Raw genomic sequence first — 288,358 nt, 5'->3', positions numbered from 1 at the left:
TCATATTCTCAGTTTAACTGAGATAGATATGTGACCATAAAGGTACAAAGACTGGTGCTCCAGTAATGTGCAGGGCATTTCTGCTGGGAAGAGATGGGGTCTACCTGACCAAAAAGGGGAGGGGGATCTTTGTGCACCGACTCACCACTAATGCATGGAGGTTTGTCACGAACTCTCTTGAGCTGCCCTGTGCTTTTGTCAGTTCCCACTTAATTAAGATCAGATACTTAGGGCCAAATTCCCTGCTGCCTGATCTCCAGCTAAATCAATGAAGTCCCATCAACTAACAGTTTGCCTTAGAATAAACCAAGACAAGGAATTCTGCTTCAGTATAGAGAAGATGACACAGTAATAACAGGAGACTATGCTTCTATTGCCCTTTTCCTTTAGTCCTAGCACTATCTGTCTTACTCTTCCCAAGTTCCAAATAGTTATTAGAGCATTCTAGTCCCACATTATAAGACTGCCAGGCACATAAATGCCTTGATTTACTCACTAAGTGCTTATCTGATTATCTTTGGATGTGCCCATGTTTTACATTTGTTCCAAGATTCCCAGAATAAGGCTGATTCATTCACACTTTCCCCAGCTTTCCCCAGCTTTTTACAACAGACATATCCAGTTATCTGCATGTATCCTACCACTGAGCTGAGCCCTGGAAAGGAACCACTTTGGGCCTATTAATACCATTTATGTCAGCACACCTATGTGAACAAACCATCAATTGCCAATACAGGCAAACAAGAGAAGTTCCTAAGCCATGAAATCCAGATCTGGACCTTGAATAACCCAAAATTTGAGTGTGTTTGGATTTAGAATGTTAGTTCAACCCATAATGACAACTGGACCATTTGTGAAATGTGGATCTGGAACAAGGTTCAGAGTTTGAACTTTTCCCAAAGTTTGGGGGACAGGGTAAGTGTCAGTGAGAAGTGGTGGATCATCTTTAGAGAAAACCTGTGTTCTTTTGAGCAACATCAAAGCCCCTTTCACCTTTTCCCTTTACTCTTCTTCATCCACTGAGTGCATGTTTAAAAAAACATGGCAAAGACCTGTCCTAGAGTGAACAAGAACAAAGGTGCACTTAAAATTCCAATGCAAACAACCTGTCACTGGTTTGCAGAAAAAACTGGAGGAGCTAAGAAATAGCTAAGAGTTATGAGGAAAGAATGAGGGGCTCTGACTCCAACACCAAGCCTGTTGTGGAGGCGTATTGTTATTTTAGTGCTAATCGACCCTTCCCTGCACTTGCCACAGCAGCCCCAGCATTTTTCAAGTTTGTGTCAGTTGGCCTCTCTGCCAGACAACAAAAGAACTTTGCTGGCAGTTGTCACTGCTTCCTCTTTGCTGAGAAGCAGCTCTTTCCCCTGTCTGATACATCTAGGGTTTATAAAGGGCATTTTCTCTTTTCAGTGAATGTGTTTCTACAAGTGATTAACTGCTGCAGTTTTGTTCAAGGCATTCCAGGTGAGCTCACCAACATGTGGCAGAGGACTTACTGGGTTGGCAGCTGTATTTGGTATTTGATGAGCTTCAGGAGCTTCACTGCTAGTGCTAGATACATACAGTAGGTTGATGGGGTAGTGTGCTGGTCCCATTCGCATGGGGGTGACACAGGACACAAGTTGTTGTGTCTGGTTGCCTTAGAGTTTGCCACTTCAGTGAACCTTTTTATATGCCTTTGTTAAGGGTGAGATTCACTGACTTCTTAAAACAAAGCTAGGTGTGGTAACATCTTGTCGCGTACGTGGGATCAATGGATATCACACTCATTTCATGAAAAACCTGAGATCTTATGTACACACAAAAGGTGTACCACTTATTTCTGCACAGAAATGGGAATACTGTACCTATATAAATCATTTGTATTCTAGTATACTTGCGTCCACACTAGGACTTTTAACAGTATAACAATGTCTGGGGAAAAAAAAAAGAAAAAAAGGAAAGTCACACCCAACCAACATAGTTATCACAATAAAACTTTTAAGTGGAGACTAGGGCTTAAGTAGTTTTCCCACCATCACCCTAATAGTGTTACCTTTGTGCTTCTTTATAAAGAGAAAATCAACTCTCTTCTTTCAAAGCATATAAGAAAAATTAACAAGTGCCAACATATCACTACTGATTGGATTTTGTAATAATATTTATTATTTAATTCACTTCCTTTACTGAAATGTTCAGTATTGTTTTGCCTGCTTTAAATTGGAAAAAGGACAGTGTGAAAATGTTCCACTCTTGGAAAAAAATGATTTATTTTATTTATTATTTTTGTTTTGTTTATTACCATTTCTGCTTGGGAATGATTTTATATCACAGCAGTGAAAAGCTTCTGGGGGTAGCAATAAATGAGAAATTAGCTTGCACTGTATTGGACAATAAATAAATAAATATTTTTCCAAGATTCACCTCCCACTATTTAGATACATTGTACAAACTCTTTCAAAACTGTATTGAAAAACAATCCTTGTATTTTCAACACTGTAGCTTCTTTAAACTCCTGGGTTCTCTGCTGCAATGTTATTTAGTAAGATTTTTAGAAGTTCTCGTCCACGAATTACCACAGAGTGATCCCTGTGTCAGTAAATTTCCTATAGCAACAGTACTATATGGGGATATAATTTTTTTCTTTCCCCCAAGGTGGGAAAATGCACTGCAGGCTATGCAAAATCAGGGTACTATTCCTTCAGACCAATAAGCACTGCACATTTGGTGCAGTCCTGGAACAGAAAGAAAGCACTCTAGAAAACAAATGTTATTTTAAGGTTCTAACAGAAACTCAGAAAATTCTCAATGTAGGTAGCAACTTGATTGTGCTGAGATATAGTAGGGGGCCTTCCCAAGGGTGTGTACAATGTTATGAAAGCAGTATGTGTAGGACACTTTTATGTACAATTGTGCTGATCACACTGCACTTTCAGTTTTAAATCCAGAGCATCCGTGTGTCCTTGCTTTTGGGGGTTTAAGTGGGCCCTTTAACATTGTTTCTGTACTATGTGTGATGGCAGAGAGGTGTACTGTGTATTTAGATTCCTCACCTGATTCAGTCTGTTCCTCCTGACCAGGAATTTAAAAAAAAGCAACCCAGGAAGGCCATCATTATTTCATTGTTCTTTCAAGCTTGTCTTGAGCATGTCACCTTTTTTTAAAACCAGCTCTAATATCTCTTCCTTTTCAGACCCAGTCCTCCCTCCCTTGTGTAATTCTTAGTCAAGCATAACGTGGCCAGCTGGTTACAGCCTTGCAGCGAACAATGGTACCAGACTCTGCTTAATGATATTCTGCTAGTGCCAACCATGGTTCCTTGTATTGGCTTAGTTGGTTTCAAGTTGCGGCCTTTCCTCCTACCCATATTTAAATGTTGTGTTTAGTGAGGATTAAAATCTGTGAATTGGTGTAAAAAAAAAGGGGTGGGAGGGGTCATTGTGTGTCTGAAAGGAATCAACATTGTCTCTTTGAAAAAGTCTGTGTCTGCTTCCTAGACTGACCATCTGGGACACTGTATGGCACTAAATCAACCACAAAGGCAAAAAGGGAAAATGAGGAAATAATTAAATTAGAAGAGAGAGAACTTTTGTAGTAGCTGCTTTTTCTGAACATTGAAGGTCTCTGGAAAAGTGGTGTGTGTCTGGGTGGTGGGGTGTGGAAAAAGGAGCTATATAACTCCTAAATGTGAATTAATATCACTTTGCTGCTGCATATAGCACTCTCTTTCTATTTCTTACTCTTTCCAAAATCAACCCAATGACCATAATATCAAGAAGAAAAATATAATTATAAAAATTATTGGAAATCCAATGAGCTCAATAGCGCTATTCCTCATCTCTTGGTATATTTGGAGCACTAGTCAATTGTAATTTAAGTGGAACAACAGCATTCCCTTGGATTTCAAGTCTAGCATATGGCATAGGTGCGAGCTCCATGGCAAGACCAAAGGTTTGGTTGAGTGGGACACTGAGACTTCAGTATGTGTGTGAAATTCTGTGTTCTGCAAAAGACGCTTGGTGATGTAGTCACATCTTATAGTGATAATGAAATACTTCCTATTCCTACAGTAGCTTGCGAAGATGTTAAACAGGGAACACTAAAATTAAAGTTTTTTGTATCTGGAGGACAGGGGTAGTTTGCACCCATTAGTTTTAAAGGATTTAACGGAAGAGCTCATTGAGCCATTGGCGTGTTTAACAAATCTTGGAACATTAGGGAAGATTCAGAGGACTGGGAAAAAGCTGATGTTGCACCAATATTTAAAAGAGTAAATGGGATGCACTGTGGTAATGACAGGCCAGTTAGCTTGAGACTGATCTTGGGCAAAATCATGGAAATAGTGACACTGGATGCAATCAGTAAAGAATTAAAGGATAATAGCTGAATTAATGCCAGTGAACACAGCCTTATGGAAAACAGGTCTTGTCCAAGAAACTCAGTATCAAGTTTTGATGAGATTATGCTTGGTTGACAAAGGTTGACATAGTATATTTAGACTTCTGTAAGGCATTGACTTAGTATCACACAACATTTCAAAATCAATGCAGCACATTAAATAAATTAAAAAGTGGTAGATCACAAAAACTACAAAAACTAATTGTAAATGGCAAAACATCATCCAGAGGACAAGTTTCTAGTGGGGACCCACAGGAATCTGTTCTTGGCCTAATGTTGTTCAATATCTTTCTAAATGACATGGAAGAAAATACAACCGCAATAATGGTAAAGTTTGCAGATGACACCACAATTGGTGGAGTGGTAAATAATGGCAGATCAGTTCTCTAGAACAGCGTTTCCCAATCTTGGGACACCACTTGTGTAGGGAAAGCCCCTGGCGGGCCGGGCCAGTGTGTGTACCTGCCGTGTCCGCAGGTCTGGCCAGTTGTAGCTCCCACTGGCTGCGGTTCGCTGATCCAGGCCAATGGGAGCTGCTGGAAGCAGCAGCCAGTACGTCTCTTGGCCCACGCCACTTCCAGCAGCTCCCATTTGGAAAAGGATTTTGAAAGGGATTTAGGTGTCATGGCAGGTAACTGAATGAGGATGAACTTCCAGTGCAATGTGGTGGCTAAGAGGACAAACGGAGTTGTTGGATGTATAAGCAGGGTACTATCAAGCAAAAGTAAGGAGGTGGCCAGCAGCTGGTGTAGCTGCACTGGTTTGAATCTCAAATGTAGAATATTATGATGCTTGAAACTGGAGTAAGTTCACTAGTTGCAAATCACAGCTATCTTTGCCTATATTTGGGGTTTGCTCAGATTTCGTTGCACTGATTGCCAGACACTAATGACTAAATAGGGGGCTAATCCTAAATATAAATAACAGCTTAGTTTGAGATTGTGAAACACTAATACAAACCCACGGATTTCTTCCTACAAGGTGATTCAATTCAAAAAGAAAAAATAAATGTTCTCCTAGTTACAAAGTCCCTTGTTAGACATACTCTCAGTAGTGCATACCCTGCATATGATGCATGTATATATGACTGCAACCACAGTCATATGACACTCAGCTTGGTTAGATCATGGGAGTTGTAGTAAAATCTGGCAATGAATCCAGACCCTAGAATGGGGATTATAAGGGACCTGAACTACAACTCCCTTGAGGCACCACGGCAACATAGGCAAATAGAGTTTAAAGTTGAACTGTCTCAAAACAAAATGGTTTGGTTTAGTTCAACAAACGTAAACGTTTTGATTTGGGTCAAACCAACCTGAAACAAAATATTTTGCTTAGCTTTTCCTGACAGAAAAATTCAGCAAAAACAAAATTTTCCCAGGGAAAATTTCCATTTTGTGGAAATAGCATTTTCTTTCACAAAATCACTGTGAAAATTCATGACCAGGTCTACAGTACTATATATGTTCACATTACAATCTGACCCTATTCTTCTCTGTTCCATTATTCTCATTGTTCCTTTGTATTTGTTTTTCACTCTGTCTCCTCCCTGCTCTGTTTCACCCTAGTTTTTCATTGGACTTTTTATTCTCTGTATCCCTCTCCCGCCCGTGATCTATCCTAAGCGGTGCATGAACTCAATAACATTCAAATCTGAGTAAATCTTTCAATTCATGATGTGCAAAAGACATTCAAAATTAGACAAAACAAACTCATCCATCCTGAAGTATAATTAACAGCCAGAAAAGTCAGACCAACTTTAATACAGTGTTGGCATCAGCAATATGCCTGCAGGGGTTGAAACAGAAACACTCTCCATTTAATATAAATAATTATATTAATGATGCAGAGGAACCTGTCAGCCTTGTATTTCTGTTTGGGAGAGTATAGTGATGTTGCATAGAGTTGGCTAGAGAGTATAAAAGTGGCCTCAAGGAAGGAGGGGAGGGCATCTTTAAACAGAGGAACTGATCTGTTTCCAAAGTTCAGTCAGAGAAGAGACAGCTCTTTTCCTCTGCGTGTTTATATGTGTAACCCACAAGAACTCCCCCAGGGGCAGAGGGGCCAGTGAAATCATGTTAAGTAGGCGCATCTGCTGGAAGGCTGTTATGTAGAAAAATATTTCACTTCTACACCTGAATCATTCTGTTAAATCAGTGGTCTTCACACCTGTATGGAAAAAAAATAAATCGTTTACCACTTTGCCAGGTGTGGGGAAAGAGTAGGTCAAATCCTGAGATCTTTTCACCATTCTTATTCAATTCCTACTCAGGCAAACAGCCACTGAAGTCAATTTGACTAGTTCTCTTCAGTGGGAGTTTGCCGGAAGCAAGAGCTTAATAAACACCAAGTAAAAACCTCAGGATCTGGCCCACTACATTTAACGTTTCACTGTCACTTCTAATCTCTGATTATATGGAAAATTCCAAGGGGGCTTGAATCTCTCATCGGGTGAGTGAATGAACCACCTTGCAATCACCTATTGTAATTATCTGTCTCCAACGCTCAAGAACAAGACTATTTTGTTTCAACTTTTGTTAGCTTAGGAGTCTCTAGTGAATTTCATTTCATTTCAGCACATTGTCCACACCCCACTTCAATCTGAGAGCAGAGGAACTTCAGTGCCATATGGATGGAACAAAAGCCAAATTATTCTATCTGTTTGCAGAATCAGTTAATCTTCCATTCCTTGAAAAATCCTGAAAATGATCATTTTACCAACAGTTTGGTTCATTTTTTACCTAAGCTGCTGCTGTTTGTTGACAGCTATTTGATTTCTGTAGTTTCATGTTAAATAAGATGTCATTGGCCAAACAGAAGAAGGCTGGCTTGAAGACACTTCAAAAAACAAACAAACATTTGAATACTGATTGTTTTGGGGGTGTTTTTGGCATGTCACCATTCAGGAAGCAGCATTAAATAGTACTTAGACCATAGGATTGGGAGCCCAAAGACCTTTGTTCTATTCCTGAGAGTGCAACTCGTTTGTTAGGTAGCCTTGGGCAGGCTGTGTAACTTTGCTGTGCTGCAGTTTACACATCTCTAAAATAATAATAGTAATGCTTGCCTGACAGTGTAAAGTGCTTTGAGATCCTCAGATGAAAAGTGCTATGTAACTGCATTATTATTATTATTATTATTTTATTAATTGTTTTGCACCAACACTCAACTAGTTTTTTTCTGCAAATCATTCTGCTGACTAGGTTGAATGCAGTGTATTGATAATTTCTTATATACTTAATAGTATACCTTTAAAGGTTTGGCTGTTTACTTCCATCCAGATGAGTACACCAAAGTTTAGATGCTTCTTTGAATCTTATCCCAAGCCTCATAAATGCAAAGCAGGCCTGAATATCTCAGGTGGACATTTTTAGGAGGTTTGGTTGAAGATTTGGCTAGAAGTTCAGGGCTGTTCTTATTTGATCTGAATCGTCTGACCCACTTCTAGAATTAATTCTGTTTAATTTATTAATTAATGTTGATTTATTAAAAATTACTTAGACTATTAATATAATGCATTCATATTGGACCAATGTCCAAAACCTGAAGATTCTCCAACTAGCTGCATATCTCCATAACCTCACACAATGACAGCTAGCTTAAATTCAAGCAGGGAAAACTTGGTATATATTCCCTTTAGACACAGCTTGGCTACCACAGAGACAAACAGCTCAGTCTGGATTGGACTTATTTTTATCAGCAAAATAATTTGAAAATTCCTCACAGTGAGAAATATTGAACTCCATCACTGATGCAAACAATGGCAATTAGCCAGTTAGTATGCAATCCACCACAGCAGCACTGATTGCAACTTTGCAAATGCTATGGTGAAGGCAAAGAAGTGTCTACAGTCACAGTGTGCAATTCAAACACTCCATACACTGTGATTGGTCAGACAGAGATAGATGTCTATCTGTGGTGCATAAGCCATCTTCCATCCTATTTCTACTGCCGTAGCTCATCTGAACACAAAGGTAGCCCTTTCACTATTTTAAGTATATGCAGTGTGACAATCCTATCAGCAGTTCTTGATTGGCTGGAATTAAAAGGGCGAGTGAGAAAGAAATATTGATTACATCTAAGGGGGGGTCACTGCAGTAGGTCATATTATTGGCCAACATTTTACTAAGCAGTGGATATACACATAGATGCAGTATATGGTGAAGAGGAGGGAACTGTTTTAATGTTGCTGTGAGGTTCTTTGAGTGGGATACAGGGTGTTAGCGTTCATGGCCTGGTATACAATTTCCATACCCAGATGTGGTCGTTGGGCCAAAAAGTTTGCCTGCCCCTGATCTAGACCATCCCTGACAGGTGTTTGTCTAACCTGCTCTTAAAAATCTCCAATAATGGAGATTGCACAACCTCCCTAGGCAATTTATTCCAGTGCTTAACCACTCTGACAGTTAGGAAGTTTTTCCTGATGTCCAACCTAAACCTCCCTTGCTGCAATTTAAGCCAATTGCTTCTTGTCCTATCCTCATTGGTTAAGAGGAACAATTTTTCTCCCTCCTCCTTGTAACAACCTTTTACATACTTGAAAACTGTTATCATGTCCCCTCTCAGTCTTCTCTTCTCCAGACTAAACAAACCCATTTTTTTCAATCTTCCCTCATAGGTCATGTTTTTTAGACCTTTAATCACTTTTGTTGCTCTTCTCTGGACTTTCTCCAATTTCTTCACATTTTTCCTGAAATGTGGCACCCAGAAATGGACACAATACTCCAGTTGAGGCCTAACCAGCAGCAAATAGAGAGGAAGAATTACTTCTCGTGTCCTGCTTACAACACTCCTGCTAATACAACCCTGTCTCCTTAAGATTGTTCATTAGATACTTTCAATGATGCATTTCCAGTTATTTTTAATGCAATTGTTTGTAAAATCTCCGCCCACACACATTTTACAATTCTATTTACAAAAATTAAAAAATAAGTTCCCCTAGCCTTTTTTAATGAAACTTTTTTTTTTAAGACTTAGACTGCATAGCTAAGGAGACCGGCAATAGGACAGAGAGCCTTTAATTTCTAGATTGCTGGTCTGAATCCAGCACAGCAAGGTTGTTGCCATTTGATGCCTATAGAATTATCTATGTGAATGGAGTTTGGTCTGAGTCCACTTCCTAGTGGATGAGTATCTTAATCACAGAAAACCCATTGCCACCATTGTAACTAATTGGCACCTCTGCTGGCAGTCTCAGCAGAGTGAATAGATTGAATGAGCCTGATGAACTCTCCACATCAGGGTTGAGGTACATTAAAAGTTGTGGAAAGACTGGTATTAATCTGTTTGTACCTGTTCTATGGCTAAAGAGAAAAATGTCAGTCTCCGGAGATGTAAATTCAACATAGTTCACAAGGACAAAGTTTGTCTAAAATACTATATATTCAGATGGGAGGTGAGGGAAAGTAATTCCACTTTCTTGTCTGATTTCCATTATAGAGCCCTGTTCTGAACTCTTTATTCATACAAAACTCGTAATGAAGTCTGAGAGTTTAATTTGAGTAATGAGTGGACAATCTCAGAATAGTTGTTAGATTGATCAGGGAATTATTTTTAATCAATTTTCCAGGAATTTTCATTGTGCATTGTTTGTATGTGAAGTGTTTTCCCATTATGCAATTCTATTTGCAAAAATAGAAACTATGTCATTCTAGTTATTTTGAAGGACACTAGCCCATGAAAGCTTATGCTCAAATAAATGTGTTAATCTCTAAGGTTTCACAAGTACTGCTGTTCATTTTCTTAACAATTATCTTTCTAGAGATGGCAAACATTGGCAAATATTAAAGAGAGGGGATAGTTGATTTAATGGTCAGGTGCTAGCCTGGAACTTGAGAGAGCTGGGTTCAATTTCCTGTTCTGCCACAGACTTCCTGTCTGATTTTGGACAAGTCACTTAGTCTCTCTGGCTTCAGTTGCTCATCTGAAAAATGGGATAATGGTACGGCCCTACCGCAGAAGGGGGAATTATAAGGAAAAATACATTAAAGATTGTGAGGTCCTCTGATGCTATGGTGATGGGAGTCATAGAAATATCTAAGACAGATTGGATAAAGTTCATTATCACACATCATTAAATGCAAATTTCAAGTACAAAAAATGAAGAATTAAAATGTTTCTATAACTATACATATACGTTTGGACTCTGTAATTTGCTTAACATGCTCATCTCCCCCACTGAGATCAGTGAGAGTTCAAGAATTCAGTACTTCACAGCAGTGCCGAACACTATACAGAATCAGACCCATAGATAAAAACAACAGTGATAACAATCAGTGTTCTCAAAAGTGGTCAAATCATAGACACTGTGGCCCATGCTGCATCTGCTCTAGAATAAAGAGATCGGACCCAAGGGTGATCTGTTCAGCACCTTTCAAAGCACTAAATTCAGACAGGAAAATATATATATATGTGTGTGTGGGAACTGGGAACCTGTTCTTATAATGTTAATGGGTCAAAATAATCCCTGGTATAACTCTAATAGAATTACAGTAAGGATGTTTCTTGTTTTCCTCTCATTAATTGAAAAGCAGACAGTTGTCTAATATTCACATTGCTTGTATCAAAAAGAAATAGCTAAGAGTGGAGTGTGTAGAAAGAGATCATCCCACTGAATTCCTTTATTTTAAATTCTCTGGAAATTAGAGAAGGTGTTACTGATGCAGAATGGAAACCCTAGTATTTGCCATGGCAGCTGTTCCTATTTAAGATGACAAAGTGATGCCATCTGCTGGTAAAACAAGGGAGTGTTTTCTTGGGCTTTTTACTGTAAGTCAACTGTCCAGAAACAAGAATCCAAGGCCACTTTGACTGCTGGTTCCCACACCAAGGTCTCTGAAATGGGCATGGGGATTTGGGGAAGGGTGTCTTGGCTTTATTAATTATTTATTAAACTGTTATCAATCGAGTGGAACAAAAAGCATCTTCAGTAAAAGAGGTACATGTCCTAATGTAAAGAGAATAGCGATGTATATAATCATATATATGTAGGAAGTGAAGTTATTGCCAATTGTTTGTTTGTTTTTTGTTAGCTCTTTTGCTTGTATTGTTTAAGATCAATACCATTTACCAGTTTGCAACATTCCTAATATCTAAGGCCCCAAATCCAGAAAATCCCTTATCCACATGCTTAACTTCAAACACTTGAGTTAGCCCCTTGATTTCAACAATATTATACAAATAACATCTATTCAATGACTTTCTTTCACCATCAAATAGTTCATTCACAAATATGTTTAGCCACTGTTCACCCACTTCTGCTACTAGGTTTTGCTTGGTTTTCACTCCATGCCATGTGGAACCAGTGAAAGGTTTGACCTGAAAAATTTGGAGCTGAATTTCAACCTGTTTCAAAATACAAATGTGTTCAGATCCAATGTTTGAGTTCAGGTCAGTGTTTGTGTGGGACATTGAGTTCTGCACGTTTTCAGTCTGAAATTATGAATTGGCCTAGCTTGGTTCCTTACTATGTTAACATTTTCTGTATGGTTCATAAACCTAGGCCAACCTGTCAAGAGTTGTTACAAACTCCAGAATCAGGCAAGTTTATCCTTGTTTTGTGCTTTTTTTTCGGTGGGGGGGGGAGAAGGTTTCTCAATCTATTAATTTATCTTAAAAATAGCTGTCATGTAATTATCCACTGTAATTGTATGGTTTTCTGGAAAGCAGATATCAAAATCATTTTTTTAAAGTATAGCCCTAGGCGATCTGTGTTGATTTATATAAGAGAAAATGCATACAACTTATTAAAAATATAAAGCTATGGTGTTGCTTAATGCCATTTCTGATAACACCCTTCACAAAATTCATAGGTAATACCACTTAATGAAAACAAATTAGTTCCTCTCTTCCCTATGACTTGTGAGCCTAATCACAAGGCAAAAGATGGAGCAAGAGATACTCTAACCACCATTCTGTCCATCAGTCCTTGAATATCTTGGGCTGTGTAGCCTTTGAATTGTGGCTATTTGTAATATTTGCACTAAAGAAATGATGGTGCTGCTGCTGCTCATGCTGAATCATTACGGTGACCCCAAAACACACAAGACTTTCATCAGATTTTTATTACCAAAAAATGTCCAATCCCTTATGGAGACCTTGTGCCAAAATCAAAGGTAGGTCTAAATGTATCTCAGAGAGTTTGAGCTGGTGTAGCTTACTTGTTCAGTCCCTATTCAGACTCCCTCAAAAGTCTTCACTTGCAAGCTTGGAACTTGAACGCCTTTACACATTGTGTCTGAATTTGGGCCCAGAAATCTAGGAGAGTCAAAATAGAGGAGGTATGGGAAGAGAGAGAGATGCAAAAAGGAAAAAAAATGAACAGAATGTTTTAATTACATGTATGTTAAAGTAACTCGCCAAATTAGACTCAGTCTGATTGCTCAGATTGTCTTCTACTGGAACCCCATGTTTAGATTCCAAAGGATGGGTTGTTAGTATGCTATCAGAGATTTGTTCAGTGGCTATAGTTTACAATGCTGAAAGGACTCCTCTAACACTAAGCCTCGAGGCCAGCCTTTAATGGCATGGTGTTTTAGAAAAACATCAATTGCCTGCATTTTCAGGTTTTTCATGTGACATAGGAATATGTCATTAAGTGAAAAGCCATGGATCTTTTAGATGGATAAATTTAACATGGCAGGAGCAAGCAATGAAAAGTTAAAGTAATCTTTCCTTTCGGAATTTCTTAACACTCTTAACTTGGCCATCCTGTATATCCTGTGTATTTTACGGTACACATTATTGAAATGTATAAGATTTACAGCATAAGAAAATGAGGATGGAAAATATTACAAGCGTAAAACATGGCCAGATTAATTAACACTATATTCAGATATTTTTCTAACAAATAATCAATTGCATGGTTTCCATTATAGCAGAATCAACTTAGCATCGCTGTAAGATTGCTCTTGAAATTATTTTCATTGAACATTTGCAGCTATTTTTAACACAAAGACTCAGTATGCAATATTCAGAGGGGATGAGAAAGGGAGTGAGAGACAGTGTAAGTCTGACATTGGTAAATGGGTGTGAGCACAAGAGAGAATGAGTTGGCGTAATTTACTGGCTGAAGGGAGTGGAAGAAAAGTGTAAATTAAATTGGTTAGACTCCTAAGAATCACCTCTGAATATGGTCCCTGTGTTTAAAATGTAGATAGTTTAGCACCTGGAATAGCCACAGGAACTGGGTAATTGTTCTTATTTGTGGAGTTTATTTTCATAGAGGGGATAGTGTTGTCTGAAGCTCTTTCTACTATTATTCTAGAGGAGGAAGGGTCCTTTCATCTTTCCTTTTATAAAGCAAAGATATTTTGTCACCTATTCAGTGAAATTTCAAGCAGAATTGTTCTACCCTGGCACTGCAATTTACTGTCCTTTTTGCTTGTTTTTGACAACTATTTGCTCTGTTGAACATAGTGTACTTCTGGTGGTGATCTGATTCTTTGAGTCAAAGAAAAGCAGCTGGGCTATACCACATAATTTTTCTTATCAAAATATTTCACATTTATAAAACCATTAGAAAGAAAACACATTCAGCAAAGTTTGGACCCTTGTAACTCCTACAAAATTGACGTGAACATAGGTCCTGAATTTACACATGTAAATGTGTACTTGCAACCTTTCATTGAAAATTAGACTTAACTAACCTAACTTTGTCATTTTTAATTAGAAAAAAGTGAAGAATTTTCCTATATTTTTACTAACTGTATATTTGTTCCTAATTAGGGCATTTATCATACTGAACTGATTTATTTATATGTAGTTACAAATGAAAAGTTCTATTTTTATTGTCTCTAATACTGGTTCAGTACATGCAGGTTTTCTATAAATATAGAAATTTTGGGTCATATTCAAAGCCAGTCTCAAAATGTGTATGCAAATAGAGAATGGAAGTTGAATCCTCTCCAAAATTGCGCTCCTTAGTAATTTTCAGTAACACTATTCATGATTAAGCAATTTTCAAATTCCAGTGAATAGGAATGCCAGTTATTCAGTAACATTTGGAAAATTAAAGCCTCCCACTCCTTATCCCATCAGTGGACTAGGTCCTGGGGTCTGTCCACTCTGTGCAGCTGTGATAGCTGTTATCCTGGCCAATACACCACGCCAAGAGCTCCAGATCTAAAAGCATGAGTTTCTACAGCTTGAGCTAAAGCTCTCTCATGGGAGGAAAGGGATAAAACAGACTCAACATATTCTGTGGATTGCCACAGAGAGGGGTTCTGTAACATATATTCTCTAGTGAGTTACATAGGGCCTGGTAGAGAGGGATAAGTGTTCCACTTTACGTGTCCTCTTTCCTGGGGGTAGTCAGGCTCAGGTTCAACCCTGGGTACAAGTTAGAGCAGCCTAGCTACCATGTTCTGTTCTGGCTGCTGCAGATCACTGGACATATCTCTGTGCTGGAGTTGGGCTGAGCTGGTGTTGCAGAACTGGCATAACCATCTCTAGCCCACCTCCAGATTCTCTTATAGCAGAAGAATCACCAATATTTTAAGCCACTTTTGTGCTGCTGAAGAAAAACAGTGCAGGGACCATGAGCTGGCCCAGTGTATCTAGATTATTATTGAAAAAGCTGGTATGTTGTTGTTATGTATTTGGTAAATACAGTATAACAGTGGATAGGATATTCATTTAGAAGAACATGCCTCTGCTCTCACTAAAGACAGTATGCATTTTGTACACAAATGTTTCACACAAAAGGCACAGAATACAGACCAACACAGTGTATTTCAGTATCACATATGGGCTGCATCCTAAATACTCCTGGGCATCTCATGAGATGTGTCACTCCATCAGCTCTCACTGATTATAACAAGGCTGTTCATGTGAGTAAAGATTACAGGGTTGCTTGCAAAGCTAGTTTAGGATATTGCATTTAATACAGAGCTCATGAACATAACTTGGATTCAGCAGCAGAGAATAGATCTGAACATTAGCAAAAAATCTTTACTGAAAAAAGAAGGTAAAGAAAATAGTTTCTCTTCCCCTAGTCCACACACTGCATCAAAAGCAGCAAGAACAGTAGTCTGGTGGTAAGGAATTCCTTCAGGGTGGAAAGTAGAGATGAAAAAACTCTTAAAAAGCACTGTGTATTTGTTCCTGCTGATATAATAAGAGATGTTGTCTGAATACTACTTGAGCAATAATATGCCTGCTGTTTTCTGCTTATTTCCTCCACTACCTCGGGGCATAGGAGAATCGGACACTACTTAGTTTGTGAGCTGTGCTAAAATCCTGTGCATATCCCACAAATGTGGTCCACAGAGATGCATGTAAACCACAGACCTGGTCCTCACCTGGTGCAAATCGGCACTAGTTCTCTCTTGCTCTTTTAAAATAGGATTCTAATGGCTAGCTTTAGACAGATTGCCCTGATGGGCAAAATCAGAAATATTGAACATAATTTTGAATTAGCAAAAGATATGGAGATTGACAAATCTCATATTGTTTTCCATTTCTTATATGAATAGCATTTGTTCATACAAATAACAGGATATTGCAAGGGGAGTCCATGAGGATGAAATCTTGACAAAAGTCCCTTTGAGAAGGTCTGCCCCCTCAGTAGCAGGATTTATCCTCCACAGAAAAAGCTATGGGCCCTGACCCCTAAACCTGATCCCCAATTCTGATACCCAGCTCCCCCCCCTTTTAATCTCTCACTTCTCTGTCATCAAAGCACCAATCCAGGATCTTTTTTGTCTAAATTACGCTACCCCCTTCCTCAATACAAACTCAGAGTGCACCCTCTCCTCACCTGAAGGATGATATCCATGTATGGGCCTCAGGAGGACAAGTATAAGGCTCTGACCAGTGTTAGTGCAATTGATTGGGATTCTGAAGATCTAGGTTTTTTTCCCTACTCTGCCACTGATTCACTGTGTAATTTTCAGCAATTCTCTTAAACTCTCTGTTGCCCAGTTTCACATCTGAAAAATGAAAATATCCACCTTCATAAAGTGTTGTGTCTTTGGATGAAAGATGGCATGGGTCTGAACCAAAGCCCACCGAAGTCAGTGGCAGGCTTTCCATCTGTAGAGGAGCAAAGTATTCCTGTTTTATTGTGTTATAGCAATGATAAATTAGGCAGTGTTTTATTACTATTAACTATTAAAGGAAGCACTTGATTTTACTCTTCGACAGTCTGTCCTTTTACTTAACCAACATAAAACAAATATGTATAGAAATTAAGTTTATGATGTTTCTATAGACAGAGAACACAAGAAGAAGGTTCCAAAGAGTTTTCTGATTGGAATGATTTTCACAAAGTGCACTGAAAAACTTGAATTGATTCCAGAGCTTGTAGAGTTATGCACTTATTCTCAAGCAGTCTGAATATGTTTCCTTGGCCTCGTGCTCAATTTTGACCTTGAAAAAGACAGTTGGAAATGTTTGGACAGCAGGGAGAATAGAGGTTTTGCATCACTGTGTCAATGACAAACTGACTGTTCTGAAGGTGCTGAATCAAACCAGGTGATGACAAAAAACAATACGGTTGGAGAAGAAGAAAGAGGATATGAAGCTTCACTTTTTGATTCTCAGAATAGGTTGACCTCACTGCTTTCATTTCAGACCTTCTTTTATTTGTCTCTGCTGTACAATAAAGCTTGGGTGGGCAAAATTCTTCCCAGGCTGAGGAGACCGTAAAGTCTGTTGTAGATTTTTATGAGACTTAATATGCTGTTCTCCTTTACAGAGTAGCATTTTATGTCAACTATCTCTCCTTCTGCTCAGACAGTGCACATCAGTATCTAAATTTTCCTCCCCCACCTTTGAACATTTATAGGGGCTTTCAGACAGGCTTGGCTTAAAGCTGTTGACCTCTGTGGCCTGTGTTATTGACCAGAACACAGCATCTTCTGCCCACATAATATATGCTCTTTATCTCCCTGAAAGAAAAGGAAATAGCTCTCAGAATGACCAGGAACACAATAAAAACTGAAGCTACCGTCCCATTTTCCCTTGCAACACTGAGCTTCACAAGAGGATAACATGTGGGATCAACATGCTCATTAGGCAACAATGTGAACTGTGCATTGCTTCACAACACATTTGGGAATGAATAGACAATAGTTTTACTGAAGTTCTGCCAGAATAAAATTGCCATTTGCAGAATATATAACTTGAACATTACTGTAGTGAATGGTACTCATTTGTGAGTAAGCAATGACATACCACAGGTTTCACAGATCAGCCAGTAATGTCATGCAGAAGGCCTAAAGCGACATCACTCTGTAAGTTAACATTCACTGCGAGATGGCTACTAAAATGCATTTGCAAATACAAACACTGCTACAATTTCAACAATTTAAACACTACACCAGCTACAAAGTTGAAACTAGCCTCTTTTTTCCTCCTCCCTTCTCCTTCCCAGAATCCCAGAGATTCATTGGCACCTTCTAATCAGGCAGTATATCCATCCTGCTTTCTATATGTAGGAGCTGTTCTCAGTAAAATTAAACCTGGTCATCCCATTAGTACAGTACAGAGAAACAAGACATTGGTGGTGGCCAGTGGAATACATATTGAATTAAATTGTTGTAGACTTAAGGATTGATCATGGAATACTTGAGAGGCTGGGCTGAAGGAAGTCATGTGTAGGTCATTAATGGTTAGACTGTCAGCTCTTTGGAATATGGGTCTCTGTTAATGTGCTTATACAGTACATGCTGCAGTGGGGACCTAATTTGATCAGGGACCTCTTGACACTGCTGCAATAAAAATAGATAATAGAGTCTGATTCCTAAAAATTAAAGAGCCATATAATGTTATTGCCATAACATATGGCATGTACCATCCCAGCAAAATATTGCTTTTGTAGAAGATAAACAAGAGGACAGTCTGCAGTGGAATTATTCTATCACCATTATCACAACAGTGTAGTTTACAAAATGAAAAACTTGATTAAATGAAAGCAAAATGAAAAAGATGCTTTTTAATTCTCACATATATATGCACCTGATTTTGCTCTCATTTATACAAGCATAAATCAGGAGCAACTCCACTGGAGTTACACCAATTTAAAACTGGCGGAATAGAGAGCAGAACCAGTTACTATCTATCTGTCTGAATATCTCCATATCTATATGTAGATAAAGACCTAAATCAGTATTATACATATATAGATAAATTATAATAGAAATAATCAAAAATGGGGGGATTTACAATTTTTTGTGTTTATTTTCATTATAAAATTTGAAATTTTGAAATTCAAAACATTTCAACCAGCTCTAAAGTTTGCAGAAAAACAGGAGAAATTTTGCAAAATTTGTAATTTCTTCCCATTTTTTAATTTAAATGTGGAATTTACAGCATTTTGAACAGCTCTAATACATAAAGAAAATGAAAATCTAATTTGCTGTACCCTATTCTACATACTAGTACATATGCAGGAACTAAGACTAGTATATTAGATTTTCATTTTCTTTCTATATTAGAGTTGCTCAAACGGTTTCAAATTCAGGAATGTCGCTGTGATTCCAGGGATTCTAGTAGTGTCTGTAAAGAATGAAATTTAATTAGTTTGTCCCTATTGCACTGCCCTAAATGGAATGCCTCCTCTCCTGTAGCAGCTGCTTCTCTTCAGCGTTTCCTCCTTAGATGCCTGAGCACCTTCTCTACTTGGATCACAAGAGCAGGGACCTGATGGTATGAAAGCTATTATGCATATTTGTATGTTAGCCTTCACACCTCTACTACAAGCCTCAAAAGTCAGGCATTTGTAGGTGCTCCAACAGAAAATGCAAGGTGGCCTTCTAATACGTGGATAGTCCACAAAGGGAAGACACACACAAGGTAACAGGAACCTTTTACTCTTTCTCTGGCGGAGAGAAGATAAAAGCCACACAATATGATGCAATTCAAGCATGGCTTTAAGTGAACAGTAAACCTTGTACTTAACACAATTACAACAGTTCTAATCAGCAAAACCATTAACCTCTGCACATTTAGCCTAGACTGGTCTGCAGCATACTCAGGAGCAAAACACAGAGATGGTAATGAGTCTTTCCCAAACACACATTCTGTAATTGGTGTCCTTAGTTCTGAAAGTTGTGTGTGAGGAGATAGCATACTGTGTTAACGGGGCTTTTGTTCTCAGCACCCAGTTATTTCAGTGATGGACACTATTGATGTGTATTAAATAGACAACTCCATCATTCAATTCTTCCTGAGCAATGGAATTCTTGATCTCAATACATAAATCCATAAATGGTCCAGTAACCTTCAGTAGCACTGAAAGTGGCTTTTCTTCTCAACCATGATTTTCCATTCACCGAGAGCTTAACTGCTTTTGCTCTTTTATTCTCCTGTGGAACAATTTATAAAAATCAGAGATCCACCACAAGGTTCTGAACTTCCCCATTGATCAAAGATAACCAGATCAGAGGTTTTGATTTGGTCAATTTTAGAGCTAGGAGCAAGCTGCAAAATTCAATCAGAATTCATAGTTGGATCTGAACTTCCTTGATGTGCAGATTCTTCAGATTCTGGCCCAGCTAATAAGACTGATTTGTTTGGGGGGCTCTGGTAGCACTATCTCATCATTAGTTTGTGAACAATCCGCAGGATGCTGTGTAGAACTATTGTATTCTGATGTTTGAAAGGACACATCCTTTTGAAGAGTCTCCAGGAATTCCAGTGTAACAATATGCTAAAGTATTGACTAAAATCTCCAAGGGAAATTACCCTCTTAAAATAGTTGGGATATGCAATTTTCTTGCCTTGGACTTAGCATTCATTGCATCCTCATAACCATTACAGCGAGAGTTAGTCAGATCTGCTGTCGTCATATTGATTGGTGGCTCATACTTGTGATGAACCATGTGTGACGGAATATTATTATGATTGAGTATTTAGTTTGCAAAATCCCCAAATTGTGCTAGGTGCTTTCCATTCACAGAGAGAGACACTGAAAGAAGCCAAGTACTAATTCTGTACTGATACCTGTGCTAGCTTGAAATTCCCATTATATGGAGGTCAAGGAATAACTAATTCTAGGTGCCACCCATTGTGATCCGAGAAATAGCCCTAGATTCCAGTCTCTAGTTCATCTATATAATTTATTATTATTTGCTTGTTTCCAGTAGTGTCCTCAGTGTGCTAGGCACTCTATAAACACAAAAGAAAGCACAGTCCCTGTTCCAAGGAGCTTAAAACCTTCTACTTCCCCTCATTTTAAACCATATGCAACCCCACTGACTTCATTTGGGTTCTCTGGGACAAAATATAGGGCAGAATTTTCTGCTAGAACTTCTATCATAACTCAGGGAACCAAACTCCAAAACTACTGGTCACAGTGAGGACAGTATTTCAAGCATAGCCGCTGGGTGTATAGTCAAGGCCTCTGAATGGGAGCCAGCATATGCTCACCATCCCAAGCCATGGGCCTGCCACAAACACTGCTAACAATGGGTGGAGATGCTACACTTTCAGAATCCTTGTACTGGCTGTGCCTGACCCTTCGCAGGGATGCACCGCAGGGCCATCCCTCTCCCCGACTGTGTTCTCCTGTAGGGGTGAGAACAATCTGTCTCACAGTAGTTTAACATAGTCTTAAAATAATCTTGCTTTGTTTTTAGAGAAGAAAATGAAAGGGCCATTTTATGGAGACCTGTAGAAAAAGAGTCAGTGTTTCCACACAGTCTCAGATCCTTTTGAAACCTTATTCATTGGGCACAGACATTTTTAAAAAATTACATTAACTCTGTTGCGAGACAAGAGCTCTGATAATATATTGCCCTCATCTTGAAAATCCTGCCAGTTGAAATTACAGCTGTGTATTAGACCTCAGTCCTGACCTTGCATGTGACATTAAGGCCATTTTATTGTCTAACTCGCTATCAGATCCCAATCTATTTTCCTGAAATAGCTTTTTGTGGTGGGTCCCATGCTGCTGCTTTGTTGCAATGTTTTGATTTCAACATAGCTAATGTCAAGGAAAAAAGCAGATATAGAACTATCTGTTTCTTTTAACACCACTTAGAATTCTGCCAATCCCAATGCATCAGGCCTTTGCTGGTTTATTTGAACAGTGTCCAAAATGAGGGAGATAACATTAACTTTTTGAGCTCTAATTTATTCTGGTTTTATACTTATGTACAGGGTGGGCTGCTTCACACAAGGATATCACTTGGAACAGCTTGATCTAGTGTTCCTAGGCTTAAGAGAAGAAAATAATGATGTTCTCCAGTACCAAACATTTCTCAGTGGAAAAATTATTGTTGATTGGATGCTGTAACAGCCTTCCATAAAGCACTGGCTTTGTGTGTAAGAGTGAGTAAATGGTGTTTCCCTCTTGTGGCTGGCCAACAGAGAGGATAGAGAGCATGCTATTGCTACTAGTTAATGCCCTGATTCTGGAAAGCATTGCTATTTAGGACAGCACCTAAGCTCCTGCTTAATGTTAAGCAAGTTTGTAAAGCCCAAGTTAAGATGCTTAACATTTTTTCTAAAGCAGGGCCCCAAAGATCATTCTGTTAGCTCACGTGGCAGAGGCCTGTTTGTTAGGAACAGAGAACCATAGTTCTAGCCTCTGCTATCTGTAAATATTTGATGTATAAAAAGTGTCCTGTGTACAACACACTTTTTTTCAATATCCCAGAAGAGCCACTTTCTACAGATGGTATCATCACATATCATGACACACATATTACAGATACAAGTCAGAGGGCCACCTGTAGGATGCTATCCATATTTACCCTGAAGAAATTTTTATCTACATATAAAACAACCCATGTCAGCAAGTCAACCAGAAACTAATATTGCTCTGTACTATCTAGAAAGATGTATTTCATTCATATTTGATAACAAATACAGTAGAACCTCAGTTACAAACACCACGGTTATCAACTGACCAGTCAACCACACATCTCAGTTGGAACCGGATGTACACAATCAGGCAGTAGCAGAGACCAAAAAAAAAAAAGTACTGTGTTAAACGTAAACTACTAAAAGAAAAGAAAAGAAAAGGGAAAGCAGCATTTTTGTTCTGCATAGTAAAGTTTCAAATCTGTATTAAGTCAATGTGCACTTGTAACTTTTGAAAGAACAACCATAGTGTTTTGTTCAGGGTTATGAACATTTTAAAGTTACAAACAACCTCCATTCCCAAGGTGTTCATAACTCTGAGGTTCTATTGTAATTAACTCTTACATGCTTATCTGAGAATGACAGTTCTGTGTCAAATACTGTGTTCTGCCTGTATAAAATCACTCCACCAGCTTCTGTGGACCTGTCTGTATCTAATCCCTTTGTGGAACAATGCTATATCCCACACTTGTGACTCATATCCTGACCTCTATATAAAAATATCACCCCCTAAACATTGCCTTTCCTCTGTATTTTACCTGCACATTTACCTGTAAAATCCCTATGAAACATAAATAAATAGCTTTAAAAAGTCCTAAAGATGCCATGTTTTAACTAAGGGCCAGATTCTATGTTTCTCGCCTCCCATATTGTAAATCCCACAGGGATCCTGGCACTCAGAATAAGTTAAAGCATCCCCAGTTAAAGCAGCCCCAGAGTTGTTCTAACTTACACTGGGCTGCATATAATACACCTAAAGGGGAGAATAAATCCCTAAAACTAGCTGAAAGTGAGTCCCCATTTCTACCCACTGGGTGGTGGCAAAGAGCTACATATACCAGCTGCTGCACTGTATCTCTGAGCTACAGCTCATAAAAAAAGAGAACAGGATTCCATTGGTGTAGTACATTTTCCCAGTGAAGTAGCCTCTTTCAGCTGACTAGTTCCCTGATGATAGGCCCTGTCTGTTTCATGTACAATAGAGACATGGCCACTCTTGGTGGATTTAGGCCATTTTTCTCAGGAGCAAACCTTCCCCCCACATACACATTGTAAATTTTTGTAGCCTATTTAAAAAAAAAGTGCAATAAATATAAATGGTTTTCAAGATTGCCTCTGCTTTGTGCCTTAGATTCCAAGCCAAAACAGCCAAGTGGCAACTATGTCTGCTGCTTGTGCAATGAAGAATTTGCTCACTGACTGTGCCATAGTGCATTTACACTGCCATCTTGCATCCAAAGGAGAGCTGGCTTCCTACTGTACAATCTTAGTAAAGATGGGAATGGTGCAATGGCTGACATACTGTCCAGTATATTAGCAGCCCCCCAGCCTTACTTCCAAAGAAAGGCTTTTAAAATGTGAGAGGTGATCCTGAGCAAGAATAATTTTTTTTTGGGGGGGGGGGGAGTTAAACTGAGGTGATTTGTGCTGCTCTTTATAGAATGGAGCCAAGATAGACATATATATCAGACCTGTATCTGAGCTTCCCCAAGGTCTAGAGGTGTTTGGATGTAGAGTTTTAGTTCAGACGCATTTCTTTTTAAGAATGTTTGCCCGATTCAGCATATGGTGAGTAGATACAATGAGAAGTACTATGAAGCTTTGACCAAAATCTTAACCCTTTAAGATGAAAAGAAAACATTTTTCTGTTCCCCTCTGAACCGCAAGTGACAAAATACCACATTTCTGGAGTATTTTTAGTATGAGTTGAAATGGGAATTAGTAGTAGGGCTACACTTACAAACTTTTAATGGAGAATCTGCCCTATGTGATATGAGTAACGGGGGGAGGGGACATTCATATCCCTCCCCCAAACCCCACTTCCAGTCATTTATAATGTCCTTTCCCCCAGTTCTAGCACATAAGGTTTCTCTGAATAAAACAAACTGAAAAAAGAAAGGTCCTCTCCCCTCTTTCCCTTATGACAGAGGGAACTCTATATGAAAACAAAGAAAGGCAAAGGTGGCCTGGCTATCAGGCAGTCTTCCTGGATTCAGCCTTCTGGGCTTAGTCTATCAGCGAGTTTATTGTCTCTTAATGGGATCCTGTTGAGGCATACTGCAGTGAAGCTAGGCCATGCAGCTTCAGGAGTGGTGAAGCCTGCTGTTGTCTCGTTCTCTGCGGGCCTGTCTCTTCTGTCAGCTGTCTCTGAGATTGAGCAGCCCTCCTCCTGTTCACTGCTCCTTTTTATGGCAGGTTTTCCCTTTAAGCTCCCCCTTCTTCCAGGCAGAACAAGCCTTGCAGGTGGGCCTTGTTAGAAATGAACAGGCCTAGAGGAGTTAATTAGTCTCCTCTCCACCAGAGTGAGGGTGTGTCACTTCACAGTAAGTAAGGGTAAGATTATGTCACAGAAGTCATGGATTCCATGACTTTCAGAGACCTCTGTGACATTTTTTGCTTCAATTCCTGGGCAGCATGGCCTAAGCTGTCAGTGAGTGGGGACACCCAGAGCTCCCAGCTGCTGCAGGAGGGGGCATCTGGAGCTATGGCAGGTATTGGGCTAAGGTTCTCAGTCCTCTTTGGGTCGCAGGCTTCAGTCATCCCCTTCTCTCCTCATTATTTTTAGTAAAAGTCAGACAGGTCATGGGCTTCGGTGAATTTTTGTTTATTGCCAGAGACCTGCCTGTGACTTTTTACTAAAAGTAACCTTGATAAAATCTTAACCTTAACAGTGAGCTAACGGAAGAAAGTTACATTGCCAGTAACATTGGATGTAGCTGCTCCTTCGAGCCCACTCTGCGCCCAAAGAATTCTAAGGTTCTAAGGATTATAAATCAACAGTGGATATATCTAAGGCTATATATCCAGTGAAAAAAACAGGAATTAAAATGTGAATTCAGTGCAAATATGAAAGTTATCTTTTGTTATGAGAAATTTTCATTTTTAAAGTGTTTTTCACTTGAGATCAGGTAATTATTAAATTCACTTTTTGTCTGAAGCATTACATTCTTTAACATTTACATTGTCACAAATTCCTAATTTGTACTTCTCAATGAACATGGAACCCGACTCATCCTGCTGAGGGAATGTAGATAGGTTCTGTCCTGGGTTCATTTATATGTGATGAAGACACTACCTCCTCCCCCCAAATCCATGGTTTTATAAATTGTTGATTTACAAGAATCATTACTACTTGAAATACATAACTGAGGAACAAATAAATGATTACTAATTAGGAACCTATCCTACACCCATTGAAGTTAATGCAAGATCTGCCACTGACTTCAGTGGACTCAGGACCACACCTTGCTGGGATTAGATGGTTCAGGGACCCGAAGAAGCACAGAAAAGGGGGAAATGTGTACCTGATCTGATGAGTTGGCACTGTGCTGGAATTCCCTGGGAGTTAGTCCAGTTGTTAAAAATAAAATAAGACAATTAGTTACATTAGTATTCCGTATAGTAGAACTGGATTTTCCTGACTTGGTAACAGGCTAGAAGTCTTTCATCTCCATCGGATAGCTTTTTGATGGCCTGTATGGAACAAATGAGTGATCACAAACCAGTTCCTAGTTAGTTTTATGGTTCAATGTGTCTAGGTTTTCTGCCACATAAGATCTCACTCTGACACAGGATCAGTTAACAAAGTTGAGTTTTACTGTGGCTGCTTACACTATGGCTTCTTCAGCCTCACGGTTTCTCAGACAAGTCCTCAGGAGGTGCTGCTTCTAAACAGTTCCCCCCAGGAAATAGTATGCTGCCACCTGCATTCTCCACCAAAAATGTTATACTTATAAGAAGCACATGAGATTTTTATAGGGAAGAAGGCAGCATGCCGCATTTATTGAGAATACAATAGTTAGCATATGTTTTTAATGACACACACAGTCCCACCAGTTGATGTTTATAGTTACCAGTACAGAATCTAATCTAGTAGCCATCCAGATTGGTCACAGAGGGGAGCAGGGCTTTGTCAGTTGCGACTTGATGCTTTTGGTGTGTGGCAAGATGAACCCAAAGTCCCATGGCAAAGCACCCTGTTTTTATAATCTTTTTTGTTGTTGAAGTTTATGGATTTTGCTTTGTTAGTTTATGACTGGTCTTTCTGGTTTACTTTAAGCAACCTTCAATTCCCAGATGAGACAAATGAAATTTGTGCATAATCTCATTTCTAAGAGCTGCAGGAAATACTGCGCTTTATCCCCAAAATATAATGCCATTCTGTTCACATAACTTGTCTCTTATCTGAGAGAATGGTGTTCTCTTTAGGTAATTGGTCTTCTGTAGCTGGTCATCCTTGTAGCATCATGAGTTTCAGTGTCTGCAGCATTCTGTTTTGCTCTATACCTCTGTATCTTTCTCAGCCTTTCTTCTGAGATAGGTAAGTACTGTACCATATTTACTGTCTTCACCTTTGCCTCTGCAGATAAATACCTCATGACTGGGTCCTGGTGGGTACACATGGCTCAAGGTGTCTGCCAACATCAAGTCCTTGCCTGGGCAGTACTCGATCTGTATGTCATACCTGTGTAGTTCCATCATCATCCATTGTAAGTATTTTGATGCACTGAAAAATAGCTTTCTCCAGCTGCTTTTGAGAGGATTGTGATCAGACTTTATGTCCGTGGTGCGACTGTAAGTGTATTGTTGAAATTTTTCTATTCCAAAGAGTATTGCTAACAACTCTTTTTTGGTTTGAGCATAGCCCTTTTCTGTCACTGACAATGACAGGTTGTCCCAATTGCAGCATGGTAGTCCCTACACCTGACTCAGATTCATCATGTTGAAGTATCAGGGGTTCCTCTGCATTGTTATATTTCAAAATGGAAGCCTTCCCAATCATCTTTTACTTTCTGGAATGCTTGCTTGTGTTGATCCATTCATTCCCATAAGGTGTTCTGATGTATCAGCTGCCTCAGGATCTTCCACCTTTCAAACAGATTGTTGCAAATAATTGACCATTCCCAGGAATCTCTGGACTCCTTTAACATTGCTGGGTCTTGGCATTTCTCTAGTTGCCCTCACTTTCTTTGGGGTTATTTTCAGTGCTTGGGAATTCAAAACAAGTGCAAACTATGGTACGTCAGTTACTTTCAACTTGAGCTTGTTTAAGTTCAATTTAATATTCTTTTCTCTGCATCTCTGTAAAAACTGTAGCAATTTGTAGTCATGATCGTATTGTGCTTGTTCTGGATCGTCACTCTCTCCCACTATCAGCACTTTGTCTAATATTGTCCAGATTCCCATCAGGCCCTCCAATGTTTGGATCAATCTGTTCTGGAGTACCTCTGGTTCCAGACTGATTCACATTGGCATCCTTAACCATCAGTATCTCCTAAATGGGGTTGTGAAAGTTGTCAAGTAGCAGTATTCTTCATCCAGGTCAGTGTGCCAGAATCCATATTTTATACTGCATGCTGTAAAAAGTCTCACTTTAGACATCTCTGATAATATGTCCTCAGTTGTAGGCAGAGGCAAATTGTTCTATTTCAAAATTTAACTGTTTTGGGTCTATGCGTATTCTCAGTTTTCTGGGTGGCTTTCTTACCATCACAAGGCAGATTATCTAGTCTGTGCTCTTCTCTACAGGGGTATAATTTCACAATTCTGTAGGCTCTGCAGTTGGTGTTTCAGGGGCTGTAGTAATGCAACAGGTACTTTTTTCATTTTGACAATTAACTGGTTTTAACCTGTGTCACTCTCTATTTTCTAAACACCATCTAGCTAGCTATCTTCCTGAAACATACCTCTGTGCTCCCTCTGTGTCATCTCCTGATTCCAGGTGATATCACCCCACTGTCCATTTTCATAATTGTACTCTTATCAGGTTCATGGCTTGGGCCACCTTCTTGCCCAGAAGTGGTACTGCTGTCTCATCATCTATGACCACAAAGTCTCGTCTGTATTGCTTTTTGTTCTTTGGATTTCTTAATTTAATTTTACATTTCCCAAAGGGCTTTAAAGAGGTGGTGCGGTGAATTGTTAACAGCTGAGTAATCTCTTCTAACTGTATGTCTGGGTTCACCAAAATGACTGGGATAATGTTACAATCTGTGCCACAATGTAATTGAAATCAAATACCTTTCTTCCCAAATAACATGGCTGCATACAACTGTTTCTGCTTCATACTAGGATCTTCTTGCACTGTGTTTACCATCTGTTTGGTCACCCACATAGTGTCCTCATACTCACTGTTGTTCTCTTTGGTTACTGTCTGTACCTTGGATTCATTTTTCATCTCTCTGGACAAACACTTGGCTGCAAAATGATTAAATTTGTCACAGATGTGGCATTTTTCTCACATCATGTCCCTGGAGGCTTCAGCCCCTCCATTTTCTGTTGCCAGCCTTGTATTGCAAAACAAATTGTGTACTCACAAAAGTATTCTGCTCTCTCTAGTGCAGCTCTGAATGGTCTCTCCAGCTGTCCAAGACTCTATGATCATTGCTACCATGTTTTATGCTTTGTTGTGTCTGGATATCTTCTGCCATATAAGATCTCACTAGTAGTTAACAGACTCCAGCTTTATAAGCAGAGGGGTAGCCGTGTTAGTCTGGATCTGTAAAAGCAGCAAAGAGTCCTGTGGCACCTTATAGACTAACAGATGTATTGAAGCATGAGCATGAGCTTTCATGGGTGAATACCCACTTCATCGGATACAACATGGCTACTTCATCCTACTGGCTTCTCAGATAGGTCCCCAGGAGGTGTCACTTCCAAACAGCTCTCCCAGAAAACAGTATGCTGCCTAAAAGTGTCTGCTTGCACTTATTGTTACAGCTGAGAGAGGCCCACAGCACAAGAAAGAAATTCCTATGTGGCACTATTTTAGCCAAAGACTTCTCATTGATGAGAAATAAGCTACCTTCTCCCCCCTAGAGTTGGTCTTCTCAGAGGAGTATTGCTCCAGTATTCTCTATTTTGCGCCCGCTTGATGAACAAAGAAAATATTTCTGTCTCCTGGGCTGTTGACTGGTTACCTTTAACTAAAACCAAATTAACTTAGGGCCATTCTGTACCAGCAATTTTAAAATAGAATTCTCCATCGACTTAAAAATCAATGGTATGATATAGCTCTTAATTTATATTTTTTAAACAAACAACATTCCTTATAAATATTGCAGATAGAGAGAGGCAAAGAAACAGTAAACACACATGGTATGTATGACAGGGTGGATGGCCCCAGTAAATGAAGTAGGTTCAGCACCCCTGTGCCAGAACAGGTGCACCCACTTTGTTAATTAAGAGGGTGGGGCAGCACCTGGGGTCTTTAAAGGACCAGGGAGAGGGGAGAGACCTAGTGAGAGAGAGACCTGGTAAACTAGAGCTACCTGAGTCGGAGTCAGGATCAGGTAAGAGCTGCCAGAGACCTGGAGACTGGAGGAGGCCTTGGGTGGAAGCAGGAAGTGTTTCAAGGGGGAGGCTGAAGGCAGGGAGGCCAGGAAGAGGGGTTTGCTGGCTGACTTCCCAGAGCTAGAGTGCTGAAGACAGGTGGAGCAGGAACAGAGTGAGGTGCCTGCTGGCTCTAAGCTGGAGAGCTGCAGCCAAGAGCCAGAGGGAGCTGAAGGCAGGGGAGCAGCAGAAGGGCTTGTCTGCTGACATGCAAGCTGGGCCCAGGGGAACAGTAGAAGGGCCCAGAGGTGTGAGGGATGCTCCTCCAGAAGAGAGGCTGTGTGGATTCCTGTTGGGAAGAACAGGGTTGCACTCCAGCTGGTAGGACTGTCCTGTCAGAGGGACAGAAGAGGACTGATGAGGAGCCTAGGTGCAGGGAAGACACCAGAGTGTGGTATGGAAGGACTCCTAGCAGAGCGGGTGTGAGAACTGGATTATGTTGAGGTTGGTTTTTAGGAATTCAATGAACACTGCTTTGAGAATAAACTTGCCTCTTATTTAAGTAAGAGAGCCTGAAGTGGATTTCCTGGGGACACTGAAAAGGGAAATTGAAGCAGGCATGCTGGTTGCATCATGGTACTGGCGGGAGGGTGGAGAGTGCCCGACAGGGTTGCTCTATAACAGTATGTTTCAGGGGTTTAAAATAGTGTGACAGGAATGACATAAAAATGATCGATGCTTTATCAGATAAAGCTGAGACACTGAATTAGAAATAAGAGCTGGAGGATCTCTACCTTTTGTAATAGTTTAAAAGCTTGGGATACAGAGAGCATCTCCTACAATCATTATTTTATTATATTACTTATTAGTAATGTTCATAAAAATATAATTACAAATCTATGCAGTAAAATCTAAAATCATCACTCTACCTCCTGGTGAAAAGGGAGCAGGGATTTTGAATTCAGAAACCTCATCCTACATACCATTGTCCCCTTAATACCAGCCCTCCAGAAAGGCATAGAGCTAGATCTTGAAGAGATACAGTCAACTAAACATCCAATTTCTAGCTGATATTTTATCCACTTGTATTCTTACAACTAACAGCTGAGATCACAATAATCAAAGGAGATAGCTGGGGTGTGGGGAAAGGAGAGAGAATATTTTTGTCTTAATTTTCTCAGTTTTACTGTGTTGATTTTACAGCACTTAGGGATATCACAGAGATAATGCACATGGAACTTCATGGAAACAGTGGAAATAGAATCAGATCGGGTCCTTTTGCTCTAAAAGCACTGAGGTCCTGACCATTCGAGCAGTTCTGATTTTATCCAGCAGAGGAGAGACACACACGGGTACACTCTGTTGTGTATAAAATACAGTCAAACCCTTTATACATTAAGGGGCAGATGCTCAGCTGGTGTAAATTGTAACAGCACCATTGAAAACAATGCTTTCAATTATGCTTGTTGGCCTCAATGGAGTGATGACAGTTTACACCAGCTGTTCCATTATCTTTCTTGAATACACTGATTCTTTTAGCCATGAAATGTTTCTCTGTGGCACTGTCTAGGTGTGCAATGGAGCAATTGATGATCAGGGCACAGGCTGCTGAAGGGACAGAAGAATGCCTGTGAGAAGAAAGGGCTCCATATGGATGCGATGAGCACTGGGTGCACCCCGTTAGATGAATCTATTTGACATGTATGTCTTGCTTATTGGATTTTGTTTGATTTATGCTGCTATAGATTTGATGATGATGATTACTGCTATTTTATTTCTGATGAGTCAACCACTAGCTCATAGTAAGGCAGGGAAGGTAAGGAGGCAAACAATACAACTTGTGATTTATTTGCAAATTTCCCAGATGAAAATGTTGACTGAGTGGAGGCAGTTTTATACCAGCTGGAGAATGCAACATTTCACAGCAGACTTTGATCATATTGACTGGGTTGTAGTCTTGACTTAGCAATTGGTGTGCTGCATGATTTTGAGCAAATCACTTAACTTCTCTGTGCCTCAACTAACTCATATTTAAAATGGGTACTTCACAGATTTGTTTCTAATTTTAATGTTTGTAAAGCACTTTACAATCTCAAAGGTAAAAGATGCAGAATGGAAAGCATTATTAGCTAATGAATCCAAGAAAACTATAAGATGGAGCTTGTGGACTATCTGTTCAGAAAAAACATTGCCATCCTATAATCCAAGAACTTTCATGTGAAATATCCATAGTAATAAATCCTAGGATGGAGTTTTACAGTATGTCATGAACATGGAGCTAAGTGGGTATGCCGATACCATGGTAACGGGATCCCAGTGTTCAATGATGCCCTAAAATACTTCAATTACCTTGGCTGGTAGATGGGATTTTTGTGAAAAAGAAAACATTTAAATGTACAGCTGGAGCATGGAATTGTTGTTCCTGACATTCTCCTAGATTCAGTCCCAGAGGATATTTGAGGAAAGTAGATTAAAAGCCATTTTTAGCTCAGTCTTGAATTATTGAACATTTTGTATCAGGCCTTTAACAAGCAGCAAAAACAACTCCGAAAATGTTTATAAATGAAAAGATCAAATTTCAGTGGAGAGAAGGAAGAAAGGAACAGGTACTTTTTTGCTGTTGTTGTTTTTAAGGGCAGACACAGCCTTAAATCTAAATAAAAGGCTGTCTTGTCTTGTGATAATCTGTTTCAGGATGGTGGGGGAAATGATAGTCTGAATCACATATGCCAAGAGAATAAGTTTCCATTTTAACTGCTTGCTCTCTAAAATGTAAGATGTAGTGTAATTGTAGCTGTGTCAATCCCAGGATATTAGCAAGGCAAGGTGGGTGAGCTAATATCTTTTATTGGATCAACTTCCGTCAACTTTGCATTGAAAATTTGTCTCTCTCACCAACAGAAGTTGATCCAATATAAGATATTACTCACTCACATTCTTCCTAAATTATAAGAGACTCATCTAAAATGTAAAGTTCATTCATCTTTAACTCTCATCCAGGGCATGGAAGAGATAATGGGCCTGATTCTTCTGTCACTTAAACTTGTGACCCTGTTGATGACCACAGAAGAGTTATTCCAGATTTCCCCTTGTGTAAGAGGGAGAAGGCTTGAACCCAATGCCTTAAAGAGTGGTCATTTCAGTAAACAGGTTTTAGGCTTGTTACTGGTGAAAAGTTGGGAAGTTTTAAAAAAAACCAACAGCCTTTAGAAAAATCATATTTCTTAGTGTGGCCAGCTAGTGAGAGAACTAAGCAGGCAAAGCAAAAAGCTCCATGTTTGTCTCTCCTCTCCTCTCTCCCCACCCCCCTGCTTTTGGGGACCTTAGCATCCTACACTGCCTTTGAAAATTGTAAGATGGCCCTTTCCTTATCTACTCCCTCATTACTGGTGTGGTGATAGGAACAACTTGCCCTACTTCCTGATTTCCCATTCAGCATATAGGGAAGTGATTCATGACCATCCTCTCCTGCCCTTTCCTACAGTTTGTGGGGATATACAAGTATCAGGTGAGCCCTGTTTTCACTCATGGAGTTAGAACAAACCTAATCCCAACTGGAGTCTCATAGCAACTCATTAAATTTCTGTCCCCAGCCCTCCTGATGCACCCTGAAAAATTTTACATTTTGTGTTTTGAATGTCTACAGAGAACTTTCACAATTCAGTTAAATGTATTTAAAATTGATGTATCAGACATGTTTAATGTCTCTTTGTTCCAACAAGAGTGATAAACTGAGGGAAGAGGGAGGGGTCCCAACCTATATAATTTGGGGGCAGATTCTGCCCTCTTTAGAAAATCTTCATTGACTTCAAATGGCTTTCACTTTGCAGATCCCACAGGTGCCATAATTTGAGAACTATGGACAGGGACCATTTTTAGGAGGAAAATCAAGACCACACAGAGGGTTTTTGAGAGGGACAAAGTGGGGGGTGAGGGAAGTAAATTATTTGATAAAAATGTGTTGACATCCAACTGAGCTGGTTCAAGAATGGCATGAAGCAAAACCAGAGGCTCAATGAGATTGTTTTTTCAGGGCTCAGATCCCCAAACCAAACAAGATCCTAGGAGCCCTCAATTTCTTTTCCATTCCCCAGCAATCGTCCTGTCCCCTTAGTGTGTAGTGAAGCATCCTTCGTAAGGATAAGGCCTGGTAGCATTGAGGTATGATGAGCAGCACCATCCAATAATAGGTAGGATCAGGGAGCAAAGCAGATGGAATGAGGTGTGAAGCACATAGCGAAGATCTGCACAAATAAATGATTCAAATATTTACATGGTCAAATTTCAAAGCAATGGGTGTTCAGCCTTGATGGTGGTTCTGTTCAAATAGTGGAAAATTGTTTTAGTAGATTTTGATGACTCATGGAAACCTCCCATGCAATATAATAGCTAATCAACATTTATAATGTGATCCGAAATCATTTGAAGGTTGCTGGCATTTCAAAAAACAGTTCTGACTGCCAAGCTCATATTTAATTAACCTACAGTAACTTATGTAACTTTTTTAGAACTGCTGTATCACGTCAATGTTGAACTTATGCACGTGAGAGAGTCCATGAATTATACAAAGGCTTTGTGAATCCGGCTGTACAACAAGAGGAACAATTACATAAGCTCTCTTTTCCTGACATGGCGCAAATTGCTCTCTCTGTCTTTTTTTTAATACAGTTAACATGGGGCAGTTTCCCAACTGGTGTAAAATGTCATAGCCCCATTGTAGATATAGTTTGTGCCAGCTGAGGATTTGCTTCATGATTCTTTACATTTCCACAAAGGCCAAATCATATTTCCTGTGGCAAGCCTAAGCAAATACGCTTCAGGCAAAGGTTCCCTGCAGAGGAAGGAAATCCTTCAGGGCTTTGGAGTACCTGTGAAGCCACACTCTGGCAGCAGCTGCAGGGCTACACTAGCCTTTGCAGCCACAGCTCACTTATGCAGAGCAGAGAGATTGATAGGTAGATATGTATGGTTGCTGATCCAGCATTCACATTTGGATCCCGCCCAAGAACACCCTCTGCACTGCGGCAGAGGGAGTCCTGTAGAGTAAATCTCTATGGTATGCAAGGCATGTAAACCATTGTATGGAGTACCCCCTTCCTCTATTTCAAACATCTATTTGAGTGAGCCATTCTGGTTCTGCTGCCTGTCAAGCCTTCCGCATTCACAGAAGGGTCAGGATTTGCCCCATGATGATTAAACCCTAAGATGTGGAGAGCTCAAAAACAAATAAAATACTTTTTAATGGCTAGGAATAAAGCAGTACTTCCCAGTTTGCAATTCAGAGCACCGACTGAGCGGCGCTTACCTCAGATGGCTCCTGGAAGTGGCTGGTATGTCCCTGCAGCCTCTAGGCACAGTCGCAGCCAGGGGGCTCCATGCACTGCCTTTAGCCCACAGGTGCCGTCCCTGCAGCTCCCATTGGCCAAAGCCAATGGGAGCTGCAGAGCCAGTACTCAGGGCGGGGGCAGTGCACAGCAGCAATGCTGACTGGAACCGCTAGGATCCTTTTCAACCAGGTGTTGTGGTCGAAAACTGGACGCTGGGCAACCCTACATCTAGCCCAATGGGGCCCTGATCCTGATTGAGGCCAAATACATTGCTACTGCAATGTCAATGAGTAATAATTAATAAGTGATAGAGAGCCAGAATTCAGAAGTAACTACATACACAGGGAACCCAACCACTAATAAACAAACTAGTAATTTATTATTCACTTACTTAAAAAAAATGATAGGAGGCAGAGGCAGGTTAAGATGTATTGGGGGCACTGGGCACAAAGAACATTTGGGCTCCCCACACCCTGAGAGTCTAGCGGCACCAGAACTGGGAGGGCAGGTGGGCCATGCTCGCCCACTTTTTAACATGGGCATAGTAGCCTCAGTCAGGCGTGGAGCAAAGGCAGCAACAGGGTCTGCGCTTCACGGTGAGGGAGCTGATAAGTCTCCCCCACCGCGAAGCGCAGCCCCTGCTAGTGGTGCCACCAGCCTCTTCTTGGTGGGGGGCTTAGGTGGGCTATAGCTCTCACTCACCATAGGGACCTGCCCCCTGCTTCTCTTCTGAGCACCAGAAGCCGGGCCATGGAAAGAGCTGCCCAGGTAGCCTGGGCCGCTGTGGGGAGCCCAGGACCTTCTACCTGCCCTGGGCAGCGCACCCCAAGGGGTGGGAACACAGGCTAGGGGCTGCTCTCTGGTACCCCGGCTCCCACCCAGGGAAGGTGGAAGGTTTGGAGCTCCCCACGGCAACCCAGGCTCCCTGGATGGCTCTTACCCCAGCTCAGCCAGTGGGCTGGGACCGCACGGGGAAGAGGAGGATCAGGAGGCAGGGCCACAGTTCCATCACCAGTGGCACCTCACTTCTACCTCTGTTCCGTTGCTCCCGTGGGGGACCCCAAAATGGCTGGGGCCCCTGGGCACAGGCCCCATCAGCCTATGCGTTAATCCACTACTGATGGGAGGAAAAGCTGTAGCTCTGTGTGATGATCCATTTGCTACTCATCTGGTCCTGTTGTATTCATCTCTTAGAGCCCAAACCTACAACTACTTGCCACTGAGTATAGTACTTACAGCTGTGAACAGTCTAAGGTGGATACAAATTGATGATTTTTTTAAAATCAGATTTTTGTATGTAAATTGGATATTTTTATTTTGTTTAAATTTATAATGTTTTTCTTTTTAAAAGTAAATCTATTTTAAATTGAAATCTGAATATTATACAAAATATGTTAAGGCCTAAATTTATTATAATCTCTTAAACATTTAAATAAAAAATAAATATGAGTCCATGAGCCTCTATACAAATTTTGAGTTAAAGGCTGCTCGTCTATATAAAGAATGAATCAGGGGGAAAACATCTAACTTTTGAGGTCAATCTTTATAAATAGGGCACAATAGGTCATGTACTGTATTAAGGGCTTGTTTTATTTAATAAAATTTAATTCTATATGCTGTTTTGTGTGTTTATTTAAATTCCAGTACCAGCTTGACACAAATGAGCAAATATTTAATTATCTAGCAAATAAGCAATATAGCATTTACCATTTTTCTAACATGCAAAAAATGTGCAAGAAATTAATAAGAAGCTAAAAATATTAATCTATATAATTGCTTAAATAAATGTATATCGTTATAGTGTAGCCATCTAGGAAGCAAAAAGTTGTACTAAATCTAGTGTAAAAGCTCTATTTAGTTGTAAATCAACATGTTTTAATGGTTATATCAACCAATGTGAATACACCTTTCTTTTGAAAATAACAAGTACAAACAGAAAAGTTGATTAAAGTTTATTATTTAAATCGAAGCTTTCCACTTGGTGATTTAAATCAAGGTTTAACTCCATCGACCCTGGAACAGTCTCACTGAGGTCCATAATCCTATTGAAGTCCATGGGACTACTCACAGTAATAAGCACTCTGCCTGGTAGCAAGTGTTACAGAAGAAGGGGCCTTTAGACATTGAAGTAGGTACTATGCTAACTGGGGTCAGGAAGGAATTTGCCCACAGGCCAGATTGGCAGAAACCCTGGGGGAGTTTCGACTTCTTTTGCAGCAAGGGGCATGGGTCACCTGCGGGTTAAAATGAATGTAAATGGTGGATTCTCTGTAACTTAATGTCACTACCTCATGATTTGAGGACTTCAGTAACTCAACCACAGGTTATGGGATCCGTTACAGAAGTGGGTGGATGAGGTTCGGTGGAATGTGCAGGAGTTCAGACTAGATGAACATGGTGTCCCCCTCTGACCTTAAAATCTATGAGTCTAGGTCTTGCTCCATACTCTGTGTAAGGCTGAGTCAGAGTTCAACAAATATTAACTAACAATATTCAACCAAAAGATCATTTTAAATAAAACATCTGTAATGATGAGGAAACTGTAATGTGCTTTGGTGTTCTTAAAGTCTTGGAGAAAACCCAAAAGGCTGGATTCTAATTGTAAACTACTGCTTACATCCTGCATTTCCAAAGCAGAGGCACCACGCTTGGCACAGTTGTTACCAGTTGACAAGACAGTGACATAGGTCTGGAAGGCAGTGTGATTGGAGGGAATGGAAAGGAAGCAAGTTGGAAGCAGTGCCTTGGAAAGAGAGGATTAATGGCCACATATGTGGAAGCAGCTAGGTTAGTGAAAGGAATGGAATCAGTTGGGATGAATCCCTTCAAAAAGGGAGGGCTTTTTGAGAAAAGGAGGAGTTTGAGTTCTGTTCTACAGTCATGAATGTTTCATAGAATATCAGGGTTGGAAGGGACCTCAGGAGGTCATCTAGTCCAACCCCCTGCTCAAAACTGGACCAATCCCCAGACAGATTTTTACCCCACTTCCCTAAATGGCCCCCTCAAGGATTGAACTCAGAACCCTGGGTTTAGCAGGTCAATGCTCAAGCCACTGAGATATCCCTCCCCTCCTGTTGGTTTAATCATATCTAACTATCTATGTAGATGGATAGATTTTTAGGTGGCTCCCAACACCTTAGCATAATCACTGGTCTAGACATTTCCATGTTAGGTGTCTGACGTCACCCAGGCTTTAGCTTGCTACCTTACAACACACCCAAATGTTGCAGCAATAGAGAAGTAATGCAAACATACGTTTGTTTGTTTTTAACTTGAAAGTCATTGTCAACTCTTCTAGGTTAAAAAATGCATTTTAAATCTTATGCAGCATTCTGGGAGCTTATATATTATAATAGAGTTATTTTAAAGACTTGTATAAATTTTTAAAACTGCGTGACCTTGGCAACCCAAACTTAAGAGTACTTGTATATCATCTTTCACCAATGCTGCCTGAGAGTTACTTTCCTTAAGAAGGTACAATTAATATTTGAGGATAGGCTGACAGTATCCCCTTCATGCTAAATTTAAAATACATGAACTGCAACCCAATATAATAAATAAAAATGATTTTTATAGTTTTGTATATATTTATTTTACTCCATAAAATCAGTGAATATTTTTGTCTTCTGATGCTACTGGTTAGAAACACTGCTCAACAGCAATTTAAGTACACCTGATTACTTAGTCAATCTGATCTCTGTGAGGTCAAGGCTAATCTATTTCAAAATCCAACCTTCTGCTTTTGTTTAATATAGCCCACTAAGATTAAAATGAGATTAGAGCTCATCTGACAGTAAAAAAAAACCTCTGTATATGAAATCTTTCACTGTTCTTTACAAACGCTACTAACTGAAATAGTGCCCTGCATTTGGATAGGTTCGTGAGCCATTAATCATATTCCCTTATACACACAAGATTTTTATTTTCTTGGGTCATAGTGGTTCTTTTTCAGGTGTGGCCTTGAACATAAATTATGCTAAATCTGATCCTAAATAGCACCATCAATATGAATACCAGAATGTTTTTCCCCAGCATCTTTATGTTTTTGAACATCTATATATTGATAAAGCTAAGCTACAAAGTAAAGGTATATCAGTGGAGATTGTGCAACTGTAAGTTTACTCAACTCTAAAAATTTACCCCATCGGCAGAGAGCAGACATTTATTTTTCTAAAAATACTATATCTTCTTTAAAGTGAACATTAGTACTTGTGGATGGTGCTGGACTTAAAGCTCATGACTGAAAACTACCATTTCCCCACACACTCCTGCCCCGTCATCCCAACAACAGCTACAGAGTAGACACCAGGAATACAAATGTCTCAACACGATCCTGTCCGTATGCCTCAGCCCAGACCTATGATAATCTAAAGCCAAACAATTGTTTAAATTGTGCAAAACCAAGCTTTTACAAAATCTAAAACCAGTAGCAATGTTTTGATGGGTTTTATTTCCTTATAATTTTAGTAGGAATAGTGGTTTGAATCCAAACTTTGTAACTTTGTGCCAGTCTAAGAGAGAGAACCTGAAGGTGAAAGGGACCAGAAACAAAATAGAAAGGAGTTGAAAGTGATTAATGTGTTTTTATTGTTCAAAATGCACGTAATGCAAAAATGTAAAACATAATAATCAGTGTTAAAGTATAATGCAAAGTGTAATTGATAATGTAAAGTAGGTAAAGAAATTATATATATTCATGAATCTGAATCTCTCCCACACCTCCAGATGTAGCTTAAGGCACAATCAAGGCTCTGCCATGCCTGGGTCTCACACTGTTTGCTGGAATGGCTATCTTGTTGTGTTTCTATAACTTAAGTTTTGTTTTGTTTTTTAAACCATCTGGTCCCCACCCTTTGGTTTGTCTAGCTAGTGGCCCTACCAAGAGTTAAAATTCCCACCCTGTGTAGCCATCCCATTGTATCAAGCTGCACTCCCCAGGGAATGCTGTTATGTATATGACTCCTGTGCACGTGCTGTTGGTGTACAGATGACCACTCACCTATTCCCCTGGATCCCTGCCTGAGCTGAGTTCATGCTTCACCTGATACTGGAGTTATGATCTCAGTGGAGTGGGCATACATCAGGAGTGAAAAACTGATGTTCCTGAGAAGAGAATCAGGGCTTTTATCCTTGATAACTGCACTATCCTCCCCTCTGGAAGAGTCTGATCTTTCTCACTGTGAAGAATATCCATCTACCTTATTATCTGGAACTGTCAAGCATATCTGAACTTGCCTGCTGATCCCCCTGGAGGCAGCACCTGAATGAGAAGTGGCAAATGCTCTTAATTTGTTTTGGTGTCATATTATTCAGTGTTGCTCAGTGTGATAACTACATTTTAATCATCAGTGAGTTGGAGCCGTGTCCCAGAAGGGTGGACTGAGAAGAAACAGGAATTGCAGAAGGGGAGGAGTTGCTGAGGAATAGCACCAAAATTCTATTTGTGCTGCTTGCTTTCTCTGTCTGCCAGTCCAGAAGGAAACAAGAACACTCATCAATTGTGCAGTGCTGTTTTATAATATAGACAACAAGTAGAGAAGAAAGAATGTCTCTACCTTTACCTACCTCACATAGGTGTCATGAGGATGCATTTGTTAACTACTGGACAGAGATTAGAACAGTGGTTCTCAAACTGCCGCTTGTGTAGGGAAAGTCCCTGGCAGGCCGGGCAGGTTTGTTTACCTGCCAGGTCTGCAGTTTGGCCGATCACAGCTCCCACTGGCCACGGTTCACTGCTCCAGGCCAATGGGGGCTGCGGGAAGCAGTGGCCAGCAAATCCCATGTCCCGCACTGCTTCCCGTAACCTCCATTGGCCTGGAGCAGTGAACCACGGTCAGTGGGAGCCGCGTTCGTCCAAACCTGCAGACCCGCAGGTAAACAAACCAGTCCGGCCCACCAGGGGCTTTCCCTACTCAAGCGGGGCCCCAATTTGAGAACCACTGGATTAGAAGATGTAAAGTGCTATATAGGAGCCAAGTACTATTAAGAAACAAAAGTCAAACTGACCCATTTGCTTCACTTTCTAAGTTTAATGAAATCCAAAAATAAATCTGTGGATGCTGGGGGGGATATTGGATTTTTCTCAGTCTTAGTAAACTAATGTGCTTTTAGTAGCCTGGTTAATTACATTTTCCTAAATACATGGGGCCAAATCCTGAAATCCTTACTCAGTCCTTGCACAGGCAAAACTCTCATTGAAGGAAATGGATGTTTTGACCAAGTATGAATGAACAATGATGTCATGATCTTGTCCACAAGTTTTATATTGACAAGATAATTCTTTAAAAATTGAAACAGAAATGATTAATTTTGCTGTTACATAATTCTGAAGCAATAGTGACACTCAAGTTACCAATACACTGCAATAACCTCTCCTGGACCCCCAGAAAGGTATATAAGTTTCCCCCATCAGATAAAAGCACAATAAAACAAATTCTATTTTAATGGCTATATTGTGTGTAGAGTTTTTTTTCTAGAGAACTTCAATGTTTTATATTACCTCTTCAGGTCTACACTAGCATTTCAGCATGTTAATGAATGCAGATATACATTTTCACTCTGGTTGAAATAAGAACCGGTTAGGTCACTCTATTTTCCATTTCATTACAGAAAAATTCTCATCCTACACTGAAATCTTCACCCACTCCATCAGATTGGAATCATGGTTTGTTTGATAATCATAAATACTGCTACTGAATAGCAAACAGCAATTTAATGCCATGGTGCTCAACTGTACTTATCTCGTAATGAACAATTTACAGGCTGTATAGATAATATATTCCAATTTTTTTCTGACAGTATTTTAATGTAATACTACATTATTTTGGGTCCTAAATTGCTCAGCAAAATGAGCATTGATTAGTTCTTGATCTAAATTTAATGGCTGAAAATGGAACTGCAACTTGATAAGGTAAGTCTGTTGCTAAATTTTCATATTATCCAAGCCATGCCAAGAGTTCTCAGTAGAATTTTTCACAAATATTGTGATTTCTAATTTACTTTTTAGCTTCAAATACATATGACTGTAGCTCTACTAGGAAAAAAACTCAGAATGATTTCATTTTGTCTGTCTCTGCTTATGATCTAAACCAGTGGGGGCTGCAGGAAGCAGCACAGGACAAGGGATTTGCTGGCCTCTGCTTCCCGCAGCCCCCATTGGCCTGGAGCGGCAAACTGCAGCCAGTGGGAGCTGCGATCGACCGAACCTGCAGATTTGGCAGGTAAACAAACCGGCCCAGCCCGCCAAGAGCTTTCCCTACACAAGCGACGGCCCCAGTTTGAGAACCACTGGTCAAACTGATGGACTATGCGAGAGAGTAGATTACTACTTCAATTTCAGGGAAGTGGATTATGTAGAGACCCGAGGAAGAGCTCTGTGTAGTTCAAAAGCTTGTCTCTCTCACCAACAGAAGTTGGTCTAATTAAAAGATATTACCTCACCCACCTTCTCTATCTAGAATACACTCAGACTAGAACTATGATCTGTAAACTGAAGGTGCATTTCATAAGGTATGTCATACCTTATACACTATGCTGAAACAATGGGCCCCAGTACACTATAGCAGAATTCAAACTGTTCAGCGCCAGATGGGAATTTTTGCCACAAGATGTTTTCGTCTGGGTAGCCACAATATAATAGGAAGGCAGAGAGGCTTCACCCCAGACTGCATTTAGTCAAGAAGGCATAATAGATTGGGTAATCCAGATGAGAGACAGTGTAGTTTTCTCAATTCTGAGCATCACTTCAGTAAATCTTTAGGAAGGATTGGAATGAAATTATATTTATTATTAATAGTAAAAACTGATATTATTTTCTATGAATAGATAAGGACCTGACTCCCCAGGAGAAGCTCTGGCAGTGGCAGAAGCAGAAGTAGGGGAAGGCTGAACTACACCCATTCATCATCTATGCCCTGACAACAGTAATTCAGTGTTCTGGAAAATAAACCGTATCATTCCTCTCCCTCATAAAAAAAACATAAGGAGGGGAGAGAGCTACATTTCTGCCGCATGTCTCCTTTTATGGTGGCAAGGCTAGAGAATAGGCAGGTGTCATAGCATAGCCTGTGGAATGTATGAAAGTTAACAATCAGCAGTATAATATCCGCAGTTGCCATGTTCCTTTTGGCTGCCACGTGGACCCCTGTGATCTCTCTGAACAGGTTTGCATGATGTACACTGTCCTGTACAAGAAAACATATGTAACTTTGACTATTATATGCACTGGTTTCCAAGGGAAACCTGGCATGTAGACCAGTATGTTTCCCATATTCCTCCTCCAGTCCAGCTGGACCTGCTTCCTTTCCCCATGTACATGAACATGTGGTATGGCTGTGAAGAGGGAAAGATTCCCTCTACTCACTTTTCCCCTCCTTGCAGACCTGCTAACCCATTTGCTGCAGATTTTTGCTCACCTCTTTGCCACGCAGCATACGGACCTATATAATTTACTAAGATTTGTTGCAGAGCAGAGAGAAATAGTGGAGTTGAGCTTTAAACTGTGTTGATTTAATAAAAGACAACGTTGAATCCTGTTTGTAACAAAGGCTGGAAATAAATAATAAAGGTGAATGTATTAATCAGCAGTTTAATAGAATTACTGTATTTGTTAAAAATGTCAATTGTATAGAAACAAATCAAATTACTAATTAGTGTTTGCATTAAGAAAACACTTTCAGTTTCCATTGCCAGATGAGGCCTTCTATTTCAAAAGCAGCACCCCAGCCAACAAAATCCCTGAAACAATAAAACACAAAGCTAGGATAAAGCTACTAGTTCTAATTAGGCTGCCAGTACGTCAAACACACACAAAAAACAGGCAACTCGTGCAAATCTCATGATTGTTTCATCCATTAGATCTCCTGGACCAGTGGTTCTCAAACTGGGGCCTCCGCTTGTGTAGGGAGAGCCCCTGGCGGGCCGTGGTGGTTTGTTTACCTGCCGGGTCCGCAGGTCTGGCCGATTGCAGCTCCCACTGGCTGCAGTTCACCGCTCCAGGCCAATGGTGGCTGCGGGAAGCAGCGGCCAGCAAATCCCTTGTCCCCGCGCTACTTCCCACAGCCCCCATTGGCTTGGAACAGCGAACCGTGGCCAGTGGGGGTTGCGGTCAGCCGAACCTGCAGACCCGGCAGGTAAACAAACAGTCCCGGCCTGCCAGGGGCTTTCCCTACACAAGCGGCCCCAGTTTGAAAACCACTGTCCTGGACTAACTAGGCCACAGATTGAATAACACAGTCAGTGAAGACTCAGTAGACATCCAGTGTTTGCAATGAAGTTTTTAGCACACTATAATTGTTAATCCACTGCCATTATCTTTTCAGATTCCTGCAGGGCTTCCATCTATTCTGGTGTCCATCCACTGTTCTACCAAGAATATCTGCTAATACAACAACTGACTGCTGGCAAAAATCGTATATTTACATGAGTAGAAGTTATGCAATAAGGCTGCAATTTAGTCACAGAAGTCGCGGAAGTCATGGAATCCGTGACTTCCAGGGGGCTCCGTGACTTCAGTCTGTGGAGGTCGGGAGCTGCAAGGTCCTCCATCGCCCACTGGGACAAGAAGATGTGGGGTATTCCTGCCACCTCTGGTGGTCCCTGCAGCTCCCTGCTGCTTGCAGCAGCGAGGGAGCCCCCAGCTCCCTGCTGCTGGGGTGGTAGGGAACCCCTGAGCTCCCAGCCGCTGCAGGCCTCTGGGGGTGTCGGGCAGCTGCTGCAGAGAATCTCAAGCTGCTGGTCCCCACAGGTGATGGGAAACCCCCTGGGCTTCCAGCCCCCCACGGGCAGCGGAGGACACATGGGAGCTGCAGGCGGCAGGGGTACCCTGCAGCCCCTAGCTGCTGCAGGCAGCTCTTAGTCCCTGCAGCTGCCCCACTTGAAGTAGTGTGGGAATCCGCGGTTCCCTATTTTGTCAGGGATACTTTTAGTAAAAGTTAGGAACAGGTCACGGCTTCTGTGATTTTTTTTCAGTTTTGCCCATGACCTGTTCGTGACTTTTACTAAAAATATTCAAGACAAAATCTTAGCCTTAGTTATGCATAATTCTGCCCTGCAGACAGCTTCATAATCATCATCATGAAGCAATAATGCTTTATTAAAAAGGATATGTACCATATTATACATTTTATACGTCCACTTTTCCTGAATAAGGGACAAAAATCTCCCTTTTGGGGGTTATTGCTAGGGCCCTACCAAATTCAAAGCTGTGAAAGACACGTCACAGACCATGAAATCTGTATAGTACAGGCTAAAAGTAGACAAAAGACCAGATTTCATGGGGGAGACCAGTGTTTCTCAAACTGGGGTCCCACCCCAAAAGAGATTTATGGGGGGATGTCAAGGTTCCTTCCCCACTCTGAACTTTAGGGTACAGATGTGGGGACCTACATGGACACTTCTAAGCTTAATTACTAGCTTAGATCTGGTATCACTGCCACCATCCAGAATTTTCAGTGTCTGATTCACTCCTTGTCCCTTCAAAACCTTCCCCTCCTTGGGTAGACTTGAAGGACTTACCAATTCCCTGGTGAACACAGATCCAAACCCCTTGGATCTAAAAACAAGGAAAAATCAATCAAGTATTAAGAAAAAAAAGCTTTTAATTAAAGAAAAGAAAGGTAAAAGAAAACCCTCTGGAAGAGATTAGCATACCAGCTACTCTCACAGACAACAGATTTCAAACATAGAGGATGTTCCCTTGGGCACAAATTTAGTTACACACAAAAAAAATAATACCCAAATACCCAATTTGATTTTACCTCTAATTGCATAAGACAGGTTACAAAGAAATAAACATAAACCTATTTATTCCTTTCTAAAACTTACTACTCTGATAAGAGGCTGGTTCCTTGATCTTTTTCACTCCGGCTGAAACTGAAAACTCTAAACAAAGGAAAAACTTCCTTGCTTCCTTTGAAACATCTTGTTCCCCCATTGGTCCCTCTGGTCAGGTGTTAGCTAGGCTAGGTGAACTTTTTAACCCTTTACAGGTAAAAGAGGCATTAACCCTTAACCATCTGTTTATGATGGGGGGGATTGCAAGGTTATTGTAGGAGGCTTGCAGTATTGCCACTCTTATTTCTGCGCTGCCTTCAGAGCTGGGTGGCCGGAGAGTGGCAGCTGCTGGCCAGGCACCCAGCTCTGCAGGCAGCGCCCTGCCAGCAGCAATGCAGAAGTAAGGGTGGCAATGCCACACCATGCCACTCTTACATCTGCTGACTTCACAGTTAGGTCAGGACCCCTACAGTTACGACACCATGACATTTCAGATTTAAATATCTGTAAAAATTGTAAATTTTATTATTTAAATCCTTTGACTGTGAAATTGACTGAAATGGAGCGTGAATTTGGTAGGGCCTTAGTTATTGCTGTGTAGGGGTGAGGGAACACCAGCTTTCCTTTTAATTCTTCCTTTAGCAGGAAGCTGGGGCTTCCATCTCCTAAATGCACCCTTCTCCCAAGATCGTCTGGGGATCTTAATAGGTTGTTGCAGACTTTGGACTATATTTTCTGCTGCTATAACTCCAGTGAAGTCATTACAGCTACATCAGCCCAGGCAGAGATTTTTGCCACACATCTGTAACTTAATTGCAGGTTTGGAGGTGAAGGGAGAGACTTGGAGAAGCCGGACTAATCATCTTTTCTTGATCTACCCTTCTGTGCCCATAGAGCTTGAAGCTCACAGTGCTCCGGCCAAGGGAATGTGAGGGGGCTGGATGGAAAGAAAGAATGCACCTTGGAGGCTGCACTCCCTTTTTCATGTTGCCCTCATGCCTGAGACAGGATCTAGGGTACAGGTTCTTCTCTGTTTGCAGAAGCAGGGGGGAGCATTTGACCCTAGTCCTACAATATTTTATACAGGAGTGGCTCCAGGCACTAGCGCACCAAGCACGAGCCTGGGGCGGCAAGCTACGAGGGGCGATCTGTCAGACACCATGAGAGCGGCAGTCAGGCTGCCTTCGGCGGCGGCATTTCTGTGAGTACTCCGAAGGCGGGGGACCGTCAGACGTCCTGCAGGCATGCCGCCAAAAGCTGCCTCACTGCAGTGTTTATATTGTTGTTTATTATTTTCATAGTGCCCAAAAGTGTGAAAGTCTAAAAAGACACAGTCCCTTCCCCAAAGAGCTATAGCTGTGGCCTGATAAGTAAGGGTGACAAACAGTGGGGCTAGAGCCAAATCATTTTAACCATATAATTGAAAAACTCACACTTTCATCAGTCCAGACTATTGGAACTTAGATGTGCAGAACGCATTAAAAAAATCTGCTTAAAATTATTGTACTCCTATATTAAGCATAAATTCTGTGCCAAACTCATCTGAAAATGTAACCAATAGTAGATACTGCAGACTATATTTCTTACAAAAGTTTTTTCACATTTTGAAATTATTGATTTACTTTTATAGCTAAATTAGCTTTTTGTGTATGCCTGTGATAAAGATTTCACAAACCTCCAGAAAGATCCTTTATCTCTTTCTCTAGAGCTGTTTGCAATTTAAGATTTTATATTATTGCATCATTCCTAACTGGAAATCACTTTGACCCACTGCTGCTTTCAGAAATACAAGCCTTGTGTATCAATGTAACTGAGAACTTAGCAATATTTTATATCATAATTATGCTACTTTGTTACTTTAAGTTTTGTGTGTGTCTGGTGAATAATAATGTTCTTATTTAGTAGTGAGTTGGCACATGGCATTACCAGTTCAGTACACAAAAGGGGAACCCAAATCAAAGGAATAAATAATTCTTAAAAGCAATGAAATTGCAGAGGAACCCCAATGATATATTTCACTAGTTTTTGGCATTAAGATAAGCTACCCTCAATGTAACTTTTTAGCTTTTCTGTATTTTTTGTAAAAATTCTTTGAATTACAATTTTGAATGTGTCCTGCACATTCTTTTGAGATAAAGAAAAATATTTTCAAATTCACATTCAAGAGTATTCATTTATCCCATGCAATGGCATCAATCCAGCTGCAACTGAAGTCAAAGGAAAATCTAACGTGCTTTAATGGAGTAAGATCAGCCTCAATTGAATTGCAAGGAGTTCAAGTAAAAGGCTGTAAAGCTTCTTAATCCACGTGTATTCAGTTATCCTTTAAGGACCTTAAGAGTCTTCTGGGTATGGCTACATTTGGAATTTCAAAGCGCTGCCCCGGCAAAGCTTTGAAGTGTGAGTGTAGTTGGAGCGGCAGCGCTGGGAGAGAACTCTCCCAGCGCTGCATGTAAACCACATCCCTTACGGTTGTAGCGTGCAGCGCTGGGAGCTGTGCTCCCAGTGCTGCTGCCCTGATTACACTGACGCTTTACAGCGCTGTATCTTGCAGCGCTCAGGGGGGTGTTTTTTCACACCCCAGTTGCAGCGCTGTAAAGTGTGAGTGTAGCAAAGTGAGCGTTGTTCTCTATGGGCTTGTCTACACTTACAGTTTTGCAGTGCTGGTAGTTATATCTGTGTTTGTACAGATCTGTAGGGCCAGCGCTGCAGTGTGGCCATACTGACAGCTACCAGCGCTGCAGTGTGGCCACATTTACAGCACTTGCAGCACTATTGGGAGTGGTGCATTGTGGGCAGCTATCCCACAGAGCACTTCGTCCCATTTTGATGCTATGGCTTGTGGGAAGGGGAAGGAAGTGTGCGGGTCTTTCCGCTTCCTGTTCCAACGCCCCGTGGTGCTTTGCTACACATTCCGAGCAGTTTGGCGGCATTGTGAGTCTGCAGCGCGATTTCTGAGATTTCTGTTACAAATGGAGCCTGAGCTGCTGAGGACCTTGCTGATGAATGTTGCCAGCACATCACGAATGGCAGTGGAGCTATTCCTTCAGCTGCAAAGTGACAGTGAGGAGTCAGATGATGATATTGAAACGCCTGACGCTCAAGACACTCAATTGCTTGTGGCAGTAACAGACGTGCTCAGCACCATGGAATGGCGCCTTTGGGCTCGGGAAACCAGCACTGAGTGGTGGGATCACATCATCCTGCAAGCCTGGGATGATGAGCAGTGGCTGCAGAACTTTCGGATGAGAAAAGCCACTTTCATGGCACTGTGTGCTGAGCTCACCCCTACCCTGCGGCGCAGGGACACGAGATTGAGAGCTGCCCTGCCAGTGGAGAAGTGGGTGGCTATTGCAATCTGGAAGATGGCAACTCCAGATAGCTACCGATCGGTGGTGAACCAGTTTGGAGTGGGAAAGTCCACTGTTGGAATGGTGCTGATGCAAGTTTGCACAGCCATTAATCGCACCCTGCTAAGAAGAACTGTGACTCTGGGGAGCGTGCAGGACATTGTGGATGGCTTTGCAGAAATGGGTTTCCCTAACTGTGGAGGGGCAATAGATGGGACGCATATTCCTATTCTGTCACCACCCCACCTGGCATCAGAGTATGTTAATCGCAAGGGGTGTTTCTCTGTGGTTCTGCAAGCGCTTGTGGATCACCGTGGGCGTTTCACTGACATTTACTCAGGATGGCCTGGAAAGGTGCATGATGCACGCATCTTTTGGAACAGTTCCCTGTTCAGGAGGCTGAGGGCCGGGACTTTTTTCCCAGATCGCAAGATCACAGTAGGTGATGTCAAAATGCCCACTGTGATCCTTGGAGACCCCGCTTACCCCTTAATGCCCTGGCTCATGAAACCGTATACAGGGAAGCTTGACAGAAGCAAGGAACAGTTCAACTACAGGCTGAGCCGGTGCAGAATGACTGTGGAGTGTGCGTTTGGCCGTTTGAAAGCCCGCTGGAGGTGTCTTTATGGGAAGCTAGATTTGGGGGAAAGCAGCATCTCCGCTGTTATATCCACGTGCTGTACCCTCCATAATATTTGTGAAGGGAAGGGTGAAAGATTCAGTGAGGAATGGACCTCCGAGGTTCGACGCCTAGAATTTGCACAGCCAGAGAGCAGGGCTACTAGGGAGGCCCAGGAAAGGGCTTCAAGGATTAGGGATGCTTTAAGGGAGCAATTTGATGCTGAGAGCCAACAGCAATGTTTGGTGCCATTGCTGTGCTATGTTCTACCTTGGGGTACAATATTTACCACTTCCTGCAATAATAAACGTATTGTAAAAGCCATAAAATCCTTTATTCAAAGTACAGTACATAAAAGGCAAGGGGGGTTAGGGTGGTGGACTGTACATTCAGAGGTTTGAATATGTCCTTTTTTGATTACTGTTCAATGTCTGCTGCACTTCAGGATTACTATGCTGCAAGGTAATGGTGGTGGTGTGCACAGGTAAGAATTATAGTTTTCAGGGCCGGTAGGTGATCGTACAGGTGTTGGGGGCAGCTGGGGGTAATAAGGAACTGGCTGCTGGAGAAAGGTGTTTTGTGCAAATACTGGGGAACAAGAAAGAGAGCTTTGGGAGGGTTGTGGGTTACCACGGTACAGATCTGCCTGCATGGCTACGAGAGACTCGAAAGACTCAGTTTGGCGAGCCAGGAGGCTTATCATCTGCTTTGTGTTTTTTTGATAGTCAATTCCTTTCTCCTGCTTTCTGTTTGCCTCCACTCATTCATTTTCTCTCTCGATTCATACATTTTCTCTCTCCATTCCTGCGTCTTCCTACTTTCTCTGTTGTAGTGATTCATAACTGATTTGATCAATTCTTCTTTTGATTTTTGGGTTTTTTTCTCAAGTTCTGCAAACGACGTGAGACCGGTGATCCGGCTGCATTAGTCAAGGTCACTGAAAAAAACATAGATAGAAACAAGTAATACACAGAGGCTACATTGTTTATTATCACACAGTGAAGGAGTTTTTAGACTTTTTGTAGCATCCTTCCCACATACCTCACATAACACAGAGAGGCCAGGGAAGCGAAGGCATGGTGAGCAGTGGGGTGAGTGTTTCTGCCCCGACTGCACCTGGGAGGGGGAATTGATCGATGGGTCACTGGGGTTTATCAGCACTGGGTACAGGAGGTAGCTGGTGTCCTGCACAGGGGACAGTAGTAAACAGGAAGGTGGCGAGCTGCTGGCGGGGGAGGTGGTCCACGTAACTGCCAGCCTGCTGGGGGGGGGGGGAAACGCACAGCTGTGCTGGCTGCCTGCTGGGAAGGGTGGGGAAAAACCGGAGGGCTCCGCGGGGCTGGCTGCCTGCTGGGAAGGGGTTGGGGAGACCGGAGGGCTCCGCGTAACTGCCGGCCTGCTGGTGAGGGGGGGGAAACGCACAGCTGTGCTGGCTGCCTGCTAGGAAGGGTGGGGAAAAAACGGAAGGCTCCAAGGGGCTGGCTGCCTGCTGGAAGGGGGAGGGGAAGACCGGAGTGCACCGCGGGGCTGGGGGGGGAACGCGAACCTGGCGCCCTGCACTCAAGTATCCCTAAATTCTCAACAGGGTTTCCTACTGCCAGATATATCACTGCTGCGTGTTACCTGGGAAGAGAGGGAGGGTCTTCTACAGCAATGTGGATTCCACCCTGGCCCCTATGCAGCTTGCCTCTGTGCAGCCATGGTCCCCCCACCCCTCGCTGCACAGTGGATCAGACGAGTTAGCCTGACCGGGACAAGGACCACGGTGGCTCTCCCGATAAACTTGAGAAAGCACATTGCGCATGATCTGGCTACAACTTTTCAAGAGATTACCGAGGCAGATTACAGAGACGTGATAGAGCAAATCAATGGGCTATTCCATGTTTAGGCATGCATGCAGGCAGCCATAACCCAAACCCTCCTCTCCCAAAACATAAAAATCTGCTTACCCCGAGCACGCTCCTCAGTTTCTTCCTCAGCAACTTCCAGCTGCTGCGACTGGCTAGCCTCCTCCTGGCTTGAGAAGAGCTCCTGGCTGCATGCCTCCTGGGACTCCGGGGTGTCTCCCTCCACCACAGTAGCCTCACTGTCGGCTTCCTCTACATCCTCCTCCACTTCTCCCTGCTCTGAACTCTCCATCGTGGTCCTCGGATTGGCAGTGCGGTCACACCCAAGTATGGCATCCAGCTCCTTGTAAAAACGGCAGGTTGTGGGGGCAGCTCCTGAGTGGTGATTTCCCTCATGGGCTTTGCAGTAAGCACTCCTCAGCTCTTTTATTTTGACCCTGCACTGCAACGCGTCCCGTTCATGGCCCCTTCTCAGCAAGGACTGAGATATCTGCCCATAGGTATCATAATTTCTCCTTCTGGAGCGCAGCTGTGCTTGTACAGTTTCCTCACCCCAAACACTGATGAGGTCCTGCAGCTCGGAATTGTTCCATGCTGGGGCTCGTTTGGAGCGTGGAGGCATGGTCGCTGATTGATTGAATGATTGATTGCACTCCACACCTGGCTGAGCAAACAGGAAGGGGATTTTTAAAATTCCCAGGGCATTTAAAGGAGGGGTCAGCTGAGCCCAGGGCAGTGGAGTGTGCATGATTACCAGAGAGGCTTCTAAGGTATGCTGGGATACCTCCTTATACCCCGGAGGTCAATAAAAGCACTGGTGGGCGTCCACACTTGCTGACCAGCGCTGGATGACCAGCGCTGCAATCGCTAAACCCGAGGCTCGACAGGGTGTACAGCCAACGCTGCAACCAGGGAGTTGCAGCGCTGGTCGTGCTTTGCAAGTGTGGCCACATCCTAAGTTGTAGCACTGTAACCCCCTCACCAGCGCTGCAACTCTCTAGTGTAGCCAAGCCCTATGTCAAGACATACTTGAAACATACATATAATACATTTTCAAATACTGAAATTGCCTTGGGTTCTGTATATTTTTCCCCATACAGATACATCTGCCATTTCTTTTCCTCCATTGTGTTACTGACAATCTTTAGACTGATCTCCTCCACTAGTACTACATCAAGCTGCAATGACATCAGATCTCAAGCAAAACAGTCCTGGGCAAGGTCAGTGCCTAAAAGGGAGATTTTTGAGGGCAGAAAGTGATGGTGGTGATTCAGTAGGTGGTGATTGTTCCTCTGAGTCAGTACCAAGCAAACATTCAAACCTGGTGTTATAGGAACTGGGCTGCTGCAATTGACATTTTTAAGATATGACACAAAACAGAGGTCCTGATTATTAAAGATTGCATGATTAATTTTCATCTCTGGCCAAATTCCAACGTAGGTAATTACATTCTGCATTCATAAATTGCCCCTAATATAATGAACTTGTTGTAGTGACCTTTAGAGTATCAAATGGGCATCTGAGCTTTTGGACAAGTTGGACCCACCTTCCAAAAGATTTCTCACTTGTTTGTTCATTCATTCCTGCCTGAGCAAAAACACTGAATTACAGTGTAATAAAGTTGGAATTGATTAAAGTATGCATGGATTTCGTTATTGTATTTCCCCTGTAATTTCAATTGGAGAAGTTATTTTTCACATTTTGTCTTGAATCTTGTGTAGTGTTGTTTTGTTTTGTTAAAACAATTACTGAAATTTACCCCAGGGACAGAGTATGTCAGTGGTGGGCAAAAAATTCTCTATGTAGAATTTGGAAGTTAGTAAAATTTTGAAGGGCATTGGTTTATATTTGGATAAAGGCACTGCATAAATACAAGATAATTCAATGCACTGCTATACATCTAACTATTGAAAGCCTCCTAACAATTTGGTTTGTCATCTATAGAGAACCTGGATACATGACAGCTTGTCATTTGAATATATCTTGTAAAAATCATTTTATTTGCACCCAAAATCTCTCTTGATATTCTGTTTGTGTGTAGCATAAATTTCCTGGTTCTATTTTGCATTTGTTAGTTTTTGTGGTCCTTAGGATTAATTGCATTTGTCACACATGCTGTATGTACAACATTAAAAAATACCATTTTTTACCACTGATCAATATTATCTTAGGGTCTGGCCCTGCAAACACTTATTACTAGGCATAGTATTTAAGAATGTTAATAGTTCACAGTAGCAAGCATTATGCCTGATAATTTTTTGTAAGGGTGAGGGCCAAAGGAACCATTATTACAAGAAGTCATAACATCTCCATCATGAACATCATTAAGTTTATAGCAGGGTCTTTAATTTTTCTTCTTTGATATTTCCTGGTTTCTCCCATTTATTTAGTAAATTTTTGCAAATTCTGCTGAGAACCAGAGATTCTTGTTCAGGTTGAACAGCTTGCATATTTCCATTTGTGGTCCACAGGGCACAAGCTCAGAATCTTGTACTCATCAGTGCCATTAGGGTTGCTTACCCCGGCGCCCCCCATCATACAGGGTTATACAAATCTAAAAGGGGAGTGATGCCAATCATCTCTCAGTTCCTTCTGACTGCTAGAGATTCAGTCAGCTTGGCATTCACTCAGTGTCCATAATGCTTCGCTCACTAGTTTTTCTTAACTTCTGTCCCTTTGAGGGCTATTTTTGTTTAAAATTAATAAGCTAAGCAGGATGATCATTAATCTTGAGTTATACTATTACAGGGCTGTTTTGTTTCAGAGGAAACTGAAAGATGATATGAAGAACAGATCACCAGACAGATCAAAGTAAATAGTTCAAAATACATTAAATAGAAGGTATGCAAGAAGTCTGCACATCTGAATGTAGTTATTGCAGATCAACAAAGAAAAAGAGGGCGAGTAATGTATAATGGAACATCAGTGAAGGTAAATAAGTTTGTTGAGGGGGTGGGGGTTTGATCCAGCTTTGCTCTGCAGACTGACAAGGAAATGCCTCTTTCAGTCCAAAAGTGATTTTTATGAGAAATCCCCATGTGGGTATAACTAAGATTGCAGCCTACAATGAGGAACTGGCGTTGTGAACACCAGAAACAGAGGGGTTCCAACCAAGACTTCTGAATGAAATAAAATGTAAAGTGACCAAGCTACTGATAAGAGTATTGCAGTTTATCCATTAAAACAGCAACTGCTCCTGAAGACAGTTAACAAGTTTGCTAAATGCTCACTGAAATCAAACACAAAAAGGGCTCAAACACAGTTAAATCAAATTAACTTATAAATGTGAATTAATATTTATAAAGCATTTTGGAGGTATTTGCTCAGTTTTAGTGATTTAAGTGTACTTAAAATGTAAGTGCATATGAACAAGAAAAATATAATCACATTTCCACTGATATAACCACAACGGCATCATTTTCAGAAGATCCTGGTTTTGACTATGGAAAATTACTTTAAATCTGTCTCACTTAAAGTAAGCACTTTAATCGTTATCAATGACCTACCATGCTTGAAAATCTAGCTGGAGCAATAATCAAGAATTTTATTTATGTATTTTACAAGAATGTAAACTTGGTCAAAGTATCATTCAGATAAATGTAGTAAATTTCAGGGAGCATTCTGATTGCAAGAGCAAGAAATAAATAATGGTGCTGAATTACTAAATCAGTAAAAAACTATAAGGCACTAGTAATTGCATAATCCCTTCAACTGAATATAAACTCTAATGGTACCAATGTACTCTTCCTTCAGCTGGAAAGACAGACTTTTGTATCTGGTACAGTTAATTAACCATTATATCTTTTAAGGCAGTGATCCAAATTTAGATTAGGGGTTAGCAGGTATAACTCAGCTTAGTTTGATCCTGTGATATTAGGACTCCATGTAACCTACATAATGGACTTATGCCAGTTTCACACTGGTATAAAGGAGAACATACATGGCCTTTTGTGCCTTAAACTCAAAGGCAATAATGTGTCTGTTACTGCTTGCTCACCCTGTACAAAAAGGAGGAGGACAGACTCTTAGGCCTGAACTCTGTGTCCTCTGAGAATTCAATAAATAAATGTTAAGATGCTTGTTTCTGGTCTGTGTGTGCCCAACACAGCTCATTATGTGGCTTTAAAAGGGTGTGAAGACTCAGGGTATTGCTGAACATCTCACTATTCCTGAACACAAAGATCCAGTTCCTTAGCTTGTGTAAAGTGACATAGTTGTATGGAGCTATGCTGCTTTGCACCAGCTGTGGATCAGGCCAACAGAATGACACTGACAAGATCCCTCATTAGCAATGAAGGCCATTGTGAACACATCTTATCAGTGGTTTGCAAACTCTATTGGCACCCCATTCTCTTCACAGCAGAGTTCAAAGTACTGGTCTTGATCTGCAAACCATTTAGAGTATATCTACACTACAACTAGATGCTCATGGCTGGCCTGTGCCAGCTGACTCGGGCCTGGGCTAAGGAGCTGTTTAATTACAGTGTAGACCAGTGGTTCTCAAACTGGGGCTCCCGCTTGTGTAGGGAAAGCCCCTGGTGGGGCAGCTGGTTTGTTTACCTGCCAGGTCCACAGGTTTGGCCGATCGCGGCTCCCACTGGCCGCAGTTTGCTGCTCCAGGCCAATGGGGGCTGCAGGAAGCGGCTGCCAGCAAATCCCTTGTCCCATGCCACTGGTGTAGACATTTGGGCTCAGGTAGGAGCTCCTCTCTCAGACCTTCCCCATCTTAGCCCAAGTCAGCTGGCGCAGGCCAGCCATGGGTTTTTAATTACAGTGTAGAGATACTCTTAATGGCCTTTGGTTAGAAAATTGAGAGTGAATTAAAACAGCCTAGCTTGAAAGCATTGATAACATGGATCGCAGTTGCTAGGTCCTCATTAGAGAGGAATATTTGAAGCCTACAAGGCAAAGATGGTAGGAGTTTTTCACCACTTGCAATGTTTGTTCAGAACACTGAGATGTATAAGAGTACCCCCAAATCATCACACCACCTTGATGATCTGTAGTCTGAAGGTCTCTCTCTCAGGGGCAAAGGTAGTATATTGATAAGTTCCTTAAGGTGTTTACTCCTTCCTATCTATATCAGTTCTAGCTTTTCTGAGCTGAGGTCAGAGTCATCTTCATTTTTCTGCTGATTTCTTATAGGCATTGAGACATCTTAGTGATGATGGAGGCTACATCAGTGGAGAAGGCAATATAAAATTGTGTTGAGTTTCATCTGCATATTGTCAGCATCTGAGTCTGTAGCCATGTCTGTCTCTCTGAATAATGACAGGTTTCAGAGTAGCAGCCGTGTTAGTCTGTATCCACAAAAAGAACAGGAGTCCTTGTGGCACCTTAGAGAATAAAACATTTAGTCTCTAAGGTGCCACAAGTACTCCTGTTCTTTTTGTGTCTCTGAAAAGTCTCATGTAGATGTCAAAAAGGAGAGGAGAGAGTATTCAGCCCCTCTTATTCTCTGGGTTCTATCTGAATGGAAAGAGTGAATCCAACATAGTACTATCTATTCAAACAAGATTCCATGTGTGTACCATCAGCACTATATGATCTCAATTCCCTTGGACAATGACTTACTCCTAATTCCCAGTTAGTTCCCTTCACAAAACCAGATTGTTCTGACATTGTGCAGAAAAGGGCTCAATATAACCCACAGTGAATAACAACAGGGACAGAAATGTTAATACTAAATCACTACTGATCCTTATATAAGGATCCCCTCTTGGTGTGTTTAGTTTGACACACTGCTAACCTATACCAACATTACTGCTAGCATTACACCCGGTAGTAAATTATTATAACATTAACGTCAGTTGAGGGTGCATGGAGAGTATAATTGTAAGTAGAAATTAGCTCGTTATAGTTTAAGCCTAAAATGTTAATATGAGAATAGTGTGTAATGCTAAAAACAATATCTTTTCCTAGTGCTTAGAACCCACAGTGGAATACAACTTGTAGATAAATACTTTTTGGTTTGATCCTGTGGCTGCTGCCATGAAGGCAAAGTTGTGTAGTGGTTAGAGCACAGAACTGTCTGTAGGGATACTTGGATTCTAATCTTGATACTGACAGTGACTCTGTCTCACTTCATATCTTTTCATCTTGGTTTCCCCACCTACAAAATAGAAATAATATCTACCCTCCTAATCTGGAGTCGGTGATGAGGTTTACTCAGTGTTTGTGAAACATCATGGGATCTCTGGATGGAAGAGTTTCATTCCATTGCTAGAAGTTTAAAATTCAAATTTTAACAGTCTCTGCCATGTAGTCTATTGAAAACTGCTGTAAAATAGCAATAATTTTAGATTATAAAAGCTTTTTAAATTTTTCTTTGCATACCATCCTAGAATATAATTACCAATTAATATATATTGCCTTTGTGTTTCATATGCTTTTTGGCTTACATTTTGCAGATACCTATCCAATTTATTATTTTGAACAAGTAAAGAATACAATATACTTTCAAGATGTAAACTATGTCATTCTTTCTGTTTAACTTCATAGTGTTTACATTTGTCATTCTTTTTCAGTCCTCTCCTTACACTAATCGTAAGTTGTAAAGTATTGAAAAAGTGTTTGCAATTTTAGATGTCACCCATTCCCCAGTTACAATTAGCATTTAAAACACTTAACATACATTTTTATTCAAATATGCCGCCTTTGGTAGTCATGATAACCTCCCTCATCAGTATCTTCCAGCTTCAGAATGTACTGCCACAATACTTCTAGATGCTGCCATTCAGGTTTTTTCACTTGGTTCCCTCCTCCCTTCTCCTCATGCACAAAAGACATACACCTGCCCTTGCAAAGTCTAAGCTGTGTAACAACAAGAAAGGAGGCAAAACAAAAATGTAAAAAAAGAATACTAATAAGCACCACTGCATAAATCTTTCTGAAGATAGAAACCGATGAAGAAGGATGATTTATCTCTTGGATGACTTCAGCTAGTGTCTACATGTGGTACAGTAAATTAAATATAGCAAATTCTTTCTCTTTTTATCTATATTACACATACCAATGGGGTAGATATGTGATAATCTTTATTGTCACAATTTAGCAGGTCGATGGTCAGACTACTTGTTAGTTATTTCTTGTCTTCTCACTTAAGAACAAAAATGTTCTATTAGACTCAAACCAGAGTGTGTTTTATTTGCTGAATCTGTTTTTTATATTTTCCAAATCTGTACTCTGGCATTTTATATTGGGACTAGAAAAATATAGAATTTATTTTTATGATATTTTTCTTGAGGATATTATTCTAATTATGTTACCTAATTATGTTCCTATCATTACTACTATGTTGTAGTTGTGTCAGAACATGATTACTTGATTCAGTGTATTCAGGCTGTTAGCTGAGAGATTTTTCTTATGAGTCAAATAGTTTCTAGGTTAGCTTTTCATTTTATTCTGGCCTGTAATTTGTGGGGTTAGTGGGAAGCAGAATTTCTACAAATCTAGAAATATAGTTAATGGCTACCATGCAAGTGTGTACTTTTGTTCACACAGGACTAGGGCTTTTATTTCCATAGCCTATTGGATAATGTTGTGGGTATGAGAGATTTTTTGGTGTGTCTTTCTGGTCAGTGTGCAAGACTTCCATGGTCCTTGTGTTTCAGGATCTACCTATGTTGGGTCACTACATGAGCATTCAGGCTTGTTTCCAGTAGTTTTTGAAGTCCTAGTGTTCATCATGCCTCCTTTTCCCTATGTCAGCTTATACAAACCATGGGCCTACCGTACGATTGCCATAGGTACTCACATATCAGCTTCAGAGAATCCCCCATTCACTGGAGACAAGTAACAGTTAGGATGTAAGACCCCCAATAATATCTGATCCACCAATGTCTTACACAATTGGATGTGGTTTGTAACTGCATATCTGGATTGGTTTCTATTTTAATTACTTTTTATTCCTGAGGTGATTCTGGACAGCCAGTCAGAATGGTACACACGTGCCTTTGTATCATCCTGAGCTTCTGAAGAATTTGGGTGATCAGCAGGGATTTTCAGTAATAGGTCTGCTGCTACTGGGGATGTCCCTGGAGTATAGTCTGCAATAGATTTAAATATCAATACATGAGCAAACTCTAGTATCTAAGGGTCATCTTCCCTATGTGTGTATTGTTTATTAATAGTATGAGCAGTTCAAGCCCTAACCCTAACTTGAAATTATGAAGAAGCTGTAAGTATATTATGAACCTCTTCCATGCTCATATGCTCCTCAAACATTCTTACCCTGGTTGGTGTACCTAGTCTTGGCCTCTGATATCCACCTAGAAAAATATTCTGTGGTCTTCTAGACATTTCCATAGCATCCCACTAAGACCATAGCTTCTGTCATCTGCTGAAATGGCAGTAGATTTAGAAATATTGCAAATGCTCGTACTGGGTATGTAAAGTGATGTTATGTCCCAGTTCTACTGAGACAGTCCTATTTTTATTTTGATGTCCCAGTGTCCCAGTAACTACTTTTAGAATGCTCGAAATGTCCTGGTTTTTCATTAAATCAATCAATACGTTTGTATTTTAATGTTTGTTCAAGATGTATGGCTATACTGAGTAGAATTTGTTCTCTGTTTGCCAGGAACTAACAGTCCAATGGAATGAATATTCAGTGTGATGGACAGCAGAATGAAAGGAAAGCAGAACAAGCGGACATACTTACAGAGCTGTTCTTTAGCTCTAAGTGAACACTAACAATATTTGTTAACTTGAGTTTCATTGTAAACTTATTCAGAATATGAATGGCCAGATCATTCCAAATAGAGTTATGTTAGTGAGCTATTGAAAGCTGAAGTCATATCCAAATAGTTCTCAGGGCTTGTCTACAAGAACAATTAGTTCATGGCAAGCTGGGGTATGAATCTACCCTGCACTAGCCTGCTGCAGACTAACTGTCCATGTGAATGCTGCTGACACACATTACCAGTTTGTTACTTTGCTTTGATCTAGTTCTCTTTGAAATGGGACTGGATCAAAGCAAGCTAACAAACTATTAATGTCTGGCAGTGGGGTCTACATGGACAATTAGTCTGCTGCAGACTAGTGCACGATAGATTTACACCCCAGCTTACTGTGAACTAAATATTCATGTCAACAAGCCCTCAGATTCACACAGTATAGGTCTTAAATCTATTATGTTGCTCCCCCAATGTTGATCTCATCACTAATATTCTGCAGTCTCTGCTATACAAGGACCTAATCCAGCTCTACTTAAGTCAATGGAGGTCTTTCCATTGATTTTAGTGGGTATTGGAAAAGATCCCAAATGAAGAAGTTAGAGGATCTCTGTTCTGCTCCCCTTTCATTATTCAGTTCCAGACTCCCCACCATGAAAATACATACCTGTTAATGCTATCTCTTTGGAATGCTGGAGATGTCATGCATGTAATGCCCTGATATATATGTGGAAGAATATGCATTACTTCATTTGCATAATTCTCTTCTTCCATCAAATATCTCAATTCCTTGCTCCTCCTCGTCAAATCAATAAATTCTCTCTGTCAAACCCATAATTTCCTCATTCGAGTTGCTCCTCCATCCCTGATATGTTTTGTGTATCCCCCACATTCCTCCCTTCAAATTTCCCGCCCTGTCTCAACTCCCTCCCCCTTCGTCCAACTGTCCCACCGTATCCCTCTACCTCTGACTCTCCACATCTGCCCTTTGAGTTTCTCCCCTCTGTCTGGCTGTGTAGTGTTTCCATTCAGGAAAATTAAGCTACTGCTCAAGAAATCCAGGAGTCTCACACACTGGAAGATTTAACAGATCAGAAAATATGAGTAGATGGAGTCTTGGCATTTCCAAATGACCCTTCCATCCCGACTCCCCCACACTCACTCCACAATAATATGAGTGGTCTAGGGGGTGGAGGGTCTTGAAGTAACTAGGTCAGGTGTTTTTTTTAAGGTTTTTCTCGGTCCAGGTGACATTTAGCCTTTACCATTCCCTGCATAGAGTAGCAGTACAAGACCAATCTAGGAAGAGATTGTATTTGTTCAGATGACTGTCAGTATTTATTATTACTTTAATTTGTAATAGGAACTATTTATAACATAGAATTAAAGTGCTGTTAAGGTTTCATTTAGAAGTAATTTATATTTTTATTTTGAAAACACACAGCAGTTACCTAATATTGCATAATAAGGCATTACAATGTCTTGGGAAAATATATATGTGAAAGACAGAGTTTCAAACTGTAAAGTTTGCATCTGGATCTGAACTTGCCCTATTTTTGAGGGAGCTGGGATTTTGGTTTACACATCTCTAATAAGTGTCTGGGCAAATTTTGAAAATGTGTATTAGAGCCATTTCTATTCTTACATAAATGGTTACCATTTGATAACTTTTCACAACTGCTTTTTTTGTTCTGACACTCAACCCCAAACTTTCCCATCAAGAAAATAAATGGAATAAAATATGTTTAAATTACCTTCCCAATGTGGCAAAAAATTAAAAGAATTGGGAAATACAAAATCATGAGCATTACTTTGTCCTTCCTTCTTGATAGTATGTTCACTCTCACTGGAATGAGTTGGTCTGCTCTCAATCTTAAGGAGACATTGCCATGCTTTAGCAAACTTTTAAAAAATGTTATTTAAAACTCATTTTACTAACAAAGTACTTCCTAAATTTTCTGAAGACAAGGATCAATTTTTTGACTTTTTAAAAAAGTTGCTGATTTCATGTCAAATGCAGGAGTTCTCTAGCTTTGTCAGACTGTAGACTTGTTCTTGTTCGCATGAAAAAAGTTGTTATTAAGGAGATAAGACTGCCAAGATTTTCAAAAAATGGTTGCCTGAAGTTAGGTCTCTAAGCCCTCATTTAATCACATAAATAAGTGGTCCAATTTTCAGAAGTGCTGAGCCATCTAGCAGCTCCCACTGGCTTTGATAGAAGTTGTTGGTTGCTCAGCACATCAGGTGCCTAAAATATGTATTTAAACACTTGGCTGAAGAAAATAAAAGACATTTTTTATTGCAATGGGTATAGCTGCTTGGTTGTTGTCTTCCCACCTCTCTGTGCACTTTCCATTTTGCACCTATGCTGTTTGTTTTCTCTTCCTGACTATTATTATTGTTATTTATTTATATAGTGCACAAAATATGGTAGGAACTTTGAAAAGGTCCTCCCCAAAGAGTTTATAAACAAAGGAGTGATTTTAAACTTGAATCAGACCATCACATGTAACTAATCACAATTTTATCTAAATATTCAAATATTACAGGGGAAGTCAAGCCACTTCACAAAGCTTCAAAAAAAGTTTTAATTGAGCTCAATTTGATAATCCTATAATATATTTTTTATTTTTCATCTTAGCATGGATAATTGCCAGATATTGGTGTCTAATGAAGTCTCCCTTGTGATTAGGCTTCCCCGTTTCATCTGACTCATTTAGTAACCCCACACAATTCCATGCCTATGAACCTCTGTGAACAGAATGGCTTCCATGGGACTGAAATGTGATAGCACAGACTATTGGACTGTGGCATCAGTGAATGAAACAGAAAGAGAAGACAGCTAAGTACAATTATGTGAGAATTCCTATTTCTAAAAAAATAATAATTGATCTTAGGGCCAGATCTTTAAAGGTATGTCGGTGCCTCGCTCCCATTAAAATACCCTTTAAAAATCTGCCTCTTAATCACATTGGCATGTCAAATTCAGCCTATTTTAGTAGCAAACAAAACAAGTTACCAGTAGCTATCTAGTGGCCTATATGAAATAAGGAAATGTCATAGTCTTGATCCAGCATCCACAACTCCAAATCACCCTTGCAATTGACATTGAGCAGGCAGTCTCAACAGAGAAGCCAAGGACTAATGGGCTGCAGAGAGCTTTCCTGCTGAGGCATGCTGATGGGATGGGATGGCTCATGTTGCTACTATTTGTGCTGGACCTGTTCTGTGGATGGAGATCTTCAGTCAAGCTGACTGGAAATTTTTTGACAGGCTGTCCCTCCTCCCCCTAAAAAAGCCAATTTGTCAAAGTGGAAACTATTGCAAAACAGTGGGTTTCAGAAATCTCCAGACCACCACCCCCACTGGATATTTGTTAATTGTTAAAATGTCCTATTTTGACATTTTCAGACTGAAAAGTTACAGTTTTTTCAGTCAAAATGACACTTTATTTTAAAATTTTAGTAAATATAGACTAAAAAATGGTGGGTGTGAATTTGATTTGTTTGATTTTTGTGTTGAAAGGGGTTAAAGGTCAAAACAAATGAAAGATTTCAAAAATTATTAAAATTAAATCTTTTGACTGACCCAAACAGAAATGTTCTCCATATTTTGGGTCATGAAAAATTTTATGATTCTCACTTTTTCTCCCACTTCAGGCTGGGAAGGGAAAATGTTTGCAGGTTGGGGAAACACATCAGTCTCTGTGGCCATATGCAGAGTAGTTTTAGCCCTGTTGATCCCAGGATATTAGAGAGAGAAGGTAGGTGGGGTGATTTATTGGATCAACTTCTCCTGGTGAGAGGGACAAGCTTTCAAACCACACAGAGCTCTTCTTCATATCTGGGAAAGTCTCGGTGGCCCTGTCTTTCACCATCCCTAACTTCATTGTATGAAGGAGGAGGCAGGAGAGGGAAAGAAAATAGGACAGGCTGATAGGCAGGAAAATTTCATTCCATGCTGCAGCGATGCATCTCACACACTGAGCTGCTAGGCTTCGGTGGGTCCCTGTGACTTTGTGTCATAACCTTCAGCTGGCACATCCGGCGAGGCACATGTGCACCTGCTTGCAGCCACAGACTGATGTGGGAGGGGAGCCTCCCGCTCCCTGACTTACTGTGTCCTCTGTGCCGGAGCGAGGGAGGCAGAGCGGAGAGGCAGAGAGCGGAGCCGGGTGGAGAAAGGGCCGGCGGTGGATGCTGGGCAGCTGGCACAGGTCAGTCTCACCGGGTGAGAGGCGGCGGCCGGCTGACGGCAGCACCCAGCCCAACTACCCTGTTTGCCCATCACTTCCAGGAGCGGAGGGGACCGGTCGGTCCCGGCTTGTAACCCCGGCGGCGCCGTGCGGGCTTCACTCATGCAAACCCCCTTCTGCCCCAGCCCGGCGGGGAGAGCGCCGCGCCCCGGTAAGTGGGGCCCCGCGCTGGGGCTGTGGCGGCGGCAGTTGGGGGGAGAGGGGAGGGTTCCGGGAATCCCCTCACCTTCCCGTTGGCCCTTGGGCAGAGGTAGGGAAGGGGGGGCGAAAGGGGGTAGAACTGCCCCCCACACTGATCGTTTGGTATCTAATCCCCCCCCCATTCCTTTAAATGGTTTCTTGTGAGGCCTCACTCTCTATCCCCCCCAAATTTGGTTACCCTTCTAAATGAAGCAAACCCACCCAAATGGAGGGAGCAGCTCCTCCTCGGAGCAGGCAAACCCATCCCAAACGTTTTTCCTGCTCTAAGAGGGGCTGCCCCCCCATGGGGCAAGATATTTCCCACCACACAGCCCCATCATGGGGTGCTCTGTGATGTCACATGAGATGTAAGGAGATGGTGCAGGTGCACAGCAGTGAAGCTGAGAGGTGGGGGAGAAATCAGGAAATCGTTCCCCCTCCCCAAGTACCTCGCCCTTTATATGAAGTGTTGTTCTGAGATTGGGTGTTGCGGGGAGGACAGGGTTGGAGAAAGGAAAAGTTTTGCAAAGTGGAACTGAGTTAGTGGTACCTATTGTGTGTCTGAGACATCTTGGCAATGACCCAGAGGAAGGGTATGTATTAAAAAGAAATTCAGTGCAAAGGGGTTTACCCTCTGTATTCCTAGGTATGTGTTATGTGCAGATATGTGTAATCCTATGGGCTCAAATCTCAAGTGTGTGTCTGTCCATCTATCTAATCAGTATTTTGTAGAATTATCGAAACTGGGGAAGGTACTGGGGAGGTCACTCAGTTCACACATCTAGAATTATATTTCTGATTTCCCTTTATAAATATCTCAAGAGACAGCTATTTGATCATTGGTTGTGTAAATTGCAAGCACAGCCACTAACAATATGTCTCTTTATCTTGACTGTTTATATTTGTGGCAGACTGGTGGGAGATTCAATCTAAAATGGAAAATAAAATATCTCCCCTATCGGCTGTAGACAAAATTTATATCCCTGGCATCATCTGGAAATGGGAACAATTTTTTAATAAATCAAGAAAAATAGATCTGCCTGTGCAGCTGCTGCATGCACAATATGGATAATATTGACATTCTATATTTAACAAGACAGTAATTACTGGTTTTAAAAATTATTTTTAAATTTATTTTTAACATTTCATATAATCTGTAATAATCAGCATGTTATACCTTAATATCCTGAATAAGTGGTGTGTTATAAAGTCTTTCTATGTGCATATTCAGTATACAGTTGTAATAGTAATTATTTTTATTGCTTACAGCATAAATATCTAATGATTAAATACATCATTTTCCGTATTAAAATATACCTTTGAAAAAAGTTTAAATTCATTAATTTAAACAGTCATTATTCACAGTAGTTGTTCTGTGTTAAAGCACACTAATGGCCCAATAGTCCAAACTCTTTCTTATGTTCTTACTTGCACACATTGTCCCATACACTTCAATAGCAATATTTGTGTTAGTCAAGACTATTTGCTTAAGGGTTTGCAGGATTGGACACTTAAGTTTTTAGAAGATATATGTCATGTGTGCTTTTACTTTTCAAAAAACAGAAAAATATTGTTACATGATATTTTGTCTTCAGTAGTCCAAACACTTTATGGTGTTTTAGGGCCTGATCCAAAGCAGGCTGAAGTCACCGGAAGCCTTTGTCTTGAATTCAGGGGACTTTAAGTCCATGTCTTAATGGGACATAAAGAAGACATAGATGTATTTGATCTTTATTTCAATCCTATTGTCACCAGAGTTATTCCTACCTAAAATTAAATGACTGTTGCAGGATTGTTTAATTTAAATTTAACATTTAAATTAAAACGGCTTGAGCTGCAAATAGGTCTGAATAGGACCATATTTGTCCCTGGGTTAGTATTTATATAATATATAATATACTCAACATTTGGGAATTAGGCATTGTGTAATCAGAGTGACAAATAGTGAAGAAAAGGAATACTTTTAGTAGCATCCACTAACACAATAGTTTATTCATTTTTACATATACTTTGGGGACAGCTCCTAGTCTCTGCTGGAATTATTTGTCATCTGCTATGAGTGACTTAGTTCTGAATGGCCTGAAATGATCTGATTACTGATTGGATTTGTATCCACGGGATTTTCCTCCTGTGCAGAATTATTTTTTTATTAAAACAAACATTTTGTTGCTGTATCTGCTGGAAAGCTTAGTTTTGATTGGATGTAATGTGACACTACATTACAATTTTTGTTTGCAGTGTTGTAGCCATGTTGGTCCCAGCCTATAAGAGAGACAAAGTGAGTGAGATAATATCTTATATTGGACCAACTTCTGTTGATGGAAGAAACAAGCTTTCGAGCTTCACACAACTTTTTTTCAGTTCTGGAAAAGGTAACCAGAATGTCACAGCTAAATATGTGGGATAGACTGATAAGTTTAAAGTGTTAACACATGTTGCAGGAGACTACTTAAAAGGAAGTGGGCAATTAAAACCTCTACAGTCACAGGAAAAATGTTTCATATTTTGTATTAAACTCTTTGTTTAATCATGGACAGTAAAACATCTTTTAAAAAGTCAGGTTTCTAATCACATTATAATATTAATAAAAGTTGTTTTTCCTTTAAGCATGAATGACGAATCTCCATCTGAAGCATAAAAGTACTTGATTCTGGAAAAGTACGTGAAAGCACCTTTAGCGTTAAAATCAGGAAGAAGTATGAAAGAACAGTCTGTCTGATACTGAATTTCTGGGCCACAACATCTTGCAGAGAACAAAAAATGGCTCTCTCTAAAAACATTGCTGCAAGTATCCTTGAAGAATGGTGTTTGGAGGAACCACTGTTTAGGTGTAGGAGACATCAGAATGTCAGGAAAAAACTGAGACTGATACGAATAATAGGTCTTTTCATGAGTATAATGGCCATTAGCACTTTCTCTCTTTCAATTAGTGCCTTTTTCAAGATGGAGCCACATAGCACAGAGATGACCAGTAATCTAGGTAGCCAAAAGTCAATGCATGGGCATCAAAGAACTCTGTTGGATGTCAAGGAACAGAATCAAAATGGCACTCCAGATTCACCTATTTCTATGAAATATGAAACGGAACACGATAATGCAACAGAAGAACACTCCAAGGGAGAGTACCCAAAAGACCTTTTTTCTCTTGCAGAAAGAAGAAGGGGGGCAGTAATCCTCCATATCATGGGAATGATTTACATGTTCATAGCCTTAGCCATAGTCTGTGATGAATTCTTTGTTCCTTCATTGACTGTCATCACTGAGAAGCTAGCCATATCTGATGACGTGGCTGGGGCAACATTCATGGCTGCTGGTGGTTCAGCTCCAGAACTCTTCACATCTTTGATGGAGTCTTTATATCTCACAGTAATGTTGGCATTGGAACAATAGTAGGATCTGCAGTATTCAATATCCTGTTTGTTATTGGAATGTGTGCTTTATTTTCTAGAGAGATCTTGAATCTTACCTGGTGGCCGCTCTTTAGGGATGTGTCTTTTTATATCATGGACTTGATCTTGCTAATAATCTTTTTTTTGGATAATTTAATCATGTGGTGGGAGAGCTTAACACTACTGATAGCTTATTTTTGTTATGTGACTTTCATGAAATTCAACGTTCAAGTAGAAGAATGTGTGAAAAAAATTTTAAACAGGAACAAAGTTGAGAAGGTAACAACGGCAGATTCTGAACAAAAGGTTGGTTATTTTTTAATATGTATATAAATCTGAAATGCTTCTCTCTTATCGACCCTTGATGTGGTAAATATATGTGACATGGAGGTTTCTAGGTTTTACCAAATATTTCTGTGATTTCCATTATAGTCCACTATATCAATCAACTGGCAAATAAGGCATGCAATAGCTTTTTGAAGCTTATGTACTCCCAATAGCTTTTTACTCCATAATAGTCCAAGCCACATGGGTAACCATTCAAAAGTCAACATTTAACATATCATGGTGTTTGAGATACTACAGCTACCCCTCCCCCATACTCTTAAATTAGACAGTAGCTTTAGTATCTCTTGGCAAATGCTGCCTTTTTTATGACTACCACAGCACTTTCTTCACCAGGAACCAGGAAACAAATTTGGAACAATATACAAAGTACATCTTTTGTAAAATTATCTGTAGAACAGAGAGGATCCCGTTATTTTTCCAGTTATTTGGATTTACATGATTTCATCACTTTTTAATAATTTTATATTAATTAACTTTTATTTTTCTTTGCAACATCTCAATGATTACAATGGTATAGGACTGGGCCTTTAATTTAAACAAATTCTTTATTGCATTTATCTGTCAGCTGAACATACAACAGTTATAAGCCTCATATTTGGGCCTTGTGATGAAAGCTGGAGATATTTGCAATGGTATTCAATGGATCAGGTTACAATCAACTTGGTGAAGAACTATAAAGAGAGTCTTTAAAAAGGAGGTATTTAAGCTAATTAGAAAGCTGACTTCATAAATACTGCATGTAGGCAGTGTGGAATTTTGTCTCAGGGCTTTAGAATACTTGTGCAAACTCTGCATGTTGTCATCTGTGTTCGGTTTAGTTGAGAGCCTAGTTGTATATGAACATGAGATGTTGGCATGGGGGGATTATTTACACATAGATGATACGGTCAATTTTTTCATTAGTTAAAATTATATAGTTCAGTAAAGTATGATAGAATTAGCCACCATTTTAATGTGTGTTTCTGCAGCAGCCACAAAATGGTGGAACAGAATAAAAATTGATCTTGATCTCTCCATGTCTCTGTATACGTGTGTGTGTGGTGTGGTGTGTGGGTGTGTGTGTGTGTGTGTGTGTGTGTATTGTATACACACAGATAGATATACGTATGGGCTCCAATCCTGCTGCTAACAGCATACAGTCAGACTGGTGCACCTGAGCAGAATGCCAATTAAGTTCATGGGGCTTCACATGGTACTGCAGTCCACCTAGGTGCTATTAGTTGCGGGACTGAAGACGTAGAAAATGATCAGAAAAATTTCCATCAAAATAACATTCAATGATAATGGGGGGGGGGAAGTGAAATGTTTTTCATTTTCTGACCAGATGTGGAAAAGCATATATATAAATGTTTATATAAAGAGACTCCTTTTGGCCTTGGTATTCTATCCATTTTCCCCAACCAGAGCTGTCAACTTTCTCTACATCTCTGTTTGAAAGTTAAAAATGGAAGGAAAATAGCAAACAGCTATTTGCCTTAAATAATAAAGGGTTTTTCGAAAGTTGTATAAATATGTCTGCTTCTTAAGAATGAATTATCTGGTTAGAAACTGTAAAGACAATCATATTTATACTAAACGTGTTTTTGTAGGAAGCAGCTGCAGTATATAGACTACTCATAATTAATCAGTCCATGATGATTAATAGATAAGATATTCTTATACAAAACATATGATGTTATAACCTGTCATACAACATGGTTATACTATTTGAAGTTTTTCTCTCATCCAAATAAAAATGGAATCTGTCAATTTATTTGGATTATCCAGGTTGGTCTGTTTCAGTCTATAAAGTATAGTGTATTGTACATACATCATAAGGATTTATTTGTTCTTTACTGAACAGAAGAATAAAATGTTTGGAAGCCAAATGAAGTGTTCTGAATGCACACTAAAGTACTCTTGATAGACTTGACTAATTAGACAAAAGCCATTTTGCAAAGTTCACTCATTTACTATATTTGAATAATTAATTCAATTTCTTAAAGCTGACTCCATACCCATTTCAGCCTGTGCATTCCATCAGTGGTTCACTCGTGTGTGCATAGCTAAAGTAAAATGGGTGTTAAAGAATCATAAAATTGTCACCTTTTTCTAGAGAAGTTAGCTTTACACCATTTTTGTGAAAAGACTGGTAAACTGGACCCTGAGAGAATGGATACATATTTGTATGAGTCAGATTGTAAAAGACTTTGGAAATTTCTATTAAAACTTTGAAATAATAATCTATTCATTATCAATATGAAAAGAATTATCAGAATTAACTCATTTGATAATAACAGGGCGGTCATACAGTAAGTGCTTCAATAAGAATCCTGTTGTAATTCTGCATTCATTTATTTACCATTAATCTAAAGTGTTGGATAATTGCTTTGCATTGCTTTTTAAATGGGCAGGGGGGAGGAAAATGCAGCAGCCTGTCCTATAGAAATGTTAAAGGGTTCACTTTGTCCAATCTTCCTAAAGGAGAGAATAAAAATACTTATTGAGTGGTTAATCTCAGTGGCACATGGATGCTTACTCCTCAACCAGTGGAGATTAGAAAAGCTGCAGAGGTGGTATTCTTGATCTTTGAAGGCAGGATGCCTTACTTCCATACTATCCCCTCCTCCATAGGAAAAGTGCTATGGTAAAAAATTATAAAGTTAGCATACTTATATTCAAAAGCAACAAATGTAATTGTCCCTAATGCACAATTGGCTTTTGTTTGATGTTTTTTCTGTGGGGCATGGAATAGTGAGACAGCTTTTTGCAATCACTAGATAGTATTAAGGGTGTTTTCAGGGACTCTTACTGCAAAGGCTGTTTCGTGCTTTTGGTTTTTTGCAAGACTCACTAGATAATTTTCTATTCCTTTTTGTTGTCTAAATGTGCAGTACCAGCTCTACCACGGGTAAACTGGAAAGTGGTCAGCCAATAAAACTGTTGTCTATGGTATTTATCTTTAAGACTTTATTGTAATCTGACAGCAGGTCAACAGAGTTCTGAGAGGTCTAAAAAGAATCATAAAGCTGGATAGCTGAAGGGTTAAGTGGCTTAGCAACAAATCTCAACCTCAAAGAGTGAAAAATCTAGATGATCATGATAGATGAAAAATATTTGAAAAGCTTAAAAATCTTGTTGAAGTAGATGGCAATACTTTGATTATTAGTCCCTTTCAGTAAAAATCTGCAAGAAACTTGCTATGCTCTAAGAGGGAAATTCACCCATTGCGGGAGCCCTCATAGTTAAGGCTAAAGCAGGGCGTAAGTAGTATATCAGCACAGGGTGAATTTCATCCTATAAAGAACAATCTTCTGAGTCTTCTGGTGTATTTTCAGTCTTAAATCATTTTGTTTGTCTGTCTAGGTACTTGCATAGAGATGGTGTAGATCAGCCTGCCAGTGTTTAAATAAAAATCAATATTAATATCTCCTATCAAATTAAAAATAGGTCTCAATTACATATGAAATCGTCTGTCTGTCTGTTAGTCTTACTCAAGGATATTTCTAATGCTTGTGTCACCATATTGTTTAGGTGCCTCTTGAGTTTCACATAGATTTGAGAAATATGGTTGGCATCAGTAGATTGTGAGCACTTGAAGCGCAAACAGAAAGTCTTCTCTTGTTGTATGAATTATCTGTGTAAATGCCTGTGCATCTAGTCAGGAATATCTGCATGCTGAGGGGTTTAAATTTAATGTGAGTTCACTTTAATCCCATGTTTTCCAGCTGTTGTTCTTTGAATTTAAATATCCCTGCCCCCTTTTAAAAAAAAAGTACAGGTTAAGAAAATTTGGCAGAAGTTGATGTGGGCAAAGGCATGCTAACAGTTTAGTAAAATGGATGAGATGGTACAGATTGCAAGCTCCATGGGGGTGGAGCCTATATGGTCCTTAGTATTTTCTACAGCACCAAACATACCAATAGTGCTCAGTGAAAAATTGTGATAATCCTCCTCCTCAATTCCATTCTGCCTTTGGGGAAGCACAACCAGCTGAGCAGCATGGTGAGCTCTGTAGGGGTATACAAACAGGAGGAGAAGGAAGGAGGACAGATAAAAGGGGGAAGAGATCAGAGAAGAGGGACAGAACAAAAGTGGACAGTCAATGGGGAGGTGCAGGGGGATAATTAAAATATGAACATAAGGGCAAACCTAGTAGTGTAGTAGCAGCACATCACAATTCAGAACCAACCTTGGTCTTTGATTTCCAGGCCAGCAATGGGCTGGAAGTGCTTTGAATGGATGATACACAGCCTGGCATGGAAGCCTTAAGTTTCTGACTAGTGACCCTATACAGGAGTAGCATGGAAGAACTTTTAGAAAGAACCACGTTTATTAACCCCTGCCCTTGCTAGTTGGATGGAGGGGATAAAAGGAAAGCTGTAAGGATTGAAATAAAGGATGGGAAGAGTAAAACAAAAACCAGCATGGGGGTAAAAGCGGAGAGGTACAGAGAAACATACAACTGTACAAAATCTAAGGAGCCTGTTCTTCTCTAAGCTTCACATTCACTGTCACTTCATCCTGTGTAACAGCACACTGTATAAAGCTTTCTCCCTATAACAGACAGTAGTGTAACTTGTCTCCAGTTGTTTCAGTCAGTACAATCACATTTTTTGTGGTATTCTGGCAATGATTCAGAGTTTCCACTGATCTGGAGGGGTCTCTTTTTCCCCAAACTTAATTGAACAGTGGTGTCCGGTTCAGTAGGGTGATGGTAACAGGTGCTTTTAGCATTTTTGCTGTGATTTGGTCATCTCCTGCTGCTTTGTTATTTGTCAGCTTCTTGACTGCAGCCCATTTGTGACATCTATATTGGACCATTGTTAATGTCAAGTTGATCAGATTCAGATGTTTCGAAATCCGGTACTGGAGTGGAGCTGCATCTGTTGAGGACTTCTTTGAAATGCTCTGCCATCCGTTTCACCTCAGCTGCAAGCATTTTTCCATCTTTGCTTTTTATTGGTCCATTTCCTGTGTTGAAATTTCCACACAGCGTTAAGCCACTCAGTAAACATTCCTATGGTTTCCTATCCTTTGCTTTTTTCAGTATTTCATTGGTCTTAGAATTTGGGAGTTTTTCTTTCAGTTATGTTCTTTGCTTGATGAGACACTAGGTCTCTTGGCTTATTCAATTCTTTGTCTGTCTGTTTTGTATCCAAGCTGCAGCTTGAATCACACTGTCCCTGAGCAGTGCCCATTTTTCTATGGGTTCAGTCTGTGTCTCGCCATCTTCTGCCTCTGGCAGTGCCTCAATCAGTTCCTTAGTCTAACTGGAATTTCTCACAGTACTCTTTGGTTTCAGTTTTAAGTCCAGTTAAAACAGCATAAGTAAAGCACATCATTTTAGGTGATGGACCATTTTGAGGAAGGCTATGTTTCAGGTTTTTGTACAAGATTTTATGACAAGGATACTCTTTGCTGAAAGACTCAAATCTCATCACCTGGTAAATATCCAAAACCAGCTCTGTTTGGCAACTAAAAATAGTATGTGGGTGGCACTGAAATGTTGTGAAATGACATCTGTTTCAGAGAGAATAACAGTCTTGAAAAATAGGCTTAAAGTTATGTGCTAGCCAGTTTTAAATAAGCATCTGCATATTAAGAGAAATTATCTTTAAAATATAAATTATTTTTACCACTGAGACATGGTTTGAAGTGATCTTATTGCTGACTTTCTTGTTTTGAAAAGTCTTAATAGGTTACATTCAGTGTCACATATGCTGCTTTAAGAGGCGCAGTACTCTATACAGATTTAAAAGACTTGGCACATTACAGTAAATTGCACTAATTGCACCATAAATGACATGCAATTAACAAGTGAAATTTTCAGATATCTTTAGGCAATGCCCTACTTTCAGATAATTATAATAGAAAAAAATCACCCTATTCAATATTACCAGGTTGGATCCAATATATAATTGCTTACGGTAAAATCTGAGTCACCATGCACAACCAGAGTAAATGTGGCACCTATTAAAGCCTTGCATTTAAGTAACTGTTGTGGGCTCTGAGCTTACTTTACTCAGCACTTTTTTCACCAGTGAATCCACATAGTTTGCAGACCTTCTAGCCATTAACCTACTCTATCCCAGCTTGCTCCCTTCCCTCTAGTGCGACAATGGAGAGAGAGTTTCTGAAGCACTTTTGTGGTTCATAAGGAGTTCGGAATCTCCCTCCCTCAGCCTTTCCACAGCTGGCCAGTCTGCCTCTTTCCCCTTCCACTCACACCAGTCCCGCTGCCTTTGGGATCCTGCATGCCTACACAATGAGGAGACTGGATTTTCCTCACCTTTGAAAATATTGCATCATTAAAATTAGTAGGCCAAATTCTGGCCTGATCAAGACTTAAAGGTGTAAACACAATGACTATCTGCTTGTATTTGTCTTAAAAAGAATTGGGGAAACTGCTATGTAAATCACTGCGATAGCTCAGAGAGCAATATATGGTGCTTCTCAAGTTACACTAAAGACTTTGTAGTGGTGCTAAACCTTAGGATTTCTCACTGATGCACATGATTCTTACTAGCTGTTTCTAGGCAGCAGTTGGAACCATTAAATAGATATTATTCTAAGTTTTTCCTAGCATCTACCATTAATTGATCCTCAGAGGAGCAATGATTATAGTGATTTTCACCTTCAGATTATCTTGTTTTTGTATGTATTCCCCTGGGTTAGCAGGCTAAACGTGGCAGCATAAAAATGTGAGACAAATAAATGCTCTTACATCATGGCCACCCACAAAGTTTTTGATCATATAACCAGTGTTAATTACAAAGGGGAAAGGAAGACTGAAGATTTAACACCTTTGGTCAGAACAGATCCATCATCTTATTAAAAGAACCATTAATTAAAAACAAGTCAGATAATATTTCTTAAAGCCATAGTAATGGCATTGTAACTTAAAGTGTACGTGTGTTGTTAAGCGTTTGATAATTTGAGCCATTGAAAACAGCACACATTCCTCTATGACTCCATATTACAAAATGTTTTTCCCCATATTGTATCATCTTTGCACATTCCCAAATATCTTTTTATATTTAATGTCAGTTTTGTTATTGTAGCATCCAGAAGCCCAGTCTGAATCAAGACCCCATTATGCTAGGTTCTGTATAAGGTGGGTGAGGTAATATCTTTTATTGGCCCATCTTCTGTTGGTAAGAGAGAAGCTTTTGAGCTTACAAAGAGCTTTTTCAGGTTCTGGACAAACACATGTAAAATCACAGTCCCTGTCTTAAGGAGCTCACAACAGAAGAAGACAAATGGCATATGACAGGTTTGGAGAAGGAGATGTGGTCCAATGTATACAATTTTCATATAATTCTATACATTTATGTAGTCACAATCAGACTGAAATACCCTTAATTACATCAGCGCTAATTGGGGCTGCTAGAAAAGTAGCTCCATTTGATAGGAAAATATTGTATGACACTATGAATGAATTTTACATGCACCTGCTGTAGAACCAAACACAATCAACTAATAACTCTTCATTAACCTCTGAAGACATAGGACCTGATGGGACACTAGACAGGGAGGGCTCTGAGTTACTACAGAGAATTCCTTCCCAGGTGTCTGGCTGGTGGGTCTCACTCACATGTTCATGGTCTAACTGATTGCCATATTTAAGATCAGGAAGGAATTTTTCCCTGCATCAGATTGGAAAAATCCCTGGGGGCAATTTCAGAGTTGCTTTCCTCTGCAGCATGGGCATGTGTCACTTGCAAGTTTAAACAAGAATAAATGGTGGATTCTCTGTAACTTGAAATCTTTAAATCATGGTTTGAGACTTCAGTAACTCAGCCAGAATTTAGACTCTATTACAGGAGTGAGTGATGAGGTTCTGCGGCCTACAGTGTGCAGGAGGTCCAACTAGATGATCAGGATAGTCCCTTCTGACATATCTATTACTATGGGGGAAATGACCAGTTATTTTGCTGCCAATTAGAGCTGGGAAGAGAAAGGTAATTCTGTTGTGTGGATGGATTTTGATATTTCAGAATTTAGTTTTGTTTCAGTTAGGAATAAAAACAAAAACTTTCAAAATTCTCTACAAAAGGGAATGATCCCCATCCCCAGGCAGTCTATATGGCAGGGCTGTCCTGGAACTGTGGGGTCCTGGAAGGCCTGGTTTTCCTGGCCCCAAGGCAGTTCACATGTCTGGCTGTCCCAGAGCCACAGACCCTGGAAACCTGGATTCATCAACAGCACACCAGGTGGGTTGTTGAAGAGCCAGGCAGGAAAGTGGCCAGATTTCTGCTGGAACCCAGGCAAGATTCCATCAGAACTTAATCAGATTGTGAAATATTTTGATTTTCCAAATCATCAAATTCTAATGAAGCATTGTTTTGTCTAAATGTTTCCAGCCAGTTCTACCGCCAATGTAAAATGGTCCCTGTTTGACTCCATTGAAGTCATTGGCAAAACACCTATTGATTTAAACTGGAGCAGGAACAGGTCCTATGTCTTCAGAGGTCAATGAGGAGTTATTTTTTTTTGTGTTTGGTACAACAGCAGGTGCAAGGTTCAGAGCTCACATTGCTTCCAAATCAGCTTAGAAAAAATCCACTACTGTTCTGGAATCAGCTGTAACTAAAAGTTCATTTTGGCAATTTTTACAGCCCCACTGTATGCACAAAGAGAACCAATTTTATCAATAAAATTCAGAGAAGAATTATTTCTTCAGTTAAGATATTATGCATTGATCTATTACCAATCTACTTCTTCACCCAGTTACAAATATATTAATTTAAGTGGATAGCCATAAATATCTATGACCTTGACTGGCTTTTTTACAGTGAGGTCAGGAACAGGCTTAAAAGACATATGCTCGATGGTATTAACAGCTCTTAAAAGCACTAACACTTAAAGAAAAAAATAGAACAGTGTAGAATTGTTTTATGTTGCAGGAGAAATAAACGCATCAGGAAATATTACTGCAAGCTTCACTGGCAATTTAATCATAAATTATGCTCAGGAATTAATCCTGCTTTATCACCTCTTAACTGCTTACTGCTGTAAGACTAGCCTAAAGTAAATGGTATTACAGTGACTTTTATTGCATAACCACCTAGTTGTCAACACTTCACCCTTTCACACTGCTGTAGAACAGCTCTAGCTAATGTAGAACACCTTTAAGGAAGCGGAGGGTTTGCTGACAGACCCAGTATTTAGGCTTCAAGGCCTATCTGCTTACACAGGCTTTTGCTTGAAGAACTTTGTGGGAGGAATCTGAGATTCTCTGTGTTGGCAGGGATTGGGGGTGTGAGTCTGAACTTTCTTTGGTGTTGATATTTAATATTGTGCTAATTTTGTTGTTCAATCAATCTACTGTCTAGGTGCTTATAGATCAAATAAATCAAAATCCTTTTGATTTCCTATTATATTCAGTTGTGTCACAGTGATTAGTTAGTTAACATATGACAGATTTACATTTATAATGAAAAACAACTTTTTTTTAATGTACCTTGGAATTCTGGAATTGCAATAATACTGCAAAATTTGGGTGTGGAGTAGTTGGAAATAATTAATATTATCCAGGTATCCATTACAAGATAAACCTCTCACATAATTTGAAAACATCATGTTGTGCAATAGCTGATATATCTGTGTGATGTTATTAATATTACCCTAGTCCTTCCATCCCCCTTAACGTTTATAGTACCCACTTGTAGTGTCTTGTTTCAATTTATCATGTGTACACTTTGAGGTAAGGGGACCTGTTCATATATGTTTGTACAGTGCCTGCAAATAGAGACCTTGATCTTGGGTGCGATAGAATACAAATAGTAATTAATTATGAAAAAAATAACCTGAAAAGCGTGGATTATTAAACCGAATGATTCTCTTCCCTATATGTTGGATGCCAGAAAAAATGGTCTCTGTGGGAGTTAAATCCACCAACTCAAGATGCAAATCCAAAGCAAGTTGTTTTGGGAATGAGGAATATGAAGCCATCCTGGCTGGAATTTATAGATACACTGCCTGTAACTACTCCATTAAGGTCAATGGCAAAATTCCTATGGAAAATAATAGGAGAATGATCAAGACCTAGGGCTGCCAGCAGTGGTGGATTAGAGCTAGTGGGGCCCTGGGCACAGCTTCAGTTTTTGGGGTCCCCCCTTAGGACCCAGCCAAGAAAAAGAACATTCTCCTCTTATCCCCATTCCATTTTTTTCATTTTTTTTCCCTTCCTCCTCCTCCTCCTGTATTATAAGTAATGGGAAGTAAATGAAAAAAAATGAGGTACCTTGATTGGGGAAGGGGATTGGGGTGCAGGAGGAGGGCAGGAGGGTGATACTTGGGCTGGCATGGCTCCCAAAGCGAATGGCCACACGCCCTCCAGCAACGGCTCCTAGGTGGGTGGGGGGCAGCCAGAGGGTCTTCGCAGCCACTGCCCACAGATGCCGCCCCTGCAGCTCCACTTGGCTGCAGTTCCTGGCCAATGAGAAGTCAGTACTTGGGGCAGGGGCCAGGTACACCCCAGGGCCTCAGGGACATGCTGGCCACTTCCGGGAGTGAAGCGGTGTGAAGGTAGGGAGGCAGAGCAGGCAGGGAGGCCACCTTAGCCCTGCTCCACTGCTGCTGGCAAGTCTCTGCGCACTCCTTGTGGGGAGGGGGACAGCGGGTCTCCATATGCTGCCCGGCATGGGGGTAGTGCATGAGCCTGCCCTCCCCTCACACACACACACACCAAGGGCATGCAGAGACATACCAGCAGCCAGCCGCTTCTGGGAGTGGTGTGGAGCCACCAACCATGGCATGCAGGCAGCCTGCCTGAGCGCTGCTGCGCCACTGGCTGGGACCTCAGGGGCAGTCTGTCAGATATTTATCCTGCATTTTGGGGGGCCCCTGCTGTTGGGGGCCCTGTTCCACTACACGGATTGTTTCATGGTAATCCACTCCTGGTTGGCAGGCAAGGGGAGCACCCATGCACCTAGGGGCCGCCGGGACCTGGCAGCCTGTTCCTGGGAGCACACGGTAAGCGCTGCCGGTACCCCGCATCCCCTTCTGCACCCCAACCCCCTGTCCCAGCCCAGAGACCCCTCCTGTACCCCAACGCCCTCATTTCCAGCCCCACCCCAGAGCGCTCACGCCCTTCTGCACCCCAGCCCCCTGCCTCAGCCCAGTGAAAGTGAATGAGGGTGGGGGAGAGTAGGCGGACAAAGGGAGGGGCTTGGCTCCTCCACAGCTCCTCTTCCTCCTCCTTGGCTGGTGCAGAGAGTGCTCCCACTTTCTGCTTGTGCTTAAGGAGAATTCTGAGAGCAGTTATCGGGTCTTTGCAGGGGCACAACCAGAATTTTTCTAAAGAGGACCAGAGCTCTCCCTCCTCTGCCCTTCCTCCAGCTGCAAGCTCTCTCTCTCTCTCCTTGCTCTCCCCTGAACACAACCCCATGCACTCTGTCCTTGCACACTCACCCCACTGCCTCTGCACCCAGCCCCTTGCTCTCTCATATTGCCCTGCACTTAGTGCTCAGCTCTCCTGCACCAGCCCTGCAGTCTGCCTGCCCCATCCCCATCCCTAAGCTCTTACCCAGAGGGGTGGTCATGCTGAAGAGCACCATCCTCATCAAGGGCCAGGTAGTTCTGGGAGCCTCAATCCCATTCTCCTCCTGCATCTCTGTTTTCCCCTAAGAAGCACCAAAAGACTGGATCTAATCCTGCCAGGCACTGGGGGTTCCCAGTGCCCCCTTTTCCACTTCTCTCCATGGGTGAGGGAAAGACAGCAAGTTTGAAGGGTAAGCAGGTGCATGGGTCTACAACACCACTCAAATTTGGCCTGGTTGCCCTTCTGTCCTGATGAGAGATCAGCTGAGCCAAAGTTTCAGTTCCGGTCAAGGGCTGGGGTAGGGGTGCTGGACCCCCCTGCCCACTCCACCCCTCTTAAGGGGCTCTTGGGTCTGTGATGCATGGCTGCATGTTCTGATTACATCCAGTAGTATGAAGCGGTATATACATACACCAGGCAGTTACATGAACTTCCTTAATTATAACACTGCTTGAATGTTTCACAGGAGTTGAAATCCCTTTGCTAAAACCAGTGCAGTTAATCAGTGACCATTTAGAACTCTGATTATTACTACACTGCACATTTTGGCTGCCCAGAACTTCATAGTGGAGATAGAACTCAGATCATCCAGCTCCAAAAGCACAAGTCACTACCGTTTGAGGAAAAGATAAATCTGCTATGGCTGTTGACTGTATCTGTTTATTGTCATTATATACATTTTAGTGCTGATCAGAATTTTTCCAAACAAAAAAAAGGGGAGGGAGTTGGTGCAAATCCTTTTTTTCTAAAATGAAAATTTGAATGCAAAATTGACTTTTTTTAAAATGGTGGGATGCAATTTTTTTTTCATTCTTGAATTTCACCTTTTTCTGTTCCAGAAATATAACAATGTAATCTGGATTGTTTCCATTATTTGAAATAATTAGTGAGTATTTTGTGTGACAAATTCGTTGCCTGTAGTTTGTTCGCAAGTGGTTAATTGAGAATATTCAGTAAGTTAAATATTAATTTTGAGCAGTTTTGATTGGACACATCTGTCACAAAATACATTTATTTCTAATCATTGTTTGGAGAGCATAACTCTTAGAATCAGGTGCTCACAAATACAATTACTAATTCAAAATTCATTTTCTGCAATTACTCTCCAAAAATTGTGTAAAATTTGCTGATTTGGCATATACTTTTCTGCCAGAAAATTCATGGACAGTAAACAAAAAAGGGTGAAAACACAACTAAAATTAATTCAGTAAATATGTGGAACATAGATATTTGAAACATTTTTTTGCAGTATTTGCCCAGGTTTGCTTATTAACCACCAGAATGCAACTCCTGCAACCTTGCAATTGTGGGCAGGAAAAAAGAGTAGTGGTTCCATTAAGAGTTCCAGAGAGTGGCTGGCAGGGGAGGCATCACCTGGGCTGGTTGGTATGATGGTGGGATTTAGGCAAACCAATGACCCCTGTACATCTGCCCCCTGTACATATAAACCTTGTTCTCCCTACCCTTCCCCTACCCCCCTTTCTGGGGACAGGGAAAACATTTTCCCCTCAGTACCATATTGGCATGTGTGGGGAGGGTTTCACCTTCTCCCCAGCAGCTCAGAGATCCAGTGGGATAAAAGAGCAGGTACAGTTCAAGTTGTAATTTAGCAGATGGCATGTGTCCAGTGCAGGAACTTGTTCCATAAAGGGTCCAGTTCCCTGACAAACCCCAATGGACCTGGGTTTTGGGAAAGCCATCCCCTGAAGAAGCTTGGGAAGCTAGATTAGGGCTCCCATTGCACAGTAAGCCCCAGATAGATTACTCCAGACAGAAAAAATTAATTTTGTTTAATTAAATCTTATGTTATGCTAGTCTGCAGTTGCACATTTATGAGGGGTGGCTTTTGTTTGGCAAAAGCCATGCAACCTTTTCTGCTACATTGAAGACCATGGTGAAAAAATTTGATGCATAAATACAAAAGCAAGGTAGAGCTTTAGTCTTAAAATAGCATATGACAGCAGTTAGACATGTATATACAGTAAGAAGAAAGAACCAAACTGCAAACTCATGCTTTAGTTTAGGATTTAAGAGTCTAGATGTGTTTATCTCTTTCATTTAATCTTCTTATAAACCAGTGGCTTTCAAGCCTGGTAGAACATTTTACAATGAGCTGTAGGAAGCTTTATTTCTGCTTGCCTGATTGGATTAATGTCTGAAAGTAAATCAATGGCCAGCATCTTGACTGCAAACTAATCTTGACACAAGGTAGCAGCCATGGCATTTCGAAGAAGGTGGGATACCTGGTAATTGTGCAGCATAGTGGGGACTAGGGTGACCAGATGTCCCAATTTGGGTTTTTTTTTCCTTATATAGACTCCTGTTACCCCACACCACCCTGCCCCTAGTGAGGACTAGCAAAGAAATGCTTACAAGAACAGGAGATGCTCATTTGAGTGAGAGACTGTTTTTCAAATAGACAAAATGAGTGAGGTAATATCATTTATTGGACCAATTTCTGTTGGTCTGAGACAAGTTTTCTGAACTTGCACAGAGTAATCAGTTATTGCCAAAGATGCCAGTATATAGGGAAGGACAGGAAAACATTTCTTAATTCTCAATAGTTTTCCTGTGCAAGAATATTATTTGTGATTAACAGCATTTTTTTCCACAAAAATGTCTTTCAGAGTAATGCATGATATTCAAACAAAACCAGGACCACAATTCTTTTCTGCTGAAGAAAATGTTTAAATTACTATTATGTCTTAACTGCAAAAAAGGCTTGATCCTGCACTTGTTGAAGCAAGTCAGAATTTTTTCATTGACTTCAGTGGAAGCGGAATTGGGACCAAAAGTCAGGACATTCAGAGTTATGATTCTGTGTTCCCTCCCTCCACCCGCAGTTTTCCGATAATTGCCAAGTGGCTGGACTAATTTTCTTCAGACCTTCACAAACAAAACCGCACGTGCACCAAGACACCACTTCTGGGCTGAGAACAGGCACAAAGGACTTCATTCTGAAGTACTGAGGGCTTTCTGCTCCCACTGATGTAAGTTGGAGAGAAGGGTCCTCAGCACCCACAGGATAAGGTTCAATCATTTCCATCCAAAAATGTAGTTTTTGGGGAAAAGTTATGAATCTCAAACCAAAATGACTACTGTATTGCTGGTGGGATACTCTAGTAATCTAGCAAAGAGTCCTGTGGCACCTTATAGACTAACAGACAAGTCTGTAAGGTGCCACAGGACTCTTTGCTGCTTTTACAGATCCAGACTAACACGGCTACCCTTCTGATTCTAGTAATCTAGTCTGCAAGTGATAGAATATCAAGACATAAAACTGTTAGCTTTATTCTACTTTCCTGTGCCTGTTTTGGACAGAATGGATGGTATTATTTGAAAACATTGAATTGGAACAGACCAGTTAATGGTATTTTGTTGGAGGAAATGTTTTCAGAAATAAAGTATTACTAAGGGGACAGAATAGGACATTAATGTTACAGTAACATACATTCTTATTTTGCCTTTTAAAATGACTACTCCTTGGCAAAGTGAAGGGAAATCTTTTTTGTCAAATTAGATACCAGATACTCAAAATAATTTTCAGTGTTTCCTACTGTTGTAAAAGGTGCAGTTAAATTGTTTATTAAAGTAATAGCAAGGAAAATGACATTATATAATAGGCATCAATTGAAGAAAAATCATTTCTAAATATTGCTATCAAATATGCTCAGGATTCATTGTAGACAAAATCTTTTAGAATGATAAAATATAATTATATGACCATTAAAATGTTTCTGGTAACATCATTTGTACATCTGTATCCATAATAATGTGGCTCAAAAGATCAACTTATTAAATGAAATTGATATATAGTCTTACAAATATATAGTGGACACCGATAATTTAGGGTTTTTTTTAAATAAAAATCAGCCTTTATATGCAGAAAAGGGAGAGAGCTGATTAATTTTCTCTTTACATTAATAATTTGACAGATAATAATTAGGCATCTCTTAGTACCTATTAGAACAAGGAAAACATACCAAATACCGCTGTGCTGATACTGCCACAGCTGTAATTGGTGAATTCACTTTAACCTGGAGCCCTCTTGGTATAAGAGGGAGGGACTTTACTGGCATATGTTCTCCACTGGGGACCCTCAACTTTGGAAACTACCTCCCTCAGTCTGGAATTGTGCTTGTCTGTCAAGCTTTAGGCCATCTGCAAGGCCCATCTCTCTACCAAGAGGAAGTATTTGTGTTAAAGTAGGTACTGGTTATGTTAAAGTAGGTACTGGTTAAATTAATCTAATGTTTTGCTAACTATTTTTTGGTTTGGGATTGAGAGTTGCTACTAGCTCATTCTTTTATTTTATTTTTTTGTGTGATTCACCCAGGAATCACGCCAGTGCCATCTATGTGCAAACACTCCTTTTATCAGTAACAGTCACCTTGATTAGTCCAAATCCAAACTGAACCAGCTTGAGTCTCTGTACAGTGCCAGTGCTAAGTGTGGGTCTCTGCATTTAGTATCTGCTGCTAAGGTCTTAGTATTGGCCCAGATTTCTCTGCTGAGTCTTGGCTGCCCCCTGTGTCTGGTCCCTGCGTCAGCCCCTCACCTGTGGGTTCTATCATTCTTCTTCGAGTGCTTGCTCATATCCATTCCAATTAGTTCCAATTAGGTGTGCACGCGCCACATGCACGTTCGTCAGAGACTTTTTACCCTAGCAACACTCGGTGGGCCAGCAGGTCGCCCCTGGAGTGGCGCCGGTATGGTGCCTGATATATACCCTGCTGGCCCACCCGCTCCTCAGTTTCTTCTTACCGCCTGTGTCGGTCGTTGGAACTGTGGAGCACGGCTAGCCGTTCTCCACCTCCCTAGCGTTTCACTCTTCTGCAGTTTAGTGTATATAGTTCTGTTATTATAGTAATAGTTGTAGTTATAAAGTTAGTTAAGTGTAGTTGTAAATAGTTATACAGAGGATCAGGGGTTCGCCCCTTTTCCTCCCCGTGGTGCCAGGGCCCATGCCCAGTTCACCTGGCTTTAAGCCTTGTGCGGCCTGTCATCGGCCGATGCCCACAGGAGATCCGCACGACTCCTGCCTGAGGTGCCTAGGCGAGTCCCACCTTGTGGACAAGTGCCGGATCTGCAAGGCGTTCAAGCCTCGAACGAAGAAGGAGCGGGACAGTCACCTGAAGCAGATCCTGATGGAGGCAGCGCTGACTCCCCCCACCATCGGCACCGACTCCGGCACCGGGGCCAGGTGTCGCCTCTGCTCCGGACCGCCCGGCGCCGGCAAAGGCTTCAACTTCCCGCCGGCACCAGCCCAGCACCCTAGCCGGCACCGCTCCCTCTCCCCGAGGAGCAAGAAGCACAGGGCTCCTGCAGTGCCTACAACTGCACCGCAGTCTGAGCGTGCCTCCAAACCTCACCGCCCGGCACCGTCATCCGCCGCGGCACCGAGCGTCGTCGCACCGTCGACTCCGGCTCCTCAGGGGCCGTTGAGTCCGGTGCATCTCAGCTCCCCAATGAGAACAGCGGTTGAGCTTGTCGCGCCCTCCACGCCAGAGACCTTCTCTGTTGCACGCGACCTCATCGCCATGACAGAGCCCGAGCTGCCCCAACCCCCGGCACCGCCGGTGCGGGTTCTCCAATCGGTGGGCAAGCCCGCCATGGTGCGGCCGCATTCGCCGGGCACTACTGGGCATCGGTCCCGTTCCAGATCGAGGGACCACTCTCAGCGTCGCCGCTCGAGATTCAGACGCCGCTCGCAGTCCCGAGACCGCTACCTGCGACACCGGTCGTACTCGCGGCACCATTCAAGATCCCGGTCACCGTCGTACTACTCTCAGCACCAGTCTAGATCGCGGCACCGACGTTCCTACCGCAGCCGATCCCGGCACGGCAGCGTACGGCACCGGTCGACCTCCCGGCACCGAGCTGGTAGCAGGTCCCACTCCAGATCGAGGTACCACCATGACTCCTGGTACCGCTCGCCGGCACTGCGCAGCGACGTGGGGGTGCACAGAGGCCTGACGCAGTCATCGACGGCTCCTCCATGGCCTTCAAGGCACTCGTCCGCTTCTTCCCGGATGGACAGCGCCTCTTATGGGAGTTTGGATGTGCAGGCCCACCCGGACCAGGGACCACCACAACGGTCCTTTTGGATGCCCTGGGCATACCACCAAGCCCAGGGCGAACCTTCGGGCCCCGCTCGCTCAGGCCAATCGGAGCATTGTGCACCGGAGGCCACGGTCAGCCGCCCCCCCCCTCAGGTATGGAGGAAGTCCCTATGGATCCCCTGGCGCAGCAGGATGCTCGGGAAGTGGAGGTCCCTCTGGACGAGGCTTCAGTTCAGGAAACACTCCTCCCTGGGGTGTCTTCTTCCTCGTCCCCAGATGAGGCAGTAGCGGGCACATCTTCATCAGGGCCCCCGCCGATTGATCTCCAGGCACACCAGGACCTTCTGAGGCGAGTTGCCCAGAACATAAACCTTCCTGTCGAGGAAGTCCCGGAAGTGGAGGACCCGGTGGTAAGCATCCTTTCTGCGGACGCACCGACCAGGGTAGCCCTCCCCTTCATCAAGTCGATCCAGGCGAAGGCGGACACCATCTGGCAGTCTCCGGCCTCCATTCCACCCACTGCCCGCGGAGTGGAAAGGAAATATATGGTACCATCTAAGGGGTATGAGTACCTCTATGTACACCCCGCTCCCTGCTCCTTGGTGGTACAGTCAGTCAATGAGCGGGAACGCCACAGCCAACAAGCTCCTGTGCCAAAATCCAGGGAAGCCAGGCGTATGGACTTGCTGGGCCGCAAGGTTTACTCCGCGGGAGGCCTTCAGCTCCGCGTGGCAAACCAGCAAGCCCTCCTGAGCCGTTACAGCCACAACACCTGGGAGGCTGTCGGCAAATTTACGGAGCTGCTTCCCCAGGACTCACGCCAGGAATTTTCATCTCTCCTGGAAGAGGGCAGGAGGGTCGCCAGGACCTCCCTACAAGCATCCTTAGATGCCGCAGATTCAGCAGCAAGAACACTGGCATCGGGCGTAGCCATGCGCCGTATATCGTGGCTGCAGTCTTCCGGACTACCGCTGGAGCTACAGTACACGATTCAGGACCTGCCATTCGATGGGCAGGGCCTTTTCTCTGAGAAGACAGATGGCTACAGAGCCTGAAGGATAACCGAGTCCTCATGCGGTCACTGGGAATGCACACGCCCCAGACTCAGAGAAGGCCATTCCGCCCCTACCATCAGCGCACTTACCCCCCGCCTCGCCCCAGACAAGATTTCAACCGGAGGCGAGGTCGGCCAAACCGTAGACGTCAAGCAGATCCTCAAAGGGGTAATACTTCCGGGTCTGACAAGCCACCGCAGGGACCCAAGGTGAACTTTTGAAGGTGCGCTTGAGAGCAGCTTACCAATCCCTTTCCCGGATCCACTTCATTTCCTCAACCGCCTCCGCCCCTTCCTGCCGTCATGGTCCCAGCTAACCTCGGATCGTTGGGTCCTGCGCACGGTGCAGTTTGGTTACCATCTTCAGTTTGTTTCTCCACCCCCCTCCCATCCTCCCTCCTCATCCCTCTTCAGGGACCCCTCTCACGAGCAACTTATTGTCCAGGAGGTTCGCAAGCTCCTGCTCATTGGAGCTATAGAGGAGGTGCCAAGGGAGCTAAGGGGCAAGGGGTTTTATTCCCGGTACTTCTTAATCCCCAAGTCAAAAGGGGGCCTTCGACCAATCCTGGACCTGCGAGGCCTGAACAAATTCATCAAAAAGTTCAAGTTCCGCATGGTATCCTTAGGAACCATCATTCCCTCCCTGGATCCCGGAGATTGGTACGCCACTCTCGACATGAAGAATGCATACTTCCACATTGCGATCTTTCCCCCGCACAGGCGGTATCTTCGCTTTGTGGTAAATCAGGACCACTACCAGTTCACGGTCCTCCCCTTTGGGCTCTCCTCAGCCCCCCGGGTGTTCACCAAGTGTATGGCGGTCGTCGCCGATGCCCTGCGCCGTCGTCGTATCCATGTCTTCCCTTACCTCGACGACTGGCTCATTCGAGGCACGTCAGAGGTGCAGGTGACGGGGCATATCACCATCATCATGGAGCTGTTTGCGAGTCTAGGCTTGACCATCAACCCGGACAAGTCCACTCTGGTGCCTACGCAGAGCATACAGTTCATCGGGGCAGTGCTGGACTCCAACCTCGCGACGGCCAGCCTCCCTCAGCACTGATTCCAAGCCATAGTGTCCATGGTCACAAGCCTACAGGCCTTCCCGACCATGTCTGCTCGAACATGCCTCGCTCTCCTGGGACACATGGCCGCATGCACCTTCGTCACCAAGCCTGCAAGACTCCGCATGCGCCCGCTGCAGACCTGGCTCGCGTCGGTCTATCGACCGGGCAGGGACTCCATAGACACAATCATAACGATTCCACCGAATGTTCTTGGTTCCCTAGGCTGGTGGACAATGCCCTCCCAAGTGTGTGCGGGCCTGCCGTTTCATGCCCCTCAGCCCTCAGTGTCACTGACGACGGACGCGTCATCGCTGGGCTGGGGTGCTCACCTGGGGACCCTGCGTACACAGGGTCTATGGTCACAGAGAGAGTTGACTCTTCGCATCAATGTGCGGGAGCTGCGGGCAGTTCGCCTAGCATGCCAGACATTCCAACGCCATTTGCACGGCCGTTGTGTTGCGGTATTCACGGACAACACAACGGCCATGTATTACATCAACAAGCAGGGCGGGACCCGGTCCTCCCCGCTGTGTCAGGAAGCAATACGTCTGTGGGACTTTTGCATAGCCCACTCCATTCATCTAGTGGCCTCCTTTCTCCCGGGAGTGCAGAACACACTTGCGGATCACCTGAGCAGATCCTTTCTGTCCCACGAATGGTCCGTCCGGACGTCCTCTATGTCATTTTCCGGAGGTGGGGGTTTCCCCAGATAGATCTGTTCACCTCCAGATCGAACAGGAAATGCCAGGTGTTCTGCTCTCTACAGGGTCGCTCCCCGGGCTCCCTGTCGGACGCGTTCCTCATTCCATGGACGGGACGTCTTTGCTACGCCTTTTCACCCTTCCCTCTCGTCCACCGAGTCCTGATCAAGGTCCAGAGAGACAAGGCCCGCCTCATCCTGATCGCTCCGGCTTGGCCGCGGCAGCCTTGGTACATCATGCTGCTCGATCTGTCCCTGGCGAATCCAGTTGCCCTATCTCTTTGGCCAGATCTGGTCACACAGGACTTCAGCAGGATGCGCCATCCAGATCTACAGTCCCTCCATCTGTCTGCATGGCTCCTGGCTGGTTAAGCCAGTCCGAGTTGCGCTGTTCTGATGCAGTACAACAAGTGTTGTTGGGCAGCAGGAAGCCTTCCACGCGTTCAACCTACCTAGCGAAATGGAAACGCTTCTGCTGCTGGTGCAACCAGCACAGCCACGACCCACTCTCCGTGCTAGTCCCCACCATTTTGGCCTACGTGTGGTCTCTCAAGCAGCAGAGCTTGGCGATCTCCTCTCTGTGCATCCATCTCGCGGCTATATCCACCTTCCATCCAGGCGAGGCTGGCAAGTCCATGTTTTCCCACCCTATGGTGTCAAGATTCATCAAGGGCCTGGAGCGACTATACCCTCAGGTCAAACGGCCTACCCCTACTTGGGACCTGAACCTTGTCTTGACTAGGCTCATGGCACCCCCCTTCGAACCCTTAGCCACATGCTCGCTGCTGTACCTGTCCTGGAAAGTGGCCTTCCTAGTCGCTATCACGTCAGCTCAGCAAGTCTCGGAGCTTCAGGCTCTAACCGTGGACCCTCCGTATACGGTGTTCCATAAGGACAAGGTACAGCTGCGATTGCACCCGGCATTCCTCCCTAAGGTCGTCTCCGCCTTCCATATTAACGAAGATGTCTTCCTGCCAGTCTTTTACCCAAAGCCGCATTCATCCCGAAGAGAGCAACAGCTCCATTCCTTGGATGTCTGAAGGGCTCTCGCGTTCTATATTGAGAGAAATAAACCCTTCCGACACGCACCACAATTGTTTGTGGCAGTAGCGGAACGCATGAGAGGCATGGCAATCTCCTCCCAGCGTATCGCATCCTGGGTCACGTCCTGCATCAGGACATGTTATGACTTGGCCCGTGTGCCAATGGGGGCCCTTACCGCCCATTCTACCAGGGCTCAGGCTTCGTCGGCCGTGTTTTTGGCTCATGTCCCCATACACGAAATCTGCCGTGTGGCCACCTGGTCTTCTGTGCACACCTTTGCATCACACTATGCACTGGTCCAGCAAGCTAGAGATGATGCCGCTTTCGGCGCAGCGGTTTTACAGTCTGCAACGTCTCACTCCGACCCCACCGCCTAGATAAGGCTTGGGAATCACCTAATTGGAATGGATATGAGCAAGCACTCGAAGAAGAAAAGACGGTTACTCACCTTTGTAACTGTTGTTTTTCGAGATGTGTTGCTCATATTCATTCCACACCCACCCTCCTTCCCCTCTGTCGGAGTAGCCGGCAAGAAGGAACTGAGGAGCGGGCGGGCCAGCAGGGGTATATATCAGGTGCCATACCAGCGCCACTCCAGGGGGCGACCTGCTGGCCCACCGAGTGTTTCTAGGGTAAAAAGTCTCCGACGAACATGCACGCGGCGCGCGCACACCTAATTGGAACTAATTGGAATGGATATGAGCAACACATCTCGAAGAACAACAGTTACAAAGGTGAGTAACCGTCTTTTCTGCTCTCTGCTATCTCCCTAGTAGCTGCAGCAAGGTACACTCCCAAGGACACAACATGTATTGCACAGCCACACTGCACCACCCTGCTCAGTCACTAATTCAGGATCTCCTTCCATTTGGGTCTCTGCCTCCAGCTGATTCTCAAATGCAGTGCAGTGCAGACTAACTGGGGCCATGTGGTTATGCTGCTCTCTGGACTTGTTCCCCAGTCCAGAGCTGTGGTCTTGCAGCAACAGTAGGCACAGCTACCCACTGCTCATGCTGCCATGTCCTCCTTCTTCCGCTTTCAAGGTGACTTTACCACAGAAAATTGAGGTGGAATTTCCTTCCATCTCACTGTCCCATTTCTGTTTGTTTGTCCCCCTGCCAATCAGGGCTTCAGAGGCACAGCCAGTTTTGATGAAGTGGGAATTCACACCTCCAGATACTTCCTCTCTTGAACATACCTATCCCCAAGTATATAATTCCAAAGAGTTCATCAATTCTTTATATTAGCTATATGGTCGTATTGATGTCACAAGACAGGATGATGCAAACTCATTGCATCGTGCTGCCACTAAGTAAATTAAAATACATTTTTATATGCAAGTCAAGCCTATGGAAAGACTGCTTCACAAATATTCTGACTGGTCACGAGTGCTGCAGCTCCACAAAGAGTTTCATATGACTAATAAACTACTGGTGGAGTACCATTAGTATATATAAAAGTTAAGTTCAGTGCGTACATGGAGATTACTCATTGTAAAAACACATTAGACAAATTCAATAAGAATTCATGTCTGCTAAATTTAGATAATCATTTCTCTATTATTTTCAGAGAATTACGTTATTGACTGGCTCCTCTGTTCGTTGCTTTGATTAGCTTTTAATGCAAAAGACTGAGAATTTATAATGGCTGTTAGTTTGTATAGAGCTCCTAAAATAACAATGGAAAGTACTTATTAGTAGTATTCCGCAATTCTAAACCCAAAGGAAAAAACTAGCATACAGTTATGCAGACTCAGTGGCATTGGCAAGTCTGGTGCTCCACAACTAACAAACATTGTGGTTTTCAAATAACTTGTGGTATATAGAGGGAAGCATGGTCTGCATTGAGGAAGTGTGTGTGGTACTTAAATCCCAAGACTGGGAAATAAGAGAATCATCAGAGTTCTACTCAGGGCTCATTCAGATTGGCTGTGTGAACCCGGGTGAATCATTTCACTTCCAGGTGCCTCAGTTTCTTCATCTGTGAAATGGAAATAATGCCTACCTCAATTACGTTCATAAAACACTTTGACAGCCTTAGATAGATGGCTCAATGAAAGTGCAAAATAATAATTATTGCTATCTATACAATACAGGAATGTCACTCTCTTAAACTGAAAATATCTGTTGAGTCAGTGTGAAGTGACAGAAACAGCAACAAGCATGGATGAGAGCTCTATTTGTTCAGAATATCACCAGGCTGAATCATCACTGAGATTCACAGTCTGTTACCAAACTATTTTTAAGTTCTCTGCCATTTTGATGTTATGAATTACGCTTGTGCAGTGTACAGCTACAATAAGGCATGTATCTATACCATTCCAAGAGTCCTAAACCATTGAGATATCTGGGGCAATTCAACCAATCGCTACCCTTACTCCACAGCTAATTTACATGCAACAGTGTAACTGGTTGCATGAGGGGGACTGCACAGATAGTGGATTACTTGGCCCAACTGCGAGCCACACAAATCAACATAAATCTCCCAGCACATCATTCCAGACACAAATCAGCACAACCACTCCCACAACCATGCAAGTAGTAAACCCAAACACGTATAGCCCCTCATTGCAGCACATATCCCTCATATACCAGCTGTACAAATCAACACAAATCTTCCAACACAACACTACCCCCCCCCACAAATCAACACAACTGGCATACGCAATAACCCCAAATAGACCTTCACAACAACTCATACCCCTCATTTGCCACGTGCACAAATCAACACAAATCTCCCAACACAACCACTCATACAACACAACCAGCATACACCCCAAACATCTCTCTGAAGCCTAAAATGGGGATTCAGTATGAAGCAATGGAAACAGCTACAAATAAGCTTGAGAGCTCTTTTTTATGAGAATATTGCCATTTGTTACTATCTACTTTTTAAGGTCTGAGCCACTTTTGGCTTTTTTTACACTCATGACTTTGTGAATTACACCAGTGGTTCTCGGCCAGGAATACATGTATCTCTGGGGCTATCCAGAGGTCTTCCAGGGGGTACATCAACTGATCTAGGTATTTGCCTAGTTTTACAACAGGCTACGTAAGAGCACTACTGAAGCCAATACAAACTGAAGTTTCATACAATGACTTGTTTATACTGCTCTATATATTATACACTGAAATGTAAGTACAATATTTATATTGCAATCAGTTTTTTATTATATGGTTAAAAAAGAACGCAATTTTTCAGTAACAATGTGCTGTGACATTTTTGTATTTTTATATTTCATTTTGAAAGCCAGTAGTTTAAGTGTGGTGAAACTTGGGGTATGCAAGACAAATCAGACTCCTGGCAGGATACAGTAGTCTGGAATAGTTGAGAACCACTGAATTACACCCACGCAATAGTACAGGCTTTAAGCTACTAGTTTTATTAAAAAGCCTTTGGAAATAGGGGAAGGGTATCAAAGAAAGAACTCCATTTGCCTGTACCAGGACTGATTTTGATCTCATACCTCATTCTTAATCATATGTTATTTCATGGCCATCATGGATTTTGTAGAATATGTGAAGTTGACCCAAAACCCTGACATTCAAACATTGCTAATTTTTCAGTTGCCAGACCTGAGAGAGATGGGTGTGAGCAACGAAACTTTTTCATTGAAGTAAGGGTGAAAGTGCCTGGGGGAGATGGAAGTTAAGACTTGGCTGGAGCCAGATGTCCTGTTCCTGGGCTTTCTTAGATTTTAGTTTGTATACCACTTCACTGAAAGCAGTGGGAGAGAAGAGAAAAGAAAACAGATGATCCTCTGAACAAGGAGGACTAACTTTCCCTATTTTCCTAAGCTCTTGTGTTTTTGTTTTCTCTTTTCCTCTGCTGCTGCTGTCAGTGGATCTATTTCACTGGTTTCTCAAACTGTAGACCATGAAACACTTCCTGGCAATCTGCAGAGGACAGTATATTAAATGTATTTTTGGAACAGAGAGAAGGGCTAGGAGCACTCCACCCATTCCACATATAAGCGGGGGATTGCACTGCAATGAACTGACTGGTGTCATGGTGCTGGCTCTCCCTGTTTCTAGCTGCTCCATGGTGGTAAGGAAAGCTAAAACAGAAACATTTTTCTAATATTACTTGCTCATTTAGGCAATTGCTATAGTTGCCACAGATGTTATAGGATTGTGAATGGGAGGGAAGGTGAAGCATGAGAGAGTTTTCTATTAAAGTGAAATCCATGCTAATAAAATATTTGTCGAAATTGTTTCTTCAGGTATGTACGGAAATATTTCTAGCACTTTATAAGCATTGTTTAATTGCAACTGGCTGTTATATATGTTTGTGTTTGTATATCGCCCTGTGAAATTTGCTTCATAAAATATGGCACTGTGCTTCCCAAATATTTTGTTATTGTGGGCAAAGTTGCATATCTAACATGTAAATTAACATCCTGAAAATACACAGGCTACATCAGAGAACTAAATATTTGAGAAAATATATGTTAGGAGTCTGTGTGGTGGTAATAGGCATCATTAAAGCTAATGGAAATATGCTTCCCTTGATCTGTAACAGAGTTCCTGTTGGCATTGGTGGCAGTTATGTACGTAGACCAAGGGCACTATGTGCCCTGAGTATATAATTTAGGAGAAATAAGATAAATTGATGGGCTCAAGAAATAAGATTAGATGTACAACTGAAACAGTGAAGATGTTTCTAGATGTCCTTTCCAATCAGTTTCACTAATAAGATTTGCTATATGTCAGAAGTAGCATATGCAGATGATATGCTTGTCATCATAAGTGAACTTCTTATTGAATGCTATTGTTACGTAAATCACAGCCCAGATATCAGTGGTTCAAATCAGAATCACCGTATACAGTTCTAGCTTCGTGTATGTGCTGACTGGTAAGTCCATTGAAGTTGCATCAGTATAAAATGTGTGGAAGATGGTAGGGAATTGTATACTATAGTACTGATACCAGAGGATACTATATTTTCTCAGTTGTCTCCTGCTCTTTTTTTTTGTGGACTCATTTTCTGCATGCTGAATACCACTTTTTGCAAATACAGTCTCAGAAAAAGTCACGTGAAAGGAGTACATGGAATTCAAAAGAATAATTCACTGAGTCTACTTCCACATACTTTAAAACACAAAAAAACAGTTTAATGTATACAAGGTTTTAGTAACACACTCTTCAATTAAAAATAAAGAATACACAACCCAATACTATTAGCAAGTCTATGTTATTGTTCTACTTTAAGTCTGCGGTAGTTGTAATATGGAAGGAATTATAAATTAGTGGATCTGATGTTATCAGTGGCAGAAGTGAGAAACTCACTGACACTATAAACTAGACACATCAGCAATTATCCAGCTCACTGGTAGCTGTTGCATTAAAAAGATGACTTGTGCTGATGTTGAGATTGGAACAAATTTTGGTTTTTGTCTCTTCAATATCAGCAAGAGAGTTGAGGTTTATGTTGTTTTGTCAAGAGAACTGTAGAGAGTGATCAAGAGAAAAGACCAGAGAAAATGTTTTCCATGTTAACTATCAGATTAATTCACATTAATATGCAATGATTTGCTGATCAATATTCAGATGCTTTTTAAACTCTTGTTAAAGTTTCAACTCAGGTATTCAGTATGTACAACAGAAAAATTGAGGAAAGTGTCTAGGAAACTGCATATCTGCAGCATTTGTGGAGTGATGCCCCTCTGTTGAGTGGGAGGAGATGGGACCTTGCAGGTCTGCTTCCCATTGGAAAAGAAATCAGTGTTGGGAATCTGGTTATATTCTTAGTGTGACTTATTTTAATTACAGATATACACCAGTCCTTGAACAGAGGTGGCCACAAACAGCACACAAGTGGTCCCCTTTTTCAAGGATCTCGGCCCAAAGACCAGAGGCCAGTTCCTAGGGAAAAACTCTGCCTCAAGAATATACTCTAGTTAGAAATGTTAAAGCAGAAACAAATTCCCTTGAGGCCTGCCTCAGTTCCCACTAAAACTATCACAAAACCGACAAACACCACCAGGACTAAAACTATGCCTGAACTATAAGAAAAAGAACTAAAGACTACATGTAACGGTGCCATCTGGCAACCCCAGCCATAACATACATTATATATGTAAATTATTTACCACATACATTGCATGATGATTTAAAAAAAAATTAAAAGCTTTAATGCAGCATTAGCCTTACCTCTGAGTTCTTGGGTCCCACCTTCCCCCAAGATTTAGGGATATTTGTATCATGATAGCTTTCATTGAGCTAGTGTGCTAAAAATAGTAGTGCCTGGTCAGTGGCAAGCAGCATCATAGGCTAGCTGCCCTGAGTACAAACCCACCTGGATCTCATGGAGTACATATTTGTACTTGTATCTAGGGTTTTGGTTTGATTTGTAATAATTGAGGGGCAGTTGCAAAATTCTGATCCAGATCTGAATTTCCCCAAATGTTGAGGATGTTTAGATCTCTGGTGGTTTTGACTTTGGCCCAACTCTGTTTTAATGTGTGTGTTGCATATACTGATAGAATCATAAGATCTCTTGAAAAAGTGAAAACTTCGGTGAATTATTTCATTTGTGTTGGATTTCACTTATGTATCAGAACACTTTTCATGTGGCATAAGGGATAGTGTCTCCAGTGACCTACAGACCCCATTTTCATTATTCACAGATGTTTGGTTTGTTATACAGTATGCCACTTGTTCAAAGGACTTGAGATGTTGCAGCTATTCAGCATCACTGAATATCAGACCATATTAAGGCCTTGATTCATGATAGCATTCAAGCACATGCTTGACTCTCAGGCTCCATCTATACTTGGAGCTAGGAGTGAGACTCTCAGCTTACATACACATACTTATGATAGCTTTCATTGAGCTAGTGTGCTAAAAATAGTAGTGCCTGGTCAGTGGCAAGCAGCATCATAGGCTAGCTGCCCTGAGTACAAACCCACCTGGATCTCATGGAGTACATATTTGGGGTGGCTGGTCCATGTTGCCGCTCACCACTATCAGGCTACCACAGCTACACTACAATTTTTATCATGCTAGCTTGATGAGAGCTAGCTTGAGTATATCTGCTCTAGCTGGGAATCATACCTTCATTTCCAAGTGTAGACAGCCTCTAAGCCAATGGGATTTAAGTATATGAGTAAGTGTTCTCCTGATTAGGTATAGGTGTCTAAATATGGTTGTAGGTGCCTAACTTTAGGTAGCTGAGTGTGAAAAGTTTGGTTTTATGGCCATTCGTGATCCCATTTAAGTAAATGGCAAAACTCCCACCATTTTATCCATCTTGCCTTGAGACTTTTTTGGAGGGTATTGGAAGCATTCATTTGTGCAAGGTGGGATCCAGTTTAGTTGTCTACTTTTGACCTTTTCAGACTTCTGACATCAAAACTGCCTTTATAGATTCCAGAATCAAATGTAGCTTATACCATTTCATTTTGGCTTGCAGCAGCTGTTTCACTTGAAGTAGGTAGTTAAATTGTACTTTGCCATACATAAAAAATACCTCTGAACACTGACAGGTTCTGTACTGCCAGTTACTAACCATGCATAGTTACAAGGAACATTGTAATATACAGTACAGATTAAAGAATATTAAAACAAGGTTTGGGTTGGACGAGGTGGTGTAGCAGTGCACTCACTGCCATGGCACCTCCTGCTGGTCATCCTGGGAATTAGCTCATGTCCAGCTCCGGAGTGCCTCCTTCTGGTCAGTGTCTCACCTGCCTTAGGTCCTGTGTCCCTCCCAGATCCCAGTGCCCCTTTCCTCAGGGTTCTGCCCCCAGCAGTACCCCCTTACTCTGGGTCTCCCCTCCCAGGGGAACCCCCAACCCTCTAAACCCACCTTGCATCAGTGGCTACTGTCAGTCACCATCTACCCTCTATTCACTGAGGCAGACTGCAGTCCATAATGGCCATGGGATTAGGACCAGCTGCCTCATTACAGGTGGCTATACCAGAAGTTGAACCATTTCAGATTTTACGAGTAGTTGGATTAAAAATAAAGTGTATAAAATAAACTGCTAAATAATAATTGCTGAGTGGGTAGAGAAAAAAATTAGTTCTCCATAGGGTGAGTCTGAGACAGCTTCACACTTTATCATGCTGAGATTTAAGATTTAGCTTAAGTTTTATATTGTCTTACCTCACATGCACCCCATTGGAATACATTGGAATACAATGAGTAAAATATTTGACAGAGAAAGGAAATACAATGTCCAAGCATACAAAGCTTTATTGGTTTTATATGTATGGTGAGAAAAAATGACTCGGGCAATGTTTATATTCTCCAAGTATATATATATATATAGTGTTACTCAGCATGCTCATGCTTTTTGCTATTTCCACACATAAGTGTGTTGTTACCTAGATAACATCAATTTGCAAATAACTATTTGATAAGTTGGTCTCTATTGTAATATATTTCATGCATTATAATTTTCCATACCTAATGGGTAACATTTTTTAAAGTGTCCAAGTGTCCTTGGAGCCTAAGTTTCATTGAAAATCAATGGGACTTAAGTTCCTAAATGCCTAAGGGTATATCTACACTGCAATGAAACAGCTGCAGCTGGCCCATATATGCTGACTAGGACTTGCGGAGCTATAAAATTGCAGTGTAGTGGGGTCCCAGAGCCTGGAATCCAATACAAGCCAGAATGTCTACACTGCAATTTTATAGCCCCACATCCTGAGCCCTGTGAGCCCAAGTCAGCTGACAAAGGCCAGCCACCGGTGTTTTATTGCAGTGTAGACATACCCAAAGTCACTTTTGAAAATGAGACTTATGCTTCTAAGTAATTTAGGCATTGCAGTGCTGAGTAGAGCAATGCCTAAATATCTTTTAAAATCTGGGTCTTGGGCACTCTTGGAAATTTTATCCACCATCTAAAGCAGTTTGAGACCTGAATGACAGAGAACTAAAATATATACATTGCACATATCCTAAAACATTATATGTTATTTCCTATATGACATTTATTTTCACTTGTAAGGAGAAGAGATAACATTTTCCTGACTGTGTAGCTAATTAGTTATCCATCCTTTTTTTCATTTCTGAAGATAAATGTCAGGACAGAGATCAGTCATCATGTGCACTCCAGTTGAGTTTATTCAAATATATATGTCCCAGTTTTCAATAAGTTATACAAGCTGGTTATACAAATATGAGTGTGTAATTCAATAACTAATTTGAACACACAGGTTATTATGAGTGTGGATACATATTGGATTACATTCACAAATTCAATTATTTCCATGTACAGGTAGAGTAATTGTGTGTATAAAGAGACATAAAATTGCATGAATATTTTGCACATGCTGTTCCATACTGAACATTTTGAAACTCAGGCTCATTAAGTATATTTAGACATTTTGAAAGACAAGACTTTTAACTTTATTTTTCAGCTTTTTTTTTATTGAAGGAACTTGATGGTAGACATAGACTCCATCTGTACATAGAAGGCAAAAGAGAGACGCACAGGAGAGCTTATTCATAGGAATTCAAATAGTTTTAATAAATATATTTTAACAGAGTTCTACTCTTTGATACATATAGTTTATGCTCCCAGATGGGAACATGGCTTACTCTGAAACCAGAAGTTGCTGATGACTTCCAAAGGAGCTACCATGTAGCATTGTAAAAAAAATTAATTTTTTTAATGAATTTTACAGTGTGGGATAGGTTTTGAGTTGTGAGCCTTGAGGTTATCTATTGATACACAGAACAGCATAGCCAGTGTAGCAGCAGTGCAAGCTGCTTAACCCAGGGCTGCCCAGAAGGGGGCCAAGTGGGGCAATTTGCCCTGGGCCCTGCAGGGGCCCCCACAAGAGTTTTTCAGGGCCCTGGAGCAGGGTCCTTCACTTGCTCCAGGGGCCCCAGAAAACTCTCCTGGGGCCTGGGCCCCGGAGCTTCTTCCGCTCCGGGTCTTAGGTGGCAATTTCGCAGCAGGGGGTCCTTCCGCTCCGGGACCCGCTGCCAAAGTGCCGGGTCTTTGGCGGAAATTCAGCAGTGGGGACCCCCCGCCGTCGAAGACCCCAGGCCCCCTGAATCCTCTGGGTGGCCCTGGCTTAACCCTCTAAGGTTAAAAGGGTAGTTTTGACCACATGCTTATTCAATATTTTAATCTCTCTTTGGACAGTACCAACAAAGTTGACAGTTGTGAAGGGTTTTTTCTGAGCTGGTTACTCATCTGCTGGGTCCTGGTCTAAACTCACCAAGCTCATTTCACATTGAACATCAGATGGGAATTACATTTCAGATGCTTCCAACTTAGGCTGCATTTGAACCAGTGACTCAGGGCTGAAACATGTTGTACCCCATCACTAATCCTGCAAAACCCACAGTGCTGCTGAATTGGAGTGGAAAGGGAAGAAAGCTGTACCAGTCCAGGAGATGGCACGGTTTTCTTCACCCATTGAGCACAAGGGAGAATCAGGTACTGAATTATGACTGAGTCACAATTCAGCCTCTGGTCTGCTTCTGGGGCATTGTATGTGCATCCCCTTCCTCAGGGTGAATAGATAGCAAAGTGTCAATCCAGTCCCATATGGATTCAAATGCAAAATTCTATTTTTCACTGCCTTTTCATTTAAGCTTGTTTGAAAAGTTGCCCAAAAAAAGAGAGAGAATAATTCAAAACATACTCGTTCGCAGTTGATCACACATTATTGTGTATTTTAAATTACATGCCTCTCAATTAATATTTTAGATACTGCAGATGAAATTGTCTCATGTGTATTATAACCTTAAGTAACTGCTCCAAAATGCTCAATGTAACATTACTAAATCAAGCCTCTGATGTGAATGTGTGAGGTAATTAAATGTGAAGTTACTTTAGTGTGTCTGCAATCATTTGTCTGCCTGGACTCTAAGCCTCCTATGTAAGAAATTCCAGTGAAGGGGCAAAAAATCAAAAAGAAAATTTTAAGCTGCATTGGGGGAAAACCTTTAAATTATTTCTGTTATTGGTGCAAAATGTGAGGTATTTGTTGAAAATGCTTGAGATATTTGTCACTTTTTTCATACCTCACACCAGATCCTTGGTCCTGCTCTGGGTGCTTTGCACAGAGCAACACTACAATCAAATCAATGGCCATTTGATGATTCCACTTGCATTGGCAGCTCTTCAGGAGGTGTAGACAGGCCATAGTGGCTTATAGGCTGGATATCTGAGAGAAAGGAATGAAGAGTCCTGTGGCACTTTATAGACTAACAGATGTATTGGAGCATAAACTTAGGCATAAGCATAAGCTCCAATACATCTGTTAGTCTATAAGGTGCCACAGGACTCTTTGTTGCTTTTTACAGATCCAGACTAACACAGCTACCCCTCTGATACTTGAGAGAAAAGAGGCATGGCCAGTGTCCCTGTGTCCCAGCAATTCCAAGCTGTTGGAATGGTCCTTCAGGCTGCTAGGATAAGTTAAAGAAGTTCTCACATCATTCTAATTTGTGCTGGGGCATAAGGCTGGTATCAGGATCAGAAGGCTACAAAGGAAATAGAAAAAGATTTTATATTCTATTATATTTTTAAGAACTTGTACATTATTATATAATCAAAACTTTTGCATAATGCATATATATGTATATATGCAAGGAGGCAGACTTAAGTTTATGCTGGCAGCATTAACTGTGGTGTTTCCTAACTTTTTACTTCTTGATAATAAGCCTCGCATTCGGTTAAGAAAATTTAAAAAATATATTGTTGGTGTATATCAGAAGTTATTTTTGATAGGGGTGCGTATCTAGTAGCCTGTGAAACCATCACCCAAAACAATCACATCTTCCACTATGGTTAGAGCTTTGTAATTAACTAGCAGAAACATTGCTTAAAGTGGGCTAAGTTAATCAGCTCCCTGGTCTCCAATGGAAATCTCTTTTTATAGTAGCAACATGTGTATCTGACATACTGCATTTTGTTGTTGCTTGACCTGTTAACCTCTTGGGTGGGAGATAGGAATAAAGCAATGATGATATTTCACAGGATTTTCTCATACAAGCATAACGTTTTAAACTGATTAAATATAGTAGATTCTAACAAAATAGAATAAAATGGCTTTCTAACGATAATAAATACCTTCTGGAAAAGGTTTTATACCCAAGTGCAAATGATATAGGCAGGATCTGACAAATGACACTTTGCTTGTGGACTCACACCTTAGTACACAGAACAACTAGACAAGAGAAGGAAGGGATGAAACAAATATTTGATTACGGTATTATTTGTATGTCATGGTTTATTTTTAGTTACCTTGTTTCTGAAAACATGCGGAGTGGCAAATTAATATCTGCTAGATTTTTGAACATATGCAATATAAAGCAAACTGAAATAGTCTGACTATTTTAAATAACAATAATTAGCGGGCAACATTCACTTTTAACAATGGAAACCCCCTCCCCAAAAAAAAACACTCCATGAGCAATCTTTCTTCAACAAATATCAGCTTAAGATATCTGAATTAATATTTTCCCATAGGAATGACATTACATTGAGACTCAAGACTTCCAAGCTAATTATAATAATTGCTGTTCCTGACCTGATCCCTTTGTTTTCCTGAGTCTCATTTTTCTACAGCCTAATCATTATAAGTTTTATGTAGTGCTAGATAACTTCTAATTAATTTCTAGGCCTCTTAAATTTTCATTATGCTGGGTAAACTCAGAGTTAACTTTCATTCACGTATGCTAAAATTCACAGTCACTTCACTGTGCTGCCTCAATGAATAATGATACATAACACTCTTTAGTCATCAGTTTGTTTCTTTTGCTTATAAGATGGAAAGTTAGCTTGAATTATCATTCTTATTTAATGAGTTATTCATGTCTCCAACCCACCTCTCCCCTCTATCCCATATACACACTGAAACTCAAGTTTTTCTTCAACCTGTAGTAATATTTTTAATTGCATGGGACATTGAAGAGTATCTTAAATGTCATGTCTGCCAATGTTCATTTAGAATGAAGGCTTGTCTACATGGCAAAGCTAGTGTGAAATAAGCGAGGATGTGAATTTAAAGAGCAATAGCAATTCACCACTAGTTGCCTATGCAAACACTCTTATTCTGCTCTGTAAGAGTGAACTAAGTTGAACCACACAAAGGCAATTTTAGTGTGCAATAAGAATGTCCACATGGGGGCGCTAGTGCAGAATAGCATTTCTGCAATACCTATTCCAGTCTATTTCCCCCTGTAGACAAGCCCTTATTTAGTAATTGCCAAACCTGTTGAATTAATCTGGGGTCTTCCTTCAGGCAACTGCTGTTGTTCTATCTATATTCCAATAATGTGTAACTAATCAAATGTTCTTTCAATATTGCAGAGAAGTCTGCAGACTAGTGAATGTGTGCATCAGACTATCATACCATACCAGTCATGTTACTCGTCTTGTTTCAGGAAGAAATGTACCCTTACTCGCCAGTCTACTGTAATCTAGAATTCTTGAAATAAAATAAGAGAGCATTATTTTAAGGCTATATAAAAATGAGTTTACTGTTTTAACCAATTGTGGAAAATCAATTTACATAAGCAGGTATCCTTTGAAGATATAATTGTTTAGAAACTCAGGTAAGCTTAAGCACAGAATTTTTCACTGAGCATTTTCAGGCTGCTAAAAAAATCCTGAAGAATATACTAACAATTTCTCCACTGAAAATGTTTCTTTGATGCAAGTACTGTATAGTATAAGTAGGTTCTATTTCTAATCTGCTCTAAACATAGCATCCATATCTATGATTCTTTCCTGGGCTTTGTCTTTATTAATTTTTATTTAAAAAAAAACTAAGCAAATTTCAACTTAAGCTTTCTCTTAAGCCTGACTATTTCTAGGATTTTTCCTTGCCCTTAGCTCCCTTTGCCCCAGGGAGAGGTTCCAACCCTTATTATATTCTATTTGTAATTAACATGACCCACTGGCAGCCGAAATAATTCCTCATATTTATGTAGGTTTCTATCACCTGGCATTAAGATGACTTAGCCAACGAGCCCTAGAACCTGCCATCCTGTAACTTGTAGTATCAATTATTTTTATTTTGGTTACTGAGTCCACTTCTGAAGTCCTTAATCAGTCACTAATCAACCAAAGCTCTTAATGGGAAACAAATATTTAGAGCAGCTAGTGGGGATAGGCATAATGTAAGTTGTCTTTTTACAACCTCTCTTCTTTTTGTTCCTCTCCATGCAGTGACACTATCATAATTCTTTACATGTGGCATCACAAATGGTTCTCATGGAAATGACTAATGTTACTGATACAGGATTGACCTCACTGACTTGGAGCCTTAAATCCTGCTATAGCTAGCAACAGTGTCTAGGTAGGACAAGCTTTTCTCCTTAATGCATTGCAGGTATTAAAAGAGCAAAGCTATGCAGCCTCACAGCAAATTTTGTTGTGGTTATTTAAAGAAGCCACTGCTTTCCTCTGCAATCCAGCCTACAGAGCCAAAAGCATTTTAATGAAGTGTTTTTTCTGACCCCTACATCAGCTGTAAACACATCACTAGCATAGCAGCAGCAACAGAAAATCATAAAACCAAACTGTGGAAAAGTGACTGCCAAATGCATTGTAAATTGTAAAGAAAAAATCAACTGGGAGACAGCATAGCAATGCACTTTTAATGCGAGCCATGTATTAATGATAAAAGCATGTCTTCCCTAATAAAACTTGCTAGAAAAGGTGCAGCTTCCTGAAGAGCTCAACTGGATGATCAAGATGGACTAATCATTGGTGTAATGCATTCAAAAGGAAGAAACAGAAACAGACAATTGCTCGTAAGAGCTTTATTGAAATATACTCTTTGTGTACATGTACAAATCACAAATGCAAAGGTCCATATAATAAATCCTCTTACTACCATGTATCCACACCAACTTCTTCAATCTGGGACTCGCCTTGGAGACATGTTTCACTCAGTGCAGCTATATTGCTGTTATATTTGGCAAGTTCTCTTCTGCTGAGTGCTGTGCACCTTTCCAGCTCACCAGAATCATCAGAAACAGTGTGGACATTCCAGGATGCAAAGTTCATTGTTCTTTGTGTGTCATGTTGCTTTTTACTGCAAGTTGGATGACCAGCTGGTCACAGCATACTAGCAAGTCAATAATGGAGTGAGCAATGTTTAGGAATCCTTTTCTCCCTCTTCCCCAGATTGGGGAGAGCAGCGCTATCCCTAAAGAGGTTGCTCTGATGCATGAGAAGGATATAGATGCCAATGTTACTCCAAGTCAACAACGGAAGACCATCATTCTCGCACCACCTGAATGCAGGTTTGTGACTAGGGACACCTGGCAGCATCCTCTGCCTGTCCCTGTCACCATCTGCCCACCGCCACACAGCTTTTGTTGCAGATTTCAGTTACCAATCCGCCTGAGGCATCAGGTGATCAGGCTGAGGCCACGGGATCGTTTGGGGAGGAGATGACAAAACACACCAAGGGTTTAAATTATAAAGCTTTATTAATACAATAATAAAATAACAGCGGAGAGTGATGGGTGCTCCCCTCCATCACTCAGAGGAAGGAAGAAAGCGTTAGTGCCCCAAGCCCTAACCTGCTTTCATACTCACACACGCTCTACCCACAGCCTGGGTGTAATGTAAGAAGAAGAGGGGGCAGGGTGGACGGGAGTTCTGTCCAGGGCCCAGGCCATCCAAGTTCCACGGTTGATCCCCGAATTGCTCCAGCTCTCAGGAGGGTTTTTAAGTCCAGGGTGCCTTTGGCAGTGTTTCATTCCGCGACCTCTATTCCTGGCATTCTTTGTACCAGTCCAAACTGGCTCTCTGTGGTCTCCTCAACCTTCCCAAAACACACCGGCTAGACTGTGTTTTCCTCCATGCTGGCCTTCACTTGTCTCACTCGTTATAGGCTTCCTCTGCAGGTCTGCTCAGCTGCATCTTCCTTTCTCACAGCTGATCGGTAAATTCCGGGCCCCCCTCTTTCTTGGCAGGCAGCCAAGAGTTAGATGTGTGTTGTGGCCTTGAGCAGGCTGGAGTCAGGGTCTTATCTTTGGGCCTAGCAGAAGCACAGAGTTAACCTGTTCTTTGCTCTCTTCCTTCTTCCCCCTCTGGCCTCATGTGACCTACAAAGGAATCTTCCATTCCACACTCACACCTTTGACCCTTCCCAAAATGCCCTGCAATGCTTGCAATAGTGTTAGCAATATACAATGCTGCTCGTCCTTCCACAGGGGACCCCTTGGGCCATTGGGGTGTGACACTTTCAAAGAACAGAACTAGTGAAGAGACAGCAAGGAATAAAGACTAGACCTGCACAAAGATTTGTTTAAAGGGGTACTAGGTTGTGCATGACTAGTCACACTCCCTTGGCTTGCCATTTTGTCCACTGATGGAGAAGGCTGCGATGAGCTGGCTGACAAACAAAGGTGCAGCACTTTACAAGGTGCAGGCAAAATAATTGAGAAAATTGCATGCATAACCCTTTGAAGGCCCAAGTGATCAAGTAAAGCATTGCCAAAGCTTGTAGACTGAAGCAGAAAGAGCTTCTCCACAAAACGACATGGGTCATGACTGACTAGCAGGCCAGACACCCCTGTTTGGCCTTCTCTTAGAGCACCTGTCTAGGGGGGGCTCTGGAGTCTGGTCTACCCCAGCAATGGGCTACTTTTTATCTGTCCCCTATTCTGTAATGACAGCTGAAATGCATCTGTTCATGTATGGCAATGTATGCACTGACTGATATTCAGTGGTGTTTTGCCAGATCTCTGCATCTGGGTAGTATCAAGTATTTTGCTCCCACATTGCTGGGGATGTACAGGAGCAACAAGCAAATGGCAGTCCTGAAAGTGGGAGATGGAGACCAAACACAGCTTTCATAGGCTGGGTACCACTCTGGTATAATTGCCTTTCTGATGTTTATTCTGGTGGGAAGTGTTCTGCATCCATCTATCAAATAGGATTGTTGGATTTTCCTCTGAAGTGGGCCTCAAACCCTAATAGGAGATGATGAATGCACAACAGTCTCTAGCGTATTTCCTTTGACACTAAGTCAATGCCTGGAGTATATTTTCTGCCAGTGGGAGTAGTATTATCATCATATAGAATGCGGAGTACCTACATACCTGCACTCAGACCAAGACCAGCTCTATTTTTTCTAGCTCATGCAGCCAAGAGCAATTTCCTCAGAAAAAGAGATGCAGAGGTGCTTCTCCACCCTTCTGGTGAATGTGAAGTTTCACAGTGGAATTCCCTTTGGGGAAACCTACCCAGAAGCAGTATGTTTTCAGATCGCTTCTGGTACTCTGTATGTTTGTCTCACTAAGCCCAACACAAAGGAAGATGAAGATTTGTGACCAAGTAGTACATGATTGAAAACATTTGAGTAAAATGATTAGCAATCTTGAACAAGGCCTAAATTTTGCTGGGAGTTTTTCTTTTTCTTATCTTTCTTTCTGTGGAAACTTTTCAAAATATCTTTGAAGGAGGTTTTGTAAGATCGACTGAATATTTGATAGTCTTATAGAGAAGTCATAATTCTTTTCCTCCACAAATGCAGTGCACTATCATTTTCGGTACTGTATGATAATGAAGATGATAATAAAACGTGGAAATTCAAAGCAAGAACATACTGTAATAGCATGTATCAGTAGATCTATCAGTCCCTTCCAGACTTTAATCTTCCTAGGTTCCTGTAGAAAGTTATTAAGAACTGTGTGCAGATAGCTCATGCACTGCAAGAAGAGAAATATAACAGCCATCTAACTTCAGTTGCAAAGACTAAAGTCACAATCTAGCCCCAAATGATTTTACCAATTCAAGAATAACCATCTCAGTGGATCTATGCAAAGATGTTCAGTAAAACAATGAATAAAGATTTTTAAGTAAGCTAGGCACCTGTGATAATGCTTCCTGTGTTCTGTTTAAAGCTTAGAAATCAGTAATTACCTTAAGTGAGTAATCAGCATGAGAACTAGAGAATATGTAGAGCCAAACTGTTTTATTAGCCAGCAGGTACTCAATTATCAATGTGAAGGGAGAGAAATCACTTTTCACATTATTTTGAATTCTGAAAAGGTCAGTAAGGTCCTGCTGATTCAAATCAAAACCTTCTCTTAACTGACATGCCCATGTTTTTCAATAAAAGTACCATTTCTTTTTATTACAGTAGAAAGGCAATGAAGACAAGGATTGCAGAAATACCTGATTTAGTGGCAATTCATGATATTCAAAGAAGGAATATCATCTTCAGGCAATGGGCTGAGCTTGCATGCCCTCTGTATACAACGCTCGCATGTCAACAGTGTTAGCAGTTATGATGTTTAATTTGTAAATCTTATGTTACAGAATTAATACCCTATGAATGAGGACAGATTACAAAATTTTCAGGTACAGTTTCAGGTTGTTGGCAGACTCAGAGACAATGTTGCAGCAGTTTATGTTTGGAATGTTATACTCACAACTCTAAGGGCTGGATTGCTTTTATTTATTTATTTATTTAATTTGTTTGTTTGGGTAAATGAATACCTAGATTCTGGAGAACAGTTTTCTGGCAAGGTGATTGCTTTGTAAATTGCCCAGCTGCTGAAATATGGAACACACAGGTTCCTCAATACAACAAATCAAAGAGATTACAGATCAAATTTTCCTCTCATTAACGTGGATACAATACCAATGTCTTCAGTGGGGTTGCAATAATGTAATTAAGAGGAAGATTTGGCCCTACTTATTCAACATATGTACCATTTAATCATAGAATCACAGAAATGTAGGGCTGGATGGGACCCTGACAAGTCATCAAATCCAGCCTCTTGTGCTGAGACAAGACCAAAGAAACTTAGACCATCCCTGACAAATGTTTGTCCAACCTGTTCTTAAAAAACTGATTTTAATGAAATGAGTCAATTGCCTACATTAAGTGGACTGTATAATTTTTGAAGCCAGCTATACATTTTTTTAATTAAATATCCCTTGAGTGTTATTTGCCATGATTATCTTGGAGAGAATTAAAAAATTATAATCTGATTTAAAGTGAGAATACGTTAGAACCTCACTGGACCATATATCACTAATCCAAAAATTGGCAGTGTCTCCACACTTCTCAGCAAAGATTTAACAGCAGATTGCTATAGTCAAGACTATAGTCAGTATTTTTACTATATCTGTTGTAGCGTAGTTAGTGCATTCTGAAATATTATCATAAATAATTAGTGTTAAACTACAGTTGTTAAATCAGTAAAGTACATTTTAAATGTTTTATTCTTCTCATTGCATTCTTTTAACTTGAATAGATGCAACTCCTACACTTCCTCCATGGCTGATCACGTTCCCCTGGCAAAGGAACTGGTGCCATATCTGTGGGCCGCGGACATATACTCACTGCACAGAATGGAGTCCCATTGCATGGGGGCTGTCACAACCTGCCTAGAACTTAGAGGGAGGATCACAGGTGGCCTGAGGGAAGAGTTTGGAGGAGGCACCAGGAAGTCATTCTGAGTGCACAGAGCTAGAATGCTAGCTGCAGTTGCAGCACCTATGTAAATAGTTATAAGAACATAAGAGCTACCACAGTGGGTCAGACCGTGGTCCCTCTTGCCCAGTATCCTGTCTCTGACAGTGGCCCATATCAGAGCTTCAGCAGGAGTGTACAGAACAGGACAATTATGGAGTGATTCACCTCTATCTTCAACTCCTGGCTTCTGGTCATCAAAGGAGTTAGGGTTGCCCCATGCATGGGGCTGCATCCCTGACCTTCTTAATTAATAGCCATTGATGGGCCTATCTTTCATGAACATAACCAATTCTTTTTTGAAACAAGTTATACTTTTGGCTGTCATGACATCTCGTGGCAATGTGTTCCACAGGTAAGTTGTGTGTTGTGGAAAACCATACTGTCTCTTGTTTGTATTAAAGCTGCTGCCATGTTGACTCTTTCCCAACAAATCATGTTTATCTGTATGTCTGATCATTCTGTTCTTTACTATAGTTTCCACCAGTTTGCCTACTACTGAAATTAGGTTCACCAGTCTGTAATTGCCAGGATCTTTTTAAAAATTGGCGTTACAGTAGCTACTTTTCAGGCATCTGATACAGAGGCTGATTTCAGGGATAGGTTACATACCATAGTTAATAGTTCTGCAATTTCCTTCAGTACTCTTGGGTGAATTTCATCTGGTCCTGGTGACATATTACTGTTTAGTTTACCAGTTTGTTCTAAAATACATCAGTTTAGGACTTCAAATTTAGCTGCCAAAAAGAGTAGCTCTGTTGTGGATCTCTCCCCCACATTCTCTGCAGTGAAGACTGATGTAAATAATTCATTTACTTTCTTTGCAATGGCGTTTTTTTCCTTGAGTGCTCCTTTAACACCTTTTGTCATTAAGTGGCCCCACTGCCTGTTTGGCAGGCTTCCTGCTTCTGATGTACTTAAAAAAAATCATTAGTTTTTGCTTCTTTAGCAAATTATTTCTCAAATTCTTTCTTAACCTGCCTTATTATACTTTGACTTGCTAGAGTTTGTGCTCCTTTCTATTTTCCTCATTCGGATTTGACTTCCAGATTTTCAAAGATGCCTTTTTGCCTCTAGTGGCCTCCATTACTTGGTGCTAAGCCATGGTGTCATTATTTTGGTTTTCTTATTTTTTTGATTTGGGTATACATTTAGACAGATCCTCTATTATGATGTTTTTAAGTAGTCTCCATGCTGCTTGCAGGCATTATACTCTTGAGACTGCCCTTTTTAATTTCTAACTAGTATCCTCATTCTTGTGTAGTTCTCCCTTTTAAAGTAAAAATTTATTATGCTGGGTTTATGTTTTTTAGGGTTTTTTTTTGTATTTTCTCCCCTGCAAGGATGCTAAATTTAATTACATTGTGGTCATTACCAAATGGTTCAGCTATAGTTGAGGCTCAGCGTTTGTCACGGAGTTCATGGAAGTCATGGATTCTGTGACTTTCCATGACCTCCATGACTTCTGCAGCAGCCTGTGCAGCTGGTCTGGGAACTGCCCCTAGGCCAGTCGCATCAGCTGCTGCTGGGACAGTTTCAGCCTCCCAACCCCCAGCAGCAGAAGTTTGGGCAGGGAGCTCAGGGTTGAGGATTGCAGTGCGGGGTGGTGCTTACTTGGGGTGGTGGCTTCATGGAAGGGTGCTGCCTCTGCCCGCAGGCACTGCCCCTGCATCTCCATTTGCCATGGTTCCCAGCCAATGGGAACAGCAAAACTGGGGCTTGGGGTGGAGTGGAGGCAGCACATGGAGCTAGGAGCTGGAGGCTGCTGCTTCCCAGGAGCCAGGTAGGGAACCTGCCTCAGCCCCGTTAACTCCCCACCAGTATCTGCGGCACCCCCCAGGCCTGCCCGTACCTTCAGCACACCCCCAGGCCACCCCTCCCAAGCACCTGCAGGACACCTCGGGCCGTGTCCCCCCCCACACCCACAGTGCCCCCCTGGTCCATGCCCCCCCCAGCACCCATGGAACCATGTGGGATGGCCCTCCCAGCACCTGAGGTGCCCCCAAGGCCACCCCCCCCCCCAAGCTGTTCTCCCCCCCCAAGTTTTAGTCAGGGATATATAGTAAAAGTCACGAGCCATGAATTTTTGTTTACTGCCGGTGACCTCTCCATGACTTTTACTAAAAATATCCATGACTAAAACGTAGCCTTAGCTATAGAATCATAGAAGATTAGGGTTGGAAGAGACCTCAGGAGGTCATCTAATCCAATCCCCTGCTCAAACCAGGATCAACCCCAACTAAACCATATAGTTACCTCTTGAACCAGAACCTCTCTGTGGTCACTTTGATGTAGAGTTGGTGTATTGGAAGGCAGGAAGGGTGGCAGACAAGGCCATCATTCTGTTATCATTCATGTTGCTGACTGATTGAAAGAGTGGACTCCAACCTCGGATAGCTTTTGTTGAATAATGTGAGAGTCAGCATGAAATTAAGCCTTTAAGGGTAAAGCAAACTAACAAAGAAATAATAGGAAGAATGTTGGAGCTTCCTTCCCAAGAATATAAATTGTAAAAGTAGTTATTATATATATACTTTAACTAGTTTGAATCTAAATATTTCACACAAATAATTGTGGGGTAAAGTTTCTGCAGTGGAGTGGCCCTTCAGATCATAGGCTTCCTGTGTACATATGACGGATTCAGTAAGCAAAGGAGCTATTGTGTTAATGATTGGCAGATTTAGGACCTCCTTCCATGCAAAAAGGAACATTGGAAGAGAGATGGGAATATGTGCAGCTAGAGAATGAAGCTTTGGATCAATATTTTCACTGCAAAGTGAGGATTGGGTTTGCTCCTGAAATTAATGTTTTTTTAAAGAGAATTTATGCTTAGTTAAGGTTCTTTCTGGTAAAACTTAACACCTAGTGATTTGTCTGCTGGATAGATCTTAATAAAACTTGCTGTCCACTTCAGAAAAAGACAAGAGCAAACGAAACTGAAAACAAACAGCACTGACTCCGTAAGTGAGTTAGATGTTTACTTTCTCTTGTAAATTTGATATTTTTTTTACCTCTTGTCAAAGCCACACCAAACTACCTGAACTTGCATAGATGGTATCTTCTGTAAAAGTAGAATATTTCTGATATGTTTGAGGGAAATTGAACAAGGTGATTGACAGATGGAAAGATTCAGAAAGTTAGATGATTTCACCTTGTGAACAGTAGTGAAACTCCTTGGCATGCAAACATCTTAAACGTTAAGTATCAGAGGGGTAGCCGTGTTAGTCTGGGTCTGTAAAAGCAGCAAAGAATCCTTTGGCACCTTCTAGACTAACAGACGTTTTGGAGTATGAGCTTTCGTGGGTGAATACCCACTTCCTCAGATGCATGTAGTGGAAATTTCCAGGGGCAGGTATGTATATGCTAGCAAGCAAGCTAGAGATAATGAGGTCAGTTCAATCAGGGAGGATGAGGCCCTGTTCTAGCAGTTGAGGTGTGAAAACCAAGAGAGGAGAAACTGGTTCTGTAGCTGGCAAGCCATTCACAGTCTTTGTTCAATCCTGAGCTGATGGTGTCAAATTTGCAGATGAACTGAAGCTCAGCAGTTTCTCTTTGAAGTCTGGTCCTGAAGTTTTTTTGCTGCAGGATGGCCACCTTAAGGTCTGCTATAGTGTGGCCAGGGAGGTTGAAGTGCTCTCCTACAGGTTTTTGTATATTGCCATTCCTAATGTCTGATTTGTGTCCATTTATCCTTTTCCGTAGAGATTGTCCAGTTTGGCCAATGTACATAGCAGAGGGGCATTGCTGGCATATGATGGCGTATATTACATTGGTGGATGTGCAGGTGAATGAACCAGTGATGGTGTGGCTGATCTGGTTAGGTCCCGTGATGGTGTTGCTGGTGTAGATATGTGGGCAGAGTTGGCATCGAGGTTTGTTGCATGGATTGGTTCCTGAGCTAGAGTTATTATGGTGCGGTATGCAGTTACTGGTGAGAATATGTTTCAGGTTGGCAGGTAGTCTGTGGGCAAGGACTGGCCTGCCACCCAAGGCCTGTGAAAGTGTGGGATCATTGTCCAGGATGGGTTGTAGATCCTTGATGATGTGTTGGAGGGGTTTTAGCTGGGGGCTGTATGTGATGGCCAGTGGAGTCCTGTTGGTTTCTTTCTTGGGTTTGTCTTGCAGTAGGAGGCTTCTGGGTACACGTCTGGCTCTGTTGATCTGTTAAACATTGTAATCTTAAATGTTGTAATCAGGCTATATAAACTGCTATGGAAATAGTTTAAAATGGCTTTAGGTGCTAAAGTATTTGAGGTTTAAGGTGTCCTCAGCCACCCAGATGCTGAACTAGCATGATATACGATGTTTAACATGTCAATTGGCTTCAATGGCACAATAAATTTGAGGAGGCATGTAACTGAATGCTATATTTCAATACTTTTCAGTGTTTGGGAAGTTTTGTGGGGCGGAGGGGTCAAAATAGGGGGAAGTGGAAGATTTAAGACAATTGTATTTTTGTATCTTTTTACAGGATTTCTGTGCCCATTATTGAAGTATCTGAACACTTCCCGTTTAATTAGATTGTCTTAGCAAGACCCTAGCAGACTTTAAAATTGCCATGTTCTAAGGATTTTGCCCATAAATTATTGATACATACTTACAACCTGAACTCCATTTGAACTAAGAGTTTCTTTTCTGGGAATAATGCTTTTAGCTCTGTTGATAAAAGCTCCTTTCAATACCATGGACAGCAGTGTGCTCCTGTATGACACACTTTACCAGCCCTACGAAAGATTACTTGAATTCTCTCATGTGCATGATACAGATATTCAAGGTAGAATTTCTCCTCTGTGGTTTTACTTAATGCAGATTTGAAGACTATTATTTCAGGTCAGTCTTTGAAGTGTCCAATTGTATGAAATTGAATACTTGTACGCTATCATAAAATATTATGAGAATTACATGCTTTTGTTTAATCCAGATCAGATATTCTGTTTTTAATTAGTTTGATTTACATTCTATGCATTTGTAATTGACATGTGGTTTAAAGGAAGAAAACAAATGACACATGATAATTAAACATAGGGTGAGATCCTCACCTCAGCTCCAGCCCCAGTACACCAAATACAAGGGTCAAAGCGGCATAAAGGAGCCCTAAAAGTCCCATATCAGTCAGGGAAGATTCCACTGCTCCAAGAACTATGAAAGTCAGTCATTAGTCCTCTCCTTGAACTGCAAGTTCTGTGCCTCATCTCTAAGCCCTGGTCTACACTACGACTTTAGGCTGAATTTAGCATTGTTAGATCGATTTAACCCTGCACCTGTCCATATGACGAAGCCATTTTTATCGACTTAAAGGGCTCTTAAAATCAGTTTATGTACTCCTCCCCGATGATGGGATTAGCACTGAAATCAACTCTGCTGGGTCGAATTTGGGGTAGTGTGGATGCAATTCAATGGTTTTGGCCTCCGGGAGCTATCCCAGCGTGCTCCATTGTGACCGCTCTGCACATCACTCTCAACTCAGATGCACTGGCCAGGTAGACAGGAAAAGCCCTGCGAAATTTTGAATTTCATTGCCTGTTTGGACAGCGTAGCGAGCTGATCAGCACAGGTGACCATGGAGTCCCAGAATCGCAAAAAATCTCCAGCATGGACCGAACAGGAGGTACTGCATCTGATCGCTGTATGGGGAGACAAATCCATGCTATCCGAACTCTGTTCCAAAAGACGAAATGCTGGAATATTTGAAAAAATCTCCAAGGCATGAAGGACAGAGGTTATAACAGGGACCCGCAGCAGTGCCACATGAACCAGAGAGGCAAACGGCCTCTCTGGGTCAGAGTCCCAGACATGCTGCTTCTATGATGAGCTGTATGCCATTCTAGGGGGTGCCTCTACAACTACCCCACCCCTGTGCTTCCTTCTTCCCCTACCAGGCTACCTTGGCAGTTATCCCTCCATTTGTGTGATGAATTAATAAAGAACGCATGAATTTGAAACAACAATGACTTTATTGCCACTGCAAGTGGAGATCAAAGGGGGGAGGGGAGGGTGATTGGCTTACAGGGAAGTAGAGTGAACCAAGGGGGCAGGTTTTCATCAAGGAGAAACAAATAGAACTTTCACATTGTAGCCTGGCCAGTCATGAAACTGGTTTTCAAAGCTTCTCTGATGCACAGCACACCCTGCTGCACTCTTCTAAGCGCCCTGGTTTCTGGCTGCACATAATCAGTGGCCAGGCGATTTGCCTCAACCTCCCACCCCACCATAAACGTCTCCCCCTTACTCTCACAGATATTGTGGAGCACACAGCAAGCAGTAATAACAATGGGAATATTGGTTTCGCTGAGGTCTAACTGAGTCAGTAAACTGCGCCAGTGAGCTTTTAAACATCCAAAAGCACATTCTACCACTGTTATGCACTTGCTTAGCCTATAGTTCAACTGCTCCTTACTACTGTCCAGGCTTCATGAGCCATAGAAGCAAGGGGTAGACTGGGGTAGGTGCGACCACTCAGTGCTGCTGAGTGGGAGGGCAGCCTGAGGCAGAAGCCTTCAGCTGGCATGATATTCCAGGCAGGGCTGAATCTCCAGTAGATGAAACTTAAAGAAAAGAATGACCTCCAGTCATTCTCATTTTTGTCCAGGCGCCCCCAACCGACCTCACCAAGGCCATCCAGGAGCACCCATGTCTGCCCAGGTGCCCCCGACCAACCTAACTGAGGTCAGCCAGGAGCACCCATGGAACGACGACTATGGCTAGCAGTCACATTGTACCGTCTGCCATCAGCAAGGCAAGGCTAGGCAAGGGGATGCTGCTGTGTAGCACTGCAGTACTGTATCTGCCAGCAGCAACCAGGAGACATACGGTGACAGTGAGCTGAGGGGTCCCCATGCTTGCTGTGGTATGTCATCTGCATGGGTAACCCAGGAAAAAAGGCAAGAAATGATTTTTTGCCATTGCTTTCACAGAGGGAGGAAGGGGGGCCTGACGACATGTACCCACAACCACCCGCGACAATGTTTTTGCCCCATCAGGCCTTGGGAACTCAACCCAGAATTCCAGTGGGCAGCGAAGACTGCGGGAACTGTGGGATAACCACCACAGTGCAACGCTCTGAAAGTCAACGCTAGTCTCGATACTGTGGATGGACACCACCAACTTAATGCGCTTAGTGGGGACACACACAATCGACTGTATCAAATCGATTTCTAAAATATCGACTTCTATTAAATCAACCTAATTTCATAGTGTAGATATACCCTAAGAGGCAAATCACAGAATCTCACCCATACTGAATAGGGTCCATTCTTTTTAAGCAATGTAAATTTCCATTGGCGTGCCATTTTCAATTGCAATTACTGAGCTTGCATGCACAAATCAGGTACTTGTGCTCACACGTTACCATAATTTCCCATTTGCATACATCATCATCTGGTTTGCACAAAGAGATGCTGTAATTGCATATGCAACTTTCTTGCAAGAATCAGAGAAATTTACCTGTGTTAAAATGAAAGCCATATTTATATATTTCTGTAAAATTCAGTTATATGACAAAATCATAGAATCAGGGTTGGAAGGGACCTCAGGAGGCCATGCTCTAACAAATATTTAAACTTTCTGTGCATCCTATCTCACATCATTACAACTTTTAGTTCAGATGTGTGGAATCTGTTCACAAAGCACATGAAATGGATTTTACTGTGCCAACAATGAAAAATTTCATAGTAAATTTTGAATCTACTATTTATTTAAGTCAGTAGAATTATCTTGTACTTTTCCCTGTGATTTTTTTAAAGATAGTGATAGATATTTAATTCACTTAGAGATATTAGGGGGTATGGGTTCTGATAAATTAAAATATATTTACTTATAATAAATTGATGCTATGATTTTCAAGGGAGCGAATGCTATTAACTGTGGAACTTGGAATTGTATTTGACTTAATTTTGATTAAAAAGTTTGCATGATGTAGCATGGATGAGCCTCTGGACTTGTTAGGATAGGAGAGTTCAGAGGGCTGTGGTTTAAAAACAGTCCCTGCTGACTCTTTCTTGATGGTGTTTGCTAGCCCCCATGGCTTAAGATCTAGATATAGGATTCTAGAAATTTGTAAGAAGAAATAACAAGTATTTTAAAAAACTGATTGAGGAAGAAATAAACCTTGGTTTATCTGGTGTTGGTCACTTTGGAAACAGCCCTAATTAATTTTAAATAATTTTTAATATATCCAAAACCAGCTATAGCTCGTGTTACCTCAAAGCTGCAGGTTTGCTTTGGGATTCTAAGTCAATGCATGTACAGCAACCAATAACATGAAACTTGTTGTGGTGCCTACATCAGAACAGGTAGCTGTCCTCCCCCACCACTCTCCAAAGCAGTCCGTGCATATCGTAGAGGGACAAAATTCACTCCCTTCTTCAGGTCATTTACAAAGAAATTAATTACGGTGTAAAACTCCAAACCTTGTCTTCTCCCCAGGCATGGTTGCTCCTTGTTTCCTCTCTAGAAACAGTTCAGATAGTAAAATCATCTTTGTGCTAAGAGCATAGGTGCCAATTTTCTGATTTCCCCGGGGATGCTCGACCATTGCTCTCCCAAGCCCCAACCCCACGCTACCTGGGCCTCCAGAAGTGATTTAAAGGGCCCGTGGCTCCAGCCCTTTTGCCACCTCCCTCCCTGATCAGTGGCCCTGCCAGTATGGTCAGCTGTGTACTGGCAGCCACTTTCTTACTGATACGCTGGACCGGACCGGCTTACTTTCACCTCTGTCCCAGGCTCATTTTTTGAAGGTGTCGTGCAGGTTTCCTTTGAGGATGAGGACTGACAGGTCTGATATGGAGTGATCACTCTGTGAAAAGTGTTCACCCACAGGTCAGAGAATGTTTTTGGCTTTTATAATTTTTCTGTGGAGTTCCTTTGACAGTGTAGCAAATGTCTGGTTTTGCCCACAGAGTTGTTATTGGAGATTTCATGCACTGGATGAGGTACACCACATTTTGTGATAGGTGTATGTAGGACCAATGGATCTTGAAAGGTGTGTTGTGAAGGGTGTTGATCATTGTAGCAGTGGAGATACATCTGCAGGTTTTGCATCTGTTGTTCTGGCAGAGTTCTGTTCTGGTGCTGCTTTGAGTCGGTGTGTCCCGGTCTGTGGGATACTTCCTTTGGATGATGATCTTGGCAAGGCTGGAGCATTGTTTGAAGGCCAGAATAGGAGGCTCAGGAAAGATTTCTTTCAGGCTGTGGTCCCCTCATATATGGGTTGTAATTGTTTCATGATACCTTTATGGGTTCCAGTGTGGGGTGGTACATGACAACTAGTAGTGTGCAGTTGGTGTTTTTTTCCTGTATTCAGGTAGGTTCTCTTGAGGTATTTGGGTGGGACATTCCATGATGAGATGTACTTCTCTGGTGGAGCATCCTTGTTTGGTCAAGCACGTTTTAAATGTGTTAATCTCAGACTTTTTCCTTTGGAGCATATTTTGTCTGGCTGTCTATTCGGTCTGGCTGTAGATAAAAGATTTTTTGGTGTGTCTGGGATGATTACTGGATCCGTGAAGGCAAGTGTGGTGATAAAGGGGTTCCTTGTATGTAGTTGTCCATTGGTTTCCATTGTTGAAGCTGATCAGGAGGTTGATGCTGGTGTGGGAGTGTTCTAGAGAGTTTGATGAACAGGTGGCAGTTGTTGAGGTTGTGGTGTAAGCCGATGAAGGAGTTTAGGTCATTTGTCCAAAGGATGAAAATATTATTGATATATTTCAAGGTTTATCATTGGTTTTGTGGTGCATTTTTCCAGAAATTCTTCCCCAAAGTGACCCATGAACAGCCATGGTTGTTCTCATGATTTGGACAAAGTGTTTGTTGTTGAGTGGGTGGTGTCAGGAAATTGTTGCTTGACCTCATTGACATAGTCATTATGGTTGAGGCCTATAGTGGTGCCCCCTTTGTCTGCTGGTTTGCTCACTCTCTGGTGATTGGAATTCAGGAACTGCATGGCTGTCATCTTGGCAGTGGAGAGATTTTGGTGGAACAGTCAGTAGGGTATAACAGACTGCAACAAATGTCAGACTGGCTGCCTTATCCCACACTGTCAGAGCCATGCTATGTCTCATGCATGTCTCATGTATTCAGATTGATTTCCAATGCGATGTTAATATACAGAGATTCTCAGACAATCAATGCACCAATATTATCATCTGCAGAATTTAACCTTCAATTTTCCTTATTAAGCCCAGTTAAGCATATAAAGTACAGGGAGAAGAGTGAGAAACTTGCAAAGCAGCCTGCCCTATGCTATTTAAATAAACAGAGTGCAGGATGTGTGAACTTCAGAAAAATCTCATTAATCTCACATTTAAATAAGTGTGCTACTGAGTCATCCAAAATCACAGTGAGAAGGGCTGGAGTCAGCGGGGAACACTGAACAGGCAGGCCTTATAACAATATCAAGAAAATGACTCTTCTGAGCAAGTTTTCAATTTGTGGATTTGATAAGAATAAGGCAATTTAGTCAGCCACTAATGAGTATCAGAAAGTGTTTTATTCTATCATATGCAGTTGTGAATATCAATGATTGATGATAGTTAAAGAATTTCAGAATGTTTAGAACAATCAAAATTCTGTAGCATGCACATTACCCAGAGATAGATATTAACTAAGAAATGTAGAAGAATAAATTCCTTCATCATATATTTAATATTATTGCAGTAAGGCTAGCATAGCCATGTCTCAATGACCTTTAACACAAGGAAACAGAGAAGACTGGTGATACTAATTACTGCTCTGTAATACAAAGTCCACACCAATCTTGCCCTCCACCTACAGAGTGGAATACACTACACTGAGTGAGTAAATATAATTGTAGCCTTTGTCTGTGGGACAGAGAAACAACTATAACAATGGATGTGATTTGACCTATATAAGTGTTACAGCCAAGGCTGGCACTGAAAAATGGACTGACTTACTTCACTTAGAGTCTTTTAAGATACAAAATGTATAGGGTCCATAACAGGGAAAGGAGGATTGGATTCCTACAAATATGCTGATCTGACAAATGACTTAATGCTATTCTGGCCTTATTTTGTATAGCGTGCAATTTGCTGCACCAGCCTATGCACCACCTGAAGCTATAGGTTAAGAGTTTGAGTGAGCCCTGTGTGCTAGGCTAAATTTCACCTTGGAGAGAGGATAGCTCTTTGTCCAAATAAAAAGCAAACAAAATTCTGGTGGAGTAAAATCAAATTTAGGTATAAGGCTTAACTGAAGCAGAAGATTTATTGAGATTTACCAAATGTGCTGATTAAACAATCTCGCCATCTATTTACGAAAACTAAGAATAATTAAATAATCCATTTCCAATTAGCACAATACCAACATAAGTCTATCCCAAATCTGACTAAATGTCCCCTGCCACTGTGAAAAACAGACAGGCCTGTGTAAGGATTGAAGCTTACATGTGTATTTTGCTATTTGGTTTTAATCACCAAGGGAGAGGCCTACAATAATGCATCCCAAGGTATTGAAGCACTTTTTAGAATTCATAAGACGCTAAGTTTCCATGATCACCACAATTTCTAGACCTATTGTAGGAGAAATTGAGTGCAGAGTAAGGTAGCTCAGATGTATTTACTGTGAATACATTTCACTAAGTAGCATTAGCTGCATATAAAAAGTAAGAACAAAGCCCTGATTTCACAGCTACATGGGTTGTACTATATCTCATATTTGCAAAGCTTTGAGAACTCTGCTTTTAGCCTGTTGAATTTCAGAATCTTTCATCCCAGATTGTTATCTTTTTAAAGGGGTAACAGTTACATGGAATTTATTTTCTTGATTTGGTTCTATTACTTGGAAGACCATCCCAATCAACAGCAAGTTGTATAGACATTTCTGTAACGTGCACACTGAATTCTAGGATTGAGACCCTCTTGAAATCAAGGGAAGTTTTACCATTGACTAATCGACAGCAGGATCACAGCTTCATTTGGCAGGGTGGGGTGGCTAATTCCTTCCCAGATAGTCTCATTATATAATTAATACAATTTCAACTGCAGTTGAAGAGCAGGAGAAAAACCAGAAGATCTGAGATCATACATTTCAGACACAGCAAAGTAACTGATCTGCCTGATCAACAGTCTTGCTGAAATATCAGTCCCTCTAAATTGGTGGAACCAAGTATATAGAAAACAATTTCCAGGTGAAACTGATACAGTTAATTAGATAAAATACTTTTCCAATATGCTTTGTTCAGAAAACTCCAGCTTGCTAGGCCATTAAATGGAAAGTTTATCTAATATAGCAGTAGAACTCTAGAGACTATAAATGGAAGGTTTTACACATTTATTACACACTAATGGAAAATCCTCATGCTATAAATTTTACTCTGACAGTTCTAGTTACACTGATTATGTCCCTATAGATAGTGTCCTCACAGCTCAACCTGTTTGTTCAGTTAGTTTATTCCAGAAGACATTAAAGTATTGAAAAAGGAAGAGTTTAATTTTGTGAAGATAATAGAATCAACAGAAAATAATTTCAGCATATCAATTCTATGCCACAGTTCTTTGGCATTGGATGTATTTTTGAATTTCAGTAACAAACAGTAGCCTTGAGCATGTGTAATAGCAGGTACTAAAAAGGGTGGATCTTGAAATATGCATGTCTGCCACATCGAAAAGAAGAGTCCCCAAAATGGATGTGCTACCACTAAAAGTGGATGGAAATAGAAACAAAACACATATTGACAAGAGTGTAATGAAGGCACTGAGTGATTGAGCTAAATAATATTTAGAACCTTTATTATACTTTTCATCTGTAAATCTGAAACCATTTTACAAAGAAGGATAAGTAGTATCATTGTTCTCATTTTATAGATGGAGAAACAGAGACAGAGAGAGTTAAAGTCTTTTGCTCCTGTAGGTTAGTGATAGAGCCAGGAATACATCTGAGTCCTCCTGGTTTTCAGTCCAGAGCTCTTTCTGCTACATGGCACTGCCTCCCAAAATGTTTGGCTGAAGTAATTAATTTATTTTAATATTTATGGGCTTTGTTCATTTTGGCTTCAGGAAGCATCTGAGTAAAGGCCTTGCAAACCATGAATCACCTCAAAACTTTTATTTTATACCTAAAGATTCCACTGAATGTCCAGTTTTTGGTCACTTATGCTATACGTTTGCAGCGAAAACACTGCCTGTGGATGGGGAAAGTTTTCCTGAATAGGTACTATATTTTGCAATACTTCAAAAAACAAAAATTGTAAGTTGTCATCCTATTTTTCAATCCTTCATACTTTTCTGCGAGAGCATTTGAAATTACTATATAGCCAGCCCTCGTAAGGGCTGCATCTTTCCTGCATAACTTTGAACATTATGCTTCCATGTGGTAAGCATGACAGAATTGTTGTTTAAATCTCAATTTTTTAAACTTGTAACCTCATAAAAGAGCTTCAAGCAGTTAAGTCTGAGGCTCCAAACAGGCCTAATAATTACTGCCCAAAAGTCCAAAAATTGCAGTGAATGTACAGCTGTATTGCAGCCTTCTGTGGAAGGAAAAAAGAGCAAGGGAAGGGTAAGTAACTTAGTCTCGGGGCCTACTAACTTCAGCTGGAGTTGTGGGTGTCTAAAGTTAGGCCATAGTGTCTAAAGTTGAGCCTTCTAAAAATGAGGCCAAAATGTCACTTTTGAAAATTTGGTCCCAGGAATTGCAAACTGGTCACCAAGACTGTGGTACCACACTTAGTGGATACATTTGAAAGCCTCAGCCTGCTCCCTTTATATGTGAAGGCCCTATTCAGGAAAGCATCCCTATTCAGGAAAGCAGTCAAGCACATACTTATGTACCAGTGAAGACAATAGGACTTCAGCACATTCTTCAGGTTTAGCACATTCTTATTACTGAATCCAGGGCTAAGGGCCAAATTCTACCCTTGGATACCCACACAACAACTCCCATTGACGTGCAGAGAACTTGCAGAGACAGAATTTAGCCCTAAAGGAATATTCATGGCACAGAAATATGTTTTCTCTTCATCTAAACTTTCAAGTTTTCTATATTTCTTCAGACCTCATATAATACAGACATTGGTATGATATATCAAAAGTACTTGTAAGCTTCTTGAGATACCTCCTCCCTCACCTCTACTAGAACTGCTAATGTGATCAGAGTCTTATCTGACTTAATGAAACTAAACCTTCAATGAAACTAAGATCCTGATAGTTTAGGACACCATTATCCCTGCAAAGGCTGGACTAAGCAGCTTGAAAAAGTTGATAAACATGCAATTTAGTGGCTTGTTGCAAATAGGCAAAGTGTTGATCCCCCACTGTGTCTTTCTAGATGTTTAATGATAGTATTAATAATAGCATTCATCATAATGATAACGTGTCCCACCTCTTCTTGTAAAGAACATTACTAACTTAACAAATTCATGTACAAATTATACCTACGTGCCAGTTCAGCCATCACTGAGAAGCTGACACTTCTGGACTGAGCCCAGGGAGCTGTTCAACAGCACATAGCAACATTGTCCATTCTGAGTGTATACAGATTCTGAATTGCTGAAATTCACTTCAATTCTGTGTAAATTTCAGCCTAAATTTCATCCCTCCCTAGCTCGGTTGTTCCTGCAGTTTCCCCAGAAAAGCTCCTCTGTCCTAATCACCTGTGGCTCAAAATGTTACCCCTGCCATCCACTTCATGGCCTTGTTGAAGCCAATTAGACCCCACCTGCTGGTATGACTCAGCAGTGTTACTCAGAATCTCAGTGTAGTGTTTGAGTGCTGGGTCTGTGATGACTCAGCAAGAAAGCTCTGCATTTTTCTGTACAAGGTGTTAGCATTTGACACCTATTACATTCCAAGAGTCGAATATTTCAATTTTAGTACATCAGATGTGACTCTCCTGAGGGTAGGTACCCAAGATATATCAGGGGATACATGAACAGACTTTCCTAATTTTTTTTTTTTTTAGGATTTTTTTTCTTAAATAGTAATAGGGGTGGTGGTGAAGTTTTTGTGTGTGTGGTGTTTTTTTGTTAATCAAAGGGAAAGAACACATGACTACAGGGCAGTAGAGGGCTGTCTCTCCACATTATCACTCTGAATACCTTGATTAACTGGAGAAGCAGCACCTGACTCAAAATGCTTTCTCCAACTGGTAGGTGGATTGAATTTCACATCCAGAATCTTCCTAAATGCACTACGATACTGTTAACTGGGATACTAGCCTTTGTTCAACTTTCCTTGGTAGCTCCAGGCTAGATTGTCCTCTGCTATGCACTACTCTGCACTGAGAGTAGAATGAAGCTTCAGTGCCAAATGGGGAGCTCTGGAAGGCATTGTGCTTCATGAGGCACTATACTTCCTGGAACTCCTTTACTTATGGGGGTAGTGGGCTAACTGCAGTTCCCTTTAAAAGGGTGCAATATGTATTCCTCTTTGGTTTGGGATACTCAATGCCACTTGGGGAGGTAGCAGCAAGCAGTCCTTGTGCTCAAAAATCATAAAAACTGTAAATATCTATCTCTTTTGCAGGGGGTCATTTCTCATGCCCTCCCCACAGCTGGCCCTACATATCCTCTTTAATGAAATTTCCTGAAACTACATGTCCTCTTTAACGAAATTTCCTGAAACTGCATTAAGACTGCTTGTCCTTGTTCGGATTATTAATTGGTCTTTATTAACAGTTTATAGCTTGTTTTAAAAAAGTTACATTCACACCTTATTTGGTGCCAAGGAAATTTTCATTACTTCAGGCTCCAAAAATAAATTATGAGAATGTCTCTGGTGAGATCTCTGCAAATTCACCAGCTTCCTCAATAGACTCCCTTACTGAGCTTAACCAGCATGCGGAGGAAAGGACAAATAGCAGCGAGATACCTGATTGGTATTATCTCTTACCTCATCCTGGTCAGTTTCGACTTTGTGTACCAGTCATGAGGTTTCTGCCAGTAGAGCTTCTCAGGAGTCCTTATCTTCTTAGATGGCATTATTACCAACAACCAAATAAAGGAGTTCCCTATAGAGGAAATCAGTGTTGGGAGGCTACTGTTCCTTTCCACAACATCTCTCAGCACTAGAGCAAACTCTCAGCAGATTCCTTCCACAAATTCAATCCAGAATTTTTAGTTGCAGTTTATGCCTTTAAACAGGAAAGCAGGCCTCAATCTGACTGAAAATTTAGGCATCAGTCCTATAAACCCTTAAATGTATGCATAACTCACATGTGCCTGGTTGGGACTACTCATATGTCAAATGAAACAGATGCTTAAGAGTTTGAAGGATTGAGTCCTACCCTAGAGTTATTTCTATCCTAGTCTGTATGTGCCCATAGCACCACTACTCTTCCTTATGATTTGTTAGGCCCAAGCCTGCAACTCTTGCCATTATGAATAATCCTTAGTACCACAAATCACCCTATTGTTGAGATTACATGTGAGAAGGATTACTCATGACATAAGGGTGACAGGACTGAGTCCTTAGTTGTTTTGTACTTATTTTATTTGGGTGCAATATGTGAGTCAAATCTGGAAATCTTTAATCAGTCTTTATTCAGGGAACATTCTCACTGAAGTAAATAGAGTTCAACTGCAGATGAGCAGACTCCGAATTTTCTTTATAATAACCTAATAAGGTCTGATATCATGGATCAAATTCTGTTCTTGGTTATCACAGCGGAGTAGCTTTGTTGTTGTTAATGGAGTTACTCTGAATGTTCACATAGGACTAGGAGGCCTGAATATGGCTCTGTAAAATGGTGGCTTGCTTGCTCCTTAAGGACTGGAAGACTGGAGCTAGCTAGCTGACCCTGATTACAGAATGAGCCATACCTGGGAGACATCAAACTGATTTCCCTATAAAGAGCAGCAGCAGGGTGCAGTGAAGGAGTGGAAGTTCAGGGAGCTACGGTAGAGAGCTCTCTAGGTAGGCAGGGAAGTCTGAGAGAGACCTGTCCAAGCAAGGGAGGAACTGTAGAGTTCTGAAGGTAGGGAGCCTGGGAAAAGGAAGAGAAAATTTGGGTGTAGAGTTATGAATGGACTTTGTTTTGGGGGGTTGAGTTTTATTTACAGTTTATTTTGTATTAGTAAACCCAATCCCTGTGCAGAGGTATTTTGTCACCAAGAGAAAGCCTGAAGTAAAGTTTATTTGAACAGTCTAAGAAGGGGAAGCTAAGACAGGCTGCCTGCAGTGTGATCCAAGGCCAATAGTGGTTGCATGGGAGGCAACTGGCACAGTTACAGGTCCATATACTTCGTCTGAGAATGAATATAGTTTAAACAAAATTGTGTGTGTTGAGGGGAAGGGAATTCCCTTACTGCATTGCTGCCATTAGGCTCCCATGTACAATAGGATTCTACGGTAAGTGCGATATCACAACTAATGATATCACCTATGGCTTCACATAGCTGTCGTAAGACTGGACATGAAGGGACCTTCTCTAAGATGTGCTAAATACCCCTCTGACCTTGGTTATTTGTGCCATTCCACATCCATTTCTTAAACTACAATTAAAAAGAACCCCAATGTCTTACTGTGAAAGTCACCTTTTAATAAATTGGCTTAGATATTAAGTTACCTCCCATTGTATTGCAAGCTGTAAAGTATTTAGTAATACACAAAGCTGTAGTTTAAGATGAAAACAAAATGTTTTCCCTTGAGTTATATAAGAAGGCATTTTATTAATAAACATAACAAAGCTCTAAATCAGCAAAACTTTATGGACAGATATTCCCATGCTATCGGTAATCTCTATTCCACAGGAAAAATGGTCTGAGCTACTTCTGAAGCTACATAGGAAATAATGAGGAGCTCAGTAAGGTACTGCTTTGTGAGTAGGGGGTGTTCAGTCAGAAGCAATGACCAGTAAAAGAAAGCTGGCAAGGAGCACTGTCTGATCTCACTGTGTTGCACTGTCAGGGCCATTTGTGTCCCAGCTGTGCAGCAGATCAGGAGGAAGATGGAGATGTGAGATTAGTCTGATTGCATGCCAGATCCTGCTTATCTTTTTCATTTGCATAGGGACAACACAGTTGATTTAAGCTGACTATAAAGCATCTTTGGCAGGAGTGATTTGGACAGTTTAATGATCTTATATTTAAATGCGATTTACATCTGGTTCTAATTTTATTCCTTTTTAAAGCAAACAAATTTATGCAAAATAACTTAGAGGAAAGTATTTTTGTGAATATACTTATGTGCAATAGGTACATATTTAGCTTTTATCTTCTTGAATGCTCCCCTGGATACGGATATTTTGAGATCTTTAGAAAGAACACATGGAAACAACAAAACAAACTCAAAAATACTAGTGGAAGTTAACTTTGATCACTGTTGCTACTAATACTTTTAAAGTTGGATTGGCACTTTGCAATCTGCCCAAATAATACAGATAGAAAAGATAACAACCATACAATGGTACTATAACAAACGTGTTAACAATATATTGGTAAAGGACCAATTTTGCAATCTTGCTCATATTTAGTAATGCTTACTCTTGCAAGTAACTGAGTGGTACTAATGGAGTTACCCACATAAGTAAACCCTACTCAGTGATGTGACTAAGGATTAAACAATCAGGTCCAAATAAAGTATTTTTAAGCACCCACAGTAAACTGAATATTTGTAGGTCCTCAATATTTGCTATCTCGGCTTTAGATTTAATTATCTAATTCTTATTTACAAATGTCTGCATCTGATGTGGTTTATGGTAAATGAACATTACCCAACATGAAAGCTGAAGTCAAAGAATGAGGAACAGAAAAATAAATAAATCAGCCATATAGCATATTTAAAAACAAATTCTGCTCTGATATTGATCTCTAAAGAAAGGTGCTTTCTTCCCAGTTTCTCTATATTCCTTCAGAATTTATTGTCCTGCAGTTATATTTTGCCATGGAAACAGACCCTTCCTTTCTGCTCCTTATTGGAGCCAATGTTGTTTGGTTGATTCAGTTGCAATTCATTTCCAGTCTTTACCTGTGGATTATAATTAGAAGTATGTTGCTGGGATTGGAAAGAAGGCTAAAACTGAAGAACATTTGACGCAATAATTGACAAAAATGGAGATTGCACATTCAAGGAGAGATAGCAAATTAGGTTATGATTACATATTTACCAGATAGACATAGTGCCTTTTAAATGAGATTTTCTTGCAATCAGATACCACAAAAATTATAAAATAATTTTCAGAGTATAATCATGGTAGCATAGTATACATTGCTGCCTCATGTGGTAAATCCACTACTGCTTTTGCTCACTGTAAACGAGTGGGTGCCAGCGTTTGACCCTTTCCAGGGAGGAGGGGAGCCACGCCGGCCCACTCTGCTCTGGTTGGCCCGGGAAGTTAGCCCAGCAGTCCTTGCGGTACTTGTCCGCCCGACAGGCGAGGGGCTCAGGCCCTCCGGTAGGGCTGAGCCGTAACAACTGCGAGGCGCCGGTTCCTATGTCAGGGCGGATAGCAACACAGAATCAGTAGGCTCAGGCCTGGGTCAGGGCTGAGCAACAGTAGCAGTTTTAAGGCCCAGTCCTAGGTCCGGGGGGCAGCAAATGCTGAGTCAGTAAGCTCGGGCCTTGGGCCAGGACCAAGCAGCCGTAACAGTTATCGACCTCCTCAGGCCAGGAAGATGGGAGAGTCTGCCACCCTGGAGTGGGGTGGCAGGGGGGACGCAGGCCCTCCCACTCCACTGCATCCCAGCCCGGGGCCCTAACTGTGGCTGTCACTCTGCTGGTCAGTCAATGGGGTTCCTGGCCGCAACACACTGACATAGGCTCCGGCAATTCCTCAGCCTGACTGGGGTTGGCTGCCCCCGGGCTGCTTCCATACTCCTCCTCAGGACCTACCTGGGTCCTAACATCGGCCTCAGCGGGGTCCAGGAGCATGGGCTCATCATGACCGGGGCTGGGTGATAGGTCCGGGAGTTCCTCGGGATACTCAGGCCATGGTAGCGCCGGCAGCTCCTCTGGGTAGCAGCAGGTGCGGGGAAACTCCGGCGGCTCCTCTGGGTAGTAGGCGCAAGGAAGCTCCGGCGGCTCCTCTGGGTAGTAGGTGCGGGGAAGCTCCGGCAGCTCCTCCTGGTAGCGAGCGCGGGGAAGCTCAGGCGGCTCCTTCTGGTAGCGAGCGCGGGGAAGCTCAGGCGGCTCCTTCTGGTAGCGAGCGCGGGGAAGCTCAGGCGGCTCCTCCTGGTAGTGAGTGCGGGGAAGTTCAGGCGGCTCCTCCTGGTAGCAAGCGCGGGGAAGCTCCGAGCAGTCTGGGCAGCTCCCCTGGGTCGCCAGAGTCTCCCGGTTTCGAGCTCCCGGAGGGATGTCTGTTCTCTCTGGCCGCTGGAGCCTGACTGAGCTCTGAGGGCCGGCTTTTATAGTTCCAGGTCACCGCCTGACCCTTTGAGGGACGGGCTCAGAGCTCCATAGCTCCACCTACTCTGGCCTCTACTGGGGCTCGACCCTCTCCGGGGAGGAGGGGAGTCATGCTGGCCCACTACACTCACACGTATATAGTAATGGATTTTTCAAAATACGTTTGTGAGTTGTCACATCTAAGATTATAGTACGGCCCCTAATGAATATTATTGTAAAGCATTTCCATGTTGCAGCATGAGGGCTGGTTCTACCACATAAGCTGAAGAGGTGGCTACAAAGGTAGCAAATGTGTCAGTGCTTAGAGGCTATCAGATATGGACATTCACTGTTTTGCATAGGGCAACAGAACCCCGAGAGCCAATCTTTGTGTTATAATGTAATCAAATGAGTTCCATCAAAGTCTTGATACACCTATTATTGGTTAGCACCAACAATGTGCTTGATACTGTTCAAGACATAAAACACAGATAACCCCTGCTTTGAAGCATATACAATCCAATCAAGATAGAGTAGACAGGAAGCAAATCGAAGCCTATAGGGAATACCAAAACAGGTTTTATTATTAGTTGATTGTCAAATTATCGACTTACCTCTTGTGGGCAAAGCAGAAGTTAGTCTTTAAACTGATCTTGAATTTAAGGGAGGGTCATGGCTTGATGGACAAGAAGTGGGAAGACATTCCATACTTAGCAGGAAGCATGGAAAAAGACACAGATATGCTTGTAGAAGAAATAGATGAACGGAACTTCAAAGCTGCTACCATTGGTGGAGGTGGAGCATATGTGGTGGTGCTGTAACGTTCTGAGAAATGAGCTCTGAAGTATAGGCTGTGGACGCAGTTCAACTACTTTGTGACAGTGCAAATGGTATGTAGATAAAAGAAACCAATGAATTTAGACCAGATACAATAATCCCTTGAAGGGATGAGGAATTGGTTTGACAGGATATGCATTCATTTCTTGACAAATTAAAAGGAATTCAACTCAAAGAACAACTACAAAAATGAGCTGCAGTAATTAAGTTACGATGGAAGACTTCAATACGAAAATATATGTATGTCTCAGCTAAGTGATGACTAAAAGTTGTAAAGGTCTGATCACAGTCTACTAATGTTTAACAGGCATAAACTCCCAAATGCAAAAGTAATTATTTAGTATGATAAATAGACTGATAATGAGGGGTAGTGGGATGAAATTAAGAAAGGGAAAATTTAATCAGAGTATTAGAAGAAACTTCCTGACAGTAAAATCCATTAGCCTGTGGAATTGCCCAAGGGAAATGGTGGAAATGCATTGCTTGGGGACTTTTAAAATATTCTAGAGAAAACAATAGATAATATACTGAAGGGAACAATCTTTCATTGACAAAGCGATGGACTGGATGATATGATAGGTCTCTTTCATCTCTTGTTTGATTAATTACATTATTCAGTTATTGTTTTGGAAAACCATTGTCTCTTATTTATATACAGGCTAATTCAACTCTCATTAAATCAATGGCAGGCTTTCCATTGACCTTAATGGGAGTTGGATTGGATTCAGGATGTAACAGAAAAATTAATTTGTTTACATAAAGGGGGGGGTGAGTGTAAAGGAGTCTAGAGCAAGTCTTAAATTTGGTGTAAAATACATCTTCACCTTCCCACCACACTTAAATTACTTCTCAGCTTGCTGAAAGTATATCCACTTACTACTATGTCACTGTATATGTCATCCCTACATTTGGCCTGCAAAGTCTACCTGAGCATAAGAAAGTCTAAAGGAAAGTAAGTTTGTGTAATTTACAGCATAGTAAGAAAATGTAGCTTTCTAAGCTCATCTTCCAACTCCTCATTATGTAAATAATGCCAATTACACCACTGGCAAATGGGTGTAAGTAGGGTTGAATTTAAAGGAGACAATGTGTAGGAGTCTTAAACGTTACCTTAATTTGACTTGGGATATATCAAACATGAATGAAGATACTTCTGCACTTTTTCTTTGCTGATCAATAACATTGCTTATTGGTTACATAATCCAAAAGAGCCACAGCATGTATAACAATATTTGAAATTGTAAATGCCATAGTTTTTGTTAGCCCAATTTAATAATAACATAATGGCCCTCTTCACATGACTTGGAATTTGCATGGTCAGTTCCTAGGTCTAGCAAATTTAAAACTCTGATATGTATACAGTTAGAAAGTGGGCACAAACAGCTGTGGTAATTGTCCTTCAAAAGTACACTTTTGGGAGCCTGTTGTTTGTCTATGGACTTCAGGCCTCTAGTTTTGGAAATTTGACCCTGAGTTAAATTTTAGTTGAAAGTCCACTAAAGAAATAGAGCCATCTAAGTAGTTAATTGTTGTATTTTATTCATAACTGTCTGAGGAAAAACTCACGTGGGACTGAAATTTTCCATTCATTCTCAGCCCAAAGAAGTTTGAAAAGTTTCCCCCAAATCCCATCACTTCACTTGATCTTGTTCTTCCTTGTTTTATTTTCTCCCTTGAAAATAAGTTATTCAGACTGAAAGTATATGGTTAATCTTTGTGTATGGAAAGCATGACACCCCCATAAAGCAAACGTTGTAAAAGGTTTTGTGATGTGTCCTCTTATAAAAGAAGCTGAAATAAAAAGTGATATCCTTCAGAGAAGAGAGCTCTATTTCTCCAGTCTTCTTTACATCTGTAAGAAAGTGTTGTGCTGTAAAGTTAGATTGGAGTCGGACCAAAATGCAGATGCTTTATTTGGTTACCTTAATAGCTTAATAGGTTTTAGGGATTGTTACTCTCACAAGCCCTTTTGAGCTTATAAAGTCCTAATGTATTTGCTCAGAGAAACTACAGTCCCAATCCCAGAAATTCTTACTCATCTGAGTAATCTTTAAACACGAAATCCCAGTGTAACTTTAAGGCTCGTAGGATTGCATTCTACATTTACAAACATGTTGCAGAGAAACTTAAAGGTCAGGAAACCCTAATTTTTAGTCTTTAGAATTGAACTGAGAAACTACCATTTTCAATTTCTCTTAGCACATATCCAAAAATATTTAAAGGTCTTTTTCACATTAAAATTGCAGTTGAACAAAGATCAAATAGGTTGTATCTGTTTGCTATTATATTGTTTTTTTTATTTCTTTAAACATGTTTATTGCAAACCAATGACATGAGGGGAGAGGGAAGAAGTTTCTTATCCTACAACATTATGATGTTATTAGTCTCATTTTTGCCCATCATTAAGAACCTTTATTTATTTTTAGGCTCGTGGGTCTGCCTTTATACCCTGCTGATCCAAGTTGTATGGGCCCCTTAGGGGTAGATAAGTAGACAGAAACGGCTGAAACATAAGGTCTTATGGCCATGCCCCCTCCAACCCTCGTTGGGATAGCTGGGAAGAATTGATGTAAATCTAGTTATGTCAGATCTACAACACCTTTGGAACTGAACTTTTTGCTCCCTTTGTGTGCTAGAGAGACAAAAAGGCCAGAGAGGGGGCCAGTTCTTTGTGTAGTTTTGCTGAAGTATGAGAACAGTATGTTTGCTGTATGAAAGCAAAGGGGATTTGCCATTTTCATACTCTCAGACTATTTGACTCTAGAATAGCCTTTTTTCCTTAAAATTTCCCATCAACAGTGATGTTGACCATGGGGAGGATAAAGGGGCTTGCTGTGGCTATCTGTTTATATGGGTTCTCCTTTACCTTAAGTGCTCAAAGCTTAAGGAGCTAAGGAGACCAGGGATCTAGTTATATCTCCTTGTATGTATATATGTTTTAGCCATAACTGAATCTGTTTGCTGCAGATGTTCCTATCAAAGTTGCTATTTTAAGGAAGTGAAGTTTACTAAGGTAAGTACTTCATATTTGTATAATACGGGGGCTGTACCCTGTAAAATCTTTAGAACCATAGCAAAGGTCATTTATGACTTCTAATCATTGACAGAGCTTGATCCTTGTTGGGAAACAAGGAGGTCTAAAGAAAGTTCAAATTGAAAGCATGCTCCAAGAAAGGACAGCTCATCTTCTGGTTCTCCAGAGCCTAATAAAAATAGAAAGTCTAATTCAAAAAGTATTTAAAAAAGAAAAAAAACCTGAACAAACCAAAAAACAAACAAACCACCAAACAGTCCTCTTCCTGAGGACTCTTTACCTGAGGATGGCAATCTGAAAATCAGGCACTTGGGAATCTGACCCCAAAACCTGAATCATGCTTTTCCATAGACAGGCTGTTCATCCAGTTTTAAACTGGCCAGTCCTGGTTTTATATGGCTTGTCCTCTGTCCAGTACTGTTATAAAACTGGACATGGTTTTGACTGGTACCGTGCATAGAAAATTCCATTTTGAAGAGCACACTACTCCTTCCTCACAGCAGTGACATGTGTACAAGGTCATACTGGTGGGTCAGTAAGCAGGGATCAGCAACCTTTCAGAAGTGGTGTGCCAAGTCTTCATTTATTCACTCTCATTTAAGGTTTCGCATGCCAGTAATATATTTTAACATTTTTAGAAGGTCTCTTTCTATAAGTCTATAATATATAGCCAAACTATTGTTGTATGTAAAGTAAATAAGGTTTTTAAAGTGTTTAAGAAGCTTCATTTAAAATTAAATTAAAATGCAGAGCCCCCCGGACCAGTGGCCAGGACCTGGGCAGTGTGAGTGTCACTGAAAATCAGCTTGCGTGCCACCTTCGGCACACGTGCCATAGGTTGCCTACTGCTGGTATAGAGTGTTCTTTAAAATTGTATCCTCTGTGCTGCATTACCTCACATGAACTGTAGGGGTGGGATGATGCAGTGGGGCTGGGATCTCAAAGATGGGAAGTACTCGAATGTCCGGTATTCTGGGGATGTGTCAGTGGCCATTCTACTTTTCTGGCCAGGATATTTTGAAACAACAATCATCGAATGAATGATTAAGACACTGGAATTACAAACAGTTTAGGAAGAGTTTAAAAAGCCACAGGGAAAGTTTTTCTCTCAGAACCTACATGCAAGAATGAGTCACCTACAACTAAAAATAGAGGTATCATTAAGAAGGAATTATGAAGCAGCAGCTGTGCAGACAACAGTGTTCTTCACCTGTTTTTTCAGGAGCATTTGAACTTGATGCAGTGACTGCTGAAAAGTCATGATGACATCCAGGGAAAGAGAAATTTATTGAAGAGTGACTTCCTTCCTGGAGAAAACTATTAAATAAATCAGACACAAATATAAAATGGTGTACTCCCCTCACCCTCTTCTTACAGCAGTGTTTAACTTAAGGCCCTTGCACTAAATTGTGGCTCTTGAAGGTGACTCTTAAGAAGAAATGTGTTTAATTATGAACTGAAAACATGCTCCCTGTGCCACATTTGCCGTTTTTAAACTGATGTCTTTTGAATCATCACAATCTCTACAAATAAGGATGTAGGTGGTGTTGCCTCTACATCTGTCTACTTGCAGCCACTTGAGCAGCTATGACATGTACTGGGAGCACTATCAGCAGCTGCTGTCCCTCCCTTGCCACAGCTTCTTTGCTAGCTGGCTGTTTCATGGCAGGGGAGGGAATATTGCATATCTCTAGCTGCTCCATTGTTTCTTTCCCTGTTGGGCTGTAGGAGCCCCAGGGAAAAACAGGATAGGAGCTTGTCTAGCTCTTCTGGCTTAGGGAAACACCTTTCAAAGAATTGTTACTCTCTGTAACTTAGCAGCCCAAAAGGGAGTGGGATGAGAAGGTGAGAATGGCCAACCACTTACAGCTCCCTGATTCTCCCTGGTGCCACTAGAGCAGCATGGGAACTGCTCTAATTTGCACCAACTGGCTATGGTTCCCAAAGGTCCGCATATTAGCTCAAGATAGCCAGAACATAGTTCACTTCAGCTACTGTCCACTGTGCTCACTACATGATCCCAACACCAAAGGCTTCAGGAAAGGAAGACACACAAACCAATTTATGACAGCTCTATGCTTTCTGAGGACCATCCCCATTTCAAGATAATCCTTGAAATAGGAATTGTGGGCAGCATCAGCACAGAAAATCTGCACCAAAGAATTGATTGTGACCAGTTAACTTTTTTGAACTAATGTATCTGGCCCTAAGGTTGGGAAGATTGGACACTATTGGTCTGCAATCATTCCTTATTGATCCTGTAATGAAGCCATAATGCAGAATTTATAATGTGATAGGCACTTCTATGACAACAGATTGTGATGTCACACATATGGTATTATGACTTTTCTGCATGATCAAGCAAAATCAATAATTAATAAATGACTGAAAATTATAGCCACTAAACTTAACAAACCAAAGTAAAAAAATAAAATATGACTCTAACACTTGCTTAATTTCAGCATTGCTTCACATTACTTCAGTTGCCTGCTAATCCTCCTTCCTTTCTTTTTACATCTATTTAAATTGTAAACTTTTCCAGGCAGGAAGCTTGCCTTTTTACCTGTTTTCAAAGCAACAAACATATTTGTTGTTAGTGTTACTAAGTGGTGCTGGTGCTGCAGTGTTGTTAATGCTGCTAGTGCTCCTGTTCTTGGAGCTCCAGTGTTATCTCCACTAGCAGAGTGCAGCTTGCTGATTCAGCAGACCTTTGTTACTCATAAAGAAAGACCACACACTCAGATTGGTGGTGAAGGCACTCGGCCAGGTTTATTGTCAGCAAAGCACAGTATTAGCACCCCATCCAATGGGTCACAGGGACATTAACACATGTCTACCGTGACAAAGTAAAGGCTCAATCAGCAAAACAGGATGCTGTCCCCTAGGCTGATATGAAGTTGCCTCTCCTAAGGCTTCACCATTTATACTTTGATAAAAAAAAGTTAGCATTACATTCCAGATGTTGTTAGTTACCACCACTTACCTTGCACCTGCAAGTGCGAAGAAAACATCCTCATCCTGTCATTCCATTCTTATCTTATGAGAAGTCTGTCCTTGTGCCCTCTTTTAGGAATTTGTTTACACAGTTACTTAAGAATGCTGCGTGTACCTATACCATCCTCTTAGGTCATGAATGTGTTTATTTGATTAGCTAATACCTAGTGCTATTGTTCTAAAAAGGCCGAGTTTGGTTCACTTTTAGCCATGCATACATCTCCAGCAAGACCTACAATATTATTGGTGCTATAACATTCATAATAGTAATGAGAATTTGTACTGCATGGGAGTATTTGTTCTTACCAATATATGTGAAATAATGGTAAAGGAATGACAGAAAATTGCTGATTAAAAATTATTTTCATATTGGAGTTCTCAATTTTCATGTTTGCTCCAGTGGAAAGTACTCCTGTAAGTCAACACTGATAAGTCTATAGGCAGACACAATTTGTGAGAAAGAAAGAGTTTTTGTATTTCTGGCAATCAGGAGAGACTAGCCCCATATAAATCAAGCTATGCTCAATTTAAAACAATTCTAAATAAAGATGTGAATCCAGACTAGAAGCGGTAAAATCTTGGAAGTTCTGAAATTCCTACAAGCATGTTTTTTGTTAGACCCTCAAGAGGTGGTGGCAGTTGAGTGTGATATAACTTTAAAAATCTGAATGTATGTCATCTTTCATGCTCCGTGATTTTTTTAAAAAAAGCAATAAAACTGATGAAGTGTCCATCTGATTATCTAATCTGGAACCTAAATCTGATATCAAGGGCCACATTTCAAGAGAAGTAGACAGAATTATATCTGAAAGTTTTGCATGTGCATTAATTATGTGAATATCACAACTGCACTTGAACGTGATTTTTTTTTGCCATTCTCCCACACATATACATATACTCCATATCATAACCAATTACTTACCATCATGGTCATACCCATAGGCTGGGGCTTGTATTCTCTTTTTGGTCTGTGTTTGTACAGTACCTAGCACAATATAGTTATGATCCATGTCTAGGGCTCCTAGGTACTACCACAATACAAATAATAATATGCCCAAGGATTTTTGGACAAAGGACAGTAGGATGATTCTTTGGGATATACCCTCAACTCAACCAACTCGTTTTACATAAGTGTGATTGCAGGGTGGGAGAAGATCTTTGGGTGTTCTATTCTGCTCTCAGAGTTCTGGAACAGAAGTGAAGTCCAGCTGCTTGTTCTTTCTAACCCTAGTGACTGGCTTACATCAATTTATGTAAACTTGTGTTTTCAAGCAAGGCTGTCTTCACAAGGAAACCGATTCAAAACTATAAATAAATGAAAGCTGGGACACACCTTTATATTTCTAGTTTCCCCCAAAATCAAAACATCCTATAGCTACAGCATGATAACGTCAAGACACAAGCTCTTGGTCACATTAATTTACAAGTGCTGAATTGGCCTGTGTTTCAGAGAAAAGAGATGATTAGGTAAGTAAAATGATCCTTCGTCAGATCAGCAGTGAGGCACTAGTAGACTTTAAATCATAGAGAGAATAGATTTGTTTTGCTAATGAAAAAGAAAAATGACTTAAGAGGATAAGAATATAAATATTCTCATCAAGAAGCCAGCCAACACAAATGTCAAAATAAATTCTGAGGTCCTTGATGAAAAAGAACAAAGTAGCGATAACATTAATTCTCTGTTCTGTTCAGAAGCTCACAGTTTGATAGATAAAATGCCAGAAATAATTAAATGAAGTAGTACTGTAGTCCCCACTAGAAGCAATACACTTTATAATGAAGAATTTCCTGTAAAGACTTTGAATTCTTTCATTTCAATTTAATAGTAAACATGCTATCATTGCAGGAAATCCCCTGGCAGCGATAATGCCAGAGAAGTTTGTTTTCTCTACATAAAGGTTACGTAAGCAGAATCTGAAGTATTACTACAGTACAGACCCATTTACACATGGATGTCAGGAGTCAAGCCGTCACGACCGCGTGTTAATGGACTGTGGGTTAAGATGGCCATGCTGAAATATCTTAAGATATCTATATATACATGTATAATTATCTAGGATTACATACGTATTCAAAGCGTCCCAAATACTGCAAGCCTATCTGTCGAGGTTTTTTCCCCACTTTGAACTTTAGCGTCCAAAAAGTGGGGATCTGCATGATCACTTTTAAGCTTAATTACTAGCTTAAATGTGGTACGCTGCCACCAGCCAAAAATATAGTGTTTGGCACACTTCTGTTCCCCCAAAACCTTCCCTGGGGAACCCAAGACCCAAACCCCTTGGGTCTTAAAACAAGGAGAAATAGACCATCCCCCCTCTTTCCCCCCCCAGACTTTCCCCTCCCTGGGTTGCCTTGGGAAGCTACACCGATCCAAACTCCTTGGATCTTAAAACAAAGAGGAATTAACCATTCCCTTCCTTTTCCCCCCACCAATCCCTGGTGAGTTTAGACTCAATCTCTTGGATTCCAAAACAAGGAAAAATCAATCAGGTTCTTAAAAAGAAAGCTTTTAATTAAAGAAAGAAAAAAGTAAAAATTATCTTTGTAAAATCAGGATGGAAAATGCTTACAGGGTACTCAGATTCATATAGACTAGAGGGACTTCCCTCCCCTAGCCTGAGATTCAAAGTTACAGCAAACAGAGGTAAAAATCCTTCCAGCAAAAGACACATTTACAAGTTAAGAAAACAAACATAAGACTAATCCGCCTTGCCTGGCTATACTTACAATTTTGAAACATGAAAGACTGATTCAGAAAGATTGGGAAAGTCTGGGTATACGTCTGGTCCCTCTTAGCCCCAAGAGCGAACAACAAAGAAAACAAACAGCACAAACAAAGACTTCCCTCCACCAAGATTTGAAAGTATCTTGTCCCCCTCGTTGGTCCTCTGGTCAAGTGTCAGCCAGGTTCACTGAGCTGCTTAACCCTTTACAGGTAAAAGAGACATTAACCCTTAACCGTCTGTTTATGACACTATCTGTTAACAGCGCTTTGCAAGAATATAAATTCAAATGTGTAATCTAATAAAAACATTATTACTACTACACAGGGGTGAAAGTAACTCAGGACACTTACTGGTACGGGGCTGGGGCAGCTCTGGCCCCCAGAAGAGGTGGGGCCTCACGTGGAAGGGCAGGGCTAGGAGTCAGAATCCCCTAGCCAGCCCTTCCAGGCTGCCTGGTCTTCACAGCCTAGGGTTCCCATGGTGATTTAAAGGGCCCAGGGTTCCGGATGCCGCTGCTGCGGTAGCAATGTCTGGATCCCCAGGCCCTTTTAAATCACCGGACCTGAGGCAGCTGCTCCCTTTGCCCCCCTGCCCGTCGGTGGTCAAAGTGGGGCAAAAGGGGAAGGGACCTTAAGGCGCTGCAGGGTCCTTTGCCACAGCAGCGCTTTAATGTTGCGCCCCCCTCCACTGTCGGTAGCCCAGCTCTGCCGCAGCAAAGGACTGTCCTTAAAGTGCAGCAGCTTTAACTTTGCTGCCCCTTCCCCCCCCCCCATCAGTGGTAAAGACATACAACACATTTCCGCTCTGCACTTTCTGTCGATTTCTGTGTCAGTGAGTTAGTGAGCAAATCTGTAGTGCTACTTAGCAAGTTCCTGTACCGTGTGTTAACGAGTCTTGCATGTTAAATAGGTAGCACTGGGAGGCATGGCACTACTGTGCGTTAAGCAGATTAGTGCGTAAATGGATCTGTACTGTATATCTGACTGTTGCTAAATTATGTTCAACAAGTTTGTGTATAACTAGGATTTGTTCAGCAGAATCCCTTTCTCTTTGTTTTCATGAGTATGTGTAGTATATATAAATTTTTGTTTTTCCATCAATATTGAGTATTTTTTGTTTCTTTTGGATACGTCATCTTTGTCTTTTGTTCAGCAGGTTTTCTGTATTTTCAATTTGCTTATCAGATGTAAGGATTCCATTTATTGACTCTTCCACTGTTTTCATTCCGTATGACCCTGTTTCTGTGGGTTCCTTTCATGGTCCACAATGGCATGGCTGAGTGACTCTATTAATGTTTCATGTTTCGAAGATTTACCCAATACTCATAATTATCTCTCTGCGTGAAGTAACTGTTGCAAGATGTTAGCTAAGGCTTCCAAGTCTACCTTTGATGACAGAATTCAACCCCCTGTTTCTGAACTCTATTTGGGGTAAGTTAACATGCATTCCACAAATTCTAACCACTGAAGCTTAGAATTCTGTCCACAACTATGGCATTTTCTTGGACAGAAAGGAGAAGCTCTGACAAATTAAATTTCCAATCTCTCAGTGTCTGCCCTTATTTGATAAAAGGATGTATTCGAGGATAGCTTTTGCTTCTGTGGATACAATGTTCAGTTGCTCCATGGTTAGAGAGATTGGTGTGTTGGTGTTTTGCTTTCTTACTGCTCGCTACTTTTTTTTTAAAGAAAATTCTAGTCATATCCCCTCAGAACATAATAATGACTCTGAGAGTGAAGAAAATAATTTTTACTTTTAAATGTTTGCAATATTGCACACTAATTGGTTTTATTCTGAAAGCAAATGTTTTGTAGTAATGACTTCCTGCCATAGGAGCCTCTCTGCTGTTTGTGTCTTTGTTATTTTAAAATATTTGTGTATAGATGAATTGCTGATGAAACTGATGGCCCTGGAGACTGAAATCGATTCTTCCAAAAAAAAAAAAAAAAAGGTACAGCATGGTCAGCAACTTCCACAGAATCCTGTTAGACAATATATCTCTGCCTTATTGGTGAGAGACCCACTCAGTCTCCAGACCCACTCAGTCTTGTACCTTTTTGCTTCTATGCCAAAAAGGATCCCAAATAGTGCCAGTTGGTGTGTCCTTTGTTTTGAGGAAATATTTCCACTAGGCACTAGACAGAAATCAGAAAGGAAATGAGAGATGAAAGGCTTTGTCTATTATTAATTCTGTTTTGTCCTCTTTTTCAAGGGGCCAGTTAGTAGTTTTAGTTGAAAGTTTTGAATTTTTGTACTTTTTTTATTAACTTCTTTTCTGTGACTCTGAATGCTGTGGAAGCCAATGGGGGAAAAGGTACTAAGGGCTAATCTACGGTTGTTTCCCTCAGTGTAAGGAAACCGTCTTAAGCGTGTTTTGTTTTTAAACGGCTACTGATAATGCAGTTGGCTGGTATGGATGGGACATAACGTTAACTGTTTTTTCTAAAAAGCGACAAAGGGTCCTCTGGCACCTTATAGACTAACAGACGTATTGGAGCATGAGCTTTCATGAGTGAACCCACGAAAGCTTATGCTCCAATACGTCTGTTAGTCTATAAGGTGCCACAGGACTCTTTGTTGCTTTTTATAGATCCAGACTAACACGACTACCCCTCTGATACTTGTTTTTTCTAAAAATGTTCTAGAGTTTAATGCTGTTAGAGCAACTGACCTATTCTAATACTGAGCCTAGTTGGATTGTTTTAAAGAAAGTGACTTGGGCCTAGATCCTCTAGCCCAGCAGAGCTGTATTTGGTACAAGACCCTTAGGGGTGGGGCCACTGTTTTTTTAAGACACTTTAAGATCTCTGGGTCCTGCGGCTGCCAAGGGACAGCGATAACCCTGAGGCTTTCCAGATCATTGGCATACCCTAACCATATCCTCTTTCTTCTTAGAATAGCCTCTGTGCCAAGAGATAGAAGAGGGGTGACTTTGGAGATGCTATGGCAGTTCTACTCCACTTGAGGGTGCCTCTGGGCATTTCCTCTAGGAAACCTGTAGTGTAGCAAGGGGCCAATAACATCCGGAGAAAGTTTGAGACCTATGAATTGCCAACATGTTAGCTGCTGTTTCAGTGGTGTCTGACCCATTAGCTTGTAGCACACTGAAGATGTAAAAATAACATTTGTAGGAAAACACATATTTCAAAATAAAAATTATCTTTGATGTAATTGTATTTCATATTGTTTAAGTGCCAAGTTCTAATGGCACTAAACATTCTGGGTCTGATTCTGATCTCATACTAGTTTAGCACCAGTGTAGCCCTTGGACTTCAATTGGGCTACACGGTGTGAGGGTCAGAATCAGAGCTAAACTTTGTCTTTACCAAAACAAGAATCAGTTCTTTATTAATTTCTTCATTCCTATTCAGATCCAGATTTTACCTGACCTCTGTAACCTTTGACATGTAATTGCTAAGCCTCTGTGATCTAGAAAGAGTAGCTTTTGATAAATACTTCCCCTTAACCAGAATTCTGAAAAATAATTGAAATCCTGAAAGTGTGTGATATGATGAGATTTCCATGACTAGGTATAAAAGAGTTCAAATATGCGAAGGGGACACAATGAACACAAATTAGTCACCAGTAGCCATGGTGATTCTTTCCCATTTAATAAGCTCAGACTCTGATTAAAAGAAAAATAATAACCACAATAAAGCACTTTTCAGATGTTGCCTGGTCTTTTGAGAAGTCCAAACAGAGACATCACAACTATAATTTTTGCAGTGTTTGCATAACATATATAAACTAAGGTATTTCTTAAACAATTATCAATAAAACAAATTTATGAGGCGGACAGACAGAAACAAGAGAGAGTTTAATCTGCTTATTCTTCACATTAGCTACAGACTATTTTACACATGGATAGACTGTGCTGCTCCAAAAATCAAATACACTTGTTTCATGCTTAACACAAACTCTGGTTAATATAAAAACTCTGTGTCTAGAAACACTGTGTAATAGATAGTGGCTTATGCTCATCAAAACTTGATTGGAGCCCCAGAAATTCTTACAAGAGAGTAGCACTTTTCATGATGATTTAGTTAGATAGAGATTGCAAAGTGTAGGTGAAGATTTTGAAGAGAATAGTCTGTGCTGTATGTATTTATAATGACTGCTTCTACATGCTTATGAGGTGTTTTGAGACCTGGATGTCTGATTAATAGAAAGTGGAGTACTGGTTTTTTTTATAAAACCAAAGACTTTTTCATGGGATAGTTCCAGACAGATTAAAGTTGCATAAAGCATAATGATTTCAGAGTGCTTATCTTATAATTTTCTTTGCATGATTAATTCAACAAGGGCAAAAGGTTTCTCTTAGCTAACTAGAGGGTTTTTTTTTACTGGAATGACCAGACAATTGTCGATACAGTAGTATGGTACATTACAAGAAAATCTAGGCACTTACATGAAAATATTGGAAAGCTATCAGAACCAATAACAAACTCATCTAAAACAAGGCGCAGGAGTCAGGGTTTGATTATTCAAACAACTGCTAAGTATTTGCTCATTCATCGTGCAAATTAAAGAGTATTCTTTCTTTTAAATAGACTGCCCTCCTCAGGTATTTCAGTGTGGCTTCTGGTCTCCTATTCAGATCTCAGGTTTGTATTTATACACTTCCCATGCCCATTACTTTTCTTGCTATAAGGATGTAGTGTATGAGAGAGCATGCTACAAGACTTATCCAGGGTCATACAGGAAGCCTATGGTGCAGCAGAGAATTTATCATGGGTCTCCCAAGTCCCAGGCTAGCACCTAAGCACAGGACCTTACTTCTTAATATACTGTTCTTGTGTATTTATTTGCTACTCACTGCTGTATTAATCAAACCTTCAGAACTATAGAACCTCTTTATTTTCCATGCACTATTTAATCACCACTAGTGGTGTTAATTCATTCTCGGGGCTTAATTCCTGTCACTCACAATGGTAATTCTCCTCCAAAACTGTCATAACAGGTTTAGTGTTAGGTGGTTGTTAGCAGAGCCGAATTATGAATTATTACAAAGGAAATAGGCAGCAGCACCCATGTTACCACTGATAGACCTTACCAACAAGCTCCCTATCAGCCAGCTATCTGCATAGGAGTAGGTTCATTTATGTCTATGGCTGCAAGGAACAGCAGGTCAGTAGTATGAGAGGTGGCATAGCGTAGTGGACTACTCAGAGACTTTAAGGTCAGAAGGGACCATTGTGACCATCTAGTCTGACCTCCTGGACATTGCAGGTCAGAGAACATCAGCCACCCACTCCTGTAATAGACCCCATCCTCTGGCTGAGTTACTTAAGTCCTCAAATCATAGTTGAAAGACTTCAAATTACAAAGAATTCACCATTTACACTAGTTTAAACCTGCAAGTGACCCATGCCCCAAGCTGCAGAGGAAGGCGAACCTCTCCTCCCCACAGGTTCTCTGCCAATCTGACCCAGGGAACAATTCCTTCCTGACCCCAAATGTGGCAATCAGTTAGATTCTGAGCGTGTGGGCAAGACCCACCAGGCAGATACCTGGGAAGGAATTCTCTGTAGTAACTCAGAGCCCTTCCCATGTAGTGTTCTGTCTTTGGGGATTTTTGCTACTGGCAGTCACCGATGGGCTACATGCCAATGTAGGCAATCCCATCATACCATCAACTCCATAAACTTATCAAACTCAGTCTTGAAGCCAGTTAAGATTTTTGCCTCAACTGCTCCCTTTGGAAAGCTATTCCAGAATTTCACTCCTCTGATGGTTAGAAACATTCACCTAATTTCGAGACTAAACTTGTTGATGGCCAGTTTATATCCATTTGTCCTCTCCATCCCTGGTATTTACCTCTCTGGTGTATTTATAGAGAGCAATCATATCTCCCTTCAGCCTTCTTTTGGTTAGGCTAAATAAGCCAAGTTCTTTGAGTCTCCTCTCATAAGGTAGTCTTCCCATTCCTCGGGTCATCCTAGTAGACCTCTGCATCTGTTTCAGGTTGAATTCATCTTTCTTAAACATGGGAAACCATAATTGCACACAGGAAGGGAATGAGTCCAGTCACAGCTCTGATTCCATCTGTGGCCTTTGTCAAGTTACATGGGCCAAAATTTTCAAATCGAGGTGCCTAAAGATGGATATCTGGATTTAGGTGCTTAATTTTATACCCCCACATTTGATAATGTTGGCCATAACTTTCTGGTGTGTCAGCTTCCACTTCTGCAAACTGGGGCTAATAATACTTTACCAACCTCACACAGGGGTTGTGGGAAATACATAGATAATATCTGTAAAGTGCAAAAATATAAATTCTAAATTTCTTTGGAATGCACATTTAATCCTCCACCTGGTGGGCCTAGAATCTCAGTTTATTTTAGGCTATTCCCAATTTTCCAGGGCACAGGTTTACTTTAGATATTTGTAAAAACTGATATTATGGTGTTGATTCACATTAGTATAGAGTGGGCTGTGATCATGGTGGGATAGAGTCAAGAGGGAGGGGTTGAGAGAGTGAAATGGGAATCTGTCCTTTTTTTTTTTTTTGAGTGGGGATGCATAGGTTTTGTGGCAAAATGTTTTCCAGTTCTGGAGCAAATACTAAAGCCAACTCTGTTTGCTGATGTAGCTGGATCTATGCAACCAAGAAGTGTTTGGTGAATTTTCTATTTGCTCTGTTGACTGTACTAGATTCCTACACTATTTACTAAGGAACATGCAGACCAAATATAAAGTTCAAATCCTGTTTCTTTTCATTACTGTGTATGTTAGCCATTGTGTTACACCCTGGCCAGAACACAATGAAAGCCTTATAGGGTGTGTCTCCTCCAACACATGTAGGCTGAAAGTAATGGAAACACAGTAGGAGATTTGGCACCAGAGAGGAGACTGTAGTTGGGGGCAATTATGTTTAGAGGAAATGGAAGGACAGTAGCTCTTGGGTGTCAGTCACAGAGAGAACCAGATTGTTGGGCCTGAGGTTGAGAATCAGCATTAAGAGTAAGCAATTCTTTTTTGTTGAGATTTGAATTTGATGTTTAAGTTTATATTTTAAAAGTAAGAAAATATAATATGCTCCAGTTCTTAGATGAACTAAATAAACTGCTTCTACTCTTCCTATTTTCCTTTCATAATGTTTCAGAATTAGGTTAACTTCCTATCAGACTAAAAAAGTATAAGCATTTTGTATGGCTTGATTTCAGTGACTTTATAGTCTGACATGCCTTAATATCAGAATTGAAAAGTCTTATCTGTATCAGGAAGGTGGATCGTCTCAAAATATAGTGAGACTGATGTTTGGTGAGTCACAAAATGTGCCAGCCAGGGAATTTTGATCTTGCACTTAGAATCTTTTCAGGTACTAGTCTCTGAGGAGTGCTGTTCTGTAATGTAGAGAAGATGCTAACCCAAACACAGAAAGAATAAGAACATGGAAATTTTCATAGCTAAGGAGACCAAAGTGCTGTCTTGTCCAGTATCCTGTCACTATCAGTAACCAGTGTTCAAATTTTCAGGGAAAAGCTTAAAACCCCATCATGCACCTAAATGTGTAATACTAAGCAATGGAAGGAAATTTCCTATTGATCCCAAAGAGTGATCACTGTACTTCTTGAAGTATGTTTATTGGTAGCTCTTGAAGTTTTATCCTAGGTCATATAATGGCAGATGCTACTTTTATTTTTTCCTGTTTTAGTATAAATGTGATCAATCTTTCTTTTAACTCTTACTAAACTATTTGCCAATATCCTGTGGCAGTGAGTTCCACTGATTATATATTGTGTGATTAAAGTTTTCCCCTTTTATCTATTTTAAGTGTTGTTGCCTTTTAAATTTCCTTTGAGTGCAATTTTGTTCTGATATTATGGAAAACAGTAATTTTTAGCAATGCTCAGCTTGCTTTCTCTGTTCATGCATTATTTTATATACTTCAGTCATAATTTATTTTATTTTTCTCTTTTCAGACTCAGATAGATCGAGTTTAGGTTTCTGCCAGTTGAAGCTGGCAGAAATCCAGGTGCAGGGCCCCAGTGGCAAAATGTTTAGTGAGGTGGAAAGGATGCAGCAGTGGAAAGGAGATGACGTGAAAAGTACCAGCCAGAAAGGGGGAATGAGAGAGAGTTCACTGATTCAGCATATCCTCTCAGCAGTGTATGCTAGTAGGACTCCTATAGAGTCCTCAGCAGAAATTAAAACTGCCCTCCCACATCAGAAATCCTGAAGGAAGAAAGACCGTGATACCACTGCCTGGCATCCCTTGAGGTGAATCACCTTTAGAGTGCAGTGTCTCTCCTGGTGCAGATATATAATCAATAGATCAATGTGACTCACTATAGTCTTAACCTGTAGTAAGGCTGAGTAACACTTTCCACCATAACAATTGATGCAACTGTTTCTATGAAGAGCTCTAATGTCTCCTTTCTAGATTCATGGTAATCCATTCAGATTTGGTTGGGTTATGAAAATTCAAAAATCACTATCTCCTGTCTGTGGTTGGCACAGTACACCTTGTTCTTGGAAACATCCCAAAAACTATCCACATTCTTTGTATGCACCCACCTGGAGGTCTCACTTCAGCATGTCACACAGAGGTCAAACTCCAGATGAAGCACAGACAAAATGGATTATCTGCATCCTCCTCCTACAGCTGCTACCTATCCGCTATTAAAATATCCTTTAGCCTAGGGGAAGGTGCCCCATTCTGGGAGCCAGGAGACCCTGAGTTTCAGACTTATAACTTTTAGCTTATGCTAGTAACTCTAGCCCCTTAATTTTAGGCCTTGTCTCCACTTACAGGACATTACCTACATTGATGGGAGAGCATCTCATGTCGTCACCGGTACTTCACCTCCCCAAGAGGCTGTAGCTATGTTGACAGGCGAAGCCCTCTCATCGACATAGCACTGTCTATACTGGGGGTTAGGTCGGTATAACTACATCACTATGGGTATGTCTACACTATCTGCCGAATCAACAGGTAGTGATTGATCTATTGGGGATCGATTTATCGTGTCTAGTGTAGACACGATAAAATCGATCCCCAATCGCTCTGCCATCGACTCCAGAACTCCACCGCGCGCTAGAGGCGGAAGCAGAGTCAATGGGGGGAGTGGCAGCAGTCAAATCGCTGCCGTCCTCACGGCCAGGTAAATTGAACTAAGAACCCTGACTTCAGCTCCGTTATTAGCGTAGCTGAAGTTGTGTATCTTAGGTCGACTCCCCCCTCCCCAGTGTAGACCTACATCCCTGAGCAATGTAATTATACCGACATAACTAGTATAGACTGAGCCTCATTAAGCAAGGACTCTCACTCCACTGAGAGGCCACACAACCTGAGCCTAGAATCCAAGTCCCATCCCGGTAGCCACACTGCCTCTCAAAAAGAGCATGTCATATCTTGGGCCTTCTATATGCCGTCTGAAAAAGCAAGATTACTTGTGCATGAAACCCTGTTTCTGAGTTTGTGTTGATTTTTGTGTGGCCTGATTCACACAGGGTAACAGTTTTCTCCAGCTAATGTAGTTTGTCTTGTAGCTTAACATGTAACACCTGTGCAGAATGTTGTTGCTGGTAGGTGGTGGCGATGTTGTCAGTTTCTCATAATAGAATTTGGCTCTGCCTTTTAAACAAATACCTGGAAATTAAAAAGTGGGGGAAACTACATTAAAGTAAAGGTCCTCAGGCAGCAAAGTCAAGCACTCGAAATTCAGGTCTCTTGGGCAATCTTAATTCCAGCATTTTCTAAATTCCGCTCCTTTGGGTATTTACATTTGGATTCAATCTTTAATGACATTATCACATATTATTTTTATTCACAGGACCTTGCTTCATTTAGTGCACAGGATGGATGGTGCTCAGTGAGTGAATGAGAGTTGTGTAGTGACAGAGGCTATCAACTATAAGACCCTGTCACATTCACTACACACCTTCCAACTTCTGCAAGAAATGAGATGAGAAGAAAAAGCATGCTTTTGTGATTAAGGCAAGTGAATCACACTCAGAATTAGATTCTATCCAGGTCTCTGCAACTTTTTACTAAAACTTCACTAAATGAATGTTCCTCACTTTCTGAGTACACAACCTGAAACAACTGCAACTGAAGTCAGTGGGAGCTGTGGATGCTCAGCAGCTCTGGCAGTTGGGCAGAATGAACACAGGTTTGGAAATCAGGAGTTCTGAGTTGTAATGCTGGCTCTGCTACTGATGCTGTAAATTGGATTAGTGAAGTTACTTTGTCCTCTTGCCTCAGCCACTCTGCCTGGAAAATGGGGATAGTACTCCATTTGGAAAATGGGGATAGTACTCTCTCATTTTGCATGGGAGTTGTGAAGATAAATTCATGAATATTTATGAAACACTTGGATACTATGGGGATGAGTGCCATAGAAAAGAGCATGAGGAAATTAATAATTCTGTATTAATTGAAAGTTTTGGATCATGTGAGTAAGGTAGGCCAACAGCCACACATTAAACTATGGGGGTAATAAGAAATATTGAATAGCTGCCTTGCACCCGGAGCACCATCCATCCTGTACATTGAATGAGATAAGGGTCCTGTGAAAAGAACAGTATGTGATCATGTAATTAAAACACAAGGGGACCAAATTAAGGTTACATAGAGAACCTTAATTCTGTCATTTCCTAACTTTTAGGTTGACAAATCAAGCACTCAAATAACATTCTTCCAATGTATTTTAAACTTGCCATATTATGAATACAATAGCAGCATATTAATTAAACATGTTTAAAAGTAATGAGCCTAGTTTTCAGATCTGGGTACCTGAAGCTAGCCAATACAGATTTATATTTATGCACTTAATCTGACACTCGTAGGCAGCTAATTTGGGTAGGTACATATCTAAGTGTCCGTTAAGAGCTTAAGTTTAGTCTCCCATTTTTGAAAAATCCTCTCCTTTTTCCTTTCGTATAAACTGCCAAAAATGATGTTGACTTAAATAACAATTGTAACAATGTCTTTTAAAATATTAGATTGCAATTAAAAGGAAAAAAGAGACAAATCTTTCAATGACAAGTCATTAAGATTAAAATGACATCTTGAAACTAAATGTTTATGATTGGCATTATGGTAATTAAATTATCACAGGGCCTTTATTATTGTGCTATTACATTGCTCTCCTAAACCAAATATCAAGGATACCTGATTTTTAGTAAGTTCAGAGCAGTTAAGACAAGTGGGCCAGATTTAAACTCTTACTCCTGTTCAGTAGGTACTTACTCCAGGACTCCAGGAGTGGTCCCATTGACCGACTGGAGGAGTAAGCAGAGCCGGTGCAACCATTTAGGCAACCTAGGCGGTCACCTAGGGCGCTGGGATTTGGGGGGCACCATTTTCTTTGGCAGCGACAGCGGCGGCTGGATCTTCGGCCACCCCGGTCGCCACCGGCATTTAGGCAGAGGGAGGTGGGGCAGGGGAGCACGGGGAGGGCTGCCTGCAGCAAGTAAGGGAGGGGGCGGCACGCAGGGGAACTCCCCGCTCCAGCTCACCCCTGCCCCGCCTCCTCCATGAGCACGCCGTGGCTGCTTCACTTCTCCTGCTTCCCAGGCTTGTGGCGCCTAAGCTGATGGGTGCCGCAAGCCTGGGAGGCGGGAGGAGTGAAGCAACGGTGTGCTAGTGTGTGGAGCAGCGGTGAATTGGGGTGGGAGGGGCCCTCAGGATGGAGGGTGGGGGGGTGGGGAGCTGCCACGGGGGGCGCCTGAGGGTGGAGGGAGAGAGCTGCAGCAGGGGGGTGCCTCAGGGCAGGGTTGTGGGGGGGGGGGCTCAAGGCAGAAGTTTCACCTAGGGTGTGAAACATCCTTGCACCGGCCCTGGGAGTAAAGTACTATTTCACATGAGTAAATGTCTCAAAATTTGGATCTAAAGCAACTGGCTTCAGATTAGAATGTGATTTAACAGCTGATTTCTCTTTAAGCCACCTATTTGTCATTCTCAAATTAACAAAGATGCAATTCCTTAATATATCTATGATAAGATTCAATTTGTGCATCACACACTGGGTAATTACACAAACAAACTGGTATTTAGGAAATACCTGATTTGAAGGCATAAAACCCTTTAGATATGCATAGAGCTGGGACTTCTGACAAAACAGAAATGTACACACAGTTTGCAGATGCAATCATGCACCCAAATTTGAAAATTTGTCTCAATATTTGTTCAGGGTCAGGATTCGCTTCAGAACTTTCTTGATGTGGGCGAGTAAAGCAGGCTTGCAAGCTCAACTAAATTCAGAAAACAGCCCTTGTGAAACTTAATGTATTAGTTCATAGAGTAAAGATGTTTTCTCCCTTGGGAAGCCCTCCTGTAAAAAGGGGAGTTTTAGCTTCTCCAGCTCTTTTCTTAATAAGATCTACAAAGCGATTTGCTTTGGATTCTATCAGGTCACGTTCAGGTGATGTTTAACTCAGACCGGATAATATATAAGAAAGAACACCTCATACTCACACTCCTTCTCAGCTACTCTCAGTCTAAGGGAATTAGGTAACAGTCTAAGGAATTGTAATCCTATGTGATCTACATACTGAGGGTGGCAAAGCTTCCATTGACTTCAATGAGGCCAAGATTTCACCCTGAGCATTCAGCAGAAGGTTTACGTTAAAGTAGGTTAGGATCATTATAAATTACACCTTCCAGCTTTTTGGTATGTAAACTACACTCACTTAGACTCCCTTTGGCATTAGAAGAGTGGGTATGTGAGGATCGTTGAGAAGATACCCACCCACAATTACAGAACACCTCTGAATGTGGTCTCTGAGTCTGAAGGAGTCTAAATAAGTGAGTATGTCTAAGGGGGCCTAAAGGATGTCTGTGTTGGTGTAATGTGCAAACATACACTTTGAGGGGCCTGGTAATTTACTTCAACTTAAATTGTCTCCAGACAGACTCTAGAATTGCTTCTGAATTTAGCCAGCTGTATTTGTATGTTTTTCCTCTCCGTAATGAATTTTAGCTATGTATTAATGCATTCCAGCATTTAGGGATAATTTAGGGATAAATGGCATAATGGTCTTATGCCAAGTACACCATGCATATGTAGCACATTACTGTCATTCTCTGGGAACCTACATTTTAAGAGGACTATCCATCTCCTATTGAAGTCAGTAGGACTTCCTCCATTATGCCCCATTACCGTTGTTATGCTTCTCTGTTCTAAGTGAGTGCTTTTGAATTGCAGTTGTTGTTTTTTATTTCACCCATTTTCAAATCAAACCTCAATCTCTTTAAAAGGTTTGGGTACCTTCCATCCTAAAATAAATGCCTTTTATAATTTTCTTCAGAGCCAACAAACAATGACTTACTGATACCTGTATAATTGCAATGAGCCATATGCTACTTATGAAAAGCAATGCAAGAAGACATCCATAAAAATATATGTAGCTATAAAATATACCTGGGACAACTTCTTTGTAAAGCCCCTAACCTTGACCCCACATTCTATATCAGAAAAATAATCAGAGAAACCAGATTATAGAGTTTAAATACAGTTTGTAATGCACTATCCTCTACCAGTCAATGCACATCTTGTATTTTCGTTACTTCCAGTGATGGCTCATCTAGTAAATCATTAATCTCTTTTAGTTTATTATAATGTTTAGAAAAATATTTAAGATAAGAGAAAAGACATGTCAAACTTGTATAATATCCTTTCAGCTAAAGAGCTGAATCACAGCCTGACAGCTCACAAAAACTAGCCTATCCTTGGCTATCAAATAGGAGCAGGGATTTGATAATTACCTCTTAATTGGTGAGACCACTACTGGAAAGCTGTTTCCAATTTTTGTGTCCAAACTTTAAAAAGGATGTTGTAAGCCAATTAGACTTCACTGTTTGATACCATAACCTGGTGCTAAATGAACTGAATTGAATGCCTAATCTGATTTGTAATTAGTCTGTGTTTGGGATGAAGAGTGGGACTGTACAATTGTCTAATTGTCACAGATCATTAAGCATATATTCCTAAAAAAATTAAACCAAATCCAGATGCATTCTTGATTTTGATTTTGGACTGAAATGGAAAGATCATCTGATAGAGAATTGAAGTTCCCAAGTGTCTTTTATTGATGATGGTGATATTTTGCACTTATGTTCAAAATTCTGTACAAATTTTGGGTCCAGTCCAGCTCCCACTGAATTCAATGCTAAGACTCCCACAGATTTCAAGGGAAGCAGGAGCAGCCCCATTAACTACTTATGGGTTCGGTATTCCTGTGTATGGGAGAAGAAACTTAGTCATGGATTTACTTACCATTCTTCTGAAAGGGATAGCAATTGAAGATTCTCTGAGCTCTGTTAGAAGCCAGAACCATCCCTTCTCTCTGGAGTGGCAGAGGTTTCAAGTCCCAAAACTTGAAGCTTCCCCAAGACTCACTGGAAGCCAGAGACATCCATATGGAGGTGTTGTGCACCTTAACTGTCTTCCACCACCTCACTCCCTGGCAGTTTGTCTCTTCCCTTATTTCCATGGCCTTGCCAACTGTTGTTGCACCCCAAACACCTCTTTAGAGGAGGCCTCACTGAATGAGTAGGTTGGGAACTCATATACGTTCCTGGCTGATCCACTGTGCATTAACTTTGCACCAAGCTATCATGTGGGCATGTTGGTGGCAGGAGCAACCAGTGCAACAATGAGCTGCTATCTTCTTAGCTCTCCATCCTTCCTCCCCATCATCTTCTCTCCCCACTCCTGGAAATGATCCCCACAAACGATGGAGATCTGGAGCGTGATGGTGCCCAGATAGGACGGCGTTTAGTGTCGTTTAATGCATAGATAGATAATATAGAGAGATGTTCACCCTGACAGCTCAACTACTAGACCAAGGAGAACTATGAGAATACTGATCGTCAGGCCTAGGCACTTAGCTTTTGGGAGAATCCTCATGAGGGTTCATTAGTCCTGCAAGAATATGTAGCTGTTTGGTGAGAATTCTTCAAAATTTGGCCCATTCTTTGGGAAAAATATTTTCTGAGAGGAACAATGCCATCTGTGGATTACACAGATTTTTCACTGCACAGATTTCCTGCCAGTATGTTACTCATGTACGGACATTGGTTTTTCTTAGAGGGAAAGTACAATAAATCATTATTTATATTTTTATTATTTGTAATTTAGAACAATCAAAATTATTTTAAAGAAAGAATTACATGGACTTTAATGTCAATTTTAGGTCTAACTAAACTATGTCACCGTTCTAGACAGGTTCTGGTTAACCATAATGCATGAGCATGAGAAGGTGAGTAAGGGCAGGTGGAAGCAAGGCCACACTTTTGCTCTTCCCTTGTGCCTCTGTTGAAAAGTATTTGCTAACAGTTTATGTAATTTGAGTCAGTTCCTTGGATGTTGGCATTTCAGGGAGAGAGGTGATGGATAATCTCAGTCAGTTCGGCATTCTGGACAGGATGTACCCACTGAGTATCAGATTAATATCTACATGGATTACTATCAGATATTTGTCAAACAGTGTTATACCAGATGGTGGAGGTATTTATGGCATCATCATGTCAGGGTATTTTTTTAGATGTTTTTTTAAAGTAAGAGGCTAAACCAAAAAAATTGAAAAACAGATATATAACTTTATCTATGAAATATGTAGCCACTCTAAGCCAACAGGAGAGAGCTCTCTCATTCACTTAATTGATACACCCCCAATGAGTGGCAGTAGCTAGGTCAGTGGGAGAAGCTCTCCCACCAACAAGGCGCTGTCCACCCCTGTGCTTCTGTTGGTGTAACGTATGTCGCTTGAGGGGTGGATTATTCACACCCCTGACCAACATAAATTATACCAGCATAAGTGGTAGTGTAGACATAGGCATATGGGAGAGCTTCCAATGTTCCAGCCTTAATAGCAAGCAGGAAAAATATGGGATTGTTCCTGAAATAAATGCTTGGGGCTCTAAGATCAGATAAGAAAAACCTTACAGATTTAACCATCATATGGATATGAAGATAGAATACTATTGGGTAAGCACAATAAGATGTGGTCTACTGGATACTATATCAGAAAGCAATTGTATGTATTTTGCAATGCTATGAAAAATATCAACAGCTATAAAGTTAATTATGATGTGGAATTACAACGAGTATGGTGCTCATCTCCTGGTATCTTTTCTAGAACTATCTGCAATGCAGAAATTAAAAAGTCAAAACAAAAGGATGGAAATAGCAGTTTAAAAAGGAGCTAATATGTGGTGATTGTCCTGATACAAGTGCACACATTCCTGTACAGAATGTTTGTTTTCTAAAGAAAAGATTAATATCATTGTAGCTATGTACAAAAAACTGTATTCACAGTTGGTTTAAAGGGACATAATCGATTTAAATTTGGGCCAAATTTTAAATTTTGTATTAAATATGTAAGCTTTATAAAACCCAAGACTAATAAAAATAGGCTTCTCCAATTAAGATAATCCAAAGAAAACAATATTTTTGAATGTAAATATTCCCCTGAAGTGTTCAAAATCCAAATGCTGCAGCACTGAGAACCTGAATGTGAAACTGGCTGGAAAGAAAAGAAAAATGGGCTTAGCTGATTTTTCATTGTCCAAACTAAAAAAAAAAAAAAATACAAAAAGATAAAAATAGGGCATAAGTAGTGACAAATATATTTGATTTTAAGATATAATTATAACAAATAATAAAATTTGCTTCTGTGCAATATGTGATTTTTAGTTGACTGTGTCTCTTTAATATTAACACTAGTAATCAATGCAGAAGTATATTTTTCAAACAGAAATATTGTATTGGTGTAGTCTTTTTCCACTAGATTTTTTTTTGGCTCATTTGCTGTATAACACAAATACAGTTAGCCTGTTTGATATCATTTGGAGTTTATAAAAAGCTTTATTCATGTCAGTCATCAGTTTGAACTAATTGTGCTTGCACTGCAGTATTAAAGAGTTTATAATTAATATAAAATAGATTAAGAGGTTTTAAAATAATTGACAAAAATATCTGAGCTCCGTGGGAGCACGGATGTGGATAAAGTTAGTCATGTGTATAAGTATTTGCAGGATCAGGCCCAAAAAGTATGCTCAGTTGTGCAAGACTTAGAGACACTGGTTCCAATCCTGCAAGCTATGAAATGTCCTGTTGAAGTCCATGGAAACTGATGGTGTTCAGTAAGTCAAATGTGGGTCCACTGTTTGCATTGCTGCTGTTAAAGTGTGTGTGAGCATTTTCTTCCCAAACTTCTATTTATATTTTTGTCATGAATATTTCTTCTGCAATGCAACTTGGTATATAAGGTTTCAGCACAGGAACAAATATATTATTTACCACATTTGAAAAAATATCCATTTAACAGTTTTATACTTCATATTGCAGTAGTAGAAAGAGAGAATACCTTTGCCATTTCAGAAGTGTATTTCCATCCTAGTGAAATCTTTTTTAAAAATATAAATGGAATATGTATTGCCAAAATCCAGTATTTCTGTTTACTTCAATGATTATCTCATACAAATTAAAATGTACAGACTATGAATTTTCTTTTAAGCAAGGTAGCTGTTTATCTTAATATATCTACCTGGCCTGATCCAGCTCCCATTTATAGCCATTGGCAGCCTTTCCACTGATTTGAAGGCATGTTGGACAGGACTATGTATTGATCCTACACAGTGATAGGTGCTTCTGAGAAGTACTGATCATTCTCAGCTCTTATTGACTTTAATGGGAGTTTAATGTCCAAAAAGTGGCTAAAACTCAGTAATATTTTCTCATCCTTGGTTGGATCTTTTTTCAAAATGCAAGATCTGGACTCGACCACATATTTCCTCAAATACAAAAGCCTTTGTTGATCATTTTTATCATTCATATTAAGGACCCAGTCTTTCAAACACGAATAAGAGTAACTTGACTCACATGATTAGGCCCACTGAACTCAATGAGACTATTTTGGGGGTTTAAGAGCTACTTAAGTGGTCTTTGGCTGATCCCTGTTCAGGACCGCCCAGAGGATTCAGGAGCCCTGGGGCAAAGCAATTTCAGGGGCCCCTTCCATAAAAAAAAGTTGCAATACTATAGAATACTATATTTTTGTGGGGGCCCCTGCGGGGCCCAGGGCAAATTGCTCCACTTCCTCGCCTTCCCCCCGGGAAGCCCTGGGAAAAATAAACATTTAAAAACCTTCCACATCTCGGCACAAACCCAGTTTTGAGAAAACTTCTTTTCAAGTCACCTTTACAAGGTATCACTAGTTTTCAGCATCAACTAGTGCTAATAGGCACTAAAGCTCATTAAAAGGGTTGGACAAATATTTTCTGTCAAAACTTTTTTTGGATCGAAAACTAGGAGTTTTTAAAAAGCAGAAAAAAATCATGGACAATGTCTGCTTTCCTTCAAAGTTTGTTGTGGTTTTTTTAATTGAAAAGCTGAAATTAGTCTGCCAAAACCTGAACATGGTTTGAGGTTTCAGAAGTGTGTGGCCAAATATTTGCTGCTTGCTGTGTTTGTTTAAAGAAACAATAAAAAAATTCTACTTAAAAAAAATCCAAAACTTTTGAATCACCTCAGCTTGTGACCAAACGCCTGAGCCCATCCCGTCAGAGATTTTTCCAGGTTTCTGATACTCTGCTGGCATCCTTGACTCATATCTGTCTCCATAACTTTGGGTTCATTTAGCTAAGAACATAAGAATGGCCATACTGGGTCAGACCAAAAGTCCATCCAGCCCAGTATCCTGTCTACTGACAGTGGCTAATGCCAAGTGCCTCAGAGGGAGTGAACCTAACAGGTAATGATCTAATGATCACTCTCCTGCCATCCGTCTGCACCCTCTGACAAACAGAAGCTAGGGACACCATTCCTTACCCATCCTGGCTAATAGCCATTAATGGACTTAACTTCCATGAATGTATCTGTTTCCTAGAGACTGGCTCCACGGGGTGCCTCACACACTGGCAATGGTTACTGTGGGTTTTTCTTTAGTATAGCTTATGTACATACTCCACGAACTGAGCATTTGAGATTGTTCCAGAATTTGGGATGAGCCTATGTTGTGAAAACTGAAATGCTCAAAATAGCACATGCATGTGAATGGACACAGGGTGCTAAAATTAAATTAACCCAGGGGTTCTGAAACTGGGAGTCAGGACCCCTCAGGGGGTCATGAGTTGTCAGCCTCCACCTCAAATCCTGCTTTGCCTCCAGCATTTATAATAGTGTTAAATATATAAAAAAGTGTTTTTAATTTATAAGTGGGGGATCACACTCAGAGATTTGCTATGTAAAAGGGGTCACCACTACAAAAGTTTGAGAACCACTGAATTAACCCCTCTGGAGCCTCGGGGAATGCAGGGGAGGGAGGTCTCCCTTACTAGGGTTGGGAAGGAGGGTAGGTGGTGTAGGATATTGCTCTTCTAATGTGATCCCTCCCCCATGGAAAAGATAACAGCTTGGCTCTTTGTGTTAAATAGCTGTCTGCAAGCCTCAAACTGCTGAATGAGCTTTAGGGTAGGGAAGGCTGTGCCTCCCCAAACAGCCTGGCCCTGCCCCCTATCCGACCCCCACCCACTTCCTGCCCTCCGACTGCCCCCCTCAGAATCTCTGATCCATCCTGCTCCTTGTCCCCTCACCGCCCCAAGACTCCCTCCCCAACCACCACCCCGAGACCCCACCCTCCACCAACCCCCCGTTCCCTGTCCCCTGACTGCCCCAACCCCTTTCCCGTCCCGCTGAGTCCTGACAGACCCCCGGAATGCCCACGATCCAACCCCCGTTCCCTGTTCCCTGACCACCCCTGAGATCCCCTGCCCCCTCCCTGTGCCCTGACTGTCCCCAGGACTCCCTGCCCCTTAGCCAACCTGCCCCCCCCCGCCCCCTGCCATGCTTCTTACCCCCGCCTCCCCCCTCTCCCGGAGCCTCGGCGTGCTGCGTTCACGAGCGGCCCTGGACAGCGCTACAGCAGCGTGACTCCAGCAGGGTTGCGGAGCTCACAGTCCCATGCCCTTTTCATGCAACTCCGAGCGGGATGGCGCTCAGGCCCTCCCTGAGCCGTGCCACTTTAGCTTTGCCCAGGGGCGCTCCTGTACGCGGCACACTGAGGCTCCGGGGGTTGGGGGAAGGCGGGGCCGGGGCCAGACTACTCTCTTGGGGGCCCCTGCAGGGCCTGGGGCCTGGGGCAAATTGCCCCACTTGCCCCCTCTGGGCGTCCTTGTCCCTGTTTAGGTGAAATTTCACCTTAGAGTGAATTTTCCCCAGTATGAATGCAGATCAGATTTGTGGGGAAGGAATAATACAATAACAACCCCTGAAAGTATATGTGAATAATATATGTGTACATATATATTTATAGAATGTATATATGTATACATATATGTACACACCATTATTAAACAGTACTCATCAAAATACTGCCTAAAGATAAATGAGCACAAATTGTTGACTTTTTACTGCAGAAATTTTCTTTTCTTTTCTTTTTTTAAGTTCTAATAAAAGCTCTCTCCCCAGGTGCTATTTCCCAGTTGTTGTTTGCACTGAGTCAGCCTGGCTTGAGAGATGGGGGAAATCCATTACAGATCAGAAGATAGCCTTTTCTCACATAATCTTTTCTTCAAATTGATGTTCTCAGCTGGGGACATTTTGGACATAAAGAATTAAGTCCAGTTCTTCCTCTGCTCACTGCAGAACAAAAATGAACTGAATCAGTATCAGTATTTGCTCATAATTATTTCTCTTCTACTTAACCCCCAACGTTAAATTCACTAACTGAAAAGGCGTGTTAATAGTTAATCTCGATGTGTGTCAAAAAGCTGAGCTCATTGCACTGGATAATTCCCCCTGGGGATTGTGCTGTAGAATACAGCACCATTTGTTGAGCTGTTTGATAGATAGAAAGAAAACTTGGTATGGAGGAAATGGTTTACAACCCTGCTTTTTGAGGGAAGGGGCATCATCACATGAGGTTGACTGTAACACAGGTAGAGTATGCAGTGTTTTATTAATCATAGTTCACTAGTGCTTTTATGTGTATTTTCTGGTGAATTAACACTGTACTGTGGGTTTCAGCAGATTTAAGAGAACATTATGACTCTGTTTATTGTCAATGATCACAAGCCTCCAAAAAATATTTATAGAAACATAGTTCTGTAGTGTCACAAAACATCCAGGCTACCATCACTACTACATCTTTTGTTCATCACAACAACCCAGGCATATAACATTGGTTAGGGATCGCTGCGTCGACTTGTTTGCAGAGAAACCCAAAGTCTTCCCCAGTTTTTCATCCTATGAATGTCATTGTCTTGCCATTATTGTGCTCAGAAGAATGAAAGAATATCTATGGGACACAAATAATCTATTTTGTAGTTTGCAATGTCTTCAAAATCCACCCCAGAGTCTGATTCTTGTACATGGGAGGGCAATACTCTGCTGCCATGTTGTCTGCTTGTAACTGTTTGATCCTGACAATTAGGGCAATATGGCATTTTGCTGAGTCCCATTAAGATGGGTGTTTAAAAAAATAAGCTCATATAATGACTCATAACATCTTTTTTTAAGATATCATCATTTGAAATCATTATCAATAATGGTCCAACCTTCATTATTTTATTGAGTTTATTACTCTCAACATTCAGGCAAACTCCCATCAAAGCCAATGTGAGTTTGCCTCACTAAAGACTGTATAAAAAATGAGGACTTCAGTTTTTAGACAACTGGCTATAACTGAGATCCTGAAATTCAGTAACATATCAGAGGCAAAGATAAGAGGTTTCAGGAGCATTTCAGCTTGAACTTTTCAAAAGAATCCACTATTACCTAGTACCTGCAGAATATTTAAGGTCTTTAACATCACATAGTTCCAGAGCTGTGAAATCACATTCTAGCCTATAGAATCTCTATGTCACTCAGTACACAAGTACATGCTGTTTAACTGCCTCTTCAATTGTTTGACGTTCTTCCCTGAAAATGTGTACATGTGCCTTGTGACATTTCTTTTTTTTTTTTTCTCATGCATGCAGCCAGCTAATGCTGGGTACAAGGATGACCAAACACTGACGGTAGGCAGCAGTTTGTATTTTTATGTCTGGGCATTTGTTTCTGAGACAAATCTTATTTTGCTTTGGCACACTTCAGCATTTTAATAAACTTATCATCCTTCTCCAACCCCGCCCCCAATGCTGCTATACAATTAAAAATAATTAAGTTCCAGTGTTAAAGTGACAAGTTAATTCTGGTATTCAGTTTCTATAATTTTCCATTTGGCACCAAGAATTAATGTATGTGCCCTGTACGTGCTTTCATTGAAAACAAAATATTTCCTTCAGCTGTTTTTTTTTTAATTGGTTTGTCAGAGGCTTGTTAGTTTTACAAATTGTTGGCTCTGATTATTATTTATTTTCTAGCCAAATGGAATGTTTTGTGAATATTGCCATCCACAAAAAGGCTGTATTCTCTAAGAATCGTGTGGTTGTACAACTGCAGCTGCTGTTATACTATATAATTATTGGCACAGGAAAGAGAGTCTCTTCTAGATGTTTATAAGCCTGTTAAAATATATTAAAGATCTTTTATTTTAGCTCTGTTATTTTGTGTGTCTGTGCATGCACATGTGTGCACATTATTTATCATCATTCTGAAAGTCCTTTTTTTTTTTCCAACCTTGCCAACTGCATCTGATGGAAAACCATAGGCAGAGGCACATATTGTTACTATAACTGACCTAAGGCCTTTCTTGCTATCGTATAAATGGGGTGGGTTTTTTACCTTTCTCTACATCATTTTGATGATATCTAATGGTCTGTAATGGACTGCAGGCATTTGAAATGAAAAGCTGGTGTTCTTCAGGACAGAGCTAGATTGTTCCACAATGAAACTAAAGATTGCCATGACTGTCAGCTGCTTTTTCTCTCCCCTAAAAGAATCCCCTCTAGGTTTTAACTTGACAAATTTAGCACATAAAGTCTACACTGCCTTGTCTATGCTAGACTTTTAGAACATATTAGTTACACATTCTAACAATGCACCCTTAAATCCTAGGCTGGACAAAGTTAAAGGGGTCAGTTGATTTGCCCAACGAGTCGGGGGAGTCTGTAGCAGAATCAGGAATTGAAGCCACATCTCCTGAGTCCCAGTCTACTAATGAATGACCAGTGGATCCTTTGGGATGAAAGGGGGTGTATACGTGACATTACTTAGTACAAAATGTGACCGGTGGACATCAGAAATGTTTTCACTGGGAGATGAATACAGCTTATAGTGTTACTGAATCCATTCTCAAGAAAAAGCTAAATTCCTTTTCCTTTTTCATTCAGACCAAGCCACGTCTCCAGCGAGGCGGGAGCTCTGCATCTCTCCACAACAGTCTAATGAGAAACAGCATCTTTCAGCTTATGATTCACACACTCGACCCACTTGCCGAAGGTATCCCAATAATTTTTTTTCTTTCTCTGATGTATAAAACAAAACAAAAAAAGATTTTCCCCTTTACTTACAAAAATGTTGTTTGTACCTGAACTACTTTCTCTTTGGTTTTGGTTTGCTCATTTTTATTTTTGTTTTGTTTTTTTTGCAATCTCTGAGAGAGGGCTTGCACTCTAATGCCACAGTATATACAGTCCCATGAAGGATTGTGACATATAGGGATTGCTTTCATTGTGATACCAATAATAATCATGACTGTCTGGTGGATGCACTGTAAGTACCAATTCTCTCTCTCTCTCTCTCTCTGTCTAGTTTGGGCTTGAACAGAGTTCATGTTGGGCATGGATGTAAAAATTAGAAAGATGTTTTTACTGCTACTTGTGTGGGATGTCAATTTCCTCTTCCTGGCTTTGATGTCGGTATATAACAGGGAAGCTAAACATGGAACTACCTTGTAATATGGAATGTAGACTACATTGAGATATTGCAGTCTTGGCTTTGGATGGATATTCACTGAGACCAGATAGAATGTGATTATCCACAATCAACTCAGAGCCATTATTGATCTGAAACCCACTCCCACCCCATCTTTCTCTCTCACACACACACGCACACACACACCTCTCTTTGTCTCTGTCTGTCTCTCTCTCTCTCACACACACACACTTTTGCTGATATTATCAAAGTGCTGAGTAATGTGTTCACTGTGTGATCCTCTAGATGGAAAACATAACTGTGTATTGGTTTAGTTTGAATCTGAGTATCACCTTGTCTACCACTCCCTTCAAGTGGATTTCCAAAAATCCAATCCCAAGTATTTATTTGTGAAGTGTGTGTTCCAATTACATGACATTTCCCTGTTGCAATAGGGTATGTCTTCTGCAATCATGTGTTTTTCAAAGTTATAATTCCTCCTAAAAGATGTGAATGGCTCAAATGGTCCTAAATCTCTAAGAATATCAAAAGCCCTGGTCACTTCCAAACTTGAGTGATTATAAAATATATGAAGCACCCTAATACATTTAAATTACTCTTCATAGTACATACCAAGAAATCAGATTTCACTGGGTATGTTTTTAAATTGCAAGTATTTTTCACGCAATAAAAACCAAACAAAATAAACGCAGCTCTGCATCATTTTAAAGCAGTAAATCTCCCTTTCCATTTCACTCTCCAGACACGCAAGTTAACACTTATTATGCAAAATGAAAGTGTCATATTTTTTATCTCCTCTGTTATCTACACCATTAATTCTGCACTCAGAAAGGTTTATAGTACAAATCCAAACCCTTTGTTGCTTTAATTTGCCAAAAAAAAAATATAGCTATTATTTTTGTTAGAATTAAACCATTATCACAAGGACACTAAGAACACAAAACACATATCCACCTGAAAGCAGCCTCCACTGCTTTTGATCTTACAGAAGCCCTGTGGTTTCTCTCTGTTGATGCAATTGAGGCTGCACTTCTCCATTTAATAGATGCCGCATTATGTAACTGCCAAAATCTGCCCCTTTAAGTAGCATAGAGTCAGTCACAAACTGTGCCTAGTCCTATTACCATACCTAATAAACTAGGAAACATATTGGGGCAACCCACTTGAAATCCTTCATCTGAATAACCATACAAGAGGATAGATATGAATCTATTAATGTCAAAGCAAGCAGATATTCTCAATGTTGCAACTCCTTTCCCAATCCCAACTCAGGTCCCATCTCCACCTACCAGTGAGGCAGACCTTCCGTCATCCAGAAGCTTGATATATCACCAGCACAGCACGTAAATGCTTCCCCCCCCCAAACCTCTCCATTTTCCTTTCCCATCCTTAAAAATAAGTTTGTAGGTCCCTAGCTCCATCTGTGCTACTGCACACTCTGGTTTAACTATTCCAATCACATCATGTGCTAGAGTATAGAGAAATTCAAAGTGGAGGCACTTGAGCCTAGACACAAATGGGATTCCTGAATTCATTTTTAAAGGTAGGAGTTACTAGAGGTTACGTAGAGGATTGCTGCAGAAAAGTGGGTTAGGGAGAGTCAGTCAACAGGGGAGGGGCCTTAGTGAGAGACTGAAGACCAAAGGAAAATTGGAAGGTTCTGGCGGGAGAGGGAATCACATGAACTTCTTAACTGAACCCCAATACAGGCCTCAATAAAGATTCAGAAGTAAGATTAATGATCAGCCAGTTTTTATTTATCTAGAACCTGTTTGCCTAGCCTAACATATTTCATGTTTCTCAGGCCTAGCTCATTCCTCTATATACCATTGTCCATGATTCTTCCCCATTGCAAGTCTTGCTCCATATAACATGTACCAAGGAGGAACTTAGGATCGTCTCATTAGAATAGTCTCCAAAGGAGAGCTTTCTAAATCTGTGTTCTAATTTGGGAGCTATAGGTGCTGGGCTCTTTTAAAAATCAGATCATGTAATTACTGTAGCAAATAACTCAATAATGTTTTGCTGTATGTAGTAGTTAATTCATGTTAGTAAAATAAATATGTAGTCAATACTATTTAATAGAGCATTGCTTAGTGGTTATTGCATTCATCTTAAATTATATCCAAGGAAGCTTCCTTCAGTGTTCCACCATCTCTGTCACCTTTCTCATGTTTTCTTCCATGCCTTCATGTCCATCCTGGCATGATTTTACTTTACAAATTGGAATTGAACAATCTCTTGGCTTCTAACTGGATTTCTTAGACAGTCTAGCCACATTTTTGTTTCATTTAACAGAGACGCAGTGGGCTAAATTTTCAAAAAGTAGAAACCTACTTGCACATGCAAAAATGTCTGTGAACTGCATGCCTACATTTGCATATGTAATTACTGTGATAGACCACACTAATTTAATGTACAGATCACTAGTTAGGCACCATAATGACTATCTGCATGTGCAAATATCAAACTCCCATTGACTTCAATAGGACAAGGATTTTAACCCTGATTTGCCCATAAATATAGTAATGACTGTTAGGCTGTGTCTAGAAAAAGCATGTGAAAATAACTATCTGATTTCATATTCTGTTGCTATGGTTTACCAAGTTTATGTTCAAACATCTTCAGAGAGACTTCAGTCTCAGGGCTTCAGATCTTCTGCATTCCAAGAGGTTTGTAAAGCAGACACATGGAGAGTTCTACAGATCTTTACTAAACCTTCTACAACATTGACACTCTGGGATTGGAAAATCAAGTCATGTTTTTAATTTTTTTTCTAGCTCATATATCAACATCGGTAATAAATATTCTACACTTGTAATTCAGTAAACAATGTGTAGAAAATGGATGTGTAGAAAAGAATCTAGCTCATTCTCCCAGACCTGTGATGGCTTTGTAAGGCTACCAAGAATGAAAAGAAAGTCAGCAGATATGGGTCTGAATGCACACATAGAGTTGGTCTGTTAAGTAAAAAAGTTAGTTTGATCTATGTGACCTAATATTTGCCTTGGCACCTAATGTACTTAAGTGAAAATAGTTAATAGTGTTCACATTTGAATAATTCACTTGTCAAGCTACCACTATTACCTATTCAGACACTTAAAACTTCATTTCTTGTGGGAAGAAAACAAGAAATAAATTGCAATTATGTTAAAAAATAACAAAAGCAATTTTTACTCACCGCAAAATATACATGAATTATTAGTCATGACCACATGATTCTGTTGATGTGATCCTGTCCTTCCTCTCCCCATTTCCCTCCTGTTTGTTCTCACTTTTGCTTGTTGTGTCGTGTCTGAATTCTAGATTGTAAGGTCTTTGGGGGCAGGAATTTTTTCCGACTCTTTGTTTTGCAAACTGCTTAACACACATGTGGGTTTGATACAAATATTAATAATAATTAATGATAGCTACTCATGTCTATGGGATCTGTTGCATGCGTTGCACTTTTGAAAATCAGGTAGGTTTCCACATATGGATTTAAAAGCCTAATTTATGCTTTTGCTTTTGAAAATCTTGGCCATAGTGTAGATGTTCACTACTATCAATTTAACCACTTGGACTGGCAAATGTACAGGACTTTCATTAGCTAGAAATGATCTCTGCATATCAATTGATTTTGCATCACTAAAACAAAATCAATGTGGCACTGGTTTTTTTCCCATTTTTATCTTATTATAGCAATAATGACCTTGCAGCAGGACATTTCCTGGGGATTAAGATTAATGATTGGCTGTGCTTCAGACCATCAACTATTCCCAGCCAGTCATTAATCTCCAGGAAATGTCCTGTGCCAAATTTGTTACTGCTTAAGTGCTGACCTTGCAACTCTTTCTCACTTGATAGTCCTGATGAAGTCAGATGAATTACTTCTATCAATATTACTCATGACAACAAGGACTGCAGGATCAGACTCAGAGTACTGACTCATGTATAATTAGGTCCTGATCCAAAGGCCATTGAAGTCAGTGGAAAGATTCCGATTGATTTTAATGGACTTTGGATCAGGGCAATACTGCTGGGAAGCTGCAGAAAATCCCTCAATTTATTTTTATTAGGAGCAACTTATAGGTCTGTAAATATCCCACTCTTCCTCTTCTCCTGTGTGCTAGCTTCTTGCCAGTCTCTACAATTTCTTTCTTGTTCAAAACTGCTGTTAAATGGTCACAGTGATTACACAGGTCAAGCCATCTACCATATCTATCTATTTTGGTGGTTTCTATTGCACCCATCATTGTAGTATCTAAGTGCTTCACAGGTTGATTGTCTTAATCTTCTGGACACCATACTACTATGGCTTAGTCATTATTCTAAAAAACTTGTTTTGTTTTTGTTATTTTGTTTTTTATGTTTGGAAATAAAAATCTGTGAAATCTCTTTTCAGGATCTGTCTGCAAAGACCTTTCACGTTTTTTTTTGATATATAAAAGGGCATTTCATTGTGCCTCTATCTTACCTTTCACACTTTGTACTTAGAAATACAGATCTCAGGCTTAAGTAACCTTAGGTATTTTAAATTTTGACCCTTCACCAATTTAACGCAGGGAAGCAGGGATCTTCTTTGAACATCAAATTAAAAAAAATAGAAGAGAAGAGGTAAAAAACACCAGGCTGTATGAAAAAATCCAATAGGATTTAAAAGAGAATGTTATGTTTCTATAGAATTTTTAAATCAACCTATAGAATTCTATAACAAGGATATAATTCTCTATTAAATTCTATACATTGGTTTTAAAATTCTATGGAAGGGATATCATCTGTGTAACCATCCGGTGTTGGGGCTCGGCCCTCTCAGGCGCAGCTGGGAGCCAGGGCGCCTCACTACAGACGGCAAAGAGTTCCTGGTTCCGGCCCTTCAGCAGGGGTTAAACAAACAAATAGTCGATAAGCCCAGGCCCTGGGTCAGTGCGGGGCAATAAGCAGTTCAGAGCTCAGGCCCTTCAGCAGGGGCTGAGCAAACAAATAGTCTCTAAGCCCAGGCCCTGGGTCAGGGCGGGACAATAAGCAGTTCAGAGCTCAGGCCATTCAGCAGGGGCTGAGCAGACAAATAGTCTCTTAGTCTATGAGAACGGCCTCCTCAGGCCAGTGAGAGGGGGAGTCTGCCACCCTTGGACGGGTAGCAGGGGGAACACAGGCTCTTCCCCTCCACTGCGTCCCGGCCCAGGGCCCTAGCAGCGGCCAAGAGTCACTGCTGTCAGAGGGGATCCTGGCCGCAACACACTGACATTGGTTCAGGCTTTTCGGGAGCCGAACCTGGGTCGGCTACCCCTGGGCCACTTCCGACCTCCCCCTGTCTGGGTACCTGTGTCTCGCCGGCATCTTCCGGTGGGTCCCAGACCATGGATTCCTCAGGATACCGGGCACAGGGAAGCTCAGGCAGCTCCTCAGGATACCAGGCACGGAGCAGTCTTGGCAGTCCTCCTTAGGATACTGGGCATGGGGCAGACTCGGCCCGTCCTCCTCAGGATACTGGGCACAGGGAAGCTCAGGCAGCTCCTCAGGATACCGGGCACGGGGAAGCTCAGGCAGCTCCTCAGGATACCGGGCACGGGGAAGCTCAGGTCGGGCGGGAGCTCAGCCACCCGCGTCTGGTCTCTTCGGCGGCTGGCCTCCAAGTGAGCGCCAGGGATGTGCTTTTATACTTCCTGTCCTGTCCCTTGACTTCCGGGGGGCGGGAATGGACAGTGGTGGCTCCACCCACGTTGGAGGCTGCAGGGGCTCGGCTCTCTCAGGCGCAGCTGGGAGCCAGGGCACCTCACTACAATCCTCTATTAAATCCCATAACACGCTTCGAATGATTTCAATAAATCTTACTGGTTTCATCTCTACTGCATTCTATAGTTTATAGATGTGGATCCTTCAGAACTTTCAGTAAAAGCTAGCCTGCCTGCCTTATTTATTTTAACATCACAAAATCTGTGCAAGCATTACATTTAGTAACACCCAAGAGTATAACCTCTACCATTCAAACTGTTTCTTTGAAAATTACCTCCACAAGCCAAAGAAAAGATCAAACAGAATGATTTATTTTTGTGTTCCTAATCCTTGCCCTTTTACTTCTCCTTCCTGAATTAATTCCACTGTAGCTACCTTGTGAGTTGGACATGTGAGGTATCCAGCAACTCACAGGATCAGACCCATGGTCATCATTTTAACCATCTGAAGATCTGTTGGACAAATCCTGATTGATGCACACTCAGCATTTGCAGAGACCTGCCAAAACTCTGCAGCCTGCCCAGGCTTCGCACCCAGAGAGCAATATTGCATGCACTCATGAGGTAGGAGCCGGGCTTTCCTCACCAACAGCCAGCATGCTGTCAGCAGCTGCTGCTCTCCATCCCTGGTAGTGGAATCCAAGACTCTCTTCTCCCCATGCTATGTATTGCTAGAGAGTTGCCAGGAAGTGACACTGCAGTGAAAAAATGCCACCCCCTGCATCCCTGAGCATCACCTAGCTGACAGCAAGGAGTCTTAAGTTGGACAGACAGTGAGAAGACCAAGTGGTGCCCTCTCCCTGAGTACGAGCTAACAGTTCTGAATGGCAGGAAACAGCCCATCAACCAACAAACAAATGGGTTCAGAGGCCAGAACCACAGACTCCTCCAATACCATTCCCACCACTTCTACCAGATAACATTTTGGGGACCACACATTCCTTGAGGCTCTTGTCTCTCTGTATAGGCTGCTCCGGTTTATTGCAACTCCAAAGCTGCAGTAGCTTCTGTAGGACATCTGCAGGGGAAACTTGGGGGCTGAAACCTGTGGAAGGCTTGTCAGGGTAGTGTGAAGCTTATCTCTGCTTTAGCGGGACTCACCCATTGAATGGATAAGTGGCTGCTGCATGGCTGAGAAGCTGCTCCATACTGTGCTCACCTGACCATTCCCAGGATCATTTAGGGTGGCTGTAGTTATTCTGAGGGAGTAAGGGGCCTGAGTGCCTATCAGGATTCAGCCCTCTTTGTCAGTCTAATGAAAAATATAAATCCCTCCCCCACATCTTTATTTCCTTATTGGAAAAGGCTACCTTTTTAAACTGTTGTTTTGTCCAGGGCCGGCGCTTTCATTTAGGCGGCCTAGGCAATCGCCTAGGGCACCAGGATTATTGGTGGGTGGTGTTTTGCCAGAGGGGATGGCAGGCGGCTCCGGTGGAGCTGCCGCAGTCGTGGCTGCGGATGGTCGGCTGCTCGCGCGGCTCCGGTAGACCTCCCGCAGGCACAACTGTGGCAGCTGTACCGGAGCCGCGGGAGCAGCGCGCGGGGCGGCGAAATTGCCGTGCGCCTAGGGTGCTAAAACCCCTAGCGCCGGTCCTGGTTCTGTCAAGGACTCTCACAACAAAAACAAAGAAGCACTTAGTGTAATTTTGGTGGCAGGCCAACTGCAAATGATACAGAATTGTTCATCATCAAATGCAACCTAAATGATCCAGACATGTTCTAAAGGATATAAATGATTTATATTTCTAATTAGCTCCACATGGAAAAAGGAACCCCCATTAAAATGTGCACCAGTTGGTCTCAAGCAAACAACATGAGAATCAATGACCTTTACTGAATTTTTCTCTTATGAATGTCAAACTTCAGATTCTATACAGTTCTAGCCTCATCTGGAATGACACTTTTCTGGATTAGGAAAACCCAGGAAGATGTCAAAAGCAGTGTTGATGATGCAAACAGTGGTTCCAAATGAGTATGGAAGCAATGCCCTTACCTGACACTAATGGGCATTATGTTATTGAGGGTACCATTTTTTTTGTGAGATCTCTCCTTTGTCAATGAAGATCCCTGGCACATTTTAAAATTTATAGAGATGCTTGTCTCAATGGGAGCAGGGGAAGGAAATAGCTGCAAGGCTCAAATATTTCTCCCTACTTGTTGTGTTGAAGTGCCAGGTCTACCCTCCCAACCCCTACGTAGAACAAGCTGTAGAACCTTTCCACCGTCTTACAGATACAGTGAGAGACAGGACCATCTGTGCCAAGGCCCCATCCCATATGGGCTCTGTGTCCTGACAACTCTTCCTCTTACTCCCTGGCAATATACACCTCTACCTTGATATAACGCTATCCTCAGGAGCCGAAAAATCTTACCGCATTATAGGTGAAACTACATTATATCGAACTTGCTTTGATCCACTGGAATGCGCAGCCCCGCCTCCCCCTCTCCCCCCGCCTGCCACGGAGCACTGCTGTACTGCGTTATATCCGAATTTGTTTTATATCGGGTCACGTTATATTGAGGTCAAGGTGTAACTGTATTGCAACCATGAAGCTGTGGTTTCTCCTACTGGTGGCTGTCCAAAGTGCTCCACTCAAAGAGGGATTTCAATCACAGTATGGAGGCTCCAGAAAGTTAATATAACTTGAGGATATATTAATTTTCCTGAAGAATCTTTGCAGGGCTGTTGACAGCCCACTCATTTCCATCTTGTTGATACTCACGAATCCCTAGACTAACAAAGTGTTCTGCTTGAGGTCTGGACAATAGGAAGAACTCTGCTAGACAGATGGCCGACTCCCCTGTTGCCATGTGAGAAAGGTGTGACCCATACACAGAGGGGACTTTCTGCCTAAAACGTCATGGGGCACAGTTGCACCCAGTGTCTTGCCCAAATTCACAGATTTATATCATGCAATTACCCAATTGGATGAGTTACTGTTTCCTTCTATACTCCACCTCCAAAATATCCTATTATATAACGTACTGCTGCTGAAAGGCTGTGATTTATTATATATGTTTTTTTTTCATCACAAAGGTTGCCTGCATTTTATTAGTAAGAGAATTAATGGCTACATATAAGTAAACTGAATTGAGGAGAAATATTCACAGAGTGAACCTTGCAGATATTTCCTTCCCCTGCTCCCATTGAGACAAGCATCCCTATAACTTGTGCCAGGGATCTTTATTGACAAAGGAGAGATCTCACTGAGTTAAAGATTCTGTCATTCATTTGCAAAGATTTGGAGTGATCCCTAGCATCTAAAGCAAACAAGCCAATGCAGCAAAATGCCCTACTTTCAGTGTTTTTCTAGACCGAACACAGAAACCTCATGACTTTTCAGGAAAGCAAAGGAGAATGAGATTCTAGACATTTTTCTTTAATGGGGAATTATTGGAAATTTTTGCCTCTAGAAATAATATGTTACTGGTTTAGGATTTCAGCCACTTTTTCAAAAAAACCTTTTCAGTTCACCTTAAACTTAAAAAAAAAAAAACACTTAAGACAATGTGAAAAATGTTTGTGGTTAGCTTAGCCAGAAGGTGAGCAACAACATAGCAAAAACAGAGATCTTGGATTGTGTGCAACTAAATGCAAATGTGTTTGGCTAGCTACAGAAGGTATTTTAGATAGCCCTGTTAATATCTATCATAAAGCAGAGAAAGAAACAAGCTAAATAGTTCTTCTCCTCAGGGAATCTCAAAGCATTACTTCAGATTTCAAAGCCAAAGATAATAGAAAATAGAATTTCCAGCTTTTCCTGTGGTACATATCAGAAATAAATCTCATTTTGATAGCTGGAGAGTTAACTTTCTGCAAAGATATGTGCATCTGGTACAACGCAAATGATATTTTAGAATAGGGCAGAGATTTTTGTATTTAAGTAATATTTTGAGTTGATTTATCAATTTGCATTTGAGGGCTTTAGTTTTGTTCTGTTTTTGTTTTGTTTTTTAAAAGTATTTATGAAATAAAATAGAATGTCAAAAAGTGTCATTGGTTCCTTGGTTTATTTAGCATAAAACTGGAGCCACATGCATGATATCTCTTCAGGATGCTGGGGTCTGATCCTGTTTCTATTAAATACAATGATGATGCTCCCTTTGACTTCAGCGTGAGCAGGATCACATCTGCAAGCTCTGCATCCAGGAATAATGGGTCTGTACTTTGTGACATGACACAAGAAGTAGAAGGTGTGATAAAAGAAAAAGAGGATGAGCATATTGTCCTCAGTACCATTAAATAATTTTGCTTAAATGTGTTAATGAGATGACATTGGCATCATCTATGCAAGAAAAGCTGTACTTTTACAATTACTATTTATTATTTGTATTGCAATAGCACCTTCAAGTTTTAGTCATGGACCAGTGCCCCATATGGTGAGGCTGTACAAACAGAGTAGAAAAGTCTAAGTTTTGCAAGAAACATCGTGGAAGTTTGAAAATCTAATAAGAATTTAGTCTTCTGTACCAATACTTTTCTTCTCTGGCTTTGAGTACTTCAGCAAATATCAGAAAGGGGAAAAAAAAGATCTTTTTGTTAAAAAAAATGTTCCCTTTTCTTCTGCATGCTTTAGTCATAACATATTCTGTGTCATGCAGCAATATCAGAGTCATTGTGATTATGCCATCTGAGACAGATGAAACAGACAATGAATAAACTATGAAAGACTTGCTAGGTTTATGGAATATGTAAAAGATGGGGAGTGGGATCAAATTTGGTGTGAGATTGAACAAACAAGAAATTCTTTCAAAATAACTCTTTCCCCTTTAAATTCCAGAATGCCTAATATCCTTTTATTAGTAGATTATATAGACTTTTTCATTACCTGTATTTTTCAATGTACAAAAGTATTATCTTTTATTAAATGCCTGCTAGAGGTTTAGAACTCTTATTTTGCACCTGTGCTCTGTTAATCTTCTCTGCTAGATCTTTAGCATTTTTTCAACAGTGGTGGTTCTTTGTTCTCATCTAACATCTTTGATGAGACCAAATCCAACTTTGATTCAAATTTAGATTCAATAGCTGCTAGAATTGTGTCTAGTAAAACTTTTGAAGTCACCTCTATTACCATTTGTTTAGGGGTAGATCTCTGATCAGCTAATTGAATTGCCGCAAAAGAAATAATGGCTAGCAGAGACTGCAAAAGGGATTGGGAAGAGAGAGAGAACCTAATCCCTTTTGTTGTCAGAATATGAATTTTTCTATCACTCCTCCCTCTCGGACCTTCTGTCTTCTTTTAGGAGACATAAATGAAAAGCAAAGAAGACTCCATAAAGCATTTAAAAATTAAAAAAAAACAAATCAGAATTTATAATTAAGGATTTAAATGAGAAAAAATCCTCAAATAGGAAAACTATATGGTGAGCTGTGCTGGGAAATCCACCTCAGAATATAACCAGGGAGAAGTTGACTATTATGAATACACAAATATTGATTAGCAATCCATAAACAATGTGGCAAAGATAAAAAATAGTTCTCTACTTCTTTAAAGTCACCTCCAAATATACAGTTAATCAAAATGCAGTTACACACTTCTTTAAAAAAAAATGTAGGATATTGACAAACACAAAAATTTCCATTCAGGACTCTGACTTTTTGCAAAACTCTTTAAATTTCATGTGCCAAACCTACCACCTTCTCATATATAGGACAATGCAGTCAAAACAAAATTATCAAACTAAATTGTTTAAAGTTGTTCAGAAAATACATTCCAGGCTTTTTACAGATCTCTCACTAGATCTTAGCCTTTATTCTCAGTCTTCTCAATCATAGAGTTATATTCATCTTAGTTATACTGACATAAACCTGATTCTCCACTCCATTAAGCCTTGTCTAGACTAGAAGAAAAGATGCTTTTGAGTTAGCTCAGTTGAGAGGGTGTACCTCAATTGAAAATCCCAGTTAACACCAATGTAGACACGGTTTAACAGCTTTAGCTTGATTTTTAGCAGGTCAAGTTAGAAGTTAGGCAAGGCCTAAGCCAGTAGAATTGTCCAAAAAGTTCTTTGAATGTGTTGAGGACAACATCTTGTTTCAGAGTGTGGAAAAAGTAACCAAGGTCAGCCATTTTAGACTTGTTTCTAACAAACAGGGAAGAATTGGTTGCAAATCTGAGGAAGGAAAGCAACTTGGGTGAAAGTGATCGTGAAATGATAGATGATGTGATTCTAAACGTAAGCGGAGTCAGGATAAGCTCTACCCTGACATCTGGTGGTGAATTATGGGGAGTGTGCAAAGGAATTTCAGGTATTTGCATTGGCACACCCACCCCACCTAGCATAGCCCACAGCAGCCTGGGATGGTTATTCTGACAGCTCTGGGATCCCCAATTTCTTTGTTATTGGGGCAGGAGAAATAAAGTGTTGTCACCCTGATTATGTGAATAAGGAACTATGAGACTGCTTTATGACAGAGATGTCTCAATATCAGTTAAGTAGCACTTGCTAGACAAAGGAAATGGGTGCCAAAATTGAAATGAGAGCGGTTGAGGACTGGTGTGTGTACTTTATGGTATGGGCCCCTTTTGAGGGCCTAGAACACCAATTGCACATCCTCCTCTCTCCACTGTTAAAGAGTAGAGCTAATTTTGATTCCATTAGGAGTCCATCCGGAGGCTGCTGAACTGAATTCACTTTGGGTCAATGGTGCACCAGCACCGGGGCTCCCCTACTACAAGCTGAAATCACTAAGAGCTGAAATCACTAAAAGAGCTAAGCTTACTGAGCTGAGATCACTGAGTGCTGTGTTAACTAGTGGGGGAGCCTGAAGATCTATCGCTAAGCTGCTAGCAGAGCGGAACAGTTTGCAGCATGTTGGAGCAGTGAGTGGAGTGGAGCAGTTTGCGGGGACAGCTGGAGTGGCTCATGGGTCAGCTGGAGGAGCGGCACAGCTGGTGTAGTGGAGCTGGTCGTGATAAAGCCTGCAGCAGAACTCCACAGAGAGGCAGAGCAGTTGGCCCTGGCCCACATAAGGTGCCCCTTAACACCCTGTGTGTGCCCCCCCCCATTTCCACCCAGGCTGGGGGGGGTAAAACTCTGCAGATAAACTTTTGAATTCTGGGGTGGCACTGACCAGAGACTTTGGGGTTATTGGACTTTGGGGTGATTGGAGTTAAGACCCTAAGGGGGAAAGGACATTGCCAAACGTACTTGGAGGTGGGTTTTAGCTTATGGTTGTGTTATAATCCTGTTTGTGGTGTTTCTCCAACGTGATGCCGCATTGTTTCCCTCCTTTATTAAAAGGATTTTGCTACACTCAGACTCCGTGCTTGTGAGTGGGGAAGTATTGCCTCCTAGAGACACCTGGGGGAGTGGTATGTAATTGTCCCAGGTCACTGGGTGGGGATTCGAGCTGGTTTTGCATTGTGTTATTGAAACGGAACCCCTGGATACTGAACCCGGCCCTTGTTCTGCCAACTCAGAGGGGCAGAAGGGTTACATAAGGAAAGGGAGGAGTCAGAGCATCAGAATAAAGGCAATAGACTTTAAAAAAGCAGACTTCAACAAACTCTGAGAACTGTTAGGTAAAGTTCCATGGAAGAAAATCTCAGGGAAAAAGGAATTAGGAGAGCTTGGCTGTTTCTCAGAGACAATATTTAAGCAGGGCCAGATCCAGGCCCCAGCACGCCAAGCATGTGCTTGGGGCAGCATGCCGCAGGGGGCGTTCTGCCAGTTGCAGGGAGGGCGGCAGGCGGCTCCGGTGGCCCTCCCGCAGGCATGCCTGCAGAGGGTCCTCTGGTCCCGCCGCTCCAGTGGAGCATCTGCAGGCACGCCTGCGGGAGGTCCACTGCGGCTCCGGTGGAGCATCCACAGGCACGCCTGTGGGAGGTCCAGTGGAGCCGCGGGACCAGCGGACCCTCCACAGGCACGCCTGCGGGAGGTCCACCGGAGCCACGGGACTGGCGAGCGGCAGAGCACTCCCCACAGCGTTCCGCCATGCTTGGGGCGGCGAAATGGCTAGAGCCGGCCCTGATTTAAGGCACAAGAGCAAACTATCCTGATGCAAAGGAAAGATAGGCAGATTAGTAAGAGGTCAGTATAGCTGCATCTGGTGTTCTTTAATTACCTGAAAATCAAAAAGGAATCCTACAAAAGATGAAAATGTGGAAAAATTTCTAGAGAGGAGTACAAAAGAATAGCACAAGCATATATGGAGAAAGTCTAAAAGACTAAGGGCTAGTCTACACTAGAAGTGCTATAGCGGTGCAGCTGCACCGCTGTAACACATCTGATGAAGATGCTCTATGCCAATGGGAGAGAGCTCTCCCATCAGCATAATAAAACCACCTTCGCAAGAGGCAGTAGCTACATCAGTGGAAGAGTTTATCATAGTGCTGTCCACACTGACGCTTAAGTTGATGTAACTTATGTCACTCAGGGTGGTGGCGTACTCACACCCCTGAGTGACATAAGTTATACCGACATAACCTGTAGCATAGACAAGCCCTAAGGCACAAAATGAGTTTCATCTAGCAAAGACATAGAAGGCAATAAGAGGAATTTCTATGAATTCATTAGGAGCAAGAGAAAGATGAAGAGTGTAGGCGCACTACTTAGTGGGGAAGAAGAGCCAAGAAAACTGAGGTGTTTATTATATACTCTGCTTCAGTCTTCACTAAAAAAGCTAATTGTGACCAGATGCTTAACACAATTAGTATAATAACACGAGAAAAGGAACACAAGCCAAAATAAGGAAAGAATTGGTTAAAGAATATTTAGATAAATTGGGTGTATTCAGGTCAGCATGGCCTGACAAAATTCACCCTAAGATATTTTAGGAGCTAGCTGAAGCAATCTCTGAACCTTTTGTGGTTCTCTTTGCGAACTCATGGAGTATGGGTGAAGTTCCAGACAACTGGAGAAGGGCAAACATAGTACCTATCTTTAAAAAAAGGAACAAAAAATACCCAAGGAATTAAAGACTAGTCAGCCTAAATTCAATACCTCGAAAGATACTGGAACAAGTTGTTAAGCAATCAGTTTGTAAGTTCCTAGAGGCTACTAGGGTCATATGTAATAGCCAATGTGATGGGTTTGGTCACAGAGATCCCCTTGGGACTGTCACCTGATGTGCTGAAATTACCTCTGACAATCCTTGGGACAAATCATGCCAAATCAGCCTAATTTCCTCATTTGACAGGATTACTGGCCTACTAGGTGGGAGGAAGCAGTAGAAATGATTTATCTTGATTTTAATAAAGCTTTTGACACAGTCCCACATGACATTCTCATAAGCAAACTAAGGAAATGTGATCTAGTATAAAGTGGGTACATAACTGATTGGAAAATTGTACTTACAAAGTAGCTATCAATGGTTTGCTGTCAAATTTGGAGGACATATCTAGTAGGGTCCTGGAGGGAGTCTGTCCTGGGTCTGGTATATTCAGTATTTTCATTAATGACTTGGATAACAGAGTGGAGAATATGCTTAAAATCTGCAGACAACACCAGGCTGGGACAGGTTGTCAGCACTTTGCAGAACAGGATTAGAAGTCAAAGAGACCTTGGCAAATTGAAGAATTGGTCTGAAATCACCAAGATGAAATTCAATAGGGATCAGTGCAAAGTACTTCACTTAGGAAGGAAATATCACATGCACAAGGATAAAGCTGGGAATAACTGACTAGCCAGTAGCACTGATGAAAAGGATCTGGGGGTTACAGTGGATCACAGATTGGTTATAGGACAACAGTGTGATGCATTTGTGAAAAAGGCTAATATAATTCAGGGTGTATTAACAGGAGTGTCGAGACACAAGACATGGGAGGTCATTGTCATACTCTCCTTGGCACTGGTGAGGCTTCAGCTTCAGTACTGTGTCCAGTTTTGGGCATCAAACTTTAAGAAAGATGTTGTCATATTAGAGAAAGTCCAGAGACGAGCAACAAAAATGATAAAAAGTTTAGAAAAGCTGACCTATAAGAAAAGATTGAAAAAAATTGATTATTGAGAAAAGAAGATTGAGGGAGTAACTGATAATAGTCTTCAAATATACTAAGGGCTGTTATAAAGTGGATGGTGATCATAGACTCATAGACTCTAGGACTGGAAGGGACCTCGAGAGGTCATCGAATCCAATCCCCTGCCCTCATGGCAGGACCAAATACTGTCTAGACCATCCCTAATAGACATTTATCTAACCTGCTCTTAAATATCTCCAGAGATGGAGATTCCACAACTTCCCTAGACAATCTATTCCAGTGTTTAACTACCCTGACAGTTAGGAACTTTTTCCTAATGTCCAACCTAAATCTCCCTTGCTGCAGTTTAAGCCCATTGCTTCTTGTTCTATCATTGGAGGCTAAGGTGAACAAGTTTTCTCCCTCCTCCTGATGACACCCTTTTAGATACCTGAAAACTGCTATCATGTCCCCTCTCAGTCTTCTCTTTTCCAAACTAAACAAACCCAATTCCTTCAGCCTTCCTTCATAGGTCATGTTCTCAAGACCTTTAATCATTCTTATTGCTCTTCTCTGGACCCTCTCCAATTTCTCCACATCTTTCTTGAAATGCGGTGCCCAGAACTGGACACAATACTCCAGTTGAGGCCTAACCAGTGCAAAGTAAAGCGGAAGACTGACTTCTCGTGTCTTGTTTACAACACACCTGTTAATGCATCCCAGAATCACGTTTGCTTTTTTTGCAACAGTATCACACTGTTGACTCATATTAACCTTGTGGTCTACTATGACCCCTAGATCTCTTTCTGCCATACTCCTTCCTAGACAGTCTCTTCCCATTCTGTATGTGTGAAACTGATTGTTCCTTCCTAAGTGGAGCACTTTGCATTTATCTTTATTGAACTTCATCCTGTTTACCTCAGACCATTTCTCCAATTTGTCCAGATCGTTTTGAATTTTGACCCTGTCCTCCAAAGCAGTTGCAATCCCTCCCAGTTTGGTATCGTACACAAACTTAATAAGCGTACTTTCTATGCCAAAATCTAAATCGTTGATGAAGATATTGAACAGAGCCGGTCCCAAAACAGACCCCTGCGGAACCTCACTTGTTATACCTTTCCAGCAGGATTGGGAGCTATTAATAACTACTCTCTGAGTACGGTTATCCAGCCAGTTATGCACCCACCTTATAGTAGCTCCATCTAAATTGTACTTTCCTAGTTTATCTATAAGAATATCATTCGAGACCGTATCAAATGCCTTACTAAAATCTAGGTATATCACATCCACCGCTTCTCCCTTATCCACAAGGCTCGTTATCCTATCAAAGAACGCTATCAGATTTGTTTGACATGATTTGTTCTTTACAAATCCATGCTGGCTATTCCCTATCACCTTACCACCTTCCAAGTGTTTGCAGATGATTTCTTTAATTACCTGCTCCATTATCTTCCCTGGCACAGAAGTTAAACTAACTGGTCTGTAGTTTCCTGGGTTGTTTTTATTTCCCTTTTTATAGATGGGCACTATATTTGCCCCTTTCCAGTCTTCTGGAATCTCCCCCGTCTCCCATGATTTCCCAAAGATAATAGCTAGAGGCTCAGATACCTCCTCTATTAACTCCTTGAGTATTCTAGGATGCATTTCATCAGACCCTGATGACTTGCAGGCATCTAACTTTTCTAAGTGATTTTTTACTTGCTCTTTTTTTATTTTATCTTCTAAACCTACCCTCTTCCCGTAAGCATTCACTATATTAGACATTCCTTCAGACTTCTCAGTGAAGACCGAAACAAAGAAGTCATTAAGCATCTCTGCCATTTCCAAGTCTTCCGTTACTGTTTCCCCCTCCTCACTGAGCAGTGGGCCTACCCTGTCCTTGGTCTTCCTCTTGCTTCTAATGTATTGATAAAAAGTCTTCTTGTTTCCCTTAATTCCCATAGCTAGTTTGAGCTCATTTTGTGCCTTTGCCTTTCTAATCTTGCCTCTGCATTCCTGTGTTATTTGCCTATATTCATCCTTTGTAATCTGACCTAGTTTCCATTTTTTATATGACGCCTTTTTATTTTGTAGCTCACGTAAGATCTCGTGGTTAAGCCAAGGTGGTCTTTTGCCACATTTTCTATCTTTCCTAACCATCGGAATAGCTTGCTTTTGGGCCCTTAATAGCGTCCCTTTGAAAAACTGCCAACTCTCCTCAGTTGTTTTTCCCCTCAGTCTTGATTCCCATGGGACCTTACCTATCAGCTCTCTGAGCTTACCAAAATCCGCCTTCCTGAAATCCATTGTCTCTATTTTGCTGTACTCCCTTCTACCCTTCCTTAGAATTGCAAACTCTATGATTTCATGATCACTTTCACCCAAGCTTCCTTCTACTTTCAAATTCTCAACGAGTTCCCCCCTATTTGTTAAAATCAAGTCTAGAACAGCTTCCCCCCTAGTAGCTTTTTCAACTTTCTGAAATAAAAAGTTGTCTGCAATGCAGTCCAGGAACTTATTGGATAGTCTGTGCCCCGCAGTGTTATTTTCCCAACATATATCTGGATAGTTGAAGTCCCCCATCACCACCAAATCTTGGGCTTTGGATGATTTTGTTAGTTGTTTGAAAAAAGCCTCATCCACTTCTTCCACCTGATTAGGTGGCCTGTAGTAGACTCCCAGCACGACATCACCCATGTTTTTTACCCCTTTTAGCCTAACCCAGAGACTCTCAACACTTCCATCTCCTATGTCCATCTCCACCTCAGTCCAAATGTGTACATTTTTAATATATAAGGCAACACCTCCTCCCTTATTCCCCTGTCTATCCTTCCTGAGCAAACTATACCCATCCACACCAACATTCCAGTCGTGTGTATTATCCCACCAAGTTTCAGTAATGCCAACAATGTCATAGTTGTATTTATTTATTAGCACTTCCAGTTCTTCCTGCTTATTACCCATACTTCTTGCATTTGTATATAGGCATCTAAGATACTGGTTTGATCTTGCCTCCCAGCTTTGCCCTGACCCTCCTTTCTCTCTGCCATTATAGCCCGTGCTCCCTCCTGTTTCCAACCCATCTCCCAGGTCTTGTTCCCCACTTACCTGTGGGGTTTTCTCACCTGTCCCCGTCGAACCTAGTTTAAAGCCCTCCTTACTAGATTAGCTTCAATTGTTCTCCATGTCCACTAAAGTTAAGACAAGAAGTAATCTTTTTAATCTATAGCAAGGGAGATTTAGGTTAGATGTTAGGAAAATTTTTCCAACTGTTAGGATAGATAAGTACTGGAATAAGTTACCAAGGGAGTCTGCAAAATCCCTGTCATTGGAGATTTTTAAGAACAGGTTAGACAAACACTGGTCAGGGATGAGCTAGGTATACTTGCTTCAGCGTGCTGGGGTGGGGAAAGAGATGGTTGGTGACCTCTTGAAGTCCCTTCCAAACTACATTTCTATTGTTCTTTATCTATATCTGTAATTATGTATATTTATCTATGATGCCAATCCTACAAACACTTATGCACATGCTTTATTTTATTCATAGGTGTAGTCCCTATGAAGAAGTCCTGTGAGTAAAGTTAAGTGTATGCATAAGTGTTTTCAGGCTACATTTTTATGTTGTACTCATCATGAGATCTGAGTGTAGGGTGACCAGACATCAAGTGTGAAAAATCGGGACAGGGCGTGGGGGGTAATGGGAGCCTATATAAGAAAAAGACCCAAAAATCGGGACTGTCCCTATAAAATCGGAACATCTGGTCACCCTATCTGAGTGCCTAAGACGACTCTGTAGAATTTGATTCTGAGGCAGGTGGGGTATACTGAGACAGGAGATGTTGTCTTTTGGCCTTAGTCTTGGCTAGTTATAGAATGAAATATTTTATCCAACTGGTATTGATAATCAGCTACAAATTAACATTATCCACAGACAACAGGATTTAAAAAATCAGATGAACACAAAGCAGCACTCCCTACCATATTGAAGGGAGCTTTCACAAATCTGATTGTATCCCTAACAGATAATGTATACATTGGAGAGATAAAATACCCATGTTACATATGAGACAAACCATCCAATTCTACAGGCTGTAAACCACAGGCAGAATTTCTACCCACACGCACAAACATATCCACTGCCACCACATCTAGACCCTAATGTCCACACAGCCAAAGAATTAGATACCAGAAATGTCAAATATATTACCACTTTCACTGTGTAGCAATGGAGGTTTTCAGCTTCTGTGATTTTTAAAATATACAAGATAAGGTAACCCTGCAACCTTCAGTGGTTACTCTTCAAAAATTTTCTAATTGCTTTAGATTTAGGTTAATTTAATAATAAGTTTAGCTCTATGTTTGTTGTTTACCCTAAATGTTCCCTGAAATATATATAGGAAGTATATAATGCAAAATTTAGCAAATTATTAAAACAACTACTGTGTATTCTTTTTGTTTGAAAAATAATAAATACTGAAGTTTTGTGAGTTTGGCCTGACATTTTCCTTGAAAAGGGTAAGTGTCAATAATATTTACCTTATGGCAAGTTTGACAGTATTGACTTTTTAAAATAACAGTTTATTTTATGTAGCATTTTGGGATACTTTGGGCCAAACTCACTGCTGGCATAAGTGAGTACAGTGTCAGTGAGCATTTCACTATTATAACAGTGGTAAATGTGGCCCTCAAATTCTGGGCTCAAGCCTTTCATTCCATAAAAGCTTATGCAAAGTACCAAAGCATCCAAAACTCAATCTGTCAACAAAGAGCCTGGGTGCATTTTACATGGAATATGGCATTGAACAAATGAACAATCAGTTTTGTTATTCAAAATTATTACTGTACTACTGATTGAGTAATTATATGGTTCTTTCTGTCTTAGGTGCAATTCTACAATGAAATATATAGACTTGCTTCCCATGAGATCTTAGCTACCAACTCCCTGAGTTTGCTGAAGTCTGCCTTCTTGAAATCCATAGTCTTTATTTTGCTGGCTTCCCTCCTACCATTCCTTAAAATCATGAACTCTACCATTTCATAATCATTTTTACCAAAGCTGCATTCTCCTTCCAGATCTCAACCAGTTCCTCCCCATTTGTCAAAATCAAATCTAGAACAGCCTCTCCCCAGTAGCTTTCTCCACCTTCTGAAATAAAAAAATTGTCTCAAGTACATTCCAAGAATTTGTTGGATAATCTGTGCCAGCTATGTTGTTTTCTCAACATATGTCTGGGTAGTTGATGTCCCCCATTATGACCAATTCCTGTGGTTTAGATGATTTTGTTAGTTACTTAAAAAAAGCCTCATCCACCTCTTCTTCCTGGTTAGGTGGTCTGTAGTAGACCCCTAACATGACATCACTCTTGTTTTTACCCCTTTTATCCTTACCCAGAGACTTTCAACAAGCCTGTCTCCTATTTCCATCTACCATTTCCATCTCAACCTCAGTCCAAGTATATACATTTTTAATGTATAAGGTAATAAACACTTCATCCCTTTTTTCCCTGGCTGTCCTTCCTGAGCAAGTTGTACCCTTCTATACTAATATTCCAGTCATGCCGATTATCCCACCAAGTCTCTGTGATGCCAACTATGTCATAGTTGTGTTTATTTACTAGCATTTTGAGTTCTTCCTGCTTATTCCCTATACTTCTCGCATTAGTATACAGACCTTTAAGATACTGATTTGATCCCTCCCCACCAGTTCTGTCTTGTCTCACCTTTATCCCTGCTACAACAGCCCATACTCCTCCCAAATTCCCACCCTTTTCTCAGGTCTCCATGTTTTTGAGTGTGTGCACACCAGTTCACTCCCTCCCTAATTAAAATATCTTTCAATGGCAAGATGATAAAAATGAAAGATCTATTACAATGGGAAGATTTCAGATGAACCCCAAAGGTCAGATGCACTCCAGGGCTTGTGCAACAGAAGCTGTCACATTCCAAGATATGAGACTCTGGTGGCAGTAAGACAGCCTAGTTTTTGCACAATAGGTGCAAAATATGTACTCAGTAATATCTACCTGTTGGAAGGTTTATATCAGGTTAATATTAATGTGAAATATTTTAACAACAAATTTGTATATATAGATTTTGGTGCCCAATTTTTGGCACCAAAGTCTGAAAATTTTGGCCTAAATCTTCAGAAAGTAGGCTCAATCTGAGGAGAGAATCTTAAAGTTAGTTATATCATATCGCATCCTATATTGTCTGTTTACTGGATTTTAATCCCCAGATATTTCAGCAGGTCTGTGTCATGCTCTATTCACCGTGACCTATCACTGCTGCAATTCCCATGCAAGAGCTTTAGTCTTGGAAATGCCTGCATCCATGGAACTCCAAAGATGACATACCAAGTGGTAAAGTGTGACAGAATGGACATTGCTAACATTTTTACTCTCATTTTTGTTGTATCCATTTAGCACTCAATTCTTTTACCTATACTGCTATTGACTAGCACATACTCACCCAAGTAGTCTTATTCAAGTTAATGGGATAACTCACATCAGTAAGTACAGTGGACTGTAAAATAGCGCAGTCAGTGTGCAGTGCGCTCACTACCCTCTTGATTGTGCAAATCATGAGCAGGACTATAAAAGCTTTGGGGAATGTATTCTCACCTGCAAGGTCTGAGTTTCCAGGACAGTAGTTTTTCTAACAATGTGAGACTTACACTATTTTAAATCCTTTTAGTCTGAAATTACTGGTCTTGGCAGCATACCCACTATATCTAAACTCCAGGAACACAACCATATGTCTTCTTTCCTTTATATTGCCTCTTGTGCCCTTCTACTGTGATTTTGCTTTCTTCTGCCTGGGTATCTGAGTCTATGTTCTTCACCCTTCCTTTGTTGGAAATCTCCTCTGTGTCTCATCCCATTCCCAACAGGTCCCCTGTCTTACACTAGTGCCTTTCCACACTATTGTTTTGTCAGTTTCCCACCCTCTCTTGGGTAGATGACTTCTTTCCCACAGTGCTGTATTCCCTTCCTATCCCCTACTCCATTTGCTCCCCTCCCTACTGGCCCCTTCTTTCCTGATTACTATATCCATCCCCTTATCAGCTGTCTTGTTCCCATGCATCTGCTTCCTGGTCCCATTTCACTGCTCCTCTTTCCTTTAGGGCCTCCTTTCACTCTTCTGTCTGTCAAGAACCTCCGCTGGCTTCTCTCCCAAGTCTTCAGTGCATTTGATCCCAGGGGAACTGGGACAGACATCAGGGAGAGCAAGTTTAAAAGAGGATGAACTGTTAAAATTTGAAGCCTGTAGTTAAGATAACCAGAGTTCTAACTAAACAATGTATCCAGTCCTGAGCTCCCTACTCAGGGAAAGTCCACACTGAAGTCAGTGGGAGTTTTCTCTGGGTAAGGAATTCAGGTGCTAAATCATCACCGTTTTTTTTTTTTTTTAGGATTAAAACCAGCATGTACAGACTAGAACTTCCTTTGTTACAGAAAGACTTTTACAAAACTATATAAAACCCTTTCTTCAGTAAACTTCTCTTTGCTCTAAATGAGACTAATGATAACATTTATACACATGTATATGTATGTGTGCACATTTACATACTCATGGAGAAAAGAACAGAGACTGTACAAATATGAATACATATCATTACATATGATCAATTTTTGCTAATATGTTGATTATTCATGTAACACAACCTTTTACAGAGAATAGTGTAAAGTGTACAGCACTTTAAAAATCATAGTTATAAAGAAAAGACTGCAGACTTTATTTTTATGCCAGTTTTCCCTGTATCACATAAGTGGCCTCAGAAATGCTCATCTAACAGAATCAAGTGTTTGAAATTGTTAGTGGAAACAAAGGATCTTTTTAAATACCAGATTTGCATATCATTATAATATCTTAGAATGAAAACTAAGATCAAGATGTCTATTGAAATTTACCCAAGTGAAAACAACTCTTTGAATAGAACATGCAGTACATCAGCTCCAAACAATGGGCTAAGAACAAAATAATGGGCTAGCATTTTTATAATTAATTTCTTAAGTGCTTTCATGAATATGAGGAAAGAATAATTGATCTGAAAATTCCTCATCAGCTTGTTAGATATCTATAAATTTTAAGATTGCTATTGCTGTTAAGTGTTGAATACTCAGAAGTGCAATTATTAAAGTTTTACATTAAAGATAGAACTGAGTGAAATTGATGAAAAACGTCACATTTATGCAAAATTTTTCTCCAGGACATTTTGCATGATTTTGAATCCCTCAAATATCATTTTACATAACATTTTGGAAGACTGGAAATTATTCATAATGAATCATGCAAAACTGGAAAGAAACAGTTTCACAGAAAAAAATGAACTTCTGGATGAAGAGGAGGTGATGCCTCACAAAAACCAAATTCTCTAGACGATTAATCACAGGCTTGAGTGTCAGGACGGTCCTCCGAAGTTCTATTCCTTCTTCTTCCACTGACTGGCCTTAATAAATACTGTGTACACATATAGCTCTTTACAAACATTTTTAAGTAGATGTCACATAACCCCATGGAGTAGGTAAATACAAATTATCTAGCTTTACAGATGATAAAACTAAGTCTAAGTTAACTATCCACGTTCAGACAACAAGTCAGCATCGGAACCACCATTAGAACCTTTGTTTTTAGATTCCAAACCTAGAGACCCAGTCCCATTCATTAGGTCATGCATTTTCAAAAAGTGACTGTCATTTGGGGTGCCTCAATTTTTGGGTGCCCAACATGAAACACATGAAAAGAACTTGATTTGCAAAGGGCAGGTTCTCAGCACTTCTGCAACTCGGGTCTCTGTAAAGTATCTAAAATAAATGATGGTACCACAAATCACTCATCTCTCGGAAAGTTAGGCTATGTCTACACTAGTACTTTTGTCAGTAAAACTTTTGTCAGTCAGGCATGTGAAAAAAACCACACCCCTGACCAATATAAGTTTCACTGACAAAAGTACCGGTGCGGACAGCGTTCTGTCAGTTGGAGATGCTCTCCTGCTGACATAGCTACCGCTGGTCATTGAAGGTGGTTTAATTATGCAGGCGAGAGAGCTCTCTCCCTCCAGCACAAGGAAGCTAATAGGAGACCTTCCAGCAGCACAGGTGAAGCAGTACAGCTGTGCTTCTGTAAGGTCTCTAGTGTAGATATAGTCTTAGTCCTTAACTATAGTGCTTGTCCCCAAATCCCATCCAGTCAAGTCACTTCACTGTAGCAAGTGACTTCTGAAATTTGCAGTGAAAAAAATCATTCACAATTTCAACAATCCATGTATGCCTATAATTCTGCAGAAATTTTACATAATCACTCTGAACTTTATTAAGCACATGTGCAAATGTGTAGATTTTTTGAACGTCTGCTAGTTCCTTATCTTTGTGTCTTTTATTGTAATGTTGTAGAGCTTGGATCATATGGAAAACTAAAATATTATGACTCAATGACTGAAGAAGGTAAGAAATATTTTAGCATTGTTTGTATTTGCTTTTTGTAAGTCTTTTTAGTGCCTTTTACGTGTTTGCTCTTTCTTTTTTTCTTCTTCCTTCTTTTAAGGTATTATGTATTTCCTCTTTGCATGATTTCACCGACACAGTGTGATCCGCCATCGTTCTTTTTTTTTTTACATTTTTGTCACTTGCATTTGCAGTTTTGTTTCTTTCAGATAAAGACATACAACGGATAATGTTTTCATTGAAGTAAATATTACATATATACTAGTAAGTATATACTAGTATATAATGTATACTTATATCTATATATTTTATACTGTGGCTTTGACATAACACATTCAATAAGATATGTTCATTTATGGATGACCTAACCACAAAGTCTGAGAAGAATTAGTTAATGACCTCAGTCTTCTGAATTATTCAACAGCTATGAGTTAATCTGATTTTTTAAAATGCCTTCCAGTTTTTCTGGCATAATTTTGAGGGCATAGTTAACTTAAACACAGATGTTAACATTAAGATTCCAATCCTGCTAACATTTATAAGTAGGAAGTACTTAGGGCCTATCCAATGCCCAGTGAAACCAATGGGAGTCTTGTGATTAACTTAGAAGGTCAGTGCTTATAGCTCTGACTCAGGAAAGCATTGAGACATGTTTAACTTTAATTACATGTTTAAGTCCTAGTGCAGTCAACATTTCCTTAATTGGGATGTTTCCCTCAGTTGGGAGATAAATGTTTGCAGAATCAGGGACTATTATCTAACTACCTGATTGCATCTCCCAAATGGGTGATAACAGTAGCATTTGGACTTGTAATTAATTGCACATTCAAAGTTGAAGACCAGCTTGAGGCTGCTGTAAAAATTGGCCATGTTCATATTCATTTCTAATGCTGCATATATGAGACAAATAGCTCAGGGAGGGTTTTTTTCGTTAAAATGAGATATTTTCCGTATCCAAAATCAAGCTGAAATATAGGATTTTTGAAAAGAGGTCTTCAAAACTATTTGTTTTATTATGATTTTGTTTTTGTTTCTTGTATATGCGTTAGTTCCTCAGAGAAATAAAACATGTAGCATCTCATAGCCAAAGGCCTGCTCCTGCAAGTCAGTGAGTACTCTGTTTTCACTAGCTTCCCCTCCCATGCTGCAAGATGCTGGCCTCTTTCTTAGATGGAACTGGCTGCCGACTCGCATGGAAGACCATAAAAGTTGAAGCTTTGCTGCATTTTGCATGGTTGTCCAGCTGGTACACTTAGGGCTAGTCTACAGCTGTGTCTCTCTGAGGTGTGAAAAATCCTCATCCCTGAGAGATGTAGTTAGGTCAACTTAACCGATGTAGAAGTACTGGAATTCTTCTGTCTGCCTAGTGACTGCCTCTCAGGGGGGTGGATTACACTGAAGTGCTGCACCTACACATTTTAAGTGTAGACATAGCCTTATACAATGTGTTATATTAATTCAAACTACTTTATTCCTATTTTGTCATAATAGCATAGACGTCATATTAAATCAAATAATGTGCTACGTTAGTCAAGTAACAAACTGCCATTAGAAACATAAGGATTTGCTCAACATGTTCAAAATGTTGTACCATCTATTCTGATATCTTGCCTCTGTTAGCATAAGTATCTCAGATGTACCTGAATGTGAAATGAGAGAGAGGAATTTCATTTCTGACCTTGTGGCAGTCAACTTTATGGTTTGGAACATAAGATTGGACTTTCCTTATCTTGCATGACTATAAATGTTAGCTTATTAATGATCAGTACATTACCCAGCCATAGTATTTGACTTTCTGACCGCTCCTCTTCCCCGCCGCCTCCACCAGTGAATAAAATGCTTGAAAAAAATTGCTAATTTCAAATATAATTATACTGTGGAACTGTACTAATGAAAAGCTGTCACACAGCTCTATCTAACCTTTTTCCTTCAGCACAGACAGTTCTGTGTGACAGATATCCCAGTGAATAAGCAGCTTCTGGTTTATATTGTTCCCAAGCAACAGTGAGGTTGTTAGACATAGTCAGAAAATGAGGGGGGAGGGAGAATTTCCTGCAGAAAATTTTAACTTTTTGACAAAAATATCAAAATCCATACTTTGACTGCAAGTGAAAATATTTTGATTCAGAAATGCCACTGTGGTGCCTCATGTCCCCGTTCTCTTTTAGAGGCTGGGCTCTCTAATCAAACTACATCTCCCATGATGTACCGTGGTCCCCCTCTTGGTGAGTAGACGCCGTGCATCATGTGAGATAAAGGCTAGCTGGGGAGCTTGGCCCATAGAGAAGTCCCATGAGGAACCACAATGGCATTTCCAGAATAAAATATTTTGGGGGGTGATTTTTCTTTTTGATTTTCGGGTGTTTAGTTTTTTGACAAAAAATTGAGAATCCAATTTTCCATTGAAAAACCAGTTAGACAGAAACAGAAAAAGCATGTAGCCCTTGGCTATTACTGACCCAGAACAATCAAATAGTATTTGCTGCCAAAAGCACAATTCTCCACCTTAGGCTAGTAAGAATGCTGTATATATTTCTCTCAGAAAATGACCAAGCTACAATGCTTCATGAATTCATCACCTTCAGGCTGATGTAATGCTCTGTAACTGGCCCTAGGTAAGAAGTTCCAGAAGAAACTGTGGCCATGGGCGGCACGTGAACCACCCGGGCCACATGGGCAGAGTAGGAAGCAGGTGGAATCCTCGGGACAGAGCGTGGGCGGGGCCACCCCTGGCTGTTTGGGGAGATTCAACTTCCCCTGGCCTGCGATGCCTGCTGCACATGATTGTGACTATTACTGAATATGGCAGCTTGGCTCCTATAAAGGATAAGTCAAAGACAACATATTATGCTTCACAGTTTATGCTGCTTCCCCATTCAAGTTTCTGATTTACAAAGCCCTAAACAGAATCTGCCCATGTTATCTCAGAGACTGCCTCTTCTTCCATGACTTCCTATGGCCACTGTGGTCATCTGTACTACGCATAGCAGAGCCTTTGTATAGATTCAATGAAGCTGGCGCTCAAACCTTCTCAACAGCAGATTAAAGGCTCTGCAATATCCTCCTAAAGGATATTGAGAAAAGTCCTTTCCTCTATATCTCCAGGTCATACAGTAAAACCTACCTCTTCACTATAACATGCCTCAAAGAAGCAGAAGAATATTAAACAATTCTTCTAAGCTTAATGGTACCTGATTCTTTTTGAATATTTATCTTCATTTGTAAAAGAATTAGGAGAACTTAATTGTGACTAGGCCATTCATAAGTCTTCTCTCTTCCTTCATGAAGTTAGATACCAAAACAAAAATTACCTAGTTTGTATTCTACATAGTCTGGGAAGGTAATATTTGTTCCATTGAGATCAAACTGCACTCATCCATGTTATGCAGTGCTCCAACAAATAGATCAAAAGAAAAATTCCACTGCCATCTTGGAGGGGGAATGTCAGTTTCATAGCTGCATGTTGTCAGAGTGATTTTATGTCATACCCATAAAATATCATTTGTTTCTTAATGTTTAGAAAAATCCAAGTCAATATGTACAGCACTGTAGTATGTGCAAGTTAGTTAGCTCAAGCTAACTATATGATGACTGTCTGAAAAGTATTTAATGTTACAACTTTGCTTCCTGTAACACAGCCATCTTGAAATCACAACTGTGAATTTCAAAGTGCCTGCCTCTTTATGTTATTTTTGTATTGAACTGCAGTTCTTTCTGATGCCTTCTTTCCAATGTTGGACCATACGGCTTTTATATTTCTGGATTTGTTAAATACTGACTCTCACTGGATAAAAGTGACTTGTATGAATTGAAAATGTTTTTTGCTGTACATTTTCAAGTTCCTCCCTTTACAGCAATGAAATTATTTACAACAGCACTGAAATTAGTGGAGATATTCCAGTTTTCCACTATTCTAATTGAGAGCAGACTCTAGTGCCAAATGAGTAGAAATCATTATTACAATAACATAAATGTATATACATTCCATCCCTCCTCTCACTTCCCCGCCCCACAGTTGATTAAATGATCTGTCCACTTCAAAATTATAAATGGACTGTATAAAAGAGAGTTCTGCTATCTCTTCATCTGGAAAAACTTTCCCATTTTAATGTCTTGACTAAGGTGACCAGATGTCCCGTTTTTATAGGGACAGACCTGATTTTGGGCTCTTTTTCTTATATAGGCTCCTATTACCCCCCACCCACTGTCCCAATTTTTCACACTTGCTGTCTGGTCACCCTAGTCTTGACAACTGATCCACACGGAAGTTTCTGTGCTGCACAGGAATGCATTGATCTTCCTTTGTAATGTTACATTGGAATATATGCATTTCAAAGTCTTGTGCAAGTTCCTGGACCATCACATATCAACTACATTAAGGCAGCAGTGAAACTATTAAGTCACATCCTATCCTTCTTTTTTAGTATTTTTTCTTCAAGCTGGAAGGAACAGTAATATGGATGAACCCTGGCTATTATCTAGACCAGAGGTCACCAATGCAGTGCCTGCGGGCACCATGGCGTCCACTGGGGCATCTAAGTGCGTCTGCATACTGGCCAGCAGACGAGCATCCACAGAAATGCTGCTGACAAGCAGCGTCATCCAGAGGCGTCGCCACCGAAATGCCGCTGATGCCTCTGGATGATGATGCTTGTTGGCGGCTGTAACGATGCTGGTTCTGGCGGGACCCAAATGAGAGTGACAGTTCAGGACAAACTGCTTAAAACAGGGCAGTCACAGCCCAAGGCTGGGTTTTTCCACCTGTAAGGCAAACTAAACCAAGAGGACTTTGGTTTCACCCCACTGGCTAACCACAAGTCACACAAGCAATTCCCTTAGACACTCCAGATTCCCAGTATCACTACCAGTGCCACTCGTTATGGGGACAAATGGTTATGAAAACCAATATCCCAGTAAAAGAAAAAAGGTTCTCCTGATCCCAAAGGACCAAGCCCCAGACCCAAATCAATATACAAATCAGATCTTACCCACAAATCATGCTGTTGCCAATCCTTTAGAATCTAAAATCTAAATGTTTATTCATAAAAGGAAAAAGATATAGATGAGAGCTAGAATTGGTTAAATGGAATCAATTACATACAGTAATGGCAAAGTTCTTGGTTCAGGCTTGCAGCAGCAATAGAATAAACTGCAGGTTCAAAACAAGTCTCTGGAATATATCCACAGCTGGGATGAGTCATCAGTCCTTTTTGTAGCAAAATCCTTCCAGAGGTATGGAGCAGGATTGAAGACAAGATGGAGATGAGGCATCAGTCTTTTATAGTCTTTTCCAGGTGTAAGAACACCTCTTTCTTCTTACTGTGGAAAATTACAGCAAAATGGAGTCTGGGGTCATGTGGGCAAGGTCCTGCATACTTTGCTGAGTTACAAGGTGTGTCTGTCTTCTCTCAGTGGTCAATTGTATAGCTGATGGTCCTTAATGGGGCATCAAGCAGGCTAGGCAGAGCTAACACCAACTTGTCTGGGATGTTTCCCAGAAGCATAGCATAAGTTTGAAATACAGACAGTATAGAGCCAATATTCATAACTTCAACTACAAAATTGATACACATGTATAGACAGTATAATCATAACCAGCAAACTATAACCTTGTCTTAGACACCTCATTTGACCCCCTTTATACAAGATTTGGTGCCACGATAGGACTTTGGTTGCAACCATGTTCTATTTGGTCCCAGTTCAAATCAATAATGTGACAGCAGCATTTTGGCGGCGACGTCTATTGACATTGCCGCTTGTTGGCGGCATTTCGGCGCATGATCATCCGCCACCACGGTCCTCCATGGCTCGTCATACGGCGCCTGCCAAACGAAAAAGATTAGGGACACTAATCTAGACTACTCTATACATATCTGAATGGTGATACTAGAAGAGCAGAGCAGTTTAAACACTCTCCTCAGGTACTAGTTCAGAAAAACTGTGCCCTCAGTTACATTCATCTAACCCAACTGATTTCAATGTTCGTAGTGAGAGTGAATAAATGAAGTTGTTTCTAAAATGCTCCTAGCGCTGCAGCAGAGTAGCTAGTTCTCCACTTTTGGCTGTCTCCCTTTTACATCAAATAGATACCACAATTACTGTGGTATTTTCAGGGCTGAAAATGTCAACTCACCAAAAGATCTTAGCTTTCAGGTCTACTTTCTGGTTCCTCCACCTGCCCTACTGAGTCTCCAGCTTTGGACAGCATGAGAGTAGCCAGGGCTAACTGCTGTGATCCAGTTGCTGACTGGCTTTTCCGCTCTCCTCCATCAGGCACCCAGAGGCTACTAGGGGAGAAGCCCAGAGAAGAGCTGATCAGAAAATGGGGGGAGAGGGAGTTCTGTGCTAAATGTAGATGAAAACCGCAAATGTTTAATCTGAATCGCAATTGCCCATGAAAATTTCATCTTTCTACTGAAAAACCAAAAACTGCTGCAAACTGAAATTTTCAACCAAAACTGATGGAAAATGGCTTTCTGATGGGAAAAAATTGTTGTTTTTTTTTTGAGGATAGTAAATACTGTTTGCAAAAACTTTCATTTAGTTGAAAACCCCGTTTTCTAGTGAACAAATGTTTGGATGGAAAACTTTTGACCAGGCCTTGGGATGAGTAGCCATTGGGGGAAGGAAGAGAGGGAGGGAGCTGCAGTATAAGAACAGCAATTGCTAAGGCAGGAGCCTTGCTTAAGGGGTACATTGAAGGGAGGAGGAACTGAAAGGGAGAGCCTGGAGGTGTGCGCACTAATGAATTGCAGGGAGAAATAGAATTGATGGTTAAGAACAGCAGAGGAAAGAAAAGTAATGTGTTGGGAGGAGTGGCAAAATTAATGAGAGAAAAGAGAGACTCAATATACTTATGTGGGAGGATTTATGTATCCATAATCAGGATACGTGATAGATTTGAGGAGGAACTGATGATTTTTGGAAGTACACGTACTGTTTGCCTACTTCGGAACTTTAAAATTTGCATATTATTTGCATTGGTAAATGTTTTGAAAGCTTTTCCAAGGCTTTTTGTTGCACTAATGTAGACAAGTTTGGTTGTTGTTAGAAATCCATCTTGAGTGGAACCTAACATATTTTTAAATATGTTGTCATAGCTTCTGAACAGTTAATTAAGGATATGGACACAGTGTCTCATGAGGTGTAGCTCAGTGTGTTTAACCAACACCATGAAGAGTTTGTCCAGATTGGGATTTGTTTGAAATATGTTTGCTGCTCATAGTCAGCCCATCCCTAGAAGACACAATGACCAACTAATACATTTTTAAACATAGATCTCTCTGTTTATGCTATGTGCAAAAATGTCTATGCTAGGTGCAAAGTCATATTCAATTTCTTAGTTAAAATGTGTGTGTGTGTGTGTGTGTGTGCGTGTGTGTGTGTGTGTGTGTGTGTGTGTGTGTGTGTGTGTGTGTTTACAAAGCTGATTTATTTTCTCAGTCTACACAAACCCAAACACAGTAAACTCTTTACTACTGGAGATGCGAACTCAGCCCAGTGTCCGCTCAAAGCTAACATCTAGATGCAGTTAGCTTGTATGAAATTGTCTAGCTAACAAGGATTTATATTATAAACTATTTTGCTTGAAAGGAGCTTTTGCTTGACATAAATTGGTGGCTAATTTGTTTGAATACACTACCCAATTTCCTTCAGTGGCTCATTAACCCAGTCCACTAAGCTATGGCATTTACGTTTAAGCCTTTTGCAGAATATCTCATCTTAGATATTTGTTTCAATAAAGTTATTTACTTCATTTCTTATTATGGGCTGAGGGTTGAAGAGTTGGTGGGATTTCTTTAATCTTAAAATATTTATTAAATATACCATTTGAAAAAAATGCTACAATTACTACATTCATGATCCTCTGATTTTTCTTTAGTCTTGCAGTAATAAAGTATAAATACATGAGAGAAAGTATTCCTATAAATATACTATGAATAAAGTAGGTAATTGCTACGTATTACCATACATATGCTGCATGTAGTGTGTTATTGGTATTAAAAGAACCTAGAAGAATGTCATCTTAGAAAGCACCCTTTATGGATTGACATAATGCAATTTCCATCCCAATGCTTCATGTGCTCTAGGTAATACAGATATATCATCTGAGACCATACTATACATTTTCTACCAATAAAGAAAGTAAGGAGGTAATAAGTTCTTTTTGTTTGTTTTCTCTGTAGTGACATTAATACTGATGAGACCCTATGATTCCTTTTAGCTTCCCAAAGAGATCTGTCATCATTGTTTCTGCATAACTTCCAAAAAAAACCCAAACAGGAGATAGTGTTCTAAAAATTTAATTTAGATCAAAGTATGGTATTTTAGCGTTTTCCATTTGGATTTTTCACAAAATAGAATCTCCACTTGCTATATTTTACATCAAACCTCCTTTTGTCATCCTTTCTGAGCCTTATACATCTCTTAGTGCATTAAATAAAACACAGCAGCATGTGGGTTATCACATTGCAGGACTCCTTTTGTAACCCACTCCCTCGTACAGCTTTCGCTGTAAAGTTGCGAGCCTATAAGTAGATTTCTTGGGACTGTTCTGTTGGCATCCAAATCCTCATAGAAGCTGTATACCTTCAGCTCTTGCTGAATTCAGAAGGTGAGAGACTAGTACCTCAAAAGATTAGCAACAAATCAGTTCATTTTAAATTCCAAAGCAGTCAGAAAGGTACCTGCTTTGTAAGTAGCTTTTCATGCATCCGACTCTTTTTTGTAGGCATTAACCCTATTTGTGTTTTTGTTTGTTTTCTTTTGCTTTGCTTTTTGAATCACAAAATATGGTTTCTGGGTTTTGGTCTTTTCGGTTCACTTTTCCAGCTCACTTATGGCTCATTGAAGAAACATTTTTTCACTATATAAAATAAGTATCTATTTAAGATGTTATAGAACAGATTTTGTAGAACTGTTCCAGATTTAGCTTACCAATTTTGAAGCCATTGTGACTTTTTGGTATATTTTAGAGGTGTGCTACAATTGGACTTACAAAAGAAACTCAGTTACAATTGCAACTACTAGATTGGATTCAACTAATGTAAGGATTCCAGCACACCTTGATCATGATTGTAATACTTAAATAAATATTTAGTAATGGTGCAGGCTTTTTAATAAGGCATAGGATATAAATTAACAAATTAGTGAAAACAATTCTCAGTAGCAAACACATACATTTGTTACCTTTGGGAGTCAATGGAGGGTTAGTGATATCTGCAGTGAACCTTTGGAAGAGTCTTGTAGAAGACATATGTTTTATAAGTTCTTTGAACCAAGATTCATGGACTAGACAGGCAAATAGTGTGCTGAGGACAAAACTTTGCAATATATTTTCCCTCTAATTGGCCAGTAGCAGGTGTCTAAAGTGTATTCCAAGCTTTTTATGATTCTGGGGTGACTGTGCCCCACTCCCATGAAAGAATAGTAAGGTCTGTAGGACTGTTTGTCTCTGTGAAGAATGTTGCACTACATGACTGAACAAATCTTTGTGCAGTGTGAAATAATAATCAGCCCAAAGTTTGTGCATATCTGGAAGAGAAGAAGTACCATAAGTTTTCAAAAGTGGAGGTCTGTGATTAGCAGTTTCCCATATAAACACTTGCTGTAAGTCTGAACATTCTTGGTGAAACCTGAGTTCCATTAAAGTCAATGGGAATTTTGCCACTGACTTTAGTAGGGAAATGATTTCATCCTCTTTGCCAGAAGAGTGAAAAGGTCAAAGTTTCAAGAAATAGCGTAGGAGTAAAAGAAAGAGAAATATTGCAAAGCACAGCGCAGAGACTTTAGTCAGTAATTACATTCTATCATAAGGCATAAGCACAAATGGACAGAGTTAAAGATTTTTGGGCAACCTGAACTCTATCATTTCCTGACTTTTGAGTCCTTATCTACAGCCTTAGCACTGCATATGTGCAACTTTTTGCATTTTATCAGAGGTTAATGGAGAACAAGGAAGTTGAAAGGTAAATAAATGGTACATTTATTGATTTAAAAAAAAACAGAATTCATCAAAATGGATATTTCTTGTATCATCAAAACAGCCATTTGAAAGCCAAATATATTGATTGTACAGCATCTTAATGCAAACTCAGTCTGACCTGTCTCACTAATGGCTCTCTAAATGCATTGGCCAAGACATCCTTTTGACTGACCTCAGTACCTCACTGAATCAGTTCTCTTGCCCTCCAACAACGAGTTTACTCAAAATGCCCAGAGCAATGGCGCTCAAGCAGGTGGCTTTTCGGCCTAGCCTAGAATGTGGTTCTTTTTTCTTGTATGAATAGGGTATCATGAGAGGTCCTAACGAAGATGGCAACTACTTTGTTTTTTAAAGATTCAGAAACTGAAACACAACCCCTCAGAAAGCACACAGATGGAGTGATTGAATCCACATTTACTCCATGATAGCAAACTAAGAGGAGACAGAGTTTCTTTCTGATATAATCATTATATATACATTTGTATATTGTGGGCTTGAACCTGGGCACCTCCTAAGAGATGGGGAGCAGGCATAATCTCCATTGACTCCTTGCAGGACTGGGCAGTGTATGATGTGTAATTATTTTGGGGACTTTCTGAAGTCACTGGGAGCTTTTCGCTCATAAGGAATGAAGAGTTGGGCCTTTTGTTTAATGAACTAGTGACTCTTCGCCTGTTAAAAGCTGAGGGTCATTGGTCTGCACTAAAAAGAAATGGGGAAAAGTGTCTGTCCTGTCCCTTTTTGTTCTTCAGAATGAATTCTAATTACAGTAATAAGGCACCAAGCTGTCACTGAGTTTTACGTATTTTTAGAAAGAATGCAAGGATCACCTAATAGGGGAATTGTATTTTTACAGTCACTCATCTTCTGTATCTCATGCACATGGACACTCTCACACATTTTATCCCTTCTTTAATTTTCTGTTTAAAGAAGAAAAGCGTGCATCATCATAACTACTTAGAACCACAGCACTCTGCTGCTGAAGGGGCACAACTGGCAAGGAGGTGCCATGGGTAAACCATGTATGTCCCTCAGATATTCTTGATAACGCCATATGTGGTTGCTCTTATTCTGGAATTCCACTGATTAAGATAATTCAGAATAAGGTGCTTTAATTCTGAAATAAGAGCATCTGTATGTGGTGTTAATTGGGAATCGCTAATCCATTTTATATTCACACTCTATCTTATTCTAGATTAATTTTCATGTATAGAAAAGACCTAACTAAATTATAATGAATGTAGAACAGGGCTTAGACTTCTCTCCCCTCCTCCTCCTTCCTTTTATCTCCCTTCCCAAACTATTCAACATCCCTCACCCCATGGAAAAAGCCTAAGAAAGCAGATGAACCCTGTAGCTTTTCTAGGTCATTAGATCTGGATTATATCAACCCAAGGGGTGAGAAATGATTTCTAGGTCACCCGTGCTTCCCAGGGGTCTATGAACTCAAGTATTTTGGCTGATCTCAACTGTCATAGTATTTTACAAGAGGAGGAGCAGTGTCTCAGATAATTAGTCCCACAGCACCTAGTTCTTTGTAGAGCAAAACCCATACCTTAAACTCGCCTAGAAATAATTTGGTGGTCAATGCAAATCATGGAGGATACATGTAATACAAGCCCCATTTAGAGTGTACTGCACTAATCCAAACTTGAAGTGACAAAGACATGGTTAACTGTGACAAAATCCAGGTCTAAAATGAAAAGTTTTAAGCGTTTTGCCAAGTGCAAATGATTAGAAGCACTCTGGCTCAGTCAGGATTCCTTGTGGGGATCTGTCCCTCTGTGAAAGGATGCATCATGCACTCCTCCTGTGCCTGGCAAACTCCCCAGACTGGAGTTTGGGGGATGCATTACCCCATCTTCCTCCCACTCCTCCTCAGTGCACAGGTGATCACCTGGGATAGTGTCTCTACTATGTATTTGCTGGCTGGCCCAAACCCTTTGGGCACCAGTGTGAGGCCATTCACATTGTGGCCCCAAGGATGGAGAAGAAGGAGGTAGAGTGATATAATGGTCATAACTAGGATTACTGGACAAAAAGTAGGAAATATAACATTTTCTCTTAATGTTAAGAAGCACTTCCTTGAAGTGATCTCTGGCTGTAGAATAATCTTGCAAAGGGAGTGATGGATACTTCATCTCTTTGTACATTTAAAAATAGGTTAGAAAATGTATCGGAGAGAAAAACCCAGCACTTGGAGAAAGATGGGCCTGGTCTATAGCAGAAAGTTGCACTGGTTTAATTTAAACCAGTTTTTAAACTGATATCAAACTAGTGCAAAAGTGTGGGCAGTTTTAGTTCAGTTTAAGAGTGGCTTAGTTCGGTCTGGTTTAAACCCATTCCTAATTGACAAGAACTAAACTACACAAAGCCATTCTTGCACTCAAATAAGAGCCTCTACGAAGGTGTTTGCACTGATTTAACTAAACTAGTTTAAATTAACCCAGTTCAGCCTTCTCATGTAACTACACCTATGGATTAGATGATAGTCTAATAGGCTTTTTCCATCACCAATTACTATGATTCTTGCTGAAGGAACTATCATAAAATAGCATGAACACAGGGGCGGCTCTAGGCACCAGCAAAGCAAGCATCTGCGTGGGGCAGCCCATTTGCAGGGGTGGCAGCTGGCAGGGATCCAGCCTGTGAGCTGAGAACCAACAGGGGGCCCTGGGAGCTGTAGTTCCTAGGTTAGCTCCCTGCCTATAGAGCCAGCCCTGGAGCAGGGAAAGCACTACATTTCCCAGCATTCCCTTGGCCACTATCAACAGGAAAGGGAGAGGGAGGGAGTATGGTAGCTGAAAACTCGTGCTGCAGCTTGCTATGAATGGCGAGGTCACTGCTAGAGTGGGGTGGCACTGTGAATGGGGAACAAGTGTGCCCAAAGAAGGCTTTGGCCCAGATATCCCCTTCAGAAGAGATCCCCAGACTGGATTAAGGATACTGGTGTGACTTCACCTTGCAGCCCCCAAAGAAGGAATTAGGTGGACTAAATGGACAGTGCCCCTCTCTATCTGAAGCCTAGCAAGGGAGGTATGTGGATCCCACTAGAATTTAAAATGAAAAGTAAAGGAGGGGAGGCTCTGGACCTGGGTAGCTTTAGGTACAGTACCACGCACTTAGGAGGATTTCCACTTCTGAACCATGGAAGCAGAAATTGACTTTTCCTTTCCAGATTTAGCTAATACTCAGAAAGGGAATCTAGCACCTGCCTTCCAGATTTGGTCACCTCAAAATTCAGGAGTGCTCAAGCTCAATTTGGGCAGCTGTTACTTCTTTTCTCCCAAATCAAATATACTGATACACTGTAATTTGCTGTAGAAAAAGTAGGATAAAATTGAGGAAGAAATGCTTCCCAGTGGTGTTTAGGACTGGAATTGCTATTTTCAACAGCCATTGTCTTTTTTTTTTAGTTTTATTTGTTTAAAAGGGAGACAGTGATATTGCATTGGCAAATTCCCCATAGAAACAAAGAGTGGAACAAAAGAATAATAAAGGCACCTCAACTTTTCCTCATTTATGGAGGACAGTCTTATAATATGCATCCAGATATCCTCCAATCACACAAGCTGAAAATTGTTCCACTTTACTGCAGTTCTATAACCATATGGGAACCAATCCTGTCTGTGTTCTGTGCACATCCAAAATTCCTGCTGGATGACCTGCCCTGGGAGCAAGTTACCAGTGGCTCAAGGCTGGGGCGGAAGGAGGGTGCAGGTGGGTGGGGGGAGAGCCCAGGGCTGGAATGGCAGGGGGTGCGGGTGGAGAGGGCAGAGCCCAGGGCAGGGGTGGCAGGGGTGTGTGGGTGAGAGGGCACTGGTGTGGGGGAAGGAGGGAGCCCAGAGCTGGGGCAGCACAGGGTGTGGGAGGGTGAGCCCAGGGCTGGGATGGCACGGGGTGCGGGTGCGGGGGGAGAGCTCAGGACTTGAATGGTTGAGGGGGGTGAAAGGTGAAAACCTCCAGGGCCTCTGCCAATCTTCCCTGGAGGAAAATTCCTTCCCAATCCCAAATATGGTGATCAGTTAAACCCTGAACATGTGGGCAAGACTCATCAGCCAGCACCCAGGAAAGAATTCTCTGTAGTAACTCAAATCCCACCCCATCTAACATCCCATCACAGACCATTGGTCATATTTACCTGCTGATAATCAAAGATGAATTAATTGACAAAATTAGGCTATCCCATCATACCATCCCCTCCGTAAACTTATCAAGCTTAGTCTTGAAGCCAGATATGTCTTTTGCCCCCACTACTCCCGTTGGAAGGCTGTTCCAGAACTTCACTCTTCTAATGGTAAGAAACCTTCGTCTAATTTCAAGTCTAAACTTCCTAGTGTTCAGTTTATATCCATTTGTTCTTGTGTCCACATTGGTACTAAGCTTAAAGAATTCCTCTCCCTCCCTGATATTTATCCCTCTGATATATTTATAAAGAGCCATGATATCCCCCCTTAGCCTTCTTTTGGTTAGGCTAAACAATTAATCTCTTCAGTTCATCTCACACTACAGGCTCTTCCCTTTCTCTATCCTTTTTTCTTTATTCAACTTTCTGTCTCTTCTTCCTCTGTGTCTTTGAATTATATTCTCTGGCATTGACCCTGCACAATGAAGAGGTGAGCTGGCCTCTTATTTTTTGCTGCCTCTGTTCTGCAGATGGTTCTGTTTCACCTTCTGCACTATATAGCAAAGAATTTCAAAATCCCCTTATACATTTTTTAGCAACTGAAAAAGAAACTGCCTATGATATTCCCTACCGTTCTTCTGGCTGAACACATTATTGTTTCTGTGATGTTTCTGGAATAATACGTGCAACTGAAAGGGCAAAACTCATGACTTTTCATAAGATTCTTTTATTATTTTTCCCACCAGGTGGATTGTGGTTGACCATTTATTCCATTCCCACATAAATGATTGTTGCTGACCTGTTGGCGCATTAGCGTGTAATTATTCCATTATTGTATCCAGCTTCCTAAATATTCCCAGTTTTTTTAAGGAGGAGAGCAGAGGCGGTATTTATTTTATTTTATTTTAGACCTCTGATTAATTTGTCCATTTCATGTAAACAGCACAGGCTGATTTTATTATAATTATGACTTACATTTGGAAATGGTGACATTCTAACTTAAATCAAAGTTTGTTTATGCCTGGCTTCTCTTTTCTTTCTGTAGTTAATTGACAGTATGCATCCTTTAGGTTGTATTGCTTGATTTTAATGAAATACCTTTTTGTCCTAAACCATGCAAGTCTTTGCACCCCCAGAACTCCAACTGATTTCAGTGGGAGTTTAGGGAGAGCAAGAATTGTAGGATAGGACTTTCATATCATATGTTTGTTTTGAATTAAGCCTACATTCTACTTAATCAGTAATATTTACAATGAAGGAGGAAGGAGACAGAAGAGAGAAATCATAAACACATATATTATCATAAAAACATACAAGGAACATAAACTATGATACTACAGGGCATAAACCAACCATTAAAAGACACGCAGTGAGCTATTGTACAAGATTGTAGAGAACAATGTAGTACTAACTGGCAGGGATTGGGAATAAAATTAGCCTATGGGAAGGTTATTTCATTATCGGGGTTCTTACATTTTTTCAGAAATATCTGGTAATGGTCAGTACTGGGGACAAAATACTGGACTAGATGGACCACAGATCGCATCTAGTATGGCAATTCCTATGTTCCTATATCAGACAAGAAATGTGGTTTTTATTTATAGCATTTTTATTTATTTGCTATTCGTCTTTCATTTTTTATACTAGCACATTTGTTATGCAAACTTGATTGACTGTATCACCAGAAAAATAATATATGTTTTTATTCTCTTTGAGTTTTAGGGCATGAACAAACATCTTTTTAAATTCTTAACTCTGTAAGAAACAAAAATATGCATATGCATGAATGTCAAACAATGTTTAATAATGAGTTAACTAGCTATTTGGGATGGATAGAAATTAATTCTTGGTTTTGATTTATAGAGCAAAAGCAGGACGTTATTACAGAGAAATGTAGCATCTCAGAATGGCTGCACTTGAACAATGACAATGTTTTCTTTTAGGAAAGTTCAAAGAGAAGGCCTCAATTCTTCATAAGATTGCCAAAAAGAAGTGCCAGGTGGAAGACAGTGAAAGATGGAACGGGGCTGCTAATCATGCTGGTAAGTATAAGAGTACAGAATAATTTCTTATTGTTTGGGGTATATTTGCTATGTGTTACTTTACTTACCCAAGAAAATAAATAAACCTACATTTTTTCAGACTTGAGTGCCTGAAGTTACCCCTCTAAATCCATATCTGGACTCCCAAATGGGAACCTGATTTTCAGAGATGCTTAGCACCTGCAACTCCAAATGGGTTGGACTGGTATAACTGAGTGAAAAATCTGGCTCATAGTTTGCTCAATGGACTATTCATACAGTGGGTCAGATTCAAGCTGTACAAGTGTAAATGCAGAATAACTCCAGTGACATTACAAGATTTACTCTGGATTTTGACCCATTCATTTCTGGTAGGCCATTAGAGTCAGTCATTTGAGCCAAATAGGGCTAAATTTTCCTCTCTCATCCATGTATTTTATTCTGAAGAATTGTGCACGAAACCCCCGTAGACATGAATTAGAGTTCTGTGCATGGAGAGAAAACAGAATAAAACATCCAGAGAGCTGTTGTGCAAGGTTGGAGAAAAGAACATAGCACTAATTTTGGAAATGTTCTCAAGTAAGATTGATAAAAATACAGAGGCAAATTCTATCCTCAGTTATGTCCCTGGAACCCCATTGACTTCACTGATGTTTGGCAGGTATAAGGGCCAAATTTTGACAGTGATACTTAATTTATTTAGAACATTACCAGGCCATTTGACTCTGGTATTGGGTTCTCTCTGCATGTGGAGAATACTCACTGAGATCTACCAGCTGTGCTGTTTGGACACTTACATACATTTTCCATACACCTGAAATAAATGTGCATTTTATGTGGGTCATGTATCTCCACACTTGCCAGGAGAAGAGAAGAGAATATAGGATTTGAGATCTATCGTGTGTATCTAAGAGCAAAATGTTGCCTTCAGATAGGTATTATGATTGTTGCTGCAAGCAATGTGGTCTGTCAGAGGCAAATCCTACCTATCTTGCATTGACACACAAACCTTGATAGCAATGGTTCTGTTGTGCAAGGGGGAGATTGCAATGAGGGGTTCATAGTAGCCTGTTGCAGAGTATTGCTGCAAGGTAACTTTCTTTTGGGGAAAGGACTGGGGCTGGGCCATAGAAGGAACAGGCTTGTGGCTGGTAGGTTTGTACACACTGCTAATCCACTAGTCAAAAGGTTTGTGGACTGGTTGTATAGTGGGTACTGTTACCTGCAGTCTGCAATAGCAGCCACAGAGTTACTGCACAGCTTCTCTATATCCTGACTATGAACTGGAAAAAATCCATGCTTCCCAGCCCTGTATATAACCCCTACACAACCCCATTTATTCTGTTTTTTTCAAAAAGAATGTTCAGCTCAGAACTTATACATTGTTAAAACAACAACAACAACTTAAGTCACCTTCGTGTTTCTTTTAGCCACTGCTTTACCACTTCATGTTCATTGCAGTAGAAAAAAATAAAAAAAACTATCAAATGTATCTGGTAACAACTGAATCAGTTTGACACTTGCCATAACCTTACTCTGTATCCAGATGCACTTTGACACTGAGTCAAGCAATTGGATGGAATACTGTGTTAATATTGCATAATGCTGAGGAAAATAGCCCACAAGCAGTTAAATAATCTCAGATGTACTTCACTTTGCACTGCTGCTATGATCTCAGATTTTAATTCAGGACAAATCTGAGTACAACAGTAATGCAACTACACAGCTATATTTACTTCTTTGTACAGCAACATCAGATAAAATATGTCTTATTGTGTCAGCTGTTGTTAGAAGCACTTCCTCATGACTTCTGATTGTTCAAGGATTTCGGGCCATTACCATCTTTATCTAATAATAACAGCTGAAATTTTGGCATGCCTATTGTTTAGAAGATTCCTTGAATGATCATAGGAAAAGGAATTGCATCACACAAAAATAAACGGTTCACTAGTAACACTTGATAATTCAAATAGACTGAAATATGAGTGCAGTGTTTTATCTATTACTTTGTTCTGTTTTTTTTCATTTATGGATGATGTTACAGAAAAAATTGAACTCCCAAATACTACAAAAGTGGAAGTTGAAGTAACACCACCAAATGATGGTTCAGGACCAGTGCAAAATGGAAACATTGCCCATGGAATTGAAGAGGTTACTGTCTTTTATTTTTTTCTCTCTCTCTTTCTCTTTACCCTGATAAACATATTCCTGCTATTTTGGAAAGCTAGTGAGTTGGCTTTTACCAAGTAGGATCTTGCTGTTTCATGCTCTTAGACCTGAAGGTACAGCGCAAGGCACCATGGAGAGAGAAAACCTCGTAAAAAGCAATTCTTGGCACTGAAGTTCATACCGTGGTTTACTTTAAGTTTGAACTATGCAGACAAATTCTTAGCATTTTCCTTAGGTAAGTTCTAGCAAAAATTGCTCCACATTGGGAAACTGCAGGAAAATGCTATCCCTGTTGTTACTTTAGATCTCTACTCTTCAGCACTACTCTGCTACTGCTTCCCACCCTAGACGCCTCAGCCTCATTCTGGCAGCTGTTTTGCACATTTCTATAAAGTAGTCACACTGAAACTTAAATTCCTTGAAATTTGAAAGCATTTTCCATTCTCTTACAAATATGAAAAGTCTTATTTTTACAAAAAATATTAATTAAAATTTGAACACAGTCCATTTTGAGTGGCCTATTTTCAAGCAAAAATTATCTCTGCAGTTATAGGAGATAAGATACAGTTCACAATTGCAGTATGAAAATAGTGATTTTGATGAAAAGCAAAATGTCAGGATAGAAAATAGCCTTAATAAATGTTTTAACTACTTTAGCACAGCCCAAGAGTTAATTTTTGAGAAGTATACATACAATGCCTCAGTCCTGCAAATGTTTAACTTCACACATTTTTGTAGTCCCATTAAAGTCAGTGAAAATTAAGTATGTGGATAAAAGTTTACAGGACTGAGGCCATAGTCGGACCTCTTATGGCAGAGAATGGCATCCTTCCTAAAGGTTTATCTCAGGGCTTGGAAACAGCTGATACATGCCTATACACTATTCCAGAACTTCTGTGAAGATAATATCATGTTCCCCAGAATCTCATCTTTTAATTTAAAAATAAAACAGTCTCTAGTTGTGGTGGTGAAGAAAACCTGAAATACGTGAATTAAGTGTAACTGAGTTGCAGAGATGAGCAGAGAGCCTGGAACAATAGCTCTGAAAGATGTGAACTGCCCCATTCATCTTGGTAAGGTGTTAACTCTGATGCCCACTGCTGACCATTCAAATGTCACCATTGTTAACTATTTCATCCCTCATGTAAAAAAAGAGGAAGAATCACAGATTTACACATTTTACTGTGAATGGTGTCTCAGTTTCATGCCACAAATGGGTGATGTGTGATATATGTAAAGATGATTATTTTTTCCCCCGTCGAGGAACCTAGGAGAGCCTATAGGAATATACAAGACCCACCACTGAGTGGGAACCAAACTCAGAGAGCTGCACAGTCATATTAAAACACCTGTCTAATCTATTGTGAATGGCATCTCATTTTGACAACTCAAATGGGTGGAGGATATTATGTGGGTAGCTTTTGGAACAGTAACACCATTGTTTTATTTCTACTCTGATCTCTGGTTAATATTTCTAGACCAAAAGTTGTTGTTGTTCATTAGGGACTTGATCCAGCTCTCATTGAAGTCAAATGCAGTTTTTTTCAATGGAGCTAGAGGAGGCCCTAGGTGAGACACTTTTAACAAAAAAAAGAACGAAATGCCGAAAAGCAAGTTTATGAAAACCAAAATTATATTATTGAGTGCAACACTCTACATAGTTATGTCTTACAAGGGACAGAAAATATAGTCAAAGTGCATTTATAAGGGAGAAGTCATCTGAATTCATATATTTGTCTACAAGCCTGAAAATAACATAAGATGTATAGTAAGATACTGGATGTGATTTCTGCTAACTGGAGAGGTTTCTGTTTATTTCACACAGCAAGTGGTGGAGAGATCACAAGAGAGCTGTACCCCATAGGTGTTTTATAAAACGCAACATACGGCCAAATGCCTTTAATCCTCTCTGTTAATGGAGTTATCTGACCTCTGGTGATAGGAATGGAATAATGTGCTCACAAGACCACCTAAAGAGACCATGAAAAATATGTTGCCTTATTATCCTGGTTAATTAGACTGTGAAAAGTGGAAGTTGAATGTTGGGTCAAAAGAAGAGGATGCTGGCAATTTGCACAGTAAATTACAGTTTCTGTAAACTGTGCCATCCAGATGGATGGTCCCCCTATGCTACAGAATCATCATCAGCCAAGCAAAACATGCCCCATAAGCAAAGTAGTTGGGTATCACTCCTTTTAAAAGGATCCTCAACAAATTACACCTTAATTCATGGAGAATATTCAGCTTTCATAAGGTAGCTAAGATCAATATTGTCTACACTTGAAACACTATAGCGGCACAACTCCAGCTGCACTGCTGGAGTGCTTCAGTGTAGACATTATCTGTGCTGAGAGGAGGGATTCTCCCACTGGTGTAGGTAAGCCACCTCCCCAAAAGGTGGTAGCCCTGGTCAACAGAAGAATTTTTCCATTCACCCAACACTGTCTACACCAGAGGTTAGGTCGGCTTAACTACGTCACTCAGTTGTGTGAATTTTTTACATTCCTGAGCTACGTAGCTATGGCAATGTAAGTTCCCAGTGTAGATCAGCCGTATTCAGTGTCCACTTGGGAGATGTTCTGAGAGTCTGAATGCATTGCTGAACCAAAATAAATGTTGAGGCTGGTTTTAACATTAAGCAAAAATGTGTATAAGAAAAGAAAAAAATCCAGCGAGTGATATTATTAATTCCATTTCAGTAGGCTCATTGTTAGTTTTATTATCCTACAATAGCACTGAATAACCTATTGTGGTGTGGATGAATAATAACTTTGTGGCACACATGAATATTCTAAAGGATCCAGTTTACAATAACTTAGTAAGGAAATCGATCCTGCCTATAGCTAACTCCTGAGAAATTAGTGAAGGAAAAGCAATTGTATCTCATAGAAAGGTTCAGTTGTTGTCATTTTGCATTATAAGTGGATTCTATGCCAGTTCAAAAATGGGTCAAGCAGCCTCATCATCCAAGACAGAAAATTTAATGGTTTCATTTCAAATAACTGCAGGACAAGCAGATAAAATTATTGCAAGTTTACAATATTGAGCAAAGCTTGGTTTGTTTTTTGTTTTTGTTTTGTTTTGTTTTCCTAACCACTTAAAACTTTTAGTGAGGCAATGCTTGGAATTTTCATGTCAGATCCTGCAGGCATTAGTATATGCTCAAAATGTACGGCACTGCACTAGAGGTGAGATGCATTATTCATCCCAGTCAAGAGTACAGAAGCTTACAACCTAAAGAATGCATGAGTAATTTTGCACCTTCAGCTCCATCAGGCTGGAAGAAAAGTTTTAGGGGTTCACTTGCACAGGCAGAGAGCAACTAGACAGTGTCCTGGCCTCAGTTATTCATGTCTTTGTCACCACTCAGCTGGACTACAGCTGGAAGTTGAAGCTAGATAGATGAATTCAGAATGAAAATAAGGTGTAAAATTTTAACAGTAAGAGTAATTAACCATTGGAACAATTTACCAAGAATTGTGTTGGATTCCCCATCACTGACAATTTTTAAACCAAGATTGGATGTTTTTCTATAAGATATATGCTTCATATAAGGTTGAACCAGATGATTACAATGGTCCCTTCTGGCCTTGAAATTTATTAATCTATAAATACCAGCAGTTACATTTTAAGGCAGTCTTTCCTGGCAATCAGGGGCGGCTCTAGACATTTCGCCGCCCCAAGCACGGCAGCATGCTGCGGGGGGCGCTCTGCCGGTCGCTGTCCCGCGGCTCCGGTGGACCTCCCGCAGGCACGGAAGCCACGGGACCAGCAGACCCTCCACAGGTAAGCCTCTGAAGGCCACCTGCCTGCCGCCCTCCTGGCGACCAGCAGAGCGCCCCCCCCCAGCAAGCCGCCCCAAGCATGCACTTGGCGTGCTGAGACCTGGAGCCACCCCTGCTGGCGACATTTCCACAGTCTCTCTACTTTTCTTCTTTTCCAATGATTGCCACTTGAAACTGAAGGAACATAAATCCACACTGTGTAGAGGTCAAGCATAGGAGTTTATTACACACAGCACTGGTGGAGTGTCACCTTGCTTATTAAGCTCAGAGACACTGTCAATCAATTGATTACAATAGAATATATAGATTTTCCATGGGCGGGGGAAAGTGACGGGGTAGACTGTTCCATACCCCGGGATAGGTTTTGCAGCAAGACAAGATGGCACATTAGCCAGTGGTTAACAGGTTACATAATGTCTCCACCCATGGTCTCATGTTAACATTTAATTAATACTTTGATAAAATGTTATTAGTATAAAATATATATGTTGAATTCTGATTTGGGGTCCATAGGAATGAAGCAACTCCTTTGATTGTCCATTCCTAGGGGTTAAAACAAAGAAAGAGTGAAAGTATATGACAATAAAGATTATCTTCTTTGTGTTTTAAGGCAGGCATTGGTCCCTGGGAAAGGGAGGTAGGAAGAGGCCATATCTTATACTGACATGTGCCAACCTTTCATAAACTCAAGGTTGGATATGTGGGAACAATATCTCCCTATAAACCCTTCAAAACAGTCACTGCTTAACTATCCATAAAAATATATTTGTATAAATATAAATTCCGTGTAAGCTGGAATTTTAAAAAAATGTTCTGTTTCTCTATGATTGTCATAACATTAAAATACTTCTGTAAGAATCAGATAAACACTAATTCTCTTTTTTGCACGTTGACCCTTGTCAAAGGTACTCCTGCTTGTCTTTGGCTCCAACACTGTTAGAATATTTGTCTTAGCTGGGCCTGACTGTGGTACTACCCTAAAGCTAAAGAGTAGGAAGAAGTGCCCAGTCAATGCTGGGAAAGTAGCATAGACCAGACAGAAGCGGGAGAGACAGGCATTGAATAGAGTGGAAGAAAAACTCAGTGACGAGTAGGAGATGATGAAGAGGAGAGGCAGAAAAAAAAGGGTATGGGAAATAAAAAGAGTGGGGGGCAGGGTGAAAATTAAGGTGCATTTTAGGTAAAAGGAGCAATTGCCCCCACAAAGATCTTGATAAGAATGTAATAATGGCCATATTGGGTCAAACCAATGGTCCATCTAGGCCAGTATTCCTAGATGTTCAGTACCAGGTGCTTCAGAGGGAATGAACAGAACAGAGCAATTATGGAATGATCCATCCCCTATCACCTAGACCCAGCATCTGGCAATCAGAAGTTTAAGGACAAGAGTGTGCAGTTGTGTCTCTGACCACATTGGCTAACAGCCATTGATGAACCTAGTTTCCAGGAATTTATCAAATTCCTTTTTAAATCCAGTTATAATTCTGGCCTTCACATTACAACTCTGGCCTCTGGCAGTGAGTTCCACAAGTTGACTGTGCTTTGTGTGAAGTACTTCCTTATGTTTGTTTTAAACCTGGTGCCTATTAATTTCACTGGGTGACCCTTGGCTCTTGTGCTATGTGAAAGGGTAAATATCACTTACTTAGTCACTTTATCCACACCATTTGTGGTTTTATAGACCTCCAATATCCACCCCTTAGTCGTCTCCTTTAACAGTCTCGGTCTTTTTAATCTCTCCTCATATGGAAGCTTTTCCATCCCCCTAATCATTTTTGTTGCTCTTCTCTGTGCCCGTTCCCAATTCTAATACATCTTAGATGTGGGCAACCGGAACTGTATGCAGTATTCCAGGTGTAGGCGTTCCATGGATTTATATAGTGGCATTATGATTTTTTTGTCTTATTATCTATCCCTTTCCTAATGGTTCCTTTCATTGTTAGCTTTTTTGACTGCTGCTGCACATTGAGCAGAGATGCTTTCAGAGAACTATCTACAATGATTCCAAGATCTCGTTCTTGAATGGTAACAGCTCATATAGACCCCATCATTTTGCATATGTAGTTGGGATTATATTTTCAAATACGCATTTCTTTGCACTTATCAGCATTGAATTTCATCTGCTATTTTGTTGCCCAAACACCCAGTTTTGTGAGATCCCTTCATAACTCTTTGCAGTCTGATTTGGACTTAACTATTTTGGGCAATTTTGTATCATCTGCAAATTTTGACATCTCACTGTTTACCCCTTTTTCCAGGTCATTCATGAATATGCTGAACAGCACCAGTCCCAACACAGATCCCTTGTGGACAGCACCATTTACCTCTCTCCGTTCTGAAAACTGACCATTTATTCCTACCCTTTGTTTCCTGTCATTTAACCAGTTACTGATCCATGAGATGACCTGCCTTCTTATCCCATGACAGCTTATTTTGCTTAAGAGCCAGTGGTGAGGTACCTTTTCAAAGTCCTAGTACCCTATATCCACTGGATCCCCCTTTTCCACGTTTGCTCACCCTGTCAAAGAATTCTAATAGATTGCTGAGGCAAGATTTCCCTTTACACATGTCGTGTTGACTCTTCCCCAACAAATCAAGATAATCTGTGTGTCTGATAAGCCTTTTCTTTACTATAGTTTCAACCAATTTGCCTGGTACTTTATGCTTACCAGCCTGTAATTACCACGACTGCTTCTGGAACCATTTTAAAAAATGAGTGTTACATTAGCTCTCTGCCAGTTATCTGGCACAGCAAGTAAGGGGTGTCGGAGGCATACTCCACCTTGAAGGATCAAGCCCCACATTTGCCTTCAGGGAAAAGCCGCTGTTCTGAAAACTGATGGCTGGGGAGCAAGTGTGCTCAGGATGTAATTTTACTGCCAGAAGCTGGATCATGGAATGCTATCATAGCCTGTTTGCATTCTGAACCAGCAAGATCTGCAAGGGAAACTAATTGTTTTCTGTCTTGTGCCTACCATATCATATTTCTTTTATTCAGTTCCCATGCCAAGAATACACAGGGTCACATTTCTGGCAACTTTATCCTTCATTAGTCCAAATTGTGATAGCTCAATCTAAATCTTTAGATCAGAAACATAGTATTATGAAGTTTTGTATCTGATGCACATTTGTCTGAGGTGAAATGCATCCACAATCAGAATACTGGAATGATTGTTTTCCATATACCATCCCTAGAAGTGTGTATAGATAAGCTCTTTTTTCTTGTTTACAAATACTTTTTTTAAACTAAAACAATGAGCAAAGGCATCCCAGAAAAGAAGAGAATTGGAGCTTCTTAGGGTGATCTGAGGCTAAAGCTAGAGGAGTAGGGAAATTTTATTTTTTTGCTTTTTTTTATTTTATAACATTTTGAAATTATACTTTATTTTTAAAAAGTAACTCTGTCTGACCCCCTTGTTTATTCTTCCTTCTTTCCCTTTCCTTTTTCCTTCTCCCTAGTTCTGTTGTTTTGTTTTGTTTTCGTACACTTTTTCCTGAGTCTAATTTCTCCTTCCTTCCCTCTTTTGTTTTTTTTAGTGTTGTACTCTCTGGCTGAAATTCACTCCTATGCAGAGTCCAAGCACAAGGCCTATAAACCACTTGTAGAAGGCTGGATGGATTTCACCCTACTTCCGACCTTCTTTCTCTCTCGTCTTCCTCATTCATCTTTCTCTCTTCCCCATCCTCAGTATCTTGCTCCTTCCTTTCTTCCCAGGCCTATCTTCAAATTCTCACCTCCTGACCCCAGTTTTCTCCAGCAGAGGATCTAAGTTCTGCTGCACCTCTTGCCAGACTCCATGGAATAAGCCCAGATCTCTGTTATTCTGCCACCGCTTGCAGAAGTCTTGAGAGGCCTTCCCTTGTAGCCCTGTCCACCAATCCAAGCCAGTTATATTAATGTTTGGTCCAATCTAAGTCCCACTGAAGTCAAAAGGAGTGACACCTATTGACTTTAGTGAGTGTTGGTTCAGCCCTCTTGAGAGGAAAAACATACACTGAGATAAATTTTTTCCAATCCAATCTGTAAAATGTTCCTTTTTTTGTCCTGACCAACCTAGGCTTTCTTCCCTCTTGCAGTGTATTCCATCTTACTTTGGATTTAGTCCTAGTTATTGTAGTTTTCCTTTTGACCTTTAACAAGTTTCCTTGAAGGAGAAAGCTCTATTATATAACACGGTATATTTATAGCTTAATACTGAGCATGTCTGACAAAATGAAAAGAGGACTAGAAGGACAGTGATGGTATCTCATTAAATATTTTATAGGTTGCCATATAGAGAAATGATTCTTCTGAAAGTTCTCCCTCGCCATCTCCCTTAACAAGTACTTGATTAAGCCACTTCAGCTGTAATCATTCTAACCTGTGGCTTTCCTAAAAATAACATCCAATTTCAAGTTAACACCTTCTCCTCCCACACACACACACACACACACACCCTTTCACTAGTTTCCATGGAAACCTAATTGGAAAACTTATATATGCCAACCATCTCAAAGATAACTTTTCATGAAAAGAAAAGGCACCTTGGATGCAATGAGAACACATCGCTAAACCTTCATTGTTTTCAGTGTGATTACTAAACAGCTTACTTGAGCAACTGTGGTAAAGTGGATTTAGCTTTCTTCACCAAAGAGCAACACATGATGAGTGAATTTTAGGACAAAGCTCTTGTCTGAGGCATTTATTCCCTTCCAAGGAATGTGTGGCCCTTTTCATCAAATTAGCATGATTTGAATCTAAATATAGGCGTGTTCTCAGTCACTTGGATGTGTTTCCCAAAATATGTTAAATGCTTGAATTTGGGAAAGAAAGGGGAAGAGAGGAAAAAGCCTTTGTTGAAAGGTAATAATATATCCCAAAGTGCCTGATATTCTTTTGATCAGTACGCATATATTTTCTACTGCCTGAAAATCTTCTCCTTTGCCTTTTCATTGATCCTGAAATAATTGTGCAGATCTCTCTTGTCAACTTAACTTTTATGTAACTTTGAGATCATTGCACTGTCATAAAATGGGATTGATCATTGTATTCCCATGGCTATTTACTGGTCTGTTCTATGTTTTTACTACTGTATACTTTTTTCTCTCTTTTTTTTTTTGAAAAATAGGACAGTGGGAAAGAGGCTACAAGACAGGCTTACTCTTCAGTTGCATCTCCAGATCACTAGGATTGCTATTTCCATTTGCAGGCCTGCTGAGCATAGTTTGTAATACAGTACTCTACATGTCTACTGTAGGAACTCAGCACCTCACAAACTTTAATTTATTTAGCTTTGCAACACCTCTGTTAAGTAGGGAGAAGTATTATTATCCTCCCATTTCACAGATGAGGAATTGGGAGACAGAGGCTAAATAACCTGCCCAAGGTCATCCAGAAAGTCTATGGTGGAGCAGAATTGAGACCCAGACTAGCATTTTAACCCACTTAACTGTCCTCCCTCTCTGTCTTGGTGAGGACATAAAATAACCTGTAGAACAAAAGCAGATCTTAACATTGAACAATAAGATATCAATTTAAGGCAGGCGACATTTTGAGATGTCATCCTATTTTTATCTTAATTCTCTCATTAAGAAAGGTCATGTTGGTGGGTGGTGTCTACTGTCTAGAAACAAATAGCCATGACTGTCTTTTGTAACACTAAGAAGCAGAAAATGGATAGGAACACTCTTACACATGATATGATATCTATCCTTCAGCATGATCAAAGTGAATCATGAATGGTCCCTGTCTGCCTTTTTACCATTTTCAATGGAAACGTGATGCTAATTCTGTGCTGATTATCTGTGTCAGGAATCATTATACAGGAGATAAGCACATATAGAAAAATATATAGTCCTTGTCTAATTTATCTAATCTGGGACAATATAATGAGCCTCAAAACTTAATATTTTTAACTCATATGAGATCCCTGTTATAAGATGTAATCAATTTATTGTAAGCAGTTAATAAGAATTTACACACTTGAGAAAACTAATAAATTTTGAGGTGGGTTATTTTATTTGTCTTTCAGACTTTTTTACATCCATAACAAAATGCAGTTTTCAGCTGCAGTCCTAGATGAACAACTGTTTTTCCTGAGTAATATATTTTGAGCATAAGCATCTAAACAGGCAATTCTTCTCTGCTGTTTGCTAGAAGCAGTGAATACACTATGATTTTGGCAGATGGGAATCGGTATAATCTGTTGGTTATAAACAAAAGAGTTACTGATGAAATGTCACCATCTGTTGGCATTGTTGAAATGCTCTGAGTCATACAGTCGTTACTTTTCACTGTAAAGTTTTCTCAGAAATGGCCTGATTATGAGTAAACTAGACACATTAGAAAATTATTTTCTCAACCTTCATTTCTGTAAAATAAAAACTTGATTTTTTTGTTGTTGCAAAAATACCCTACTGACCCACAATGTAACAAGTAAACGGGATATCTGTCTAGTGTAGTTCTTAGTACATTTTTATTGATTTATTTATTTATATATATTGCGGTAGCACTTACAGCAGTGGTCCTCAATTTTTTTCCATCGCACCTCCTCCTTACCCATAATGGAACCTGTCTGGGCCCTCTCCGGGAACTGTGATCACGAGCCACAGCTGGGAGTGGGGCCAGAGCTGTGGTCGCGAGCCAGGGCCTTTGGTTAGAGACCCAAGCTGGGGTGGGAGTGGGGCTGGAGCAGAGCTGGGGGCAGAGTGGGGCTGGTCAGCACTCTCTTCCTGCCCCCCTTTGGAGCTGGGCAAGTCCCTGCCATGTCCCCCAAATGTTCCTCTATGCCCCACAATTTGGGGTCTACTGACCTGGAGTCTCAGTCATTGTATTAGGCACTGTTCATACACACACAAAAAAAGATGGTTCCTGCTCCAAAAAACTTACTGTCTAAGTATAAGATGAGAGAAAACAAGTGAATATAACATGCAGGCGGAGAGGGGCAGGGAGCATAGCATAAGGGACAGTGAGACGATTAAGATTTGTGTAGCAAGTAAACCGCACAAATTACCTTTTCATGTAATATCTTTGGTACAGTTACTGTATTATGAACAACTGTAGAGATTTCACACATTTCTTAATAAAAAAAACTTCTATTGTGACAGGTATTAAATAAGTTTAATGGGGAAGACTATAAAGAATATAATGGTAAGTTATTCTCTTCACTGACAGTTCACTAAGGCAGTCAGTTTGAAAGAAACAGAATTCATATATTCTGATGGTTATCTAGAATACTAAAGAATTAGTTATATTCATAACATGAATAACATATATAGTTATATTTTCCTTGGCATATTCTGATTCACATTTTCAAATGAGGCCTTTAAAATGCACCTGCAAAATTTGTGGGCACATCTGTCTGCTTACACAAATGAACAGATGGACATTTACACACGTATGGCCTGATTTTCATCCCAACTTTAACCTGACCTCTGTGCAATTGCAGTTGTTATTAGGCTCAGTTTAGGAATCCAGGCAATGAAGATATCTAAGTACTTCACAACAGTATCTTTTTAGCATTCTTCCTTGGCAGTGCCCTTTGTGCTAGATTGGTATCTGCTTACATTTTTCTCAACCGAATCTCACCAGAGAATGAATCTTTTGGCCCTCTTGCTTTGTTTCTTTCTTGTCATTTCATGAGGGAAATATGCCTAGTATTGTTAGATTGGCACATTGATTTCTGATCATACAGCCAGCCAAGGATCATCAAAATGAAATGTCATCATTAATTATTAAAAACCAGGAATTTTAGTAAGGACACAAAAAGAATCCATTTACACTTGAAAATACTCCCAAAAAAAATTATCCCGCAGACTGGTTTAATTCAGAAATATTGCAAGTATCTCTGACTGGTCTAGCTTGAGATATTTCACTCATAGAATCATTGAATAATAGAATCGTGGGACTGAAAGAGACCTCAGGAGGTCATCTAGCCAAGCCCCTGCACTCAAGGCAGAACTAAGTATCATCTAGATCATCCCTGACAGGTGTTTGTCTACGTTGCTCTTAAATGATAGAGATTCTACAACCTCCCTAGGCAATTTATTCCAGTGCTTAGCCACCCTGAGAGTTAGAAATTTTTTTCTAATGTCCAGCCAAAACTGCCCATGCTGCAATGTAAGCTTTTGCTTCTTGTTCTATCCTCAGAGACTAAAGATAAAAAAATTTCTCGCTTGTCCTTGTAACAACTTTTTATGTGCTTGAAAACTGTTATCATGCCGCCCACCCTCAGTCGTCTTTTCTCCAGACTAAACAAAAACCAGTCTTTTCAATCTTCCCTCATAGGTCATATTTCTAGACTTCTAGACTTTCTCCAATTTGTCCACATCTTTCCTGAAATGTGGCACCCAGAACTGGACACGATACTTCAGTTGAGGCCTAATCAGCCCAGAATAGAGCAGAAGAAATATTTCTTGTGTCTTGCTTACAACACTTGCTAATTCAGTGTAGAATGATGTTTGCTTTTTTTGAAACAGTGTTACACTGTTGACTCATATTTAGCTTGTGAGCCACTTTGACTCCAAGGTCCCTTTCCACAGTTCTCCTTCTTAAGCAGTCATTTTTCATTTTGTATGTGTGCAACTGATTGTTTCTTCCTAAGTGGAGTACTTTGCATTTGTCCTTATTGAATTTCATCCTATTTATTTCAGACCATTTCTCCAGTTTCTCTAGATCATTTTGAATTTTAATCCTACCCTCCAAAGCACTTGCAATCCCTCCCAGCATGGTATCAACCACAGACTTTGTAAGTGTACTCTCTATGCCATTATCTGAATCACTGATGAAGATATTGAACCGAACTGGACTCAGAACTGATACCTGCAGGACCCCACTTGATATGCCCTTCCAGCATGACTGTGAACAACTGGTCACTACTCTTCAGGAATGGTTTTCCAACCAGTTGTGCACCCAACTTATAGTAGCTCCATCTAGGTTGTATTTCCCTAGTTTGTTCATGGATGAGTTGACTCCGAGTGTAATGGATGAGTTGACTCCGAGACAGACTTATACTGTCTCAGAGTCGTGGTGATTTTTTTTTCTTTTCTCCACTCCAACCTCTTGTGGATAACTCAGTATTGCTTTTCCCCATTAGTCAGATTTTTCAACGATTCTGAACATCTTCAGCTTCTGTTGATTTCAATGTGAGTTGTTGGAGCTCATTAACTCTGCAAATCAAGCCCTGAATCTGCATCCTTTACTCTTTCAAATTAGAAATGAAGGATTAGACCTTAAAGACCAAATTGTGCCCATTATAATATATTCGCAGCTTCGATTGTTGCCACTGGAACTCGTATGCATATGACTAAGGGCAGTATTCAGACCTAGTAAGGTTATAATTACTTGTGATGTGTACAATATCCTTCTGCTAAGTATTTTCACCAGAATAAGAGACCTGCAACCAATTGTAATGTTTGCTTCCCTTTTCCTTTACTGCAGTGTCTGCAAAATCTCTGCTTAGAACCCAGAGTCACATGCAGAATTACAGAAGCTGCCACCTGTTAATAATTCCATAGCCATTCGCAGTACCATGTGGGTGCCTTGTGGTTCTTTGTATTTTTTTATAACTGTGAGTTTTAAATTGTTTGCCACATAAACTGCAGACTTGTGCCTAAATCCTGGTGAAGAGAAACCAGAGAATAAAATGATGCTGTTTTCCCAGTGTGTGCAAACAGTAAAAGGTTTTGTTTTGAATTGAAGAGACTTTGATTTAGTTCAGAGAACTTGCTTTTCATGTCACCAGCTCCAAATTTGTCACTCTAATTAGTCTCCTTTCCATCCCTGTGTAGAATTATGTGATGAGCTTCTGAGGTTTCATAGTTTGCGATATTTTCTATGCCCATGTAAGACAACAGTAGGTCTGATTCTGAACTCATCAGCACTTGGGTAAATCATGAGTAATTCTACTAAAAACCAGAGGAGTTGGTCCTCTTTACACAGAAGAAAAATCGGAATCAAAAGGCATATAATCAGAATGGACAGTACTGCATGCACGAATTGTGTGTTGAACATCTACATGTTCTACAAATGTATGTGTGTGTCCATATACATATCAATATATGTGCAGAGTTACCATGATTAAAGAAGATTACTAATCAATGCTAATCTCTAAATATGATAATTCAGAAAATGCTTAGTCATTCAGTGCTATTTTTGAAACTAGTGTTTTTGGAGGTTTATTCCTGCTGAGTTTGCTGCTTGAAATATACCCAAACCACTCAGAAAGAGTTACCTAGGCAACCTTTCAATTGCTTCTTTTGTGCTCCTCTTTTACCTCAATAATCATTATTTCAAAACTAGGTATCTAGCCTCATCTGATTCTCCCACCCCTAGTAGCTTCTACCAGAATCTGGAGACAGAGAACAGATTTGGTTTGAAGGAAGTGGTCTTGCACCTGCACAGGTTTTCTAAAGAGGTCAAACTGCAACAGATTATGGAAATGAAGTGCTGAGCAGCTGCCTGCTTTGGCAGTGTACAGAAAGATAAAAGGACACGCCAATCTCTTAAACTATTCAGATGCTTAATGTTCTCTGGAGAGAGTATGACAAATTGTACCCATATCTGTTCATAAAACTTGTCGTGATAAATATCTGTGACTCTTCAGTTCACTGTCATTTTTTCATCGCTCAGATTACTTGGGGATTTCTAGACATACAGGGACTAACAAGAAATGGTCTTCTCTTAACGTGTGTATAATTGGTAAGACAGCTGCATTTACGAACACATCAAGAGGGGACTGTGGATATGGGCTTGATTGTATCTATGTAAATTTGTCAAAACTCTAGTGAAGCTAATGGAGCGATACAGATGTAAAACTGGGAAAACTTAGATCAGAATCAGGCTTTGTGTCCCTTAGTGTTGATAGGAACATTTTAAATGATCGCTTTATTGAGAGGACAACCTTGAGTTACTGTAAAGTCCTCAAATGCATGATTTTCTAGTCCATCCAAACATTTGGATAATTAGGAATGGATTTTGAAGCAGAACTATTAATAAGCCCCCAAAATTACAGAGCTGTGCAATTAACTAACCAAATAGTAGATTCTGAAACCAGCCTCTTGCCGCACTATTAAAAACCTTAGCTAAGCACTGTTAAGACAAAGTCTTAACTCATAGAAACATGATGATAATGTTCCACAGCACTGGATAAACTTATTTGAAGAATAGTATGTAATTTTCAGAAAGGTCTGAGATTTCAATTCTAATCTCTTTTTAAAATAACTTTTAAAAGTAGGCACATCTCTGCATGCTCTGAGGAAAATTCAATTTATACCATGTATTGCTTTTTGGGCATTCTCTTACTAAACTCAGTGGGAGACTTTCGGGGGGGGGGGGGTTGGATCAGGCCCTTTGTGGGACAGAACCATTCAAGCTGAATTTTGTGTTGGCTTACACAGCAGTGTAAGTTGGAACTGGTGTAACCTCATTAATATCGCCTCTTTGAGTTACACCAAGAATGAATTTGGCCTCTTGGGCAAAAAGGCCAGAAAACAGGTGTAAGTGTCAAAGTAGTCTAGGTCATGCCCATTAGTGGCATTCTATGGCAGTCCTAAAGGGGCCGACATCACCTGCATGCTAAGGAGTGAAAGGAGGGCAGAGAAACAGGAAAAGTAATGTGGCCAGCCATAAAGATCCCATGTCACAGGAGAAGTCCCTCCAAGTTTATCCTGTGGTAAAACAAGTGGCTGAAAAGCAATTAACAGTAGGGTGTAAAAACAAACAAAAACACTTGTGTGTAGCGAGATTAAAATATTGGAGTGAAGATCCATCATGTGAGTGAGAGTTTTTCCCTAAAGTTTTGCTGGTTAGTTGCTAAAATATTGATGTGCGGCTGAAAGGTCAGAGGGCAAAACATTATGGATGGTCTTGATTCTGGCCTGGGTTACTCTAGTTGTACCCAGTATAACCCAGAATGGAGGAAACAGTGGTGGAAGTCTGTCTGGAGATGTGTCAGAGGCACAAAATGAATACAATCCCTGTAGCCTGCTCTTCGATTATGTATTAATTATATTGATTATTTAAGAATCCCCAGTTATCACTTTGAGGGTTGACAGGTTCTTGCCCAAGATCAGGCCCAGTATTATTCAAATTAGCATATAGTTGGGAACCCTGATGTGCACAGTTGCGACATTCACAGTATAGGAACTCTTTTTGTTTATTAATACATTTAGCACAGTAACAAACACCGCAACTCAGTAAGATAGATGGAGATACTACAGAATGTACATCTGCATATCCGTATACTCACATCATCCCTTGTAGAGCAACCTGAAATGTTAGCCATCATCGTCCTCAACACCATCACCTTCCCCATCATCACCAGTGGCCATCATTTTGGCACCTCCCAAGGACTACATCTCTCTCCTACTGCCCCTAGGCTGGGATGCCACTTTTATAATTTGTTATGCTGACACAGTTACATTCAATGCATATTCAGTAGCAGATTTTTTCCTTCTTATTATTTGTATTTTCTCATCTCACTAATGTTGGAGTGTCTTTTTTCTAAAGGTTAGTATTTCAATGATCTCAATTTTATATATATGTCAATTCATTACTATGGCCCTTTTGTGGTTAGGTATCACGTTTGTTATTTCTGTCCTAGCTGGTTATTTTGGTTCTTTCCAAGTTCTAAGTTGTGGTGTATCAGTTAAGCTTAAAAGGGTATGAAGTTAGGAAAGCCCCTATGCCTACCTGCTTTAACGCATCCTTTATGTTAAAGGTCGCGGTTATACATGGACCTTATGCTTTAGCTCCATTTACCTAGGTGAAAGGTCTCAGACAAATATATGCTGATTTGCTGAAGCTAATGTCTTACAGCACATGGGCCTGTAGGTTTCTTGCATTACTGCTGAATATAAGGCAAAGCAGCAAATATAATGATGATGAGCTAGCACTACAGTAGCAATGAATATAATAAAGCAAACTAGCCATTGGGCTATATCCCCACTCTGCCAGGATGCCTGAAGCTGGTCAGTGCAATCCCAAAGAATGGCTAGCATTGGCAATGGAGGGGCCACTGATTCATTGCATCCCCAGGCAGCCTTTGCCAGCAGGATTCATGTGAAGCTCCAGTTGCAGTTTAGTGCTCCACCCCCCTGGATGCTATCACCTACCTGGCATTGTAAACATAATCTGCCCTTCTTTAGGGACACAGGCTGGTGCAGCTTGCACCTTCCTGCACCAACACTGGCAATTCATGCCCAATAGTTGTAATATAGCTGCATCCAATGAGTCTTTCTTCGAAGCATGAAGTTCACATGACTTTCTCCTAAGAGATCGCTGACTTTATTCACCCAACTTACCTTCTATTCACTTCCATTTTTATGACAGAATTCAGAAGACAATGATGAAGAGCAGCCTCTCAGCCTGGCCTGGCCTGATACCCTACGCAAACAGGTCATGTATCTTGCTGTTTTCCCCATTGTTTTTCCATTATGGATTACCCTGCCAGATGTCAGAAAGCCTGTGAGTACCACACTGTTGTTATAAGTTGATGTGTTTTGTACAATGGAATGGTTTCATTGAACAGTTTCAAACTTCTCCGTCTTCTAGAATATTTTTAAACCCCCTTTGGCATAGTTTTAATATAGTTTAATATCGCTCTATTTTAAGGCAAAGATGTGATAAAGAACTCTGTGTGGTTTACAAAGCCTAGTGAATTAATGTAAAAGTAGATTTTTCAGCAGTTTCACTCGTGGAGAAAATACACCATCAGAATTCTGAAGCAAACATCAATTTTATACCAAGTATTAATGATTATCCGGGAGGTATCGTTGTTAGGGTGACCAGATGTCCCGATTTTATAGGGACAGTCATGATTTTTGGGTCTTTTTCTTATATAGGTTCCTATTACCCCCCGCCCCCGTCCCAATTTTTCACATTTGCTGTCTGGTCACCCTAATCGTTGCGAATGTGTTGCCATTATCTGCATAAATCTTTATGGCACAAAGAGAAAAACTCTTTCTTGTGGGCCTTGATAATTCCATTTCGTCATGTCCGCTATGCGTTACTTAACCCGATAAGAAGTTTCAGGAATGTGCAGACCCCTAACAGTTTCAGGAATGTGCAGACCGCTAACAGTTCCTGTATCCTAGTGTCTCCGAAACAGCAGTAAAGTCTGTGCTTTCTCACTTTACTAATTAAACATTAGTTTAATCTAAACATCTAAATACTCACTTTAAGAATTAAACATTCAAATTTAGTCAAATAAAATGGTTATGTATAATAATATCACTTTGCACTTCTGAAGCACCTTTCCACTTAGGCTCAAAATGCTTTACAAAGAAAGGGCCAGGTTGCATCACATCTTCCTCTGGCAACTCATCAGCATGGCCAAAGTGCTAACAGGGCTTCTCCTAAGAGTAAACAGTCCCGAAGACCCACATGGTTCTCTGATTCGAAGCCACAAACATACTCTAGCAACCCCCACTGGCGCTTCAGTCTTCATAATGGTTGTACTCAGAAATGAATGTAGCCTCAGCCAGTATTACTATCTGAGATGATTCCCTTTGAGTTAAAAAAATGATGATGCATGTCCTCCTGACTTGGTCTCTGAGTCTCCCTCTTCTTCCCTCCCAGCCCCGCCGCTTCTCAGTCTCAGATCTTGGACCCTATCAAGAAACATGCACAGGAGTGAGGAATGTGGGACACAATACTAGGGAAACAGCTGACTCTCGCTAACAAAAAAGAGGATTGTAATGCTAAGATGATACTTTTGCCCACGAATGTCAGGGGAACAATCAGACCCTTGGGGCATGTCTACACTACAGGTGCTACAGTGGCATCTATTACCTACATTGACTTTAAAACACCTTACAACTCACCTAGCGGTGGTAGCAGTGTTGATAGAAGAATTGTTGCCTCAGCATAGCTGTGATTAGGTCGACATAACTATGGTGTTATGGGGTATGAATTTTTCACACTCCTGAGAAACATATCTAGGTTGATCTAAATATTAAGTGTATACCAGGGGGTTGTTAATTAAGCCCCACCACACCCCTGCGAGGAATGGTATGCAATGGATTTAAAGGGATTGCTTCATCCAGTATTAAAATGCAGCTTCCTCCTGGTTTTAACGAGGCAGAGCAGTTTATGGCAAAGTGAAGAAGAGTACCATAGAGAGACAAGGTGGCTGAGGTATTATGTTTTATTGAACCTACTTCTGTTGGTGAGAGAGACCAGCTTTCAAGCTTTACAAGTTACACAGAGCTCTTCCTTAGTTAATTGACACTTTAAGGGTTTTGGGAAGGCAGACTATAATTATCAGAGCCACTACACAGGGATTAACATGTCTACTTTTACTAAAAATGCCATTGGATGTCTCTTCACCACAACTGATCAGAACATTTGATTTACATCCCATCCCAGTGATGGCTCCTCACCCCTGAACACCATGCTAAGGTATTGGATCAGTATTGATTCTCAGGGAAGATTGCCACCTATTAGATCCCTAAAACCACTGCCTGAAGCACTTAGATTTTCCACACTAGTACTGATCTGGCCTCACTCTGCTTAGCGTATCTGACCCTACTTAGCTTGTGACATCTCACATGGTCACTGCACAGCATGGGCTCACCACACGACACAGTACAGTGGAAGATTAAATCCTTTTAAATTCACTTCTGAGACCAGTGCAGGCACGTTGTACAGATCTAACTGAAAGAGGGATTAGGCCTATACAAATCAATTTTAATTTTTTTTTTTAAGATGTTTTAACACAAGTACAATTACATTTAAAATGGCCATTAATACCATCAGTGTGAAATCTGGACAGCTTCAAAAAATGAGTTAAAAGAAATTTCAGTTATTACATCTGCCCCTGAGTCCTCCCAAGACAATTTACAACCCACATTTGCCTTTTATTTTATTTTGGTTTGTTTGTTTCAAATGTTTTATTAAGGCAAGAAGAAAAATAACCAGAAAAAACAATATCAAAAGATTAATTACTCCTAAGGCATAAATTTCATCATCATTTGGCAGTTATGGCTCTGATTAAGAGAGAGAGTTAAGCACATGTCCTATATTAAGTAGGAGTCATCCCATTGAAATTAAAAAAAGTAAAAAAATATTTTAAAATATATTTTCTCTAGTTTTATTTCAGGAACAGTAATCTTGTTACTTGTTAAACATTTTTACACACAGGTTTGATTCCTAAATATAACTGTCTCTTGAATTCAGTTATATTCATCTTACTCAGGCAAGCTTTCCTTAAATGGAAGTTTAGCCTGAGTAAGGACAGACTGAAAACTGAATAAGATGGATTTAGGAGTTGGCCCAGTATTTATATTATTTACAATCTCTTGGTTATCACTTTAGGATGAGATCCAGCAGTCCTTCCACATACAGACCATCCATTAATTTCATTCTAATCTTTGTGTTTGCAGTCACTGAAGTTTGGATATTAATAAAAATGACTGTAATAGTTTGTCGTGTCCTAGCTCTCTCGTATTTACATATTGAAACAGTAATAGCTGATAGACTCATGAAAGCTAAGAAGTCAATAGCTGGATTAATACTTCAGTAAGTGTTTTAACTTCTTCTTCTTAGTTTAAAAATAGATTTTAAACTGCAGAGAGAGGGGATGTACAAATGTATAAGGGTCTAAATCAGTGTTCTGAATTCTTCCTCCCATCACATTTCCCCTCCCATACATTGAAAAGCCTCAGTTCAGTGCAAAGAACACAAACTAAAATAAGACTGTCAGTTTGTTCTTTGATAAAGATTTCTCAAAAGGCATAAATTTTCCATTTTCCCTTCTAATTTTTGTGCTTTAATGGTTTTTTCTTTTAGATTTCAAACAACTATTTTAAAATGTGTTGTTTAATAACATATAACAGCATACAGTATGATACAGATTTCAGTTTTGTATTGGTGTTTATTTTGCAGTCTCATTGATATTAATATGAATCAGGATGTATAAAGTTATACACAAAGGATTAAAAATTCTATTCTCAATTACATCTAGATATGGGAAGTGGTGTGCATTGTTTTGAATAAAAATCTCAAACTAACTGCAACACTACGTGTAATAATTTTTATTCAATTGCCTCAAATATTTATATTGTGTGAGACCAGTTGTTAACAAAAATATTTAATGAAAATAAAAAATCTCATTAATATTCAAGTGACTGTAAAAATCATGTGAAGGTTTGCATCAGAAGTGCTCACACCAGATCTGGTCCAGTGACAAAAAGGAAATTATCCCAATAGGACATACTATATCATAACACAGAGGATGAAGTATAAATGTATATACTGAAAGTCAATGGGTGGCAGAATCTAAAGAAGAATTTGATTCACAGAAAGGAAACTAGGCCTGTTAGTTTGACATCTTACATACTTGTAAGGTCTTGGAAAAAAATTTGAAGGAGAAAGTAGTTAAGGACATTGAGGTCAATGGTAATTGGGACAAAGTACAACATGGTTTTACTAAAGGTAGATCGTGCCAAACCAACCTGATCTCCTTCTTTGAGAAGGTGACAGACTATTTAGACAAAGGAAATGTGGTAGACCTAATTTACCTTGATTTCAGTAAGGCATTTGACACGGTTCCACATGCGGAATTATTAGTCAAATTGGAAAAGATGGAGATCAATATGAGAATTGAAAGGTGGATAAGGAACTGGTTAAAGGGGAGACTACAAGGGGTTGTACTGAAGGGTGAACTGTCAGGCTGGAAGGAGGTTACTAGTGGAGTTCCTCAAGGATCGGTTCTGGGACCAATCTTATTTAACCTTTTTATTACTGACCTTGGCACAAAAAGCGGGAATGTGCTAATAAAGTTCGTGGATGACACGAAACTGGGGGGTATTGCTAATACGGAGAAGGACCGGGATATCATACAGGAAGATCTGGACGACCTTGTAAACTGGAGTAATAGTAATAGGATGAAATGTAATAGTGAAAAGTGCAAGATCATGCACTTAGGGATTAATAATAAGAACTTTAGATATAGACTGGGGACGCATCAGTTGGAAGCAACAGAGGAGGAGAAGGACCTTGGGGTATTGGTAGATCATTGGATGACTATGAGCCGCCAATGTGATATGGCCGTTAAAAAAGCTAATGCGGTTTTAGGATGCATCAAGTGAGGTATTTCCAGCAAAGATAAGGAGGTGTTAGTACCGTTATATAAGGCGCTGGTGAGACCCCACCTGGAATACTGTGTGCAGTTCTGGTCTCCCATGTTTAAGAAGGATGAATTCAAACTGGAACAGGTTCAGAGACGGGCTACTAGGATGATCCGAGGAATGGAAAACCTGTCATATGAAAGGAGACTCAAAGAGCTTGGCTTGTTTAGTCTAGCCAAAAGAAGGCTGAGGGGGGATATGCTTGCTCTTTATAAATATATCAGAGGGATTAGTATTAGGGAGGGAGAGGAATTATTTAAGCTTAGTACCAATGTAGATACAAGAACGAATGGGTATAAAATGGACACTAGGAAGTTTAGACTTGAAATTAGACGAAGGTTTCTAACCATTAGAGGAGTGAAGTTCTGGAACAGCCTTCCAAGGGGAGTAGTGGGTGCAAGAGACATATCTGGCTTTAAGATTAAGCTTGATAAGTTTATGGAAGGGATGGTATGATGGGAGAGCCAAATTTTGGCAATTGATCTTTGATTATCGCCAGATAAGTATGCCCAGTGGTTGGTGATGGGATGTTGGATGGGATGGGATCTGAGTTACTGCAGAGAATTCTTTTCTGAGTGCTGGCTGGTGAGTCTTGCCCACATGCTCAGGGTTTAGCTGATCACCATATTTGGGGTCGGGAAGGAATTTTCCTGTGGGGCAGATTGGCAGAGGCCCTGGAGGTTTTTCGCCTTCCCCTGCAGCGTGGGGCATGGGTCACTTGCTGGTGGATTCTCTGCCGCTTGAGATCTTCAAACCACAATTTGAAGACTTCAATAACTCGGGCATAGGTTAGGGGTTTGTTATAGAACTGGATGGGTAAGGTTCTGTGGCTTGCTTTGTGCAGGGGGTCGGACTAGATGATCACATTGGTCCCTTCTGACCCTAGAATCTATGAATCTATGAATGGCTTGTCATGTGGGAATAGCAGGAAACAGAGCCTAATATTGTATGCAGTTTGTAATCACATGTAATAACAACAGAATAGGTAACAGGATGTATCAATGTGACAAGCTGTTTACTTTGAACATTACTGTGAAAGAATTAACCAGATGGTTGCAGAAATTTTCTGTGCCCAGCTGCCTAACTTGTCACAGATGCTTCATTAGCTTGTTTGTGTCTCAAATTCTCTGGCTTGCTCCTGTCTGTCACCCCCCACCCATACCACCCAAAATAGTGGTTGATTATGATGGTTCAAAGTGTGCTTCAGAAGTCAGATTTACATGCACAGTGTAAGTCAAAGGTTTGAGCAAACCTATGGCAACATTCAAATAGATTTTGAAGGCAAACTAAACACTTTGGACACAATTTGCAAATGTGATCATTTTGATAGGAAATTCAAATTCCCTATTTGGAGACTTGTGTTGGCAGTTAGCCACATGAAATGAGCACTTGTGTGCTAAGTGCAGATTTGAGAGTCCATATAGAGCTTTGTACGTCCTCTGTGGGTGCCCACTTCTGAAAATTGTCCTCCCCATACCTTTCTTCTGAGAGTGTTTTTCCTTTTCTCCTTTACCTTCCTTTCTGAAGTATATTTTAGCTGAGCTGAAGGGGGAAGTATTAATAGGGTTGACCAGCACTAGAACAAACTACAGTCAGGTCTATAAATCCTTATGGTTTAATGAATGCAAAATTTAGCAAAACTCTCTAACATGAAACACAATTTTTAAATCAGTGGGATCCCTGCTGTCTTTGTTTTTGTTTTTCCTGAATTTTATCCAATGTACAGATAATTACTTTTTTTTTTTAAAGAAATGTGACTACTGTGGTCTATATATTAGTTGAAAAGCAGTTTCATAATTAAATCAGTAAATGACCCATTTTAATAAGCATTTGCTAGCTTAATAAACTCTTTTCTTAAGACAACTGCTTATGGAGCTAGACTCATCCTCACTGTAATGCTGTTGAAGTAACTGGTAGTACACTAGGGATGAATTTATTCCATAGGGATTTAGTGGTTGGCTTTTTGTTCAAATGCCTTTATTAATAATATTAATAATAATAGCTAGATGTTGTAATAATAGTAGCACATATTTGCACAGATCTCAAAAAGCTATACAAAGGATGTAAATATCATTATCCCCATTTTACAGATGGGGAAATTGAGGGACAGAGAGGTGAAGTGACTTCCTCAGAGTCACTCACCAAACTAGAGGTAGGGCCAGGAATAAAACCATGTATCTTTAGTCCCAGTCCAGTGCTTGATCCACTAGACCGCACCCCCAACTGCCTCCATCCTTTTCACTCTGGAAAAAGAAAATATAATAAGGCTCAAATTCAGCCATGGTGCTAACATGGGGAAAATCATTAGGCCTATCAGTGGCAGATTAGCCACTGGGCTAACAAAGCCCGTGCCCAGGGGCCCCAGCCAACTGAGGGGCCTGGAAAAATGGGCACCCCTGCACCCCAACCTACTCCACCCACTGAGCGCTCCAGCCGGGGAACAGGGTCAGGGCGTGGGAGCTTGCTCTGCCCGCCCACCCAGTGGGTGTGGGGGCTGGAGAACCAGGCGGGCGGAACGGGGCAAGCCCCTGTGCCTCAATCCCGTTTCCCCAGCAGGAGTGTCAGGGGATTCGGGGGGGAAGGAGTGTGGAGAGGCCCCCACGTGCTCTGGCACAGAGGCACCACAAAATCCTAATCTGCCCCTGGTGCCCAGGCAGAGTCCCATTAACTACAATGAGACGCCATATAAGTGAACATTTCCTTCAACAAATAGAACCATTATTATCTACAAGACTCTGGACAAGAACAAAGATGTGCCCGCACAGACCCAATTTCAGGTTCAGAGCCTAAATTATCTAAATATGATGAATGATAAACTATATCAAATGCCTAGAGTAATAGAGAATAAAGAGTTCACACAAATAAATGTACATATGAGACAAATATGTGAGATAAAATAAAAGCGCTAGTAATAAAAGTGGGCAAAGGTAAAAAATCCTTTATTTTTTTGCCAAACAATTAAAGGCTCAACACCTTGCAGGATCAGGCTCTAAGAAACAGCACATTTGCTGAAAACATTATTTGATCATAATCCTCTTCTTTTTAAACTCTGATATTTTTCAACTACCATTAGGAATTCTGTCTAGAAACACCAGTCCAACAAATCTAGTTTCAAGCTACTAAATTCAGTTGACATCTCTAAGTGGAAATGGCATATTTACTGTATGCTTTTTGATTTGTCCTGTTACCATGACCACATCAGAGCCAACTGGTAATAAAACTGGGTGCTAGGATCTTTATAAAGCAAACATTACAACAGCTGCATACTCCACTGGAAAGAAATGTTGAGAAAAATTGCTGTCTGGCAGCTCTGACTAATTCTTCTAGGAAAATTTTTAGAATTGACAGCTCTGATTGTTCCCAGGAGCTTGTGATTTACTCGCAGGGATGAATATCAGAAACTTTGACAATAATTACAATCTAATTTTTTTTGAAGATTCAGCCTCAGAAAAAACAGTACTCCCATTCTTTTTTCAAATTCGTCTGTATGCAAATTATTACAATATTTATTGGATTTGTGCATGCTTTCAGCTTCTACAGTTGGCAGAGGCTTTACATTTTGCACTTTTTCAGTTATAATGTTTTCGTTTTTAAAAATAGATAATTAAACTGTAAAGTCTGTTTAAGTACACATAGCCTTGAACTAGTGCTTATCAGCTAATTATAATGGAACAAAATTGGCTTAGACAGTCAGGGTGCTTGTATGCTGTAAAGTTACTGACATAATTCTCAGCTATGCAGTTTCCTGCATTATAGTTGATTCCTTGTCTGATTTGCATAAACACTATATCATTATTTTACAATAACCATATGGTATGGATAACCCTATACTCTGGTTAACTGACAGCCATTATTGGCCAATAGCTAGAATTTGAGTAATTCACAGTATTGTTATTTTTGATGACAAGAATATGCAAATCCCTCTGCTCTGATTGGCTCTCCTAGTTAGAATTTTAAAGCTGATTGCCAACAACACGCATACCACTTCATCTCACTGCCTTCAGTTAAAGAAAACATACAAATGTACACAAAATAAGAAAATAATCCAAAAAGTTGAAAAAAATGGACAGTGAAAATAGTGAAATGGATGTCTTTTAAAAAAAATCATCCTTTTGAATCATTTGCCCCATTCAGGTTCAGTCGTACTCCCACTGAAGTAAAATTACATATACTCACTGCAGCAGCCAGAAGTGTTGTTTTGACCATGTTGGTCCCAGGATATTAGAGAGACAAGGTAGGCAGAGTAATACATTGGACCAGCCTCCACTGGTGAAAGAAACAAATTTTCAAGCTATGCAGAGCTCTTCTTCAGGTCTGGGACTGCACTGGGACTGTACTTTGGTATAGCTTGTTTCTCAGGGGCGTGAAAAATCCACCCCCCTGAGAGACAGTTCTACTGACCTGAACCCTGGTGTAGACCAGCTCTAGGTTAATGGAAAAATTCTTCCATCAATTTAGCTACCACTTGTCAGGGAGATGGATTACCTACACCAGTGGTTTTCAATCTGTGGTCCATGGACTCCTCTATTTTCTGAGGAGTCCACGAAAGGTTGTCGTTACCATAGAACAGTTGTTTTCAATTTCTGATCCATGGTCCCCTGGGGCGCCACAGACTATGTCTAAAATTTCGAAGGCATCCACACCTCCATTCAAAATGTTTTAGGGGTTCACAAATTAAAAAAGGTTGAAAACCTCCTGTTGGTGCAAGTAGCATCTACAGGCACTCCATTTAGCTTGAAGTCAACCACACAAAACAGTCCCTGAAGATTGTGCTGCCCCAGGAGAATGCCTGTTCTGCCTAATGTGGGTGGGTTGAGTCATGGGTTCTGATCTATGAGGAGGTAATGTATAGTAGAGCTGGCCTTGAATTCCTGTGAGCTCCCTGAAAAAGAAGTCTTTAGACTGACTTAAGCATGCTAAATGGACGATATTCAAAGAGTGCTTGCTCTCTAATTGCAGTCATGTTAAGGGAAAGTAATGGGAACATTCAGTACATTTCTGAGCCTAATTCCCTCCCTGCAGATGGAAATTACTCATATGCCTATATGGGGAGAGCTGTGCTCCAGAGAATGGAGGGACAGAGGCTGCATGTATCAGACATCTTACATTCTGCAATGATAGTTCACATGGAAACTGCAGGATTCACGTAGGAGCTCATGGTTTGATCTGAATGCACCGTCTGAGGAAGTTACTGCTTGGAGAGTTTTGCTAAGTTAAGATTAAGGCTGTAGTAGTTAAGGCTAAGATTTTTGTCATGGTTATTTTTACTAAAATTCATGGACAGGTCTCAGGCAATAAACCAAAATTCACAGGGCAGCCCGTGACCTGTCGGAGACTTTACTCAAAACAATCGGTGCCCGGGGCTAGGTAGGGGAAAGGAATGGAGTCCCATGGGGTCGGGGACTAACAAGCTGAGCACCCCACAATGGCAGGGTGCACAGCCCTCACTTCAGAGTTGGCCACAGCTGCGGGACAGGGGTGTGCTGCCCTGGCTGCAGCCTCCGCCAAGCCCTAGATGCAGCCGGGGTGGCATACTGCCCTGGGAAGCTGTGAAGGGGGGTGAGCGGCCCCAGCTGCAGCCCCCGCCACAAGCAGAAGGGCAGGGGCTGCAAGGTCCTGGTTCCAGCCCCAATTGCAGGGCAGGGGCACACAGTTCCGCCTCCAACCCTGGCTTCAGCCCCAACAGCTGAAACCCAAGAAGTCATGGAAGTCTGGTAAAGTCACAGAATCCGTGACTGCCGTGACCTCTGTGACTAAATCGTAGCCTTACCTGTAGTCTGTGGGCATAAAAATTAAAAGTGAAGCTAAAAGGAGTTTCACAGAGAGAAGTGCTGTAGAGTCAAGCCACAATTACAAGCTAGACAGTGGAACCAGTATTCCCAATGGAGAGCACTTACGCACAGAAGCAGTCCTAGTGATCATTCACATAAGCTTGTAAAACATTACCATTGGCTCATTAAAAATATTCTGATGTGAGTGAGAGCCAAAACAACAGTGACTTTAAGGAATGTTTGTTGTTTAAAATCTAAATCATAGAAGGTTATGGTTGGAAGACACCTCAGGAGGTCATCTAGGCCAACCCCCTGCTCAAAGCAGGACCAACACCAACTAAATCATCCCAGCCAGGGCTTTGTCAAGCCGGGCCTTAGAAATCTGTAAAGATGGAGATTCCACCATCTCCCTAGGGAACCCATTTCAGTGCTTCACCACCCTCCTAGTGAAATAGTTTTTCCTAATATCCAACCCAGACCTCCTCCACATCAACTTGAGACTATTGCTCCTTGATCTGTCATCTGCCACCACTGAGAACAGCCTAGCTCCATCCTCTTTGGAACTCCACTTCTGGTAGTTGTTGTCCTTGTTGAACCTCATCAGATTTCTTTTGGCCCAATCCTCCAATGTGTCTAGGTCACTCTGGACACTATCCCTACCCTCCCGTGTATTTACCTCTTCCTGCAGCTTAGTGTCATCCACAAACTTGCTGAGGGTGCAATCCATCCCATCATCCTGATCATTAATAAAGATGTTGAACAAAACCAGCCCCAGGACCAACCCTTGGGGCACTCTGTTTGATACCAGCTATCAACTAGATATTGAGCCATTGATCGCTACCTGTTGAGCCTGATGATCTAGTCAGCTTTCTATCCACCTTATAGTCCATTCATCCAATCTCTAGTTCTTTAACTTGCTGACAAGAATTCTGTGGGAGACTATATCAAAAGCTTTGCTAAAGTCAAAGTATATCGCATCCACCACTTTCCCCATATCCACAGAGCCAGTTATCTCATCATAGAAGGTAATCAGATTGGTCAGACATAACTTGTCCTTGGTGAATCCATGTTGACTGTTCCCGATCACCTTCCTCTCTTCCAAGTGCTTCAAAATGGTTTCCTTGAGGACCTGCTCCATGATTTTTCCGGGGACTGAGGTGAGGCTCACAGTCTGTAGTTTCCCGGATTCTCCTCCTTCTCTTTTTTAAAGATGGGCACTATATTTGCCTTTTTCCAATCGTCCAGAACCTCCCTCGATCGCCACAGGTTTTCAGAGATAATGGCCAATGGCTCTACAATCACATCAGCCAACTCCCTCAGCACCCTTCGATGCATTAAACCCAGGCCCATGGACTTGTGCATGTCCAGCTTTTCTAAATAGTCCATAACCTCTTCTTTCACCACTGAGGGCTGCTCACCTCCTCCCCATACTGTGCTGCCCAGTGCAGCAGTCTGGGAGCTGACCTTATCTGTGAAGACTGAGGAAATAAAAGCATTGAGTACTTCAGCTTTTTCCACATCATCTGTCACTAGGTTGCCTCCCCCACTCAGTAAGTGTCCCACACTTTCCCTGACCTTCTTCTTGTTGCTAACATACCTGTAGAAACCCTTCTTGTTACCCTTCACATCCCTTCCTAGCTGCAACTCCAATTGTGCTTTGACCTTCCTGATTACACCCCTGCATACTCCTCCCTAGTCATCTGTCCAAGTTTCCACTTCTTGTAAGCTTCCTTTTTGTGTTTAAGCTCATCAAAGATTTCTCTGTTAAGGCAAGCTGGTCACCTGCCATATTTGCTATTCTTTCTGCACATTGGGATGGTTTGTTCCTGCACCCTCAATAAAGCTTCTTTAAAATACAGCCAGCTCTCCTTGACTCCTTCTCCACTCATTTTAGCCTCCCAGGGGATCCTGCCCATCAGTTCCCTGAGAGAGTCAAAGTCTGCTTTTCTAAAGTCCAGGGTCTGTTTTCTGCTGCTCTTCTTTCTTCCTTTTCTCAGGATCCTGAGCTCGACCATCTCATGGTCACTGCTGCCCAGGTTGCCACCCTCTTCTACTTCCTCTACCAATTCATCCCTGTTTGTTAGCAGCAGGTCAAGAGAAGCATGGCCCCTAGTCGGTTCCTCCAGCACTTGCACCAAGAAGTTGTCCCCAACACTCTCCAAAAACTTCCTGGATTGTCTGTGCACTGCTGCATTGCTTTCCCAGCAGATGTCAGGGTAACTGAAGTCCCCCATGAGAACCAGGGCCTGTGATCTGGAAATTTCTGTTAGTTGTCCAAGAAAGACCCGTCTGACTCATCCTCCTGGTCTGTGGTCTATAGCAGATGCTCATCATGACATCACCCTTCTTGCTCTCACCTCTAAACTTAACCCAAAGACTCTCCACAGGCTTTTCTGCAGTTTCATACTGGAGCATTGAGCAATCATACTGCTCTCTTACATACAGTGTAACTCCTCCACCTTTCCTCCCCAGCCTGTCCTTCCTGAACAGTTTATACCCATCCATGACAGTGCTCCAGTCATGTGAGTTACTCCACCAAGTCTCTTTTATTCCAGTCACATCATAGTTCTTTGGTTGTGCCAGGACTTCCAATTCTTCCTGCTTGTTTCCCAGGCTGCTTGCGTTCATGTACAGATGTGATGGTTCCTCCCATAAGGCTTTATGGGAATATGACATAACTGGAATATGTTTTATGCTGCCTGTGCCATGTAACATATCTCTGTAAAGGTTATGGTCTACTATATCTATTCATCCTATTTGTACACATATTATCATTTTGTACTTGAGGTTAAGAATATTGAAGTAAGTAAGCTTTGTGAGGCATTTGGTCATCTTCTTTAGGAAGGAATTCACAAGGTTAAGTACCCAATCAGGAAGCACTTGTGGAACAATGCATCTTGGAATGCTCCAGTCCATATAAGAAGTCGTCGTGGAGACGTGCAAGATAACATGTGGACAGTGGCTTCTGCCTGTAAAGACTGTGAGTCATGCATGGACATGTGACTTGCCCAGGTGACTCCAAAACTCCATCTTGGAGCTGGACTTTGCATAGGAGTGAGGAGGGGGTCTCCACCCACAAAAGAAAGTCTATTTAAACCTCTGGGAGACCCCTCCTTTTGTTCTTCAGCTAGCTAAATGGAGAGCCTCTCCACCCCACCCACCCCCAGGATACTGAAAGAAACTGGAGTAAAGGACAGAGACTGCAAGGGATGTGAGTTATTGCGGGACCCAGGCTAAAAGGAGATTAGTCTGTAAAAGGGAGCATTCTGGAACTGGTGAGGATCTTATCTGTATTCAGTTTGATTAGACATAGATTTGCACATTTTATTTTATTTTGCTTGGTGACTTACTTTGTTCTGTCTTTTATTACTTAGAACCACTTAAATCCTACTTTCTGTATTTAATAAAATCACTTTTTACTTATTAATTAACTCAGAGTATGTGTTAATACCTGGAGGAGCAAACAACTGTGCATCTCTCTCTCTCAGTGTTATAGAGGGTGAACAATTTATGAGTTTACCCTGCATAAGCTTTATACGGGGTAAAACGGATTTATTTGGGTTTAGACCCCATTGGGAGTTGGGCATCTGAGTGCTAAAGACAAGCACACTTCTGTGAGCTGTTTTCAGGTAATCCTGCAGCTTTGGAGCAAGTAATTCAGACCCTGGGTCTTTGTTGGAGCAGATGGGAGGGTCTGGCTCACCAAGGCAGGGTGCTGGAGTCCTGAGCTGGCAGGGAAAACAGGAGCAGAGGTAGTCTTGGTACATCAGTTGGCAGCTCCCAAGGGGATTTCTGTGATCCAACCCATCACAACAGGCACCTAAGATAACTAGCCGATTGCCCTACTTTCTCAGTGTGAATCAAGAGGCCTCCCCAGTTGTACTCTCCTCCTTGTGTTTCCTTCCAGTATCCCACTTCCCCACTTATCTCTGGGCTTAGGTCACCCCGATGAACCTAGTTTAAAGTCCTCCTCACTAGGTTAGCAAGCCTGCCTGCAAAGATACTCTTCCCTCTCTTTGTTAGGTGGATCCCATCTCTTCCTAGCAATCCTTCTACCTGGAACAACATCCCATGGTTGAGGAATCCAAAGCCCTCTCTCCAACACCACCTGCATAATCATGCATTTGCTTCCACAATTCAATGGTCTCTACCTGGGCCTTTTCCTTTAACAGGGAGGATGGATGAGAACACAATTTGCGCCTCAAACTCCTTTATCCTTCTTTCCAGAGCCATGTAGTCTGCAGTGATCCACTCAAGGTCATTTTTAGCAGTATCATTGGTGCCCACATGGAGCAGTAGAAAGGGGTAGCGGTCCAAGGGCTTGATCCATCTCGGCAGACACTCCAACCCATCCTGAATTCTAGCTTCAAGCAAGCAGCACACTTCTCGAGTTTCCCGGTCTGGAAGGCAGGTGGATGACTCTGTCCCACTTAGGAGGGAGTCCCTGACCACCACCACTCATATCCTCTTCTTAAATGTCATGATCTTGGAACTCCCATCCCTAGGACAATGCATTCCATGCCTTCTGGTTGATGGGGGTCTCCTTCTGGTCCCTTCCCTCAGATGACTCTTCCAAACCATTCTCCGCCATAATACCTGTGCAGAGAGCCTGAAAACGGTTTCTTACCTCTATCTGCATTGGGGGTATGTGGGTTCTCCTCTTCCTTCTTCTGGAGGTCATATGTTGCCAACTTTATTCCCTGTTCTGCACTGCCCTCTCTGATTCTTCAGCAAACTGTGCCTGCAGTACCAAATGTGATTATTCCAAACAGAATTACGATCAAGATTGCTCTGCCAAACTAGTTAACTTAAGCTCTCCCTTTTAAACAGGTATGACTTGCTTAAAAGGCAGTCGGGATGATGAATGACACTGAAAGGCACAGAGACCAAAATAAGTAATGAATTTTAATAAAACCCATTAATTTGTTGTGAGAATACTGTACATTCAAAGCTTGACATTAGTAAAGGAGAAATCCTAATTAAAAATGAGTCTGCTTTGGTGTGATATAGATTTTGGAACTCATTAATGGGCTTCAAAGACATTATTGTGTGTACAGGTTTACCTTTCTTTTATAATGAACCTCTCTACAAAACAAAGCAAAGGGGTTTCACAGTAACCAGTACATCTTAATTGCATCCTACTATGTTAATTGAAAATAAAAGGGTTGTTTTTCAAGTAAAATATGATGAGCTAAAATCTTCGAAATGTACCTTTTTAGCATTTTGGACTCTGCAACAACCTTTGTGGTTGTGCAAAAAGTACATTCTCACTATAGAATTTGTTGGCAAAAAGTAACATTTTATATTAATTCTACCTGGAATATTTTGAGTGTGTGCACGTGGCCTTGAGGATGGGGCAGTCGCCTGCATTCAGAAGACCTAGTTTCAATTCTCATTTCTAGCCTGCTAGATTACTTTGGGCAAATCGCTTCACCTCCCTGTGTCTCAGTTTCCACATCTGTAAAACAGGGATAATGATACTCATGCTTTGAGACCTCAAGATAAGGACTAGCTTGACTATGAATAACTTTTATTCACAAAGAATCACTACAAAAGTGGAAAATGGCTCTAAAGAATATCATAGACTGTTACAGCTGTCTTCCACTTTCAAACTGATTCCTTATGAACCATTAGAGGAGTGAAGTTCTGGAACAGCCTTCCAAGGGGAATAGTGGGGCAAAAGACATATCTGGCTTCAAGACTAAGCTTGATAAGTTTATGGAGCGGATGGTATGATGGGATAGCCTAATTTTGGCAATTAATTCATCTTTGATTATTAGCAGGTAAATATGCCCAATGGTCTGTGACGGGATGTTAGATGGGGTGGGATCTGAGTTACTACAGAGAATTCTTTCCTGGGTGCTGGCTGGTGAGTCTTGCCCACATGCTCAGGGTTTAACTAATCACCATATTTGGGGTTGGGGAAGATTGGCAGAGGCCCTGGAGGTTTTTCACCTTACTCTGCAGCGTGGGGCACGGGTCACTTGCTGGAGGATTCTCTGCACCTTGGGGTCTTTAAACCATGATTTGAGGACTTCAATAACTCAGACATAGGTTAGGGGTTTGTTACAGGAGTGGGTGGGTGAGATTCTGTGCCCTGCATTGTGCAGGAGGTCAGACTAGATGATCATAATGGTCCCTTCTGACCTTAAAGTCTATGAGTCTATGAATAAAAGTTATTTGGTAAATTCAAAGTCAGGGCCCTGATTCAGTAAAGCACTGAAGCAAATTTCAACCTAAGAATATACAAAATGAATGGCAAACCAATATTTACTATAGAGTATGATCAGGATCATCACTATGGCTCTGATATTACAGTCCTGATGTAGACTATTTTCCTATTGAAGTCAGCAGGAGGTTTGCCTTTGTAAGAACTGCAGGATCAGGACATGCAGAGGTTCAGCTACTTAATCCTCTTCTAACTTTCTTAGATCACTATATGTTTGTAATTCTGAATTTGTTTAGGGACTGTATATGCATTGGTCAATATTTAACATCAATGCACACTCTTTCTGTTTTATTTCTCTTTCAGTCCTCCAGGAAATTTTTTCCTGTCACATTCTTTGGAGCAATCACTTGGATAGCAGTTTTTTCTTATTTAATGGTCTGGTGGGCACATCAGGTAAGAGAATGATAAAGGTGTGGAATGTAATTGTCCTATGTGTCTCAGTTTTCAGAGTAGCGGCCGTGTTAGTCTATATCTGCAAAAAGAACAAGAGTACTTGTGGCATCTTAGAGACTAACTAATTTATTTGAACATACGCTTTCGTGGGCTACAGCCCACTTCTTCAGATGCATAGTTATGTGTCTCAGTTTGTGACTAGTCATTTAGGGCCACTTCTCCCCTTACTGACTGCTTCATTAATAATATAAATGTGTTCTTTTTCTCCCTACTAGCAGTAAGTATTAGAAGAGTCATTCAGTCAGCAGGGTCATCTTGATGGTTTAATTCCAAAACTCAAAAATGTCATGTTCCAAAAACTTGGGAGCGTATTCTACTCTCTTTCCATTGGCATCCTACCAAAGACTGAGGCTAGAATATGCCCCTAGGTGATTTTCCATTTTAGCCAACTTTACAGCAAAGAATGCCCATTCCTCCCATGACCTCTCTGCATTCTTTTGTACTTTTCTCAATACCTTTTAGGTTGGCGAGACCATTGGCATTAGTGAAGAAATCATGGGATTGACTATATTAGCTGCAGGCACCTCTATCCCTGACCTAATTACCAGTGTTATTGTGGCACGGAAAGGCCTAGGTGATATGGCAGTATCCAGCTCTGTTGGAAGCAACATCTTTGACATCACAGTGGGGTAAGTAGTGCACAAAGATAATTATGGCTAAGTTATAAAAACTTAAATGTTTTGTCATAGTGTTAGCTACCATTGCTTTCTGCACTTTTGCATGTAACAAATAGATTTCAAAATACAGTATCTTACACATGCAACATGCTTTACTGTCATGATTTGTATCAAGGTTACTGTATAATCAGGTCAAAAGTGAATATTTGTTAAATAAGTTTGTTATGAATCAGTTGTTTGAGCCTCCATTTTTCAGTTTGTTTGTTTAAGGGACCATTCAGTCAGGTAAATTTCACATTTTAAAAATCTTTAAGAATATTGTTGCAGGTATGTTTAAAGCATGCTTCGCTTTAGTCGGCAGTTTGGGATTTGCCCTTTTTGTTCATACTGTTTCCATGCTACAGCTGTCTGTGTGATCAGTGATCATGAATGCTTTTTTGTTCTTGCAGTGCCTGCCAGACTGTAGTCAGTACCACTGAGTGTTCCACCGTCCAAATAAATCCTGACAAACCCAGACACACAAGTGCTGATTCTGTTTTTCTAAGGCCTCTTCACATAGTTCTGACAGTGAAGGGACGCCTTAAAGTGGGGAGAAATGGCACCCTGAGAATACACTCTGTGCAGAGGGCTTCCCTGGCAACTATAGAGCAAAAGGGTTCTACACCGGCCCTGCTTCCAGCCCCTGGTATAATGGTGATCAGGGGTATGGACAGGTGTAATGCATTGTTTCCCCCCATCGGGGCCATGGGAAGCTGAGCACAAATTAGGGTGACCAGACAGCAAGTGTGAAAAATCGGGACAGGGGATAGGGGGTAATACGTGCCTACATAAGACTAAGCCCCAAATATCAGGACTATCCCTATGAAATCAGGACATCTAGTCACCCTAACACAAGTTAAAGGCTCCTTGAGGTTGTTTTAACTTACATCAGGGTCAAGCAGGTTCCTGGCTACCTCAAAATACAGGAAGGGGTGGGAGGGTTCAAAGTCACCTTAGCCCCCCCATCTCTGCCCTAAGACTAAGAACTGAGAATCTGGCCACCTCTAATATCACCATCTCCAAAGTTATTTGTTTGCCATCAGATGTCAGCAGGAGGAGATTTCACATTATATTTTTGATAATCAGATTGATTCTAATGTGCAAATAACAGGTTATTGGGCCAAATTCTCCTCTCATTGACATCCTCCAGTTCAACACCACTGATATCAACTGAGTTACACCAGCATCACTGAGGAAAGAATATGGCCCATAAAGTGTTGTCTCTCTTAACAAGATAAAGTGCTGTCATGGGAGAAACTTAAAATAGTATTTGAGTGGAGACTAAACAAACTGTGGGATTGAGTCGTCTCCATGCAGAATTTCCATTTCTGTACTGACTCATAGGAACAAACATATACCACCATTGCCCACTTAGTATTTTGGGTAAAATTGTGGTTACTGCAGGGTACGAGGCCCAATCCTCTTCCCCACACCTCCGGATGAGTACATATATAAGGCCAGATTCTGCTTTGTGCAGTTCAATCGGACATTCCTATGTCGTTGCACACTCACTTTCTGCAATGTGAAGGGTTTTGCCAAAAAATTCTGGGAATTCTTTAGGCAGATCTTTGTCCCCTTAAATGCGTTGTGTGTAAGACCCCTGACACACAGGGGTAAGACCCCTGACACACAGCACACTTAAGCTGAGAGTATTTGGCTGATAGAACATTACCCTTGGTGAAGGGACAGCGTAACACCCTAACACTCAGTGTAAGGGGCACTCAAGCAATCCCAGCTCCCAGAACAACCTTGGCAGGCCATCAGCAGCTGAAGCAACGTAGAGCAGTCCTGGAGATGCTCTAAATTACACCACTGGCTGGGCTGGTACAGAACAGTCTCCAGAAATTGGAGAGGAGTACAAGTGGTTTCTTTATATCACCACCTGTCAGCTGCCCCATCACTTTGGGCTCAGCTGAAACTCTGGACCTCACTCTTCATTAGTATGGTGAACCAGTGGCATGTTTTGTTTTTAAATAATCAACTCATAAATATAATACCTACGCACATTAAATCACTAAGCGTCCTCAGTGCATTTACTTAGAACGTAGGCCATGGACATATTGCAAGAAGTTTCTTTTTGCAATATTCAGATGTAGGCTTTTATTTTCCTCAATTTTTTTAGCTTTTATCTCTGGAAAAGTAAGGTGCCTTGTATATCTTGGAAGATCTGCTATAGTTATGATTAAAAATGGCAGAATTCAGCTGTATTTCAAGTTTAGTTACTACTCAGGCTGTAAAAAATTATTCCCATTTGATCAAGTTAGTCACAGATGATATAGTTTGAATTATGTGAGCTTCAGACATTTTTTTTACCTGTTCAAAGCTCTGCTAAACTCCTGTCAATTGCTTAAATATTTATTCCTATTTGACATATTCCAGAGTAATGTTGCCTCACACTGTAGCAACAGAATGGAAAATGCAGTAACATCAAGCACAGAAATAGAAGTTAAGCTTAAGTGCAAACATTTTTGCATAGTGTTATATTCTAGGTGTGGATCAAGAAGCCTTGAGGGCCAAAACATGAGGGCCATTGCTGCTCCAACTTGCCCAGGCTCCACTGCCTGAGAATCAGAGGTTCTGTGTTCTCCTCTCTTCCGGGTGCAGATCTGTGACACTGCTTGGATCTACTGCCCATTTGGCAATCAGGCTGTTTGGTATGATCTCAAGGGCTAGGTTTCTCCCCAGCTGATTGAAAGGAACAAATGGCATGGGCCACACAGCTTACAGACAGCCTCCTAGCTGATAGCTGCAAGCTGTGAGGCAGGCAGGAAACACTCCCTTGTGACCAAGAGCTCTTGGCAATTGGTGGAGGAAGAGGAGGGAGTCCCCTAGATATCTCCACTTCTGTCTCCTACACAAAATAACCTAGTTGCTTATTTGCAAGTTATGAGACCCTGGTCCTTCACCCTTTGCAGAAGCTTGTGGTTGGAATAGCCTGAGTAGGGATCAGAGAGAAGACTGGGAAAATGTGAAAAGAGGGTCAAGAAAGTATAGGATACTTGGGAGCATGGAGAACTCATTTACATTAATTCCCTGTGCACTCATCAGCTCCACACCTCTCAATAGTGGAGAGGACAGCAGAAAAGTAGTAGTAAATATTTATATTTTGGAAGTGCCCAAAGGGCTGCATTGTGCTAGGTCAGGGGTCAGCAACCTTTCAGAAGTGGAGTGCCGAGTCTTCATTTATGCACTCTGATTTAAGGTTTCACATGCCAGTAATAAATTTTAATGTTTTTAGAAGGTCTCTCTCTATAAGTCTACATATTATATTACTAAACTATTGTTGTATTGTAAAATGTTTAAGAAGCTTCATTTAAAATTAAATTAAAATGTTGATCTTACACCGCTGACCCACTCAGCCTGCTGCTGGTCTGGGGTTCTGTTCACCTAGGCTGGCAGTGGGCTGAGCGGGGCCTGCGGCTGGGACCCCAGCTGACAAGGGTCCGGCAGCCAGAACCCCAAACCGGTTCAGCCCACTGCCGTTCAGGGGTTCCATCTGCTGGCTCCTGCCAGCCAGGATCCCGGCTGCTGGACCCGCTCAGCCCACTGCCGGTCTGGGATCCCAGCCCTGCCCAGACAGAGTGGGTACCTACCTTCTCCCTGGTTCTGGCCCATCCTCTTCCTCTCTCTGCACTTAGCTGAGGGTGGGAGTGCACTGAGCACAGGGCTGGGGGTGAAGGGTCTGGCTAGGAGCTAGAATGAGGGAGGGGGCTCAGGGTTGGGGCAGGAGGTTTGGGTGTGGGGCACTTACCTGGGCAGCTCCCATTTGGTGTGAGGGGTGCAGGTGGTAATGTGGGGGGAGTGCAGGAGCTCCCGTTTGGTGCTCAGGGTGGGGATGTGGGGGGGTGCATGGGGTAAGGGAGGGCTGGGTATGTGCAGGGGATGCAAGAGCCAGGGCACAGGGCTGGGGGCATGTGAGGGGGGTGCAGGTGTCAGGGCGGGGGGGGAGACTGGGTATTTGTGCAGGTGCCAGAGTCAGGGATAGGGTCATGAGGGGGTGAAGGAGTCAAGCAGAGGGTTGGGTGTGTATGAGGGGGGTACTGGGCTTGGGGCAGGGGCTTGGGGTGTGTGCGGGGCACAGGGCTCAGGGCACAGGCCTGGGGGGTGTGCGGGGCACAGAGCTCAGGGCAGAGGGCTGGGTGTGTGTGAGGTGGGGTCAGGGCAGGGGGCTGGAGAAGATATGCCCCTATTCCACCACCACCCTTCCCCAAGGTCCTGACCCCTCTTCTTCTCTGCCTCTGGCAGGAGCAGCAAGCACGCTGACTCCACTCTTCCCCGACCCCCTCCCTCACAAGGGCAATCAGCTGATCAGCCGGCAGGAAGGGAGGGACAGGAACCCAGCACACTGCTGGAAGAGACAGGGGAGCCAGCAGAACCAAGCTTCTGCCCCCCTGTATCTTGCCCCCGCGGGAGGGGGCTGAGGGCAGAAAAGAGCAGACTGGGCAGGATTTTTAATGGCATGCTGCTGCCTGCCGGGACTCGCATGCCGTCTTTGGCACACATGCCGTAGGTTGCCGACCCCTGTGCTAGATGCTATGCAGACACAAAAAATAGGCTATCCCATTCTCCTCACCACCTTGTACAGTGGGCCCAGTCTTCTACAACCTGCCAATCTGTGCCTTGGCCTTTTCTGGAGGTAACTGCTGAGAAACAGGATGTCTGCCAGCCTAGCCACACCTGCTGCTCAGCCTGATCTAGTTCATCCCCCAAGGCCCAGTACAGAATTTTTCTTTTTAGTATCAAGTATCAGAGGGGTAGCCATGTTAGTCTGGATCTGTAAAAGCAGCAAAGAGTCCTGTGGCACCTTATAGACTAACAGACGTTTTGGAGCATGAGCTTTTGTGGGTGAATACCCACTTCGTCGTGCATCTGACGAAGGGGGTATTCACCCACGAAAGCTCATGCTCCAAAACGTCTGTTAGTCTATAAGGTGCCACAGGACTCTTTTTAGTATGTTACCTAATGCCTCTCTTATTGTGTCCCTGCACTTACCTATTAGATGGGCTTCATTATGTTTAAATCAACAGCTTTATGTTGAAGTGCCTCCAAAGTATACTTAATACCACTTTTTGTTTCTCTATGGCATTTCCAATTTCTCTTTGTGTTTTTCAGTCTTCCCCTTCCATGGCTCCTGTATGCTGCAATTAACGGCTTCGCTCCGGTGACTGTCAGCAGCAATGGATTGTTCTGTGCTATCGTCCTCCTCTTCATCATGCTACTCTTTGTCATCCTCTCCATTGCACTCTGCAAGTGGAGGATGAATAAATTCTTGGGCTTCACTATGTTTGGTCTCTATTTCATATTCCTGATCGTCAGTGTCCTTCTGGAAGACAAAGTAATCTTGTGTCCCGTCTCCATCTAGTAGGAAGTGCCGTTTCTTGAACAAAACAAATATCTGCAATGGACAGCATCCCCTGAGAATAAACAGTGGATCCACAACCCTTACAAAAATAAAGAGGATAAAAAGGGCTGGATTTAAAGTGGAAAAATTATTCAGCTGATGCATTTGCTGCTGAACAAAACAGTTACATGTAAGAAGTGAGATCAGCTACCTTTAGGCTTCTTTGCATGGTACTTGGAAGATCTCTGTTCACTGGCAGAGGTCCTGTATGTGTGTTATAGCAATGCAAGTTATTATATATACTACACATATGCTATGTTTCCCTGTATCTCTCTTTCTCTATATTAATATATGCCTACATGCAGAAACAAAGAATAATAGATACATGCAGATATAACCTTGCAAGGAGAATGCTAGTTCCATTTCAGGGAAGCACAAACCTCTAGTTGGGGATTTATGTAGTTACCCGTTGAATGTATCAGTGGAAGATGTTAGCCAACAGCATCTGCATGAGTAACAGATACAAAAGGATGCACACATCTCTTCATTCAGATGGATTCATATGCTGTGAGCTTGCGCACATTTTGGACATCTACACTGCGGACCTTTAGAAGCCCTTGGCAAAGTGAACATGATGTTTCAATAGAATCCTGCTAAACTCTGCAGGGTCCAGACACTCTGGCTCTAGCATGATGGTGAACTGTAGGCTGACTCATGATAGTCAATGGTGAAACCCAAACTGGGGATTTGTGGCCTCTTCTAGCATCATCCCAGCATGCAAGTAGAAAACACGAATAAATGAATTCACTACTTTTCTATAGTGCAGCAATACTATAAATAGTACCAATGTCTTTCTGATGCTATTACCACTGTAGGCTTGCCTTTTCATATAAGAAAGAAGGCTGGATTTGTTTGTGTGTAGTATTTCATATAAAATTTAGATGCAGCTGCATGATGGGAAGCTGCCTACTTGCTGAAGTGAATATCCTTTTACAGAATATTTTCCACCATTATTTGCTGTGAATAAGTCCTTCACTGTTGCATACTTTCTTATCAGCTTTGGGACAGATCCTCAGCTGATGTAAATTGTCACAGCTCCATAATGAAGTTATGATAACTTATTCCAGTTGAGGGCCTGCCCCTGTAAGTCTGAGAATTTAGCAAGGGGGATCTAACAATTGTATTATGGAGGGGTTGCAGGTTGAAACCCAGGCAGAAATCTTCTAGAGTTGCTGAAGTGGTAGCATGTGTTAATTATGGAGGTCTAAGGGGACCCATGAAAGAAGAGAGCCCATTCCTGCTCAGATTGAAATCATGAGAGGAGAAGCAGGTCCAAAATTAGAACAAAAAAGCCCCAGGAAAGAGAGAAAAATCAGTGTTCCTACAGAAAAAGATTGTACATCTCCTATAGTTGGATATAAAATGGGACACTTGAAACCTGAGTAAAAATTATTTTGCGTAATGCCTGTTTGTATTTCAAGGTCTGTGTTTGGTTAGAGTTCATGCAATTTCATTTTGTATCTGTTTTCCAGAAGTGACCCATTTCAGAGTTGTTTCTGGTTTAAATCCCACCTGCAGTGGAAATACGCTGCCCAGGACTATGAACAGAGGGTTCAGCACATTTTGGTTGGTTGATTGTTCTGATGTTATGGCCATGTTTTCTTTCTATATCTCATGCTTTCAGCACTTTTGCCCCTCATTGTATTCCTTGTATGTATGTTTATATCTCTACATAACTATATCTGCATAGAGCATAAAAACGGAGAAAACAGTAGATCAAACAGTAAGAAATATATATTTATAACAAAAAGAAAAAAGTACATATTATTAAAGTTAAGATATTAATGAACAAAAGCAAGAAGATTAGGAGTTACAGTTACTATAGAGTCTGCTACTCACTTCTTGTGCCTAGGATTTAATACCCAGGTACAGAATTGCATACAAAGCCAGATTCTGCTCCTAATTACACACCTGCAGTGCCTTTTGCATTTTTAGTGGCACTCGTGCCTGTGTAACTGTGAGCAGAAGTTTGCCCGGTGTATTTCATATCCCCTATTGCTCTGAAATCCCCTGATCTGTGCTGCAATTTTACCTACAGTAGTGCCACTGGCACTGCTCACTATTTTTTCATGAAGATGCAGTTCTGTAAAAGCAGGTGTACATACTTATAGTGACCTCAGCAGAAAGCAATGGCAGTCCTGTGAGGAAAAAATGCAGGGCCCAAATTCTGAACTCAGTTACACCAATAAAGTCCCACTGATCTCAAGGGGTTTTCACAGCTATAAGGGAGGGTAGAATTGGCCCTAACTCTTGTATGTATCCCGAGGGAACCACCAAATCCTTTGTGATATCTCAGATGACAATACTCACAGTAGCTTTATCAAACAAAAACAAAGTTTTCAAGTGGCCCCTAGAGCTTTTTCCCTAAGATGAGAGGAATAAAAAGAGCTGGTGACCACAAAGAATATGTGCAGGACTGTGTCAGTGTGTTGAACCTTTAAGTAAGGTGTATTTGTAATCATACACAATATACTGAGATGCACAAACTCACAAGAGGACACGCATTTTGCTGAAGTTACAATAAATATCTGAATAGTACCAGAAACATCTAGCAAGGTGCACTGTGATGAAAAGTCTCTTCTGCAGTACTATGAAACAACTCATAGGACTGTACTTTAAAGCAGACACATTATGTTTCAAATGAGATTTAAAATCTTCTTACACTGGAATAGGTGAGTCACTCCTTCAAGTGATATTCTTTCCCTGTTAGAAAATGACATTGACCTTGAATTGCTGGCCCAGGTGGACATACCCCAGGTTCAATGTCTGACATTTCCTGAAAAGCCTAACAGTTTCCTGCAGCGGTTTTTCCCCTTTAGCCAGGAGGTCCTGGTGCAGGCACAACACTGAAAGGAGAAATTCAGGGAGGTAGAAAGGAGGGAGACGAGAAATCTGACAAAAAATTATACATTTTTAATTCAAAAGAAAGTTAGAATTGACCTGTATAATTAAACAAACTAGTGAAACATATTTATTCAGGCTGATCTTCCAAGCATTACTTATTCCACATATATGCAGATTAGCGTGTATGTCAAATGTTTGCACAGCCACATGAGATATAAATAGGATCAGGCAGTCAAAACTAACAGAAAAACTAGCAAGCAAGCAGTGGCTACAGAGGTAAATGTAATGCAATGATGGATTGCTATTTAGTAGGAGATTATCTTTCAGGCGTGGCACAGAAATCATTTTATAAAGACAGGAAGTATGTAATGTTCAGGTAGTCCTATACCAACAGAGCAGGCTTACAAAGGCATTTGCCATTTAGTTTTTTTTTTTAAAAAGTTCAGACACACCAGTTTGACATTTAAAACAATAAAACACACAAACCAGATTCTGATCTCAGTTCAGTGCACTAAAGTTCTCAGTGTAGTTACTCCACATTTAGACTAGTGCATCTACCATCAGAATCTGTTCCACACTCAGAAGGGGAAAAGCCGCCATTCCTATTTACATCTATAACAGGAGTTGCAATAAGAGAGCTGGGACGTGCTCTGGAGAGTAAAGTCATTAGCAGCTGAATATGACACAGTATTGTGGCATGGTGGAGAAAGAACAATAATTTTTTCAAGATAATATTCAGTGAAAATGTTTCAGTCCAATGGTCACATAGACAATTCCAAGGACAATTTTTGAGTAGGCCTAGTGACTGGGATACTGTAACTGCATTTGTGTGCTATGTTAAAATACCTGACTCATTCTTTCCCTTTCAAGGAAGTTGGTGGTGTTAGTTTGCCTCTGCCAACACATTCGTCTTGGAAGGTATTAAAAGTGATTCCCTGCCCCTCCCCAAGAATAACAAAACATGCAGCTTCTGCTGCCTGTGTCTATCAGGCAAATCCTTGTTCAAATGATAATGCAAATTTGCATAGCTCCACTAACTTCAGGGGAACTATGCCAGTTTCTACCATTTGAGGATCTGGCCCCATATTTGCAAAATTCTGTTTAGGTCCTATAAGTGTTTGCTAGTAGCAAACAACTGTGCTGGGAACTCTGGGGTACGTAATTTGGATACGTGGAACTGTGGTGCTTGGAGACACTGTGGTGTCAAGATGCAAAAATCTTTGCAGGAACAAACAGTTCAGGCAACATTAACTGTAGCATTTTACTGTGAGCCAGTTTAGTTTCCAAATGCCTGTCTGTATTCTGCTTGTTTGTTCAATTGATCTGTCTACATATTCCTAGAGCACAGAATTAAAATACACCGGTGACACAAGTTATTCAGATGCTTATCAAGAGATCATATATAATATCTGTTATGGTAATGCACCTACCATATAGTGTCCATAACATACTCTAAAGAATGTTGTGGTCACTATACTTGTATTATTGTTATCACTATATGTGAAGCTTTTACATATGATTACCCTGAATTCTATAAAGATCTGAAGTACCTAGAAATCTTTTTAAATGGGATATTTTATGCAGCTATCATTTTGCCCACTGTGTCTTTCAAGAAATGTGGCTGCTGAACAGTGATTCTGCAAAATGGCATTATGTCATTCCATATTTATTGTGGCTCATTGATTTTATAACATGTTTATTTTCTGTCAGCCCTAAAACTCAGCCTGGGATCTGAGATTCAAGCTTTGTTCTTTATTTCTCATACATCATCATCTGTAATAAAGTTTCTGCAGGCCAAATTAGGCTTTCAGTGACATTTAGGCAACTGCATTGCCTTCTGTAATGTTACATTACACAGGTTGGATTGGAATGTAGTAAACACTTGCTGATGCACAGAAAGGAATAGAATCCAACTCGCTCATTAATAACTGTATTGGTTGTGCAAGGCTAATGGGAGTAGAAAAAAAATGTAAGTACCTTGGAGCTCTGACTTCATGAAGGTCTATTAATATGCTGTTCGATATTATAAGCAAACAGGCTGGGACAAATTTTGTTCCATTATACCCGTACTGAAATCACTGCGGATGCAAAGGTGTAAATGAGAGCAGAATTGGACTTAATAGATGTAACAAAAAATTTAAAATATTTATTTGACTATTGTTATTTTATGAAATGCTGTTTATTCATGTAAACCTTGTGAAAAAAAATTAACAAGGAATTGGGAAAGACTGAGATCATTTTGTTGAGTAAATTATGCATGCTCCCTGAAAGAAGAGTTAGACCCCACTAGTTTTAGATACTGAGTCTTACTATGCCGACCAGTCCAATATTTGGCCTAATATTATCTTGCTCTCAACTAGTCAGTTCATTGAAGCTAATGGATTTGCATGAAGGTATGAATCAGGATACACCATGTCCAGGGGTGAAATCTAGGCCCACTGAAATCAACAGAAATGTTGTCATTTATATCTGTGAGGCCTGGATTTTACCCCTGGAATTTTTTGTGGTTTTGACACACAGGCAAAACAGATGTAATTGTAATGGAAGTTGTGTGCATTTACTGAAGAGAAAAATATACAACATAATATATATACATTGGAAATGCTTCAGGAACAGTTTAGAGTATACAGTCAACACATACAAATAGATGTAATAGTTTAAACACTTGTATTTTGAGAAGTTATTTTCCTTCCCTTGTAAATAAGATGAAGCAGTTAATAAAATTGATAGTGTGTGTGTTTTTCTTGGACCAATTGATTCTGTTTAATATTTTCTTGTTTCCTAGGAAGCTTAATATGAGTGAGGTGGGTAGCCTGAGGAATCGCAAATATATAAAATAATTTGAATAACTTTGGCCTAGAAGTTTTTGGTCCTAATTTGAGCACATAAGGTTGATTCAAGTTGTTCATAAGTTTTGCACTGACCTTCTGCACAGAAGTTAATTTCACTCATCAAAATTATCCTTCTTAATTTGTTACCAAAGGTACAGAAATGTCAGTGTATCGGTCTTAATCATTTCTTGTATGAAGGAAAGCAAGAAGCAGCCACCAAAACTTTCCAGACCAAAGTTATACAAAGCATTGTACCCATACGACATAAATGTAAGACACAGTCCCATACTCCTTATGTAGACAAAGCTCATACTAGGCCTTTTGTGTGTTTTTACTCATGATTTCATGAAGACTAAATAGCCCTAAACAAGATGTCGTACAGAATAAGAAGTTTATATATATATATACCTTATGTACAGTAGGTTTACCCATTCCTAACACATATATATGCGCATACATGCACTTTGTATATGAGTTAGGAGTGGGTAACTACTGTATATGAGTATAGAGTTACAGCAAATTCTCCCTATCATCAAACCAGAGTAAACCAAATGAAATTTGTATGTATGTTTAAAGATATTGCACTTTATAGTATTTTATGTTGCATAATTTTCTTAGTGTAAAGCAAAGCCATTTAAAAAAAGGCAGCTCATTTTTTGATTCTGAATATGGGCATTAATTTTTAAATAATCTACTATGCATCTCTGTTACTTAATGTTTAATATAAAATATTAAGTCAATCATCATATGTTAGCAAAGTGCTGACACTTTCTTACAAATACACAACAATCCTATCTTCTGATGAAAAAAAGACAAAACAGGAATCAAATGTTAATGTGGTAATTAACAAAATGACCTCAGATAGGTAGAATAACACATATACGTTGGGCCATATTCTACCCTTAGTCACACAAGCACAACTTTACTAAAGACAATGAGATAAGAGAAAGTAGAATTTGCCCATATTCTTAATGTTTACAGCATGACTTTAAAAAATGATGTGCATTATTTTTGCAGCAAGGCATTTATATCCTGCAGCAATCCTGCAGTCCATGTACACCCAAAAGTTTTGGGGTTGCAAAGAATTAAGTCTCAGGCGTAATATGACAATTAATTCACATCACTACTCTAATATATTCCCCAAATGAAACCTCAGTAAAATAAGCACCTTGTGTTTTAAATTTACAGAAACTAAGATACTTCTATCACAATTCCTACGGTATTTAATTCTCCAGAGTCAGACTATCTGCTGAAAAGCAACAACTTTGAAATTATTGTCAAAAATAAACATTGTAGATGTTACTTTTTTGTTTTTGTTATCTGGTCTCAGTTCCTCATAAGGGGCCTACTCCTGCAATCCTAAAGCCAATAAGACTACTTACAGGAATAAGAACTACTTAAGTTAGTAGGGATTTGCAAGATCAGCCCCATATGTTGTCACTTGAAAAATTTAGTAGTATGTTATAAATGACAACTAGATGTTATTTTTGTAATAAACTATTTTTTTTAAATGCAGCAGTTTTCAAACTCTTTGTTCCTTTATTTTTAACTTAAAGGAAAAGAAAGCTGGAGCCCTAGCCTTATTTATTTATGTAAAATAATCTTTTGTCATGGAAAACAGACTTGTGTAGCCCCGAGATAATTACAAGCTTGTGTGTGTGTGTTGATCATTATTCACTGAATGAAACTGTACTATAACTCTGCATTGATATATTCTCTGAATACAAGTTTGTATATAGTATGAAAGCTATATTTATTTACACATAGGCTCTTGGAAATAATCCCTTGCTGTCAAATGTACTACTTCACTATAATTACAGAACTTTTCACTGTGCTTGTGTATTCTCTTTCACACTAATGTATCATCCTTGTACTACTGATAATCAGCTCCTCATGTAAGTCACTTTATGTAACTAAGTCTTCTGAGTGTGAAATATAAAAAAAGACTTAAACGGATGTCATTTTGTTTAGTATTCTTTCTGTCTTGATTCTCTCATTACAGCTCTGAACAATTCACGTTAAACTATTTATAGTTACTTTATAATGATATCAGAATTGGGGGACGGATTAGATGACCTCTCCAGGGTTCCTCAAGTCCTACATTTCTATGATTTCTATTATAAATGTAGGTTATTATTAATTATTTGCATTAAAATAGCACCTCGTTGCCTCAACAGAGGCTGAAGCCCCATTGTGATACATTCTGTGCATACAGACAGTAAACAAAAGTCCATGCCTCAAAAAACCTAAGTAGACAATATGGAGAAAGGGTCATAATAAGGAGATATTATTATCCCAATTTTACAAATAAGGAATTGAGGCACAGAGATCAAGACTGGGATTCAGCATGGTATTTAAGCATGGGCCTAACATTCAGCTATCGAGCAGTTCTACTTATGTCAGTGGGAAAAGTTAATTAATTTGGCGTTTACACAGACTTAAACATTTTGTTGAATCAGAGCCTAAGTGATCTGTCCAGCATCCCACAGGAAATCTGTGGCAGGAGGTGGGAGTCAACTGAGGTCTCTTGACCCTCAGTCCAATGTCTCACAAGAGCATCCTTCCTCGGGTAAGGGCAGACCTAAATTATACCTGGCAAATGCACAGATTGGTATATAGGTAGGGTGTGGAATTATCGTATAGAGCTATGAGCACAGGTACTTGGGCACGCCGATTCTACAAAAGAAGAGCAGAGAACTAGCAAGTTAATAGGTTCAGAGCCCTTAGGCTGAATTTTTCCAAATTGCTAATATGCACTTGCAAATTCTATAGACCTCAGACTTCTAATGCTTTGTGTGTCTATTAAACTTCCACACCCAGCTAGCAGATGGCAGCAACTTTGAACATTCTACCTTGTGCATTTCACAGTGCTCATTTATTTGCAGGATGACATCTGGCAGACGTCCTCTGGGAGAGGCAGTGTAGTAGGAATTCTGGGCAGCTGCCAGCCCTTTAGATCTCTAGCACAGTACATAGTGAGAACCAGTTTAAATAAAGTTAATCAAGGATGAAGTAGCTTCCGGGAGCTATAATGCAACTGGCTCCTGGATAGTTCACTGGATGAACGGAGACCATAGGACACTTGGTGAACTCCCTGGTGTTTTGAGGAATCCTAGAAAGTGCATTAGCATTGTGGGCAAGGGAGAGTGTCCAGACTGATGTCACTTAACAGGCTTGGGCCTGCTTTTCACCTGGGCCTATAAGTCATAGTAACCTATGAAGGACTAGACTGTGGCTTTAACCACACAGCCTTAAGTAGAGAGAGATGGAGAACCACACAGCCGAGTTGGAGTACCAGAAAAACTGTGCTTCCACTAGCCCAATCCCTGCTGGGACTGCTCCCTGCACACAGGAGATGTGCAGCTCATATTAGGCTGGCCTAGAATGTTCTCCTGGAAACCCCACCCTCACTCTCACTACTCTTTTCCCCAGGTTCATCCTTGGAGTGCGGGGGCAGCTCTTGTGAGCTTGTGTGGCAGTTCACAAGAGCTTTCCCCCAAGGGTAGAGAGACTGGGTGCACCTTCATGCTTGTCCTTGCATAACCATGCAAGGGCCAATCACAAACTCGGCCAAAATGCTTCACATCTTTATAGGACCACAAAGCAGTCCTCCCCTCTGTGGGGATTTTTCTCACAGTCACACACCCACTGGGTTTAATGCCCCTCTGTTTTGTTTAAGGCCAAGCTGATAGAAAATGGGAGTGGTATATGAGCAAAGTGTCCTATATTCATGAGCAAATGGCTCAGCAGCTGACAAGCACAACTCACCACTATCTGCCTAGCCCATTCATCATGTATTAAGTAGATAAGAACAGTCCCTGAATGACAGAGGCAACCTAGTGACAGAGGATGTAGAAAAAGCTAATGTACTCAATGATTTTTTTGCCTCTGTCTTCACAAACAAGGTCAGTTCCCAGACTGCTGCACTGGGCAGCACAGTATGGGGAGAAGGTGACTAGCCCTCTGTGGAGAAAGAAGTGGTTCGGGACTATTTAAAAAAACTGGACTAGCACAAGTCCATGGGGCCGGATGCACTGCATCCAAGGGTGCTAAAGGAGTTGGCAGATGTGATTGCAGAGCCGTTGGCCATTATCTTTGAAAACTCATGGTGAATGGGGGAGGTCCAGGATGACTGGAAAAAGGCTACTGTAATGCCCATCTTTAAAAAAGGGAAGGAGGAGGATCCAGGGAACTACAGGCCAGTCAGCCTCACCTCAGTCCCTGGAAAAATCACAGAGCCTGTCCTCAAGGAATCAATTCTGAAGTACTTAGAGGAGAGGAAAGTGATCAGGAACAGTCAGCATGGATTCACCAAGGGCAAGTCATGCCTGACTAACCTAATTACCTTCTATGAGGAGATAACTGAGTCTGTGGATGAGGGGAAAGCAGTGGATGTGTTATTCCTTGACTTTAGCAAAGCTTTTGATACGGTCTCCCACAGTATTCTTGCCAGCAAGTTAAAGAAGTATGGGCTGGATGATTGGACTATAAGGTGGATAGAAAGCTGGCTAGATTGTTGGGCTCAGTGGGTAGTGGTCAATGGCTCCATGTCTAGTTGGCAGCTGGTTTCAAGCGGAGTGTCCCAAGGGTCGGTCCTGAGGCCGGTTTTGTTCAATATCTTCATTAATGATCTGGAGGATGGCGTGGATTGCACTCTCAGCAAGTCTGCAGATGACACTAACCTGGGAGGAGTGGTAGATACTCTGGAGGACAGGGATAGGATACAGAGAGACCTAGACAAATTAGAGGACTGGGCCAAAAGAAACCTGATGGTCAACAAGGACAAGTGCAGAGTCCTGCACTTAGGATGGAAGAATCCCATTCACTATTACAGACTAGGGACCGAATGGCTAGGCAGCAGTTCTGCAGAAAAGGACCGAGGGGTTACAGTGGACAAGAAGCTGGATATGAGTCAACAGTGTGCCCTTGTTGCCAAGAAAGCTAACAGCATTTTGGGCTGTATAAGTAGGGGCACTGCAAGTAGATCGAGGGATGTGATCATTCCCCTCTATTCGAAATTGGTAAGGCCTAATCTGGAGTACTGTGTCCAGTTTTGGGCCCCACACTACAAGAAGGATGTGGAAAAATTGGAAAAAGTCCAGCGGAGGGCAACAAAAATGATTAGGGGGCTGGAGCACATGACTTATGAGGAGAGGCTGAGGGAACTGGGATTGTTTAGTCTGCGGAAGAGAAGAATGAGGGGGGATTTAATAGCTGCTTTCAACTACCTGAAAGGGGGTTCCAAAGAGGATGAATCTAGACTGTTCTCAGTGGTAGCAGATGACAGAACAAGGAGTAATGGTCTCAAGTTGCAGTGGTGGAGGTTTAAGTTGGATATTAGGAAAAACTTTTTCACTCAGAGTGGTGAAGCACTGTAGTGGGTTACCTACGGAGGTGGTGGAATCTTCTTCCCCTTAGAGGTTTTTAAGGTCAGGGTTGACAAACCCTGGCTGGGATGATTTAGTTGGGAATTGGTCCTGCTTTGAGCAGGGTGTTAGACTAGATGACCTCCTGAGGTCCCTTCCAACCCTCATATTCTATGATTCTATACTGGGTCAGACCAATGGTCCATCTAGCCCAGTAGCCTGTTTTCTGACTGTGGCCAATGCCAGATGCTCCAGAGGGGATGAACAGAACAAGCCAATTACTAAGTGATCCATGCCCTGTTGTTCATGCCCAGCTTCTGGCAGTTAAAAGCTTAAGATACCCAGACTATGGGGGGTTGCATCCCTGATCATCTTGGCTACCAGCTATTGTGAACTTCTCATTTTTTTTAACCCAGTTATAATTTTGGCCTTCACAACATCCCCTGGCAATGCATTCCACAGGTTGACTGTGCATTGTGTGAAGCAGTACTTCCTTTTATTTGTTTTAAACTTGCTGCCTGTTAATTTTTATTGTGTTATGTGAAAGGGTAAATAACACTTCCTTACTCACTTTCTCCACACCATTCATGATTTTACATACTATCATTTACCCCATTAGTCATCTCTTTTGTCCCAGTCTCTTTAATCTCACCTCAGATAGAATAGATTCATTTTTGTTGCCCTTCTCTGTACTTTTTCCAATACTAATATACCTTTTTTGAGATGGGGTGACCAGAACTGCACACAATATTCAAGGTGTGGTGTACCATGGATTAATATAGTGGCATTATGATATTTTCTGTCTTATTATCTATCCCTTTCCTAAGTGAGGGAATTGCTCCGTTGCATGATTCTAGTACAGGGGTTGGCAACCTCTGGCGCACAGCTCGCCAGGGTAAGCACCCTGGTGGGCTGGACCAGTTTGTTTACCTGCCACCTCCATAGGTTTAGCCAATCGCAGCTCCCACTGGCCACGGTTCACCACTCCGGGCACATGGGGGAAAAAGGAAGCCGTGGCCAGCACATCCCTCGGCCCACGCCGCTTCCTGCCGCCCCCATTGGCCCAGAACGGCGAACCACGGCCAGTGGGAGCTGTGCTCAGCTGAACCTGTGGAGGCATCAGGTAAACAAACTGGTCCGGCCCACCAGGGTGCTTACCCTGGCAAGCCACGTGCCAGAGCTTGCCTACCCCTGTTCCAGTAACATAGGGCAATGGCATTTCCATAGGCAGTGGTGATTTTAGCTGAGATCTCACTCCGGAGGGTAACAAAGGCTAAGACAGCACAGCTGCTGCAAGCATCCTGAAGCCACCCAGGTCCATATGCTGCTAGCATGTATACTGCAATGGTGTCTGCTGAAGTTATCACAGAGTGGTGTCAGAAAGTGTTCTACCCTGGCAAAAGAAATAAGGCAGTCCTGCTTCAAAAACCTTCAACGGAGAATTGCAGAGTACCTCCATGAAAGTGGAGGATTCAAGAGATATCCCTGTGCACATGAACAAACTGCTCGGCATGTCCCTGACCCACCCATCCCTGCCTAATTCTACAGATGACTGAAAAGTGATAGCAACTCTACCTCTCTTCATTGTACCATTACATAAGAACATAAAAACGGCCATACTGGGTCAGACCAAACACAGAGAGACAAGATAAGTGAGATAATATCATTTATTGGACCAACTTCTGTTGGTGGAAGGTACAGGCTTTCAAACTACACAGGCCATTAGGTCTGGGGAAGGAAGCAGAGTATGTGAGCTGAATACTTTTGAAAATACAGTAGTTGACGTCATCTTCAACGGGGAGGAGCCGAGAAAGGAAATGTGATTCATCTGACGTTATGACCCCTAACCCTCCACATTACTTAAAATATTTACAAACTCATTTCTCTTGGAGTTTAAGTACTCAACTTTCATAATGATTCAATTAATGTAAACTAACAAAACAGAGTATCACCACCAGAATCCCAGTGGCAGAAATAACATTATCGTGCTAATACAATCTGTAGGAAGCTGCAGTAATCCAAATTACTATAAATTGTCAAATTAGTGCAACTAATTTGACTTTTATTGTGCTGCTAACTCAAATTATTACATGATCTATAGATTATAAAGCCCTGTGATGATACAGGATGAAATCGCTTAGGATACCCACACCATGGGGCTGCATCCCAAATCATTGCAGCAAGCAGCTATTGATGGATCTATCCTCCGTGAATTTAGCTCATTTTTTAACCCATTTATAATTTTGGCCTTCATAACACCCCCCCACACACACACACACTAAAACATAGTGCTGTATTATCATTTATTTCTGCCTTGATGATAAGGTTGTAAATCACTTGGCATGTTAGGAGTAAGTAAAGAAAACAGTAATACCTTGCTATAATACATTGACTAAATAATTACTTGCCAGGCTGCAAACATCACTGCGTCAGGAAGAATGCAAAATGTTTGTTGGTTATCAAGGCATATGTTTCTGTCAAAGACAGAGGCCCTGGTTCTTCACTATGTATGAGCAGCTGTTGTGGACCATGACAAAGGCAGGAAAGTGCTTATGACTCCCTGAACCTTGGATGCCCAGCACTGGCAGATGTTAAAGCAGCAGGTGGCCTACTCTAATTTCTGCCATTAGCATAAGCTCCATACACTAGCAGAAGCAGCAAAGAATCCTGTGGCACCTTATAGACTAACAGACGTTTTGGAGCATGAGCTTTCGTGGGTGAATACCCACTTCTTCAGATGCATGTGGTGGAAATATCCAGGGGCAGGTATATATATGCTAGCAAGCAAGCTAGAGATAACGAGGTCAGTTCAATCAGGGAGGATGAGGCCCTGTTCTAGCAGTTGAGGTGTGAAAACCAAGAGAGGAGAAACTGGTTCTGTAGTTGGCAAGCCATTCACAGTCTTTGTTCAATCCTGAGCTGATGGTGTCAAATTTGCAGATGAACTGAAGCTCAGCAGTTTCTCTTTGAAGTCTGGTCCTGAAGTTTTTTTGCTGCAGGATGGCCACCTTAAGGTCTGCTATAGTGTGGCCAGGGAGGTTGAAGTGCTTTCCTACAGGTTTTTGTATATTGCCATTCCTAATGTCTGATTTGTGTCCATTTATCCTTTTCCGTAGACACTGTCCAGTTTGGCCGATGTACATAGCAGAGGGGCATTGCTGGCATATGATGGCGTATATTACATTGGTGGATGTGCAGGTGAATGAACCAGCGATGGTGTGGCTGATCTGGTTAGATCCTGTGATGGTGTCGCTGGTGTAGATATGTGGGCAGAGTTGGCATCGAGGTTTGTTGCATGGATTGGTTCCTGAGCTAGAGTTATTATGGTGCGGTGTGCAGTTACTGGTGAGAATATGTTTCAGGTTGGCAGGTTGTCTGTGGGCAAGGACTGGCCTGCCACCCAAGGCCTGTGAAAGTGTGGGATCATTGTCCAGGATGGGCTGTAGATCCTTGATGATGCGTTGGAGGGGTTTTAGCTGGGGGCTGTATGTGATGGCCAGTGGAGTCCTGTTGGTTTCTTTCTTGGGTTTGTCTTGCAGTAGGAGGCTTCTGGGTGCAGGTATTGTAGTTTTGAGAATGCTTGGTGGAGATAAATGATGGTCACACCACCACCCTATATCGAAAACCTACCGACCGCTATGCCTACCTTCATGCCTCCAGCTTCCATCCCGGACACATCACACGATCCATTGTCTACAGCCAAGCACTGAGGTACAACCGCATCTGCTCTAACCCCTCAGACAGAGACCAACACCTACAAAATCTCCACCAAGCATTCTCAAAACTACAATACCTGCACGAGGAAATAAGGAAACAGATCAACAGAGCCAGACGTGTACGAAATTTCCACTACATGCATCTGACAAAGTGGGTATTCACCCATGAAAGCTCATGCTCCAAAACGTCTGTTAGTCTATAAGGTGCCACAGGATTCTTTGCTGCTTTTACAGATCCAGACTAACACGGCTTCCCCTCTGATACCATACACTAGCAGAGGATCAGTGTAGTAGAGCGCAGCACCACCATGCTCCCTGCCACCCCCAGCACACCCCGTTCTTTCCCGTACATTGGGTTAGGGCGAGCATCAATCATAGGAGGCAACTACTTCACCTCTGCAGTGCTAGCTTTACAGCAATGGAGATTCCCCCTGCACAGGAGGAATTCTCCTGTGGGCAGCTTAGCTGGCTGAAATTCATTTTGTGTCAAATAGCTGGTGCAAAGTGCAATGGGGCTGACTGAAATATCCAATCCTGAATATTGGAAAATGCACATAAATCAAGAATGATTTTGATAATGGCATAATTAATTCCATTTGAACTCTACAGCTACCTGCTCCAATCCCACTGGACCCAGAGGGTGAAATTCACCCCTGTGCATAAGGCCAGCACAAGACATTTATACCACATATGCCATGTTTGAAGGGTTTAAGTGGTGCATAGAGCTGCTAATGGATGCACAAGAATGGATTTAATCCATAATGGCCTGGTGCTTTTCACTCCTAATGCTAAACACTCCCTCCTAGGCCTGGAAATAGAACGCAGGAATCCTGACTCCCAGCCCCTTGCTCTCCCTAGAGGCTGAAGAATTTCAACCTTCAGCATTGTAGCAGCTTGTATGGAACTTGGAAGTAGGAGCACAGGTTTCAGGCAGGAAATATTTAGAGGCATTAGGAAGACAATCTGTTTGCATAAGGCTGGAATGCTAGCTGTTGTTGCAAGGTCTCTGTAAATAGTTCTCATAATAAAGAGCTGGTTTAATTTTTAGAAACATGAAGTCCACTCATGCTGGGTAATAACATGGTATTTGAAACACGGTGGCAGCAGTACATCTAGTGAGAACCACAGCAAGGAAGAAAGTGTGATTAACAGGAAAACAAAACAGCTCCTAGAAACAGAGCAGACAGACAGCATGCAGGGATTCAGGCCACCGGAAAAGCTAGATTTCCAGATTTTAAAAAAAAATTGCACAAGTACACACTTGAGTCTGTATACAGAGCTGATCATGGGGAATAAAGAGGGGGAAAGAAAGGTAAAGCTTTTTTACAATTTTATTGGGGGAAAGGATGCAAAGTGAGTAAAGTTTGTTACCAGGAAAAATGACTGAAACAGCTGATAAAAGTGTTTGGTGAATAGTGATCCCAGACAGAATGAGACTGTAGAGTGACACTGTTTTTTACCTGAAACCAAGAAGCAGATGAGGGAATAGATACTGACAGAACTGAGAACTCTAGCATGCCCATAGAACTTTGGCACCATAAAAGATGCTTGATTTAGAGATGGACTCACTTGTGGGACTTGGGATTCTGAGTTACAGGCGAGAGATCGTTGAGAAAAACAGATCTGATCCTGGAGCAACGCCTCCAAATAGAAGGACAGTTGAAATGTCCTGGGAAAAGGTCTAAATAATAGCTTGTCACTAGTGCAGCACAATTACAAATATTCAGGCTAAAGGAACTCAGGAAGCAGGACAGAGACAGGCTGCCCAAGAATGCAGGCATCATAATAAAGCGAAAGCAACATGGGAAGCAGAAAGAAAAATGCCCAGCCAATGGACAATGATGCAGCAGGTGTGGGAAACAGAACCACTTCATGTTTTTAGTTTTAGAAAAATAGAGTCCTCCCAAGTTATGATCCAGCACAAGGTACATGAAACAACCATGAAAGTCATTTGGCCTGTAAGCTCCTGGTTAAATTAAATGAACTGCAAAAGTCCTGCAGGATTGGTTTGTTTTAATTGGCTGAGCTGCTCCTGTGTACTGAGAATTAAGTGACACCTCGCAGATGATTTAAACTGATAACCAGACTATTAAGGTTAACTGACAAGCTTCAGGTTATCCTTCATTTTAGAAGAAGGTGGGTGCATACAAGTCCTGCGTGTGGCAAGCTGCTGGGGCTACCCAGAGCTGTGAAGCATCAGGCTTCCCCTCTCAGCAAGCAGAAGCTTTGTTGCAGCTAAGCTGTATGATAACTTCCTGACATATCAACTTGTCTGCCTTGCCAGTAAACTCCTCAGGGCATTCCCAGGCCAAATTTTGCCTAGGAGGTAACAATCAGTGAATTCCAGCCTCCAAGTTCCTCTGTGATGTCTTTCTGCAATGCACAGCCTACATTCACAGAACATATTAAGTGTGCTGCTTCTTTCAAGAGCCAGCTTATCATCTTGACAGGAGTTAATAGTCACTTCAATTCAATCAAAGCACTGGGTTGGGTTAGATAGCAAGTAAAACACATTTATTTAATCAAAAAGATGGGCTTTAAGTGAGTTCAAATATAAGGGATAAAGGTAGAAAGTGTTACAAACAAATAAAATTAAAAATATGCTTTCTAATGACTAAGACCTAGTTTAACAAGCTACAGTCCTTGTTCAAGGCAGTTTCCTCGTCAATCTTCCTTTTCTAGCAATGGCTGAGTAGCTCTTAGACAGGATCCCCACAAAGTCCAAGGCATTGGTTTTCCTTGTCTCCTCAGATAAAGGATAACTTAGGGGTTCTCTGTTCCTCTTGCTATAGTCTAGTCTAACTTTGAAATGTAGATTCTCAAAGTTCATTGGCCCTACTTCAAGAGGCAGGAGGACTCCCTGGGGAAGCAGTTTCCGTCCCCTGGTGAGATTGTAAGTGATCACTTTTTCCCTATGTGCTCTGCTGATGGCTTTGTTTGCCTGGATGCAGTTGTGCTTTTCTTTGTCCTTGATCAACATACATGGGAGACACATTCATGCAGGTGAAACCATGGTAAAAAAAAAACAAACACATTTATCAACTCCCCTAATATGCCTGGTTTCAACACATTTTAGTGGTAATTCCAGCACATCTGTGTAAGCCTTTGTGGGTTGACCATACATACATCACATAAGAATATTAATGATCAGTGAGTGATTCGTTTTCCAATTACAGATTATAACAATAGTGAATTGGGGTACACTGAGCTGGTCAGACCAGCTAAAACTCACTGCTAAATATCAGGAAGTCCCTTGCCTTCTGGCATAGAGATGCTCTTAGGCTCACACCGTGTCACTGTAAAGCAGTTGTTAAGTATTATCAGTGCAAGGCAGTATGGTTTGTCTTGCTTCACATGCAAGTTTCTCTAAAGGTCTGTGATAAATTATAAGTGGGAATCTGGATTGCTTTCATTTTGTCATGCCTATCAGGTAGCTCATTAAGCTCACACCGTATATCTTTTATGCAAGCACTCAGCTTTCTTGCCACTTGTAATCATCTGCAAAACCACAAACGTTCTCAAGCCAAATGAATCTTTAATAGGTGGAGTTGGGGTGTCGTCTCGACATGCATTTAAGTGTGTCTGGCCTTGTCTGAAACCCAGGGTAGAAATTGCTCAGAGGAGGATCACTTGGGCTTAGATTTTGCCAGCATTCAAATGCATTGCTCTGAAACCTCAACAGCATTCAACTTTTCAGAATAGCCTACAGCAAGATTTCATGTCCCTGCAACAGCATTATACTGCATGGAAGAGAAAGATGTGAGACCCTACATAAGAAACCTACTACTCCCACTCCCTCCCCGCCATATCCACAGAGATAGAAAAATGATCAATCAGTAGACATTTCTTACTAACATAATCTGTGGGCCTTTGGGATGTTCTTTTTAAATAAGTGAAACTGTTTTTTTGTTTGGTTTGTTTTGCATAGAAGCATAAGTATCCATGCTACAGAATTCAACAATTAAATCTTCTATGGTTTTGTATTGTAAGCTGCAGGTGCTCTCAGGCTTTGGCGTACTCTGGAAAAAAAAGAGTTGGAGAACAATTATATTCGGCATCATAGGTGACATTTGCTCCTCTGGAGAGGGCCTGCACAAGGCCTATGCAGCACCTAAATTCCACTTGTATGGCTAAAGTGAGACTTAAGTGGTGCATAGACCCTATGTTGGCTGTCTCAGCAGGGATAGATTTCATCCTCTTTAGACTGTTAGCCCTCAAAGCAAGGATCTTGTCTGTATATCTGTGTATAGAGCATCCATATTAACATACTCCCTCCATTTGTTGTGTAAATCACAATTGCTATCACTAGGAGGTAAAAAATAATGCCAGAGATGATTGAAAGTAGAGAGACTTAAATGGATTTACACTGATTTATACCAGTGAAGGATCTATCCTATGGTTTTCCCATATTAATCCAACAGTCCAGCCTGAATGAGTTTATTACCGGGGAAGGTTATACATGTCTCCAAAAGTGTCAAGACAAAACAACATCCTGTAACTCAGTTATTAGCTAATGACCAAAAACTGAATAGGCCACAGTGCTTTACCCAAGAACCATCAGTGATATCCAAAATGGCAAATGGTAACATATTATTTTTCTTACCTACATATTTCTGCAATGTTTAATGCTCTTAGCTATACTGGTGTAAATATAGAGTAACTCCACTGAGATTAACAGGATCACTCCAGATACACACCATTTCATGGGACTGTAGAATTTTGGAAACTATAAATCTAATTGAGAACTAAACGTTCTATGAAAAATAGTATGTTACATAATATGATCTATATGATTTCCAGAGTGGGAACGGAACTGTAATAAGGGAATTGGAGAATTAACATATGGCTGTAACTGGGGAATGTAAATAAAATGTAATATAATGACTGAGGAACCATTATTTTGTAATTTATAGAAGACAGAGGTACTCAGCACTTTGCTGGCTAGAGAAAAAATAATATTTGATTAGCAGGTTTGATGTAAAAGATTTAGTGTCATGAGTTTGAGAAAGTTGCATTAATTATGATTAATGATGCCATTGCAATAATGAGGTGGGTGCAGATGATACAAATGAGCACCAATAAAACTCTTACCCCACATCATACCATCATCTATTATGTAAATGTCAAATATGTTACTCAAACTATTTTTAAAATGCTTTAGACAATTGTTTTAAAAATGCTATTGGAGCTATTGCATTCCTCTGTTAAAATCAATGATGGTACATCAGTGTAAAAATGATATAAGTGGAAAATCCCAACTGCAATGAATAAATCTTGTTATTTATGTGATGACTGAGCTTTTCTTTTTCTGTGCGGTAACTGTGTCTCCTATTTAAAAAAACAAACCAACCTGACAGCTGTTTCTTTTTAATGTTATTTTCTCATTTTTCAAAAAGTGTAGGAGCACAAATGCTGCCAGGTTCCTCATAATTTACCCATTGCTTCTGTTTTTCCTGAGCTTGCAGAGGGTGTGTTAATGCTGCGTAACAACTTATTTATAAAGATTCAAACAAAATGAAGCTTCAAAGCCAAAAATATTGAGTGAGAGACTTATGTTCCAATAACTGCTTGCCCATAAGGCTGAAAGTTAATTGCAGTACACACATCTCATATAAAAAAGGTAATTTCACTTGAAATAAATGTAGGTTTTAAGAAGTTGAGGGCAATAATGCTAAACTAGATATAAAAGTCAACAAAATACCAAATAAAGTATAATAATGCTTTGCGGTTCTGTGACACGACCAATCAATTAAGTCTCACAATATCCCTGTTAGGTGGGGAACAATCTTGAAATAGACTTACAGATGCCTAAATTGAGGCATAGAGAAACCAATAGTTGCGTCCAAGGTCACAAAGTGAGTCAATAGCAGAGCCAAAAATAGAATCTAGGTGTTGCAACTCCTAGCTTGGAGCTGCTAACTCATTTTACACAAGACAGCCTGGAAGAGGGAGAGAGGAGCCTGCTGCAGCCTAAGTAAGGAGATGAAGGAGGAGCAGAGGTGAAGCTGAGGGGGGCTTTTGGTCTCTTGATATGATGCTTTTGTGGCCGGCTAGTGAGAGTGACTACCCTGTAATGAGGGTGCAAGTCACACAGCCGTGGCTTATGGGGGGTATTGAGCTCTTTGGAACCCTGAGTAGTGTGACCTCCCTGTAATGAGGGCTCAGGTCTCCATTGGCAATATAGCCAGTGTGACAACCCTGTAATTAGGGTGCATGTCACAAGCCTCTCTTTTATGGGACATATTGAGGCCTTTGCTGCCTTGACCAGCCTGACCTCCCTGTAACTGAGAGCAAGATCTCTGCCCTCTAATGCACAGTTAGCTGGTGGTGTTGACTGACTACTCTGTAACTCAGGGTCTAGTTTGCCTCCCTCCTCAATCTACATGGGGGATTAGGGGCATTTTAGGAATTTGGGCAGAGTGACCTCCTGGTAACTAGAGATCGAGTCCCTGCCCTTTAGTCTCTTGGCATTATGCGACTGTAGCTCGCTGGTCAGAACGAGCACCCTGTAAGTAGGGTACAAGTCTCAGCAGTCACTACTAGTCATGCCCCTGAGAAACTCTGTCCAGGGTCCTGGCCCATCACCCTCCCTTCCCAGCTTGCTCAGAATTCTGCAGCCAAGCCTCATAGCCAATACCCTGCCGGAGATACACATTCTGCAGCTGTTGCAGGTAAGTTCCAAAAGAGAGGTCTCTTTGGCAGTTTTGGAATAAGACTGATCAGAACTAGTACTGCTGTCATGTGTTCCGAACTCAGTGGTGTTGAATAATTTCACACTAAACTCCTGAACTCTTTGTATTAAGAATCTTGAGCGGCAGCGTGTAATAGCTGTGAAGAAGAAATGTGGAGACGTTGCCTTAGGAATAGGACGTATTTGGTAGCTCAGTGTCCCCCCGGGGAGGGAGTGGAATCCCAGTGAAGAGTATGATGACAGCGTGGAACTCTCTTGGAGCTAGAATTGCAGGCTGTCTGCAGAATCTGGGAAAATAAGGCTGCCTCGTTAGTTTGCATTGGGGACTTGGAGTCTGAGCCCTGTTCTAAGACTGTCTTAACTTCTCTCTCTCTCTCTCTCTCTCTGTTTCCAACGCCTCCAAGGAAGAAAAGAAGAAGGGAGCCTGTAAGAAACCGCGAGAAAATAGAAGGAAAGCAAGCAAGTCACTGAAGGTGGAGAAGGAAAGGGACCCTGGACAGAGTGAGCACCTCGCAACTAAGGTCACATGTAATTAAGCTGCACATCATGAGCCTCTCTTTTATAGGACATATTGAGAGCTTTGCTGCCTTGACCAGCCTGACCTCCCTGTAATTGAGGGCAAGGTCTCCGCCCCCTTCTCACTTGGCATTAATGTGCCTTTAGCTGGTGAAGTTGACTGTTCACTCTGTAACTCAGGGTCTAGTTTGCCTCCCTCCTCAATCTATGTGGGGGGATTAGGGGCATTTTGGTGGAGTGACCTCCCGGTAACTAGAGATCAAGTCCCTGCCTTTTAGTCTTTTGCCATTACGCGACTGTAACTCGCTGGTCAGAACGAGCACCCTGTAAGTAGGGTGCAAGTCTCAGCAATTACTATTTTTTCATGTTCCCCTCCCACCCAAATATACTATGTCTAAAGTCCTGGCCCGTTATTCTCTTTGCCAGCCTGACTGGTATAGTGCAGCCATGCTGCATGATTTTTTCCCCACTATAATATGGGAGAGAAGATTTTGCAGCAGTTGCTCTTAATTTGTGTATATAAAAAAAAAAAAGAGAGAGAGAGAGAGAGAGAGATTCCTTTTGGCATTTTTCAAATCAATCAGTGTAAGTATTTTTTTCATTGACATTGCAATGTGTGTCAACTATTTCACATTTCCCTTAGAGATCATGCTGAATTTTTATTAATAATTTTGTTTTGCATTGTGTATGAATTGTCATGGAGAAATTTGGAGATCTTGAGTTTTGAATTGGATTTTCTTGGTAATATTCTTCTGTCACTTATTTTTCTTGGTAGGATGCTAATTTAACAAGTTCATCAGAGTTATTTCCCCTAACTTATTTTGCAATTACATTATAGTCACTATCATTTCCCTCTTACACAGTGGGCAAAGTTCTGGCTAAGCACTCACTTGATGTTGCCTGTGCTTTTTATAGCTGTGAGTCATGGCTTTTGCCCCAGTTTTACTTTTCAGAGATTGTGCTCATATCGGGTAATTTGAAAAAATCGTGGGTGAATTTGAATAAATTAATTTGTATACAATCCTTTTTATTTTAGAGTTCATTTCTTATTGATTTAAATCTCGCATACTCTTTCCAGCTTCAGAGACAAGTGGACAAGAAGGAAGGCCCCAAATGAAAAGAAAAAAGAATGAAAAGGAACTATGCAAAAGCAGAGGGAAATGCATGCAGAGAACATATAATTACAGGAATTTCCAATTACTGAGATATTTCCAGCATAAATCATACGATAATCTCACACTGTGAATAAAACTTAATCTCTCAGGGTAGTAATACAAGGCAATATTAAGTATTCCTTATAATAAATATTGTAGTAAAAAATCTTTTTTCTCTTCAGTTTTACAACCTTGTCCATCACCATAGCAGTTAAATGCATTGGAAGGATAAATGCAACAACTTAACTAGCATCTCTTACCTATTAAATGCTGTTAAAAGTCAGTACTATAACAGTACTATAACAGGGCAACAAAAATGATTAGGGGTATGGAACAGTTTCCCTATGAGTAAAGATTAATAAGACCGGGACTGTTCAGCTTGGAAGAGATGACTAAAGGGCAATATGATAGAGGTCTATAAAACCATAACTGATGTGAAGAAAGGAAATAAGAAAGCATTACTTACTCCATCTCATAACGCAAAAAAAGGGGTCACCAAATGAAACTAATAGGCAGCAGGTTTAAAACAAACAAAAGGAAATATTTCTTCACACAACACACCGTCAACCTGTGGAATTGTTTGCCAGAGGATGTTGACTATAAACAGGGTGCAAAAAATAACTAGATAAATTCATGGAGGCTTGATCCTTCAATGGCTATTAGCCAGGATGGGCAGGAATGGTGTCCCTAGCCTCTGTTTGCCAGAAGCTGGGAATGGGTGACAGGGGATGGATCACTTGATTACCTGCTCTGTTCCTTCTCTCTGCGATACCTGGCATTGGCCACTGTCGGAAAACAGGATACCGGGCTAGGTGGACCTTTTTTCCGACCCAGTATGGCTGTTCTTATGTGGTTGGAGTGTGCTTTCGGTTTCCCAGATTACTCTAGTTTTCGGCCCTGTTCTTACTTGTTGAGCGTCAGGCTGAGTTTTGCACAGATGTTCTCTCTCTCTAGAAGGCATCTTTTGTGTCGTTGGGTGAGTGTGCTGAGGAGTAGAGACAAATGTTTGGTATGCTGTTCCTATACCACCAAGTTTTCTGCTGCCCTCTACACACTGGGAAATGTTAAAGGTGGCTTTTAACTTCTATTTCCAGTCCTTGTTTGAAACATTTTAGCACCAGGAAATGTGTGTGTATTACTTGTTAGGGGCTGTTTGGCCCTCTTACGGCTTATGTAGTGGAGCCTGGGCCCTGTTATAGTCCATTGCTTAACTTCTAAAAACAGGTGTTTAAAAATCGCATACTTCCCAGAGCTGTAAATATCCAACACAGCCCCAAGGACTGTACCTCCCATTATGCATATTGGCTCTCCTGTGCTTGGCTTTCATGAAATTAAACAAAGCTCTTAGTGGGAGTGAGTCAAAGCCCATCAATACCATTGCTTTGGCTACAAAGGGCATGTTGAACAAATCCATAGATGGGATTTTTTTCCATCAGAAACAAGAAACAAAAGAACACAAGAAAGAAACATCTCCGAAGAGATTTGCAAAAAGACTGGTGTGCCAGATTATTAAAGGTATTTAGGCACCTAATCTGGTCTGGTATCTCCAAATCCGAACTTTTAGTCAATTTCCTGTTAGGTTTATCCTTTTTATATCACAAACTCTCCTACAGAAATCTGCACTTCGGACACAGCCTATGGATGGGGGGGAAACACAAACAAAACAAAAAACCACTATCTCACTATATCAGTGACTTTCATTTTCATCCCAAATCAACATGTCAAAATAAAAGTTTCATTCTGAAATGGTGCTTTGGAAAATTACGTTTTCCCAACAGGAACGTTTAGGTGAAATCACTTTTTTGGTAATACTGCATAAGACGACTTTCAATTCATTCTAATCTGTACACACATTGGTAACAATAGCCAACTTTGAGTCTAGATTACAAGCACAGTTATCACGATTTATATTCTTAGACTGTAACGCTATTGAGCCCGATTCTGATCTCACTTATACCAGATGTATACAGCTACAATGCCATTGAATTTAATGGGGCTATGCCTGATTTACAAGTGAAATTGGAATCAAGCCCAACACAGATTGTAAGCGCCTAAGGACAGGGATTGTCTTTGTTCCATATTTGTACAGCACCTACCCAATGAGGTTCTGGGCCATGAGTAGGGCTCCTAGGTACCAGGATAATACAAATAATGTCTACTAAAGTTTGATTCCAAACATAGGTCAGTCCAAACTGTTCAGTACTGTGCAAGATAGAAAAGGAAAATGGTTCAAGTTAAAAATCTTCATTGACAAACACAATACCACCACATTGGGGATGCTTAGGGGAGACAATTTTGCTTATTTCATAAAAGATACACAATATATTTGTTGCTGGGTATATAGACCCAATATCCTATCAAGTTAACTAAAGTAAATATCTAGGAACAAAGACTCTAGGCCATACTTACAGGATGCGGGGGGGGATGTTCTCCCAGGAAGCAGTAACTCTCTGAAGAAGATTAAGGGGTGTGGTGCATAATCAGTTGAGGATGACTCCCACTGTGACGCTGTGACCTAAGAGCTAATGCGATGCTTAGATGCCTAAGTGGAACAGTTAAGTAGGAGCAGAGAGATTATTTTACCTCTGCATTTGGCTCTGGTGAAGGCAATTCAAGAAGAATGTTGCTAAATTGGAAGAGCTGAGAGAAGAGCCACAAGAATGATTAAAGGATTAGAAAACATGCCTTATAAAGTGACTGAGCTCCTTGAGTCTATCTATTTAGCTTAACAACACAAGGTTAAGGGATGACTTGACTGCAGTTTACAAGTAGCTACAAGTGGAAGAAATATTTAGTAATGGGTTTTTCAATCTAGCAGAGAACAGTACAACATGATCCAGTGGCTGGAAGTTGAAACTAAACACATTCAGACTGGAAATAAGGCAATAATTTGACCAGAGTTTAAAATGCTAAACAAGTTTTTGACAACAGCAGCCCCTTCTGCAGGTGCAGAGAAAATACTTTCTTCAGTTTATTCAACTGGTTCATTTGAAATTAAGAAACCAATTAGGAGCTGAAAAAGCAGAAAAGCCTGTTTTCATCTTCCAATTTAAGAATAAAAACTGGATGAGAGAGAATGAGATCTACTAGTTCTAAAAATCCTGACAGATACAGTAACTAGATCAATCAGTTCAATACACTAACTTCAGATAATATTTCCTTTGTTTAATAAATCAGTTTTAAATGCAAAATGTTTTCATAAGAAAAAGAGATAGTATCAAACATTTACTATTAGTTTTTTTTCAATAAACACTAATGCTGTTTGTATTTTTATTGAATTTTAATTTTCATCCAAATAGAGTTTAACACAAATTACAAGAAAAAATCTAGTAAATAAGAACTGCATCATTCACCATTGTCTAACAAGAATTTAAAAATTTAACCATCTGAATAAACATAAATTAAGCTATATAATTTCTTAATTTGATGCTGCTATATTTACACACATTTTAGCGTAAAGGCTATATTTAGTTACAAATCAACATGTTTTCATGGTTACCAAGCAATGAGAATCAGCCTCTCTTTAGTTATTTTTAGGGCTGTCAAGCAATTAAAAAAATTAATTGCTATTAATCAGACTGTTAAATAATAATAGAATACCATTTATTTAAATATTTGTGGATGTTTTCTACATTTTCAAATATATTGATTTCAATTATTACAGAATACAAAGTGTACAGTGCTCAATTTATATTTATTTTTATTACAAATATTTGCACTATAAAAAAAATAAATAGCATTTTTCAATTCGCCTAATACAAGTACTGTAGTGCAATCTCTTTATCATGAAAGTTGAACTTGCAGATGTAGAATTATGTACAAAAAACTGCATTCAAAAATAAAACAATGTAAAACTCTAGAGCCTACTCAGTCCTATTTCTTGTTTAGCAAATTGCTCAAACAAAGAAGTTTGTTTACATTTGCTGGAGATAATGCTGCCTGCTTCTTGTTGACAATGGCACCTGAAAGTAAGAACAGATGTTCGCATAACACATGTCCATGCTGATGATGAGTTCTGCTCAATAATTCAAAGCAGTGTGGGTCGACGCATGTTCATTTTCATCATCTGAGTGAGATGCAACCAGCAAAAGATTGATTTTCTTTTTTGGTGGTTTGCGTTCTGTAGTTTCCATATCAGTGTGTAGCTCTTTTAAGATTTCTGAAAGTAAGCTCAACACCTTGTCCCTCTCAGATTTTGGAAGGCACTTCAGATTCTTAAACTTGAGTTGAGTGCTGGAGGGATCTTTAGAAATCTCACACTGGAACCTTCTTTGCATTTTGTAAAATCTGCAGCGAAAGTGTTCTTAAAATGAACAACTTGTGCTGAGTCATCATCCAATACTGCTATAATATGAAATATATGGCAAAATGCAGGTAAAATAGAACTGGGGACATACAACTCTCTCCCAAGAAATTCAGTCACATATTTAAGTAATGCATTAGTTTTTTAATGACTGTCATCAGCATGGAAGTATGTCCTCTGGAATGGTGGCTGAAGCATAGAAAGGGCATACAAATGTTTAGCATATCTGGCACATATATACCTTGCAATGTCAGCTACAGATGTGTCACGAGAATGCCTGTTCTCACTTTCTGGTGACATTGTAAATAAGAAGTGGGCAGCATTACCTCCTGTAAATGTAAACAAACTTGTTTGTCTTAGCGATTGGCTGAACAAGAAGTAGGACTGAATGGACTTGTAGGTTCTAAAGTTTTGCATTGTTTTGTTTTTAAGTGGAGTTATGTAACAAAAAAATCTACATTTGTAAGTTGCACTTTCACAATAAAAAGATCGCACTACAGTACTTGTATGAGGTGAATTGAAAAATACTGTTTATCATTTTTACAGTGCAAATATTTGTAATAAAAAATATAAAGTGAGAAGTGTACACTTTGTATTCTGTGTTGTAATTCAGATCATTATATTTGAAAATGTAGAAAACCATCCACAAATATTTAATAAATATCAATTGGTACTCTATTGTTTAACAGTGTGACTAAAACGTGATTAATCGTGATTGATTTTTTAAGTTAATTACATGAGTTAGCTGTGATTAATCAACAGCCCTGGTTATTTTCTTAAAGCATAAATGCAAAACACTATTAAAATCTATTTAAATCAAGGTTTCCTGCTTTCTGATTTAAATCATGATTAAAATTGGTAACTTAAAATTGCTTTGATTTACATCAATCCACCCTGCTTGCACAGACTGCTTTTCTTCCTACTGTCCTCATTTGCAATCATGTAACATCCCTGTGGCAACTGGAGCAATTGCATACACAGAAAAGCAACATTAGGGAAGAATATAACAAGAGCCAGAGCCTCAGCTGGTGTATTTTGGCATAGCTCTATTCAAATCAATGGATTAAGGGCAATTTATCCCAGCTGTGAATCTGGGATATATATATTTTAGCTGTCTGTAATGCAAGTTAGGCATCTGGAAACAAAGAGGAAAGCCAGCTCTTTTTGGACCACCAGTGAGCCTGGGACCAAAGTTTGCTTAATTGGTATAAATCAGAGATTCTCAGTTTCCTTTTGGTTTCCATTGAAGTTTGGGTGCCAGAATAAAGGTGACACTGCTCAAAAGCACACATTGCTCTATCTGAAAGTCAGCCCTGGCAAACTGAGTGTTTCACCAGGGTGGAAAAAAATCTTATTAGCATATGACTTCTTTGACATTTGCCATGGTTTAGCTTGAGCTAAGCTAGTGACACAGAGTCTGACACAAGGTCTCTGTGAACAGATTTTTCTTGGCAGCAAAAAAAAAAAAAAAAAAAAAAAAAAAAAAAAAAAAAAAAAAAGGGAAAATCCAGCAACCCCGCAGCTTTCCCCATAGGACACAAACTACCCACAAGGAGATCCATGGCAAGATGAGTTCTATGAGAGGCTTGAATATCTCAGCATGCCAAGAAAGAGGGCATGGCTGCTACAGCTGGTCACCCCTCTTTACTGCATACAAGCTGCTATCCTCACCTGGATTAATATGTGGCACTTGCAAAGCTGCTGCCGGGGCGCTCTTTCTTGGAATCAAGTCAATAACTAAATGCTTAGCCGCAGGTGCTTTCATGGACACATGCAAGAGAGCTAATTACTGAAAACAAGATGGCAAAATCCCTAAGCTAGGAGACAACTGCACCAGCCTGCTCAGCTCCTTATAAATGCAGCAAGTGGGTTGGTTGCTCTCTCTATCATCATGTACAAGGTTGCATGCAAACACCTGGTTAGAGGCACACAAACCCTGACTTGCATGCATTGGGGGAGTTGCATGCCTAAACTAGGTGCACTGGGAAAATGTGAGCAACAGTGACTTTCCCAAGGACACATACAATATGTCAAGAATGCAGCTGGGAACATGTCTCCCGGCCCAGGTAGACAAACACATGCCAGCTCTACTCAAGCAAATGTGCTAAAAATAGCAATGACATAGGCTAGCCACCCAAGGGGTTGGTGAGCTTGGACTTGGGCAGCTAGCCAGTGCTGGCACCTGTGCTACAATGTCCACATTGTTATTTTTAGCATGTTTGCTTGAGACGCGCTGGTGTGGGTCTGTCTGAGGCCTCGTCTACCCTTGGAAAAGTAGAAGTGGTTAGCAAATGTGTTCACCTTTAAACACTACTTAGCACCTGTTGCAACCTTATGACCATGGTGCTCAAAGACATGTGAGCTGATCCTGGTCAACCCCATGATTTCCTCATGCGGGTATATTTAGGCTAGAGGCCTGTTTTACCTCTAGTTAATTAAATCAACTGACAATCTATTAAGTGGAGTTAAAACAGAACCAACAACTCTAGACTAGACTCTGTTTCTACTGGACTTTTACTAAAGGAATAGTAGCCTCAGGAGCCAGCAGCCCAACAGATATGTTGTTCTGTTCCAAAATCCAGCTGTCTAGCTGTAACCAAAATAGGATCCTGATCTATGACTAGCGGTCCTGGGCACTGCAGTAATTAATTAATAAATAATAATTAATATTGAGAGAGCAGCTGAATAGTTTCAGCTGGATTTTCCACTGAGGCAAATCAGTACATGCAGACTATCCAATGCCATTACCTTTGCACAATAGTTTCTTTAGAGTGAGTCATTATTTGGTTATTACACATACGAATTTAAGACAGACTTAGTTGAGAAAACAAAACTCACCATAGGATACTGAAATGGAAAATAAAACTTTTCAGAAAGGACCAGGGTAAAGATGGGTCAAAATCTCAGCTATTTCCCCTCATGAGAAAATTGTAAAATGTCAAAAATATAGTCCTAAGAGATTATGAGGCTTCGTCTTTCTTCACAAAAATTACCTGAACAAGTTACAAAACACAACCACCTTAAAGGGATGCTATCAGGCTAACTTATGTAACAGTAAACAGGCTTACTGATGGCCTTGCCTACACATAGTTTGCAAACTAATCTAACTAAATCAAAAGCGATGTAGTTAAATTGGAGCAAATCCCTCATAAAGACAATTTCAGATTAAGAATGCTTTATACTGATTTAGATTAAAAACTTGGTTAAAAAACCACACCTTAAAATGCATTGATTTCAAGCATTCAAACTGAGATAAGAGTATGCCCACAGCATGGTTACACTGAATTAACTAAACTAGTTTCTAAGGTGCACAAATTCGGTGTAGACAAGAGCCGTATTATAAATAACATCTGGTTACTAACTCTTATGGGTGAAATCCTGGCCACACTAAAGTCAGCAGCAAAACTCCCATTGACTTTAGATGTGCCAGGATTTCATCATGATTTTTTCAAAATAGAATTTACTGTCTATGCTGGTTAGTTTGTGCATTTTTTGCTCGGCTCTAATTGCATCTATGTTTCTAGCCAATTTCCCGTCAATTTCACTTTCAAATTCTCAGTCCTAGTGGAAACTCTGCACTGGGTTGCCAACACCCCAGGGGAAGGATTGTTTATATTAAATAGTTTCCACTGGGGAAAAAAAGTAGTTGATGGAAGCATTTCTATTGGTTTCAGTTTTATAGAAGTTTGTTTTTATAAACCCTTAATTTAGGGTCAAAATTAACCTGACTTGACAATGTCCTTTTAAAATTCATATCTAAATTACATAAATGTAATAGAAAAGTACTGAAAGTGCCAAAATTACTGAATATTTTATATAAAGATCATGTGGTTCAACTAAATTGCTGTTTCTGATTTATGTGAGCTCTTTGTACGTGCAATGTTTTATAGGTTAGACTACATTTACCATGTGTTTAGTTTGTTCAGACATCAAGGCCTGGTTACACTTAAAACTTTTACTGCTATAACTGTGTTTGATGATGATACAGGGTGGGTGAGGTAATATCTTTTATTGGCCCATCTTCTGTTGGTGAGAGAGAAGCTTTTGAGTTTACACAGAGCTCTTCAGGTCTGCAAAACTTACTCTGAGTTTTTTAAATTTTATATCAGCAAAAGCCCTGGTATAGACACAACTACACCAGCAAAAAAATAAAGGCCTCCTGGCAGTATAGTTTATACTAAACCAGTTCCCTGAGTCAAATAAGCTATTCCAGCAAAAGGACAGTTTTGCCAGTATACCTGCAGCTGCAACTATACTAGGGTTTTTGCTAGCATAGTTATGTTTGAAAAAAAACAAACAAACCCACATCCCTAATAGCTATGCCAACAGAACCAGGCCTCGGTCATGAATTTTTCTACCAAGATCCCAATCCTGCAAAGACTTATGCATATACTTAACAGTATGCATGGTGAGTAGCCAGATCCTCAGCCGGTGTAAACTGCTATAGCTCCATTGATTTCAATGAAGCTTCGACAATTTAAATAGGTTAAGGATCTAGTCCCTTAACTTCAGTGGGACTCACAAGCCTTGTCTTCATCAGGAAAAAAGGGGTTTCTGTTGTTTTTAAACCAAGTATTAGCTAACGTGAGTAGGCCTGTCTTGATATAATTAATATGCCTCATTTCTCAGTGGGCATAATTGGGAAGATTAAGTTATAAATAGAGGCTTGATAAACAACATGCTGGAGTCAGGATGTCTGTGGTAGCTTAGTTAAGCAGCAACATCCTCATGCTAGGGACTATGGACAAGATAAACATGGCATGTAAAATCAGGTTTCACATGAACAGCATACGAACAGAGTATTCTGTACAAGGATTGGTTCCTGCAAAGTAACCCAGACAATCCAAAAGTGTATGATTTAATGTATAGCAAATGCAAAGTGATATGTAAGTATAGATAACAGATGAAGTTGTCTGTGTAACTTTGGATGTGCGGTACACACTTTACCACTCCCCTAAGTTTGAGTCTGATCAACTCAGTGTAGCTTGGCTGTATGCAAAATAAAGGAACCTGAGTGACAAAATCTAGAGTGGAACTGAGTATTTTGGATCACAGGGAACTGGATAAAATGTTCTCCCAGAACTGGACAAGGTGTTTGGATAAGCCAAGTGGAAAAGGTCTTGAAAGGAATCTCAACAATATTGTAACTAACAAGTGGTAAAATGCTACTTCGGACAAAGCAGTTTGTAGCTTTGACACATAAAGGCAAAACTTTAAGTTAATGATTAAAATTACTGGATAATTTCAATTGAAGCTTTTTTTAATACAATGTCCATTAAACAAAAGTATTGCTTCTGCTAAAGCATGTTTGAGATATAATGGAATGTTTCTGTTTAAAGACAAATCTGATTTACTCTTAATTAATGTTACATAGTTAGAACATTTTATATTCCCACTTTAGTTTTCTTATAAGACAATTGGAGAGGAACCCTGGTGAATTATATCTGTCTCTCAAGAACCTTTCAGAAGAAATATATTGTTAATTCTTATAGCTACTCTTTTTTTAAAGGTCTGTGGCTGGAGAAGATATTTCTCTTGGCTCTATGAGGAAAATGAAATTTCAGACTCCACTGGTTTGGAAAGAGCTGTGTATGTGATCTTCTCTGGGTCAAAGGCAGTGCTAAAGCCCAGAAGTACTGAGAATCACAGGAAAAGGTCCCTTAAGTAGTATTAGAGATATGTCTATTCAGTTTCCTTTCAATGTCTTTGTCAAGAGGACGATGAGAGAAAGTTGAGATACCAGAGCCTGATGATGGGATTCTTTAAACCCATCAAGTCAAAGTTACCGAGAACACAGAAATACCTCTGTAGTGCTGTTTGTCCCATGGTTACAAAACTGCACAATTTTTTTGGGGGGGAAGCATTTCTATTTCTGTATGAAATGGTCTTTCGACTTACCCCCTTTCGTTCCTCTTTTATTCCCCTCCCCACCATTGCTTCTGCACTGACCACTCTCAGATTTTGTGTGGGGGCAGTTGGTTTAATTTTATAGTGCAGCATGAGTCATCTTCTAAGTTAACACCGTATATACCACAGGATAACATGGCATGCTCTGAAGGCCCCAATTCTGAAGATCCTGTCCCACTGCTTTGACAGGAGCAGGATTGGGCCCACCAATAGTAAGCTGAGATATGATATAAAGTGGGATCACAAAAGAAGTCAGACGTGAACTGGTATCATTATTGTAGTTTGTGCCAATAAGAGTCAGTTACTTATGTACATAAAGAAGCCACTGCAGCAGATTCCCTTCTCCTTGTTTCTGCGAAAGTGTGGATCATGAAAAGAAATCCTGTGACAAAGAAAACTATCAATACAAATACTAAGGTCACTGCACACCTTGAGTATGGGATGGGAGGGCGCTGCATCACTGAGCAGTGCACTCTTTGTTAAAGAAAGAAGATGAGCTAGCTTTGGCTCGCATCCTTCTTTCTAGTGGTCTGTCTGTGGAGCCAAAATACTGTTTCCTCAGTCCAGCCAGCTAAAGAATCTGAAAAGTTCTGCCTCAGGTTGTTAGGCCTTGTGGTTTAAGGCCCAGGTCAGGGACTTAGAAGATGTGAGGTCTAATTCAAGCTCTGAGCCATTTCACTGTGTGACCTTGGATATGTTATGCAGGGCCAAAGTTGTAGTGGGGAGAGGTCCTGGCCTATGCAGTTACCTCAACAGCATATGCCAATAGTTATTTAGGTATCTGAACCCCCATTTACACGTCATTGTGCACACATATTTAAGTGTCCAGACCTTGAGCCTCATTTCAAAAGCTGATTCTTGATCTCTCTGTGCTTCAGCTACCAATCTGCAATTATAATACTTCCTAATCTCATTGGTGTGTTGTGAGGCTTAACCTGTTAACATCCTCATATGGAAGACGAAATCCTCATATAGACAGATGTGTATGTCCCACAGATGCATGATCTGCCTATAGGAATTATTATATTAGGAATCTCAGGAACGTGGGCAAAAAAGAGGAAAAGTTTCTCTCTGTGCTTACAACTTTTATGCTGCTTTGATCTCCCACCCTCTCTCTCTTTCTCAGCTTCTTATTGAAGGAACATACATCCACACCATGTAGACGTCAAGCACAGGAGTTTATTACGCACAGCGCTAGCAGAGTATCATCTTGATTATTAGGCTCAGACACCGCAGAACAATTAATTACAATAAACTATATAGGGTGCTCATTGGGCAGAGAGAAGCAATGGGGATGGGTTTTCCCAAGCCCCTGGATAGGTTCTAGCAGCAAAACAAGAGAAGCACAATAAACCAATGGCCTAAAAGATTACATAATGGTGCCACCCATGGCCCAAATTAATGTCTTGCTGACACATAGGTAATTACCCCCAAACTATGTCTATTAAAATGTACAGGTTAAATCCTAATTTTAGAGTTCAGGGGAATGAGGTAGCAGCTCTTCCGGTTGACCAATAGGTACATTCATGGAGATTTAAAGCAAAAAAGTATTAATTAGTTCTTAACAACAACAATTCTTTATAAGTTTACCTTTGCATTTTTGTGAGCTAGGATTGGCATACATCTGTGAGGGAAAGGTGTCATAACTTATGTCAATCATATTAGGCCTCTCCCTGAACTCTGTCTGGGATCTGAGGGGTATTGTACCACTATCTTCTCCCTGCATTAGGGAGTAACCATGAGGCCTCTCTCAGTGCTTCATATGTCTATAACTCATGATAAAGATGCCCAATTACATTCTGAGTTATGCTGACTCTGCTCAATGACTTGAAACACACACAGTTATCTGTTTACCCCAGCTTTCTCTTAGCTATGTATTGTTTGTTAGCCAGCCCTCATGGCCCAGGCCAAACTGTGGACTCAGGGCCTATATGAAAAGTTCTTAGCAGAAACTGCAGTTAAGATCTTATATCGGCATTAAATGGATTATGGCCCTTTATTATCTTAGGAGAAACACCTGCAGTTGTATGACCACTTCCATAGTGCATCTAAAGAAATGAAAGCAAGACAAATCCACTACTACAGAAGGGAAAAAAGATAACATACATTCATGCATACACAATCCTGGGAAACTATGCATTTTAACTCTATGTACAGTTCTTCATACAACAAAGGCCATATCTTGTTCAAATTCAACTGATCAAGGTGAGCAAAAAGTAGCAGTCAGCAGTGTAATAGCTGTTGAAATTAAAACAGTTACATTAGCCTTTCAAATAGAAATCAAGATATTTCCCAAAAGTATGAAGCTGCTCAATCCAGTGCATGCAAAGACAAAATATTGGATTATTAATAAATAATTAATGCAAATCTCCCACAATTACCTCTGATCCCTTTACAAAAATAGGATCCAATTTTTAAAAAATGAATAGAGCCCAATTGTGTAGTTTTAGGCCTTGCAGCAACATGTGAGATAGGGGTTGGGCATATAGGCAACCCCATTCTTCAAAAACTAGAAAGATATGCATGCACATAATTAATGAGCCATACATTTTTAATTTTTTACATTTTTAATTTTTTGCATAGAACAAAGCTCTGCCAAAGTGTTGCTGCAGTTCTGCATTTTTCCCCACCAGAGGGCACTGTGGCGCAAGAACAGCAGCAGCTCTCAGCAGAAAATAACTTCTGCAGTTCTGACTTTTTTGTCCACCAGAGGATGCTGTGGCAATAGACCACAGCAGCAACTCCAGGCCAGTGAGGGAGGAGAAAGAGCCTGCCTTCTTTGCAGCGCCAGGTCAGGAGACAGGGGGTATGGGGAGACAGACAGTGTGGGGCTGCTGGGCAGTGGCGTAGGCAGGTTCTACCAGCAGGTGGAGCGAACACATTAAAAAAGGTGCCAAAGCAGAGAAGGGAAAAAAAAAAGAAAGAAAACCCCAAGTCTTGCAGCTGAAGACTGAAGAACTTGCCGCTGAAGACCTGGAGCAGCTGAAGGACCCACCGCTAAATTGTCACCGAAGATCTGGACTGCTGGGGCGATGTAAAAATTAAAAAGGCACCACTTTGGGGGAATGTGCTCAGTGGGGAGCAGCTGCTCCCCTGCTCTCCCCCAGCTATGCTACTGCTGCTGGGGGGGGGGGTGTCATAAAGGGGATCATAAGGACTAGTTGGGGAGGACAGACGGGCAGGGGCTGAATGGGACTGGAGGCACAGGGCCACAGTGGGGAGGAAGGACCAAGGCCACATGATGGTGGGGGAGGAGATGTAGAGCTACATAGGGACTGGGGAGTGGCTGGGTGGGGGCACAGAGACACATGGAGACAGGGGGAGAGGTGTAGGGCCACATGAGGATAGCGGGAGGGGGTGTGGAAGGACATATGTGGATAGGGGATGCAAAGACACAAAAGGGTGCAGGAATGCATGGGGACAAGGGCAGATGTGCCTAACTAAATGGGAGAAGCAAGGGTTCAGTCAGGGTCTACATGGAGGAATCTCTCCTTACCCCGCACCAAAAAACCTGTTCCATACTTTTCTCACCCATACCCAACAATTCTCCAAGTTCACACCCAGACTCCTTCCCAGCAATTTACTTCCCACTCCCTCAGCTCCTCCATTACCCCTGACTCCCCCAAGTCTTTAAACTGCTTCTGAGGCATGTGGGAAATATGGTTCTGTATTGTAGTTTAAATGAATTATTACTCAGAGTTCTGTATTAATATGCCTAGCACGGAATCTATTTGTCAAAAAAAATCTTTCCTAAATCATTTTTGTTGTCTGTATTGCTAGAGACATACTTGCTGACAGGTATTTTGAAATAAATGACCAAAAATAATTGAAACTGGTGTGACTATATTATGTTATTTTTGTCAAATAAAATATACAGAATTTTAAACTATTGTGTGCAGAATTCCCCCAGGAGTAATGTGAATTTGGGAAAACGAGAAAAGTAGGTATGAAATTAAAGCACCCAGTCCAGGTCTATCAACCTACCAAGAGAGAGAAACTAAGGAACCTCTGCACAATAGAAAAATAATCTTAATGTCCAGTATGTGTAATTATCTCCACCTTTGTGTACATATTTGTACAATGTGCATCACTGTGGCAGCTGAATACGTTGTGAGTGGGGGTTGGTTTTGTTTGAAAGAACAACAGATTTTTTTTAAAAGGTACAAGAAGTGATTGTGGGAGATCTGGGTAAGTTGTTGTATACTCATTAGTTATCCCATTTTAATTTGGTAACAGTGGACTGAGTAGCTTCCTAATTTCAGGAAACTTTCCTTGACCACTTTAAAAGGCTGATGTGAATGTTTTAAAGAGGGAAATCTAATTGTTTATTTCAAATGCCTTCAGTAAACAAAGTAACTAGAAAAAAAATTAGTTTGTATCTCACAAACAGGGATGGCTCAGGATGTTTTGATCAATAATCTAGTTAGAAAAGTCTATTGCTGTTGATTTTTAATAGCTGCCTTAGTGGAAAGTTGCCTATTGGATAAACTCCCAGACTGACAATTACAGGGCCGCCCAGAGGATTCAAGGGACCTGGGGGCAAAGCAATTTCAGGAGCCCCTTCCATAAAAAAAAATATGTTGCAATACTATAGTAACATGTATTTGGAAGTGTAAAAAATAACTAATGAAATACATTCAAAAATTAATTTGTAATAATTTGAAAATACACTAAATGCATTATTTAAAAACAAAATGCTTTAATGGTATGTAAACATTTACAATTACATGATGGGCTGTTGCTGGGTGATGGTGATTGTTGATGCCAATGGGCTGTCGCTGCCTGGGGGTGGTGCTGCTGTTGCCCAGGGCTGGGTGGGGAGCTGGGCTCTGGGTTCGGGGGTGCCTGGCTCACAGGGGCTGGGCTCAGGGCTGTGGGGCGATGGGGTCGGGGGGTGTCATGGTATAATTCCCCACTCTGAACCTTAGCGTCCAAAAGATAGGGTACCAGCATGAATTCCTCTAAGCTCAATTATCAGCTTAGTTCTTGTAGCACTGCCACCAACCAGGAATTCCAGTGCCTAGTATACTCTGGTCACCCCAAAACCTTGTCCGGGAATCCCCAAGACCCAGTCCCTCTGGATCTTAACACAAGGAAAGTAAACCCTTTCCCTCACTGTTGCCTCTCCCAGGCTTCCCCTCCCTGGGTTACCCTGGAAGGTCACTGTGATTCAAACTCCTTGAATCTTAAGCAGAGAGGAAAATGCACCTTCCCCCTCCTTCTCTCTCCCCCTCCCAGACTCTCCCTGAGAGAGAAAGTAATCCTAACAGAGAGAAAATTAACCTCTCTCTCTCTCTCTCTCCCTTCTCTCCTTTCTCCCCACCAATTCCCTGGTAGATCCAGACCCAGTCCCCTGGGGTCTCACCAGAATAAAAAACAATAATCAGGTTCTTAAACAAGAAAAAAGCTTTTAATTAAAGAAAGTAAAAATTATCTTTGTAAATTTAAGATGGAATATGTTGCAGGGTCTTTCAGCTATGGACACTGGGAACACCCTCCCAGCCTAAGTATACAAGTACAAATTAAAATCCTTTCAGCAAAATGCAAAATTTGAACTCCTTCCAGCCAAATACACATTTGCAAATAAAGAAAACAAACATAAGCCTAACTAGCCTTATCACCTAGTACTTACTATTTTGAATCTATAAGAACCTGTATTGGGGAGATTGGAGAGAAACCTGGTTGCACATCTGGTCCCTCTGAGACCCCAGAGTGAACAACCAAACACTAACAGCACACACAAAAACTTCCCTCCCTCAAGATTTGAAAGTATCCTGTCCCCTGATTGGTCCTCTGGTCAGGTGACAGCCTGGCTCACTGATCTTGTTAACCCTTTACAGGCAAAAGAGAGATGAAGTACTCCTGTTCTATTAACTCTTACTTATCTGTTTATGACAGGGGGTGTCCGGCTCAGAGGGGCTGGGGTCAGGGGGTGCCCGTCTCTGGCCCCGGCCCCTTACCATTCAGCTTACCCCCTCTCCCAGACAGCGCTGCAGCGACATGGTGTTCCAGCGGGGCCTGAGTTCCTGCCGCTCGGCTGCAGCTTGCAGCCCCACCCCCTTGCCAGCTGAGACACTGAGGGATGGGGGGGGACATGGAGACAGGAGGAGGAGCCTCCAACATACTTGTGGCCCGGGGAAAGTTGCCCCACTTGCTCTCCCTCGGGCAGCCCTTTTTGCCGCTGCTGCAGCCTGGGCTCGGCTCCAGGGGACCCCGCCTCCCTCCCTCCTTCTCCGGCTCCTCACACACTCTGGGAGCCCCTTTTGCCGCCGCCGCAACCCGGGCTCAGTAAGAGGGGCTTCTGGAAGTCCATTGCTTCTTGTCCTATCCTCAGAGGTTAAGGAGAACCATTTTTCTCCCTCCTACCTCCTTGCAGTAACCTTTTATGTACTTGAAAACCGTTATGAATGAAGGATATCAAAAAAGTTACAAAACAATTAAGAATTTTAAAAGAAAGGAGTGGTCCTTTAACATTGCTGACATATGTTTGCTGTATATGTATGTGCTTCAACTCTTTTCTGATCAAATCTCATCTCTGAACCCTAACATGCAGCATAACCACAGTATAATAGCAGAACAAATGTGAACAAGAACAACTTCCAAAAGAAAAATGCTATAATGTTAGAATGAAGAGAGAGATTTTTGGTGGTCTCAAGAGGTTCTCAAGCCCTGAGTCTCCCTGAAGGAAAAAGTGCCCAGGTGACAATCCAGAAAATCTTCCAAAGCATTTCCTGCTGCTTTTGCAAAAAAAAAAACAAAAAAAACAAAAAAAAAAACAAACCTCTCCCCTAAGCTACTTGAGATGGGACTTTCATTCAGAGATTCCAACCTAGACTCATCAGCAAGTTGGGCATCTGGAGACATGTTTGGTTGCAATGATAGGAAATGGGATTCTCTGACCAGGAAGAAGGGCCCCGGGGGGTGGGGGGGAAGGATAGTTTAGTGGCTTGAACATTGGCCTGTTAAACCTGGCATTGTGAGCTCAATCCTTGAGGGGGGCCCTTTAGGGATCTGGGGCAAAAATCTATCTAGGGATTGGTCCAGCTTTGAGTAGGGGGTTGGACTAGATGACCTCCTAAGGTTCCTTCCAACCCTGATATTCTATAACCTAGAGCTTAGGAGCATGAAACTGAAGAGATAGCAATTATTTCCTAACAGAGAAGCAGTTCAGCCTCAGTGCTGGCAAGAGAATCCAAGTAGAATTAGAAAATTTTCAATTATAGGACAAACTCACAAAGAAGTTTGGAAACCAAAATTTTTAGAAATACAATCTGAAATCTATTGATATTTTATACATCATGTGAAATGAGATGCAGTGGAATTTTAAAAGATGTTGCTACTATTTATGTGTGACAGGATATTTATGGAAGTCAATTTTTTATTTATTCCTCTTATTTATGTATTTTACAAAGATATTTATTTATAAATAAAGTATTATTTTATACAAAATGGCAACCTATACTGGTAGTGGTTTGTATTACATACCTGTTTAACCAAATAGTAAATAAATGAAGAATGAGAACAGAAAAAAAAAACCTGTAATTGTCCAGCCTTAAAGCCCCAGTTCCACAGAGTACATATGCATGTGACTAACAAAGTCTATGACCCTGTCTGTGCTTCTGGTTCAAAATGATCCAACTCCTCTGCAACCATGTCAAGGCTGATTCCCCACTCTGGCAGTTTGACCTTGGATTGGTAACACTGCCACCACTCAAGTGCAGAACCCCTGTGAGAGCCCAGAAGGCCAGCAGTGGGCCGGCCCGCCGCTGGCCTTGCAGCAGTTATATCCAAACACTGAGTTGGTAAATTTTCCTATCGGCCATCGAAAGGGGAGGAGGTTGCATTTGGATGCTGGCAGCATTTACCAAGCCCAAGTCAGAGAGAAGCTGTAATCTTTGAGTGTAATACAAGCCTGGAGTGGCAAATATTAATCATTAAAATCCTTGCAGGCCGCCATCTTCTGCGCTCAGAGTGACAGAGTGACGATTACCTGTCCTGAGGGCCTCAGCAAAAGCACACCACCATTTACCACCAACTAATTATTATTGCAGTACTCTGGGAAACTAAGCAACACACAGTATCAATATACGACAGTAAGACTCACATGCAACGTAACAATATGAATAAAGCACCTCTTTGTCACATCTCCCCCTCCAAGACCAAACTGAGCGGGGCCACTTTCCATGAAAATGCATCAGCACTACCCTGAACATGGACCACCTTCATGTTATAATCCTGAAGCTGGAGACTCCACCTCAGGAGCTTTACTTTGGCCTCTTTCATCTGCTGTAGCCACATTAGGGGCGAATGCTCAGTATACACAGTGAAGCGCCGCCCAAATAGATGGCTGCAGCTTTTTAAGGGCCCATACCATGGCCATACATTCCTTTTCTATGGGTGCAGAATCCTGCTTCCCAGGCAGCAGCTTTCTGCTCAGGTACACAATGGGATGTGTCAGTCCATTTCTGTCAACCTACATTAGCATTGCACCCAGCCCTTTTTCTGAGGCATCCATGAACACCATAAAGGGCTTGTCAAAATCCAGGTTTACCAGCACC

At 41.0% G+C, this 288,358-nt stretch overlaps 1 protein-coding gene across 1 annotated transcript; it reads left to right on the top strand.

Moving 5' to 3' along the window:
- Positions 1-64,369: 64,369 nt before the first annotated feature.
- On the top strand, positions 64,370-254,066 carry SLC24A2 (solute carrier family 24 member 2). The gene is given in 12 exon segments (XM_030567450.1): positions 64,370-64,457; positions 67,094-67,829; positions 67,832-68,181; positions 160,894-160,932; positions 162,187-162,295; positions 187,718-187,768; positions 203,823-203,921; positions 205,945-206,051; positions 223,164-223,298; positions 240,266-240,355; positions 240,878-241,044; positions 246,184-254,066. Coding segments are annotated over 11 exon segments (1,980 nt in total). The 5' UTR covers positions 64,370-64,457; positions 67,094-67,246; the 3' UTR covers positions 246,434-254,066.
- Positions 254,067-288,358: the final 34,292 nt, after the last annotated feature.

Source organism: Gopherus evgoodei, chromosome 6 (genome assembly GCF_007399415.2).
Source record: "Gopherus evgoodei ecotype Sinaloan lineage chromosome 6, rGopEvg1_v1.p, whole genome shotgun sequence".
Taxonomy (NCBI): domain Eukaryota; kingdom Metazoa; phylum Chordata; order Testudines; family Testudinidae; genus Gopherus; species Gopherus evgoodei.
The sequence above is the reverse complement of the archived record's forward strand: the minus strand, read 5'-3'. Positions and strand labels throughout refer to the sequence as shown.